This window comes from Sitophilus oryzae, unplaced genomic scaffold (genome assembly GCF_002938485.1).
Source record: "Sitophilus oryzae breed Bouriz unplaced genomic scaffold, Soryzae_2.0 scaffold_1430_pilon_pilon, whole genome shotgun sequence".
In the NCBI taxonomy this organism is placed as follows: Eukaryota; Metazoa; Arthropoda; class Insecta; order Coleoptera; family Curculionidae; genus Sitophilus; species Sitophilus oryzae.
Genome location: NW_022146094.1, coordinates 989523 through 1247819, shown reverse-complemented (window position 1 = coordinate 1247819; position 258297 = coordinate 989523). Strand labels below are relative to the sequence as shown.

Here is a 258297-nt window from a genome sequence, read left to right as displayed (position 1 = left end):
CGCTTAAACACGTATATTTTATTTTTTTCTTTTACATTATTTAAGATTTTTTAAAAATGTATACAGGGTGTTTCGAAAAATCTGGTCATTGATTAATCACGATCCTGCTTAAACCGCTTGACGTAAAATGCCGATTTTTGGAAAACAAATTGACTGGGGGGTGTAGAGGTTCGATAAGAAGGGATTTTTTGAAACTCGAATTCCAAGAGGGTAAAAACGTCCCTCAAATATTACAATATTTGTTATTTAAAAAACGTTTAGTCTTTCGGGAAAACGCTTGGACAAGCATAATTTATTTGGCTTTTTAACATATTTTTACATTTTTTAAAAAATCATACAGAGTGGTCCAAAAAGTTGGGTAATTTCTTAACCACGATTCTGCTTAAACTGCTTGACGTAAAAAGCCTATTTTTGGCAAACGGATTTTTCGAAAGTCAAATTCCAACGAGATGAAACTACCCCTCATTTCAAAATCAGCTTCATAATTAATAAAAAAATAATAAGTAAATAATAACAAAATAATCTGGTGGAAAGAACAACCTTTCAATAAAAAAATGCAAATACCAAAGAAAACAGTAATAAAAAAAGGAAATAAAATAAAATTACTTAATTATGCATACACAACACCCTGAATATTCCGAGATCAAGGACTTTAGTCTTCTAAAAATACCAAACCGATGACTAACGTATATACCATATTATACAGGGTGTGTCCTAAAATTCGCAAGTAAAACTGAGTCAGAATTACGTTATTCTTTAAAGATCAACAGCATAAATAAATATACAAATAGTAAAAGTAAAAGAATATTTATGTTTATGACTGATAAATATTAAAATAAAGTGTTAAAATACTTTATTTTAATATTTATCAGCTTGAATTATTCTAAGATCAAGGTTTTTAGGACAAGGCTAAAAAATACCGATCCTGTGACAGAATATAATAATACAAGGTGCGGAAATTCTAGCGTTAAAAAAAGCTGAACACTATTTTTTCAGATATTAAACTAAGGATAAAATACATAATTTATTTATTTATTTAATTCCTGTGCAATAATTATATATTTTTACAAATTAATTATTTGTTATATATCAAAAATGTATAGTTGGATGCTTTCAAAATACTGGTAAGTATTTTTAAGTAAAGAAGATGGAACAATATGATAAGCCTATATAAAAGTGGATTGTTACATTTAAACTAAAAAAATATGTAGAACTCTTTACTACTTCAAATGTATCATACTATACCGGGTGCGTCTCAAAAGTGGCTCACCCCTATAACTTTTTTATTTTTTTTTAGATAAAAAATGAGATTTTATATGTTAGTATATGACATAAATTAGGATTGATCGACGTATTCAATTGTTTCGGTAACTTCCTGTTTTACCGGAACTGGAATACAACTTTTGATTTTTAAATGGCACCCTCGGTATTTTTTTTTGAATAGAATGACATATCATATGTCAACTTTTGATATTCTCACTTAAAAAAAATCGTATTTTCAATTTTAATCTAGAGAGTTGTTAAAAACATTAATTTTTAATCAAGGAGGTTTGGAAAAATAAACTTCATCGTCTCATGTTTCGAAAATTAGACTCTTTTAAGTGGCTGTATATGAAATACTTTGTTTTTTACTAAGATTTTTCTTATAAAAAGAACATTGGACAGAGTAATAAAGATAATGCCAAGAGTCAAACTGAGTAATAAAGGAATCATTAAACTCAATTGAGGGTCCTTTTGCAGTCGGCTGTTGATGTCTCCACAGAAACCTTTGAATTTATATCAAAACTTCTTGTGAATTAATTTCGGTAGACGATAATACAATTTTATCGTCGTGTATAAAACAATATTTTTTTCCATAGCCAGTTACGTTTTAAAAAATATTCAAAAATTATTACTTCAAGGAATTTATTACGAGTAGAAAACATTTTATGCTGGGTTGGCGTTGATTTCTATGTAATTTGACAAATAAAAAAAACTGTCTCTTTAGTTGTCAGTTTTGAGTCAGTATTTTTTAATTCTCTTTGGTGTCGATTGCTGATTGAATTGGAGCCAGAAATGGCTCAAAACGAAATAAGTAAATTACCAACAGGTAATCAGGCTGAGGCGACAAACGCCATATCATTTTCAAAAATGGAAGCAATTAAAAAACGTGCGAGAAGAAATAAAATTTTTAACCTATCCTCGCTGTTAAAGTATCCTTTAATCTACTCTTGTGGTTAAAGTACTATTTTATCTACTATTTTTGATAGATATATCTAGGCAATTTTAACAGTAGCTATGGAAAAAAAATCACGATGTGTTTCTGGGTTCAAAATATACTACGCTAAAATTATTTGCACTTATTTAAGACTCACCCTATATAATAAGCAATAAATAAAAAAAGTACCTCTATAAAAAGATCTAAATAAATAATCGAATGGAACAGTTACTCCAGTGAGTAACTTGGCGCTATTTGGCATGGTAATAAGTAGTACCCGGTCGAAAAAAAAAACGATATAATGGACAACGAGCATCTTCTGCCTTATTATAATTATAATATCGCGTGTATATGTGTTCCCTGTGGTACCTAAACCCATCAACAATGGTCGAAAGAGCCCCGCGTCCGCTTTCTCACCGGACCAACAGCGACGTCAGTACTACCTGGGTACCACCATCGATATTAGAAAATTCAGATAGCGTCTGTCCATATGGAAACGTCAAAAAAAAGAAAATGACAAATATCTGCGAAAGCGTTAAAAATTTAGAAATACCTAAGTACATAAAAATGTTAATTTTTTAGTTCTTCTAAAATCTATTGAAAAAATAATATATAGGGTGTGATATTAAAAAAAATATATATATTTTAGAAAATTTGGCGTAGAATTTTGAACATCCTGTATGATTTACGATTACTTTTTTTATAGCAAAGTAAGTACACACCATCGAAAGTAAATATCTAATATAGTTTTGATTTCAGGACAGTTTTTGTATTTTTAATATTTTTTTTAAAAGGCTGAAAAACATATTTTTTAAATTTATATTATTTATTAACAGATAAAAATAAGTGAAAACGTTCGTATAAATGTATGTCCTCAATTACTTAGTTTTGGAGATACAGGATGTAGAACTTTCATTTTTATTTCGATTTTTTTCTAAATAGTTGCTGAAATAACGTCAATATTTGGATGAAAATTGGATGACAGGTATTGATAATTTCAATTTCAAATAACCTGAGAACCATTACTCGTAGCGATTTTTACCAAGAGACCTTTTTTATGTAAAAAATGTTGTAAATGTATATTTTTTTACTCAGTAGTTTTATACAGGTATGGACGAAAAGTTATTACTCTTCAAACCAGTTAAAGCATATGTAGGTGGCGCCCTCTACAAGTAGGAGTCATATTGACATAAAAATCAAAAATCTCATGTCAAAAAACTCCCAGACACCAATTTTCATCCAGATATTGACGTTACTTCTTAAATTATTTGAAAAAAATCGAAATAAAAATGAAACTTCTACACCTTGTATCTCCGAAACTAACCATTTTAAGACATACATTTATACGAACTTTTTTACTTATTTCAATCTGCAGAATATGCTGCCGAAGTTTCTGGAATACAGTTCGGACCACCCTGTATATATGCGTTCTAGAAGGCATAGGAGTACAAATATACAAAAAATTTTTAAAAAAGCATTTTTTTGCAAACGGCTTCTAAAAGGCAAAAATATATTTATTTTTTATATAACTGGTTTCAGCTATTCTAAAGTCTAATAAATTTTCGTAGAAAATGAAAACAGCTAATTTCCGCAGGAAAATTTTTATGTTTATATGTTCAGAAAAATATTAAGATTCAGATTTCCGTTATTCTAAAGTGCGAAATTTGGAAATTAAGCATTTCCGCAGGAAAATTTGTGTTTTCCGTGGTTCACAGTAGCTTTTTAAAGACAAAAATTTATTTTTTCTAATAACTGATTTCAGCCAAACGAAAGTTGACCCTATTTTTTTTGCAGACCAGTGTTATGTGACAAAAATTTCATTTCACTCTATCTAGTACTTCTAACGTCTACCGGTACGACTCGATCTCCACGACTCCGGTTTGATTTCTTGTTTTAGCGGCGGTTCGCTTGAATATTCAGTATCAGTGTTTCGCCCGCGCTGCCACCACAGAGTAGTACTGTTTGCTGGCCCCGAGTTCCAACCTGAACAGGTACTGATTCGGGCGTGCTGAGTCGTTTAGTCCGGTCCGGGTACGACTTTTTCCAGGTAGATAGCCGTGGACGGGTTCAGTCAATTCGTTTGGGTTTTTTTCGGATTTTCATGTGGATAATGAGTGTCGCGTTTGGTTAATTTTGGAGATTTTTCGTTTGGAGTTGTTTGTTCTATTTTTTGGATGTAGCAGATTTATAATGGGTTAATAAGAATAAGGTAAGAGTATGGAAATTATTTTTATTTACACATATGCAATACTGACATTCCTGACTTTTAAAAAATTTGAAAGTGTCAAATTATCTACATTTCTTCCCTCTTCCCCAGTTCCCTCAATCGGTTTTCCTTATTTCACGCGTCATTTAATTAAGCAAAATATTCTTGTAATACAGTATTGGCCATAAGTGGATGAACTTTGTTAAAATAATGGGTTTTTCCTAATATGTTTAAAATTAAAATTTGAGCTAAATTTACTTGAAGTCTAGTGTCAGTGCTATAAAAATAAATAGCATTGTTTTTTTTTAAATGTGCCTTAATAAGGTAGCAAAAAATTTAAATTGAAAAGACTATTGGACAAAAGTAGATGAACAAAATATATATTTAATAAAAAAAAATCTTATGTTAACAAAAAGTGAAAAATTAACTTATAATTTACTAGTACTTAGTATAATAACCCTTATTCTTAATTACTTTCAGACATCGCTTAGGCATGGGTCCCAGAAGATTTTCAATTATAGAAAAATCGAAATTTTTCCAAGACTCTTCCAAAGCTGCAAATAATTCTTGCTTATTTTTGTAGAATTTGGTCCTAATGTGTTGATCCAAAATTTCCCATAAATTTTCTATTGGATTCAGGTCTGAGGATTGCGATGGCCATTTGAGAACAGTCACCATTTCATCTTCCAAAAACCTTTTAACCAATTGTGAGGCATGTTTAGGGTCGTTATCATGTTGGAAGTAGTGTACTGGCATTTTTTCCTCCAAATAAGGCACTAAAAGGTTTTGTAAAATGTCTCTGTAGCCAAACCGATCCATTATGCCCTCAGTTTTATGGAGAGGCCCCATCCCATACCCAGAAAAACACCCCCATACCATGATTGAGCCCCCACCATATTTTACAGTGGGTCGCGTGTACTTTGGTAGCAATCGTGTGTTGGAAGGTCTTCTTACATCTTGAATTCCATCTGATGACACCAAATTAAACTTTGATTCATCACTAAAACAAACTTTTTTCCATTGTGCCTCAGTCCAGTTTTGATATTCCTTGGCAAATGCTAATCGGGCCTTCAATTTTTTTTTGATAGCAGTGGTTTCTTGGCGGGTCTTCGGGAAAACAACTTCTGGTCAACTAATTTACGTCGGATCGTCCTTGTACTCACTGGTGGATAGCCCATTTCTTCAAGTTTTGCTTTTATCTTCGTTGACGGCAAAAATGGATCTTGTGAAGAAATTCGTTTTATGGCTTTTATCATATTGGGACCAACTTTTTTTAGGTCGTCCTGGTTTTCTTTTTATAGAGACATCTCCTCTCTCATTATATCTCTTTAAAATATAATGTACCGCTGATTTTCCAAGGCGTAATTGCTTAGCGATTTCCGATTGCTTCAAACCATCCTTAAAAGCATTCACTACTCGCAACTTAAGATCTGCAGACAAGTTAATTCCACGTGGCTTGATATATCACAAGAGCTCAAATGTTTTTAACTCGCAATTGTTCATAAAAGCAGAACAAATGAAACTAACGATTTTTAAAAATATTTGGTTCATCTACTTTTGTCCAAGACAAAAAAGCAATATTTGCCAATTCTTATTTATAAATGATAAGACTAACAGAAGAATTTATATTTGTTTGTAGTATTTTGGTGAGAATGTATTAAACTTTTAACATACAAAGGTACATAAAATAATTTTGATATTTAACACCTCAAATCTGATTTTCTTCGCAATTATTGGTATTGGTTCATCCACTTTTGGCCAATACTGTAATTAGGATACAAGCGTTAAAACATAACTCTCAGTAAATCTATCCTTAAGTACTTTTTATTTCCTTTAAAAAATTCCATTCGGTTTGTTTAATAACGATGTTATGGACCTCTTAGGACATTCTCGACAACATTCTCCAACCAGATGATATCTATACCGATTCTCTTTGGTGAATGCATACTTAATTTAAAGAAACTGTCGTTTCATTTTCGGGTGCCTTTGTAGGTTAGGAATGTTAAATAACCTTGGATCGTCCTTGGTTTTACTCTTTGAATAAACAGATTAAAGAAGGCTCTGAAGAAGGTGCATTTCATTCAGTTTAGCAGTTAGAGCCAGACAGCTAAACAGCTAACTTTTAATCTATAAGGATATTTAGAGATTTTTCATTTGTTCCTTCCATTATAAGCTTAATGCTACCTAAAATTCAAAATTTCGACTTTGTGACACATCTAGGAGTACCTTAGAATTGATGATCTGTCAGTGAGTCAGTGACAAAATAAAAGAAATTTGACATGCGATAATTCATACATTATGAAGTATAATTACTAGTTATTTTGGCAATCTAGAGATGTAGAGCTTTAGAAACTAGTTTGTAGAAGTAACTACGATTAATATTATGCAAATTATTAGATCGTACACTGAGAATTTAAATTCACAATAAGAAAAGTTAAAAATAATATCTTTAAATTGCTGATCTGGATATTATTTATTTGAATCTTTCAATTGGCTCAATGTTCCTTATTCAATGTTAATTAACACTGATCGATATTGTTGCGATGAATATAATCAGATTAAATAATTTAAAAAACAGAGTTGGATTTGAAGTTTTTTTAAATAGGTAATAATTAAATAGTTTTGTTGCTGTTACGGTACCCAAAACAAAACAAAAAATAAAGTGTGGCATATCATTGTACTCAGGAGACTGAGTTCTTTCAAAATCTGAAATAAAAAATGCAGGCCCGTATTTAAAAAAAATAAGTTGGCCTGTGTATCTCACAAATTATCAGCTAATTTGAAAACCTAAAAATACCATCAGATAGCCCTAATAAAGTGGCTAATAGAATGTGCAATTAGTTTTTCGATTTTCCAAAAAGTAACGACAGGAAAAAATAAAATTAGTTTTCAAAAAAATCCGTTTTTTTCCAAAAAACTCTGTAGCATTTCTACTATGAAACTAGGGTTAAAATTGCTATAATTTAATTTACGGATACCGAAATATAATTGCTCTGTATTTTTTTATATAGAATGTGGGAAAATAACCAAGCAAACCAATTTTATCATGAAATACCCACTGGATCAAACGAATGTAATAGTTTTTTTTTTAATATTTTGACATCCTGGCAATTTTATTTCTTTATACAGACAAGGAAACAAGCAATTATACTACAAGACATGCAATATTTTTCTACTAATTGGTGTCATTCAAGAATAATAAAATAAATTTGGTAAAAAAAATAGTTTTGAACTGTTATTTTGAGCTAACTGTATGTTTTTGTCTTTTTCGAAGTGAAAAATACCTACTGTCCCTATTTTTTAATTAATGATGTGGTTGTAGATAAAATAGTATATAAACTACTAATTAATACTTTTGTGACGTTTGAAAAAAAAACCATATTAATAGAGATCTTTTTTTGAATATATAAAATGGCAGTAATAATTACAGACGACATTTTTCTGCGAGGGCTGGTCGAAACAAGTTCATAAACATGGTTTCAGTCCATATCGTAAAACGGTGACTGAAATTTAGCAGATGTTGGAAGATTTACTTGAATAACATTGACACGATTACGTGCATTGAATGCGTTCAAGATCTCGAAGCACTTTTTTGGTACAGCCTCAAGACGTACCAAATTAAGATGGCGAAATTTATTATTTTTAATAACATTGATTTAGTACAAAGAGTAAACAAATGTAGAACTTTTTGATGAATAATATAAATAGACAAATGAATAATGTTAGGGCGTCAGCGATGGCTATGAAATGACAATCGATGACATTTCTCATACAAATTTACATATAAAATGACAGCGATCTTCGTTTCATAGCCATCGCTGACGCCGTTTTTGTTCGATCATACGGTACCTGATTCGGTTTTGAAAACCAAATATTGTACTGAAGTTTTGCAATAATAAAAATTATAATCCCTGATAGAGAGCGTCTAAAAATTTATATTAGATAATTACTAGTTTCAAACGGCAATAACTTCTTTAATTTAAATGGAACACCCTGTAAATTTTACAAAAATTAGATGCACAATTTAATTGTCTTTCAAATGTTATTATACCATTTTCTACCTATCTCTTCAAGTTTTCGTAGAAAATGCATTTTCTTATAATTTAGAACTTGTTTATCAATATACCCATGGATTATTGACATTTTAGATTATTTTTAAAGATGTAACAAATTTTCAATGAGTACAGATACTTAATAATATTGTCGATATAATTCGTTTATTTTATTAAAAAATAAAAATCTGTTTAAATATTTGTTAAAGAGAACCATCTAATATGATCCCAGTATTCAAACTTCATTAATTTTGACTGTTTGCGTTGATTAATAATAATTGCTTCAAATACTAAAAAACTGAATTTTGTATATGTCTTAGACAGTGTGCTAAAAAGTAACACCTTATAAACTTTATTTAATTTTTTGACGAATGTTTTTTTATAACAACAGAGACCTTCATTTTCATAACTTATTATTATATTGATTTCTGATTCAAATCCACATTTATTTAGAATAATTTACTAACTAAAACAATTAAGAATATAGTTAACTAATTCTTGGGCAGAAATAATGGTGGTATAATTATAATATTGATATACTCTTTTACAAAGATTTAAATAGTTTTATTTTTGAAAACAAGTGGGCTAAGTGGGCTTTTAGTATTATCGTTTTTAGCAAGATCTGGTCTCTTTCCCATTTTTCCCAAAGAATCTGCATTCGCCATTGTTTCTTAGCTTTAATCTACTAAGGTATTCGTTGAGGAGATAATGTCCTGTCAAAAACCTCGGGACAATTCGAACATTGTTCTTCCTCAAAAATTTCTTCGAGGAACCCAGTATCTTTATATTTTATAATTAAACATAAATAAAACACACGTTCCACTTTTCAATAATATGAAATAACTTTGTGCTGATTATTTATAAATTTAACGAAGTTAAATGTCTAATTAGGTGTAGTTAAAAGAAAATTACGTAGGTAGGTAAACTAGTTGCCACCATTCGTGCAAAATTAGACCAAGTAAGAAAGTGGAATTAGTACATAACACGTAGCAAATTAAGCAACTGTTAATGTACTGGTTTCAAGCGATATGGAATTATAACAAATATTATTTTTTTATTGAAATATATACAAAAAATGTGACTTATATAGTGTGTGGTAATTATATTATTATTATTATTAGGTATACAGTTACAAAACTAAGAATTCCGTTACTGCTGTAAATGCATTATGTTTTGCTTTTAAGTTTGATTTTAACTAGCGATCCTTAAAGAATAATATAAATAAATATACTTTATTATACGAAACGACGCACAGTGTAACGAAAACTAAAATAGTGGGACATTGGCATTTTTCTTCAGTTGTCACTATTCTTGCTGACATTTTTTGACAGAAATTAAATAATACGACTAGGAATTTTTGCTACAGGGCGAAAAGAGTAAAAAAAGGCTTAATGGAAGGTCAAAAAAAATACGAAGTTTTATAAAAGGACTTTACAGGTATATTTTTTTATTTACGAAGAGTTTATAGCTCTTATGGACCAAAAACGTTATCAAATTACTGTCGAACAATCATTTATCTCCCGCTAATATGTCAAAACTCAATCAACATTCCTAAATATTCAAATAATCAGGGATAAATTAGATAAGACTGCAAAACTCAAAGAGAACGGCACAAGTGGCAAATATCATTTAACAGTATTAAATAATATGATAATATGCGAAAAAAACGTATTCAACTTCTACAAAGGAAACCATAATACACACCTCACAAAAAATTTCGCAACACTTATATTTTTCGTAGTATTTATTCTTGAAACGTTTCAAACATTTTTATGTGAAAAACTCAAATCTAAACCTGAGTTATGATATACTTTCCATTCCTTAACAAGTTGCTATTAATGCAAATAACTTTTGAGATTATTGTTAACCAAGAGAATTTAAGAATACTTTGCAGTTTTCCAAATTAATAAGTGATGCGATAATTTATGTGGGGTGTATATTATTCCAAAATAACATAATATGTAAGGCACTTACTCAATTTCTTCTCTATCCATATACAAGAGCTCTTTCGCTTCCGGAAACAAGTCTACTTTTTTATTTTTAGAGTGCTTTGGTCGCAGATGTGAAAGTAGAGGATCTGAATATATCAATAAGTTGTGCAATATATCTTCAATAGTTTGGCACCAAGAATAATGCAGCATTGAGGGTGGAGTGTTAAATACATCGAAGAAAATTTTGCAGGGTTTGAAAAAATATTCTCTTGAGTAATTTTTCTCCAATGTTGAGATTTTCTGAATTATTGTAAACTGTCCCCCACCCCATTGGTGAGGATGGTTCCTCGCCCCTAAAATAGCATTCAGTATGTTCATAGCAAGCGTATAGCTTTTTCAATAAAGAAATTATAGCACAAAAAATTACGGATAAAAACTACGGTCGAATCAATGGAAAACGTAATTATTGCCGAAGAAATTTATTTTTTTCTTCTAGGTTCGGATCTAGGTGGATGAAATTTATATGTAACAGTATACTAGAAGGTTCACTCTATGATATTTTGTAAATATAACCTTGCGCGAATGTAAGCTTTTTTTTGAATGTCATAATAAACATGTAGAAACTAGACTTGAAAAAAATTGGGACATTTTTTTCAGGTTTGTTGTTGGTAAAAGACCTCTCTTTACGGAAAAAATTGTTGGAATTGAACAACACAAGGAAACTTCTGAAAATAATAAATTTCATAGTATGAAATTTTTGTACAGATTTGGTAAATTAAGAAAACCATAACTTTAACCCGCCATAACTCCCCGACTAAGAGGTCAACTCAAGAAATATTCGGTCGACCGGTTTAATTTTTTAAATAAATTAAGAACTTTCTTTTGGAAATTTATTTATATACAAGCACCTTTGATGACGAGTTAAAAAGTTTCATGACACAGGACGGCAAAGAACTAATACCAAACCGGTTAAAGCCATCGTAAAAACTAGCCATAAGCCGGGAAACCGTTATTGAGAAGCAATAATATGCAAAATCATACCTGTCGGTATTACATGGCCAGGATGACGCTAACAAAATTACTTTTACATGCATTTTTCGTACCTTGGCTGTACCCACGCGAATTCTTCAACGACCTGTTATTAAAAAAATCTATTTCTTGTTTTTATGTCGGATCATAGTTGACTTTTGACTTTAGATGTTGTAATATGTTTAAAGTAATGGAATATAACGTTTTTTTTGTGTTTTAACTAGGATTGTAGAAAATTTAATTTTTTGCTCAGGTAAACAGGGTGTCAAAGAAAAAACCTCACTATGAACTAAAAAAAACTACTTAAAAAAGCTACTATGAGCATATGCCCTAAAATGCTTAACGAAGAAGTTACAGCCCTTGAGAGGTTAAATAATGATAATATATTTTGATTATTTTTAAGAACATTGGTAAACCTGGTAAAAGTACCAAACATTGGTATTTTTAGCTAAATTATTTGACATTCTAGACGGTTGTTAACTTTTTAGCCGAACATACCAACAGGTATTGTAGGCTATTAAGATCGGCAAATTTTTTTTTTAATTTCGCTCAAAATGGATTATTTGGGTCATAAATGACCTAAATACTATTAACATACTTTAGTATGGGTGGCTATACGTGCCTCCCGGCGCCATTTTTTTTTTAAATAGTTTTAGTTTTCATATTTTCTCACAGTATCTCTGTTTAAAAGGGCACATATAAAACCTGCAATTACCGTATTTCCCTCAGACCTAAGGGCACTACTTTGCAGCAAATAGGAAAGTTGCTTGGAAACGGTGCAAAAACAAAATGTTTATTTATTTAAATTTATGCCTTCACAATGCCTTGAAGCTCAGAGGAAGAAAAAAACCACGAAGATTTGTAGCTTAGAACGTGTTAAGCAGAACATAGTTTAAACCTAAGGGCACTATTACACTTTAAAGGAAAATGGTTCAATAGATTAGAAAAGAGTAATTTTATAGAACGGTTTGGAGTAATTTGCACATATATATTTTGCCTTTCATTCCCACTTATTTTTGAACTATATAAATAAAATTGTATTATGACATGTAAAAAGTAAAATAATGAGCGTAATAAGACATTTATTTGTTGAAACTCTTGACATTAACCAAAACGAACAGTTTGCAAACTTTGTAAACCGGCAACTGGTTGACAAACCAGTAAAATTAATTTATGGTATTGTTTAAACATAAATTATAAATAAATAAATAAACTTATCTTATAAAATTTTTCTGGTGTGTTTCATCTCAACATCTAGTTTTAAGATCTGCATTGAATGTAACCACTTTTTTTTTTGATCCGTGAGAATCACTTGAAATATGCAAATAATAATAATAACAGTTATTTTGAAATAATAGCGACATGGTACTATTGTTAAAACTAGTACTGTACTAAGCAGTATTATTTATAACAATAGCTTGTTTTGATTTCTTCAAATAATGTAAAAAAAATCTATAAAATGTAATTATTCAAACCAGATTTCTTAAAAATAATCCATATTCCATACATTAATATTAATAATGATGATATTTTGGATTTTAACCAGCATAAAATTATTATACATCTAAAGCTTCTCAAAATGCTACTAAACAAAACTCGACATAATAGAGAGAAATTTAATCTCAAATTTATTTTATATAGTTTAAAACCACAAAACTCAAGAACCCGTTGAACTAAGTTAATAGTTTGTGACTTTTAGTGTGTTATAAAAGTAATAAAATAAATTTTACTGGCACAAAACAAGAGTTACATTAATTATTTCGAGTCTCTCGGTCAGAATCAACCAGGTTCTTACCTTTAATTGTCCATCTGATAACAGGGATGTATAAATGTATCGATCGATATAATTTTTTAAAATATATTTGGAAGAGTTATTATACACAGTGTCTGTAAGAAATAAATAATATGTACATACTTATATTAATCTTTTAGCAAACCACACTAAATAATTGATTAAAAAGACTAAAGCCCATGATTGCAATGCATATTTTAAAACCAGGTACACATTATTTAATATATTTCCTGCAATATTCTGTTGTTTCAAACCATTATTGATATTTTTATCGCTGAATAGAAGATATTGTATTCTTTAATTAGCATTAGACAAAATCCCCCATTTTCAGGGTAGGTAAGAAACATATTTTCTCTTTACTGTTTTTCAAAATTTCGTTACTTTGAAAATTACAAAAAAATCATTTTTCGCTTAAATTTTGAGAGTCGTTGAATTTTTCCTTTCTTGTAATTTTCATCTATATTATGAAGATATTAAGTTTTTTAACTAAAAATTAAAAAAATTAAAAATTTTCTTTTAAAAAATTCCAAATTTTCTAAAAAAAAAAATTCGCCGAAAACCCTCATTTGTGTGACTCTGGGGTAGAAATATATTATCCCTAAAAATATTTGAATTTATTTAAGACTCACCCTATATAAAAAATGAAATTGTCTAGACAGGTTTGTGAAACCTTTTCTCTTACTGGGGAAATCATACCCTTAGGAAACTGATAAAATAATTTCTATTACTCATTATTATAAAAAAAACTTGTTGTTACTTGTATTTATCTACTTAATTGTAAGGAAGATCAAATCATTGTGATCACGATCAAACGCCTAATTCATTTTTGATTGACCACTGAAAAAAATGAGAAAAACCAACACAAGTTTTGGCAATTTTATGATGTTTTAATGACCATGTTCTTCTCGTGGCAATTGTCATAATATCTTGATGTTTCATAATAAATTTTAAAACATGACAGAATCATTTTTCTTATTTGCCAAGTTTATTTTTCTTTTAATACGAATATAATACTTTTTTATTTAAATAATATCAATATTTTTATATAATAATAAACATATATTTTCTCTTTAGTTATTTTACTTTGAAAATTACCAAAAAAATGTTTTTTTGCTTAAATTTTGAGAACCACTGGATATTTTCTGTATATTCTTGTAAATTAAATAAAATCTAAGACCTATGTTGTCATATTGTCAGTAAATTAGGTTTTTAATTATTAGTTCTTAAAAACAATAGCAAAGTAATTCTTTTTTAAGGTGTACGCAATTCAAATTCAGCAGCAGGTGGAGTTGAACCGATACAATCGTTCTTAAGTAATGTAAATTATGACCGCTGTGCTTAGTATTTCGATTTATTATCTTTGGCTGGGCGTTCACCATTTGAAATGACTTCCTTTGCTTTAAATAACGCCACGTTACAGAGAGCAATAACTATATTTTATTTATATTAAATATATAATCGGAGGTTCATGCCCCAATTGTATTGAATTTAGTAGCTTAAATTATAATAAACAAAGAGAAGTAATAATGATGAGTAAATAATTTAATTCAACATTCAAAACATTCAAAATTTAAGGCTGACATTACTGTTTTCGTCATGTATACCTCTAGTTAATTCTAAATTACATAAAGAACTTGTAATTATCCTGTAAAAACTTGACACAAACTGTTCTTATAGTGATTTAATTTGCCGGAAATATTACGAAGTTTATTCTTGTATGAAATAGCTAAGGCAGTCACTCTAGAATTCTTCGCATCGAACACAGAGACCATTAATAATAATCATCGAACGTAAAAACAACGTTATTAATAACAATAATACCGTTTCTTAATGGATTTCTTTTGTCGTTTTAGACTTAATATAGAGATGTTCGAATTATCGAGAAATTATCGATATTAGAATTAGAATAAATACTATATCGATAAATTATTTTCAACTCAATATTTCTATTCTGTTTATGTCTTGTTTGTATGTCTTGGGTACCATCGTCCTGTAGGTACAGAGTAAACATTCTTAAGCACTTACCCATCGAAGTTCTATCAATGAAACTAAGCGCTGCCTGTTTTGCGCTAAGATCACTTTCTAAGGATCTTCACTTATCAATCTCTAGAATAGTCTATTATGCCCTTTTTGAGTCGAATCTTCGTTTTGTCCTTCCATTCTGGGGTACTTGCTGCGCGACAAAATTTGATCGTATTTTCAAACTTCAAAAGATAGCTACAGTTCGATATTTATTGGGACTGAACAGTAGAACTCACTGCCAGGATTTCTTTAAAAATTTCAAAATACTGACTCTTCCTTCTTTATTCATTTTTGAATCCGTTTGCTTAATCCGCAAGCACATATCTGTTATTCTCGAAAGGCCATCTCGTAACTATCCACTCAGGAATGGGGAGCACGATTTTTATCTGTCAACCCCGAGCTCAGAACTAGTTAAAAGTTCAATACTCTCCAATGCCAAAAAAATGTACAATCATCTGCCTGTGAATATCAAGTCGCTTTCATTCTTTCCCGCATTTCGCAAAGCTCTGAAATCATACTTACTGGAGAGAGCCCGAACAAGCTTTATTAACCATCGCCATTAATATAAATAATACTTTTTGTGTGAATGGAATAAATGGATTTCTTCGGTCGTTTTACAAGCGTAATTCTCGGTTCCCATAGAGCTTTCAATCTGGATCATGCAAAATCCACGCCAGTGATTTATGATATTGTTTCTACAGTTCTCGTTCGGTCTTTGTCTTTCCAACTGACAGTTCCGCTCTGTTCTATTTACATTACAAACGTAGAAATTTCTGTTTTTCCCAGCCGAGTTATCGAGAACCTATAATTATCCGTACGGATAGCAATTAATAGATTTTTTTTCGAAAATTTCTCATCTTTTATCATTGTTCTTTGATTAGGTCGAGAGTCTGATTTGACCTACAACACGAACCGTGTGTTGGAGATTTGAATAGTGTAATTATATTTTATATGGCCTTATTTACAGGGTTTTTGTATACTAGAGACCAAACCAAACTACGGTTCGATCAAGAATGATAGAAATAGTAGTAGTCGAAAGAGCAGTGAAATTTTTTGTTAAAAGGATATAAATACCAGATCAGTGAATTAGTAAATAAATTGTCTTCTAATTATAGCGGCTAATAATAAATTCGTTACAATCCACTGGGTTTCACTCTGTACATTTTTATTACATATTCTGATTCAAGGTCTACTACAGTCGTCGTCAAATAACAATAAAAACCATCGAAAACAGTAAAGGATAGGTTTAATAAACAATTAATTTTTCAATTAAAAAACGTTTTTTATGAAATTTACTAGATTTTTTCAGAAAATTATTTTGTTGAAATGCGTGTTAAATTTTCACCTTTTTTTCGTTGATTATATCCTGCTTAGTCTAATAAATTATCGTTATTAAAAAAACGTTTTTTAGAAACATCCTGTATAGTAACAGGAAAAAATCTTGACCCTCATTAAACGCAAACCTACTTGAAAAGTATGCTAAAAACTGTTAAATCTACATTTATAATAGCTAATTAAGTGTGTTTTAATTACTTTATTAGTGTCATCGTAGTTAAGTTTTATTAGCTAATAAAGTGTCACTCCTATACCTATTAATTTCAACTTAAATAATTTAGAAATGGGAGCACAGACATAAGAATTTTTTGTATTTAGGTTTTGTATTCCTTTCTCTAGACAGTTTTCTCAATTAGTTATTTTTGTTGTTTTTAAATTGTTGGTTTAACATTTTCATTCGTTTTTTTTAATTATTTTTTTTCTTTATTTCATTTTAAAACCCTGGTAGATAGTTTTTGTTTTTTCTTTAGACAATTTTCTTGTTTTTAAATTGTTTTTTTTGTTTTCATTCTGGTTTTTATTTTTTTATTTCATTACTTTAGAAGGTATAATCTAAAAAACAGCGCCAAGTTACCATAGTAAACCTGGTAGACAGATGGCTTTAAAAACTTTATAGAGCTTAGTAGCTGGATTATAGTTGCTGTGAAATAATAAAGGTATGTGATATTTGCTACAATTTTTTGAAGCATCCTCTATACAAAAAATTATATTAAATAATGTTGTATCTTAACATTATTTAAAACTATTTGAATTTAGGTTTTATATTCCTTTCTCCAGACAATTGTTGTTTTTAAATTGTTGGTTTAACATATTCATTCGTTTTTTTTTCATTATTTTTTTCTTTATTTTATTTACTTCACAAGGTGTAATCGAAAAAAAGTTTCAGGTTATGGGTTGTTATTTCTCTAGACATTTTTCTTGTTTTTAAACCGTTGGTTTTTTATTTTCATTCGTTTTTTTTCATTTTATTTATTTTAGAAGGTATAACCTAAAAAACAGCGTCAAGTTACGATTTGTTGTAGCAATTTAGAAAAATAAATCTTTTCGTTTTAGTATTTTTCTTTCAGTAACGATATAACCATGCATACATTTTTGAAGAGATATATTTCTTCAAGACAAAAAAAAATAATAACCTGGGAACTAATTAGAATTATCTGGACACTAATAAATCAACAAATTATTAATTTCTTTACCTCTTTGCTATAGTAATAATCGAAATTAAATGCCTAGAAAGCCGACCTAGTTATCTTTTTTTTTCTCTTGGTACGTGTTACAAATTGATGAACTGGGTTGCCGAATGAGACCTTGTCCCGACCGTGGGTACTACTCTATCACAATAACCGTGAGTACCTGCGCTTATTGTTCACTATAAATTTCAGAACGTGTAAAAAAATGTCGAGATTAATTATGTTTCTTTCATACCGGCTGGTTAAACTGGATTGTGCAGAATCAAAGTGAAACTTAGTAGTGTAATTAATATATACCCAGCGAGGCTGTAAACTATTTCTTGAATGACGGACCTAGATGCTTTTTTTTCTGTAGAAATCTGTAGAAATTTTACTTTTTTTTGAAAATTTTACTATTTTAAATCCCAGTCAAATTCACTATTAAATGCTATCGAAGGAATAATATTGAGAGAGATATTTGAATGTGTAGGATTGGAATTGCGATAGGTTAAAGTCTATGCACGCATGAAGCTGCATATTTACTCGTTGCATTTCATTAGTAAACTGGTCCAGCTTGACCAAAGCCGTCTGGTAGAATGGTAGTTACTCGCCTATACGTTTATGTATGTGCCTATTTGTTAAAAATACAGGGTCAGTCAAAAAAAGGATAAAAGTGAAAAATAAAGATTATATGTTTTTCAATCTTCTTTCCAACTTTCTTGGCTTTAATTTTAATTAATTTCTCTTATAATAAATACTTCCGTCTTCTATACAGGGTAGTCCGAACTGTATTCCGGAAACTTCGGCAACATGTTCTGCAGATAAAAATAAGTAAAAAAGTTCGTATAAATGTATGTCTTAAAATGCTTACTGTCAGAGATACAGGGTGTAGAAGTTTCATTTTTGTTTCATTTTTATTTCAACTTCTACACCCTGCATCTGCGAAACTAAACATTTTAGGACGTTAAATCAAATACCTAAAGGATGGATCCTCTAAAGTGTCTGAACCTATTACAGTAAAAATAAATCCCCTGTTTTCCTTTCCTGTCATCGTATAAAAATATCTGGATTATTTTACAAGATGGGCGTCATATACATTTTCTTGTCATGTTCATTCGCAAAGATTTATTATATCAACTCTTGTCTATTGACCAGCTGTTCAGGTACGAATTTGTCAAACAGCTTGTTTCTAAAAAAACAAGCATAAATCTAGAGAAAAGGAGGTTTATAGATATACTGAGTGATACAAAAATCAATTTCAATTTAATTCAAAAAATAATTTTGAATTTTAAATTTCAATCTATACTAATATATAAAATCCTTAAGTTTTTTTTTTTAGAATTTAGAATGAGTGGGAGGGGGGTTAATCACTTCGACCTTAGAGATCCATTGTGTCCCCCTTTCTTGAATCATAACTCATCATACAGTCCCAGGGCTTTGACAAAAGCCAGTATCTGGGACGGTTTTATAGAGGGTAGTTCTCCATCTCTAATATCAGTCGTACCAAAATTCATGGCACGAATGGTTGTCGTCTCGGCGCACTCAGTGATGAGGTGTACTGGTGTTTCACCGTCTTCCCCACAGAATCTGCATTCGCCGTTTCTTCTTAGTTTCAATCTACTGAGGTGTTCATTGTTCATTGAGGAGACAGTGTCCTGTTAAAAACCCCGTGACAATCCGAAGATTGTTCTTACTCAGACCCAGGAATATCTGTGATTTTTCTTGATCATAAGCCCTCAGAAACTTCTTCGAGTGTCCTAGACCATTGCAAGATTTCTATTCCAGGTTGCGGATGGAATCTTCCAAGTTCTTGAGTTCCGCCTTGAGTTGGTTACCACTTGGAAAGCAGAACGGTTCTGGTCCAGTTAGTTGGAGTGTTCGCTCCTTTCCTAGCTAGATTATTTGCTTTTTCATTGCCTTCTATCCCTTGGTGAGCAGGCACCCATTGTAGGAGGACTTTGTTTTCTTTGCCTAATTTATTCAGCTTCTCTATGCATTCTTTGACCAATTTCGAATTGATTGATACTGAGTTGATCGCCTTTAACGCTGCTTGACTATCAGATAAGATGGCTATTGCTTGTTTCCGATAGTTCCTATCTAAGATATTGTACGCATCTCTCGATAGCGTAGATTTCTGCCTGTAGGATACTAGGGTAAGTGCCCATTGGTTCGGAGTAATTAGCTCTCGGCCCAAACACTCCGATCCCTGTTCCCGTATTGGTTTTGGAAGCATCAGTATACCAAGTTATGGTATGGTCCTTTAACTGCTGGGCAAGCGTTTCGCTCTTCCAATCCTTCTTATTGCTCAATACTACATTGACATGTTTGTCAAAGTTGTACGTTCTTGGCATATCGCCCACTGGGAGTTGCAGGAGTGGTATTTCCTTTTTGAGGGTGTTCCAAGCCCCTGATCTGACAATTCTCCCAGTACTAATTCCGTTAGTGACCATTCTAATCATTGCCGCATTGGCATATCTACCAATGACAATGTGCAGTGGTGTTAGATCTAGAATGACCTCCATTGCTGCTGTTGGACAGGTTCTCATGGCTCCTGTGATGCAAACACATGCTAGTCTCTGGACTTAAATCCTTAAGTGACTGACTCATTGATTAATCACAATCCTGCTTAAGTTTCCGAAAAAAACGCTTAAAGACATATATTTTATTTTGTTTTTTTACATATTTTAAGATTTTTTAAAAATGTATACAGGGTGTTTCGAAAAATCTGGTCATTGATTAATCACGATCCTGCTTAAAGCGCTTGAGGTAAAAAGCTGACTTTTGGAAAACGGATTGACTTGAAGAGGGGATTTTTCGAAACTCAAATTCTAAGGGGGTGAAACAACCCCTCAAATATTAGAATGTTTTTTATTTAAAACCGGTGAATTTTTCGGAAAAAAACACTTAAACACGTATATTTTATTTTGTTGTTTTACATATTTTAAGATTTTTTAAAAATTTATACAGGATGTTTCATAAAATATTACCATTGTGTAATCATGATTCTGCTTAAACTGCTTGACGTTTAAAGCTGATTTTTGGCAAACGGATTGACTGTGGGGTGTAGAGGTTCGATAAGGAGGGGTTTCTCGAATCTCAAATTCCAACAGGGAATACAGAGTGTTCCAAAAAGTTGGGTAATTGATTAACTGCCAAAATATAATAATATCGCCATATTGTTTTGTCTCATGCTGACATAAATGTGAAGAAATTTTATCCAGTTTGTATGTTAATGGAAATTCTTGCTTTGCTTTATCATCACCATTACAAATGATTAATTCGACGCGAACGATGTCGTGGGCTAGTTTATCTATAAATTTGCAAATGTAAAAGGTTAAACAGAAATTGTTTTATCAAAAATTGCTCTAAAAAAATGAAATGCTTTCAAATTTGTCACTTCGCTCGAATAATTTTTACTTAATTTTATCTACAGAATATTTTGCCGTAGTTACCCTATTAACAATTCGCACTATCCTGTATATTTGTTGTCAAATTCCTATAGTCGTATGTGTGCACTTTCAAACGATGATGTTAATGTGCGTACTGGTATACCTAGCTGCGGTTTGCTTGCAGCGAGATCAATTTACAAAATCACTACTTTCAGTCAAACGATCTGGGAACAAACCGCAGGCGTTTCCAGGTCAGGCGTAAGGCCAGAGGCGCCTGAAACCGAAAACCCTCGGTATATAGTGAAGAGAGTGCATTTAAATCATATGCGAAAGCAAACAGAACTTTCTATCATCTCACCACACAAGGAAATTGAATAGACCAATCTTATATATCCATATTATTATATGTCATTTAAGTTTAATAAATATGAATGTTAAATCACTTACCACCTATACAGTGTTTAAAAATATAGTCACATCGGTTTAGTGATAGGTAGTAAAATAAAAGGAAACACTTTTCAATTTAGAACTCACTGTAAATCGTGATGTTGTCATTTCTTTTTATATTTCTTCAGAGAGATATTATGGTTAATGTTGTTGTCATAAAAACCAACATAAATCACCAAGAAGTAGGTATACGTTATTTCCTAGACCATTAATCTTGTCCAGAGCAAGTAACACGATTCCAATAGTAGCAATATGCTGTGTTTATTTTTAAAGGTTTGGTCACCTTGCATTCCTTTCAAGTTAGGTCAACACGAAATTCTTCTCTACTTTTATTAACCCTTATCCGCTACACTGTATAATTCTCTTTTAATCGCTACAGAGTATCTAGAGTCTGGTAGATACCTCTATGAAATTACATATTTTAAGAAAAAATAAAATATTTTTGTATTTTTAAAATGCTTTGCTTGAAAATTTTGACTTGTAAAAAACGCACATTTAAAAAAATTATCTCCGGCATTGGTAACTTACCTTTATTAAAAAGGTCGTTTTTATAGGAACTTGTATCCTAATAAATTTTTTGGTCTCGAGATTTATCTCTTAAAACAATCCTCCTAAATTAAAAAATTCGCACCTGCGCCACTGAAATTCTAAAAACTTTGGTTCTTTACCTATGTGGTAGGAAATTTTCTTCTCTTCAATTTTTTCCTCGTGACTTTTTTTCCTAAAACTCGTCGTTTTAGAGTTATTGAAGAAAAAGTAAAAAAAGGGCCATTTTTACCCCTTGTAGGGGTGGTTTGGGGTGACGGGCTCAACGGTTCATCGCTGGGGTTTCAGGATGAACAGGATCTACAAAATGAAGCTCCATGCAAAATTGCAGCTTGTCCCTAATTTGTTGAAGGTCGCCCATGTAAAACGATGTATCGGCCGAGCTAAGGACTTTTTCGTTTTCTTCTCTAAAATCGTAGAAATTATATCACGGTTGTTAATTTCGATGAAAGTGATTACAGTCGAGAAAGGCAACTGAACTTTCTTGACAACAAACGATCAAACAAACAAGGCAGACCAACAAGATTTGCAAAAAAATCGAAATGCCAGTTGATCACAATTATTTATTACGTATCGAGAAATTCTAGGCTTGAATAATTTTCCGCTCGCATCGATTCACGACAATGTAATAAATCCGATTAAATATTTCGAGGTTAATAATGTCAGGTTTCGTTAAAACAACCATTTTGATTTATCGTTAGTTTGAAACCGATTTGACAGATACCTCTGTAGCTAAGTTTCTATTTTCCTTCCCAAGAAATCTGCAAGAAGTAATAATAATACGTTTTTTTTGTAATTTAATAGCTCTTGATATATCGGGTGATATAATTCGGCGGCATATAAAAATAAGTAAAAAGTTCGTAGAAATGTATGTCCTAAAATGGGGTTAGTTTCGGAGGTACAGGGTGTAGAAGTTTCATTTTTATTTCGATTTTTTCCGAATAATTTATGAAGTAACGTCAATATTTGGATGAAAATTGGTGTTTGGGAGTTTTTTGACATGAGAGATTTGATTTTGATGTCAATATGACTCCTATTTGTAGAGGGCGCTACCTATATATTATTTCTAATATTTTTTACATAAAAAAGGTCTCTTGGTAAAAATCGCTACGAGTAATGATTCTCGAGATATTTGGAGTCGAAATTATCAATACCTATAATCATTGGCATAAATTAAATATGTTGACTAAATAGTTAGTAGACTGAAATCATAAATTTGAAATGCTTTTGTACCAAAAGATCATCAGAAATTGTTTTATCATCAATATTTCGCAGGAAAATTTATGAATAATTTAAAAAAAAACAAAAATTATCTATAGCCTTCTATCCTTTGGTGTAGGAGGACTTTACTACAACTTGTTAAAAGTTATTGTTGCTCTCCCTAAAAAAACGTTGTGGTCTGGTTGTAATGACTGACAATTTTTCAATGTGACAAAATTTGAGTTACGAATAGCGATAGACCTTCCTGATTAGGCAATAGATTCTGGTTTTAATAAATAGAAAACAACCACAAAATACGACAGATCCCATCAAGGACGATGTAAATCTACAAGTTCAACATGCCGCGGTTAATTGATTTGGCCTATGCTTGATGGGCAAGCACCATTACCTTGACATTTTCCATTAGTTAAATTTTAGACATAAAATTTGTTATAAAAATATATTTAAATAAGATCAAAAAATTATATTTTTTACGAAAATTTATCTTTTATTTAAAAAAAAACACTTTAAGAATATACTATACAAAAAAACATACATTTTAAGAGATGTATTTAAGTAGTTTATTTCTTTAATAATACAGTGTAACATCAAAGGTTCCAACCCTCAACTGTAATTAAACAAAGTATTTTCTTTTTTTCCGTGTGATACACACACGTCCAAGATAAGTTAAATAAAATCTTGCAAAAATCAATACTATCTTGTTAAATATCGTTCTATATTATAGAAAATCGTTACAAATAGTTATGAAAAAGAAAAACCTTACTTTTATGTACTAAAATCGCTAGTTAAAAACCATGGCTGCGGCAATGAAATCTAACGATTCCAATAAATCGCGTTCTAGTTCATGGCAAATATGCCATAACTAAAAACGATCCTATCCGATTCCCATTGCCATTTATGGCAGTGGGAGTGCTCGGAACATAACCTTCCATCGGAAATACAAAGGTCGGAGCGTTGTTTTCGAAGTTATTCGCAAATTCTGCTCTGATCTAGGCCAAGCGGACCATTCGGAAGACATGTTATAGTGGTACTGTTTGTTATTTGAAAGTAGTACCTAGTTATTTTTTTGTGCAATATAGTCAGTACTAAATACCATGGATTTACCATCGAGAAAACCTAAAGAAAAAATTGTATGTACAGGGTGGCTCGAATTCGACGCTCATCATTGGGATTTCGGAAACCGTAAGAGATACAGGATCGGTTAAATGAAGACAAAGTTGCGCAATTTCATGCTCAATAAAATGCCGTATTACATTTTGAAAAATTCCGAATATTTCCGAATATATTCGAAAAAAACGGAATTTTCAATTTTGTTTTCTGTTGTTTCCTGGCTTTATTTGTTAAGATAACTTAAAATGAAAAACACATTTTCATGGCTCTATAACTCTGTGTGATTAAATATTGACTCTGACGTTTCGGCTTCTGGCGATCATCATCAACTTAATTTTTTTAAAAACGGACCTGATTTTTTTTTTCAATTTAATTAAATCCTTTCATCACTCTTAAGACACTATATATATAGTCACTTTGATATTTGCCGACGTTTCGTACAGAAAATTCCATCACCAGAATATTTTATGCAAAAAAATAAAAAATAAAAATGCAATACGGTATTTTATTGAGAGCATTAAATTGCGCAACTTTGACTCCATTTAACCGATCCTGTATCTCTTACGGTTTCCGAAATCCCAATGATGAGCGCCGAATTCGAGCGACCCTGTACACTATGTGCGTATATTTGAAGTGAGTTAGTTACAGATACAATTATACCGAGATTTTTTTACTCTTCATAGTACCATGATTACCACCACAGATTTGGTATCCTATATATAGTATACAGATAAAAATCTTGTCCCTAATTCGTGGTACGAAAATTGTTTTTTATGACGATATGCAAACGAGTAAAATTTCCTGTGCACAAAAATAAACTGGCGTAAAATAACAATAAACAGCGTAATAGAGAGATATCGCTAAACCGAATAGCGTGCATGGACATTAGTAAGGCCAGATGTTATTTCCTTTACATGAGGTGGTATTAACTCTCTTCATTTATAGTTATCGGATCGGAAAGAATTCTGTTCTCGTCGCGTCCGCGATTTAAACTTAACCTAACTTTGAATTTAACGTCAGGCGGTAACGTTATTAGCGGGTGTTGCGTTAAAATTGACTCGCGCATATCGTAACCATGACAGACCATGATAAGGTACGCGTAAATACTGCATGACGCTATTCGGTTTTCCGATATCTCTCTTATAACCGTGCCGTTTAGGCGCTGTGCACAATTTTACAGGCCATAAGTGGGCGTGCTATGTGCGCAAACTAGTAACCTCACTAGTGCCAGATTCCGAAAATTGGAACGACGAAAAACAATAAAGAAAAAACAAAGTTTATAATCTGTATAATCTGTGGTACCACAGAGTATCCTTCAAAAGCTTCAAACAGGTAAATAAAGCATTACGTAAATCAAATCAGCACCTGTCTCGACTGTACGTCTTGTAACTGAGGCGCTTTCAGTTGTTTCCGTTTTTTCTGTTCTGTTTCAAACCTACCGTCGACCTTTCCAATTAATGCTATTTACTTTCCAAGTTTGCGTTTCGAAGAAAAGGTGCCACAGGAAGCCACACTGAAATAAATCTAAATAACTAAAACAAAGTGCGGTAAAATAATAAAAAAAAATATTGTTTTATTAGAAGTAAAAATAACACTTTTTGTGGCTGTACAGAGGCACATTTGAGACACAAAAAGTCATTTTTACTCCGAATAGAACATGCTATTTTTTTTCAAACGTCACAAATAATTTTTTAAACAATTTCAAACGTTCCAAATATTATAAAAATATTTCAAAGTAATATCTTGTATGTAATTATATATCGAGAAACTATGGTTACACTCGTTGAATTTGACACTTTGTGTCAGTTTAATAACAGTTATTTATGATATAAGTGCTAAAAGTGGGTATTTTATTTTGTGAGATTCCAAATTTTTATTTTTTTTCTCCAAAAAAAAACCTCATAATAGTGTTTCTGGGGTCCAAATATACTACCTCTAAAAATATTTGCGCTTTTTTAAGACTCACCCTGTATAGGAAATACTTGAAATGTAAACGAAAATATAGTTATCATTGGACAGATTTAGACATTTTCATAGATAAACCATTTTGATGGTTAAACTAATCTATATATTTTTCTAAGTGTATTTTAGTACTGCTAAGGTACTGTTGAAATGACCATCGCAAAGTGACAGCCGATAGCCGCCAGTGTTTAGAATGTGATTATTTGCTCCGATTCGATCTAAAATAAATGAAATGGATCAACAGTATAACATGAATTCGTTTTGTTCAGGATAATTTGATTTAAATCAATTTATTCCAAGCTATTTTCATAATCTACTGATATTCCTGAATTTTTAAAACATTTTATTGATATTCCTGAAGATTTTATTTATTAAAGAGGTAGATATACAGAAAAAGGTATCAAAATAATATGTGGACAATCCTTGAATCACCTAAGACATGCCGATGATATCGCCTTAATAACAGAAAAGAAAGAACTGGTAGAAATGCTGGAAGAACTAGATATACCAGCTAGAAGAATAGGCCTAAATATGAACTACATTAAAACTAAAATCATAACAAACAGAGATGAAAACATAACAACCAGAATAAACCAAGAAAAAATAGAACAAGTTGAAGAGTATATATATATATATCTGGAACAAATGTATTAAACTGAAAAAAGAAAAGGGACACAATCTCAATTTATTGGAGAAAATATTACAAAATTTCTCTTAATTTTTCTCACTAAACGAAGAATGCCTCTTAATGAGGACTTGTATATGAATTAAATACTCATAAGCAACCAGATAAAATCAAGACATTCCTACATTAACATATTTCTCGAACACAAAAGACGGCATTTTCAAAAACGTTGTAAATAACATCCACCTGATGAGACTTTCTAAAATTTGACTTTCATACCGTTTAGCATATAATACATATTTATTTAGATTATATAAGAGCTTAAGATAGAAGTACATAAGCAAAATTACGATTCTTGTTTACTGGCATGAAAAATATGGAATAAATCATATACGCGAATTTAACGCTTGGTGTGGTTCTGCCATTAATAACACCTGAATGTAAACAATTATGTCGAATTAGACTACTTTTTCTACGTTTAGGTTTAATTAATATTAATTATATATTCAGCAAAATGCAATAATTAAAGGATTAGTTAATATATTGCGGAAAAAGTTTTTGCAGTAAGAAACAAATATATTGAAATAAATAATTTTTTAGTTAAAAACTGTCTGCTGCATCTGTGTCTATGAAAGGTATGCGGACAAAAAACATTTAAATAAACAGCAATATGTTTTATACGTCGATTTGACGAGTGCGTCACCGCAAATCGCTCCGCCCACTCATTTTATTGGCCACTTGAAAATTTGTCGAATTTTTATTGATGAGACGCGTCGTCTAATTTTTTACGAAAAACATCGAGAGAATATCGTTTCCCCTCTCACGGATACCCCGTAGCTATAGAACGGACAGACGTACTGTATGTCCCCCTCTTGCTCTTACAACGTCTCTCATACAATTTGACAGAGATACAATCAAGTTTGATATTGTTGCTTGCGGGATGTTAAGCCACTCTTCTTATACTGCAACAATTAGCTCTGGGATAGAGGTTGGGGCTCATTGTCCAGCACGAATTCTTCATTTTAGCTCATCCCATAAATGTTCTATCGTGTTTAAGTCTGGACTACATGCTGGCCATTCCATAACCCGAAACCCGACTTCTGAAATGTAATCGTGTACGATTCTTGATGTGTGTGCCCTAGCATTATCATGCATAAAAGTGAATTCGTTTACATGAATTGCTAAAATCTCCTCAATATACCTAGCACCAGTTAAACCTTCTCTCCCGTGCCGACGGGCGTCCAAACGGATGAAAACTGGGTCGGTTTGTGCAGTCATAGAAATTGTGCCCCAGATCATGCAGGAACCACCTTCATAAGCAATCCGCTCCTCAAGGCAGCAACTTGCGAATCGCTCGCCTGGCTTATAGTACACTTTTCTTCTTCGGTCGCCACCATAGAGGCATATCCTGGTTTCATCTGAGAATAAAACACATTCCCATTGTTTTAGTGTCCAATTCAGATGTTCCTTGCAAAAGGCAGGCGTGTTTGACGATGAGCTTGGGTAAGTTTTGGACCAATTGTGGGTGTTTTGAGGGTCATGTTACTTTCCTTCAATCTTCGTCTTACCGTCTACTGACTGAACAGTCACTCTTCGTGTTTTGCGGAGCTGTCATTGCACCTGAATAGCATTAAGATGGCGGTCATCATGATCCGTTGTATATCTCTTTCTACCAGTTCCAGGTCGCCTACGAAAGGATCGAGTTTCCTCATATCGTTCACACACTCTTCGAACCGGTCCTCGTGTCATATGCAATTGCCGAGCTACATCTCTCTGTTTAAGTCCATTTTCGATTAAAGCGATTACTTTGGCAGCTTTTTTCCGTGATGTATGCATTAAATTGAAACACTAATCAAACATTGAAACACAACAAATCATACAATGAAAGAGCAATGTGCAAATTTCGATTACAAAGTAACAGTAAATTAGTAATTGCAATATTTGATAAGTTTTTTATTCTTATTGTCACCACAACACAAATGCCTTTCATTTTTTTACCCGTTGTTACGCATATAAACGATAAGTACTTTGGATAAATTTATACTCATATCAGAGCATGTTAAATTGTCTTTTAAGCAGCTCATATTTTTTTCTTGGTCTGATAAATAGATACTAAAAGACACAGTTAAAGTCAAAAGTTCATAGTGGGCCGATTTCTATGCACGCAAGTTTAATTCACTCAAAAAATTAATATAAATAGATTAACTTTAATAATATAAAATAGTACGTTATCGTTACTTATGAGATCATAATTCATAATATTTTTTATAACATTTTAAGTTACTTTTACCGATAAACTAATTAAATCTTATAAAATGAATAAAATTAAGCTCTACGCTCTACTTTATATGAATTTATTATATTGTTTATTTTTTATGTTAATATTTTTCTATTTACATAACACTTCGAAATAAGGTATCAGGACTTATACAGGTACTTCATAAACATGTCCTATATATGAAACAATATTCCATAACAAAATTTATTGTCACTGGATCAGTAAATCAATCAAACACGTAAGCTTTCTACGTGATTGGACTACAAAGTAATATAATAAGCTTTATGAATAAAATTCTTTTTGCAAATAGAGATAATAATAAATTTAATCTGGGTATTTCTAAGGTCACACTATCATATATGAAGAAAATATATAAACTTAATAAATATAAGAGGAAGTTGGAGAGGAAACCAGTTGTTTAGTATTTTTGTGAATATTTTGAATGTTACAGGTAAAATGCTTATTAGTCTATAGCTTGGCACTACTACATTCTTGCAGTATATGTTTTTTCCTTACGTTGCTGATGTATCTTTTTACTAGAATTTCACAAGTTCTTCTACCAGCATACTTAATAATTATTTCTAATGCTTTTGCATTTTTTTAGTGACTATACGTAAGTTATAGCATATATTTACTAGTATAACATAATATTGAAGAAACTATCCTGAAAACACCATACCAACCGATTCCCAGGCTGTTCAATTTGCATTTTCCGCGATACACCGACAGATTTTCCGTTCTATCTCGGCATATTATCGTTTTTTTGCGCTCCACTAACCGTACCCACTACGAGAACGACCGGGACCGGCGCGGTACTCACACTTCCTGTTTTTCGCAAATAAAAGTGTTTTTAACGGTACCACGGCCGCGCCGCGGCAACGATTGGAAAAAGGGCATAAGCTCGCCGGTTCTTACACGTTTAATCTTGTCCAACGGATAGATATATCGCTGATAACAGAATATTAATCGTTGGAATATGTCAGCGAGCGGTTTGTATGATATAGTCGGGTTTAGGTAAGGTGCGGACAAGTTTAGAATGCCAGAAATGCCGAGCTGGACTTAAAATGCCGCATAACTGCCGGTTAATAAATTATATTTTGATTTAATAATAACCGTTTTACATAATATAGTTCGTATTAAATTTAAATACGGTGAAATAATATTTCAGGTGACACTAGCTAGTTGTTGAAGATTATTAACCAATAGATTAATAGATCCGAATAATATTTGAATTAGATGGAAGATATGGAATGGGATATATTGAATAGAATGTCAGTGGCTAGGGGACGGAGTACCCCCGGGTGAGTCTTACTATTTAACTATCAATTTTATCCAGGTCAGTAAATGTTTGTTTTGTTATTTTCATGTACAATGAGAGAGTGCTTGCCAATGACCAATTAAATGGATATTTGAGGTAAATTTGCATTGTGAGACCCCGTTGAGTAAGCCCCAGATATAAGCGATTTTACATTTTTCATTGCCATCTATCCCTTGGTGTTTTGGAGGACCTTATTTTCTTTGTCTAGCTTTTCTAGGCATTCTTTGACCAACTTCGAATTGATGGTTACTGAGTTGTTCGCTTTTAGTGCTGCTTGACTAGACCTAAAAAGACCAGACCTAAAAAGAAGCGATAATATTTCTGAAAACTTAAAAATCACTTTCGTAAAACAACCAAATGTTGGCTCGAACCCGTGACAAGGAAATCATCTTTTTCAACTACCATTTCTTCTGGTATAATTTTCTAGTCGTGATCGATGGATAATCGGAATATCGACTAAAGAATTTGATGGTTCAATCACGGCAACTGTCGGAACTGAAATGCTAAATGTTCGGCGGAAGGTCGCACGACCTTTAAACGTTTCGAACCGCAACAATACCGCATTCATCAGTCCGTTAAGTAATGCCGAAATATCCAAGACAAGTGAAATATAAATATGCAAATCAAATTATTGTTTATTCAAAGTGATGTCGTCGTATCCTGTGTATATACGGTTAATCTAATGATTCAGCTTGACAGTTCCTGTCATTATGCAATATATTTTAATTATTTATGTGAATTATTAACTTAAACCACTAGTTATTTGACTGAATCTCGGACCACCCTGTATGTTTGAAGCTTTGTACGTCAAATCAAAAAGTGACCAATTTTGGAATTGTTATCTTCTTTTCTTTCTTCTATTGTTTACTAACTGTATATTACACATAGCATAGGATAAATTTATATATTCCATCAAACGCATAAATAACAAACATTAAAGTATTTGATAACCTAATAATTACATTTATTGCTAACAAAGATATACCGAGTAATTACGAGTAAGTCGTTTTAGAAAACGCGCATAGAAGTGGCCAAGATAACGAGCGTCATCTAAATAACTCGCTAATGATGTTTCTGGATATTTATTCCCATCTAAGCTACTATAGAGCTTAATGATTTTCAATTACCATAACGGATTGCGAAAATGAAAATGTCGTGACTCGGTTTCAAACCACGCCAAAATCGTTACTATCCCCCATAAGAACAACAGAAAAGGTTTAATTATTTGTATAATTATCTCTGTAATTTTAGTTGTTTGTAAGTTTTGAACACGAATTTGGGCTAAGATAATACAGTAATTTAAAATGCTAATAGTGATTTATTCAGTCTAACTTTTACTTTTGATCGAATGCCGATTAAATCTTTAGTATTATGAGCGTTTTTTTTTAAATCAACATTGTTAGCATTTTAATGAGGAAAGAGAAGGTAAAATTATTTTGTTTTAGTAGATCCTTAAATTATTTTTAGTAAAAAAATACATTATAATATAAGATTTTTTGCTTCCATTACCAATTGACATTTTACCAACACAATAAAGTTTTTTTCTTTTTTTTATTAAAGTCTTTAATTTTGAAGTTACAAGAATAAAATATACAAAAAAAAAATAATAAAACTGATTTAGCCCTTTATAGGTTGATGGTCGCTAAATCGACCACTTTAAACCAACTAATCAGTCGCGTGGAAGTGTATTATCGCCCAGTTTGTTTGCTATGCTTATATCTATGCGTGCCTTGGCTATTTAATCTATTTATCAATGTTAACTGACATGCGAAGTTTTATAAAAAGATTCTCCATATAACGTAATTAGACATTAAATATAATATTTTAGAAAATCGTTCCCTATGGAGGTTGAAAATTTGTATGAACCTTTGAAACCACTGACTTTAGAAGCATAAAAGTGTACACAAGCGTTCTTTTCAAAGACATTAGTTAGTGAAGAGTACCATGTTAACATTATGGGCAGAATACTCTACGAGTTGTATACCTATTAGGTATAAATACCAGTATACTTTTTTTATCATTTACTGCAGGTCCTGACATGGTTATTCAAACAAAAATTAAGGTGTTCCCGAAAATTTCTAACCTAGAAATTAAGCTATTGTAAAAAAATATTGTCGTGATTTGCATTTGATTTATTTGACATTTCAAAAGGAGCATACGATATCCTGTTCCTTAATTGTATTTATTTTCCTTGAGATATACCTAGAATTAAGCTACGTAATATTATAAACGTTTATTAAAATAATTTTTAGAAATAAGAGCCAATGAGAATAAAAATTACTAGAAAAAAAAGATTTGGCGGTTAATTCATGAAAACCTTGACTTAATTTAATGAAATCGTATTTTTTATGAATTTTATTTTATTGTGTTTGTTCTTAATTTTAATTAGAGTTGAAGCTGATAATATATTCTTATTTTTTTCTGTTGCAGGATAAATTCTACTTTTACAAGAGCTGGGATTGATGAAAGCCATCACATTTCGTGCTTGAAACGTAAGTAATAGAAATATTAATTACAAAATAACATACGCAAGGCGTTATATAAAATATAAATAGATTAAGAAAACTGATAATTAAATTAAAACTAAAAAAAAAAAAAAAAAAAAAACACAATGGTAACGAAACCCTAAAAACTACGATACTCATTAAAATAAATCTTCTTGGCACTCTCAACAACAGTTATAACAAAATTTGTTTAGTTTCTCAAGCTATAAAGGGTACCAGATATAAGAAAATAAATTGTTTATTAGAATATACCCATTATTTCTGATTACTAGTAAATTTATAAACGAGGAAACATGTCCGAATAAGGTTCTTAAATAAAATATTCAATTATTTAGAAAGTTTTATGAAAATTGATGCGGTTTAATCATTATTATTATGTAAAATCCGGAAAATTGAAGAAAATTATATGGAGGATGTCGACGTGCAGAAAATTATTTCAGTATTTTTCTTAAAATTGACTATAAGTCGGAAATTCAAACTTATTCGTATTTATATTCGTACAGTATCGATCTGTGATTAACAAATCATTAATATAATGAAAAAAATCATTGTCCCAATGAAACAACAGTTAATAATCAATGTTCATTAATATTATGAACAATATTTTTTTCAGTGCCATTGTTACCACTTTAACAAATTTAACGTGTCGGAAGTATGTTGATTTGGTGATAGAACCAATCGTTAAGTTTTGGAGAGCTGCAGTTGGGGATAATTTTAACTTTACGCACGATAATGCACCTTCTCATACCAGCAGAGTGGCTGGAGAGTGTCTTGAAACGGAAGGAATATTCAAGAAAGACCGTAAAAGAATAGAGTGGATACAATAAAAGACCCAGAACTACAGAGAGAGCAGAGCATCTAAATATGTGAGGGAGACTACACCATAATTTGAAATGGTTGAATCAGCTGAAAATGATGATGATAATGGCAAAAATTCTATTAATGGAGTGTTAAAATGTACGACCAGTGGAACCAAATAAAATGAACATAAAAATTACTGTTAGAATCACCCACATATATGTTTTAAATCAAATCGATTTCAAAATAGACCAGGTAATTAGTGCAAATTATGTCGATAAAAGCGCCATTTATTATATAAAACCAATATTAGCATTACGTGACCCACACAGTGTTGCAGGTAAATGAGATAAATATAGTAGAAGCAATTACACAGACAAGTGTCTGGTTTTCAATGTCCTTGCCATTTATTCACTCTGTTTTCTATTATTAGCTAGGTCGTTTCGACATACTGACAATTATGCATTTATAAGCTAGAGAGAGCTAAAAAAGTTTGAGTATGTTTAAGGTAATAGTAAAAAATGGCAAATTTCCTTTGCTGTTGTACCGTTTTTGCATAGCGCTTAGTAGTCGATGGTAAATAAGTACCTTGTAGGTGGAAATTTTTTAATTCCGTTTGGAGGATATGTTGCGACAAATCACGTATTTTACTATACAGGGTGTTCCATTATTCCGGGGGCATAGAACTATTAAGTATTTTTGGAATCAAAATACAGGGTGGTCTGAGCGCACTGTAAAATTTTAGAATTGTGGATTTGTTTGCCGGTGAGTATACTAGCGGTATATCTCTTTTCTGTTACTCTGAGCGGTATGGCCGGTTCTCTAAACGCAGTTTACTCTCAAGATAAATCAAAGTGCGCGACAGGTTCGTACGAATATTACCGAGATAATTGAACGACGTACGGCCTTAATTTTTGTCCTTTTGTTGGTCTGTTGTTGTTCATTAACTTTCTCTCGAGAACGAACCGACTCCGAGATCTTTACGATTCGAGAAGCTTTACGTTGCATTACTCGCCATCCTTGGCGCATGTTTTCGCATTATTTGCATAAAACGATGCAGAGAACACTCTTCCCAGAAATAAATATATAGAATTCGATTAAAATAAATCTAGCAAACCCCCTCCTCTCATCTTTTCAACTGTTCTTCTTAAGAGGCTATTACGCTGTACTTTCAGGTCGCTCTTGCCATAATTTTTTTTTTAAAAGGTTAGGGGTCGGGTAAATCGGGTGTGTGGCCGAAGGAATTATATATTATATTTCAGAAACAGACTACGCCACTGTATTCTACGTAAAAAAGTTCTACAATAAACAGTTTTCACCTTCTCGATACCTTTCACAATAACAGAGATACATAGGGTGTGTCCTAAATTGCAAAACAAAGAGTGCTATGAAAATTTTGTTCAAGGCATCTTCCGTTTGACAGAAAAGTGGGACAGGTTTGCGCAAAACACACTCCTTCCTTCTATCTTCACGAATAACGGAGATAACGTATGACTTCAACCAAAATGGGACACCCTGTACAGACATACCACTTTTGACACAATGTAATAAAGAACCAAAAGAAGCTGGCAACAAAAATATTATCCAACAAAGAAGACTTTTTAGCACAAAAAACGTCCAAGAAAAGCTTTTTAAACCGTCTGAAACAGAAAAAAAAACAATTTTCTACACTCTTCTGGTTTACAATAACCTCTGTATAAATTAAAGCTAATATCCGACCACGTTATAACTGTAATTTTTGACAGAGAGCGTTTAAGTAAATTAGAGACATCCTGTATATATGATACTCTCTAATAATCAATCGTAATCAATCAAATTTCACTTTATTATCAGCCCACCGAAAAGCAAAAGTAATTTTCTTTGATGGGAAGTGGTTAAAATGACTGAAAATCAATTATATTTAAAAAAAATCTCATATATTTTGGCTCATTAGTAGAAACAAGGCTTTATAAGAGGAAGTTAATGTGATATAAATTAGCCAAAATTCATTAAATTTAATTTAACTATAACTAACACGGCGTTTATTTAACTGTACTTTGAAATTTTCTTTTTTTTTGGGTTAGGTCATTAAGTAATCTAGGAATGTACAAATCTATCGATATGTTATCGTTTCGATATTATCAGCTAATATTATCAATACCTACAAATAGTTGAAGAGATATGATGTTCAGTGCTTGTATAATATAAAGATATTTTTACTTGATTTTTTTTTTGATCCCTATACTTTATCAAACTTGTTGTGTCAAGAATTAGATAAATTAAAATTAAATTTATAAATATTTGTTCTAAGATTTGTTCTGAAAAATTTCATAAAATGAATCAAACAACATTATTGTTCTATTAAGAGTAAAAATGATACTTTTTGTTGTACAATAATGGTTTTTGAAGAACAAAAAGTCATTTTTACTCCGAATAGAACATGCCATTTTTTTCAAACTTCACAAATCGTTTTTAAGCAATTTCAAACGTTGGAAATAATATAAAAAGATTTAAAAGCAATACCTTGTATGTAATTATATACCGAGAAACTATAGTTACACTCGTTGAATTTGACACAATATATGTCAGTTTAATAATATGTTTACGCACTTTTGTGTTTAGGTGAAAAACTTTTATACCTAGGTGTTATATATCACTAACCTATAGTTATTTTTTATACAAGACGATAAAATTGTATTTTATCGTCGATCAAAAAGATTGACTTAATTTCGGGATACAATAATACAATTTTATGGTCGTGTATAAAACAATATATTTTCCATAGCAAGTTACGTTTTAAAAAATATTCAGAAATTATTATTTCAAGGAATTTATTACGAGTAGAAAAAATATTGTGTTGGGATAGATATAAGGCAATTTTAACAGTTGCTATGGATAAAACGTAGTTTAATACACTGTAAAATTAAATTCATGTCATTATTTCGCAACAAGTGAAAACATAAGATTACCAATAACCGCTTTATTCATTTTTTAAAAGCCTTTAGATTTAATGTGCTTAATTCTAAGGCAAATACCAAAAATACAACTAATTAGGAAGTGATAAAATGGACATTACTTTCTTTTAAAGTACTTGAGCCTATTAATACACCTCCACATTACCTCAGTTTTAGTTTTAGATATTTGCACAGACCAAATATGGTATGTGCGCCGAAATAAATACTAATATTCAATAAAAACGCTTTTTAGAACTCATTAAATAGAAATCGTAGTTCGTTAGTACTGTAAATTAGAGGTTACTAGTACTAGGAGTACTGTTAATAAGAGGTACTTTCTTTCAAATGGGCTGGGTATAGTTAATATTTGACAAAAGTGAATAGATTAATAAAAAAACCGTGTATAAGATAGATTATTATTTATTATTAGTACCAATCTCTTTAAAGCTACATATTAGGGTTGTAGACATTTAAAAAAGTATCGATAATTTGAATATTAATATGGAAAAAAGTATAGATATCGATAATGACATATCAATTAATATCTAAAAAACAAAATTATTAAAATATATGGTTTGTAATGTATTGTTTCTCGATTGGGTGAGGTCAGTATCATTTGTAAGAAGGGGGATGACTATAAGGGGATGACCATTGAGTGCGTCCCCAACTTAAATTTGCTTAGTATCGAAGGGCTTTGAAGACAGATAATTTAGTTTTCAGGAATGGGAGGACTGAACAGTAGCGTACTAAAATATATTTTTAGTGCTAAAATTTCTTGAAAAAGATTGGTTATTTTGACATAAATGAAAGACTAGATCAATTCTATATCTAGATTATTGTTGATCAAGAGCAAGAGAGGTATTGGTGTTGGTCTTGTAGGCTCTTGGTCTTGGTTTGGTTTGGTTTGTATACCTTTTGGTACCTATAGAAATGTTAAACTACATATTTTTATAGGTATATAACTTATAACTAATTAATATATATAGATTGTGCCAGGATTACACCTTTGAAATTATTTTTAGTTTTCTAATTAAATTATATTAGCGAAATTACAATGACAACTAGCGGCATCGCTGTGGATTCATCTTTACTACGAAATTGTCGAAATCTGTAGGAATTACGCTGACATTTGACGTTTTCATTTCTTTTCATTCAGCTTATATTTGACAGCACGCGGTTGTGGGTTTTCTGCGGTAGTTGAAAGTTTTTGTAGCTTTTGAACAACTTTCTAATAATTATTAGTGTCTATTGCAAAGAAAACTATTTAAAGTAGTTTTTAACTATCTACGATGGTTCGCCATTGCATAGTTTGTCAAAAGGTGGACTATTCTAACCCGGAATTGATATTTCGACGGTAAGTGTCATTACGTCTTTTTACCTTTAGCCATGCTTACAGTAGCGTATTTAGATAATTTTTAATAAGTAGATAGTAGATAGTGAAATTAGAATTACCCTCAGTTAGACCTCAGGCAAAACTAGTAATAATGGAAAATTGGTCTGAGGCAATCCCAATCAATTTTTGATAAAATTCATCAATTTTGCCATCACGCCACTGACCAAATGACAGAAAGATAGACGAAACTCAACCGTGTTGTCATATTTATGTGCCCATCTCTTTTTAACTCTCATAAAAGTGTCAAACCATGTATGATTCTAAAAAATTGAGTTTTATGAATGGACTGTTCTCTCTACCAATTTAGATGTCTTTGTGTCACTCGTCTTAGATTCTGAAATAAATACCAAAGACAGATAGTTTTGACTAACTACGCCACTGTACCCCATTAGCTTTCAGGAGCGGTAACGCCGTTCCATCCAGACACTGCCTTATAAGTTTTCAGTACGTTTCAGCCGCTTCAGCGATCTGGCTGAAGTCCGGCACGTGCAGTTCGGTCGCCAGGGATACGAGACGGGAGACTCTGGCATCATTACAGTGTCGCGATCGTAGTTTTTGAATATTCTGGAGGACCGTAGTTATGGAAGAGTTTGGGATACAGTGCTGTAGTGAGGTGTGTAAAAATGGAAAGGAAATTGAAAGTGTTTTGAAAGTTAATTAACTTTATTTTATTACTCACGGAAACCAGACAACAAATACAATAAAAAGATAGAAGAAGAAAGTAATAATAAAATAGGGAATAAACGAATTACAAGAATACAAACAGGGTGGTCCAAATTGTTTTCGGGAAACTTCGGCATTATATTCTACAGATCAAAATAAGTTAAAAAGTTCGCATAAATGTATGTTCTAAAATGCTTATTTTTGGAGGACAGGGTGTAAAAATTTCATTTTTACTTCGATTTTTTCGACGTCTTTTATTTATTGTTCTACAGGGTGGTCCAAACTGAATTCCGGAAACTTCGACAGCATATTCTGCGTATAAAAATAAGTAAAATATGTGGGTGGCTCCTTCTACAAGTAGGAGTCATATTGACATCAAAATCAAATTTCTCATGTCAAAAAACTCCCACATATCAATTTTCATCCAAATATTGACGTTACTTCAGAAATTATTTGGAGAAAATCGAAATAAAAATGAAATTTCTACACCCTGTATCTCCAAAACTAAGCAGTTTTAGACATACATATTCAGAAATTATTATTTCAAGGAATTTATTACGAGTAGATAAAATATTGTGCTGGGTTGGCTTTTCCATGGTTTCTATGTAATTTGAAAAATAAATAAAGCTGTCTCTTTAGTTGTCAGTTTTGAGTCAATTATTTTTAATTCTCTTTCGTGTCGATTGCTGATTGAATTGGAGCCAGAAATGGCTCAAAAGGAAATAAGTAAATTAAATAAATAAATAAATAAAATATAAATAAATAAATAAATAAATAAATGCCTTTATTGTCAAAAAAATTTTCAATTTGTGGACAAAGGTAAACTAACAAACAAAGTAAAAAAAACAAGGTACACAAACAAACAAACAAAAGATAATACAAAACATTATACAAATAATATTGTCAGTCTTATTGTTAAAATAAACATATATAAATGTTTACAATGTCAAAGAACAAAAAAAATTAAAATAATATTCAAAAATATTTAGCCAGTTTATAGCAAAATATCAATGACCTCTAAATAAATTAATTTCGATGTCATTAGTAAATATAGCAATAGCAAACATTAGACCAGTGTTTTCAAGATCAAATTCGATTTTCAATTCAAATATAATTCATTTACGGCGTAGAAAGCCTTGTCTAGTAAATAAGAGTTCAATGCTTTGCGAAATGAAAAAAATGATGTTATGGATTTGATTTCAAATGGCAGGTGATTGTGCATTTTTTTCGAGTTGTATAATATTGAACTTTTAACTAACTCTGAGCGTGGGGTAGGTAGATAAAGATCTTGCTCCGCGTTCCTGAGTGGATAAGTGTGAGATGGCCTTTCTTGAGAAGCTGATACATGTTTACGTATTAGGCAAACGGATTCAAATATAAATAAGGAAGGAAGAGTCAATATTTTTAATTCTCTAAAAAAGCCCCGGCAATGAGTTCTGCTGTTTAGTCCCAGTGAATATCGAACAGCTCTCTTCTGGAGCTTGAAAATGCGGTCAAATTGAGCCGCACAACACGTACCCCAGAATGGAAGGGCATACCTGAGGTGCGACTCAAAAAGTGCATAATAAACAGTTCTAGCCACTGACAAGTTAAGCTCCTTAGAAACAGACCTTAATGCAAAACAGGCAGAGCTCAATTTTTTCGACAAAGCTTCGATATGTATGTCCCATTTCAGAGAATTGTCCACAACAAGCCCTAAGAATTTTACGGATTTTACGACGTCAATGGTGGTGTTGTCAAGTACAAAAGGCTGCAACGAGTTTTTATACGACAAAGCCTTAGTTTTAGAAATGTTGAGACTCAGGAGGTTCGAATCGCACCAAGATTTAATGGTGATTAAGTCATTTGATATAATCCTATGAAGTGCCGCGATGTCCTTGTTGCTCCAAGTGAAGCTAGTGTCGTCCGCAAAAAGACATATTTTGCCACTGATGTTTATGTTAGCAATGTCGTTAATAAAAAGAAGAAACAAAATCGGGCCTAGTACTGAGCCTTGTGGTACTCCACATTCTATTGGCTTGCTAGAAGACAACGTGGTATCCACCCTCACAAGTTGACTTCTGTTGCTCAGATACGACTTAAACCATTCGAGAGATGATCCCCTGAACCGATAGTGCTGCAGTTTATTAATTACCAACAGATATTCAGGCTGAGGCGACAAACGCCATATCCAAACTACTTCCTTTTAAATCCCGAATAACTTATGAAAAGGAATACAAAAATTTTCAAAAATGGAAGCAATTAAAAAACGTGCGAGAAGAAATAAAGTTTTTAACCTATCCTCGCTGTTAAAGTATCATTTAATCTACCCTGGTGGTTAAAGTACTATTTTATCTACTATTTTTGATAGATATAAGGCAATTTTAACAGTTGCTATGAAAAAAAAAACAATAATTTGTTTTTTAATGAATAAATTCAACACCATAATACACTCAGATTTGTACTAAGCCCATATTGTGTAATAATACATTGAGCGTCTAGTTTTAAATTTGAAATGCACGTGCCTGTCAGCTTTAATGGAGCCCAATTGAAAAAGTGACTAATTGAAAAACGCCAAGAAACGGATAACAGACGCATAAAGGCTTCCGACTTGAGATATGTAGGTCGCTATAGAAATAGAATTTTAATTGAATATGTTAAACAGAAGCTAATATTTTGATTCTATTTTTTCCAAAGAAATAAACTAATGGTAGACAAGAAAAATTATAATATAACCTGTGATATAACTAATAATAGTGTAAACTTCAATGGAACTCACTAATGACAACATTCGATTTTTTTTAATTTATCTCAGAGACAGTTTTTCGATCTTTTTCCTCATAGATCTATCTACTGTCTTTTTGACAGTTTCGCGAAATTTTGCTACTAACTCGCGAACAATTTTGCCATAAAGGTGTTTGTCAGGATAGCGTTCATTGACGTTCAGGACAGCGATTATTTCCACTTTTTCTGCAAGTGAGTACCCCATAATTGTTACAAAGTTTAACGATATTGAGAAGAACTTCAACGCACAAGTCACAGAACAGCCGAAAAAAAAAACAAGTCAAGAAATATAGAGAATAGAAAGCTCTTTTCATTGCCCTGGACCCATTTGAAAAAAGTTGGGGGATGACACCCCCGCTTAGAGGGTTGAAGATTTTGCAATCATTTTTGGGGCAAAAGTTGTCCCCCTCACCAACAAAATTGACTTGTTTTTGAATTTTCTGAAAAAAAAATACTCTGGCCATTATGCCTTGCGGAACGTTTTCGATGGGCCACTCTGTACATATTCTTTTACTATATCCAGTTTTTATTTATTAGAATATCTTCTCTGTCTTTTTTTTAATATACTAGGTTAATGTTTTTGAAGTTAATAAATCATTTTTACCAAAATTTTACTTTAGAATATTAAAATAGTGTGTGTTATGGATTAGTAAAAATGCATAATTTTTTTATTGGTCACAAAATATATTTTTTATTGCATATTTAATACCTCAAAATAAAACACTAAATCACCACAATACACCAAAACACTTTTACTTTTACACTGGACATCATGTTCATAAACTAGTTCATAATCATCTGCTGATGATGCTAACACGGTTAGCGAAACGCGCGTCCAGTGTAAAAGTAAAAGTGTTTTGGTGTATTGTGGTGATTTAGTGTTTTATTTTGCTGTGTAACACCAAAGGTTCTACTTTAAATTAAAAAACTTAAATTGTTTCTACTTTTGTTTAATAAAACATCAATTCAGATAGGATTTACCATGATTTTATAAACCTAAAAATATATATTTAGCAGCATTCAATAAATCTGCTAATCTATAGACTGGACGGATTCGTTATGCGGTTACATTATGCTTAGAGAAAAAGAGCCATCGACTATGGTAAAGGTTAGTAAGCCAATTTCAGTATTATTCTCCTTTTTTTATTTCATAGACGACAATCGTCGATGTCGTGATCAAATATAATTGGAAAAAGTGATGCGCCAATAAGACCGAAGGACCAGGAAAAGAAACTCTTATATTTATACTGTTTGTTTTCGGTATAGTTTAGAAATACTTGTAAAGAAGAATGAGGATAATTCATTTGATTCACTTTTAAATTTTAGGTTGGCATTATTGGTACATTAATTATCTTTATTCGTTGTATTTTTTACTGTGTAAAAACTGTGTGACAGTGTATTTAAGAATATATTATTTTAGTTAGTAAATTATGCCAAGTCATTATCATTATTATAGATATAAATGTGTCTAATATTGATATGGTCACTATAACTACTGTTGATGTTGATGGGTAGTTGATTAGGTTGCAGAAAAAAATTTATACCAAAATGCTGCAATAGGTCTTTTCCCACACCCAAAGTTCCAAACACACGTGCTTTGATTAAGGCTTGATTAAGGTTTGCAGAGCTTCAGCATTTTCCATAAAACAACAAGCAATTTGTTACAAAAATATATAAATTATATATCACTGTAATCACGAAACTTCAATCTATTTCCATACAGTAACGGAATTTTAAATTATGTCTTTATTTTCGAGAAATTTTAGTCCAAACATAAGGAATATTTTGTTGATGTTTAACCGTCAAAATCTTAAAAATAAAGAAGTTGTTTAAAAATGTGCTACAATGCCGATATAGTATAATATAATACGTATTTTGAAAGTATCTTATTATCCATTGAAATATTATACAAAGAATTTTGGCTATTCATTGTAAGCCTGCATGATAATGGCCGTTCAACCACCTGTAAATCAATTATTCATCAATATTCTTCACAGCAACGTCTTATATAAGAGACTGTTTGAATGAAAGGATCGACAAAAGCAAGCAAAAAATAAATTAAGGAATCCTTTTATTATTTTTTTGCTTGTTTTCGATTCTTTTTTCCAAGTTAATTTGGGTTTTCCTGTGAGATAATCGGTACTATCTATAAAAAACAGAATTAAATATCTATTATCTAGGCGTCGTTCTATTATGGAGTATTTAAGATGAAATGGCAAAGAATAAAAAGTATGTAATTATAATTATTGTAAAAACATCATCATTTATCTCTGTAAAATTAATGGAATATTTGACTTCATGTTAAGATATATATTACGTTTTTTATCACACTTCTTTCATACATTCTGTTCATTAAAAGTGTTCTGATTAAAAGAGTGTGACTAAAATACAATTTAGAAAAAAATTGATTGTGTTAGATTTTCAACTTTTAGTTTGCACAAAAATATTTGTCGATATCATCATCGATTGTCATTCCCAGCCGTCTTTGACGCTGTTTTTTCGATCATACGGTGGTATTAAGAGCGATGAGGTAAATTTTATAAACTCTTGTTTGTGAACTTTGTGGTCCTTCTCAAGTTTTTTATAAAAATAATTTGAAACTATTTAAATCAATTATTTTTTTACAGAAAATGTATACCTTGCCTTCGAAATAATCGATTGTTTGGTCTAGAAATTCGAAAACTCGTAAGTTTCGCATAAAAAAATACAAATACGCAAATATTTTGTAAAAATATTACGTAAATGACATTCAGCCATACCTCTTTCATTAAAACTATTTCTTACTATTAATTAAAACCAAAATCTAGGTCCTTAATTATATTTACACCATTATTGTATCCTGTACTGGTTGTAATTCTTGCTAGAATTAATGCTTTTAATTATAAGTATTTTGTTAATTCACACTTTTATTATGTCTTGCATTGATATGCAGTATGCTTGAACGAAACCGACATCACACAGCACAGAATTATTATTATTTTTCTTCTAGATTTAGTATGTACATATATTTGCTTTTATACTAGTTTTTTTATTTTTTACTTTTTTTTTGTATATTAAAATCAACTGCAAGAATGGTATAATATATCAACTGTAGAATAAGCTTGGTGCATTTTCCGCCAGTGCTGCCACCATCGAAGAATAAAACAGCGGACTAAACAAATACATCGGTTTAAATAACGAATACAGGAAAAAAAATTAAATATTTTTTCTTGAAATTTTTTTTCATGATTATTCCGTGATAAAATTTACCGGCAGATTACAGCTACAAATAATCTTTGTTATGGGTTTCATCACGCCAATATGAAGGAACTGTTTTTTATATGTAACATACGGAGAAAGTTTTCATGCTGTTTTATTATTATTATTAATTTCTTTGGCTTGAGTCTTGTACCGTTAATAATGTAAAACAGAATGAGGAAAAAGTCATTTTTAGTATTGGCAGTGAAGGTAAAAGATAACTGTCAAATGAATTTGTCATTTCAGAAATTTATCTATTTAGTGCTTTATTATTATTATTAAAAACTCATATCTACATCGAAAATATTAGCCATGAATTACACTACCGAAGAAAAAGTATTGATGATTAAATGGTATTATCAAGGAAATAGTTATCAAAAGGTGTCGGACATGTTTGCTGCTCTGTATCCGAATAGACCGATACCTGGAAAATCTACAATCGCAAGGAATATCCAGAGATTTGAGACCAAAGGTACCCTAATAAATAACTGCAGATGTGAAGCAAGGCAGGAACAAAGAGAAGATGCAAGAAATGATACCGACTTGGAAGTTTTATTGTGCGTGGAAGAGAACGATGCACAAGGCAACTTGGGGATGAAATAGGAATAGATCACACTACAGCGTTTCGAATTTTGAAACGACATAAATACTATTCCTTCAAATATGAAAAGCACCAAGAACTACGAGATGGGGACGAAATACGGCGGCAGGCGTTTTGTTTTGATATGATGGAAAGAGCAAACACGGATAGGGAATTTTTAAAAAACATATGTTTCACTGACGAATGCACGTTTACCTTAAATAATGAACCCAATGTTCAAAATTATCGATATTGGATCAAAGAAAACCAAACAATATTATCGGGCCACTATTTCTTACGCGAAATTTAAATGCAGAATATTATTTGGAACTACTCGAAAATCATATTTTACCTCCTATACATGATGCCGCTAGGGAAAATCAGGAAGTTTGGTACCAAATGGATGGCTGCCCGGCACATAGTACCCTGGCTGTTCCGGAATATTTAGACAATAGTTTTAACGGCAACGTTATTGGCCTAAATCATACAGTAAATTGGCCAGCAAGGTCTCCTGATATTTCGCCAAATGGTTTCTTTCTCTGGGGCCATTTAAAAAACATGATATACAAGGATAAAAAATACCCAAATCTAGACGAGTTAAAAAATGCTATTTCTGCCGAATGCAGTAGAATGGTGTTAGTGCTCTTCAATAAACTTAAATAGAATTATTCTCTAAAATAATTAGGGAAGCCAATAACTGACCCCATTAAAATTTACATGGGATTTCCTATGTCCCGCTCGACGATGCAACACCCGGTATAAGTTTGGTTGTGTGTATGTAAAAATTAGATTTTGATTAACTCCATGATGAACATACTAATCCTGCAGCCGAATCTTAGAATATATGTATGTATGCGTTTTCTCGAGACTTATCCCAACTGTAACTCACAGCACTTTCCAAAAGGTATTTTGTAAATGTGGCCTTTTATTTCTTGTTCCGGTCGGTAAGGCAGGTAACTGTTCACTGTTGGCCGAGCATCAGGTGCAAAACGACCTTGATCTAATGAATGAATATTCTGTGGCGGTACTTTTCAGACGCGGGTACTGTTTCTTTCCTCGCCGCGACGGCCGGCAGAATTTTATAGACCGCTGGTGCGTTTGACTACTTTAATTCGCTTTAACAGCGATTCATTATCGGTTGCTTCATGTCGAAAGAACTTATTTTCAACACATTATTCTAATAGATTTAGTGTATATAGACGGGTTCTCATATTTTAGCAGCGACAAACGCGTGATTGAATACAGTGGAGGTGAAAAAACATGCGACTAAGCCCAAAAGAGAACCATTCTGCTTCCAAACCAACTGAAAGCAGAAATCATGAACTTGCAAGACCCCATAAAAATAATAGGAAAACAATATAACATATGAACATCTTTCAAAACACAAAATAATACGCTTAGATCTATTTTATCACACACTAAACCAATGAATACTGAACAACAAACCTTTTGGTTTTACCTTATTGTTAATTTTGAAGTTTAACTTGTTATAATGTCATTTTAACAGAACTTCAACGGTTTTTGTAGACGTATCTGTTGACGTATCTGTATGACGTATCATTTGCCACCGAGCTAAAGACGTCTACAAAAGATAAAATAAAATTGAAAGAATAGTAAAAATATCTGTAATATTTTTTAAAATATAAAAACCTTCCATAATTCCAGCTATTCATCGCAAAAACGACGGCACATCAATAATTGCCATCTGTTATCCCAGGAGAAAACCGCGATAAAAAACCACCAGTAAACTGTATAATAACATCGAATAAATCTAAGCCTGTTCGACATACCAATATATATGCGAAAATGTCGGCATCCATCGGCGATACAGTCTTTCTGGGTAAGTATGTAAGTAGATCTTCTTTGTTGTGTTTGTGCGCCATTCTCAAGTGACTTTTCTTCATCTTTCACGCGTACGTCTGTGAAGAGGTCGCAAACGCGTATATCTACGTATACGTAAGTGTTTTTAGAAAACAGCCAAGGACAGTGAATAATCGATGTTAACGTTTATAACTGGTTGTCGTTGAAGAGGGAATTATTTTAATCATTACAACTTGTTTTTAATTATAGCTTAAACGGAAAACTAAACATGTGTTTATTAAATTCTACTACAGTATCCCAATTTTTTCCATTAACTTATTAAAATGAATCAAATTATTCATTTTTATTAGCTTCTACGAATTCCTTCAGGAGTTATTCTAGTTTTTTTTCCCGCGACTTTGTTGACTTTTGAATCTTGGATGACCAATCATGCAATTTCTTCATTTTTAGGGTTCCGTTTAAAGGTCTATCTTATGAGCCGTTATAGCTAGACAGTTGAAATTTTTACAGATAGTGTTCTACGATCTAAGTATGTTGCCGCTATAAGAACAAATTGGCTGGATAAAATTGTAAATCCCTAGACTTTTCCGGTGTGTGTATTATTATAGATTGTTTAAAATATTATTGGAAACAGGATTTAAAATACAATTTCTGATGGAAGTTAAAGCAATTATAATTTTCCAAAGAGTTTGAACATTTAAATTCGATTAGTGTTTGAGATTGCCGCCGATCTGGGTTAGTACCTCAATAAGGCTGTGGTGGACGGCAAGGTTAAAGGTCTCCCCGCAGCACGAACATTTCTCTTTGACCGTAACAGGAATTATGAACGAATCACGATCGAGGATTTAATGGGCTTTATGGGTACTACAAATCCCATCTAGATCCTAGAAATTGTCTTGTTGGTATTTTCCTTTTTGGCTGTGTCTAAAATATTCTGCAAATTTTGTCTTAAATAAGTTAAATAAGTGTAAATATTTTCGCAGCTGGTACACCTCGATAAAAGATATACAGGGTGAGTCTTAAATAAGTGCAAATATTTTTAGGGGTTGTATTAAAAATTAAAAAAAATAAAAATATAAAATCTATACTAATATACAGAGTTGTTCACCACATACGACACGGAGTATTGTAGCTAAACGATTAGATTTTCACAAATTGTAAGTTTTGGGTTCGTTGAAGGACTATTAGAGCTACAATTTAAAAATATTTTTACAAGATACAGAGTGTCCCAAATAAATAAAAAATATCAAAGTTGTATTTTTTTAAACGGAACACTCTGTATATTATTGCATTTTTAGTTTCTACGATTAAAATAAAGGTAAATTTGATTAAGGTTTATTACACTTAAACCTTACCGTTTTTGAAATATTTTCAATTTTGCGAAATTGCAGTATAAATTTTAAGGCTTCATTTCTCCGAGGATATCAAAGTTTTTAATACTAAATATTTACTGAAGTTTATCTATTGGTCAGTTATTGTGTAGCAATAATAAAAATTATACTACCTTATACAGAGTGTCTAAAAATTTATTTTAAATAATTACTAGCTTTAAACTATAACTTATTTAATTTAAATATAATACCCTGTATATTTTATGAGAATCAGATGCACAATTTAATTGTCTATCAAATTGTATTATACCACTTCTTACCTATACCTTCAAATTTTCGTAGAAAATGCATTTTCTTATAATTTAGACCTCATTTATCAATATACCCATGGAATATTGACATTTTAGATTGTTTATAACAATATATAAGTAAGATAAACATATACTTACACGTGCATATTTATGAGACACCTTGTGTACCAAACAAAAACGTTTTTAAATCAGAGAAAAATCTATTCAAACGCAAAAAAATGCGCCACAACCAAAACAAACAATACCGCATTGTGCCTGATTACCTAACGTTGTTCTTTCCAAACGCAGCCTTATTAGATGCACTCCACTAATTATGTAATTAATTAGATTTAATTAGGCGTTTGTACGGACAAATTGTCGGAGCTGTTCTTGCTCTTGGCTGCCGATTTATTTTGCAAGAGATGCGCCGCGCGGCCGCCGCTATGTGGCGTGTTAAATAAGTACTGTTCAGTACCAGGAAACATAAATTTCTTTTCGCAGACATCTTGCGCGTCCATTTTACATGCTCGATTTAAGCACCGAGCTTCTCGCAATGTATACAGAGAGTGAGATTTAGAGTGGTTTACTTTGTGACATAATTGTTTAAAGTTAGGTACTATACAGGATTGCGAGTAAAAATGAGAACCTTATTCAGGGTGTTACAAAAAACATGTGCCATCTCTCGTGGGGAGATTCCTCACGTTTTTGCTAATTCCTTCGTTTATCAATCAGATAATATTCAAGACAGCCAATCAACCTTGACTAACGATAAGAAAACCTAAAGAATTAGAGAAACGTGCCTAAAACAGGCAAAAAGATCGTAATAGTATAAAAAAAACAAGAAACATTGAAGGAACTCAATGTTTTCTGACTGACTAAGCTAATCCTGAAAAATTCGTCAGTCTGCCGCTAGATTAGCAAAACTTTCACTTATTCGAGTGTTAGTTTACTGTCTTTGGTAGTTAGTTGTACTAGGTAATTACTCACTATAAAAAATCATTCAAAAACAAGGGTTTGAAAAAACAATTTTATTCTAAAACTGGGGTATTTAGGTTTTTAAACCTCTGTATTTTATCTTTTTACAAGAATGTTTACTATTGTTTTGAGTCTTGAAAACGTGTCATGAGATAGGTAGTCAAAAAGAGGCTATTTTTCTATGAAAATTGGCGATTTTGGTTAAGTCACCGATTTTGGTAAAACTACTGTTATTGACTAACTAAAACAGGTCGATTATGGAAATATGGACCATTTTGGTCGTACGAGTACTGTACTAGATGTGGGCAAAGATTTAGCCACCACAAAAAAAAATCGAAAACAAGGCTTTGAAAAATCAATTTATTTAGAAAACTGGAGTATTTAAGTTTTTAAACGACTACATATTCTAAAAGTACATAAAATTTCCTACTACTCCTGAAATTTTCATATTTTTGCAGAAATGTTTACTATTGGTTTTAGAACCTCGAATAGATGTGAAAAAATAGTCAAAAATAGGCAGTATTGTCATGAAAATTAGTGATTTTTTTTTCAAGTGATCAATTATGATAAAACTACTTTTATAGACTAAACTAAACAAAGACGGTTTTGGTCGTAATACGATACTACATGTAGGCAGAGATTCAGCCACCATAAAAAATAATTGAAAAACAAGGATTCCAAAAATCAATTTTTTGATAAAACTGGGGCACTTAAGTTTCTAAACCTCTGTATACTCTAAAAGTACATAAAATTTTCTACTAATCTTGAAATTCTCATCTTTTTACAAAAATGTTTACTATTGTTTTGAGAGCCTGGAAAACGTGCCCAAAAACAGTCAAAACAGGCAATTTTTCAACACTTTTCCATACATATAGTCATGAAAATTGGCGATTTTCGTCATATATGTCACCGATTGTGACAAAACTACTGTTATTAACTAACTAAAACACGTAGATTACGAAAATATAAACCGTTTTGGTCATACGAGTACGGTACTAGATGTAGGAAAAGATTTAGCCACCCCAAAAAAATCGTTCAAAAACAACGGACTAACAAAAAGACGAACACTTTTCTAAATAGGTAGATTATGCTGTTTTTGCGATTCTTTGTGTTTAAAATGTTGGCAACCCTGTATAAGTCGGACAAAATTTCTAGTAAATCTTCTAACATTATTCTCCAGTTTTCTTTTACGAACTTTTACTTTTGGTGTTTTGATTGCTTGACACCTATATCACGTATTCAAATGAAAAACATGCGTGGTAAAGATTTTTATAGTCCTGTTTGTCCCATTTTACTATTTATGGTTTTTGAAACATTTGCCAAGAAAAGACATAAGGTAAAAAGAATAAGATTTACAAGTGATTTTTTTATATGAATTTATAAATAATTAATGTCTTTTTTTATTGGAGACCGGTTTCCTTCGACAGTTATACACTACATGTTTTAAAATATATTTTTCTTATAATATTTATGTTTAAATATCAAGAATATACAGACCGGACAGTGAATCTCGAGTACGAACGCAAATTGGGTAAACGTAAATTCGTCCGGCAACTTGCTATGTTACTAGTAGCCTGTATAGTTTCAAATCCAAAGAAATTAAAATATTTTGTTTTGTTTGAAATTCTTGATGAATATCGACATATTTTGAGTAAAGAGCCGCCTATCCGTGCGCTGTCATTTTGCGCTCTCCAGTTTAGTGGACAGTAAACTGCAGGAGAGAGGTTTGGGCATTAGATACAGATACGACGGCGGTCTGTTCAACATAAAAAGACTCAGGGCAAAAACACGTACAAAATTCATCATAGAACTGCAATACGCTGATGACTGTGCTCTAGTTGCAAATATGTTACAGCAATTGCAAGAAAAGTTGAACACATATACATGAGCATACGAGGCTTTGGGACTTAAGCTGAACATCGACAAAACTAAAATAATGTGCACTCCCCCGGAAGATCACAACAGTGTTATAAAAATCGGAGAAGAACTATTGGAATATGTAGTCATGTGTCGGCACCCAGGTTTCACTTCCATATAAGATGGTGGGGATTATTATTGCTCGGTACACTGCAAGTTTCGTTTTTGTGCTCAAGTCATAATTATAGAAAACCTGTCTTTTAATTAGCAGAATGCTCTTGAGGCGCTGCTAATCCCTTGCTGAATTTTAGAGTCGATATTGGCCTTCTCCGAACTCAAACCGCCGAGGTAATTGAATTCCGCCACATATTCCAATAGTTCTTCTCCGATTTTTATAGCATTGTTGTGATCTTCCGGGGGAGTGCACATAATTTTAGTTTTATCTATCGATGTTCAGCTTAAAGCCCAAAACCTCGTATGCCCAGGTACTAATTATAAATCATTTAGTAATCATCTTTTTACCGAGAGAAATAAATCATTAAACCATTTCGTAACAACAATAGACTTCCTAATTAATTTAATTTATGGATGAGTTTCTCAAAATTGAAATTAGCCTCGTCAGCTTCCACCTTTCGTTTAAAATTTTTATTTGTTTATAAATAAACAGCAACAAATCATTTGCTGTTGCATTCTACCGGTCTGAAATGTCCGCGGCCTTCGCTGATTGTACTCTTCGCTTTTTTTTTGCTTCTTACCAACTGAACGGAGAAAGTAACACTCAAGACTCCGTAATAGTTAATTAAGATGTAGCTTGGTGTTTGACGAGATATATCTTCTTGTTTCTTGGTTTTCTCAAACTGTAACTTAGGTTTTTTTAAGTGACAATAATTATTGGTCTAAAAAGGTTGAAAAGACGGAGGATATGCGTAACAATGAAAGATCCATAGTTTTTGATCAGCTAAGAAGATTTAAAATGCTGTATTACACTAAAAATATAGAGTATTTTCAACAAGAAACTTATAAAAATAAAATATTTTTGCATAGTTTCACAAAAAAATGTAATTTTGCAAAACAGTTTATTAATATTAAATGATTATTCCTAAACGATATTATTTTCACAATGAGTTTTGTAAATTTAAAAATTAAATTTAAATCAGAAATTCAACAATCTTGTAGGAAAATTGCATTTCTTTAGACATATTCAATAAACTTTTGTGGATTTACCATAATATATTTAGTAAAAAATGACGCCACGTCACGTGAGTTCTTGTGAAGCTGATGCGAGTTCAGTAATCGATTGAAAACGTAGAGTTAGAGGAAAGACGAAGAACATTTTAATCCAAGCAGTTTTTTTTCGTGGGAGTGGGTCCTTTCGAACTCGATGGCATGTGTCCATCAGCAGTTTACCATTAGCTGAAGAAGTATGATTCTTGAATTGGGGTGTATAAATTCGTTATTAAATAACATTATTACCACCAAAAGAATATATTAAAAGCGAATTATAACGAGAAAATTTTCCTGGAGTGGGTCCTTTTGAACTGGATGGCATGTGTCCATCAGCAGTTTACCATTAGCTGAAGAAGTACGATTCTTGGATTGGGGGGTAAAAATTAATTATTAAATAATATTATTATCTCCAAAAGAATATATTAAAAGTGAATTATAACAAGAAAACTTTCCTGGAGTGGGTCCTATCGAACTCATAGCATGTGTCCATCAGCAGTTTACCATTAGCTGAAGAAGTATGATTCTTGAATTGGGATGTATAAATTCGTTATTAAATAACATTATTACCACCAAAAGAATATATTAAAAGCGAATTATAACTAGAAAATTTTCCTGCAGTGGGTCCTTTTGAACTGGATGGCATGTGTCCATCAGCAGTTTACCATTAGCTGAAGAAGTACGATTCTTGGATTGGGGGGTAAAAATTAATTATTAAATAATATTATTATCTCCAAAAGAATATATTAAAAGCGAATTATAACGAGAAAACTTTCCTGGAGTGGGTCCTTTCGAACTCGATGGCATGTGTCCATCAGCAGTTTACCATTAGCTGAAGAAGTATGATTCTTGGATTGGGGTGTATAAATTCGTTATTAAATAACATTATTACCACCAAAAGAATATATTAAAAGCGAATTATAACGAGAAAACTTTCCTGGAGTGGGTCCTTTCGAACTCGATGGCATGTGTCCATCAGCAATTTACCATTAGCTGAAGAAGTATGATTCTTGGATTGGGGTGTATAAATCCGTTATTAAATAACATTATTACCACCAAAAGAATATATTAAAAGCGAATTATAACGAGAAAACTTTCCTTGAGTGGGTCCTTTCGAACTCGATGGCATGTGTCCATCAGCAGTTTACCATTAGCTGAAGAAGTATGATTCTTGGATTGGGGTGTATAAATTCGTTATTAAATAACATTATTACCACCAAAAGAATATATTAAAAGCGAATTATAACGAGAAAACTTTTCTGGAGTGGGTCCTTTCGAACTCGATGGCATGTGTCCATCAGCAGTTTACCATTAGCTGAAGAAGTATGATTCTTGGATTGGGGTGTATAAATTCGTTATTAAATAACATTATTACCACCAAAAAGAATATATTAAAAGCGAATTATAACGAGAAAACTTTCCTGGAGTGGGTCCTTTCGAACTCGATAGCATGTGTCCATCAGCAGTTTACCATTAGCTGAAGAAGTATGATTCTTGGATTGGGGTGTATAAATTCGTTATTAAATAACATTATTACCACCAAAAGAATATATTAAAAGCGAATTATAACGAGAAAACTTTCCTGGAGTGGGTCCTTTCGAACTCGATGGCATGTGTCCATCAGCAGTTTACCATTAGCTGAAGAAGTATGATTCTTGGATTGGGGTGTATAAATTCGTTATTAAATAACATTATTACCACCAAAAGAATATATTAAAAGCGAATTATAACGAGAAAACTTTCCTGGAGTGGGTCCTTTCGAACTCGATGGCATGGGTCCATCAGCAATTTACCATTAGCTGAAGAAGTATGATTCTTGGATTGGGGTGTATAAATTCGTTATTAAATAACATTATTACCATCAAAAGAATATATTAAAAGCGAATTATAACGAGAAAACTTTCCTGGAGTGGGTCCTTTCGAACTCGATGGCATGTGTCCATCAGCATTTTACCATTAGCTGAAGAAGTATGATTCTTGGATTGGGGTGTATAAATTCGTTATTAAATAACATTATTACCACCAAAAGAATATATTAAAAGCGAATTATAACGAGAAAACTTTCCTGGAGTGGGTCCTTTCGAACTCGATGGCATGTGTCCATCAGCAATTTACCATTAGCTGAAGAAGTATGATTCTTGGATTGGGGTGTATAAATTCGTTATTAAATAACATTATTACCACCAAAAGAATATATTAAAAGCGAATTATAACGAGAAAACTTTCCTGGAGTGGGTCCTTTCGAACTCGATAGCATGTGTCCATCAGCAGTTTACCATTAGCTGAAGAAGTATGATTCTTGGATTGAGGTGTATAAATTCGTTATTAAATAACATTATTACCACCAAAAGAATATATTAAAAGCGAATTATAACGAGAAAATCTTCCTGAAGTGGGTCCTTTCGAACTCGATGGCATGTGTCCATCAGCAGTTTACCATTAGCTGAAGAAGTACGATTCTTGGATTGGGGGGTAAAAATTAATTATTAAATAATATTATTATCTCCAAAAGAATATATTAAAAGCGAATTATAACGAGAAAACTTTCCTGGAGTGGGTCCTTTCGAACTCGATGGCATGTGTCCATCAGCAGTTTACCATTAGCTGAAGAAGTATGATTCTTGGATTGGGGTGTATAAATTCGTTATTAAATAACATTATTACCACCAAAAGAATATATTAAAAGCGAATTATAACGAGAAAACTTTCCTGGAGTGGGTCCTTTCGAACTCGATGGCATGTGTCCATCAGCAGTTTACCATTAGCTGAAGAAGTATGATTCTTGGATTGGGGTGTATAAATTCGTTATTAAATAACATTATTACCACCAAAAGAATATATTAAAAGCGAATTATAACGAGAAAACTTTCCTGGAGTGGGTCCTTTCGAACTCGATAGCATGTGTCCATCAGCAGTTTACCATTAGCTGAAGAAGTATGATTCTTGGATTGGGGTGTATAAATTCGTTATTAAATAACATTATTACCACCAAAAAGAATATATTAAAAGCGAATTATAACGAGAAAACTTTCCTGGAGTGGGTCCTTTCGAACTCGATGGCATGTGTCCATCAGCAGTTTACCATTAGCTGAAGAAGTATGATTCTTGGATTGGGGTGTATAAATTCGTTATTAAATAACATTATTACCACCAAAAGAATATATTAAAAGCGAATTATAACGAGAAAACTTTCCTGGAGTGGGTCCTTTCGAACTCGATGGCATGGGTCCATCAGCAATTTACCATTAGCTGAAGAAGTATGATTCTTGGATTGGGGTGTATAAATTCGTTATTAAATAACATTATTACCATCAAAAAGAATATATTAAAAGCGAATTATAACGAGAAAACTTTCCTGGAGTGGGTCCTTTCGAACTCGATGGCATGTGTCCATCAGCATTTTACCATTAGCTGAAGAAGTATGATTCTTGGATTGGGGTGTATAAATTCGTTATTAAATAACATTATTACCACCAAAAGAATATATTAAAAGCGAATTATAACGAGAAAACTTTCCTGGAGTGGGTCCTTTCGAACTCGATGGCATGTGTCCATCAGCAATTTACCATTAGCTGAAGAAGTATGATTCTTGGATTGGGGTGTATAAATTCGTTATTAAATAACATTATTACCACCAAAAAAGAATATATTAAAAGCGAATTATAACGAGAAAACTTTCCTGGAGTGGGTCCTTTCGAACTCGATAGCATGTGTCCATCAGCAGTTTACCATTAGCTGAAGAAGTATGATTCTTGGATTGAGGTGTATAAATTCGTTATTAAATAACATTATTACCACCAAAAGAATATATTAAAAGCGAATTATAACGAGAAAATCTTCCTGAAGTGGGTCCTTTCGAACTCGATGGCATGTGTCCATCAGCAGTTTACCATTAGCTGAAGAAGTATGATTCTTGAGTTGGGGGGTATAAATTCATTATTAAATAACATTATTACCACCAAAAGAATATATTAAAAGCGAATTATAACGAGAAAACTTTCCTGGAGTGTGTCCTTTCGAACTGGATGGCATGTGTCCATCAGCAATTTACCATTAGCTGAAGAAGTACGATTCTTGTATTAGGGGGTAAAAATTAATTATTAAATTTATTAATATTTACTAACACTTTTTCAATTTACAAAAGTAATTGTAAATTCACTAAAATAAAATGTTTTAATTTATTGTTACTATATAGTAATATTACAAGAAGTTGGTGATTTTAAAAGATACATTTACAATGAATAAGTAAATTTACTATGAGATACACATTTTTTTAAATAAATTCACAAAGAATATTGGTGAATATAAAGTTATAATATTATAACAGATTTACATACATGCCACAAATTAGCTACACAGCGATTGTACAAACGAGTTGTAAAACTAAAGAACGGATGGTAAATTTACTACAATAATCTGTGGCAAGAAATAACCCTCAATATTGTTATTAAATTCACAAATTTCATTTTTTCAATGTAGTTGGGAATGTAAAAGATAGTCGTTGTCATTTGTTCAGAGAGTCTGACTTTGGTTGACAAAAAGACACAATTAGAAAAAGATAAGCATCAACAATATAAGAGAAACTATCAAATTATTTATCGTTAAACGCTAAAAAACCTTCATTAAACCGTGAAAATTATAATAAAATCATTAAAGTTAGAAAAAAAAACAATATCTAGAAAAAGCTAAATTAAAATTGACTACCTTATTTGAATCTATCTAAAGGCAGGTTCACATGTACTGCTTTTACCTGTTTAAAGACTCTCATATCTATTGTAACGAATAATAATAACTTTTTTTGCATTTTTAATGGTACTTTCTGAATTTTGGTCTTGTTAAAGAGCTTAGGCGTAGGTACTGTTATTGCGATAGACACTTTCATATACGATTTTGAAGAAAAAAATTGTTATTGTTTGGAACCAACCGACTGTGTGTTCCTTGTCGGTACAATGGAAAGAATCGAATGATTTGAATGAAAAAAACTGCATTTTGTACAATATTTCTGTTCGATCACGTATGGGTAGTGGTCTGATTGAAAAATAGACTTATTAAATAACTGAATATAGTGAAGTAATATTAAAAAATACACGTAATTTTTTTTAAGTACTTATGTAATATTGAATTGTTTAAAAATAAACTGAATTATAGGTAGGTGGCCAATTTATTTTATTTTTTAGCTGATATGATGACAATATTTGGAAAATTGGTGTCTGGGAGATTTTTGACATGAGAAATTTGGATTTTGATGTCAATATGACACCTACTTGTAGGTGGCGCCACCTACACGTGTTTTAATGGTTTTGAAAAGTAATAACTTTTCGTCCGTTCCTGTATAAAACTACTGAGTGAAAAATATACATTTCCATGACTTTTTGCGTAAAAAATGTCTCTTGGTAAAAATTGCTACGAGCAACTGTTCTGAAGATATTTAGTACGGAAATAGTCAATACATGTCAATATTGACAAAAAAAATAAAACCGTTGAGAGTAGATAGTTATTTGACTGAAATAATAAATTTGGAAGCTTTTTTTAAATTAACCATAAATTTTTCTTCGAAAAAATGATGATAAAACAGTTTCTGTTGAACTTTTGGCACAAAAATATTTCAAATTTCTGATTTCAGTCTAATAACTATTTAGTGAATATACCGGGTGTAGCATCGTCGGACGGGACATAGGAAATCCCATGTAAATTTTAATGGAGTCAATTATTGGCTTCCCTAATTATTTTAGAGAATAATTCTATTTAGGTTTATTGAAGAGCACTAAAACCCACATTCAAAAGAATAGTTTTAGATATTTTTGATTAGCTCGTTTACGAAAAGAAAAGAAATCATTTGGCAAAATATCAGGAGACCTTGCTGGCCAATTTACTGTATGATTTAGGCCAATAACGTTTCCGTTAAAGCTATTGTCTAAATATTCCCAAACAGCCAGGGTACTATTTGCCGGGCAGCCATCCATTTGATACCAAACTTCCTGATTTTCCCTAGCGGCATCATGTAAAGCAGGTAAAATATGATTTTCGAGTAGTTCCAAATAATATAAATAGATAAATTTCTGAAATGACAACTTCATTTGACAGTTATCTTTTACCTTGACTGGTGCTCATAAGTAAATACAGGACCATAAGAAAGGAGAAATATTTAAAAAGAAATCGGGCGATAACTCGTAAACGAGCTAATCAAAAATATCTACAGTTATTCTTTTGAATGTGGGTTTTAGTGCTCTTCAATAAACCTAAATAGAATTATTCTCTAAAATAATTAGGGAAGCCAATAATTGACCCCATTAAAATTTACATGGGATTTCCTATGTCCCGCTCGACGATGCAACACCCGGTATGTTTAATTTATGTCAATGATGACAGGTATTGATAATTTCGATTCCAAATATCTCGAGAACCATTACTCGTAGCGATTTTTACCAAGAGACCTTTTTTATGTAAAAAACGTAGTAAATTTATATTTTTTACTCAGTAGTTTTATACAGGTACGGTCGAAAAGTTATTACTCTTCAAACCACTTAAAACATATGTAGGTGGCGCCCTCTACAAGTAGGAGTCATATTGACATCAAAATCAAATTTATCATGTCAAAAAAATCCCCGATACCAATTTTTCATCCAAATATTGACGTTACTTCAGAAATTATTTGGAAAAAATCGAAATAAAAATGAAACTTCTACACCCTGTATCTCCGAAACTAAGCGTTTTAGGACATACATTTATACGAACTTTTTTACTTATTTTTATCTGCAGAATATGCTGGTGAAGTTTCCGGAATACAATTCGGCCCACCCTGTATATGAAAGAGAAACGAATCAATATACATTAATTTATTTTGACCCAGCAGATGCAAGATAAATGTAAACAAATCGATAGTTTATTTACCGTTTAATTTGAGCACAAACTTAAGCAAAAATATTCACGAGACTGACGTGAGACTCATAGATTCGACGATTAAAATTACAAAATATTGATTTTAACCTGTTGAAAAAAAACGTTAAATCTTACTTAATGATATTTAAATATTTTTTTATCAATTATTTCCATGTCGTGTACCTATGTCATTTTAATAAAGGTAATATTTGCTAAAGCCCGAGGCAAGGCAAGTCAAGCCAAGCCAAGCCGTCTTACTTTAGTCAACTCTAACGTTGAGTAAATAATTCAGGAACACGTTTGACATCTTTTTATATCACATATTTATATTCATCTGCTTATAACTACAAGATCTTTGCCTTAAAATATGGTTGAAAAATATCTGAATTTCTTTCTTTCTTGTGTTATAACTTATCATACAGTTTTAGCGCTTTAACAAAATCCAGTATCTGAGACGGTTTTAAAGAGGTTAGTTCTCCATCTCCGATATTAGTCGTACCAAAGTTTATGGCAAGAATGGGTGTCGTCTCGACATACTCAGTGATGATGAGGTGTTCTGGTGTTTCCCCATTTTCTCCACAGAATATGCATTCGCAGTTGATTCTTAGCGTTAATCTACTGAGGTGTTCATTGAGGACACAGTGTCAATCCGAAGATTGTTCTTACTTAAATCACAGCTTAAATCATGGAAAACTACTCTATAGGCATTCTTTGACCAATACTTATAATGGTTACCAACGAAATTATGGTTCAAATAGTAATAACTAATAGTAATATTTTTTTATAATAATTCTTGTAAAATATTTCCCAGAGTAATATAAGAATAATCTTAAAGTCTGGATGAAATGCTGGTACTGATAACATGTTCCATCAAAGTTTGAAGCCATTGATGGCTTCTTGTAAACTCTCTGGTATTATAACCTTTAATTATTTTATTTGTAACTATATTGTCATTATTTTTATCGAAAAATTAGTTAAAAATTGAAACAAATAACATAGTATCAGCTGTTTAGGTTCTCCCTCAACAGAAGTTGTTGCTTTTCCATCTCACTTTAATAGAGTAATGTTGCAATTGAGTACAAACTAATGACTGTTCATTTTGTAATGTAACAACCCAAATTCGTCAACAAAGTTGACGAGGTAATATTTTGGCCAGCTGTACAACAAGAAATTTAAAAGAAAGAAAAGAACCTACGTAGTGTTAAATATTTTTTTATTGTGATTACCTCGGATGCGCCTGGACAGAAGCAATATTTTGGGAAATTTGAGGAGAATAGGTTATGTAAATGAAACGCTAAATTTGTAAATAGCCCTACTTGTTTTATTAAATGAAATGAAAGGAGTGCCGTACTCTGCCTGGAATTTACATGTAAAAGAGTACGGCAGAGAAAACCATGATCACAATTCCAGAGAATCCAACTATGCTGTTCTGAACTTAAATAAAGAGAAATAATAATAATATAGAAACTGTCCTCATACCTAGGTTTATAGTTTAATACATTGAAAACATGCCACATTTATATCGTTCAAAACTGAAGAGTTTTTTGTTAGTTTTTGACGGGTCCTCACCCGTAGGTAGGCAGTCCCTTGTTGCGGAATCGACGCTAATATATTAAAGTCTTTATTTGTTTTTACTGATTTCTCTATTATAGTATCGTGATTGCTAACTTTTTAAACGACTCTCGTAGGCACTTAACACCAGCATAGCGCTAGTCGGTCTAATAAAAAAAAGTGATTTAATATTTCGTTGTTTTGATTTACTGGCTAGATGCTGTCACAGTTTATTAAGTCACGCTTCCATGTGTATGTCTCGAGCAGCTCGCTGCTAAACCCATTTCGGTAGTACTGTAGAAATTACCTGGGTACTGTTAATCTGTACCAGCACATAAATTTCATTTTCTGCTACGCCGGACACGTGAGAGGTTCTGTCGAAATTTATAGTGATTGTTAGAACCGAATTACACGGGCAGATTGTTTCTGTATTCGCTAGTTTAGATAGGGAAACGCTGTAAGATCCTGATGGTGAAAATGATAGAAGTAAACAGGAATTCTAGAGTGACTTTTTATCATGCACACCTCGTATACAGGGTGGTCCAAATTGTATTCCGGAAACTTCGGCAGAATATTCTGCAGATAAAAATTAGTAAAAAAGTTCGTATAAATGTATGTACTAAAATAAATAAGTACAGTAATTAAAATACCAGCAAAGCCATAAAGGCTCTCATGATATGCAGAAGACTGGCCGGAAATAGATGGGGCTGCTCCTCTAACATTTTGCGCTGGATGTATACCATGATAGTAAGACCCATGATTACTTATGGAGCAGTTGCCTGGTACACAAAACTAGAGCAACGGACGGCAAGGCTAAACCTATGCAAAGTCCAGAGACTAGCATGTGTTTGCATCACAGGAGCCATGAGAACCTGTCCAACAGCAGCAATGGAGGTCATTCTAGATCTAACACCACTGCACATTGTCATTGGTAGATATGCCAATGCGAAATGATTAGAATGGTCACTAACGGAATTAGTACTGGGAGAATTGTCAGATCAGGGGCTTGGAACACCCTCAAAAAGGAAGTACCACTCCTGCAACTCCCAGTGGACGATATGCCAAGAACGTACAACTTTGACAAACATGTCAATGTAGTATTGAGCAATAAGAAGGATTGGAAGAGCGAAACGCTTGCCCATCAGTTAAAAGACCATACCATAACTTGGTATACTGATGCTTCCAAATCCAATACGGGAACAGGGATCGGAGTGTTTGGGCCGAGAGCTAATTACTCCGAACCAATGGGCCCTAGTATCCTACAGGCAGAAATCTACGCTATCGAGAGATGCGTACAACTTATCTTAGATAGGAACTATCGGACACAAGAAATAGCCATCTTATCTGATAGTCAAGCAGCGTTAAAGGCGATCAACTCAGTATCAATCGATTCGAAATTGGTCAAAGAATGCTTAGAGAAGCTGAATAAATTAGGCAAAGAAAACAAAGTCCTCCTACACTGGGTGCCTGCTCACCAAGGGATAGAAGGCAATGAAAAGCAAATAATCTAGCTAGGAAAGGAGCGAACACTCCACTAACTGGACCAGAACCGTTCTGCTTTCCAAGTGGTAACCAACTCAAGGCGGAACTCAAGAACTTGGAAGATTCCATCCGCAACCTGGAATGGAAATCTTGCAATGGTCTAGGACACTCGAAGAAGTTTCTGAGGGCTTATGATCAAGAAAAATCAGAGATCTTCCTGGGTCTGAGTAAGAACAATCTTCGGATTGTCACGGGGTTTTTAACAGGACACTGTCTCCTCAATGAACACCTCAGTAGATTGAAACTAAGAAGAAACGGCGAATGCAGGTTCTGTGGGGAAGATGGTGAAACACCAGTACACCTCATCACTGAGTGCGCCGAGACGACAACCATTCGTGCCATGAATTTTGGTACGACTGATATTGGAGATGGAGAACTACCCTCTATAAAACCGTCCCAGATACTGGCTTTTGTCAAAGCCCTGGGACTGTATGATGAGTTATGACTCAAGAAAGGGGGACACAATGGATCTGTAAGGTCGAAGTGATTACCCCCCCTCCCACTCATTCTAAATTCTAAAAAAATTCTAAAATGTACTAAAATGCTTAGTTTCGGAGATACAGGGTGTACCTAGAACTTTCATTTTTATTTCGATTTTTTCGAAGTAAAATTAATTCTTTGTGGTGTGTATGTGATATTTTGTGACTATATTTGTTTGACAATTTTGTTTATAATGGGCGTTGTTTACTGCTGTGTTCCCGGCTGTTTAGGCAATACGGAGGCTGATATGGGTCTTAGCTTCTTTTCATTCCCATTGGGTCCAAAAAGATACACAAATATTTTTTATCTACACAATAAGGAATGTTTCCTCTAGAATTTTAGACAATCTAGTAAGATTTTTTAGAAATTCTAATGTTTTTGACAGTAATGATATTTGTTGACTATTTCCATTCTAAATATCTTCAGAACGGTTGCTCCTAGCGATTTTTGCCAAGAGACATTTTTTACGTAAAAGTTACGGAAATGTATAATTTTTTACTCATTATTTATATACAGACACGGACGAAAAGTTATTACTCTTCAAAACTGTTAAAACACATGTAGGTGGCACCCTCTACAAATAGGAGTCATATTGACATCAAAATCAAATTTCTCACGTCAGAAAACTCCCAGACACCAACTTTTATCCAAATATTGACGGTACTTCAGAAATTATTTGGAAAAATTCGAAATAAAACTGAAACTTCTATACCCTGTATCTCCGAGACTAGGCATTTTAGGGCATACATTTATACGAACTTTTTTACCTATTTTTATCTGCAGAATATGCTGCCAAAGTTTCCGGAATACAGTTCGGACCACCCTGTTTAAATAAAAATAAAAAAAAAAATAAAAAAAAGTAAAAAAAAAATAAAAAAAAAATTTAAAAAAAATAAAAAAAATTAAAAAAAATAAAAAGAAATCATTTTTTTTGTAAATCATTTCGTACTTAATTTATTTTTAAGTTATCTTTTTCAATAAAATTTCAATTCTATTTTGAATTTCTTGTTATTAGCAAGCAATTTTATAATGTTTTTCTTTTCTTTTTGTTTCAGATACATTCATCGTTCTGCAACAACTTCCAAGTATAGGTAAATAATTTAAATAAATATGCAATTTCTACACACTGATAAGTTAATTATTCGCGAAGGTGAATTAAGACCAAACTGGTTCAAGATCAATAAAATATTCGTAGTGGCAAGTCCAATCGTAACCGGCTAGATTTTCCCATCGCTATTTTGCTTTTCGCCTTTTTTGCATCGCGGACAAATCAGCTTTCTAAATTTTATTAATTGATACAAATCTGTTATTTATCGAATGCTAAATACGTTTTTCTTATGTGGTTCTTATGGGAAAAAAATCTGATCGATGGAATTTCGATGATACCTTTTTATATACAGGGTGTTTCAAAAAACATGTGCCATTTTTCGTGGGGAGATTTTCGGCCATGAAAGAGAGTTTTGTCTTATCTGTTTTATATTATCTGTTTTTGAACGACCACAAAGCCATACAGAATAAATAAATATATTCTTTACCCAACACATTTCAAAGAATAAGTAAACAAATCAGAATATTATGTAAATTCACCAGATAAACAAATAATATTCTTGTCGCACATCTAGAGTACATACAGAGATGAGGAAAGAGCAATACATAATATGCGATGTTGACATAGCATATTAGCACATTAGCAAATAGGAATATTAAATTTGCAAGGTTGACTCTTCTGTGTGTGTAGGTAATAATAATTCATAGATCAAGCATCAAGGATCCACCGCAGAACATGACTATTAGTTTCAGTTGATTGTAGTATATCGTTGAGAAAAAATGCCGAGTTTTGTATTATACATATATAAGTAAATGTCAAAGTGATGTGATATATGAATATATGTGTTATTTTAAAAGTTATTGTGATATGTACAGGTGTGTTTATAGGTGTTGTTAGTGTAAAGTATGGATTGTTTTGTGGATATGTTTTACTCCTTGCCTGTTAGCAGTGAAGTAAGTAGTTTTAGAAAACTTTTTTGTAGAAAAGGAAGGTACCCAGGACATACAAACCAAATTTAGTATAGTACGACTTTTTTTGAAACTTTAGTTTCGGAGATATAAATTTAATCGGACCTTTTAAAAAAAATAATTTTTTTTCAGAAACTATTTGAGACAGAGTTTACCAAAAATGCTTTTTATAACTACTACCGGGTAAATGAATTTCTAGTATAGTATGACTTTTTTTGAAACTTTAGTTTCGGAGATATAAATTTAATCGGACCTTTTAAAAAAAATGATTTTTTTTCAGAAACTATTTGAGTCAGAGTTTACCAAAAACGCTTTTTATAACTACTACTGGGTAAACGAATTTCTATATATGATTATTATATTATTATTATGATTTTAGTATTATTAAAGACGTTTTTTTTCTATGAATATTTCAGAATTAAAAAATCATATATGTGCGTGAATTTTGGGCTTTTAAAATTTATTTTGACAGCACCACATTTGTTTATTTAAAAATGAAAGCTTCGCAGATTTTGCTTTGATTGCATACATATTTAAGTTTTACCTTTTTTTTTGTGAAAAATTTGGATTTGGACGCTGTGAGACTTTTTTTTATACAAGCAAGACAAAACTTTTGTGCGATGGAACATATAAAGTGCATGATTTGTGAAATTTACTGCAAAAATGTAAATATAATGTAGCGTAACAACACATGTTCGTCAACAAAGTTTAACCGGTCTCCACCCGTAGGTACGAAGTCTCTGGTTGCGGAGATCGACGCTAAAGTTGAAGTTCTGTTACCGTTTGTACCGTTTATAATTTTCCAAATTTCTATACCGTTTTACAGAAAATTAAAAAAAAAGCATGAAAATTGAATTTTCCTAAAAGAAGTCCTAAAAATCAGAACGCGTTTTTATTTTTGGTAGATTGTTTTAGTAATTAGTAGTTATTTTCCTGTTTTTCTTAATTTTCTCTAAAACGGTATGGAAATTTGGAAAAGTATAAACAAGCAAAATTTTTTATGAAGAATGCATTTTTCTCAAAATATCAATAATAAAAAAGTTTTTCTTCTTGTAAAGACAATCCGGGGACATACTGTATATAAGTTTCTTAAAACTGCGATTTTTAAGGATTTTTTTATTATAATTAATAAAAGCACATTAATTTAAATCAATCAATATAATTAATTATTAATTTAGGTCGTTTGGCTAATGTAGCGGTTCAAAAAAAAATAAAACAATGTTGCCCATAACCAGCTAAGCATTTCCCGATATGGCCTTGCGAAAAGAATGAAAACTGTGAATTTGCGTACAACAATTAGTTAAAAATTATGTCATTATTGAATTGGAAAAGAACCCAAAAAAATACAGTTACCTACCTGACCCACAGAGTTTACGTCATTTGCATGTGGTAGCCTACATTGAGCCCAATTTGCAAAGCAATTTGCCAAAATGGGGCTACGTGACAAAATTCAGAAAAGTTTTAATTAGGGTTTTAATTAAAAGGAACGCGCCATTTTGACATGATTAGATTATTAAAAAATAATTAGCCTGCTTGTAAATTATTCGGCGACCTTCGATTTCACGCTGGTTTCAGTATATAGAGTGTTTGAAATAATGATTTGTTTTTCTTTAAGACGATTTCTTAAATGTATTTGAAACATTTATTTAGCAAATATTCTACTATGACATTTTTCGCCTTGTAGTCCAAGAAAATAGGCTCTCAAATACGTAAAAACTTAATTTTTTAAATTTAGTAAAAACTTGAATTTTTGATATAAGTTACTTTGAAAGATCTGAAAACGAATTGTGAAAGATTTCTTTAAATTCACCATAAAATGGTATTTTATCGTCGACCGGAAAAAATTAATCCCTTTGTAAATATTATATATTATACTAATATATAAAATCCTTCAGTGACTGACATACCTACTGATTAATCACGATCCTGCTCAAACCACTCAACGTAACATGCTCAATTTTGGCATACAGGTTGATTCTAGGGTGTAGAGGTTCGATAAGAAGGGATTTTTCGAAATTCCAGTTCCAAGAGGGTGAAACCACCCCTCAAATATTACAATATTTTTTTTAAAAAAACGGTCAAGTTTCCGAAAAAAAAAACGCTTAAACACGTATATTTTATTTTGTTTCTTTTACATATTTTAAGATTTTTTAAAAATGTATACAGAGTGTTTTGAAAAATCTGGTCATTGATTAATCACGATCCTGCTTAAAGCGCTTGACGTAAAAAGCTGATTTTTGGAAAGCGGATTGACTTTAGGGTGTAAAGGTTTCTTGCTTTGTTTTATCATCACCATTACAAAGGATTAATTCGACGCGAACCAAGTCGCGGGTACACGCTAGTAAATTGAATAAAAATGTTAAATATATGAATTTTTCAGTAACTTTTTTTTTAAATTCCTACTAGCATCCTCTAGCCACCCTATCTTGGTTAATTTTGATTTGAGCAAAAAAGTATAGAGGTCATTTTTATGTACAGGGTTGTTCACCACATACGACACGGAGTATTGTAACTAAACGATGAGATTTTTACAAATTGTAAGTTTGGGGTTCGTTGAAGGACTATTAGAGCTACAATTTAAAAATATTTTTACAAGATACAGAGTGTCCCAAATAAATAAAAAATATCAAATTTTTATTTTTTTAAATGGAACACCCTGTATATTATTACATTTTTAGTTTCTATGATTAAAATAAAGGTAAATTCGATTAAGGTTTATTACACTTAAACCTTACCGTTTTTGAAATATTTTCAATTTTGTGAAATTGCAGTAAAAATTTTAAAGCTTCATTTCTCCAAGGGTATCAATGTTTTTAATACTAAATATTTAATGAAGTTTATTTATTGATCAGTTATTGTGTTGCAATAATAAAAATAATACTACCTTATACAGAGTGTCTAAAAATTTATTTTAAATAATTATTAGCTTCAAACGGCAATAATTTCTTTAATTTAAATGGAATGCCCTGTATATTTTAGGAGAATCAGATGCACAATTAAATTGTCTATCAAATTGTATTATACCATTTTTTACCTATCCCTTCAAGTTTTCGTAGAAAATGCATTTTTTTATAATTTAGACCTCATTTATCAATATATCCATGGAATATTGACATTTTAGATTGTTTTTAAAGCAACAAATGTACAAAATGTACAGACTAGTAATATTATCGTTTTTAGCAAAACGATAATATTACTAGCCCATTTGTATGCAAAAAGAAAACTATTTAAATCTTTATAAAAGAGTATACCATTAATTAAATATAACACCATTATTTGCGCCCATATACTAATTAATTACATACTTAATTGTGTTCGTTATTAAATTATTATAAATAAATGTGGATTTGAGTCAGAAATCAATATAATAATAAGTTATCAAATTAAAGTCTCTGTAGTTATAAATAAGCATTTATTAAAAAATGAAATATCATTTTTAAGGTGTTACTTTTTATCACACTGTCTAATGCCCATACAAAATTCAGTTTTTTAGTATTTGGAGCAATTATTATTAATCAAAGCAAACAGTCAGTTAATGTTGTTTGAATACTGGAATCATATTAACTGATCCTCTTTAACAAATATTTAAACAGTTTTTTTTTATTTTTTAATGAAATAACGAATTATATCGATAATATTAGTATCTGTACTCTTTAAAAATTTGGTACATCTTTAAAAATAATCTAAAATGTCAATAGTCCATGGGTATATTGATAAATAAGTTCTAAATTACAAGAAAATGCATTTTCTACGGAAACTTAAAGAGATAGGTAAAAAATGGTATAATATAATTTGATAGACATATAAATTGTGCATCTGATTCTCGTAAAATATACAGGGTGTTCCATTTAAATTAAACAAGTTATTGCCGTTTGAAGCTAATAATTATTTAAAATAAATTTTTAGACACTCTGTATAAGGTAGTATTATTTTTATTATTGCAACACAATAACTGATCAGTAAATAAACTTCAGTAAATATTTAGTATTAAAAACTTTGAAACCCTTGGAGAAATGAAGCCTTAAAATTTTTACTGCAATTTCACAAAATTGAAAATATTCAAAAACGGTAAGGTTTAAGTATAATAAACCTTAATCAAATTTACCTTTATTTTAATCGTAGAAACTAAAAATGTAATAATATACAGGGTGTTCCATTTAAAAAAATACAACTTTGATATTTTTTACTTATTTGGGACACTCTGTATCTTGTAAAATTATTTTTAAATTGTACCTCTAATAGTCCTTCATCGAACCCAAAACAATTTGTAAAAATCTCATCGTTTAGCTACAATACTCCGTGTCGTATGTGGTGAACAACCCTGTATAATTGGACGTTCTACAACTTTTATTTGAACTTTTTTTTCTAGTTCTTACAGTTTCTCGGAAATTTTGAGAAAATAATTTTATTTTTTTATTTTTTTCTCCGGGGTGAATTTAAAAAAAAAAAGGTTTCACAATTCGTTTTTATATCTTTCAAAGTAACGTATATGAAAAATTCAAGTTTTACCAAAAAATTACGAAGTTTTTGCCTTATTCTTGGACTACTAGTCCAGAAATGTTTTTCTGTGTCATATGATAAAAAAAAACCTTGTTTAATGGGAAATATAATTATTTTGCGAGATTCGTTGCGACTTAACTATGTTATAACTGTGACGGAGTTGGAGAAACAAAGTCTTCGGGCGTGCGCTGGTTCTTGTAACTGTACATCTTCTTCGTGATTCGAAATTATGGCTAAATCGTTTCCTTAATACGAGCGGACGGCCGTTATATTAGCGGCGACATCATCGGATCTCCGCTCATAATTTTATAAATATCGTCTCTCCGGCCTCACGAGAGAACCGTTTCGTTCGGCCATTGTTATCTCTAATTCAAAAGACGATCCGCGAATCATGACAAAGTCTTTTCCAACCACGTTTTGCAATTTTTTTTGTCAGTTCTAAATCGAGACAGATTTTTTTGTTAGAAACTGTATAGAAGGATATCAACAACTAAACATATAGTAAGGGCTACTAAAATTTTGTAAATAAGATTGATTAAAGTGTAGCTTGCCCAAAAAGGCCGCTTTTTTCTTCCTTATCTTCTTTATTAGTTTAAATATTTGTTAATAATTCTCACAAGAACTCTAAAACAAATTTGGCGTCTTAATTTTTTAGAGGCCGCCGCCATTCTCCCTCTAGCGCACGTTTCCCGAACTCCCCTCTTCTTTCTTCTTTTCTTTTTACTAGGGCGCGTGACACTAACCTTATTAACTAACTATCATAAATATTGTTACGTTTTTCGTCGGTTCCGTGTGGATAGAAAGTCACAATTTATTTAAACACTATTTATTTTTTTTTATTTTATTTAACACTAATTAACAAAAACAATAACGATAAAAGACTTATAGAACTATTTACAAACGATTTATAACTAAGAATTTATTTTGAATTTTAGCGCGTCAACTGCACTCCTCTATTTATAACTGCCCTCTCTAGGCCACAGCCGCCGGCTTTTATACCGACAGCTAAAGATCTCTAGAATAGTCCATAGATCGTTAGGTGCATAGAGAAGGTTTCGAATGTTCTCGTATGTACTACTCAATTCCAGTGGGACTCGATTCTTCTCGAACGAATGAATCATTACGGTGTCTATCAGGTGGATGACACTTCTTATAGGAGAACTGGCAATGATTGAAAACTTGACTACAAGCGATTTTCTAGGAATCTTCCTTACCGATAAATTATTGACAAGAGTGACAGATAAAGCCTTGACGTTCTTTCAGTATTCCAGTTCATCTCTTTTTCTTTCTAAAGTGTGCGTTGAAAGGAGATAAAAACAATTTTTGGTGACCCATAATTTGTTATTCGAACACCACTTTTCTCCTTGTCGGGTCGTTGACGTTGACTTGTCGCCATTTTATTTCTTTTGTTTACACGCTGCGTTTTGCTTTGCAAATTTACTACATAAATTATTTAGACAAATATAGGTTTTTAATAAAACTCCTCGGACTAACGTGTAGGTAAGTGTTGATAATTTTTTTTTTCATCTTAACATGCTCATTGTCGTTCTCCTGATTTTAGGTGACAGAAAAGGATCATCAAATCAAATTGAATTTTATATTTTCCTTCCTAAATATCAACGAGATGAGCCATCGGAAGAAAGGGACCATAGTACAAAACAGAAAGGTGATCTTTTTTCTTTCCACTTCGGATATTGAAATTATTATATACTGTAGTCGTGTTCGGCATTATGCTCTGAGAAATATAGATAAACAAAGAACAACAGATATAAAGCATCCCAGAGGAAAGAGAGGCAATACCTGTATGTACTCTCTCTGATATTTGTGAAAGTTACAGCAAAGTATTGTTGTAAATGTCATCTTTTTGATCGACCTGAAAACTTCGAGCCTGCTTCGAGCAAAAAGATGACACTTTCAACAATACCCTGACAGATATCAGAGACGATACAGGTTTTTCCTCTCTTTTCCCCTGGAATACTTTTAATTTATTATTCTTTGTTTATCTAGATTTCTCAGAGCACTATGAACGAACTCAGCTTGTATGTTTGAAATTTTACTTTTCTTACAGTTTCTCGGAAAGATAGATAATAAGTTTTTTTCGTCCAGTTGGCTTAAAAATGATGATCGAAGACATTTCCCATATAATTTTACTTTCAAAATTATGATACATCTTTTATTTCTAAGCCATCTATGACGCCATTTTTTTCAGTTTTGTTATAATAATTAATTTTGTCTCTTGATCTACTTGTAACATTATTCTTTTAATTTTATTAATTTATTGTGGTGAAATTAATTTCTGTTGTATATTTGATATTGATATTAAACATATTTTTAAAAAATGGTGTATTTTTTGTGTTTTTGTGTATGTCATAATTAAAAATAAATGAAGAAATATTTTTTTTTATTTTTTTAAACTTCCCGCCATGCGTGACAATTTAGTCCGTAGTTCCTACAAGCGAAATTGGGGGCGCTAGTAGTAGTAGACTTGTCAACAGTGTCAAATTTAAACGTCAATTTCACTTTCCAATATTTAGCAAGGCGCTCGCACTTCTTCTTATCGATGTTAAGGTCATCTGAGGGCATATAGTTAGGTTCATAGGTTAGGTTAGGTCGAGTCCACACGGGTCCGCAACAATATATAAAACAATAAAAGTATATGAACATAATATATGAAAACTGATGAGGTAGTATGCCCAGTACAAAAAATTCCAAAAAAATGGCGCCGGGAGGCACGTATAGCCGCCCATACTAAAATATGTTAATAAAAAGTTGGTAGGCAGTTCTTTTAGTTTCAAAGTAAAGGCATTTTTCCATTTTTTTTTATCTTAAAAACTGCGACTTTGACTGATTTTGATGTTATTACAAATTTTGTTGCAAATATTATTCCTAATCTTAAATAGAAAACCGCGTTTCGCTAGCTACTGTAATTTTGGAGTAACGATTTTTTAAAATTTTTAACCCCCTCCCATACCCCCTTACCAACCCCCCACCCACACCAAAAACTAATGGCCAGATTCTCGGGTGCTACAGTATTTTTGTGCCAAATTTGGTTAAAATCGGTTTAGCGGTTTTTGAGTTATCGTGTTATAGACGGACAGACAGACACCATGAAAATATTTTGTATTTAGGTCATTTATGACCCAAATAACCCATTTTGAGTGAAATTAAAAAAAACTTTTTTTTTGCCGATCTTAATAGCCTACGATACATATTGGTATGGTCATATTTTCAAGAGTGCCAAACGCCAAGATCATAGATAATAAGTTTTTTTCGAGATATATTTTTTTACACTGTGTCAATTTTTCCCAAACTTCCCACCTTTAATATCTTTCTTGCAGTTAAAAATATGAAAATGCCGGTCAATTCCCGGTTAAGTTTTCCGAAATGTTAGGGAGGTGTTTGAACACAGACTTTATTATTGTTTACAGGAAAATGGACAACGTTTTGAACAACTTATAAATAGTTCTCCAATACAAGGAGACCCATTGCAATAATTTTTGTGTAAACACCAGCCTGAAAACCAAAATCTCAATGCAGGCATGTTTAATTGTTTCAGCAACTTTGAAACGCGATTATTCGGAAACCTCTGGACCAAAAACAACAAAGTTGGACAGCACTGAAAAGAGAATTAAACACCCGTTAAAATGTGTCAATTGACCCCCATTTCCATTTAAGATTGTAAGGGTGACATCTACCCCTCCTAGGGGTTGAAAGAAAAAGGCTAAAAATATTCATTTAAACTGTCTTTCCGATTTTTCATATTTTTAACTGCAAGAAAGACATTAAGGGTGGGAAGTTTTAATATTGACACAGTGTATGGTAACATATCTTAATATTCCTTTTAATTTGGCTTCAATTTATTTATTTAGTTTGCGTTGTTACCCAACAGCACATCATTGATTGTGATCTACAAAAACATCCTAAAACCTACACATTTCTTCGATTGTACGTACGCAAACACACTTTGAGTTGAAAATAGTACTTACACGAGAGCAAGCGAAAGTGTGTGAACAGTTCTTGGCTGATGTTAACAAACAGAGACGCATCTTGGTCAAACGTATATGGAATTAAGTCACTTTCTATACATCTCGATGGGTCTTGAAATATACATGTAGGTAAATTTAGTACATACACGTAATCTTCTCTTTGATATTTAAATTTAAATTTAAGACTTTTATGGGAACAAAAAAATACGGGAAAAAAAAGAAAAAAAATTGAAAATGTTAACATTAAATTTTTAAAAAATTGTGTATTTTCAGAAAAACTTTATTCTCAACCCTTTGTCTTTGTACAACTTTTTTAAGTGGCTAAATCTTTTCCTAGATGGCCTGTATTTTCTCATAATATAAACTTTTTAATAAGACATTTTTGAATTACTTTTAATAACCTATTTCCTCTAAACTAGAATATATAAATGTTTTTATAATTAAGTCATCAAGACATTTACTTAAAATGCTAATCACGACTAGTTATGATGTTCCTAGTTAGCACTTCCTCTATAACAGATCAACATTTTTTTTTGTCAGAGTAGTTTATAATGTATGGATATATAAATTTTAAACATGTCTTGAATGTTCTATGACACTATTAGTTTCTATCTTTTAATATAACTATAAATTGTTATTAGAAATACTTAATAGATCCTTTATGTATATGTATATTTTTACTGATCATTTATTTAAATAAGAATTTGCAAATAGTGTACAGGGTGCCTGGTTATAATGGGAGTTTTTTTACAGTATACTTTTCCAAGGTATTAAAAAATAGTAAATATGTCAATAAATATATAAATTGGCAAAATAAAAAGAACACCTCGACTAATTGATGAGCCACACTTTTATAACAAAAATAATTTACATATCTCCATAGAAAGTGTATCTAAATTTAGAGAAAAACGGTGTATTGTTGCCTTTCAATAAAATTAAGATATTAATAAAATTCTTTTTGATACTTTCATAAAATCCTGGAAAAATAATTTGTAAGCTTTTATCGATTATATTTTATTTTTGAAATTCTTAAATTCTAATTTAAATACAAGTTTTTTGCCTTTTTTAGTAGTATAATATTAAGGAAGCAATATAATGCTGTCCATTGTCCATGAATTTATACGGAATGGACATCACGAACTTCTGTTTTTGACAATTCCCTTTGAAGTTTCAATTGACATATAGGAATTTGATTTTCTATAGTTATTTTATTCTACAATTGCTAATGTTCAGAGGTAGTAACTTTAGAAGGAGTTTCTTGAGTTATAACTCATCATACAGTCTCAGGGCTTTGAGAAAAGCCAGTATCTGAGACGGTTTTACAGAGATTAGTTCTCCATCTCCGATATCAGTCGTACCAAAGTTCTTGGCATGAATGGTTGTCGTCTCAGCAACATCCAGTGATGAGGTATTCTGGTGTTATACTATACAATAATCTACAAAATGTTTAATAACTTTTTGAGCCTCCCCTGTATTATAGCTTTTTAATGAAGACATATATATATTAAAGAAATTGCCAATAAATATATATACAAATACTACCGTTAAAAACCATTCAGCTGTCATATAAATTTACTTAAACTGACACACATTTACAAGCTGAATTGATTCAAATCATTCGGATAAATCTTTGTTATAGTCTGAACACCATTACTGTCAATATTCAGCACCAATTTGAGATAGCGTTCTTTAATTTAAACATTCACATGTATTTTTTTCTGGTTAAACTGATTTAGAAATTTCAACCACTTTCATTGATACCCATCAATCAAGTTTGAACGGTGAACAAAAGAAGCAAAAAAAGGATTTAATGGTAAAATAAGTTGGTATTTTTTATTCGCTTGTCACAATGTTAGCAAAAGGAAATAAACAAGAATTTTTGCTGCGCCTATAAAGAGAGAAAAAATAATATGAACTTGAGAGTCAGTGGTATTAGTGTCAATTATTATAGAATTAGTAGATTAAGTTGGGAGCTTGTCTATTAAAAATTATCACTAGATCAGAGCTAGAGTTCTATGTAATATATTGTATTTTCTTTTCTTTAAAGAATTTAAAATACTTAAAATTAAAAAATCCTGAAGATTCTGTTTGTTAAAATTGATGTGGTACAATAAAAGCAAAGAAACGTCTAAAAATCATCACGTCTTATCTGTGACCCTCGCGCAAAACTAAGGTTCATTTTCCCATGAAGTCACGATCCATATCACGGTGCTCGGCGGGTTCATTACCCCGTCATTTCCCATGTGTATCCGCCGCCAATGTCAGACGAATATAATGGGCAAAAATTCGGAAGATTTTTATCGCAATCCCTCTTTTTTTTCAGTTAATATCTGTGAATTTTCGGATTATAAAAACTATATTAAGATAGAATTACACTGTATTGTTTTTGATGTACGTCTACTGATATGAAATCATCCCAACCAACCAACCATCACTGTTTCAGACACGCAAATCTTTTCTTTGAATGTTTATCACATTCAAACAATGATTCATTATTGAAAATGAAAGGATTTCGGACTTCCATTGTCTTTATTTATTTTTTTTATTTGATTTTTTATTTTGTTTTTTTATTTTTCTTATTTTTGTTTTTATTTATTTTTTTATTAATAAAAAAAATACGTAACTCCTCACTCTTTCTTATCATTGCGCCATTTTCTCACAAAATTTTATAAAAGTTTACTACACACAACCAACTATTAAAAATCGCTAAAATTGACGTTGATGACCAGCTGATGACTCATTTGTTGCTTCCAAAATATAGCGCCTAAGGTCACAAATTCTGCTGCATCCCTTATAGTACGAGAGCTAGCAACGTCGAAAAAACAAGTATTTTAAGACGTCTGGCTCTTTGATATATCTTTTACTATGCTCTCTAGAACAGCATGCGGCCCGTCTGGCTGCCGGTAAACGTTGCGTTCCCTACTGCGCATTGAAAGAAGATCTTATATTTTTATTAGTCTTAAAATACTTTCTCAACAACAAATACAACTTTGATATTTTTTATTTATTTGGGACACTCTGTATCTTGGAAAAATATTTTTAAATTGTAGCTCTAATAGTCCTTCAAGGAACCTCAAACTTACAATTTGTAAAAAATATCATCGTTTAGCCACAATACTCCGTGTCGTATGTGGTGAACAATCCTGTATATTTATAATAGCTCTAAAAGCCTAAAAGGCTCATGGCTTGATTGGTTGTCTTTCTCCATTTGTTTCTGTCTTTCGTCTTTATTCTCCACCCATTCACTCTTTTCCTTCTCAAGTCCTCTTCAACATCCTTTTTCCATCTGGTTCTCGGTCTACCCCTTCTTCTCTTTCCACCTATTTCACGTTTCATTATCATATTAGGAATTCTTATTTCAGCCGTTCTTTCAATGTGTCCCAGCCATCTCAGTCTTTGTGCTCTTGCCACTCCCGTTATAATCGGTGCCCGATATAGTTTCTTTAATACTTCATTTATTCTTTTGGTCCATAATATGTTGTCTATCTGCTTTCATTTAAAAATCTTCCTCAGTATTTTTCTTTGCCAAATCTCTAGCCTCGAACTTTCCGTTGCATTGAACGTCCACGTTTCACATGCATACATATTGGTCGTATCATTGTTTGGTACATTCTGATTTTTCAACTTCTAGATATGTTCTTACTCTTAATAATTTTCTGTCTATTTCCTGCCATTATTTTTGCCATAATTTCTTGAGTTACATATGGGTTCTTTAGAAATACGGCTCCTAGATATGTGAATGTGTATCTACTTCCTCAAACTTGTATCGTTTCCCTCTCCCAGAATCTATTTGTTGTTAATCTTCCCTTCTCAAAATCCCTATCTGACCACTCCATAAATTTCGTTTTCTTCTCATTAAATACTCAGCCCACGTTTTGCGCTTGATTTTCTAGTCTTTTGGTCACCGATATCAGCTCAGTCTCCTCCGATCTCTTGCTAAGATAACTACATCATCTGCAAAGACTATTACTTCACTGCAAAATTTGACTATTACCTGTCAAAAAAAACAAATTAAAAATTAATTTACTTCAAAAAACGCATATCATTAGATCGCCTAACTATCGAAGCATAAACCAGCTATCAGCGACACATATCTTCGTACCTGTATCGTTTATATACGCCTCAATGGCAAGGTACTACTACTGGCAGGTTAGAAAAATGATTAAAGAGAGAATACAATGTGTAACTTAATGTCCCTCTGGCATGAAAGTCCTCTGTGGGTAGGTGTAGAAACTAGGCCCCGGGAGATTGCTTGATAACGAATAACTTTCTTTTTCACCTCCTTGTATTCATAATATACACACACATACAGGCTTTGATATGCGCCGCCGCCAAAAGATAGACAATGAATTCGATTACAGATAACATTTTTGAAGGATAGCAATGATTGGTTATATGGTGTGTATTGTTTACAAGACTGTTAACTAGACTTTTTTCTTCGCTGGTTCGAGTAATGGCAGTAGTAGTAATTGTTTTTAAGGATCTAATTTAAAAATAAAGATTTTAAAAAAAATCTTATACGAGGCATGTTTTTTAAGTAAGTACCGTTTTGGAATTAAAAAAAAACGTGCAAAGATATCGCAATAATTTTATTTTTACATGAAAGCCTGTACCTTAATCTACTTTTCTATATAATTTCCGTGAATATTGAGGCACTTGTCATAACGTGGCACCAGTTTTTCAATACCCTCCTCATAAAATTCTGCCGCCTGACTGGTTAACCACTGTATCACAACTGTTTTGACTTCGTTATCGTCTTGAAGATGCTGACCGCCCAGGTGTTTCTTCAAGTGCAGGAATAAATGGTAGTCACTGGGCGCCAGATCAGGGCTGTATGGAGGATGATCTAGAGTTTCCCATTTAAAAGATTTGATGAGATCTTTGGTCCGATTAGCCACATGTGGACGGGCATTGTCATGCAGCAAAACAATACCCTTACTCAACTTGCCACGTCTTTTGTTTTGGATTGCACGGCGCAGATTGTTCAATGTCTCACAATAAGATGCTGCATTGATTGTCTCATTACGAGGCAGAAACTCCACTAGCAATACTCCTTTTCTGTCCCAAAAACTGTGCACATGATTTTCCGGGCAGAAATTGTTTGCTTAAACTTCACTGTTTTGGGTGATGATGAATGTCGCCATTCCATGGACTGTTGTTCGATTCTGGTGTGACGTAGGCCACCCATGTTTCGTCACCAGTAACAATTTTGTCTAAAAAATCTTCACCTTCATTGTGGTACTGCTCAAGGAAAGTCAATGCACTGTCTAAACGTTGGGTTTTGTGCAAATCCGTCAACATTTTCGGAACCCAACGTGAACACAATTTCCGGTAATTCAAGTTCTCGGTCACAATACGATACAAAACACTACGAGAACATTGAGGAAAGTAGTCGCACAATGATAAAATTGTAAAGCGTCTGTTTTCTTTTACCTTTTCGTCCACTTTCTGCACCAAATCTTCATTAACGACCGAAGGACGCCCATTCCGTTCTTCATCATGCACATTTGTGCGGCCTTCTTTAAATGCTCTCACCCATTTCCTTACCATTCCATCACTCATAATGTTTTGTCCGTAAACTTCACAGATCTCACGATGAATATCGATCGGTTTTACGCCTTTAGCACTAAGAAATCGTATGACAGCCCGTACTTCACAATCGGCGGGGCTCACGATTGTCGGAGGCATCTTAAACACTCAATAAACAACGTATACAATGAAGAATCAGACTGTACTGGCGTCTGTGCATAGACAAGAGATGTAGGTAACCAGCGCGCATGCGCCGAACGCCGACCGTAGCGCTGCGGCGGCGGAATCGCAAAACGGTACTTACTTAAAAAACATGCCTCGTATTTTTTTAACCGACCAGTAAATTTCAACAAAGCAAAATAATTACACAGAGTAACAGGTTCTTCCTTTCTTAATCATTTTTAAATGATTTTATCAAAATTTCCACTCGACTAACTTCACAAATTTCGCACAGAAAACAAAAGTATTTAAACTACTTGTTATTGGTAATAAAAATAGTATAATTTTCAACAAAAATCTCCTATAACTAATTGGACATAGCAATTAAATCAATTTGCTGAGGGAGTAATTAAAATGCATTACGGCGGTTTTTTGTTGTTAGGCATTTAATTAAACATTTTTATTTCTGGTGCTTTTAATTTATGTTTTATCGCCAATAGTGAGTCACTGAGAGGAAATGAAGCAACCAGAGGACGTTATGTTAAGGTCGAAAGTTATATAAGCGTTGGAAGAGCGAAACGCTTGCCCAGCAGTTAAAAGACCATACCATAACTTGGTATACTGATGCTTCCAAAACCAATACGGGAACAGGGATCGGAGTGTTTGGGCCGAGAGCTAATTACTCCGAACCAATGGGCACTTACCCTAGTATCCTACAGGCAGAAATCTACGCTATCGAGAGATGCGTACAACTTATCTTAGATAGGAACTATCGGAAACAAGAAATAGCCATCTTATCTGATAGTCAAGCAGCGTTAAAGGCGATCAACTCAGTATCAATCGATTTGAAATTGGTCAAAGAATGCATAGAGAAGCTGAATAAATTAGGCAAAGAAAACAAAGTCCTCCTACACTGGGTGCCTGCTCACCAAGGGATAGAAGGCAATGAAAAAGCAAATAATCTAGCTAGGAAAGGAGCGAACACTCCACTAACTGGACCAGAACCGTTCTGCTTTCCAAGTGGTAACCAACTCAAGGCGGAACTCAAGAACTTGGAAGATTCCATCCGCAACCTGGAATGGAAATCTTGCAATGGTCTAGGACACTCGAAGAAGTTTCTGAGGGCTTATGATCAAGAAAAATCACAGATCTTCCTGGGTCTGAGTAAGAACAATCTTCGGATTGTCACGGGGTTTTAACAGGACACTGTCTCCTCAATGAACACCTCAGTAGATTGAAACTAAGAAGAAACGGCGAATGCAGATTCTGTGGGGAAGATGGTGAAACACCAGTACACCTCATCACTGAGTGCGCCGAGACGACAACCATTCGTGCCATGAATTTTGGTACGACTGATATTGGAGATGGAGAACTACCCTCTATAAAACCGTCCCAGATACTGGCTTTTGTCAAAGCCCTGGGACTGTATGATGAGTTATGATTCAAGAAAGGGGGACACAATGGATCTGTAAGGTCGAAGTGATTAACCCCCCTCCCACTCATTCTAAATTCTAAAAAAAATTCTATATAAGCAGCAATTAAATAAAAATTCGTAATAAAGAAGCAGTAGTACTATGGCACAGCCTATTCAAAACCAGCCATGAGAATCCCTCTGCAGACAGATTTACAGGAACCTCCAACATTAAAACGTACTACTTGTTATATGTGTCGATATAAAAAACGAAGAATGGCACCACTTTAATGGAACCACTGCAACCGCGAATTTGTGCTGAACATCGCGAGCAATAGTTTTATTGGTTTCTTTTTGTTATTATATAATTTAAATATTTAACAAGATATTTCGTTTGTTCAGAATATATCGTAAAATTTACGAATGCTTAGTATTTGCGGCATATGCTTAGTATTCTAGGGTTAACTAAAACTATGCATGTATTCGTATCCATGTTTAGGAACTTCTGTCATTTATTTTGATGAGGTATCTCCCTCTGAAATTTGGCCATGCATTTTTCGAACACTCTGTATAGCTGAATATTACAAGTATCTAAATTGAGTATCGCACAACTTCATAGAAATTCCAGCATGAGAATGGCAAGGACAAAACTAAGGTTTGTCCGGCAGCGGCACAATCGCAAGCCCCATCTCTAAATAATGAATATTTCAGAATTATCTTTATCTGGTTTGGCGTAAAGTACGACCGGCGGTTTCTAAGAAACGCAAGAAAAAAATAAAGTAAATAAATTTAGTCTTTCCGCGTGAAATGAAAATTATTGGAAAGTGATAGTGATTGTCCGTGCAAAAGAAGTGATATCGATAGATCTGTTCGAATCGAAGAAATGGCAGTTCGTTATGTCATTTGGTATTCAATAATTTCTACTATTACCGATTTTCTCTGTTCTTGAATGAATAATAAATTAAATAATTTATGTACGTTAGTGATAAGTTTATTTCTTCAAAACCTGTGTGTTGAAGAAAGACATATTATTTTTATTTTTAATGTATATTTAATACTTTAAAACACACTCTATTTTTTTAAACACGGTTTTAACTTTAAAGTCACTTCACAGTCAAAGCTGTGGTGGGTGTACTTACTGCCATAACTCGCTGACGAGTATTTGGCATGCATCAGAGGATGCATCACAACCCAAGCCGTTTTCTTTCATGAGCTTTTCTGTCACTTATTTATTTACTCGTGTCCAACTCAGTATATATAAAAAACAAATCAAGAAACACAAAAATATATATAAAATATACAAAACGGCTAAATTAATAAAAAGGTACATCATACATTTAAAAAAAAACATACTCAAACAATCAACATAAATAGGAACAATACTTGTACAGAATTAGACAAACTACAAAAAATATATATGCTTACAGCAGTTATATACAGGATATCCAGTACTTGGTACACTCCAGAGCGTCGGTATTTTTTTTTTTAGTACTAGATAGTTTAGAGCTATAGTAAGGTGGGTGTAATGTTGAATTTTTCTTGCAGGATGATCACCTGAAAATGACTTCCACTCGAATAGGATCGGATGTGAGTACTACAAGCAGAGTACGGCTGAACCAGGTTCTGGCCATAATAGTGAGGAAGGAGGGCTGCCAGGGAGATCCAGGAGACTTCTGGATGTATGAAAATGGCTACCTATTATTCCAGGTAAAAAAAATATTCACTTAATTTATTTAATGTAATATTTATTTCACCGGAAATGACAACACTACAACTTTTTTTTAAGGAAACTCTCTGTATATTTTTATTTTATTCGATAGAAAATGTATAGATCGCTCTGAATAGAATGACATATCATATGTCAACTTTTGACATTTTCACTTAAAAAAATCGTATTTTAAATTTCAATCTCTAGGCTGTGTGTTTATGTTTTTCTTATCCTGGCCTGTTAAAACATGCCCAAATCGTATTTTTAATCATATCTCAATTTTTTTAAACGGTATTTGGTACCATGCACTTGGTATTTCGAGTCAAATTGCAGCATGTTGAAATTTCAAAGAAACCATACGCGAAAATGTCAAAAGTTGATGTCATTCTATCCAGAATGTCATTTTCTATCGAATAAAGTAAAAAAATACCGTGGGTGTCATTTAAAAATCAAAAGTTGCAGTAATTTCCGGTGAAACAGGAAGTGACCAAAAACAATTGAATACGTCAATCAATCCTAATTTATGTCATACATTAACATACCAAATCTCGTTTTTTTATCTGAAAAAATAAACAGTGTGAGCCACCTTTGAGACGCCACCCGGTAGAGTAAATAAGAAAAAAAAATCTTAATACAAAATAAATAAGTTTAAACGCCACCAACTGAAATAACTCTGTTCACTGTCAAGAACCACAGTGATAGGTATACTAAAGCTAATAATTAATTATTGATATTTCTACCTACCCTTATTATTTTCATTTATTTACACTGTACAGAGTGTCCCATACGAATATAATCATATTACATAATAGCTAGATTAAAAAATAATTATAATGCCATCTCATACCAAACTTGTTACTGTTAAATACTGATTTATTTCCTCTTTTAATTGATTGTTAATTGTTTAATTGTTAATGTACTGTCAAAACTTTCACTCTGTACAACCGTAGCTTTCTTGAGCAATTCCTTATGTATAAAAAAGTGACAGATACCTACTGTGTTAGCAATAAACAAAACAATTAAATTGAAATCCGTAAAACAGTAATGCCATGCACGAAAATAGTTAAAGGTTTACGGCAGCTCATATATCTTGAAAACAGCGACGTGAAAATCATATAAAAATAATTTTATTTGATAGTTTTATTGTCAAAATACTTGTTTAGTTTTGAAGTAGTCATTAAAAATTTCCGAAAAATACTAAAAATTTCTAAATTATTAGCACTGATGTCCCTCTTTTGTGTTACATCGTTAAAAAGAACAATTCTAAAGGTTACCACGGTCGCAGTCGCTCAGTATTCTTAGTGCCAATTTTTTACAGGTTTTATATCAATTTTTAATAAAATGGCGTCTAGAGAATGACCTAGCCAAAAAAGAATAGATGATCATTCCATTTTAGGTTTATATCTAGTTCCATTCATTATAGGTTTATATCTAGTTTTAATTCTGTAATAATTAAAATATGTTTTAAACGTGTATCTTTTTATTTCCGTTGTGTATTTTACTCCACAATCTATATAATTTTTGTTAAATTAACAAAAGATATATCACACAGCCACTCTAGATTTTTTCAATAAAGATCTAATGACGCAAAATCATAAAAATTAAAATATCTAGGAAAATCTTTGTCTGAGGGGTAGGCAACCTTAATAATATTTTGAAGATATATAAATTCCCCATTGAACACCGGAAAAATATACTGAGTGTTCCATTTAAAATAAAGGAGTAACTTGCTTTTAAATGTGACTAATGGTCCATATTAATTTTGTCTCACCCTGTATAACTTCTCGGGTCAAATTTCAATTTGGTTTAACATACAATGGTTACTGTAATTAAATATCAGTCTATACAAGATCAACTAAAATTGAGATAGCTGATATCGAAATTTAAAATTTACTCTTCATTTTCACAAAATGTGAAATATGTAAAAATACTTAGATTTTAGGTATATGCTTCTTTAATAAAACTCATCTTTATTTTTTTTCCTAGAATCCGAAAATCAATTATATAGGGTGTTCCATTAGAAAAAAACACAACTTTGATGTGTAACTTTCTGATAACCGTGTAACTCTTTAATGTGGAGCTTCCGCGGCGTATGAGAGGCGCCACCCTGTATTTTGTTGCCATATTTATAAATATCAAATTTCCAAATCGTTTTTAAGTAAGAGCAAAGGTCACAAAGTTTATTTATAATAATAAAAAAGTTGGCAAAACTGAGACATGATACGATATGGGTACAGAACAGCCAATTTACTTTGTTTCAACATGGCAGAAATCTCTTTTTAAAGTGTTGCGTAAAGCATTCGCGAAAATTGAATAGTGAAAAGGACACAACACGTTTTTCTTTGTTTTGTGATCGCTATCTCTAAAGGTTTCGAACCGACAAACTTGGCAAAAGCAGTACGGAAAGATCAATAAGTGATGATAAGCTTAAATATTTTAACTATACCTTACTTTCATTTTGATTAGTTTGTGTTAAATTTGTTGTATAATATACATATTTGCATTATATGGTGATTATAATAATTTATTTGTGTTTTAAGTTCGAAAATGATAATATTTTTAGGAAACTTTAAAATACCAAAAAAGACTCAATAAATAATCTATACTAATATATAAAATCCTTGTGTGACTGACTCACTGATTAATCACGATCCTGCTCAAACCACTCAACGTAAGAAGCTCAATTTTGGCATACAGGTTGATTCTAGGGTGTAGAGGTTCGATAAGAAGGATTTTTCGAAATTCCAGTTCCAAGGGGGTGAAACCACCCCTCAAATATTACAATGTTTTTTATTTAAAAAACGGCCAAGTTTCCGAAAAAAACGCTTAAACACGTATATTTTATTTTGTTTTTTTACATATTTTAAGATTTTTTAAAAATGTATACAGGGTGTTTCGAAAAATCTGGTCACTGATTAATCACGATCCTGCTTAAAGCGCTTGACATAAAAAGCTGATTTTTGGAAAACAGATTGACTTTAGGGTGTGGAGATTCGATAAGAAGGGATTTTTCGAAACTCGTATTCTAAGGGGGTTAAACTATCCCTCAAATATTAAAATATTTTTTATATAAAAACCCCCTTAAACACGTATATTTTATTTTGTTGTTTCACATAATTTAAGATTTTTATAAATTTATACAGGGTGTTTCTAAAATATGACCATTGAGTAATCACGATTTTTCTTAAACTCCTTGACGTTTAAAGCTGATTTATGGCAAACGGATTGACTGTGGGGTGTAGAGGTTCGATAAGGAGGGGTTTCTCGAATCTCAATTTACAAGAGGGTGAAAACGCCCCTCAAATATTACAATATTTGTTATTTAAAAAACGGTTAGTCTTTCGGGAAATCGCTTGGACAAGCATAATTTATGTGTTTTTTTTTAATATTTTGAAATTTTTTAAAAAATCATACAGGGTGTTCCAAAAAGTTGGGTAATTGAATAACTGCCAAAATGTAATAATATCGCCATATTGTTTTTTCTCATGCTGATATAAATGTGAGAACATTTTATCCAGTTTGTATGTTAATGGAAACGCTTGCTTTGCTTTATCATCACCATTACAAATGCTTAATTCGACGCGAACGAAGTCGCAGGTACACGCTAGTAGATGTATAAAACAGTTGTGTGAAACTGATGATGTATTTAGTTGGACAAGCATACTCAGACTCTAGGTATGACAATATTAAATATCTTTTGGACTTAATACATAACCTTAACGTAGAAAATTAAATTAACTTTCATATCTGCATCTTAATATCAATATATTTCTATTGAAAATACCTGGGGGACTTATGCAAATCACATTTTCATTTAATTTGTTCATAATAAATCAGATTGCTGGATCTGGAAGTAATATTATAATTATTTGTTGTTGTAAGTCGTAAAATTAAAAGCGTGCAAACCCAATGGACCGTTACTCCGTATAGAATTATATGTAAAGTAGGAAATTTTTTCATTCATGTTTGGTTAATAATGCTATTATGTTGCGCATTTCCTATGTGGGCGGAATATGTTATCCTTGTAAGTGTGTATGTATATTAACATAAATATATTTATCTTAACGCTGAAGTGTTAAAATAGTGCATATACGTTTTATTAACACTTTACGAGCGAAGAGCAAATTTATAGTGCCTTTATTTTAATTATCTATACTAATATATAAAATCCCTAAGTGACTGACTCACTGATTAATCACGATCCTGCTCAAACCACTCAACGTAAGAAGCTCAATTTTTTACACAGATTTATTTTTTTTAAATCTACAAATTACAGCTGATTAACACTGTGCGAAAATAAAAATATTTTGACCATGGAATATGTTTTTTGTATTATAAAAACTGGTTAAAATATTTACTACACCATTTTGCTATAAGTAAGTACACTATCGCTTTGTTCAACAAATTGCCAATGTTAATTTAGAAAACAATAAAATCTTTGTTATATTACTATAACATTTTCTCATAAAATCTGCTAAAAATTATCGTGCAAGTTATAAAAACGTTTATATACTATATTTTATGTATTTTGTTATTGTGTTTGTTACTTTCTACAATATTGTTATACATATATGGTAATAATAAAATCTACATATACCTATTTATTACAATATTTATGAAAATAAAACAAAGTTCAATTAGTTACACCATAACTTAAGAACTACTGAACCAATTTTAATGATCTCTTATTTGCTGGATTTGTCTTGGAAAATAATAGCGGAATATTTATTAAATTATACTTCTTCAACTAATGGTAAACTGCTGATGGACACATGCCATCCAGTTCAAAAGGACCCACTCCAGGAAAGTTTTCTCGTTATAATTCGGTTTTAATATATTCTTTTGGTGGTAATAATCTTATTTAATAATTAATTTTTACCCCCCAATCCAAGAATCGTACTTCTTCAGCTGATGGTAAACTGCTGAAGGGCACATGCCATCGAGTGCGAAAGGACTCACTCTAGGAAAGTTTTCTTGTTATAATTCGGTTTTAATATATTCTTTTCGTGATAATAATGTTATTTAAAAATGAATTTATACCCCCCAACTCAAGAATCTTACTTCTTCAGCTAATGGTAAACGGCTGATGGACACATGCCATCCAGTTCAAAAGGACCCACTCTAGGAAAGTTTTCTCGTTATAATTCGCTTTTAATATATTCTTTTGATGATAATAATGCTATTTAATAATGAATTTATACTCCCCATCTTAAGAATCGCACTTCTTCAGCTAATGGTAAACTCCTGATGGACACATGCCATCAAGTTCGAAAGGACCCACTCCAGGAAAGTTTTCTCGTTATAATTCGATTCTTATATATTCTTTTGATGATAATAATGTTAATTAATAATGAATTTATACCACCCAACTGAAGAATCATACTTCTTCAGCTAATGGTAAACTGCTGATGGACACATGCCATCCAGTTCAAAAGGACCCACTCCAGGAAAGCTTTCTCGTTATAATTCGATTCTTATATATTCTTTTGATGATAATAATGTTAATTAATAATGAATTTATACCACCCAACTGAAGAATCATACTTCTTCAGCTAATGGTAAACTGCTGATGGACACATGCCATCCAGTTCAAAAGGACCCACTCCAGGAAAGTTTTCTCGTTATAATTCGGTTTTAATATATTCTTTTGGTGGTAATAATGTTATTTAATAATTAATTTTTACCCCCCAAATCACATTTAATTTGTTCATAATAAATCAGATTGCTGGATCTGGAAGTAATATTATAATTATTTGTTGTTGTAAGTCGTAAAATTAAAAGCGTGCAAACCCAATGGACCGTTACTCCGTATAGAATTATATGTAAAGTAGGAAATTTTTTCATTCATGTTTGGTTAATAATGCTATTATGTTGCACATTTCCTATGTGGGCGGAATATGTTATCCTTGTAAGTGTGTATGTATATTAACATAAATATATTTATCTTAACGCTTAAGTGTTAAAATAGTGCATATAAGTTTTATTAACACTTTACGAGCGAAGAGCAAATTTATAGTGTCTTTATTTTAATTATCTATCCCTAAGTGACTGACTCACTGATTAATCACGATCCTGCTCAAACCACTCAACGTAAGAAGCTCAATTTTGACATACAGGTTGATTCCAAGGTATATAGGTTCGATAAGAAGGGATTTTTCGAAATTCCAGTTCCAAGAGGGTGAAAGCACCCCTCAAATATCACCATATTTTTTTATTTAAAAAACGGTCAAGTTTCCGAAAAAACGCTTAAACACGTATATTTTATTTTGTTTTTTTACATATTTTAAGATTTTTTAAAAATGTATACAGAGTGTTTCGAAAAATCTGGTCATTGATTATGCTGCTGCACGATCCTGCTTAAAGCGCTTGACGTAAAAAGCTGATTTTTGGAAAACGGATTGACTTTAGGGTGTAGAGGTTCGATAAGAAGGGATTTTTCGAAACTCGAGTTCTAAGGGGGTGAAACCACCCCTCAAATATTAGAATACTTTTTATTTAAAAACCGGTGAGTTTTTCGGAAAAACTCTTAAACACGTACATATATTTTATTTTGTTGTTTTACATATTTTAAGATTTTTTAAAAATTTATACAGGGTGTTTCATAAAATATGACCATTGAGTAATCACGATTCTGCTTAATAGTATTTTGAAGTGGCGTGAATATCAGAATAATATACTGGGATTTCCATTTAAAATAAAAGAGTAACATGCTTTTAAAGGTGAGCAATGTTCAATATTAATTTTGTTTCACCGTGTATAACTTTTTGGATCAAGTTTTAATTTGATTCATAGTACAATAGTTAATTTAACTACATATTAGGCTATACCGGGTTAATCCTAATTTAGGTAGCCTTTATTGTAATTTAAAAATTGTTCTGTATTTTTAGAAAATATTAAATATGTCAAAAACCTTACATTTTACTCATATACTTCTCTTATAAAAATTTTTCTCCCAGAACCTGAAAATCAATTAATATATTGGCTGTTCCATTACAAAAAACACAACTTTGATATGTAACTTTTTTGGGGGACACCCTGTAGAACTCTCTATATTTTTAAAAAGTGCTCTGAAATAACCTACATATGCTCACAAAATTTCATTTCAATAAAAACTGTCGGCGTATGAGAGGCGCCACCCTGTATACCCTAAAAAATTCTCTCAAATTCATGGAAATTTTTATACAGATTTATTTTTTTTAATTCACAAATTACAGCTGATTAACACTATGCGAAAATAAAAATATTTTGACCATGGAATATGTTTTTTGTATTATAAAAACTGGTTAAAATATTTACTACACCATTTTGCTATAAGTAAGTACACTATCGCTTTGTTCAACAAATTGCCAATGTTAATTTAGAAAACAATAAAATCTTTGTTATATTACTATAACATTTTCTCATAAAATCTGCTAAAAATTATCATTTTAAGTTATAAAAACGTTTATATACTATATTTTATGTATTTTGTTATTGTGTTTGTTACTTTCTACAATATTGTTATACATCTATGATAATAATAAAATCTACATATACCTATTTATTACAATATTTATGTAAATAAAACAAAGTTCAATTAGTTACACCATAACTTAAGAACTACTGAACCAATTTTAATGATCTCTTATTTGCTGGATTTGTCTTGGAAAATAATAGCGGAATATCTATTAAATTATACTTCTTCAACTAATGGTAAACTGCTGATGGACACATGCCATCCAGTTCGAAAGGACTCACTCTAGGAAAGTTTTCTCGTTATAATTCGGTTTTAATATATTCTTTTGATGATAATAATGTTATTTAATAATGAATTTATACCCTCCAACTGAAAAATCATACTTCTTCAGCTAATGGTAAACTGCTGATGGACACAATCATGCCATCGAGTTCGAAAGGACCCACTCCAGGAAAGTTTTTTCGTTATAATTCGGTTTTAGTGTATTCTTTTGGTGGTAATAATGTTATTTAATAATTAATTTTTACCCCCCAATCCAAGAATCGTACTTCTTCAGCTAATGGTAAACTGCTGATGGACACATGCCATCGAGTTTGAAAGGACCCACTCCAGGAAAATTTTCTCGTTATAATTTGGTTTTAATATATTCTTTTGGTGGTAATAATGTTATTTAATAATTAATTTTTACCCCCCACTCCAAGAATCGTACTTCTTCAGCTAATGGTAAACTGCTGATGGACACATGCCATCAAGTTCGAAAGGACCCACTCCAGGAAAGTTTTCTCGTTATAATTCGGTTTTAATATATTCTTCTGGTGATAATAATGTTATTTAATAATGAATTTATACCCCTCAACTCCAGAATCATACTTCTTCAGCTAATGGTAAACTGCTGATGGACACATGCCATCCAGTTCAAAAGGACCCACTCCAGGAAAGTTTTCTCATTATAATTCGCTTTTAATATATTCTTTTGATGATAATAATGTTATTTAATAATGAATTTATACCCCCCAACTCAAGAATCATACTTCTTCAGCTAATGGTAAACTGCTGATGGACACATGCCATCGAGTTCGAAAGGACCCACTCCAGTAAAGTTTTCTCGTTATAATTCAGTTTTAATATATTCTTTTGGTGATAATAATGTTATTTAATAATGAATTTATACCCCCCAATCCAAGAATCGTACTTCTTCAGCTAATGGTAAACTGCTGATGGACACATGCCATCAAGTTCGAAAGGACCCACTCCAGGAAAGTTTTCCCGTTATAATTCGGTTTTAATATATTCTTCTGGTGATAATAATGTTATTTAATAAGGAATTTATACCCCTCAACTCCAGAATCATACTTCTTCAGCTAATGGTAAACTGCTGATGGACACATGCCATCGAGTTTGAAAGGACCCACTCCAGGAAAATTTTCTCGTTATAATTCGGTTTTAATATATTCTTCTGGTGATAATAATGTTATTTAATAAGGAATTTATACCCCTCAACTCCAGAATCATACTTCTTCAGCTAATGGTAAACTGCTGATGGACACATGCCATCGAGTTTGAAAGGACCCACTCCAGGAAAATTTTCTCGTTATAATTTGGTTTTAATATATTCTTTTGGTGGTAATAATGTTATTTAATAATTAATTTTTACCCCCCACTCCAAGAATCGTACTTCTTCAGCTAATGGTAAACTGCTGATGGACACATGCCATCAAGTTCGAAAGGACCCACTCCAGGAAAGTTTTCCCGTTATAATTCGGTTTTAATATATTCTTCTGGTGATAATAATGTTATTTAATAAGGAATTTATACCCCTCAACTCAGAATCATACTTCTTCAGCTAATGGTAAACTGCTGATGGACACATGCCATCGAGTTTGAAAGGACCCACTCAGGAAAATTTTCTCGTTATAATTTGGTTTTTAATATATTCTTTTGGTAATAATGTTATTTAATAATTAATTTTACCCCCCACTCAAGAATCGTACTTCTTCAGCTAATGGTAAACTGCTGATGGACACATGCCATCAAGTTCGAAAGGACCCACTCCAGGAAAGTTTTCCCGTTATAATTCGGTTTTAATATATTCTTCTGGTGATAATAATGTTATTTAATAAGGAATTTATACCCCTCAACTCCAGAATCATACTTCTTCAGCTAATGGTAAACTGCTGATGGACACATGCCATCGAGTTTGAAAGGACCCACTCCAGGAAAATTTTCTCGTTATAATTTGGTTTTAATATATTCTTTTGGTGGTAATAATGTTATTTAATAATTAATTTTTACCCCCACTCCAGAAATCGTACTTCTTCAGCTAATGGTAAACTGCTGATGGACACATGCCATCAAGTTCGAAAAAGGACCCACTCAGGAAAATTTTCTCGTTATAATTTGGTTTTAATATATTCTTTTGGTGGTAATAATGTTATTTAATAATTAATTTTTACCCCCCACTCCAAGAATCGTACTTCTTCAGCTAATGGTAAACTGCTGATGGACACATGCCATCAAGTTCGAAAGGACCCACTCCAGGAAAGTTTTCCCGTTATAATTCGGTTTTAATATATTCTTCTGGTGATAATAATGTTATTTAATAAGGAATTTATACCCCTCAACTCCAGAATCATACTTCTTCAGCTAATGGTAAACTGCTGATGGACACATGCCATCAAGTTCGAAAGGACCCACTCCAGGAAAGTTTTCTCGTTATAATTTGATTTTAATATATTCTTTTGGTGGTAATAATGTTATTTAATAATTAATTTTTACCCCCCAATCCAAGAATCGTACTTCTTCAGCTAATGGTAAACTGCTGATGGACACATGCCATTCAGTTCAAAAGGACCCACTCCAGGAAAGTTTTCTCGTTATAATTTGCTTTTAATATATTCTTTTGATGATAATAATGCTATTTAATAATGAATTTATACCCCCCATCTTAAGAATCGCACTTCTTCAGCTAATGGTAAACTGCTGATGGACACATGCCATCAAGTTCGATAGGACCCACTCCAGGAAAGTTTTCTCGTTATAATTTGATTTTAATATATTCTTTTGGTGGTAATAATGTTATTTAATAATTAATTTTTACCCCCCAATCCAAGAATCGTACTTCTTCAGCTAATGGTAAACTGCTGATGGACACATGCCATCGAGTTTGAAAGGACCCGCTCCAGGAAAATTTTCTCGTTATAATTTGGTTTTAATATATTCTTTTGGTGGTAATAATGTTATTTATAATGAATTTATACCCCTCAACTCCAGAATCGTACTTCTTCAGCTAATGGTAAACTGCTGATGAACACATGCCATCGAGTTCGAAAGGACCCACTCCAGGAAAGTTTTCTCGTTATAATTCACTTTTAATATATTCTTTTGATAATAATAATGCTATTTAATAATGAATTTTTACCCACCAACTCAAGAATCGTACTTCTTCAGCTAATGGTAAACTGCTGATGGACACATGCCATCGAGTTCGAAAGGACCCACTCCAGTAATGTTTTTTCGTTATAATTCGGTTTTAATATATTCTTTTGGTGATAATAATGTTATTTAATAATGAATTTATAGCTCCCAATCCAAGAATCGTACTTCTTCAGCTAATGGTAAACTGCCGATGGACACATGCCATCGAGTTCGAAAGGACCCACTCCAGTAAAGTTTTCTCGTTATAATTCGCTTTTAATATATTCTTTTGGTGATAATAATGTTATTTAATAAGGAATTTATACCCCTCAACTCCAGAATCATACTTCTTCAGCTAATGGTAAACTGCTGATGGACACATGCCATCAAGTTCGAAAGGACCCACTCCAGGAAAGTTTTCTCGCTATAATTCGGTTTTAATATATTCTTCTTGTGATAATAATGTTATTTAATAATGAATTTATACCTCTCAACTCCAGAATCATACTTTTTCGGCTAATGGTAAACTGCTGATGGACACATGCCATCCAGTTCAAAAGGACCCACTCCAGGAAAGTTTTCTCATTATAATTCGCTTTTAATATATTCTTTTGATGATAATAATGTTATTTAATAATGAATTTATACCCCCCAACTCAAGAATCATACTTCTTCAGCTAATGGTAAACGGCTGATGGACACATGCCATCCAGTTCAAAAGGACCCAGTCCAGGAAAGTTTTCTCGTTATAATTCGGTTTTAATATATTCTTTTGGTGGTAATAATGTTATTTAATAATCAATTTATACCACCCAACTGAAGAATCATACTTCTTCAGCTAATGGTAAACTGCTGAAGGACACATGCCATCGAGTTCGAAAGGACCCAGTCCAGGAAAGTTTTCTCGTTATAATTCGGTTTTAATATATTCTTTTGATGATAATAATGTTATTTAATAATCAATTTATACGACCCAACTGAAGAATCATACTTCTTCAGCTAATGGTAAACTGCTGAAGGACACATGCCATCAAGTTCGAAAGGACCCACTCCAGGAAAGTTTTCTCGTTATAATTCGGTTTTAGTATATTCTTTTGATGATAATAATGTTATTTAATAATGAATTTATATCCCCCAACTCAAGAATCATACTTCTTCAGCTAATGGTAAACGGCTGATGGACACATGCCATCCAGTTCAAAAGGACCCACCCCAGGAAAGTTTTCTCATTATAATTCGCTTTTAATATATTCTTTTGATGATAATAATGTTATTTAATAATGAATTTATACCCCCCAACTCAAGAATCATACTTCTTCAGCTAATGGTAAACGGCTGATAGACACATGCCATCCAGTTCAAAAGGACCCAGTCCAGGAAAGTTTTTTCGTTATAATTCGCTTTTAATATATTCTTTTGATGTTAATAATGTTATTTAATAATCAATTTATACCACCCAACTGAAGAATCATACTTCTTCAGCTAATGGTAAACTGCTGATGGACACATGCCATCGAGTTCGAAAGGACCCACTCCATTAAAGTTTTCTCGTTATAATTCGCTTTTAATATGTTCTTTTGATGATAATAATGTTATTTAATAATGAATTTATACTACCCAACTGAAGAATCATACTTCTTCAGTTAGGGGTAAACTGCTGAAGGACACATGCCTTCGAGTTCGAAAGGACCCACTCCAGGAAAGTTTTCTCGTTATAATTCGCTTTTAATATATTATTTAATATATTCGGAAAAATTCACTGAAAAAAAGATTATACCAATAAAAAAAACAGATACTGAAATAAGTAAACCATCTTCTGATGCATGTCAAATACGCGTCAGCGAGTAATGGCAGTAGTAGTAATAGTAGTATAATTATGATATTATTAGTTAAAAAACAATTTTTTCCGAATATTTTTCAAGTATGGTATTTTCAAGTATGGTATGACACGAATTCGCAACAATTATTAGGTATTTTAATTGGTAGAAATTCTTCAATATTCTAGGTATTTTCTTGCTTGTGTTTGACACTCCTTAGAGATATCACACCTGTTATAGCAAATTGGATAGATACATTTTTAAGATAAACAGCCTAGCAGAAATGAAACTGAAGTTCTCACGTACTTAGCAACACTTCTTATCACAGTAAGGGATCACAAACACGGAGTATTCTTGACCTCAACCTATTAAAGGAATACCGAAAATAAACGCATAAAAGTATGATGTCTTTTAATAGGTATTTTTTATACAAGCTACTGTTCATTAAAATGTTGTATCCTATGTTATAGCGCTTGTTTCTCTCTACAATCTCCTGTCTCACAATGTACCGTTTGTGTCCCGGAAGGGTTCATATTTTCATAGATGTCGATTTTCGAAAGAAATCGGTACATTTATTTTATTTCGTATATTTTTCATTTTATTGATTTTATGGAAAGCACTGATAGTTCATTTCCTTCAGGTAATTTTTGTTATGATTGTTAGATGTTTTTTTTTCAATTTTAATTTTTACATTCCCATCCTTCTGTATCTTTTTTACGATATTACAAAATAGCAATCACTGCATCGCTTAATAAGAATAACCTATCGAGTTAAATAAGCTCATTATTTTTTATATATTTATAGTTCCATTAGTGAAATGTCATAAAAGAAATAGAAAACGTGTAAAATCAAACCCATTTAAAGATTCTTCGTAGTATTATCGTAAACTTCTAATATTATTTCGACCTTTTCAAATGTTTTCGATTCTTTACAACTAATTGGCAGAATGGCTTAGTATTGGTACTTATAGACTTGTTTTAAAATCTTTTTGGATGCAATAGAGATACTTCTACGATTTCGGTCGACGATAAAATACCATTTTATCTTCTTGTATAAAATAACTATAAGTTTGGGGATTTTACCACAATATCCATTTAGACACTTCCGTGCAAAGGGACTCAATATTTGAAAGTAACAAAATACCCAGCAAAGCGTTTGCTCTGAACGCCTCGAACAACACCTTATATTTTATTTTCACTTGGCAGGAAACCGGAGCGTGTTATAAAATCGATGAATTTATAGCCAATTTAAATCAAATTATGTTCAATTAGACATTCGAAAAAGTACTGTTTATAGTACTACCTCGTAAATCTTTTCGTTATTTATTGCGGACAGTCAGTTTGCCAATTTTCGAAATAAAATCAGTTTGTTTATTATTTTGTTTGCTAATTATTTTGTTTGTATATTTTTTTCTATTTTTTTTCTATTCAACTAATTATTTCACATAAAAATGGGTTCCAGTTAGTTCATAGGTTTAAATAGTTACCTATTAGCTGAATGGCATGCGAGAAGAGAGTTTTTTTTTGTAAATTTGGAACGCATAAGACAATATACCGTATGATCGAAAAAAAACGGCGTCCAGTTGGCTGGGAAATGACGATCGATGACATTTCCCATATAAATTTACATATAAAATGAGAGCGATCTTCATTTCATAGCCATCGCTGACGCCGTTTTTATTCGATCATACGGTATTTGACGGTCCTTGTGATTTGTTCTCTGATTCACTTTTATTTAGGTAGTTTCTTCCATAGCAACTGATAAAATTGCCTTATATCTATCAAAAATAGTAGATAAAATAGGACTTTAACTACAAGGATAGATTAAATGATACTTTATTGTTATGAAAATTGAATGTTATTTAAATTTTCCTTTTCCTATGCTTTCCCCACATTTTACCTAAGGCTTACAATGATGCATTGAAATAAACAAGACGGTTGAGATGATGAGTTTCAATGTAAAGCAATACCTTTAGGCCAACCGGTCGTGTGAATATCAGTTTTTCTGATTACTAGACTTTCTTGTTCTGAAATAAAAGTGAAATAGACTTTTTCTGCCTCAAGATTATTGTGTTTCTTCATAGAAAAGCTGAAATTGCTTAGTAAATAGCCTCAAGCTTACGTATTTCTACAGTAGTAAATTTTTTACAGTAGACAAGTGAAAAAGACGCATTTTTAGCCGACCATACCAACAGGTATAGTAGGCTATTAAGATCGGCAAAAAAAACTTTTTAATTTCACTCAAAATGAGTCATTTGGATCATAAATGACCTAAATACAAAATATTTTCATTGTGTCTGTCCGTCTGTCCGTCTGTAACACGATAACTCAAAAACCGCTAAACCGATTTTAACCAAATTCGGCACGAAAATACTGTGGCACCCGAGAATCTGGCCATTAGTTTTTGGTGGGGGCGAGGGGTTGTTAAGGGGGTATGGGTGGGGGTTAATAATTTAAAAAAATCGTAACTCCAAAATTACAGTAGCTAGCGAAACGCGGTTTTCAATTTAAGATTAGGAATAATATTTGCAACAAAATTTATAATAACATCAAAATCAGTCAAAGTCGCAGTTTTTGAGATAAAAAAAATTGGAAAAATTCCTTTACTGCCTAGCAACTTTTTATTAACATATTTTAGTATGGGCAGCTATACGCGCCTCCCGGCGCCAATTTTTTTTTTTTTATTAAACGGTACTTTCTCAGAGCAATTTTAAACTGATTTTTATCCATTCTAGTGCAAGAAAAACCGAAATACTTAACGTCAAATTTCAAAATTGATGATAATAACACCTATGCATACTCGCGGACGTATATAGTCAAAGAAAATGTAATCATAAAAGGAGTGGTGATTTGCGCGGTCCGGAGCATAGCTTAAGTAGATAATTTATTTAAGAACGGTATACGTTTCAACTATATCATTTAGATATTAAATTGTAGCCATATAGAGATGATAAACTTGCCGTGGGTAATCCGTTTTATTTCTTATATGCTCTTGATTTTAGTATATGTAGTTAATCAATAATGGTTGTAATTCATGCAGAGACTGTTTAAAGAAAGAAATTTTGGTTAAAATATTATATATTTATGATAACCAAGGGGTTGTTTTTTTATCCTAACTTTAAAACACCCTGTGCAATAATTTCGTGTGGAAAATTTCCTAAAATATAATTTTACGGTCAGAACAATGTATCCTGAGCATTTTGTTTTTTAATTCATGTCAATACATGCTTTGGTTAACTTTTTAAGAGAGAAATGAACTGATCACGATCAATTTGCTATTTTTTTAATTGTCATTAATGTTTGTTTGTCATGTTGTTTTTTGTCATTGTTTTTTTGTCATTAATAACGTCACATTACGTTTCATTGGATACTCTATACTATATTAAAAATAAACGTTAAGACTAACGATACAGTCCTGGTTTTAATAAACATTCATAACAGAGCTAACGATATTAAAGAAAACATCTGTAATACTCAAGTATACAAACAAAAAAAATTGTAAAAAATACCCTTATATTTTATATTGCCTCTCTTGGCTGCTACAACTGCCTGTATACGTCTATTCCTACTGTCATTGAAGCTGCATATATCGTATTGCGTTATGTTTTCCCATTCTTCTTTAAGCACCAAGCGAAGTTCATTTAATGAAGCTGGTAACACTTCGCGACCTCTAAAGCTCCTGCCGGGCAGTTCATAGTAGTATCACCAGATTATAAACTTTGTTTTTTCTTTATTGTTTTTCGTGGTTCCAATTTTCGGAATCGGGCACTAGTTAGGTGACTAGTTTGCGCACATAGCACGCCCACTTATGGCCTCTAAAATTTTGCACAGCGCCTGACCGGCACAGTTATTAGAGAGATATCGGAAAACCGAATAGCGTCATGCAGTATTTACGGGTACCTTATCATGGTTACGATATGCGCCAGTCAATTTTTAACACCCGCTAATAACGTTACCGCCTGACGTAATTTGCGGATCAATTACACCAAGCGCTATTTCTAAATAACGTTTAAAGATTGCTTAAATGGGCATGTGCGGGTATTTGACACCCGGGACTGGCCGGCGAGATCTTTTATTTTAGGTTATGTTTGAATTATTATCTACTTTAGTTTTATCAGGTAATTCGATATTTAAGCAGCTGGGATTAGTTTTAATTAAATAAATATGTCCCAAAATATGGATTCCACCTCTTCCAATATTAAAGAAGCTATAAAGAGGCTTAGGTTTACAGCAGATCGCGACTTAGCCCTTCTAAGAGAATTTCTTGCTTGTTGCCCTAAACCCACTGGCAGACGTTGAACAATAAAGCACTGGAAATAAGCACTTTAGCCCTAGTAAACAAAACAATTTCAAAGTTTTAAATTCAAAGTTAGGTTAAGTTTAAATCTCGAACGCGACGCGAATAGAATTCTTTCCGATTCAATAACTATAAATGAAGAGAGTTAATGCCACCTCACGTAAAGGAAATAACACCTGGCCTTATTAACGTCTATGCACGCTATTCGGTTTAGCGATATCTCTCTATTACGCTGTTTATTGTTATTTCACGCGAGTTTATTTTTGTGCACGGGAAATTTTACTCGTTTGCACATCGTCATAAAAAACAATTTTCGTACCACGAATTAGGGACAAGATTTTTATCTGTATAGTTATATAATACCTAATCTGTGCTATTAATTTCTGACAAATATCTGTTATATGCAAGAATTTCCTGTTTACTTTCATTCATATCTGTTCTAAGTATTCCGTATTTAGCATTAACCATTGTAATCTCAGGAGTGACCGACCATTCATTGACTAAACCTCTTTTTTCCAGTACCAGTCCACTACTACAGTTATTAATGAAAGGTGAACAGTGCGAGCGCGGTACTAAATAGAGGCTAAGAAACTTTAATCGATGACCTGTAACAAAAACACATTAGAAGGTAGCCAGAGGTAGAAGCCACGACTGTGGCACCAATTTTACGTCCTAACATTATTAAATCAATATTTAACAACCTTGAAATCGAAATTTGCGACTCAAAAAACGACGAAGAAATGCCAAGAGGTACTGTAGTAAATCAGTTATAAAGCTTAGGGTTCTTAGAACTACCTTGCGTTAGTAGAAGAGTCCAAGCGTTTATTTTTACACCCAGGGTACTAAAGGTTTATGTTAAATCTGCTGCCAAATCAAAGTGTAAGTAAACAAACGGTTTGTTTATATTTTGAAATTGGCGCTGTTATCATGTTTTTACCCTGGACTCTTCAAATTTAATCTAATTTTAATACGTTTTTTTGTTCTAGGGTCTATTATCGGCGAACTCTGTATGCTGGTGGAACAACGCATTGAACGGTGCCACCAAGAGCTTGGTTTATTTCGGGTACATCAATCCAGGTGCACTATTGGTCAGTGCGGAACCATGTGCTTTGGAGGTACTGAGGAACGCCTGGGCAAGGAGGGTACTTCAACCACCACCGGGTTACCAAATAGTAGGATTAGGTAAGAATTTTATTAACAATATATTTCTGTAATCAAAGTATACAATACTGCCAGTGATTTTTTTGTAAAAAAAATAAAAATGAAATAAAATGTCTGATGAAGACTAGTCAGATTGCACAAAACATTTTACGCGGGATTGGTATAATTAACCTAAATTTATCCAACGACATTTCTTGAACTTTTCTTATAATTTTGGAAATAATGGCACAAAAAGTAATAATTCTGTTAAATAGAGTAGGGCTGAGGATGATTATTATAAAGATCTAAATTCATTTACATTACATTTTATTGGCTACTTGCAAATTTGTCGATTTTTTATTGATGGGACGCGTCGTCTAATTTTTTAAGAAAAACATCGAGAGAATATCGTTTCCCCTCTCACGGATACCCCGTAGCTACAGAACGGACAGACGTACTGTAATATGCCTAATTCCGATTAGGCTTTTTGCAAAGTGACTGAAAATACATAAGCTTTTTGTAAAAATTCCTTCTTTGTGTAAAAAGCTGACGTTTTATAAAGGTGCGTATTCATTATCCGAACGAACGAACGAACGAACGAATGAAAGTGCGGTATATTTAGACGAGGACCGAACGCATGCGGCCGTTCGTTCGTTCGTTCGCTCGACCATCCGTTTCGAGTCGGTACATCAAAGGCGTTCGCCAACAAATGCCTCCGGTCTTCTCGTGCGGTCCTATCGTGCGGTCCCCGTCCATACCACTAGCGAACATTCGTTCGTTCGTTCGTTCGTTCGTGCGGATAATGAATACGCACCTTAACATGTCTAGCCTTTTTGCAAAAAAACCGTTTTATTCTATATGCCTGAGACATATACAAAGTGAGAAATATAAACAACCTTAAAGGAAAAAAAGACTATTAAATGTTATTCGATATTTTTAGGCCTGTTTTTTTACAATTTATTAATTTGAATGGGTCACTTCAGAATCAACTTTAACAAGGTATTATCCCTGTATTATCATACATTCTAATCTTTTCTGTCTCGTCCTACATTACTCTCTCTTTCTCTCTCTCTCTGTCCGAATATAGGAAGGGCGTACGTTCCCTAGACTAAACAAACAATGCACCTCTATTTCGTTATAAATAATGATCGCCGTTTGAAACAATGAATTATATACCTGTCGTCGCAATACTTGCTGCTCAGCTACTCCACAATTAAGTGAAAAAACTCGTGATCACGATCATCGCGGGTTCTCTCTCTGTGTGTATTCGGCATTCTTCTGTGTTGTTGCGTAACAAAAGCGTCTGGATTTTTGCTCTATGGGGAACACTCGGTATTAGATAATGCGGGGCATTTAAATGTCATCGCGGAAATGGATAGAAGATATTGGAGGTGGGTTGTATGGCCTAATATAAAAGGATAGTTTTGATTGTTTCATTTAATATAATACAGGGGGTAAAGGTTGATTCTCACTATACCTTCCGTTTCCGTTCAATATCCGTTCCGTATTTTTTATTGTATTGGCGCCCCAACACGCAAAATGTATTGCTGGAACATTGCCAAAACTTCGCAAAGCAAGCTGTAACATTGCTTTTTTCATTGCAGCGAGGTTTATGCAAGGTTTCAGGGTAACTTAATCTTCCGCCAAATAACATTGCAGTGCAAGGTTGCATTTCACAATATTATTGAAACGTTGCTAATGTAACGTTCAAGAAAGTACTAATTTGGGATGTATTAGCAATATTGTTAATTTTGCGTCAATACAATATTAGTGAAATTATATTATTAATTATAATTAACTGACTTATTGCTAAAGTAATATAGCAAAAAATAGATAATATTTGCATTAAAAAAACATTTCATTCATCAGAAGGAAAATATAAAAATTGGTTTTTTCTTTGCGAATTAGTTTTTTCTTGCGAACATTACCAATTTTATGTTAACAATAATACATCAGTAATAAGGTTATAATCAACAGAAACATTAATGGGTATTAAATTGTAGACTTTCAGATAGGTATAATATACTTTTACTAATATTGTATTGACGAAAAACATAAACAATATTGATAAAAATATGTAGGTATATCTCTATATCCATTGACTTAGAAAAATTAAAAATACTCGGTAAATATATCCCTACCAAGAAAGTTGAATTTGTCAAACAAATTGAAAAAAAACAAATAAAAATTAGAAATTTATCACTTACTTGTTTCAAAAATATCAAAAATACTGTCAAGTACTGAGAACTTGTCTTATTCATGGTTTCGCTGAAGATTGTCTTATTCATGGTTTCAAATTCCTCTTCGGTAAAGTTTTGAAATCTATATCCAATAATTTCTAAAGTAGTAAAAATAAAAACAATCAGTTGTAATAAATATAAAGCAATGGGAAACTTACCTCTTGTGACAGTAATCTTTGAGGCCCCTTTATGTCCTTATTTTAAAAATTTTAAATGATTGTAACATCATTAAAAAATATTATTGAGGATAATTAATACTGAATATTATTTGTGATTTTATCATAAGATTAAGAAGATACTTCAATTCTCAGTTGGCTAAAAGCTAACCTAAAACATAAAATTTAGCTTAAAAACAAACTAAACTAAACAAAATTTGTTATACTTATTCATGGCTAAGTATTATTAAAACACACATAATAATAAAATTATACTAGACACCTTTTTTTATCCTATATGGTATATTTGTTATATTATTAATTAATATTAACTTGCGCGGATCTTTCATTTGAATCTTTGTTGCAATGTTGCAGAAAAAACGTTTTAATCACCATTCAAAGACAATGTTTTTGTAGCAAGGTTTCATCAATCACGACACAACGTTTAGAAATCAACAATACAAAGCAAACTGTTTGGGGATTGACTGCAATGTTGCAAAAATAATGAGGTTTTTTGCTTGGTGGGGCTATACGTAAGCTTCCATTCCGTATCAGTTCCATACTTTTTTTTATATTATTAAGAAAGTTGTATTTTAAAAATTTGTATCTTTCGAAAAAGGTAATAGATTTAATTAAGAGGTATAAGAATAAATAAATATCAGCAAAATATTAACAGAGCTGGTACAAATGTAAGAACTTGACAACGCTGTTTCCGATGCGTTTCAGTCCATCAGCCAAAAATATATATAGAAGGAAAGGACGTGGAACGGAAGGGAAACGGAACGGATAATGTGTATTGTCCTATTCATTTACATGATATAATATTTTATGTAAACGAAAGGGCTCTATACAGTGAGAATCGACCTTAATATGATCATTTTTCAGAGGATATCGACCACTGCGACGCGTTACCCGTGCCCCAGACGCAGTGGACGCCCCTGCCGGAAGCGGTGTGCGCTGTTGTGCTTCGATTGTCTAGTCAGGGAAGACCCGCAGGAATCGAGACGATCAGGGAGGCGCTGATTCTGGCCGAGAATAGGTACATTAAAAATGATAATTATAAATGATAACCTCTTCTTTTTCTAACAACCTGTAGAAGTATTACTTATATGAGGTAGCAAATCTATCAATAGTCGTTCTATTTACATTTTTAAATGCTTTTATCCCAATAAATAAACTGACAAAACTAGCGAGTATTCAACTCGTACTCTCGGGTAAGCAATAAACACACTTGCCACTGAGGCACGTCCACTCAGATGCTTCTATTAAATCAACTAAAAAAATAATCTAAGCATCTAGCATCTGTATTTTGTTGTATTTTTAGTTTTTATGTTACTTTTTTGAACAATTCTAGAAGAAAAAGATCTAGAAGCCATTCCAGGACGAGGAGCAAACGAGATCCAGACAATGGATTCGAAGCTTCTCCCAACAAAACGATGCTCATGTCCACGGAGGAAGCCATGGTTATGGTTCACGGAGATATGGCTACCATCAGAGATGGAAACATTACTCATCAGTGTATACAAACCAATCTAGCAGATGTTATTTGTGGAGGTAATTTTTTTGCAAAATTTCTAATAATAATTGTAAATCAAATTGTTTCTTTAATTTTTAGGAAATGCCAGTGACAAAATTCTCTATCCAAGAAACAAACGAAGGTCAGCCTCGTTTCCAGCTCACCGAAGTCCAGACCGACGTGGTTCCTTTAGATTATGGAGCTCTAACAGAAGGCTAAGGAGATCAGCGTCAACAAGAACCATCCACAAACACTACGTAGACACTAGCAGCAGTACGGAGTACCCGAACAGCGGAAATTCAACACCTACACCAAGTAATATCAATATTATACTCTTTTTAATGTTAAAACTAACAAATGGTTTGATTTCAGAAAAGGAATCTTTGTTATCAAGGATATTCAGGCGGTCGAAAAGGTCACAGTGTCAAATTGGAACTTTTGGTGCACAGTTTCCTCCAAGTGAATGGTTCAATTCCAAAGCGGTTCATTTGCATAGCGTTGGGACACAGACAGCTGCAGAAAAAGTATGTTACCCCGTAGTTTTCTTATCTCATATTTAAATTCCACCAAAACTAACTGATTTCACTATTTTCTTTTTCAGGATTCTGGAATAGACATAGCTACGTACCTAGAAACCTGCGATATTAGCTCTAGGTCAGCTACCCTACCCCGAAACCACCGAAGGAACCTCTCCAGCGACGTCACATTACCTAATTCATTAAACGAATCCAGAGAAGACTCCCCCATATCCCGATTTACCTCCCCGTCATATTCTGCCAGCACCCTACCACGAAAACACGGTTACAGGAGCAGAGACAGTTCGAGAAAAGCCAGTAGATCAAGTTTAGGAAAGTCCTCAACTAACAACGAAGGGAAACCTGAAAACAGTCCGTCCAAAATCCGAGATTCCCTGGAACAAATCAGGAAATCGCCTAAAACTAACGGAAAATCGGAAACATCTTCGAAAACTAGTCAAAGATTCAACGAAACCAACGGGTACAGCTGCGATAACTCTTCGGAAAGTCAGTCAGCTTCAGCTTCGCCAGTTAAAAACCTCTCCAGCATCGATAACAGTGGCCCAAGCAGCATAGAATCGCATAAAAGTAGTAAAACTGGAAGTTCCCTAACCAGTGGTCCTTCTAGTTTGGAATCACACAAAACTGTCATTGATAAAAATTCAACAGAGCCTCCAAAAGTTGATTCGAGGTCTCTGAAGAAACATGTCAGGAAAGAAGTGACCAAAACCAAAATTACAACGAAAAATAACGGATCTATACCTCAAAGTAATTCTTTTACTTTGCAAGTAACGACAAATCAGAATGGTGTTAGTATTGGGAACAGTAACTCCACAGCAACTGCCACTATAAATGCTGGAAACTCTACAGGTGGTAATACTAAAATATTCGTACAAAACTCTCCAGTAAGGTCAGTAATAACGTTTGAGAACGGTCAAAACGATGACAGTAATCCAAATGTCATTGTTATTAGTGGAGATGTCCATCAGAAGGATCCTAAAAGTGAATCAGGTGTTTTGGAGCAAAGTAAACCTGCTAAAAATACTAATAAAGAGTCACAGATTAGTCTAAATAATGTTAAAGAAGACTCAAATACCAATGAAGAGTCTAATGAGACTATGAATAACAGCAGAAAGCTTTCATTACAACTACCAACAAAAGAAAGCTTGAATTTTCATAATTTGATCAAAAATGTGTCTTCCAGTACACATAACCAGTATATTTCTAGCTCAAATCCTGACTCACCCATAGCAAACACCTTCCGAGACTTTTCAAAGAACTCTATCTATGGTAGTAACCCCTCTAGTCCTACAAAAAGTTACGAGGGTATACCTATTGGTAGGTTTTTTAAAAATGATGTTGGTTCTAAAACATCTTTGGATAAATTTTCGGATAACAAAGTGCTGGAGAAAAATTGTATAGGTTCCGAACCAAATATTTGTTATAAAGAAAGAACCCTTCCAAGAGAAAACAGCAAACAGCAGTTTCCTAGTCTCAGTGACCTGTCTTTTAATTTCACCAGTTTGGCAGCACAGAAAATACTGAAAGGTGTTAGTATCAACAGCGTGGACACTTTGGTAGAGTTGAATATGGCGGCTAATAATATAGAGAAGCAGAATAATTGTGAGATTGTCCATACAGATTTTGGAATGTTTTAAAAATTGAAGTTGAACACGCTTTGAACAACGAAAATATCTGCTCTCTTTTCTATGTGTATTTTCATCTTGTACAAACAAAAAAAAATACAATTTTTTAGTGCCATTGAGATATTTTTTAAGACAGGCTAGTTCAAAGAATCGCAGTGTCATTTTTGACATTGAATATTTGACAGTATGTCCAGACAATTATTGCATTACAAAGAGAAATATTGACTTGAAAATATGTTTGGTTTGGTTAGATAACAAGGACTAAGGAAGAGAAGTATATCCTCAAATAATAAATTCAAAAACATTTTTTTTTCAGTTGATTTATTTGATTAGTTTACTTTTTGTATCATGTACAGGGTATTTCCAATATTCCGTGGAGAAGAAGAAAAAAAAAAAAAAAAAAAAAAAAAAATGTGTCTAATAATGATTTTTACTCCAAAAACAGGATGTTCTATGTGCACGGAATATTGGGACAGTCTGTGTTATATTATTACTTAAAAAAAGTGAAAAGCTGCTCCACTATTTGTAGTGTTTTCGGTCTGGGAAAAATGGCACACTGCTCAAAAAACTATTTTTGAAATATTTTTTCTAAATATTTCCTTATTTTATCAGATTTATATACTTTGCACAAATCTAATAATAAAATAAAAAAGAAGTAAAGCAAAATAAACACAGAAAAAGTCTACGAACTAATAAATATTTTAATTTTTCATGCGGAAAGTTAAACAAAATTGACAAAAAGCTTGTTTCAGACTGGTTACCCTGATGTTTTTTTTTGATAACAAAATAAAACACTAAATCGCCACAATACACCAAAACACCTTTACTTTTACACTGTGTAAAGTGTAAAAAGTACAGTGTAAAAGTAAAAGTGTTTAGGTGTTTTGTTTTGATTTAGTGTTTTATTTTGCTGTGTAACACCAAAAGTTCCAACCCCGAACTGTAATTTTTTAGATATATGAATATAAAAATAGTATTTGACTCCTTTCTTAGTCCTTTTATTCCAAGATTAGACTACAGGTATGCCATAAAAATCAAATAAGGTATAAAACTCTTACATAAATAAAAAGATATCCTTCCAAAATATGACAAAAATAATTAATTTAAATCAATGGAAACATATTTTAGAAAATTCGTCTTATGTAAACTTTCCATCGGGAAAGTTTTCTTTAGGATGGACAAAATTTATAAAAAAGTGACAAACAATTCAAAACTGTTTGAATGGTAGTATTTTATATTTTTTGGTGGCTTAAAATTACATGTAATCGAAAATGTATTTTGTAATTAATCGATTGTACACGCTAAAAACAATATTAATGTAATATTTTGTATATTTATTTTATTATATATTATGTAATATAAGTAACAAGTCCTTTTGTAAACTTACACCATATGTACAGAATAACATTAAATTTTATAAAAGTACATCTGTAGTTTTATTTCAAATTTAAAAAAAGAATAATAGTTATTTAAAAAATATATACAGGGTGGTCCGGACTGTATTCCGGAAACTTCGGCAGCATATTCTGCAGATAAAAATAAGTGAAAAAGTTCTTATAAATCTATGTCCTAAAATGGTATAGTTTCGGAGATACAGGGTGTAAAATTTTCAATTATATTTCGATTTTTTCAAAATAATTTATGAAGTAACGTCAATATTTGAATGAAATTTGGTGTCTAGGAGTTTTTTGATATGATAAATTTGATTTTGATGTCAATATAACTCCTACTAGTAGAGGGCGCCACCTACATATTTTTTAACTGGTTTGAAGAGTAATGACTTTTCATCCGTACCTGTATAAAACTACTGAGTAAAAAAATATACATTTACGACGATTTTTGACGTAAAAAAGGTCTCTTGGTAAAAATCGCTACGAGTATTGGTTTTCGAGATATTTCGAATCGAAATTATCAATACCTGTCATCATTGACATAAATTAAACATGTTGACCAACGGTGTGCGGTCCTTGGAAGCGGGGGAAGCACCGCTTCCCTAAACTTTTTAAAGATAAAAAAATAAATAGTTAAACGTTAATAATACTGTTATTTTATAACAAAAGATTAATTTAATTTGTTAAAATTATTTATTTGAAACCTTACATAAACGTATCTAGTAAATTTAATTAGCCTTTTACTGCATGGATGCGCGCCTGGGAATCGCCGCCGGTCGCCTATCCCTCCTTCAGGTAGGTGTTATTGACCTCGAACGCAAACGACAAATTAAAATCGCGCACAGTTGCTAGCCACGGCAGCGATCTTTCGGCCGCCTTCCTCGACTTTTAATTTATCGGAACGGGTTCGCTTGCGATTTTATAGGTAATATTATAATAAATTAAATCCAAAATTTTATGATGATGTTATAGACAAATTTGTAATGGCTGATAGACGAATAGACTTCAAATACAAATAGGTGCCTATCGCGCGTCAAGTGCTTCGGAAAATTAATTTAAAATATCGTATTTTAACTATTATAACTTTATGTGTTTTTGTTTGTTTAACAATTTTCGATAGAATTTTAATCGAACCATGGAATTGGCCTCGGAATTTTCAAAGGTAAGTTTTTTTAAGAAAATGTAAAAGTAAATATATAATAAAAAAATAAAAAAAAGTAAAGTAAATAAAAATTTCCCAAATTTATTATTTCAGCGAAATAACTATCTACTCAAGGTGTTTATTTTTAATTCATTCATTCTAAATATCTTGAGAACGGTTGCTCGTAGCGATTTTTAAAAAGAGATATTTTTTGCGTAAAAAGTCGCATCGCAGAGATGTATATTTTTTCCCTCGTAGTTTTATACAGGTACGGACAAAAAGTTATTACGCTTGAAAACAGTTAAAACATATGTAGGTGGCGCCCTCTACAAGTAGGTGTCATACTGAAATCAAAAAAAAATCTAAATAAAAATGAAACTTCTTCACCCTGTAACACCAAACTAAGCATTTTAGGATATACGAACTGTTTTACTTATTCTTATCTCCGAAATATGCTGTCAAAGTTTCCGGAATACAATTCGAACCACCCTGTATATTTGTTAAAAATAATAATAATCCCCTCTCTTCTAATATGGTCGTCTTTAATATCTTGCATATCAAGGTAGAAAACAAACACTATTATGTTTTGAAGTATTCTCCACGAAGAGACATACATACATAGTTGCCTATACTATGATTCTATATACAAAATATAAAAGGAACCCCTCGTAGCTTCAGTAAAGTTTTAAAATTCCTTATGTTCCATTTTAGGCTATAAATTCATACTTTAAAAGTAACCCCACCTCCAAAAAAACCTAAATATTTCCTCATTATCTCTCGCAAACCTCCTGAAATTCCCTCAGGAATCCCGTTAACTCCTCCTTTCCTTTTATTTCTCTATCCAGTTTGCTGCTAGGAAATCCAGGACTGCTTTTAGAACAATTGCCCTTTGCCAGGCATAAGACTATTTGACGCCGACGTGTTTCACCTGCTTCTGACTAACTAATTGGTTGTTTGTTGGGTGGCTACGTGACTGACATGTCCTGCGGGAATAGCGGGAATCGTTTCGGGAAACAGGAAGGAGGCACGGGAAAAGATTAGAAGTTTATAAAGTGGGTTAAGATACTGGGGAATAAAAAGTTGTAAAGGGTTAGAATTATTATAAGTAAAACTTCGTTATGCGCGGTGTGGGTAAAAATTCAAGGCCGTGACACACGAGCTAGCGAGATGAAAAGTGCTAAGGATCGCGCCAAACACCAAAAAACATTTGATTTAAAGCTAATAGGCCAGTAAGGGAGGGTTTTAGGGTCCGAATTCTGAACACCTGCACCGATTGACGCGAAATTTTAACAGTGAATAGAGATATATGTAAGAAACAAAAGTTATATAGCAGCGATGTGTGCTTTCACCGTAACGATTTCCTTGATAATACCATTTAATCATCAATACTTTTTTTTCGGTAGTGTAATTCACGGCTAATATTTTCGATGTAGGTATGAGTTTTTAATAATAATAATAAAGCACTAAATAGATAAATTTCTGAAATGACAACTTCATTTGACAGTTATCTTTTACCTTGACTGGTGCTCAAAAGTAAATACAGGGCCATAAGAAAGGAGAAATATTTAAAAAGAAATCGGCGATAACTTGTAATCGGGCTAATCAAAAATATCTAAAGTTATTCTTTTGAATGTGGGTTTTAGTGCTCTTCAATAACCCTAAATAGAATTATTCTCTAATTAGGGAAGCCAATAACTGACCCCATTAAAATTTACATGGGATTTCCTATGTCCCGCTCGACAATGCAACACGGTTTAGTTTTTTGTTTGTAAAGTTGTTCCTCTCTGGTTGATTATTGTAAAATTTAAACAATGGTTATAATTTTAAAAAAAAATATATACTCACTAACAGCAAGCCAAATGACAGTAAGCGCTATTCAAAAATAAAAAGTACGGGCCCAGTAAATGATGTCCAGGGCTTGACCTCGTCAAAATTATCATCGATTGTCAATCCCCAACCATCTTTGACGCCGTTTTTTTTTATCATAATTTTATCGAATTTAAAAAAAACAATTAAAAAAAGGCATGTTATTTGAACCTAACCTAACTAAAAATCTATTAGAATTAAATAAACAACACATCGACAATATTCACATACACTCGTCTATTTCACACAGCTAATTAGATATGTTTTGCTGGCCCAAACGTGACCAAAATACGTCTGGTCTTCATTCAATATTCCAGAAATGTCTCTCCCGTCCAGAGGACCGAAAAAACCCGGCTAGAACAAACCGAAAGCATCGTATATTCGAGGCTGTTGTCGAATCTGGAGAGGTACAACAAAGGAGGAAAAGCTACAACAGAAAAAATGGCAAACCCTTAAGGACTAGGAAGGTTTGTTAGGTGGCTTTTGTGGATTGGTCTTTTTATTGAAGGGTTTTTCTTTTCGTTCTGTTTTTTTTTCAGTTCTTTTCTTTAAATTAAGCGAGTGCTTTATCGTTTTAGGACATTTCTAGGGTTGAATATAAGGTTCAGTGATATTGCTGATAAACAGGAAGATTGAGCGTCCTAAACATTTTAGTTTTTTTGTTCTGCAAAAGATTTGATATTATCGATCTTAAGAGTCAATTTCATTAGTCCGAAAAAGTAGCAGAATAAGCGTTCGGCATTTAACGTTTTATGTAAAAATGGCTAGGTATTTTTACACAAATGAAGAAGGATATTAAAGATAAAAGATTATACTACAGGGTTGTTCACCACATACGACACGGAGTATTGTAGCTAAACGATGAGATTTTTACAAATTGTAAGTTTTGGGTTCGATGAAGGACTATTAGAGGAACAATTTAAAAATAATTTTACAAGATACAGAGTGTCCCAAATAAGTATAAAATATCAAAGTTGTATTTTTTTAAATGGAACACCCTGTATATTATTACATTTTTAGTTTCTAAAATTAAAACAAAGGTAAATTTGATTAAGATTTATTATATTTAAACCTTACCGTTTTTGAAATATTTTCAATTTTGTGAAATTGCAGTAAAAATTTTAAGGCTTCATTTCTCCAAGGGTATCAAAGTTTTTAATACTAAATATTTACTGAAGTTTATTTACTGATCAGTTATTGTGTTGCAATAATAAAAATAATACTACCTTATACAGAGTGTCTAAAAATTTATTTTAAATAATTATTAGCTTCAAACGGCAATAACTTGTTTAATTTAAATGGAACACCCTGTATATTTTACGAGAATCAGATGCACAATTTAATTGTCTATCAAATTATATTATACCATTTTTTACCTATCTCTTTAAGTTTCCGTAGAAAATTTATTTTCTTGTAATTTAGAACTTATTTATCAATATATCCATGGACTATTGACATTTTAGATTATTTTTAAAGATGTATCAAATTTTTAAAGAGTACAGATACTAATATTGTCGATATAATTCGTTATTTCATTAAAAAATAAAAAAAAACTGTTTAAATATTTGTTAAAGAGGATCAGTTAATATGATTCCAGTATTCAAACAACATTAACTGACTGTTTGCTTTGATTAATAATAATTGCTCCAAATACTAAAAAACTGAATTTTGTATGGGCATTAGACAGTGTGATAAAAAGTAACACCTTAAAAATGATATTTCATTTTTTAATAAATGCTTATTTATAACTACAGAGACTTTAATTTGATAACTTATTATTATATTGATTTCTGACTCAAATCCACATTTATTTATAATAATTTAATAACGAACACAATTAAGTATGTAATTAATTAGTATATGGGCGCAAATAATGGTGTTATATTTAATTAATGGTATACTCTTTTATAAAGATTTAAATAGTTTTCTTTTTGCATACAAATGGGCTAGTAATATTATCGTTTTGCTAAAAACGATAATATTACTAGTCTGTACATTTTGTACATTTGTTGCTTTAAAAACAATCTAAAATGTCAATATTCCATTGATATATTGATAAATGAGGTCTAAATTATAAGAAAATGCATTTTATACGAAAACTTGAAGGGATAGGTAAAAAATGGTATAATACAATTTGATAGACAATTTAATTGTGCATCTGATTCTCCTAAAATATACAGGGCATTCCATTTAAATTAAAGAAGTTATTGCCGTTTGAAGCTAATAATTATTTAAAATAAATTTTTAGACACTCTGTATAAGGTAGTATTATTTTTATTATTGCAACACAATAACTGATCAATAAATAAACTTCAAGTTTAAGAGTTTTTTCGGAAACTTGACCGTTTATTAAATAAAAAATATTGTAATATTTGAGGGGTGGTTTCACCCTCTTGGAACTGGAATTTCCAAAAATCCCTTCTTATCGAACCTCTACATCCTAGAATCAACCTGTATGCCAAAATTGAGCTTCTTACGTTGAGTGGTTTGAGCAGGATCGTGATTAATCAGTATGTCAGTCACTTAAGGATTTTATATATTAGTATAGACTTTAAAATAATATACTAAAAATACGAAGTCCTAATATATATTACAGAGTTCTTAATATTAATTAAAACCAAGGCTAGAGAGGAAGAAAAACTTTCTTTCTTTCTGTTTTTAATGAATGGTCGTCAATTAGGAGGCGCCAAATCGGCGCATGTCTACCCACGGCTTTATAAACACGCGTCTTCCCCAATATTTTCGTTTTCCAGTTGACGTCGCGACCGATAGCTGGAAGCATAGCGCTGTTCGACCTAAGCATTACGTGCCGACCACGTGTTGCGGTACTTCGTGGTATGTTTATCCAGAGACAGTTCGAAAATATTTTGTAAACTTTGTTTGAAGAAGTTTTAGTTAAAAAGCGATTAAAAAAAGGTAATCATGTCATTATATATTATGAAAAAAATTTCGGCTAAAAGTTTTTTAGAAATTTTAATATGTGATAATAACAAAATGTTGAATCTTATCTATACCTTTCTAGAAGTTATACAGCCTGTACCAATATGTGTAATATTTCTTTAGATTCAGTTATTAATAGATAGTATAAAGTATAAAATATAATTTATAAATCAAAAATTAAAAAAGCAAAAAGGTAATCATAGCATTATATATTGTGCATAATATTTAGAAAAAAGCTACAAGTACTTTTATTACTTACCTTTAATGTACACATTGGATGAAACCAAAATTAATGACAATTCACAGTTACTACTGAATGATTTTTAAAATATAATCATAATTAATCAATACGTATCAGGGTGCATCTTAAAAGTGGCTCACCCCTATAAGTTTCTTATTTTTTTAGATATAAAACGATATTTGGTATGTGACATAAATTAGGATTGATTGACATATTCAATTGTATTTTGTCACTTCCTGTTTCACCGGAAATGACTACAACTATATTTTTACCTTATTCGATAGAAAATAACACTGTGAATATAATGACATATTAACATATGTCAACTTTTAACATTTTTGCATACGATTTATTTGATATTGTAACATGCGGTTCATAACGACAATTTGACTCGAAATACCAAGTGTGTGTGGTACCAAATTATTTGTAAAAAAAGCTTTTTCCATATATGTTAATGAGCCACCCTTGTACATTTGAAAAAATTGAAATATGATAAAAATACGACTTGGGTATCTTTTAACCGACCAGGACAATCATTTTTTCAAGAGTCCTTGATTAAAAATTAGTGTTTGTAACAAACCCATGGCACTATAGATTGAAATTTAAAATACGATTTTTATTAGGCGAGAATGTCAAAAGTTGACATATTGATATGCCATTCTATTCAGAGTGTCATTTTTTAACGAATAAAGTAAAAAATACTGAGGGTACTCTTTAAAAAACTAAAGTCGTAGTAATTTCCGGTGAAACAGGAAGTAACCGAAGACAACTGAATACATCAATCAATCCTAATTTAGTTCATATACTACCATACCAAATCTCTTTTTGTTATCTGAAAAAATAAAAAAGTTATAGGGGGTGAGCCACTTTTGAGACGCATCCTGTATATTAACGCATAACTTACAAAGGTAATATATTAATCAGAATTTTATTCAAAATTAGTTTACTGATGTGGAAATGTTTCAATTATACTGATTCTAATTGCATATAACTATACATTAATATTGCATTAATACAACAAATAATGCATTTAACGAAAAATAATTTTAATGTATCAACAAAAATCTATCCATTATCATAATTTGTTTTCAAACATGTTAAAGCTATAGATTTTATTAATAAATTAGTAAATCAATAATTTAAATTCCATCCAGACAAAATATTATTTTGAAATTGTTTTTCAAAAATTCCGCTAAATAAATAAGCTCCTGGCTATAAAAGCAGAACGTGTTCATTTAATATTTAATAATATGTACAGTGTTTTTTTCTATAATATGGATTTATCAAAATAAGTATTATTTTATGTTATATTAATTATAAATTTAATGTACCTATTCATATTTTGTGAAATGTTTTTTTTCGTAATAAAATGGTTGCAAAATGGGGAGGCAAATTGTTTGTTTTAAAAAAAACTTGGATTAGACTCGATAATTATTAGTTTATGCAATGTATTAATTTTATATTTTATGTTGTCATGTTTCATATAAAATATGTTTAGATAAATATACAGCTCTTGATTTTTCTGAAGTCTGAATTGGACAATTAATGGTCAGTTATGCCCATCCTCGATCATCTGGAAACAAAATTTCGTAAGGAATTTTTATTAAAATTTGCAGCCCATTACATTAATATAATCAAATCCTTTTAGCAATTCCTATTAACCCTCTTACGCTAGGAAAATGTTAAAACAAAATTACAATTCCTCCTTCTTCATCCAGCCAAGGAAATAAAGGTCTCTCCCGAATGCCTTTTCACTTACCTGGAATGCTCTGCTGACGTGACAGGCATGAATAAAGACGAAATGAAGCCCGATATGTTAATTTTAATAAGGAGATTAAGTATTTGTCCTTTATTTTACATCAAACACTGTCGTTCGTACCTGTATAAAACTACTGATTAAAAAATATACATTTACGACATTTTTTCTTACGGAAAAAAGGTAGAATTCGCTACTAGTAATGGTTCTTGAGATATTTAGAACTTAATTTATCAACACCTGGTCATCATTGACATAAATTAAATATGTTGACTAAATAGTTACTAGACTGAAATCATAAATTTGAAATGTTTTGTGCGAAAAGTTTAACAGAAACTGTTTTATCATAATTTTTTCGAAGAAAAATTTATGTTTAATTTAAAAAAATAAAAAGTTCCCAAATTTATCATTTCAGTCAATAATTCTGTGATATTGCTGGTCATCCCGTTTAGTCTGTGTTAGTTAATTAATTTTTATATTCTCTTTTTGTATTTTTTTATTTTAGTGTAGTATTTAATACCTATTGTAATTATGTATTATTTTTTGTTCTTATTTGTACTATTTTAAGATATATTTCATATTCAAAATAAAACACTAAATCACCACAATACACCAAAACACATTTACTTTTACACTGGACGCGCGTTTCGCTAACCATGTTAGCATCATCAACAGATGATTATAAACTATTAGTTAGCTTATAAGTAAGTTTTTTGTAGTCCGTAGGCTTCAATTTCAAGCATACTTTGTTTACTATACGGAAATTTTGATTTCTAAATCAAGCCATTTTTGTTTTGCAATTTTCTCTACCTTATCAGTAACGTTACTTTTCGGAATATCAACTTTAATAAAACTAAGATAAACTGAATTGGCTTTGTATCATTTAAGAAACCAAATATCTGCTACTAATAACCTAATCTTAGTACTAAACTTACGATAAAGATTCAGTTCCGTTGACCGTGAAGCCATCGAAGATTACAGTTGAGGGTTAGAACTTTTGGTGTTACACAGCAAATTAAAACACTAAATCACCACAATACACCGAAACACATTTACTTTTACACTGGACGCACGTTTCGCTAACCATTATGTTGAGTTTATAATCATCTGCTGATGATGCTAACATGGCAACTGTAATATATTACCTATTGTTTTGAAATTCCTGTAAGTGGGCTTCAACCTGTCGGAAATAAACGACTATTTATTTCTTTATTATTTCCTTATTTCGATTCCAAATATCTTGAGAACGGTTGCTCATGGCGATTTTTGCCAAGATACATTTTTTACGTAAAAATCACGGAGATGTATATATTTTCACTCAGTAGTTTTATACGAGTAGGGACGAAAAGTTATTACTCTTTAAAACACCCCCTACAAATATCAGTCATACTGACATAAAAATCAAATTTCTCCTGTCCGAAAACTCTCAGACAATTTTTATCCAAATATTGACGTTATTAGAAAAATTATTTGGAAAAAATCGAAAAAGAAATGAAATTTCTACACCCTGTAACCCCGAAACTAAGCATTTTAGGACATACATTTATACGAACTTTTTTACTTGCCGAAGTTTACTGAATACAGTTTGGTCCATCCACCATATTAAAAGGAGACCAGAACTTAAAATGCTTTACTTTCAGTCAAACTGCTTAAAGTGCTTAAATTTTAAGCGCATGTAGTCAGCAATGTATTAAACTACCAGGTAGAAAATTGGGAAAGAAAAATCAAGTACAACAACTGCTGGATTTACTCCAGGGGCTTGAACTCGTCAAATTAACTACCTAGCAAACTACTTGCGGTAATTCACGCTAACTTTGTTGCAACTAATATAATTTCTCGGTTGCGGGAAATTAGTAGGTAACGAATTAAGCCTGGGAATAATACGAATATAAATCACAGCAGAAAATGCTATTAATATACAAGGAAAAATAAATAATCCTTCAAACTATTAAAATTTAAATTACGGTTATAAAATCAGTATCGTAGATTAGTATGTTATGCATAATAACAATACAGGGAGGCGCCTCTAACAATCCGCGGAGGCTCCAAGAAGACAGTTTGTATTGAAATGAAATTTTGTGAGCATATGTAAGTTATTTCAGAGCACTTTTTAAAAATATAGGGAGTTCTACAGAGTGTCCGTGAAAAAAGTTACATATCAAAGTTGTGTTTTTTGTAACGGAACACCCAATATATTAATTGATTTTCGGATTCTGCGAGAAAAATAAAGGTGAGTTTTATGAAGTATATGACAAGAATGTAATGTTTTTGACATATATAACATTTTATAGAAATAAAGAACAATTTTTATATTACAATAAAAGCCAACTAATTATTATTATTAACCTAAATTGGAATTTTTCCAACAAAAGTTTGAGACTGTATGATGAGTTATAACTCAAGAAAGGGGGCCACACAATAACTCCTAAAACTCCTAAACATTCTTCATTCTACATTCCAGATAACAAATACAAGCAATAGCGCTTTCTTGTTGCTAGTCCAATTTAAAAATTGAATATTCAATACTATATTTATTTTTAATAAACTTTTTACCATATATTTAAACGTGCGGTTTGGTGAACATACGTTACACACCCGCAAACTGAAAATTATTCATACGAACATAGAACGGCTGGTTCGAGTTTTACCTGGTTTGGCGCTGTTCCGGAAAATTATCCGCGAAATTAACTAACGCTTAACGAAAAGGGAATTATCACCATAAATAATCCGTTTTGTGCCACAACAAGCCCCGCTGTATGTGACTACATATGTGCGTGGGCTAAAACTAATGTTCCGGAAAATTTATCGTCGTTGTGATTTAGTTGGCTAATTATCACACCGTTATTATGCAGCCATTAACACCAATAAATACGTTTTAGGTTAGGTTAGAAGAAATTTTGAACCAACAATTCGTGTGCTCTGTTTTTGTTTACACGTTTTCTTGTTGTTGTTTACACATTATTTATAGTGATTTACAGTAATTTTGCTAAATTATACGAATATTCTCGATGATTATTGGTTTGAAATAAATATGACATATAAATGAGCTAAAAGCTTTACCTAGACCATTATTAACACTATAATGCATTCTTTCTTTCAGAGAATAATAATGGATACACTATACACAGCACGGCTTCATGGGTTTCCGCCAAACATATCACATTCATCGATAGAGACAAACATTAGTGAAGAAAGTGTTCTATCCCTTCTTATAGTGTTAGGAAGCAGTGTCTCTTTGGTGGCGTTAGTTTTTGCCTTCATCACTTACAGGTAAGACACAGTAAACCTAAACATTTACGACTAAAAAATTTGATTTATTATTACTCTTTTAAAATATTCAATGTGCTATTATTTGTTTTTATATTATTTATTACAAATAATATTATTATATTATTGTAATACACTATTATTTGTTTCTATAAATTGCAACATTCGGATAAGAAGAAATGATTTAACATAAACTTATTAAACCTTCTCAAAACAATTTTTTTTTTAATTCTTCAACCCACTTTAGACCACAAATCTAAGTGAAGTTATTGGGTTATACCAGAGTGGTTGCCGGCTGATACAATTTATATCCAAATAAAATAAATAAAACACAGGAGAGACCAAAAAAATCCTGGAAGTTCATAAATTTAGGCTGTCAGGGCAACACTCTAGGGAATGAAAGTCAAGCACAGAATAAACGATTTTGGGGTTGGAGAATTTAAAATAAATAAAAAAGAGAACGATTAAAAAAAGCATTTAAAATTTTCAAATTTTTCAGTGGAATACTTATTCTCTTTTATAAATCATTTTTTCATAGTGAAAAATGTTTAAGAAATGTATTGGATTTGTCGCAATTTTGTCGTAAAACATGAATGTTTCTGTCTTGTCGTTGTTTTGTCTGCTTGGTCTGAACCCGGCATTAGGTAGGTAAAATTATGTCTAATTAACTTACTTTGATTACATAAATATGTAGTTGTTCTGTGTCCACAAAATATTGTAACATCCTGTATAATTTAACATAGATTTGAGTAGGTTTTTGTAACAAAGGCAATGTAAAAAATACCGATAAATTACTTTTCTAAAGCTAACCCATAACGATCGAAATGAATAAAACAAAAAAATTAATGTTTGGATAATTTTATATTAGATTTTGTGAACAGAGGAAGACGAAAAATTTAATTAATATGCAGATTTACGAAAAAAAAGTCTTGTATGGTAAGCATTTGATAGGACCATGGCAAACAAAATTTTCATATAAAGGACTGTTCTCTCGTACAAAGAAGGTTAATTTTGCAATAAATATTCATTCGGTTCAATTCAGGTTAAATATCTGTACTTTGAAATATTTTAAATGCTATTTTATAAAGTTTTTTTTCTCTTATATTCTTAATGTTTGTGCTAAATAGCAATTTATTGAAGTTATAATATGCAATTTATTGCAACGTAACAAACATAGTTGCCTCCATACAATTTTTAAAATTAAAATATTAGTTTTGAGATACCGTATGAAAAAAAACGGCGTCTAAGATGGCTGGGTAATGATAATCGATGATAATAAATTTGACGAGGTCATAAACGTTTCCAGATACACAAATCTATTTCCAAAAAAAAATATTTTTTTTCTCGTAGTTTAAACTACACGTCTAGGGTTTGTCCTCGCCAAAATTATCATTGATTGTCGTTCCCCAGCCGTCTTGGACGCCATTTTTTTTTCGATCGTCTGGTATTAATGCTTTTATTTCTGATAGTGTACATAATTAAATTATTGCTGACCAGTAACAGTTTAAAGTTTGTGAAAACTTTAAATTGCTATCGATGGCAACATTATTAAACGCCTTGGTAATCAAATTTTCGATCAATCAATAAAGCTTATAATAGCTTATTCGAAAATAAATCAAATAATACCAAAAATAAATAAGCAGATAATAAAACTTCGATGGTTTATGAATAGTGATGAAACTTTGACTTATTATTACTGTTATTACTGATTATCACAAGTTGTTTTTTCTTTGATCATGACATTTCCTTATCCCCAAAGTAATAAATATCCTGTCGAATCGAGTCTCCGCTATCAGATTCTGGCTCGCCAACTTTATTATTGATCTAATTATAATTAATAAAGTTGAATAATACTCTCTACAGACTTTGGTTGCATTAGGTTTCCTACCTGAGTATTAAAATCTCACCAAGATTTCAAAGTTTCTGTTTATTGAGAACGGAATGGCAAACTTTTGAATAATGGCTTTGGTGTAATTGGAAGTGGAGTTTTCTATCACTTTTCTGTTCTTAAATTGATTCTTTAGTAAAGTTGAGGTTATAGTACTTTAGAAAAGTCTATTATTAATTTAGTAATCAATAAGAAATTGAGATTTAATAGAAATATACAAGAGGGTTTAGTTTTTGGACTGAAACTTTTGAAACTGGTTTATTTATATTTATGATATTATTTTATTATGGATAATACTCTCGTGTACCGGCGACTTCGTTCGCATCGAATTAATCGTTTGTAATGGTGACGATAAAGCAATGCAAGAATTTCCATTAACATATAAACTGGATAAAATTTTTTCACATTTATGTCAGCATGAGAAAAAACAATATGGCGATATTATTATATAACTTTTTACGTCAAGAAGTTTAAGGAGAATCGTGGTTAAGAAATTACCCAACTTTTTGAAACACCCTGTATGATTTTTTAAAAAATTTCAAAATATGTAAAAAAAAACAAAAAAATTATGCTTCTCCAAGCGTTTTCCAGAAAGACTAACCGTTTTTTAAATAAAAAATATGGTAATATTTGAGGGGCGTTTTCACCCTCTTGGAATTTGAGATTCCAGAAACCCCTCCTTATCGAACCTCTACACCCCACAGTCAATACGTTTGCCAAAAATCAGCTTTAAACGTCAAGTAGTTTAAGCAGAATCGTGATTACTCAATGGTCATATTTTATGAAACACCCTGTATAAATTTATAAAAAATCTTAAAATATGTAAAACAACAAAATAAAATATACGTGTTTAAGAATTTTTTAAATAAAAAATATTTTAATATTTGTGGGATAGTTTCACCCCCTTAGAATTCGAGTTTCGAAAAATCCCTTCTTATCGAACCTCTACGCCCTAAAGTCAATCTGTTTTCCAAAAATCAGCTTTTTACGTCAAGCGCTTTAAGCAGGATCGTAATTAATCAATGACCAGATTTTTCGAAACACCCTGTATAAATTTTTAAAAAATCTTAAAATATGTAAAAAAACAAAATAAAATATACGTGTTTAAGCGTTTTTTCGGAAAGTTGACCGTTTTTTAAATAAAAAATATTGTAATATTTGAGGGGTGGTTTCACCCTCTTGGAACTGGAATTTCGAAAAATCCCTTCTTATCGAACCTCTACACCCTAGAGTCAACCTGTATGCCAAAATTGAGCTTCTTACGTTGAGTGGTTTGAGCAGGATCGTGATTAATCAGTATGTCAGTTACTTAAGGATTTTATATATTAGTATAGATAACTAACCAAACCAATCACAGAGCCAATTATTAATCTTCATTTTCTTACTAAAATTTCTAATAAAATGTCTCTATTTTGCAGTTTCTCAAATTTTAGTCTTTATTATTGCATTTTTACTACTGCAAAATACATTTTTCCTGCTTATATACTGCAAAATACACAGGGTTCTTTTTGAGGTGTAAAATATTGACGTTTTCGGGGCATGTAAACAATCCAGCTTTCTGGGCACGTTTCGAATGTGACAACAGATGCGTACTCTGAAGTAATGTATTCCACGTTACCCAGACATTGTTACCCCATTTCTTGTTTTATACAAGGTAAACAAAGAAGAAGGTATAATATTTATTGAGTATAAGGTATTTTAGATGAAAATCTCTGGTGGCACTGCTATGTACTAAATTTGAATATTAGAATTGACGTCTAAATAATGACCTTGCCAAAATTATCATCGATTGTCACTCCCCAGCCGTCTTTGACGTCGTTTTTTTTCGATTATACAGTATTTTAGATAAAAACTGCTATGTACTGAGTTATACTCTTCCTGTACTAATAAACTACTAATATTTACATAAAAATACACTCAAACTAGACAACTTAAAATTACGGCCCTGGATATTCTCCAAGATTAACTTTTCGCAACGTTAACACACAGTTGCAATTTCTCAGAATTAAATTATCTTCATTCCAGGCAAATGAACATAATCTAGCTAATTTCTTAATTTCCACGGCATAATACAACGGCTGGAAACTTATCGTTTTCGGCAACACTTGCTCAGCGTCTGTCTAAATTGAATATACATACATTCCAAACAGCAGATCTAATTATATAACAATAGCGAGCATATTGATTTTGGTTTGAATTAGGTTTGGATATCAGATATTGAAAATTTAATTTGAATTAATAGAGAATTAATGGAGTAATGGATTTGAATATATAAATATCATTTGTAGTTTTACACTTTTTTATGTGCAGTTAGTTTATTACTAGTTAAAGAGTAGGTAGGGGTTCTAAGTCATGTCATGTCTATCTCCATCTGAAAATATTAATAACTTCTTTTAATACTTTGTAGAGTCAACAAATTTTGCTAAAAAGCTAACTTTTCCTTGAAAATTCTATCAAAATAATATTAAAAAATTATTTTGGTATTTGGCTTTAGAACTCGATGGCATGTGTCCATCAGCAGTTTACCATTAGCTGAAGAAGTATGATTCTTGAGTTGGGGGTATAAATTCATTATTAAATAGCATGATTATCATCAAAAGAATATATTAAAAGCGAATTAAAACGAGAAAACTTTCCTCCAGGACCCAATCCAGTGGGTCCTTTCGAACTCGATGGCATGTGTCCATCAGCAGTTTACCATTAGCTGAAGAAGTATGATTCTTAAGTTGGGGGGTATAAATTCATTATTAAATAGCATTATTATCATCAAATGAATATATTAAAAGTGAATTATAACGAGAAAACTTTCCTGGAGTGGGTCCTTTCGAACTCGATGGCATGTGTCCATCAGCAGTTTACCATTAGCTGAAGAAGTACGATTCTTGAGTTGGGGGATATAAATTCATTATTGAATAGCATTATTATCATCAAAAGAATATATTAAAAGCAAATAATAACGAGAAAACTTTTCTGGAGTGGGTCCTTTCGAACTCGATGGCATGTGTCCATCAGCAGTTTACCATTAGCTGAAGAAGTACGATTCTTGGATTGGGGGGTAAAAATTAATTATTAAATAATATTATTATCTCCAAAAGAATATATTAAAAGCGAATTATAACGAGAAAGCTTTCCTGGAGTGGGTCCTTTCGAACTCGATGGCATGTGTCCATCAGCAGTTTACCATTAGCTGAAGAAGTACGATTCTTGGATTGGGGGGTATAAATTCATTATTAAATAGCATTATTATGACCAAAAGAATATATTAAAACCAAATTATAACGAGAAAACTTTCCTGGAGTGGGTCCTTTCGAACTCGATGGCATGTGTCCATCAGCAGTTTACCATTAGCTGAAGAAGTACGATTCTTGGATTGGGGGTTATAAATTCATTATTAAATAACATTATTATCACCAAAAAAATATATTAAAACCGAATTATAACGAGAAAACTTTCCTGCAGTGGGTCCTTTCGAACTCGATGGCATGTGTCCATCAGCAGTTTACCATTAGCTGAAGAAGTACGATTCTTGGATTGGGGGTTATAAATTCATTCTTAAATAACATTATTATCACCAAAAAAAATATATTAAAACCGAATTATAACGAGAAAACTTTCCTGCAGTGGGTCCTTTCGAACTCGATGGCATGTGTCCATCAGCAGTTTACCATTAGCTGAAGAAGTATGATTCTTGAGTTGGGGGTAAAAATTCATTATTAAATAACATTATTACCACCAAAAGGATATATTAAAACCCAATTATAACGAGAAAACTTTCCTGCAGTGGGTCCTTTCGAACTCGATGGCATGTGTCCATCAGCAGTTTACCATTAGCTGAAGAAGTACGATTCTTGGATTGGGGGGTAAAAATTCATTATTAAATAGCATTATTATTATCAAAAGAATATATTAAAAGTGAATTATAACGAGAAAACTTTCCTGGAGTGGGTCTTTTCGAACTCGATGGCATGTGTCCATCGGCAGTTTACCATTAGCTGAAGAAGTACGATTCTTGGATTGAGAGCTATAAATTCATTATTAAATAGCATTATTATTATCAAAAGAATATATTAAAAGTGAATTATAACGAGAAAACTTTCCTGGAGTGGGTCTTTTCGAACTCGATGGCATGTGTCCATCGGCAGTTTACCATTAGCTGAAGAAGTACGATTCTTGGATTGGGAGCTATAAATTCATTATTAAATAACATTATTATCACCAAAAGAATATATTAAAACCGAATTATAACGAAAAAACATTACTGAAGTGGGTCCTTTCGAACTCGATGGCATGTGTCCATCAGCAGTTTACCATTAGCTGAAGAAGTACGATTCTTGGATTGGGAGCTATAAATTCATTATTAAATAACATTATTATCACCAAAAGAATATATTAAAACCGAATTATAACGAGAAAACTTTCCTGCAGTGGGTCATTTCGAACTTGATGGCATGTGTCCATCAGCAGTTTACCATTAGCTGAAGAAGTACGATTCTTGGATTGGGGGTTATAAATTCATTATTAAATAACATTATTATCACCAAAAAAATATATTAAAACCGAATTATAACGAGAAAACTTTCCTGCAGTGGGTCCTTTCGAACTCGATGGCATGTGTCCATCAGCAGTTTACCATTAGCTGAAGAAGTACGATTCTTGGATTGGGGGGTATAAATTCATTAGTAAATAACACTATTATCACCAAAAGAATATTTTAAAACCGAATTATAACGAGAAAACTTTCCTGCAGTGGGTCCTTTCGAACTCGATGGCATGTGTCCATCAGCAGTTTACCATTAGCTGAAGAAGTACGATTCTTGGATTGGGGGGTATAAATTCATTATTAAATAGCATTATTATGACCAAAAGAATATATTAAAACCCAATTATAACGAGAAAACTTTCCTGCAGTGGGTCCTTTCGAACTCGATGGCATGTGTCCATCAGCAGTTTACCATTAGCTGAAGAAGTACGATTCTTGGATTGGGGGGTATAAATTCATTATTAAATAGCATTATTATCATCAAATGAATATATTAAAAGTGAATTATAACGAGAAAACTTTCCTGGAGTGGGTCCTTTCGAACTCGATGGCATGTGTCCATCAGCAGTTTACCATTAGCTGAAGAAGTACGATTCTTGGATTGGGGGGTATAAATTCATTATTAAATAGCATTATTATGACCAAAAGAATATATTAAAACCCAATTATAACGAGAAAACTTTCCTGGAGTGGGTCCTTTCGAACTCGATGGCATGTGTCCATCAGCAGTTTACCATTAGCTGAAGAAGTACGATTCTTGGATTGGGGGGTATAAATTCATTATTAAATAGCATTATTATCATCAAATGAATATATTAAAAGTGAATTATAACGAGAAAACATTACTGGAGTGGGTCCTTTCGAACTCGATGGCATGTGTCCATCAGCAGTTTACCATTAGCTGAAGAAGTACGATTCTTGAGTTGGTGGGTAAAAATTCATTATTAAATAGCATTATTATTATCAAAAGAATATATTAAAAGTTAATTATAACGAGAAAACTTTCCTGGAGTGGGTCTTTTCGAACTCGATGGCATGTGTCCATCGGCAGTTTACCATTAGCTGAAGAAGTACGATTCTTGGATTGGGAGCTATAAATTCATTATTAAATAACATTATTATCATCAAAAGAATATATTAAAAGTGAATTATAACGAGAAAACTTTCCTGGAGTGGGTCCTTTCGAACTCGATGGCATGTGTCCATCAGCAGTTTACCATTAGCTGAAGAAGTACGATTCTTGGATTGGGGGGTATAAATTCATTATTAAATAGCATTATTATGACCAAAAGAATATATTAAAACCCAATTATAACGAGAAAACTTTCCTGCAGTGGCTCCTTTCGAACTCGATGGCATGTGTCCATCAGCAGTTTACCATTAGCTGAAGAAGTACGATTCTTGGATTGGGGGGTATAAATTCATTATTAAATAGCATTATTATCATCAAATGAATATATTAAAAGTGAATTATAACGAGAAAACTTTCCTGGAGTGGGTCCTTTCGAACTCGATGGCATGTGTCCATCAGCAGTTTACCATTAGCTGAAGAAGTACGATTCTTGGATTGGGGGGTATAAATTCATTATTAAATAGCATTATTATGACCAAAAGAATATATTAAAACCCAATTATAACGAGAAAACTTTCCTGCAGTGGGTCCTTTCGAACTCGATGGCATGTGTCCATCAGCAATTTACCATTAGCTGAAGAAGTACGATTCTTGAGTTGGGGGGTATAAATTCATTATTGAATAGCATTATTATCATCAAAAGAACATATTAAAAGCAAATTATAACGAGAAAACTTTCCTGGAGTGGGTCCTTTCGAACTCGATGGCGTGTGTCCATCAGCAGTTTACCATTAGCTGAAGAAGTACGATTCTTGAATTGGGAGGTATAAATTTATTATTAAATAACATTATTATCACCAAAATAGTATATTAAAAGCGAATTAGAACGAGAAAACTTTCCTGCAGTGGGTCCTTTCGAACTCGATGGCATGTGTCCATCAGCAGTTTACCATTAGCTGAAGAAGTATGATTCTTGAGTTGGGGGGTAAAAATTCATTATTAAATAACATTATTACCACCAAAAGGATATATTAAAACCGAATTATAACGAAAAAACTTTCCTGGGGTGGGTCCTTTCGAACTCGATGGCATGTGTTCATCAGCAGTTTACCATTAGCTGAAGAAGTACGATTCTTGGATTGGAAGGTATAAATTCATTATTAAATAACATTATTATCACCAAAAGAATATATTAAAAGCGAATTATAATGAGAAAACTTTCCTGGAGTGTAGTAAAATTAAGTTTTGTACCAGAATAACAATTTTTTTATTGACTGCTTCATTTATGGAATATATTTTAATAAATACGTATAGCTCCAAGAAGGAAAAGTCATATATTAAATTATAATGATTGATTTCTAAAAGACTTCTACTCTCATTTTACAGTAATATGTTTTTTTTGACTGATTGATGTGCTTTTGAAAAGAAATCGATCATTGAATGAAAATATATCAGGAGTTTTTTAACGCGTCATTACAAAATAGAAAAATATTTTTAGAATTGTCTCTCATGTAGGCCTGCTGAAAAATGAGTAAACAAAATGTAAAAAAATTGATATGTCTGAAGTAATAAAAAAAGTATGATTTCGAAAAGTAAAAGTAAAAGTATATTATTTTTATTTCTAGATGTGCGTAGACATTTATATAGATTTTCCTTGATTTAAGTACGAACAAGACGAAACTGTCATCTCAATGAATACTTCAGTAGATTGAAGCTAAGAAACAATGAAGAATGCAGATTTTAACAACTAGGGAATATAAGGAAACGTCAAAACACCTCATCACTGATATCGGAAACGGAGAACTAACCTCTGTAAAACCGTCTCAGATACTGGCTTTTGTATTACTGGCCGTGAGATTGTATCATAATTTATAACTAAATAAATATACTGGGTGAGTCTTAAATAAGTGCAAATATTTTCAGGGTTTATAAATCTCGATAAAAGAAACATATTTTCTCTTTACTGTTTTTCAAATAAGTCCAAAATAACAGATATTTTATTTTGAAAATTTTCAAAAATTCTACTACCAATGTTGCTATGAATATAGTTTGTTTTTTGACTAAAAATTTAAAGTTTCCAAAAATCTTCTAAAAATTTTAAAATTTTCAATTTTTTTCGTGAAATAAACCTTACAGAGGTTTTTCTGGGATCGAAATATACTACCAATAAAAATATTTGCACTTATTTAAGACTGACCCTGTATATTCTATTTCCATTTCTATACGAAATCGTTCTAAAAGTAGCTGTTTAAAATATTTTCGAAGTAAATACATCTTCCCTGTCTCGAACCGAAGCATCTTGGAATTTCAAATTCGCAGCCACGAGTGGAGAAAGCGATTTTTATTCATTTACTTTTCGGTATCTTTGTAATAAATTTTCGAGCGCCCTCTCTCGGACGCCAACAAGACCGTGTTTGCGCTTTTTCGCAGCCTCTAAAAAATAAAACACAAAAGAGGCGTAAAATATCATTCTCGCGCTCTTCCCAGAGAACGAGGGAGCGAGATAAAGAAAGGGACAATTTATGATGTATGAGGTTGAGTGCCTTTAGCGCCTTTTCTTGTTAAAGAAACGACGGGCATTATGTCTAGTTAGGTTATTATTCGCCGGCGAGAATTTATTTTCAACTCGGATTGCATTCATTTTCATTTTTTATTACATAATTCTTCATTGTCTGGTACGCATTTTATTATTTTTTGTTCAAAATAAGTCTAGGCTTTATTAATCTGAAAAAACTTAAAATGCAACCTTTTATATTCACACCATTGAGTGTTTTTTGAGTTATTAAGAAGTAATAGAAAGTTATTTCCTCTCTAAGACAGCGTCTTGGCATAAATCCACCTTAAAGTAAAGATTTTAATAATCGATTTTCATAAATTTCGAAGCAGTTTAAATCCCGAAATGTTCTAAATTTAACTCTCTCGGTTTAATGAAGCAAAGTGAAGCTAGAAAATGAAGGTTAAACTCTATTATCACCCACGAATTCGAACAGATGCGACTTTGGACTCAGGTGTTTAATATTACAACGATATTTTACAGGATATTTCTTGAAATGTTCGAATATCTTAATATCAAGACCATTTGAGAAAATTAGTATGAAAAAAAGCCTTAAAATATGTAAATCGTTCATAATTTTATTTTTTGTAAATAAATAAAAAATGAACGTTTGTACCAAACAAATTATTTTGTTCCCACTAACACCAAATACCTCATAGTCAAGCAAATTTGCCCATTACACTAAAATATTAATGTAGTTTCGCCAGCTTTTTGGGTTTGAAACTTTAATAAAGCCATTACGTGAAACTTTCGGACCTATTCCGAACAGTTTCAGGCTGAAAGAGGCCGAAATTTCAGCGGCCACATTTGTAAACTTGCCCTCAAATAAATTTCCATCGCCAAACGAAAACTTTTCGATGCTATTTTGTGTTGGTTTTTTCCTCTCTCTGGGAATCGTGAGGTTTTTCTGTAATGGAGCCAATGAGATTCTTTGTTGTACAATGAAAACGCATTAGGAAAGAGACTCAGGGTATATAGTGAAATAGAATTAATAGTTGTGTGTTTTCGCTAAAAGGGACGATCCTAAATAGATTTGTAGGTTTTATTTTCTTGTTTTCTGTACAATTTACTCCAGGGAGTTAGTTTAATGGTACCATTTCGAGTTTTAAAATAAGAGTTTTTTAAGTAATATACTCTCGTAAAAAATTAAAATACCCTTGAAAAGGAAAGACAAAATAATAGTCAAACTGTCGTGGATCTTTTAGTAGAACATTGTAAGGTAGATAAGTCGTTATATCCAATAGGATTAACGGATAAAGTCACGTATAGATTGTGCCAATCAGATATGTCTGATATACATTTTTAGATGCTTTTTTTTGGACGCCAACGAAACCCTGTTTTTGCTTTTTTGCCTCTAAAAAATAAAACAGAAAAGAGGCGTAAAATATCATTCTCGCGCTCTTCCCAGAGAACGAGAGAGTAAAATAAAGAAAGGGACAATTTATGATGTATGAGGTTGAGTACCTTTAGCGACTTTTCTTGTTAAAAAAAACGATGGGAATTATGTCTAGTTAGTTTATTATTCGCAGCGAGAATTAATTTTCAACTTGGATGGCATTCATTTTCATTTTTGATTACGTAATTCTTCAGCATATAATACGCATTTTATTATTTTTTTTGTGCAAAATAAATCTAGGCTAAGCCTCTCCGATTTTGTTCTTTCCAAATTTTATTAATCTAAAAAAACTTATAACATAACCTTTTATATTCACACCATTGAGTGTTTTTCAGTTATTAAGAAATAATACAAATTATTTCTTCTCTCTAAGAAGCGTCTTGGCATAAATCCACCTTAAAGTAAAGATTTTAATAATCAATTCTCATAAATTTTGAAGCAGTTTTAAATCCCGAGAGATTATAAATTTAACTCTTTGTTTAATGAAACGAAGTGAAACTAGAATACATGTAATTAGAATTATTGTCAGGTCATAAGGAAATAAATAAATAAATGCCTTTATTGTCAAAAAATTTTACAATTTGTAGCCAAAGATAAAGTAAACAAACAAAAGAGAATACAAAACAAGTATACAAATTACATTGTCAGTCCTTATTGTTTAAAATAAACATTTATAAATGTTTACAATGTTAAAGAATAAAAAAAATAAAAATAAGATTCAAAAATATTTAGTGAGTTTATAGTAAATATAGTAATAGCAAATATTAGACTAGTGTTTACAAGTTCAAACTCGATTATCAAAATATAAGTCATTTACGGCGTAGAAAGTCTTGCCTTGTAAATAAAATTTCAATGCTTTGCGAGATGAAGAAAATTATTTTATGGATTTGATTTTAAATTGTGCATTTTTTTCGAGTTGTATAATATTGAACTTTTAACTAACTCTGAGCGTGTGGTAGGTAGATAAAGATCTTGCTCCTCGTTCCTGAGTGGATAAGTGTGAGATGGCCTATCTTGAGAAGCTGATACATGCTTACGTATTAGGCAAGCGGATTCAAATATAAATAAGGAAGGAAGAGTTAATATTTTTAATTTTTTAAAAAAGTCCTGGCAATGAGTTCTGCTGTTTAGTCCCAGTGAATATCGAACAGCTCTCTTCTGGAGCTTGAAAATGCGGTCAAATTGAGTCGCATAACACGTACCCGAGAGAGGAAGGGCATATCTGAGGTGCGACTCAAAAAGTGCATAATAAACAGTTCTAGAAACTAACAAGATAAGTTCCTTAGAAACAGATCTTAATGCAAAACATGCAGAGCTTAATTTTTTCGACAAAGCATCGATATGCATGTCTCATTTTAGAGAATTGTCTACAACAAGCCCTAAGAATTTTACAGATTTTACGACGTCAATGGTGGTGTTGTCAAGTACAAAAGGCTGCAACGAGTTTTTATACGACAAAGCTTTAGTTTTAGAAATGTTGAGACTCAGGAGGTTCGAATCGCACAAAGATTTAATGGTGATTAAATCATTTGATATAATCCTATGAAGTGCCGTGACGTTCTTGTTGCTCCAAGTGAAGCTAGTGTCGTCCGCAAAAAGACATAGGGTCTACTACTGAGCCTTGAGGTACTCCACATTCTATTGGCATGGTAGAAGACAACGTGGTATCCACACTCACAAGTTGACTTCTGTTGCTCAGATACGACTTAAACCATTCGAGAGATGTTCCCCTGAACACACAGTGCTGCAGTTTATTGATTAGGATCTTATGATTTACACAGTCGAACGCCTTAGAAAAATCACAGAAAATTGTTGCTATAGAATGATGATTATTTAGGCTAGAGTAAACTTTATTAAGGAGGGAAAACACAGCGTCATTTGTGGACTTGTTTAGAAATCCAAATTGTTGTTTAGTAAGTATTTTGTAATTAAACCTTCTTTTAACCAACCTGTCTATGATCTTAAATAGCGTTGGAAGGAGTGTAATTGGGCGATAGTGAGAAGCTTGATCTTAACTTACTTAATATGTTATTAATTATTGACAGGTCAAAAGGAAATTATTAAAACAGAGTATAAAAATAATTTAAGAAAGCATTATTAAATTTATAAACTTAATATTGACAAAACATTTAACCACCTCTGTATTTTTGTAATTCCGATAGTCCCGGATAGCCGAGAATATTTTAATGGCGGAGATAATAAAGAGAAAGAACGCGAGCAGGCAGAAGACATTAGGAAAAATTTGCCGCGCAAAGAAGAACGAATTAAATTTGTGGGATTTAAATTGTACAAAGACGTATCTCGAGCTCGTGGACTCGTAAATTCTTCCATAGAAATGCTGACACTAATATCCGCGCGGTTAGACTTCACAGGTTTCCCTGGAAAAGGAAACTATTCACTACCGTTTCAACGTTCTTTTTTCCACGTTTTTTTGTTCGTTCTTTTTTCGGTTTAATTTTGGCCCAACCGAAATTGAATTTTCGAATGTAAAATTTTTACGACTTCTTTATTTCCAGTGTTATATATCTATATACGCGAACGCGAATTGTAAAATATATAACGTTTTTTTTTTCATTTCTTTTGAAATACTTATTATATGTATATGTTATGTTATATGAATACAGGTTGGTACGAACTGTGTTCCGGAAACTTTGGTTTGGAACGAACATTTTTACTTATGTTTATCTGCAAAATATGCTGCCAAAGTTTCCGGAATACAGTTCGGACGACCCTTATACGCAAACGCCCATGGCTTTATTTTTATTATGAAATATTTAACTTTATTCTTCTAAAAAAATTCTAGGTTTTTCGTCACTAGAAGAAAATCTACGTGGAATCCAAAAGGAAGCTAATTTTAATAAACTATGTCAATGTTTTCTTCTTTAGATAAAGTGATAATATACAGAGTGTCCCAGAAACAAGTGCCAGTATTTTAAGGGGTGGTATATCTCTATAAAAGAAACATATTTTCTCTGTATCATTTTTCAAAGAAGTCTAAAATAACGGATAAGTTATATTACTTTGAAAATGTCCAAAAAAATTATTTTTTGCTAAAATTTTGGGAACCACTGGATCTTTTCTGGATTTTCTTTTTTGTCGATTTAATCTACTACCTACGTTTGCCATATTATCAAAAAATTATGTTTTTTGACTAAAAACTAATAAAATTTCCAAAAAAAATTTCAAAAAATTCCGCATCTCAAAAAATTAAAAATTTCGCAAAAAAAACATAGGCGTATTTCTGGGGTTGAACTATACTATCAGTTAAAATACTTGCATTTATTTCTGGGACACCCTGTATATAAATCCATTTATTTATTATCGATTATATTTAGGTATTAACAGCGTCTAAAAATACGGAACCAAGAAATATCTATAACATCGAAAACGTTTTCTCTCGGACCTCTATTTCTCCGTGGAAGAAGAGTTTGAATCATTAAACGCTTTTAACAAAATAAATCAGCAGGCACGTCCGGAAACGTGCGGAAAATGTGATGAAAACGTGGAAAAACGAAATAGAAATGCACTTTTCTCATAAATATTCTAAAAGTAGCGTGTGTACGTTCCAACAATTCTTCGATAGGACAGCAAAAGAGAAAAATAACGATATTCCGAATATTTGTTCCATTATTGGACGGATTATTTGAGGAACTTTTATTTACTATATTATACGCTCGTATGATTGGAAAAAAAAACGGCGTCAAAGATGGCTGGGGAATGGCAATCGTTTATAATTTTGCAGGATCGATCTCTATACCTCATTTGCTAAAAGTTGACATAAAACTTTCAAAAATTAAGATAGACGTTTCCAGACATAAATAAAATACAACCTTCTTGTCAGGTAGCTCTTATGTAATTCTAAGTACTATGACGGAATAAAGGAGATATGATAATAAAAATCCAGTGTTACGTTTGGAAAAGTTCAGCAGTGTTAGTGAATAAAATGAATTTTAGTACCTACAGTAAAATTTGGAAATGGGCTATTATTTATAAATCCTTCGAAAAAATAACCAAAAAATGGAAAAAGTCAGGAATGTTAAGATGTGCAAAATGCTAACAGCAAGTTATATTTGCTAAAATAGATCTTTTGAGTGGTTTACATTTGAATAAGATAAGTACACAGATATGAAAGAGATCATTTGACCTCTATTTCTTTATTATATAAATTAATACTATATTACTGATGTAGATTAATTAATATATTTGTACAATCTTGCAAGAGGCAACTCCGGAGCGGCCATTATCGCCCTAACACAATTATTTCAATCTACTGTAAACGTAAATTATATGGTCTTGTCCTGTCCCATGTTACCCGCATTAACTATATTGTCTGTGGGTATTTAAAGGAGGTCAACACTGTACGTTAACGCCAAACAAGATTATCCTATCTACATCAGTTCTAAGCAATTCACACCGCTGTTATGCTGTAGTGTTATTTTTATTACATCGTTCATGTATATTTAATTATTATTACCAATAGATTAATTTAACTTTTATTAATGTGCTTCTGAGTATTTAATTTGTTTGAAAATATACAAAGGTTAGTTTTGGATCGACATTTCCGTATGTAAGAAAAGTACAATGCATTTATAATGTACTGAACAAAGAGAGAACTGTAAAAACATTGCCAAATGAATGAAATAAACCAAGAAACTGTGAACATTGCTAAGAAACGTGGAAGGGGATATAGAAATTCGTCTCGGTCAACCGATCGACCCAATCATGCGTTCAGCTTCACAATTTAATTACGTCTCGTGACACTTTCTTTGTTTATTTATTAACGAGTCGTTGTCATTTTCCCTATAGCTTGTAAATTTTGTAAAAATAAATGGAATTGAGTTGGTGTTCGACAGTGGTCGCGCTATTAGAAGTCTGAATTCAAAAATCGATATCTCGAAATCCATTAGAAATAATTGATTATAGTTGTTTTCAAAAACTTTCTTAATATTTCTGCTATATTTTCTTCGCAGACAGTATGTGAAAATCTTTATAAACAAAAAAGTTACACGATTGCTGAAAATTGCAATGCACTAAAAGTAAATGGATGTTTTTTTTTAAATGTTGAATGAAAAAAAAACCGAGCCTATCGAATTTTTCTTATTTAAACATCTTGTAAAAGATCCGAACTTCAAAATAAAAAAAAGTTTCAAGATCTAAAATAGTTATCGCGTGTTATGTGCTAAAAAGTTGAGTTTTTGAATTATCGCGATTACTGACGTTTTCTCGTTATAAAAAAATGGATACTCTAATGATATCCTTATAAATCAATTTTTTTTTATCTAGTTATTTTTTCGAAAATAAAAGTATTTTGAAAATAAGCGGTTTGCGATCGTGATTTTACTTTACTTGATAGAGAAAGGCGTACCGGAGACATGTGGCAACGTCGCAACAGCACATCGTCGTATTTCTCTCACTCCGATTTAATAAGATCCCTATGCGATTTACCTCCACACATGTAAATACCGACCCAAAAGTAAGAGTTGCCAGCACGGTATAATCTACAAACTATAGATAGAAATTTTCAAAAAATCATATTTTTACTGGTTTTCCATAAACTTCTAACTTTCCATCGCCATAAATAACCCTGTATATATGTCGGCGAACCCTTAAGTCCAGTCCCTGTCGGCCCATCAGGCAATTTTGTGCTTTCACGTGGCGCCTTAAGGGTCTCAACAAGTCCAGAATTGCCAGCAGCCTGTCAAGACTGATTTCTTCTCTTTCCCTCACGTACGTCAAAGGATTTCAAAAGATTTTCGCACCGATGTGGGCACAGTGAAAAATCGTTCGGGTTTTCCCTCTTTTCCGCATAGAAAGGAGGAAAAAACCGCCATTTTCGACACGGACAGAACAGAAAAATTACCCTATAAAGCGCGATTTGTGAGATTTTCATGCGGGCAATAAAGCTGCCGGTAGAATGTCGTTATTCTTGCACGTGGTGCTTGTTTTTGAATGATGTGAGAGCGGAAAAAATAGGAGAAAATTATCGAAAATAGGCATCTAAATACATATTTTCGTTTTCATTAATCATTTAGTTTATTTTAAGATGCCTTTTATTAGCGTTGACTGTTATTTTCACCAAATTTGAGACGTCGCGTCAGGTTAAATTTGTATAACTTGGAAAATAAGTTCGTTATAGTAATACTTTTATTTACCACTGTTATGTATACAGGGTGGTCCAAACTGTATTCCGGAAACTTCGGCAGCATATTCTGCAGATACAAATAAGTAAAAAAGTTCGTTTAAATGTATGTTCAAAAATGCTTAGTTTCGGAGATACAGAGTGTAGAAGTTTCATTTTTATTTAGGTTTTTTCCAAATAATTTCTGAAGTAACGTCAATATTTTTGACAAGAGAAATTTTATTTTGATGTCAATCTGACTACTACTTGTAAGTATTGACGCTACTTCATAATTATTTGGAAAAATCTAAATAAAAATGAAATTTTAACACCCTGTATCTCCGAAACCAAGCATTTTAAGACATATATTTATACGAACTTTTTTACTTATTTTTATCTGCAGAATATGCTGCCGAAGTTTCCGGAATCGGCCCACCCTGTATAGTTACCTGCAACAAAAATATTAATTAATTCAATAAAAATATGATTTATTGTACTGATGCAGTTGAAAATTTTAAGCGACTGTACTGTAATTACAAAATGTCATATTCTGATATTCCCTGCTATTCGTGATTTGAAATTTGCCGGGATTATTATAAAAAGTAATTCGCTCGTTCCAGCTGCAAGCTATATTACGGAAAACAATTTTCCGTTGTGTTTATATTAAGTGAAAAACAGGGGTGTTAGCTGCTGCATCGGCGAACGCTGTTTGGAAATAACCTGGCGATTATGCTCTTGCAGCCATCGAGAATTTTAATGAGCTTCGACGGCTAGAACTTCATAGAGATAAGTAGACAGAGAGGGGTCCGAACATATGAGTATCACCGATCTGTAATCAATTACAGCCATATCCTTAACCAATAAAACAGCCCCAATATGGAAGCACTAAACACAATAGCTCAGTATAGCAGCCTCGATGTATTAGACATCCCAATAACAGAACAGGAAATAAAAACTTCCATAAAACAGCTTAAAAACAACAAATCAGCTGGCTGTGACGCGATTCCGGCGGAAATCTATAAGTGTACAAGTAAAGAGCTTATTGGTCATCTTAAGGCTCTCTTCGATGTCGTACGGGAAAGCGGATACCTCAGGACTTTCGCAACGCGAACATAGTGAATATATTTAAGAACAAAGGAAGTGCATCAGACTGCGGAAATTAACGGGGAATTTCGCTATTGGCTATCTTGCAAAAATAGTATCAAACCGCCTGCACCCATATATAGAAAAAATCCTTCCAGAATCGCAAATGCTTCCATTTATGAAAGATTTTGAGCCAAGTTTTGAGCCATTTCTGGCTGCAATTTAGTCATTAATTGACACGAAAAAGAATTAAAAAATATTGACTCAAAACTGACAACTAAAGAGACAGCTTTATTTATTTGTCAAATTATATAGAAACCAACGCCAATCCAGCACAATAATTTTTCTACTCGTAATAAATTCCTTGAAATAATAATTTCTGAAATTTTATCGTCTTGTATAGAAAATAAATATTTTTTTTAGTAAAACACATGAATGGGATCATGTGTTTTTTTAGTATTTGAATCAATTATTATTAATCAACGAAATACAGTCAATTAATGTAATTTGAAAACTGCAATCATATAATTGGCCCTCTTTAACAAATAATTAAACAGTTTTTTTTAATTTTTTAATGAAATAAGCGAATTATATCGACAATATTAGTATCTGGTAGTCTTTGAAAATTTGTTACATCTTTAAAAATAACCTAAAATGTCAATATTCCACGGGTATATTGATAAATGAGGTCTAAATTATAAGAAAATGCATTTTCTACGAACACTTGAAGAGATAGGTAAACAAGGGTATAATACAGTTTGATAGACAATTAAATTGTGCATCTGATCCTCGTAAAATATATGGAGTGTTCCATTTAAATTAAAGGAGTTATTGCCATTTAAAGCTAGTAGTTATTTAAAATAAATTTTTAGACACTCTGTATAAGGTAGTATAAAATCGGTAGTGTAAAATATCGACATGAATTTACGAACATCTCTAGGTTTACTTATTTTTCTAAGTGTAACAGTATTAGAATGCGTCCACCATTTAACTCGCAGCTGTTTAGTTTTGCCCTTTTTTAATTTAAATCGAGCGCCATGTCACGTTCATGCTACTTTTTATTTCGATCTGGCAATTTTCGACTAGGATTCTTTTCTATTTGGGAAGAAAAAATTAGGAAAGTAATTTATTTCCCAGATATTTCCTCGCCTCCCCAAAAAAGGTAACATTTTTATATTACTATGGGTTCCCAAGTAATTTAATTTTATTATTATCTACATTCAAAAAACAAAAATTGTGTGCGCAGTATATGCATATATTTGAAATAAAACTTCTGAAGGACATGTTTGAAAAAGTGACATATAATGCTGTTTTAATATAAATATTATTTTCAATTTATTTCTGTAATCTGTATATTTTCTGTTTCCTCAATAGTCTGTAAATTTTGTGGAATACCAACCAAAAAAAACACACTTTTATGCAAATGCCTAATAATGTTAACGCTTAAATTTATTTAAAAAAAAAATTGAGACTAACAATTCGTATTTATAGTGATTTACAGTAATTTTGTTAAATTATACGAATATTCTCGTTGATTATTGGTTTGAAATAAATAAGACAATATCCTCCAATGAAAACACGAGTTGCTTAACTCAAATAATTCTAATTCTGAGCTAGCGAATGAGCTAGATGCTTTACATAGACCGTTATTCAGAAGCTACAACCTATCGATAAAAATATGCATGAAAATTTACTTTCTAGCACACAAACAGAGGATATTGGTACCCAGGCATAGTATATAGTTTCTTATAAAGCTGTTCTTAGCTTTAAATCAAATGTTTTTTGGTGTTTGCTACTACTACTAACAAGTGGACTACCTAAGCATAAAATCCGACGTATTTTTGAAACTAAGGATTTATCAAATAAAAAAAAACTATTTGGATCATTCCTAGATTGTCTGGTTTCTATCATACTAAGTTGGAAAGAACGAAGTAACAGAATTAAACCGATTGTTAAGAAAGTTTCCAGTTAGAAGACGATAAATTAATTGTGTCTCGACAGGCAGCCATTGTTTGTGGAGCGAGAAGCAGTCATAACTTTCTAGAAATCTATAAAATGCCGAGCACTAATACAAAGTTAGACTGGTTTCTAACGCTAGGAGGAAGACGATATACAGGTTGTTAACTGGACAGTTACTTATAGGGGAACAGAATGGCAACACTGCGGGCCTAGGTTGCCATATTTCAACCATAAAGCTCTTGCCGCGAGTAATAAACAAATTAACAACCTGTATATAGTCCGTCTAGAAAGTATCCGGAAAAAAGAAAGCAAAATTACAATTATCGATATATTTTTTTAGGACTTGAGTATAAAAAAAATTATAACAAATTATTAATTTTATTTAGTTGTACAACCTCCATTTAACTCCAAACACTTAACTAAACGTCCAGGTACACCCGAAACTAAGTCCACACCATAATGTTCAGTGAAGGTAGTCCAGGCCTGTAAAACTAAACGAATCAAATCTTGTTTATTTCGTGGAGCTGCTCGTTCCACTTCAATCTTCATTCTTCTTCTTTCTTTCTCAGCCTGGTTCCATCCAGTGTTGGATATAGGCCTCTTCTAGGTTTTTTCATGCTTCGCGATCTCTAGCCAATCTTATCCATTGTCTTCCCGCCACTGCCCTGACGTCATCGACCCATCTCTTTTTTGGTTGTGTTCTTCAATCTTCATTAGTCGTCAGAAATGAAAACATTATTAAAATTATCTTCTTTGCTGCCTTTGTAGAAGTGTCATTGCAAGGATTTTTTTTTGGCTTCCTTCATATGTAGCCTTGGCTTTTCAGTGACATGCGGACGGTTTTTGGACACACTTTTAATTTTCGCTGACTTTCAAATCTGTTAGCCAATTTGCGAAACAGAGTTCAGTCAATTGCACTGATTTTTTAACGTTTCGAACGCCTTTTCTATACAACTATTCCACCATTTCTCTTTTTTTTACTTGCGACATTTTTACTTCTCAAATCTTAACCCGGTTTACAATCACCAATATTTGGCAGATGGTGTTGCCATGCAATTTTGATCATAGCCTACTATCAGCACAACCTACGTGATGGATTACTGTTGTCTTAGAGTGTTACAGAAAAAAATACATTAAAATTAGGAAAAATATAAAATTCCGGATACTTTCTAGACGGACTATACAATTATTATATTCATTTGTAAAAAACGTAAAAAATACTAAGGAATTATGGTTCAAATTATCGAGACCCTGTAAAAAAATGTTATAAAATAAATGTTTATACTGCCAAAAACGAATATTATTGCGACCATACCTCTCGCAGGCAGATATTTGTTATTTTTCGATTCATTTTTGCCAAATCAAAAAAGGAAAAAATAACGCAATATTGGGAAAAATTTAATATCGTAATGTTTTCACAACACTAGCTACCCAACATCAAAAATTCTTTTACCTTTTGCGATATTTTATCAGAGAATCTTTTCACAGACGTGCCTCTAACGTAAACTGATAAATATCCTGGAAAAATTGAAAAACTATAAAATTGTAACGCTGGCACTTAGAATTGATTGAGATTGATTCGTATCTGTCGACGTAGGAAAGTTGGGGTTTAATAGAATTAATTTTAATTTAAAAAAATTAAAATATAATAGACATACTTGAAAAAAAATCTGATATATAAACTTAGTTGATAAACGAGAAGTTAGTAAGAAACTTCTTAGTAACAGTAACAGTTTTAATATAAATATTATTTTCAATTTATTTCTCTACATTTTCTGTTTCCTCGCTAGACTGCAAATTTTGTGAAATACCACCCAAAATACACACTTTTATACAAATGCCCAATAATGTTAACGCTTAAATTTGTTTAAAAAGAGAAACATTTTTGAACCTAACCAACAATTCGTATTTATAGTGATTTACAGTAATTTTGTTAAATTTAACGAATATTTTCGTTGATCATTGGTTTGAAATAAATATGACAATATCCTTCAATGAAAATGTGAGTTGCCTAACTCTAATAATTCTAATTCTAAGCTAGTAAATGAGTTAGATGCTTTACCTAGACCGTTATTCAGAAGCTACAAACCTATCGATAAAAATATGCATGAAAGTTTACTTCCTAGCACACAACCAGAGGACATTGGTACACAGATACAGTATCAAGTTTATAATAATGATTTTCTTAGCTATAAATTAAATGTATTTGGTTTTCGTGCCATTCTTGCCACTTTTTATCTCGTGTGAACGGGCACCTTTAGCAGCAAAAAAGAAACGTTAACTTAAATAATTTTTAAAAAGCGTTCGTATAAATTGTAATTTAAAACTATATTATTTTAATTAAACGAAATACCATAAAAATTTATACAAAGTCGTTAAGAAAGAATCCTGTTTCGTTTAAATTTCCCGTTTTTTAACGCCAGTGCGTACGAAATCTACAACTCGCTCTCTGGAAGGCAATTAAACTTTTGAATTAAAAAGTTTTCATGCCGTAGGGGTTTAAAAGTTTTACGTTGTACTTATTATAAAATGGTCTCGTACACGTAAATATTTGTACCGTTTAAAAAAAAGGTTTTTATAAATCCAGTTCTGTTTGATGGAATAGTTTTATAGCAGTTGCTGTAAGTTCGTTCTGTATTTACTGGAGAATTTTTTGGGTCACTGTTTGTTTTTTGCACTAAAATTAATTTATTATGTTTTGACCAGAAAGAGATTCTAAAAAGACTCTCATCTGCATTGGTTTGGTTTGGTTTGGAAAAAAGAATCTAATGTTTTCGAACATACTGCAAAGAAAGATTGAAAAAGTTTTCATTTACTTATTTGTTACTTATAGGAAGTAATAGAATTCTAAAGTACGAGACAGTGAAGAGAATGAGAGAAATGTTATAAGAACAGAGACGAAAATAATAGTAAAGACCAAAACGATAGCAAATATACGAAAACTTTCAACATAAAAGTTTCATGATTCAGTCTGTTAACTTTTGCCCCTACTTTTTTTGCATCTTTATTTTTCTATCTATTTTTGTCCTGCGTTAAGTCTCTCTAAGTGTTCATTATGGTGTCACTGAAGAATAAAAAAAAAATTTAAATCTAAATAAAGCTTTTTCAGTTCAAAAATTTTCAGAACAATTAAAATATTAATTTAAAATTTTAAAAAAATACTATTTAATTTTGGAGTGAGTCCTTAATTTAATTTATTTCATTATTTGATTCCTTACCTTTGACAACAATAATTAAATTTTTATCAAAAGGAAAAAGAACATTTTTCATTTCCAACTTGAGCGATGTTGGACGAATTAACTTCTCGAGAGAAAGATTTTATTAATCTTGAAAAAATGGTTTTTAATCCAATAAAAGTATCGAAGCGTTTCCTTTGATTAATTCCTTTTCTCTGTCATTTTCTGTAATTTTGTCAGAAATAAAGGTCAAGATTTAATTAAAAAAGAGTATATTTCTGTTTTAATTTAATTTGTATATATTTTATCGGGTTGTTAGGAGATTATTTTAGTATTTTTTTAATTTAAAGTAGTATTAAAATAAAAAGTTCTTTTCGGAAAAATGAAAAATTTAATTTTGATTATTACTAAACGACATTATTTTCACAATGAGTTTTGTGAGTTTAAAAATTATCAATAATTTAAATCAGAAATTCAAGCTTGTAGTAATTTTGTTTATATTTCAAATTTTTTTCTTAATAAAGTACACGTTAATTTGCTTTTTGAAGGTTTATTTTCATTATATAATTCTCGTTTTGCTTTGAACAAATTTTCGAATTTTTCTTCGAACTAATTATAGAAGCCCTAACTGCTTAATTAGGGAAACCATAAATTTCAAGACGGAGTTCATGAGAAAAATGAAGAGAAAATTAACAAAAGACTTGCCCGTAGGCACGGTAAGATTTTTTCTCGGAGTTTTTTACTTTTATTTGGGCTATGCTGCTTAGATATCTACATTTAAGAAGTTCAGTAGTCTCAATATTTGTTCTGCCGAATTCATACTGAATAGCTCAGTTTGTTTATTTTATATTAGAGCTGAAATATGTACTTTGTTCGACTTGAAAACATATTTTTAATGGTATTTAACTTATCTTTTCTATATCCTTTCTCATAATTTTAACTATTCACTAGTAAGTGTATCCCATCATATAACTTTTTTTTTGTTTAGAGTCTCTCTCTTTTCAAAACGTAGTAATAGTATATTGTTTTATTAGGAGTAAAAATGACACATTTTTTTAGAAAAGTCCGAGAATTTTTACTCCGAATAGAACATGCTACTTTTTTTCAAACGCTACAAATAATTTCTTAAACAATTTCAAACGTTCCAAATAATGTAAAAAGATTTAATAATTTTTTTTGTAAGTAGTAAGTAGTTATATATACTTACTTTTATTTTACCGGGTGTCTTTAACGTATCTATCAGAGAAAGGGGGCACCAATACATATAGAAAATAGATGATACTGGCTCCTGCAGCAAATAAAATAACAAATAGTATAACCTAAAACTATAAGTAACAAAATATAAGTACCTATATGGAACAAAGGAATTTGTTCCCTATTCATATTCATAAGTCAATAAAATGGAGAGTTTAGAAAAAAAGGTAAATCACCAAAAGAAAAATTAACAAACATGACGAATTGTCATGATGTTGTCATCTTGGTTGTCATGATGACGAAAACGAAAGGCGATTGTTGTAATTTCTATTTAGAAATTACGTTTTATATGACTGCTTCTTTCTCTCTTTTTATATTACAATGAGATAGTGGGTCCAATAGACGCAATGCGCAGATCAACATAAATAGAACGAAATTTTGCGTCCCTCTCTTTGCTATTTAATTTGCCAGTCTCTTTTTATTTGTTTGTCTATGCTCAAAACTGAAAACTAAAGAGACAGCTTTATTTATTTGTCAAATTACATAGAAACCAACGCCAACCCAGCACAATATTTTTTCTACTCCTAATAAATTCTTTGAAACAATAATTTCCGAATATTTCGAAATTAATTTACCCTCCCGAAATTAATTCACCCTCAAAATACCATTTTATCGTCTTGTATAAAAAATAACTATTATTTTTTCTTATTGTAATGTAATTTTGGATATAGGTAGTATGATATCGGATTGGGGATAGCCTGTACAAGCATTTAATTCCAAACCAAATCCTTTTATCCTTTAACGACGGGCAGAACACAAATGGGGCAAATCTGATAAAAGGACGGTTTCCGGTTTAAGGAGAAGACGTTCCGGAATTACTGGGGACCGGTCACGCGAAGCTGCGGCTCCGATAGTTACGAAGCTGTTTCCTGGATGCACTCGAATGCAGCTGCTACCGCCCGCTTTAATCTCAGGAAGAGGGTCCGAGGAGATAGAGCCGTAACCTGGTTTCACACGTTTCGACTTTATGATATTAAATTTTTTGGCTTATTTTAAGGTTAAAAAATTTAAAACATGAGAGAGCAAAGTCAAAAATTATCGGATTTAGTTAAATAAATTAGTGGTTTCAATTAGCGTAGAAGTGTGTTCCTCTAATATCAATGTAAAGCTTCATTCGGAAACTCAAGCTTCTATCAAGGACCTGCATAAGCTAGTGCAGGGCACAGGGACAGGAGAATGGGTGCAGATATAGAACCATAACTACACAGCTAAAGTATGTACGAGGATATATTTTAGGAAAATAGTTTACCTTACCTAGGGTGGCTGAAAAAAGTATGAGTGGATCGGGACGATTTTTTTTAAATGGAACATCCTGTTTATTATTGCATTTTTGGCTTCCTTTTAGATCACTTTACATAACCTAAGATATGAGTAAATATATTTCGATAGTTTCAGTGATATTAATAAATAAATAAAAATATATATTTTTCATCCTTTCTTAAAGAAAATATTATTATAAAATACAAAAACTGTCCTAAAATCAAAACTCTGTTAGGTATTTAACTTTAGATGGTCTGTACTAACATTGCTTTAAATATGGTAATCGTAAATCATACAGGATGTTCAAAATTCTACGCCAAACTTTCTAAAATAAAATTTTCTTCGTTTTTTTTTAAATGGAACACCCTATACATAATTTTTTCAATAGATGAAGAATTTAAAAATAATCTCTTTCTAGTTAGAGTATATCAAAATTTTTAACGGTTTTTAATATCTCTTTATATTTTTAGCAAAAATATGCAATGAAATTTGCTATGTTTATACAGGGTGTTTCAAAACAAATGCGAAAAACTTCAGGGGGTGATTCCTTGTTCAAAATAAAGGATAGTTTGCTTCATAAACGTTGGGTCAAAAGTCAACCATTAGGGAGATATTGCGGTACAAAGATGGCGGAAAAATAATGTTTTTATTTTTTATCTTGAAAACGAAAAGAAATAGACTAATAAACTTTTATGGAAGCATTACTGTTATGAAACACACTTTCTGGTAATTTTTTTTTCACTTTTTAAAACGAGTGGAAGGCTTGAAATAAAACTACACCTATCATACTTGTTAACGAAATTTAAAGAAAAATCTTATCAAACACATGCAAAAAATTAATTTGGATAGTTTAGTTTGTTTAGAAACTTTTTTTATCTCTTGTATTTTTTGATAAAACTCACCGATTTGAAATTAAAAAATAAATGTAAAGCATTACATATCAGGACAAAAACATTTTCTGATAAAGAATCTAGTGGGCTGCTGTAATTTTTTTAGGAAAAAATCTAGTCGGCCGCTGTTACTTTTTAGGATGTTCCTAATATTATTTTATTTGACATTACTCTACTGCAATACGTTATTATCCAGATGATTATTATTATCGTAATTATCACTAGATTCTTAATCTAAAAATGTTTTTTGTCCTCACATGTAATGCTTTACATTTTATTTTTTAATTTCCAATCGGTGAGTTTTATCAAAAAAACACAAGAGGTAAAAAAGTTTCTAACCAAACTAAACTATCCAAATTAAAGCATTTGCATGTGTTTGATAAGATTTTTCTTTAAATTTCGTTAACAAGAATGATAGGGGTAGTTTATTTCAACCCCTTCCACTCATTTTAAAAAAGTAAAAAAATTACCTGAAAGTGTGTTTTCATAACAGTAATGCTTCCATAAATTTCATTAGTCTATCTCTTTTCGTTTTCAAGATAAAAAATAAAAACATTATTTTTCCGCCATCTTTGTACAGCGATATCTCCCTAATGGTTGACTTTTCATCCAACGTTTATAAAGCAAACTACCCTTTATTTTGAACAAGGAATCACCCCCTAAAGTTTTTCGCATTTGTTTTGAAACACCCTGTACATGACATTTATAAACCTGAGTATCAATATAATGTTTGTTTTACTCGATATAACATCAGTTGAAATTATCAGAGGGAAACCAATTTAAAGTTTCATATATCTTTCAATATAATAGTTACGTTTAAAATTAACAGTTATAGTTGGGTATTGCACCATAAAGTTTGGTAATAAATTAACAGAGGGTTTATTGTGAAATATGCAACTATAAAGCATTGCAAGTGTGTTATTGTAAATTATGCATTGTAATTAAAATTTGAATTTAATCAAAGAGATCGTATATCAGTTTCATGGCACTTGGAACTCTTGCTAATAAAAAAAATTGTATGTGCACTATGTGCGCATATCTGAAGTGGAACTTCTTACTAACAGCTATTAAATCGGACGATTTGAAGGAAATGTTTGAAAAAGTGACTAAAAATTTGTAGTCGTTTATAGTAATGTTGTTCAATTATACGAATATTCTTGTTGATTATTGATTTGAAATAAATGTGACAATTTCAATAAAAATGCAAGTTGCTTAACTTTAATAATTCTAATTCTGAGCTAGCAAATAAGCTAGATGCTTTTTTGGTATTGCATAAGACCATCGATATATAAAAGATATCATCTTTAAGAATGCAATTCTTAAAGTTGATATATCTTTTATATATTTCTAGACCAATTCTTCATAAAAAACTCGACGAAAAATTTGCAAAAGAGCGAAATAACTTTTCTCTTTCCTTCTCTATGTTATTTCCGCTCTTGTAGAAATACTCTGAGAAAGGTGTTATATTGGAGATGTCAATAAAATTCTTACCGCCAATATCTCGAGTTTTCGGTTATATAAGTTTTCTGCCTGTCCAGTCCGGTTCGGTATGATATTTGATGAAGAAAAAAGAAAAAATAATATTTACCGATGTTTTTTGATGGGTAGGTATTTCAAAAAAAAATATTTTTTTTATATCTGTAATTTAATTTGAGAATTAATTATGTATTTTTGAAGTGAAACTCCTTGGTGTAAAAATTCAAGGTCGTGACACACGAACTAACGAGATGAAATGTGGAAGGGATCACACGATCGCACAAACACCAAAAAACATTTGTTTAAAGCTAAAAAATCATAATAAACTCCATACTGTATCTGTGTACCAATATCCTCTGGTTGTGTGTTAGGAAGTAAATTTTCATGCATATTTTATAGGTTTGTAGCTTCTGAACGGTCTAGGTAAAGCATCTAGCTCAATTGCTAGCTCAGAATTAGAATTATTAGAGTTGAGCAACTCGCATTTTCATTGGAGTATATTGTCATATTTATTTCAAACCAATAATCAACAAGAATATTCGTATAATTTAACAAAGTTACTGTAAATTACTATAAAAAATACACTGGCTACACGAATTGTTGGTTAGATTCAAAATTGGGACGTTAACATTATTAGCAATTAGGAAATAGCTTTCTGTGTCTGAAAACGTTTTTTTTATCCTTTTTTAACCTTTCCAAAAATTAGCGTTAATTTTGACAAACTTTATGAAATTTTTTATTAAATGATGTCTAGAGATTGACCTCGGCAAAATTATTATCGATTGTCATTCCACAGCCGTCTTTGACACCGTTTTTTTTTCGACCACACGATACCTAAAAAAACTTTTTTTACTTAATTCATAAAACTAACTTAACAATGAGGACCCTTATACAATTCAGGCCCTTCGTGATAACGCCTTTTGTGTCGTTCCCTTTGAGGCCAAACGTTCATGGCAAGATAAATGACAAAGTAAGTAATATAAAGGGCCGGGACTAACAATTGCGGCTAATTGCCGGCTCCACTGACTTTTCAACCCCTTTTGTTTTCTATAAATACGTCGGCAATCGCCAGCTTCAGGAGGGCTAGTGTAGCGTGTAAACATGTATAAAAGTGGTAAAATCGATTCAAGGTTATGTTTGTGTGATTAATAGACACGAAACGGGGTAGTTTTATTTTATTTACGTGTACGCACGACCTTAATAGGTGGTGTATAATATAATATATGTTTGGTTTATTAAAAAAAACAGTTTGTGCACTATGTGTGGATATTTGAAATGAAATTTAATTCTTACTAACAACTATTAAATTGAAGGATTTGAAGGACATGGACAAATTTTGTGGAATACTACCCAAATTACACACTGTTATGCAAATGCCCAATAATGTTAACGCCCCTTTTGAACCTAACCAACAATTCGTATGGTCTGTTTCTGTTTACATGTTTTGTTCATTATTTATAGTAATTTTTTTACTTTTTGCTATTCTTCCTGGTTAATAGCTCATGTCTCTCATATACTGGTCTACTCCATCTAACCACGTAGTTGTAGGTCTTCCTCTTTTCCTTCTGCTTTGGGGACGATACTCCATTGCCCTTTTTTGATGAATTTAGAGACGATAAAATACCATTTTATCGTCTTGTATAAAAAATAACTATTAACTCAAGATACTGTATAATTTTAAACTGTATCTCCTTTAAAAGTATCCATAACGTCTTTCATGTAAAAGCACCAAATTGAAATCTTATATACGTCAGCAGATCTCAATTCTAGAACGACGTCGTGTTGCGTCAGTTTGAAAAAGACACCGACCGTCGCGACATATTTCCTCTTTCAGAGCAACAGCTGAAAATTGAACTAATAAAACAATGGCGAGATAAAATATATCAAGAGACGAAATATAATTTTTCAAACAGAGAAAATGTACGCCGAGCTACATGATATGCTTTTTATATTGTTTTGTTTTATTTGGGTGTTGCTTTACAATGAATAAACGTGTATCATACATTTATAAATTGTTACAACAGGTAGGGGTATAATTAATTCTGTTTAAACAAGGAAAATAAAAGGGCTTTGGTGAAATAATAAACAGTATTTTACTGTAATTATTTTTATTAAAATTAATTTTGAATAAAAACAGTGGTAGCGTTGGCATTATATTGACTAATAAAAAGTGTATTTCTTTAAACAAAAATTATGAACTAAAAATCATCATGATTCTCAGCTTATTCAACCATTTCCAATTATGGTGTAGCCTCCCTGACATATTTAGATATTATTTTTGTGATTGGGCCTATTGTCGTCCATTGTCAGCTATGCGGGCCTAAGTTATCGCTGCTAATTTCCTAATATCATCGTCTCGTCTCATATCAAGGTTTTGTCTTCCTCTAGGTCTCTTAATTCTTTGTGGGTACCATGCTGTAATTTTTGCGGTTCATCTGTTATCCGTTCTTCTTGCCAAGTGTCCTGCCTATTGCCACTTGAGAGATTTGATTCTGTGGATGACATCTATTACCTGGATTTCTTGTCGTATCCACTCTATTTTTTTACGGTCTCTCTTGGTTATTCCCAGCTTTGAGGTTCTTTTGTTTGAAAATTAAACAATTATGTTAAGAGATGTGGCAGATGACCCACCATTTGTGACGATCAACACACTGAGGAAAGCTATAGGAACTACAATCAAGGCCAGGCAGCAAGAGACGTGACAACACCACTAGACTGAAGATTGCGCTACAGCTCGAGGACTGTGGCCAGTGATAGATAGCAAATAGGCCAAACAACTACTAGAGCACAAAAAGAACCTAGTGCGCATAATTGTAGGTGTAGTCACTGGAAACTGTCCCACGGGGGGTAAATCTCGTGAGATGGAAGAGTTCCAACGACGATTACTGCAGAGAATGCGGAGAGGAAGAAGAAACCATAGAGCACCTGCTGTGCAACTATCCGGCACTGGAATACCGACGCTTTAAAACTTTAGGGCAAGGTTTTTTGGAGGGACTAGAGGAAGCAGCAGAAGCCAGCATCAGCGACAATATCGCAATGGACCCAAGGCATCCGAGTGAAAGATCAAACTAGAGTTGCCTAACCTTACCTAACCTAAACCATTACGTCATAAAGAAGTGTGTATCTGAGTTAATTTAATTATGATAAAAACACAAATTTTAAAACTATATAATACTTTCATTTTTTGTAAGCTTCCTACTAAAAATTCTTTCAGTTTTACTGAAACATTTTTATCCCATTTTTTCGAGTACACTTTTAAAACTACGAAAGCGACCTGAACTTAGAGTTTCAACTCGAAAAGAGATATTTTTCCGGCAAATCTAAATATCGAGCCCGAACGTAGTTTTAAATTTATTGCCGGCCTTCTAAAATTTAAAAGTACACTTTAAAACTATCAAACTTTACGAGTACGGGAAATAATTCATAGTGCGACGTTTTTCGGATGCTGCGGATGTTAAATTGATTTGTTACGAGTTTCTATTTTCGGCTGCGACTGCTTATTTTGCTTGTGTGGTTTGTTTTTTGTTCGGAAAACCACGAAGACTTGACGTTATTGCTTTTGAAGGGAAATAAAAAATCCGTTCTCTAAAAACGTCATTAATATTATTCTTTTCAACGCCTGTTTTCCGTGCCTGAAATAAAGTGTTCTCAAATAGTTGCATTTAAATATTTTAAATAGTTTTCTTCTTTGTTCTTTGTATTTTTTTGCTTCCGACGACGGAAAGAGATAAACTTTCCGAAACGTTAAGCATTTTTTGTCCGTTAGGCAAATTTGTTTATTGGTAGACCACTGCTTACAATTAGTCTCCGTTGGATTATCGCCCAGCTGTGTTTACAAAAAATAACTATTTTATTTTGTAGATTTTCTTGCAATGGCGAAATACCCAAATAGATTTTTTTAGAGAGATGAATTCGCCACATAGATATAGACATTTTTTATATGTCTATGATTTAATTATTTTTATATCTAATACTCTTACTAAAAATATGATGACCGTATTATTATACAGGATGTCCCAATATTTTAATTTAAAATTTAAATAACTTTAATGGAAGGAAAACGATTATTTCCTTGCATTAAATTTGCACATGAAATTAAGAACAACGACATATTACCATTTCTAGATGTATTAGTTATTAGAAATACTAATAATTGCCTGGAATTTGATATCTATAGAAAAAATACCACTACACGCAGATATATTCCTAATGAATCATATCATAGTATTGAACATAAAATGGCTACTTTAAATTTCTTAGTTCATAGGTTACTTAATTTTCCACTTTCCAACGAAAGATATGAAATAGAAAGAGATTATATTAGAAATGTAGCTGAGTGTAATAGATATTCTCCTTCACTAGTTGATAAAATAATTAGAAAACGTAGGTATAGGTTAATGATTATTTCTGAAAATTCGACTTTTCAAGTGGAGAAAGATACGTCAAGATATTTTTCAATACCGTTTGATAGACAGTTACCCCGTGGTCTAAAAGGAATTTCAATGTCAATTATAAACTTGTGTATAGTGCTAATAATAAATTACAACAATTATTAGGTAATCCAAAGGATAAAACACCTCTACTGGAAAGGTCGGGTATTTATGAAATTTCTTGTAAAAATTGTAATCAGAAATATGTTGGGCAAACTAGAAGATCAATATTAACTAGATTTAAAGAACATTTAACTCAGATAAGATATGGTAGACCGGATAAATCTTGCGTTGCCGAACATATTGTTGATAAAGAACATTGTATAGATCTTAATAATTTAAAATTAATTAAACAAGTCTCAAATTCCAGGCAATTAGATGCATATGAAAGCATCAGAATTAATAAATGTAAAGATAGTATGAACAGAGACAACGGTCCAATTCCTTCAAGTTCTTTGTTCCTACTACTCTAGTGGCGGAAATTTAACTGTTACGCTCGGTGGGCTCTGACTCGGTTGGCTAGATCTTGCCACGCCCACTCGGTGCCCACTGAGCGAGTATATAAACGCTCAACTTGTAGATTGTATTTTAGTTTATAATCATCTGCTGATGATGCTAACATGGTTAGCAAAACGCGCGTCCAGTATAAAAGTAAAAAGTGTTTTGGTGTATTGTGGTGATTTAGTGTTTTTGTTTTTATTTTACTGTGTAACACCAAAGGTTCCAACCCTCAACTGTAATAATTCTCAAAATTTTTTTATTTTAAATGGTTTTTTCTTTGTTCTTTGTATTTTTTTGCTTCCTACATTTTTTATATGTCTATGGTTTAATTACTTTCAAATCTAATATCTATCTTACTAAAAATATGTTAACCGTATTATTATACACGATGTCCCAATATTTTGTGGAAATAGAACTAATACGTATTTGTTCTATGTCCAAGAAATATTGGAACTCCCTGTATATTTTGTAGGTCAGTTTTGGAAAAAAAATCTTCAATTTTTTTTCTCAAAAACGAAGCTAAGTATGTGATGCTTTTTTAAAGAGAGAAAAAATGTATTAAATACTATGTCCACGGAATTTTGGGACATCCTGTATATGTCAAATACAATAATAGAGGTAAACTTAATACTAAATATAAAATAAAATTTTGGATAAATATTAATGATTCGAATGGTATCAATGATGTAATCCCATGCTTAGGACATGCTACTGGTCAAAACAAACATCCCTTAATCTGTGGATTAATAATATTTGAGGGTACCATTAATATATTTCCAAAAATAAAATGAAACGGTAAATCCTGGCATTAACCTTTTCAAAAACGAATTTGCATATTATTCTAATCTGGCGATTAGAAACTCGATCAATTTTGGGAAGGGAAGACAGAGAGAATCACAAAAAAGACAAACGGGTGATTCTAATCTAAGTGTGTCTTTTAATGTCCTGTATACTATTTCCTCTTAGTCGTACACTCTGAGTAAAAAGAAAATTGAAATAACGTGTCTATGTAAAACTAAACATATTTTTTTAAATTCATTACATCCATTTTTAAGACACTCTGTATACATAAAGCATTATTGATTTTTAAAATATTTATACACAACCTAGAGAGAGAGAGAGGGAAATCGGACAATGAGCAGAGACGATAGGTGTTAGGTAATAGATCCTAGACTACCGTTCAAGACGCGTTGATGTTATTTTGGTTTCTAAGTTTTGGTTATTGTGACAAAGAATGTTATTAAAGGTAAAGCAAATGTTTCCTTATTATTTAACTAGTATTACCTAATGCATATTTTCTATTTTTCTGTTTAAATATTATAAAAAAAGATTTTTCTTATTTATTTGATCTGACAATAGTATTATATAACATATGTATATATTTAATATATTCGAGATATGCTGTGAATAATTTCTAGTAAAATTAAATCTAAAAGCAGTCGTTTACTGTACATTTGTGCCGAGGTTTTTGGTACAGTATGACAATAAGAGCCTTCTTGAGTATACCAACATTTGACTGGACGAATATCTTCAAGTTAGCAGTCAAAACCAAAAAATAGTATAACTCATAGTCATATAATATATTAAAAAATATAATATTGCTTCTGTCGAGCGTGTATATCAGTTATCGTGTAGTATTCATTTACACGAAGTAACATTTTTAAGAGAATCGCCCAACTGGGGCTTCTCTAAATTCGTAATTAATGAACGTTTTAATTACCTATCGATAATTCGAGTACGGCAAATCACTCTAAGTGCCATTTTGAGCCATTTTTATAAGATGAGAATAGTCATTTGTCTCAAAAGGTTTAATTACTTCGTCTTTTCTTTTAATTGTACTAAAGTCTTTACTGTTTTATAATTAATTTGAATTATTTGCTGAAAATCATTTCAAGATATTCTTTTGTGTTTGAACGTAGCACAAAAATAATTTAATACTATGTATCTTAATTAAGTTTTCTTTTGTTTGTTTATATCCTTTTTTTATAATTCTCCAAACAAATGAAATAATAAATTATACTCTAACTTTGACTCGAAATTATTTTTATACAGAATTTTTATACAGGGTGTCCCAGAAATAAGTGCAAGTATTTTAACTGGTAGTAGAGTTCGACCCCAGAAACACGCGTATGGTTTTTTTTCGCAAAAAAAAATTGAAAATTCCAAATTTTTTGGAATTTTTTTTAGTTTTTAGTTAAAAAAAATAATTTCTTGATAATATGGCAACATGGGTATTAGATTAAATTTACAAGAAAGAAAATCCAGAAAAGATCCAGTGGTTCTCAAAATTTTAGCAAAAAATCATTTTTTTTTGGAAATCTTCAAAATAAAATAACTCCGTTATTTTGGACTTATTTGAAAAACGATAAAGAGAAAATATGTTTCTTAACCCTTTACCTTATACGTGCACTTATTTCTGGGACACCCTGTATATCTAAAAGATTAGAAAATGTTTTAGGTTATATTAATAATTTTTTAGGCTATATTATTAATAATTAATTTTGTTTCTTTTATTTTGTTGCAGTTTATTTTCCGATCTGAGAAACTTATCCGGAACTACGCTACTCAATCTTATATCTACGCTTTTTATGACACAACTCCTCTACGTCATAGGAGTAGGAAGCGTGTTGGTAAGTAGAAAAGTAGTTTTTTTACAGTTTTATATCATTGATTTTATACATATTAATTTTATAAATATGTTCAAATGTAAAGATAGTATGAAGAGTGACAATGGTCCAATTTCTTCCAGTTCTCTGTTCCTATTGCTCTAGTTTCGGCAATTAATTGTTACATTCGCTTGGCTAGTTTTACTCAATGCAAAGAAACGCTAAATTTGTAGATATTAGTTTATTTTTAATCATTTGCTGATGGTGTTAAAATGGTTAGCAAAACGCTCGTCCAGTGTAAAAGTAAAAGTGTTTTGGTCTATGGTGGTGAATTAGTGATTACAGTAAATGCACTTGTAGTACGATAAAAAAACAGCGTCCAAGAAGCTGGGGGAATGACAATCAGTCATAATTTTGTCAAGATTAATCTTTATTATTTACTAAGAAATGAAATAAAACTTGTCAAAAAGCAGCATTAATTATAGAAAAATTGATTGAATATATAGAAAGAAAGATTGAAGTTTTTTAATCTACACAATTTAAAAAAAATATATTTTTTTCTCAATATAAAAATAAATTACAAACTTTTTTAGGCCAACTGGTAAGCGCCATTGAAAAATAAAGAAAAGTACGGGCCAAGTATGACGTCTAGGTCTTGACCTCGCCAAAATTATCATCGATTATTAGTCCTCAGCCATCTGTGACGCCATTTTTTTTGATCGTACGGTATTTTCGAGGCCTAATACTTCTGAAAATATTTGTACTTATTGTAACACAATATATAAATGAAATGACATAAAAACAAATGGTATTGTCCGATCCCCTGATGCAGAATTCAAACAAAAACCACAATCGCTCATTTTTCATAACGAGACAAACAAAGAGATTGGTAAAAGGCCTCTCTATGTGTGTTTTGGGCCTTTGTGGCGAGTTTTGCTTACAAAAAGGGTTGTTAGGCATAAATTATCCCCGGAATGCAACAGAGATACTGTTATACGTCCACATACAGACTGCAAATGCATTTTACGATATGCCACATATTGCGGTCTGCGTTTGCTGCAGCAAGGAAAATGTAATAAAGGTCTACGGAATGAATTTGACCTGTAAAAGATCAGTATATAGTCAGAGAATTATAATTTTAGCCCGTTTTTTTTATTCTTCTATAACTCCAATTTACTAAAACATGTGTTACCACATCGTAACAAAAATATTGTATTTTACTATAATTATTTATACATACATACATACATACTGCCATTACTCGCTGACGATTATTCGACACGCTTTGTTGACTATCCATAGCAGACTGGAGGAAAATATGACAGTTTATAATCAAGAACTGAAATCAGAACAGTACGGGTTTTGCAAGGGATGCTCCACCGTGCAGGCTGTTAAGAGAATTTTGCAGCTCGCTGAGAGCGCAAAGGCTGCTGGATACAGGCACAGGGAGACTTGCCTGATGGTAGCTTTGGACGTGAAAAATGCGTTTAACACGGCCAGGTGGGATATAATTATTGAAGAGCTGGAGAGAAGAATACAGAAATATTTACTCAACATCATAAAGAGTTATTTCTCCAAACGGGTGGTTCTTACTGGCAGTGGTTACAGTAAGATAGTCAGTATGGGAGTTCCACAGGGGTCAGTTTTAGGACTTTTTTTGTGGAACGTCATGTATGATCCGGTCCTCGCTATCGATCAACCCAGTGGCGTCTATACGATAGCCTTTGCGGATGACTTAGCCATTGTGTCTATAGGTAAAGCCAAGAGACTTGCAACGGTAGCCGCTGAAAATATAAGGCAGTGGATAGAAAGTAGAAGGCTGGAGCTGGCTCCTGAAAAGACCTGTGTTTGCAGACTGACCGGCAGAGCAAAACTGGTAGGGGCTTTGGAGGTCAACATTCTGGGAGTTATTATGATAATGATTATGATGACTGTAATTACGATTTAGTTAAAATAAATTTAATAATGTGTTAAGTATTAATATGTATTAATGAACCCTAATAATTCATTCACAGTTATTTTTCTTAACTGTTCTATTTTTCTAATAATATTATAACAACCAAGACGGCAAAATTTTGGTTATTAGTTTCTTAAATTAATTTTCTTCTTTATATTTTTTATAGCACAATTATGTTAGAAATTATAATCAAAAAGTCCGCATTTTACTACTCTATCGTAAAGGCGTACTTAGAAACAGTCTGTGACCATTAAAGCTGAGAAATTCGACCTCGGAGATACTAAAACGAACGTAAAATCGTCGTTGGGAAACGTAGCAATGCTCAGAATTAAAATCCAATTTTTTTAAATAATTTAACAAATATCTACTTCTTTTTAACCATTTTTATTTAACTTTTTTAGTCACTACATTTGATACAAAAATGCAGTTTATTTTATGTTTTTGTTTAGTTATTTCAAAAGATACTTTTTTTTCAAACGTCACAATATCCATGTATTCATGCATGGTGGGCGGAAAAGCCACCATAAAAGCTCTCTAGGGTGGGGATCCTTGACAGTTCTGTTTGACGGTTCATTTGACACATTTGAAGTTGATTTGAAATTTTGTGGATTTGTCAGTCTTTACGGAGCTTATTTTATGTTATTTATTATTTATTCTACTACTGATAGTTGTATAAAGGTAGTAAATCTAGATGGAAATTGTGGCAGAACTTAAATTAACAGTGACACTATCGCGATTTATCGAAAAAGACTCTAAAATAGTTGGTTGTGTAGCGTGCGGTAGATCTCGGCAAAAATCGAGTGAAATAATGGAACAACTTTTCGCTAGTAAGTGCCTATATAATATACATACGTGTAGTAAACCGATCATTTATAAAATTCACTTAAATTAACTAATTATATATTTTTTCTTGCGTTTTTGCTTTTATTTACTACTTGTCAAAGATTAGATGACAAAGAATTTAGATACGTCAATTTGACTTACCTGCTTCAGTAGCGTATCGGATGTTTATGGTTATAAATAATTATTATAACTTATCTATTTTTATTAGAATTTTATATTTTTATAACAATTTTAATAACTACCAACATTTATTCACAACGTAAAATAAAACAACAAATTATTGAGTCTACCCCACGTCTACCCTACATCATAGTTTTACATTTTTTAAATAAAATTAGAACGACACTGATAAGCCGGAATTTAAGTCGGCCATATTTGAGGCCCATCGCGGTGTACCTAAGATTTTTGATATGCTCCTTCCTTAGTCTTCTTATTCAAAGTTAAACTGACATAAAGTGTCAAATTCAACGAGCGTAACCATAGTTTCTCGATATATAATTACATACAAGGTATGACTTTTAAATCCTTTCATATTATTTGGAACGTCTGGAATAGTTTAAAAAATTATTTGTGGCGTTTTGAAAAAAAAATAGTATGTTGTATTCGGAGTTAAAATGACTTTTTGTGCCTCGGCTGCATCATTTTTCCTCCTTATGATGTAATATACTATATTAATATAACGTAGTATCATATTTCTTCTCTTTACTTAATATTTCCTTGACTTTTTTTTATATATTCTTGTAACCATATACGGTGTCTATCGTATTTCTAAATGCGTACGTTTATTTAGATAAGATAATTGAACTGTCATCTGGATAGATATTGACATGTTTATTTAGGCAAAAGAAAATATTTTTATACAGAAATTGAGAAAAAAATCAGACTCTAAAAGAACTATTTTAAGAAAGTGTGCAAACAAAGCTAAAACACATATTAAATTATTAAGAATTTGCTGGTACGTAGAGTAGAAAGGTTCAACTAGTTTTTTTCTTAGAAATAAAGGTGATTCATAACTAGGCAAGTTATGAAAGAGAGTAAAATCGAAAAAAAAGTTTATAATAATATAGTGTCTAATGTTGTATAGATAATGAATGGTACGGAACCCTTGACCAATTTTTTATACATATTAAAACAAAAACATTTAAAATTCTTCAGAATAAAACACTCTACAAGCAAGTTTTTACAACTAAACAAATATTGTATTTTTTATGGGTTACTTTAGAACCTTCTCTCGTCCCCTGTTAATTACAAATTGTTTTTAAACTTGTCACTGGGACCCTTTCTCTGAATAACTCGCGTGTTTTCCACCAGTTTCTCATTAAATTGGTTTAATTATCGGAAGTGGTCGAAAGCCTTTTAGCGATATGGGTCTCGGGATTAAATTCTCGGTCTATTTTTAGCTTTGAATAAAAAGACTAAGGAAAGGAAGGACTATAACGATATCCATGTATTCATGTATTAGAGACGGAATAGACACCATAAACCCCCATTTTTGACCGTTCTTTTTGACTTTGTTTAAGAGAGTGATAACATAAAACAAAAGCAACAATTAACTGACTCTACCCTACATTATATTTTAACAGATAAAATTAGAACTGCAGTGATAAACCGGAAATAAAGTCAGCCATTATTATGAAGTACTACCATACGATCGAAAAAAAATCGGCGTCAAAGACGGCTGGAGCGTTTTAATTGATAATAATTTGGGCGAGGTGAAGATTTAGAAGTTTATTTACTTGGCCCGTACCCTTCTCCAATTTTTAAGGGCGCTTATTACGCTGTGCTGTTCAGGGGTCGGGTAAAGCGGGTATATGGCCGAAGGAAATATATATTATATTCTAGAAATCTGCCTAAGGGCTCGAACTCACTGACGACCAGGTCGCAACGACCTGGCCGTCGGCTGGCCGGATGTATTGCGTTCTTAGCTGCGGCCAGATGAACGACCAGTTTCAACAGACTTGTTAAATCTAACGATCTTTTACTTTTTACCAATTAGAAAATATTGTTTCAGAAATGTTAAAATATCCGAGTTAACTAAAAAGCGAAGTTGCTATTTACAACAAACAAAAAGCATTGTGTACGCGCGACCGACAAAAAGGGAGATATTCTGTTTCTTTTTTCTACTGATATGGCGCCCTTATCGACTATAGAAGTAAACACATTAGGGCCATCGTAAAAAAAAGATCGTCAGACACTGGCTCTAAATATAAGCAGGTAGAAAGTTTAGCTTCCAGTTATTTCAATGTTTACAATATAACGAAGAATCTACAACAGTAATTACTTCTATTTTTATGAATGTTTAAGTTACTTTCTTAATTTTTTTTTCAAAATAATGTACCTAGTAGAAATATAGTCTAATGAACCCTGTTTGAAAAACGTTAAATTAAATATATTTAAAATACAGTTGTCCTCCTTGTACATGACTACAATACAACTAAAAAAACTAATTTAATAAAAAAAAACAAGTGGTTGTAGAAAATCTTTAAGTATTATTTTTTTCATTTTTTAACATCGAAACTCAAAGGTATAATAAGAGGTATCATACCAACCATAAATAGAGTAGGTATGTCATATAAAAATGTTATAAGTTTTTACTAGAATCGACCCTTGATAAAAAAAAGGGATTAGATTTAAGTTTACCTTTGATCCAGTCTGTATACTATTTCCTTGGATTTTCTGCACGTGCAAAAACTACACTAAAACACTATATCTTATAGAAAATAAAATGTGTGCCTTGAATTTGAGGGATTTCATCTGAAAAATTATTAATTTGGAAGACACGCGCTTTAAGGCTTGATTAAGGTTTGCAGAGCTTCAGCATTTATCATATAATAGCGAGCAATTTGTTACAAAACTATATAAATTATATATCACTGTAACCACAAAACTTCAGTCTATTTATGTATTGTAACGGAATTTTAAATTATGTCTTTATTTTCGAGAAAATTTAGTCCAAACACAACGAATATTATATATAATATATTGGTCTGTCTGGAAACGTTCTATTCTTTTTAATATTTTTATAATTACTGTTATTTTTTATATCAATTTTTAGTAAATGACATCTATAGATTGACTTTGCCAAAATTATCATCAATTATTCCAGCCATCTTTGGCGCCATTTTTTTTCAATCATACGGTATTTACTACTATTTAAGTGGAAAAAATAAAATAGGTCAAGCCTTAAAATAATATCGACTCTAATAATTAAAACAAAATAACACAATGTAAATAATAAAACCAGCTTTAGTGTAATACGGATTTTACTGACATAAAAATAATGTAAATAATACACTCTATCAGACTGAATCTCGAATAAAATCCGAATATCTTTGTCGATGCGAGCGTCCACTCGCTGATGACGTTGATTGAGGATGCTCAACCTCCCTAATATAGAGCTCGCTGTTTTTGATTCAGTCAATATTTCGAAAAACATCAGTTCCAGATGTTCCTCCTGACAGATTAAACGAGCTGTCCAGTCGATAAACGGCTAGAGATAGCTTTACAGGGTGGCCCAAGTTAGAATTTGCTTGGTTACGAAGGTTTGTTGAAAAGTAGAGTTGAAGAATGGAGAAAAGTTTGGAAGTTTGATTTCGGAAAAGGCCAATATCGACTCTGAAATTCAGCACAGAATTATCAGCGCCTCAAGAGTACTAATACTCCTCCTCCCGGAGGTCCGATCGAGGGGGTATTTTATAGCGATGGGAACTATCGAATGAATTAGACTATCGAATGGTTAATGAATGAATGATTTCAACTATCGAATGGTTTTATTCGAATAAAATCATTCATTCATTTGTAAACTAAAGCATATGTGACAACCTCGCCGTGCGACTAAATGGTTATCGTTGAGCCACGACTATCGAATGCTTTTGATAAATGAAATTTAGTATTCGTTTGGATTTTGTATGCGTCAGTGCATTATTGGTTCTTCAAAATTTTATAACTTCGCCGTATAAATACTGTGCTATTTTTGCGTTTATTAAAATAGTTAAAATACTGAAATAGTAGTTATTTTTTAATTTTATTTATTGACGATTGTGTGCATGTGCAGGTGGTCAAAATTTTTCCGATAATTTGTGTGGTTTTCCGTAGTCCGATCTTTCAATTATTTCATTTTATATGATATATGGTCTATTTTTTAATGGGAAATTTTGAGAAGTAGCAATTTTTAAGAGAGATGAGATGAACTTACAATTAATTTTAAAAATACATATTTGTATTTTAGATGTTTTAATAATACCTATGAATTAGTTGGAACTTAATAATTATATTTAAGTAATGTGGTTAAATAAATGGTTATCGAACTCACTCTATTAAGATTTCTAATTTTTTATTTATATTTTCCTTCCATTACACCGCTTGCTTAGAAAATTAATAAATGTTTATATTTCATGATTTTAAAATTTGTTGTTAATATAACAAATTAGTTCTGTAATTATTATTATTTAATAAACCAACGTTGCCAAAAAAATTAGAGACTATATCATTTTTAAATAGGATCTAATATAAATAATTTTGACATCTAATTTGTTGTTTATATTTTGCTACTACTTAAAAAAAATATTTATATTAAATGATTTTAAATTTTGTTGTTAATAGGTATAAAAAATTATTACTGTTATTATTATTTATTAAACCAGTCTTTGCTTAAAAACATTAAAAATAATTTTCCTACATCCAAAATAACAAGTATTATTGCAGTGTAACAACAGAATATTAATAAAAAAATGCAGAATATATAGACATACTATCCCTAACTAACTAAAGCCAGACAATAATATTCTTTGCTAATATCAACTAATACAAAAATATGGCAACAGCGCCCTTCATAATGTATTTTCTGTGTAAATACTAGCACCTCAATAAAAAAAATAATGTGTCCTTATCTATATATGACTCCGCAAAAAATCAAAGATGCCGGCTTCTTTCATAGCATTGCCACCGACCGCTTTCTCGGAAAAAAACCTACGTCGCCGGGCGACAACTAGAATTATTATAATCGATCCTGACGAATAAATGAATTTCATAAATGAATGAATTTTATAAATGAATGAATTTTATAAATGAATGAATTTTATAAATGAATGAATTTTATAAATGAATGAATTTTATAAATGAATGAATTTTATAAATGAATGAATTTTATAAATGAATGGTTTTTGCTGCCGAATTACTAGAATACAATATTTCAAGGCAGATGACGGATCTATTCGATAATTTTTATTCGAATAGTTTTCAACGAATGTTTTCTTACTAACTATCGAATTATTCGAATGAATTGCAACTATCGAATGTTTCGATAGTATTCATTCGATAGTTCCCACTACTAGTATTTTACCTCCGGACGATGATTTTGTCCTACTCGAATGTTCCATCTTTGATGAGTGTAAGCTGCGTAAAATGGTTAAACTGTGACGGTTACGCTGCCGCACAGTTTGGCTGCAATTGTAGAACGGGATGGCTATGGCACAGTGAGGATTGCGACGATAGTTCCTTTGTGCTACGCTCTCGGCCGGCTAGGAGTAGTTTACTACTCCTCTTCCCCAGAAAGGTGGTAGGTCTGAGGGTTGTATAATGATATACCGCCTATACTCGGTCGTCAGAGCCTCGTTTGTTTAAACATAGTTCACCACGTGAAGGTGAGGTTGACTTTTGGGTAAGTTAGGCTATATGTATTGCTTCAATACCCCTTGCCCTTCGTCAGCGAGTAATGGCAGTATGTATGTTTGTATGTATATCTTTGTATGATAGTCAGAGTAGGGGGACTTTATTTTCTTTATCTAGTTTGATCAGCTTCTCTTGATTGTTTTTTTTTTAAATTGGAACTTTACGGTAAATCTACTGAACTAAAAAATTATAGAAATGATCCAAAATAATTTGTTGTAACATTGACCACCTTGTATACTTCAGACGCGTACGGAGAAGCCCTATAAATAGGAAATAATAAAGCTTATATCCGGATATCTGATGAATTATTTATCAGGGATTGGATAATTCATTCCCCGTTTGGACGCAACCTAAGCTGGCCCAGTTCGTTTTGACGTATATATATATTTGTGCGTATCCGCGTGTATTGTGTAATTGACAGGATAAATTTCCTCGTTGGTTTGGGATTATTGCTTATTGCACTCATCAATTCAAAAGTTAGATTGAAAATTATGGTTTCAATCCAATATCATATTTGAGTAATTAACGTAGAATTAATGAACGTTAATAACCAAAATATTACTGGTGCTATTTGCTATTTAGGTTTAATATGTTAGTACCATGTCCCTAGGGTTTTAGTTATACCCTGCTGGCAACCGAAACCTTGGGTCGGCGTTTAAGAGTATAGGAGTGAATTGCTATGGCAATCTAGTAAGCCGGAGAGGGCAAAAATACGAAGGATTTATTACATAACAACTTAATCTGACGCTAGATTCCATGCGCTTGGGAAAATACTTGCTTCATTCCAGATGAAGCCCATTAAACCTTCCGGTAGTTTCTCTTGTACAGCTAATAAAATATTTCCGAGTTTTATGGAAATTGCCAACTATAAAGGTCTTCCGTTAAACCTTACAACAAACGAGCCAAAGCCTTGTTATTTCCCTGCCAGGTAATGGAAAACTCTCTTCCGCTCCCTGGTCTTCCCTAAATTTAGTGTTTAATGCCCTCGGGAACCAGGAGTCGGGAATAATAAAACCCCGGACACAATAAAAAACGAAATTAAACAATAAAGGTTGCTTCAGACACCTGCTTTGAATGAATAATTGAAAAAGGATTTTTAGAAAAAAATTCACGCACAGCGGAATGTTATTATTTTTCCCACCCCGTGGGTAAGGGTAGCATTTTTTCTGGGGTTTAAATTTTCATATTTTCGTTTATAAACGCTTTACTGCTTTTAATTTCTTGCAGGAAGTAACAGCTTTAATTTAATTATGTTTATATTAAATGGAAATCCGGCAGGAAGGTTTTGGTTTACCTTTTTAGCTTGATTTATAAACGTTGTAACGTCAACGGTTAATTTTTAGAAGAAATACACGAGTTTAATAGTTATTTTTTATACAAAACGATAAAATGGTATTTTATCGACCGAAAAGAATTAATTTCGGGGGACCATAATGAAATTTTATCGTCGTGTATAAAACAACATTTTTTTTTCATAGCAAGTTACGTTTTAAAAAATATTCAGAAATTATTATTTTAAGGAATTTATTACGAGTAGAAAAAATATTGTGTTGGGTTGGCGTTGGTTTCTATGCAATTTGACAAATAAATAAAGCTGTCTCTTTAGTTGTCAGTTTTGAGTCAATATTTTTTAATTCTCTTTCGTGTCGATTTCTGATTGAATTGGAGCCAAAAATGACTCAAAATGAAATAAGTAAATTACCAACAGATATTCAGGCTTAGGCGACAAACGCCATATCCAAACTACCTCCATTTAAATCCCGAATAACTTATATGAAAAGGAATACAACAATTTTCAAAAATGGATGCAATTAATAAACGTGCGAGAAGAAATAAAGTTTTTAACTTATCCCCGCTGTTAAATTATCATTTAATCTACCCTTAAAGTATTATTTTATCTACTATTTTTGATAGATATAAGGCAATTTTAACAGTTGCTATAGAAAAAAAGGTTTTTCGGAAAAATGAAAAATTAAATTTTGATTATTACTAAACGCCATTATTTTCATAATGAGTTTTGTGAGTTTAAAGATTTTTTGTTTCATTTTCACCAAAGATATATCAATAAAAATGACAAAACTTATATAAACATTTTCGTAGAAAAACTTTTTTAAGCGCGATATATACAGTGGTGGCCAAAAGTATGGAAACTTTTTTAATTTGTCATTTATGCTGAGAAATTAAAATAGTACTCTTCATACACACGAAAATCGGCTCTAAGGCAAATTTTTCTTCTCCTTACCTACTTTAATCCTTTTGGTCCTAACTTTTACAGAAACTCGAATCAAACGGTTTCATTTTCACCAAAGATATATCAATAAAAATGACAAAACTTATATAAACATTTTCGTAGAAAAACTTTTTTAAGCGCGATATATACAGTGGTGGCCAAAAGTATGGAAACTTTTTTAATTTGTCATTTATGCTGAGAAATTAAAATATGAAATAAAACGACTTATATAATCGTGACCTACAAATAATTTCCTACAAAACCTAATACATTTAAATAAAAAATTACAGCTATCAAAAAATATATAAAAAATTATGAATATTTTTTTGGTCAAAAGTATGGAAACTTTAGAAGAATGTTTATTAAAATTCAAGATAATATAAAAATTACTAATATTTAGTGGAATATCCCTTTGAATTAATTACTTCTCTACATCTTCGTGGCATCGAATCTATCAATCTCGTACAATCTTTACTGGAAATGGCCGCCCATTCAGTTTTTAGCACATCCCATAATTCATTTTTATTTGAAATAGAATGGCTTCGAATTTTGCTTTCCAAATGGTCCCATAAATTTTCTATGGGGTTAAGATCCGGAGACTGTGAGGGCCAATCCATTAGTGGAACATTATGTTCATTTAACCAATTTTGGACAAACCGAGATTTGTGCTTGGGATCATTGTCTTGCTGGAACGACCATCTGAGTGGCATTTCTTCATCAGCATGAGGCAGCATATTATTCTCCAATATGTCTTTGTACAAAAAACGGTACATTATCCCATCAATTTTAACAAGAGGACCAACACCTGAGCGAGAAAAACACCCCCATACCATTATACTCCCACCCCCATGTTTTACTATGGGCATCTGGTACTTATGGCTGTACCGTGTACCGTTTGGTCTTCGGACATAACGTCTCCCGTCACTACCAAACAGTTGAAACTTGCTTTCGTCGCTAAACAGTACAGTATTCCATTTCTGATAAGACCAGGTGAGATGATCTTGAGCAAATTTAAAGCGGGCCATCCTATTTTTCTTTGATATTAGTGGTTTCTTCACCGCAACTCTTCCAAAAAGTCCCATGTCATCCAATCTTCTTCTCACCGTGCCTGCAGACACCGATATTCCCCTTTCACCCATTTCTCGAGAAATGTCTGTGGATGTTTTTCTTGTATCTCCCATTGATATTCTCTTCATTACTTTCATTGTCCTGTTACACAACTTTCTTGGTCTTCCTGACTTAAAAGCTGTTGAAACGTTCCCTGTTTTATTAAATTTACGAATTATTTTCGAAACGGTGCCTTTTAAAATGTTTAAATTTTTACTTATTTGAATTTGTTTATAACCGCTCTTGTATAATTCAACTATTTTATTTTTTAAATCCGTAGAGAAATATTTAGACTTGGGCATGATGTTTATATTTATCTGAAGCAAATCGTACCGTTTATCAGCTTAAACTAAATAATTATAATGTATTTATTTATGGTTTCCATACTTTTGGCCACAAGAAATCTATTGTTCTCCTACAAAAACTGCTAAACAGATTTTTTTTGCTGTGTAATTTTTGGAATACTTTTATTTGCTGATAAGCTGTTCATTTATATTCCTGAGAGTTTAAACATAGCAATATTTTCTGTGATATTTTAAAAAGTAAAAAGTTTCCATACTTTTGGCCACCACTGTACCTAATACCCTTAAAAATATTTTTTGCACTTATTTGAAACTCACCTTGTATATTTATAGACTATTAGAAACAAAACAGAACATAAAATGTTGTGTTACTATTTTTAAAATTAATACAGTAACTTTTCTAAATAAAGATGATTGTATAAGACGTTTTTCATCGGAATTTACTTAAAAGAAAGTATATGGCTATAAATTTTCCTCAGTCAAGGACAATACACAGCAAGACCGTGCGTTTTAAGGGTAGGTTCACCCACACACATACAAACTCAAACACATATAATGTGTGTCATGACTGGGGAGAAAATAAACGACATCAGTACACACATAAGTTACCACGTCCCAGCTTGTGCCGTATTTCTTCTACTTGACAAATGCCTTAGAAACCAGTGATTTTTTTGTTACACGTTCATTTTTAAGACGTCTAAGTGAATTTTTTGTTTATATACAGGGTGGTCCGAACTGCATTCCGGAAACTTCGGCAGCATAATCTGCAGGTAAAAGTAAGTAAAAAAGTTCAGACCAGTTCGCGGATCTTTTGCAAGTAAAGTGTCCGGCGCATGCGTATTGCGACCCGTCGTCATTACTTGGTCAACTTAACGTTGTGTGTTGTTTTTGTTTATACAGACACAGACCTAGAAGAGCTGATGGAGGAACGGCTCAGGCCGTAGGAGTTAAAATTAGTGATATTAGATCAAAAAAGAAGAGTAAGGGATTCGCTGTTCGCACAGACAGTTTGAAATCGATCAGAAACTGCATTATTTGAGAACTGCGCATTAGCACCGGTTTGGAAGAAGTCACAAACATGTTGGGAACACGCTGTGAAAACAAACCTGATATGTTTAATTTATGTCAATGATGGTAGGTATTGATAATTTCAATTCCAAATATCTCGGAAACCATTACTCGTAGCGATTTTTACCAAGAGGCCATTTTTATGTAGAAAAAGTCGTAAATGTATATTTTTTTACTCAGTAATTTTATACAGGTAGAGATGAAAAGTTGTTACTCTTCAAACCAGTTAGAAAAGATGTAGGTGGCGCCCTCTACAAGTAGGAGTCATATTGACATCAAATTCAAATTTCTCATGTCAAAAAACTCCCAAACACCAATTTTCATTCAAATATTGCCGTTACTTCAGAAATTATTAGGAAAAAATCGAAATAAAAATGAAACTTCTACACCCTGTATCTCCAAAACTAAGCATTTTAGAACATATATTTATACGAACTCTTTCACTTATTTTTATCTGCAGAATATGCTGCCGGAATACAGTTCGGACCACTCTGTATATGGTTATATTTTTTTATATTATATTAAATATTTCTTAAAGTAAGACTTCTTTACGTGCGCTGAGAGTTAACATTCAAGGCCATGACACACGAGCTAGCGAGACGACATGCGAGACAAAAAGTGGTAAGGATCAGACGATCGCACAAACACCATAAACATTTGATTTAAAGCTAAAAAAGCATTACAATAAACTTGATTCTAAAATTCTAGATTCTAATGGTAAGAAGTAAATTTTCATGCATATTTTCAACGATAGATTTGTAGCTTCTAAATAACGGTCTAGATAAAGCATCTAGCTCAGAATTAGGATTATTAGAGTTAAGCAACTCTCATTCTCATTGGAGGATATTGTTATATTTATTTCAAACCAATAATCAACGAGAATATTCGTATAATGTAACAAAATTACTGTAAATCACTATAAATAATGAACAGACTACATGTGTACAAATGAAGAACAGACCACACGAATTTTTGGTTAGGTTCCAAATTTTTTCTCTTCTTAAATAAATTTTAAGGGGCATTAACATTATTATGAATTTGCATAAAAGTTTGTCTTTTGGACGGTATTCCATTATAATTATAAAAATTAAAAAAGAGCTTTTGAGCAAGCTATCGAGGAAACTATTGAATAATGAATAAATTAAAAACATATTCTTCAAATCCTTCAATTTTATAGCTGTTAGTAAGAAGTTTTACTTAAAAAATGCCCACCTAGTGCACACATAGTTTTTAGCGTCAAATTTCAGCGATGCATATAATAATTTCTGTCTATCTGATATTTTTTAACATGGCAGTTTTCATCAATTCTAAACTTTTCTATGTTCACTTATGTTTCTAAGCTCACAACCTATTATAAATCCTTGAAGAAATAAGAATTAAAAAGTTAAAAAGCGATTTATTCCATCGTCAATCGATCACAAATTATTCTTTGGAACTTTGTTAGAGAATAAACGTGGTTATGGTTTCGTCTCCGTCATCAAAACGAACTTTTTTTTCGCGAATAAATGAAAAATAACTTTCCGGACTTTTCCACCGGCTGCTAGCTGGCGTAAAATGGAAAATCGCACATCTAGAGCTGGGAAATGATTAATCGCCTTAATATAAAACCAGGCTTTTTCCTTAATTAAGTTTTTGTCACTTTTATTGATATATCTTTGGCGAAAAAAAGGCTGATTCCAGTTTCAATGTAAGTTTGAACGGAGGAAAAACAGGAATATTATACGTATAGATATACAAGCACATTCAAAAATTCTTAACAGGCCTAAGAATGTGTTGTGTAAAGCATGTTTGATAATTTTAAGCAATGTATTATTTGTCAAAAACTGCTGTGTTCAAATTTCATTGTCTTATTTGAAGATATACCTACAGTTCGTCTGCTGTATCTGTGTCTATGAAAGGAATGCGGACAAAAAACATTTAAATAAACAGCAATATATTTTATACGTCGACTTGACGAGAACGTCTCCGCAAATCGCTCCGCCCACTCATTTTATTGGCTACTTGCAAATTTGTCGAATTTTTATTGATGGGATGCGTCGTCTAATTTTTAACGAAAAACATCGAGAGAATATCGTTTCCCCTCTCACGGATACCCCGTAGCCACAGAACGGACAGACGTACTGTAATTACCAAGTTTATAGAAATGTGTAAAAGATAGGCTGATCCTTTGACTATATTGTGTACCTCTTTGAGAATAATTAATAGCTACCTAAACTTAAAAATAAAAATACTTTAATAATATATTTAATTACTGCTCTAAGGTAATAATAAAAAGCAGTATGGCGTCGTTCGGTGTTGCTCTCAGCTCGGAGCAAATTGACGATAGGGCCTTGGTGACATCGAACAGTAATTTGATTACAATCTACTTCGCCAAGTGCGGCGCAAGTGAGATCAATCTTGTAGGAGTTGCGAGCCGCGCTACAGCTTGACAAATTGCCACTAAATTCCAGGGTTAAACAAAAATTTAAAAGCTTTTTACATTAGAAGCACATGCCCCAACAAGTTTCTCAAATTGATTTAAACAAAACTAAAGATAAAGTATACGTCAGAAAGTTTGTTGGGATTTTCTATTATTGAGTTATTGAGAAAAATAAATTACATTGAAATACAACAACTGTTAACAACAATTCTCTCAAAAAAATCATATTATATTTTGTTAAAATGTATTGGGCGAAGGCTAACAGAATTACAAAAGGAGTATTGTATTGTGCGCAACATAATGGTCATATCGTCTTTAAAATCTTTCAAAGAAAAGGTAGGCTTCTTTGTGGAAATTCTTTTATGTGGAAACTTAATAGAATGGATCTAATATTGATATATTATGTTCTTTTTTGTGTTAGAGAAAAAAAAACAGATATCGTGACTATATAACAACAATTTTAAATTATAAAAATTAATAACTCGTTTGTTAGTGATTTATTATCGACATTTATTTAGTGTTATAAACACACAGTAACCTGAGCAATGTAGGATTTCCTATAGTTCACCGAAGTTAAGCGACGTTAGATGATGTGAGTGTATGGACGGATGATCGTCACACCAGAAGCAGCAGCATTTTCAAGCTCCAGAAGAGAGCTGTTCGATATTCACTGGGACTAAACAGCAGAACTCTTTGCCAGGACTTTTTAAAAAATTAAAAATATTAACTCTTCCGTCCTTATTTATATTTGAATCCGTTTGCCTAATACGTAAGCATGTATCAGCTTCTCAAGGAAGGCCATCTCACACTTATCCACTCAGGAACGCGGAGCAAGATCTCTATCTACCTACCCCACGCTCAGAGTTGGTTAAAAGTTCAATATTATACAACTCGAAAAAAATGCACAATCACCTGCCATTTGAAATCAAATCGATAACATGATTTTCTTCATTTCGCAAAGCATTGAAATCTTATTTACTAGACACGCCGTAAATGACTTATATTTTGATAATCGAATTTGATCTTGTAAACACTGGTCTGTTTGCTATTACTATATTTACCAATGACATTGAAATAAATTTACCTAGAGGTCATTGATATTTATTATAAAATAACTAAATATTGTACATTGCCTGGAAACTTATATGGTGAAATTTTGATAAAATAATTTAGTACTCACTAAAAACACGGTATGTCGCTAGTGGCAGGAAAAATAATTTTTAGAGGTTACTAGTTTATTTGGTTGCCTATGATATGCATATACAGGGTGTTTCCTAATTAATCTAAAAAATAAAAAATCGTTAGAAAACGGCGGGCTCTTAATAAGTATATTTATTTTTTTCTCGGCAACCGTTTGATGAACAAGAAAAACTCAAAAGATCAATTTTGTTGAAAAAGGATGGCCAGTTAAGAAAAAAAAATTTTCTTTAAAAAAGCAGTAGTGTACCATTTATGTTAAGCAAAATATCGATTTTTTTAAAATTTTTAACACCCTGTAGATCAGAAAGGAAGTACTTTAGACCCAATGGTTATATAAAAATTGTTTTAAGAACACATGAGGAATCACACCACAATTTTTTAGACTAATTAGAAAACACCCTGTAATTGTCAACTTGACAATGATTGTTGATAAATCAAAAAATACCTTTTCTGTGAAAAAAGCCCGATTTTCGCAGGAAAAATTTTGGTTTTTATTGAATTTGGGTCTGCGTCTACAAATACCGGTATGTTTTTTAAGATTCTATCTATCTAAATTTTAAATATCATAGTCAGAAATAGTTTTATTATTTATTAACTGTAAAAAAGGTATACTTATAAGTTTTATCAAATATTGTGATTTACTTTCTACCTTGTAGTCAAAATTTATATTTAATAAACTGTAAAATATATATATATTCTTATGTTTTATTAAAGTTACTCTGATATACTAATATATCAGTGTAACTTTAAAACTAAATGCTTTGAAATCAAATATAAACATAAAAAATATTTACAGCAGAAAAGGCGAAGATGCTGGGTTAAACGTAGTCTCTACTAAGAACACGGAGGGGCGCTTTGACCCAAAATTTTACTATTAAGTTTCATATCTATCTTAATAGAAGATTATTTTCTTTTATCTATGATATTGTAGTTGTTGTTTGAATATTTTTTTTATTTTTATATTCTTTGACATTGTAAACATTTATAAATGTTTGTACAATGTTTTGTATTCTCTTTTGTTTGTTTGTTTGTTTACTTTACCTTTGTCTACAAATTGTAAATTTTTTTGACAATAATAAAGGCATTTATTTACTTGTCAATAATTTACCGGTAAGGAAGATTCCTAGAAAATCGCTAGCCAAGTTTTGAACCATTGCCAGTTCTCCCATAAGAAGCATCATCCCTCTGATTTACCCTATCGTAAATTACAGCACATCTACAGCTTTTATAATGTTTAAGTTTTGATAGTGGTCAGTGACTCCCCTCCCACTCTAACCGACATTTCTTCGGGATTGCATTCCGATGACGTCGTTCGTTGGGAGGGGAACCTCGTGCTCCAGAGTAAACTTGCGAAATACCAGAAAACTTTCAGTCAAAGAGACGGAATTCGCTACTTCGCCGAGAATTCGGTTTAGAGAAGTTAGTTGCGGCAGACGGAGGATCGATTTAACGAAGTTTCCCCTAATAAAAATCGGGGGTTCTGTTTGTTTTGGAGTTGTTTTCAAGTTTATAGGGACAGAGACGAAAATGGACAGTATGAACGAGTATAGTTTTATTTTAAAGATTTTATAATTGCGAAGCAAGTAGTCTAGAGATAATATATTGTTTTTCTAAGAAACTCTAAACTATTTAAGAGATAATATATTGTTTTCACTTTATTTCTTTTCGCACGTATTTTAATTGCTTCCATTTTTGAAAATTCTTGTATTCCTTTTCATAAGTTATTCGGGATTTAAATGAAAGTAGTTTGGATATGGCGTTTGTCGCCTCAGCCTGAATATCTGTTGGTAATTTACTAATTTCGTTTTGAGCCATTTCTGGCACCAATTCGATCAGCAATCGACATGAAAGAGAATTAAAAATAATTGACTCAAAACTGACAACTAAAGAGACAGCTTTATTTATTTGTCAAATTACATAGAAACCAACGCAAACCCAGCACAATATTTTTTCTACTCGTAATAAATTCCTTGAAATAAAAATTTCTGAATATTTTTTAAAACGTAACTTGCTATGGAAAAAAGTATTGTTTTATACACAACGATAAAATTTCTATGGCGACACCCTGTATAAATAATATATTTTTTTATATTTATATTTACATCATTAATATTATAATTTTTGTCTGATTTTTTAATTATACCCCAAAGCCATGTACGTCTATTCCACGCAAAACGAACTTCAAACTCTAAAACAAGACATAATGTGGTTAGAGCAAGTTAATAATTTATAAAGTTGTACATAACTTTCTGCTTTAATAATTCTTTAATAAGAAACTTAACCTCGGGCAAGGATCTCGAGGTAATTTTAAACTTTCAGAACTTCTTTTAATTTACTTGTTTACATAAAATTTCGTCTGGAAGCCTACTTGGTGTCCCAAATAATGTAGGCAAACTTTTACGAGAAAATTAACGTGATACAAATAAGGAGGTAGTTCTTCTTTGAGTTTAGGTGTTTTTGGAGGCAATTAGGTATTCTTTACATGGAGTTTACTTATTTATAAATAGCATGTACTCGCGTCGAATTAATCATTTGTAATGGCGATGTAATGGCAAAGCATTTTTTGGAACACCCTGTATGATTTTCAAAAAAATTATATTTTATGAAACACCCTGTATAAATTTTTAAAAAATCTTAAAATATGTAAAACAACAAAATAAAATATGCGTGTTTAAGAGTTTTTCCGAAAAACTCACCGGTTTTTAAATAAAAAATATTCTAATATTTGAGGGGTGGTTTCACCCCCTTAGAATTCGATTTTCGAAAAATCCCTTCTTATCGAACCTCTACACCTTAAAGTCAATCCGTTTTCCAAAAATCAGCTTTTTACGTCAAGCGCTTTAAGCAGGATCGTGATTAATCAATGACCAGATTTTTCGAAACACCCTGTATACATTTTTAAAAAATCTTAAAATATGTAAAAAAACAAAATAAAATATACGTGTTTACCCATTATACAAAACAAGCTCAAGTTTACTAGATAAATATAAACAAAGCTGTTGTTTTACATTGTCTAGGTTTGATATTACGACATGCAGGTATTCTCCAGAAAATCCTCGGAGCAATATACGAACAAGAAAGTTCTACGTAAACGCGACCTTTACAAGCTTTAAAAATATTATTATTCTGTGGCTTAAGCTAGACGCCTCGTGTTTAGTTTATATACGTGGCAGGAAAATATGATGTATGCCAGAAGGTTACGTTTAACATAATGGAAAGCATATTGCAGTTTGCCAGAACCGTGTTCCTTTAATACATTCTTCTTTAAAAGTAAACATTGAAATAAAATGCTTTTTAAAATTACAACAAATTAAATTATTTTTTTTAAATCATTTAGTGATTTTTAGGGATTTTCAAAAGTTACACTCGATATAGTTAGTTAAGAAGAGGGCGATTGGAGATGTTGCTGGTCACTTTTATGTAATTCTGAGTACTACGACAGAATAAAGGAGTTATGAAGAAGATCTAGTGCTTTATATAGAAAATGTGTAATACATTCCAATATTAGAAGTGGGATCGGCCTGCTAAAAGTTCAACAAAAGTTTTAAAAAACGCAGTAGTAGTAAAATTAAAAAGACAAGCATCTTTTGCATAATCATAGATGTCAATAATAAACTAGTAATTTGTTCACATTCATTAATTTTCTGGCTTTTATTCTAACATAATATACGCCCAAAGGTTTTTTTTATTGTAAATTACCGGATTATGTACATAATAAAATACCCCACCTATTTATAGCAATATTTTTATGCCATATAAGTAAATATATAAAAGTTCTATCCAAACAGTAAAGTCGTGTCATAAAACAAAAACCAATAAACCTCATAACGGTTGGCATTTACGATTCTAACCACAATAATTATTTTTGCTGAACGATACACTTTTATAACGATTTTTTTGATCGATAATAAATAAAACTTTTTTGTTTTAATACGTAATCAAATCTAGCTATGAAAGTTTTAATAATAATAATAAAATGAAGTAATTTACTTTAAATGTTAAAAAGAGGGATGATAAATCTCTTGGAAAATATAATTTAAAAAAAAATTAAAAAAAAATACATAAAATAATTTTGTCAAGTCCAAAAATACCCAACAAAAATATCTCTAAAGAATATATACAAGTGTTTGTATTATACCACACTTTGGCTTTTCGCCTTCAATCGTAGGCTATCAAAATAAGAAATGGAATTTTCACACTCCTTACGTCTCACTTCTAACAAGGTTCTCCCACCACCCACGTTTTCCAGAATATATATGAAAGGCCTAAAATATTATTAGATTTTCACTTTGAAGGGGGAAACTCTTTGAAGGAGTGGTCTCACACTGATAATAGCAAGAAGGAACTTAGAATGGAATGTTGAAATATCTTTTTAGCATTCTTAAACATTTAACTTCAATTTTCGTTTAAAGTATTTTTTAATGTGTTGAAAAATATTTGCTGTAGTCAAATTGGATGCAGTCAACTGTGAGGTTTTCACTGATAATTGGTGTTTTTTACAAGTGGTTGCCATATCGTAGAGATTAAGAACACTCCACTAACAAGACCAGAACCGTTGTGTTGAAACATTTTATTGAAAAATCGCTTTTTATTCAAAATCTGAGCCAGATAGGTATAGGAAACCCTAATACAGTTTGAAAGAGCATTAAAATCTGCTTCGACTTATTTAAAAAAATAAAAGTGATGCATTTGAAATAAATTTGAAAACTTTAGGAGCATATTCTCCAAATAAAAAATAAGTAGAGCTGCAATTTAAAAATATTTTTACAAGATACAGAGTGTCCCAAATAAATAAAAAATATCAAAGTTGTATTTTTTTAAATGGAACACCCTGTATATTATTACATTTTTAGTTTCTACGATTAAAATAAAGGTAAATTTGATTAAGGTTTATTATACTTAAACCTTACCGTTTTTGAAATATTTTCAATTTTGTGAAATTGCAGTAAAAATTTTAAAGCTTCATTTCTCCAAGGGTATCAATGTTTTTAATACTAAATATTTAATGAAGTTTATTTATTGATCAGTTATTGTGTTGCAATAATAAAAATAATACTACCTTATACAGAGTGTCTAAAAATTTATTTTAAATAATTATTAGCTTCAAACGGCAATAACTTCTTTAATTTAAATGGAATGCCCTGTATATTTTAGGAGAATCAGATGCACAATTAAATTGTCTATCAAATTGTATTATACCATTTTTTACCTATCCCTTCAAGTTTTCGTATAAAATGCATTTTCTTATAATTTAGACCTCATTTATCAATATATCAATGGAATATTGACATTTTAGATTGTTTTTAAAGCAACAAATGTACAAAATGTACAGACTAGTAATATTATCGTTTTTAGCAAAACGATAATATTACTAGCCCATTTGTATGCAAAAAGAAAACTATTTAAATCTTTATAAAAGAGTATACCATTAATTAAATATAACACCATTATTTGCGCCCATATACTAATTAATTACATACTTAATTGTGTTCGTTATTAAATTATTATAAATAAATGTGGATTTGAGTCAGAAATCAATATAATAATAAGTTATCAAATTAAAGTCTCTGTAGTTATAAATAAGCATTTATTAAAAAATGAAATATCATTTTTAAGGTGTTACTTTTTATCACACTGTCTAATGCCCATACAAAATTCAGTTTTTTAGTATTTGGAGCAATTATTATTAATCAACGCAAACAGTCAGTTAATGTAGTTTGAATACTGTAATCATATTAATTGGTCCTCTTTAACAAATATTTAAACAGTTTTTACTTATTTTTTAATGAAATAAACAAATTATATCGACAATATTAGTATCTGTAATCTTTAAAAATTTGGTACATCTTTAAAAATAATCTAAAATGTCAATAGTCCATGGGTATATTGATAAATAAGTTCTAAATTACAAGAAAATGCATTTTCTACGGAAACTTAAAGAGATAGGTAAAAAATGGTATAATATAATTTGATAGACAATTAAATTGTGCATCTGATTCTCGTAAAATATATAGGGTGTTCTATTTAAATTTAACAAGTTATTGTCGTTTGAAGCTAATAATTATTTAAAATAAATTTTTAGACACTCTGTATGAGGTAGTATTATTTTTATTATTGCAACACAATAACTGATCAGTAAATAAAATTCAGTAAATATTTAGTATTAAAAACTTTGATACCCTTGGAGAAATGAAGCCTTAAAATTTTTACTGCAATTTCACAAAATTGAAAATATTTCAAAAACGGTAAGATTTAAGTATAATAAATCTTAATCAAATTTACCTTTATTTTAATCGTAGAAACTAAAAATGTAATAATATACAGGGTGTTCCATTTAAAAAAATACAACTTTGATATTTTTTACTTATTTGGGACACTCTGTATCTTGTAAAATTATTTTTAAATTGTACCTCTAATAGTCCTTCATCGAACCCAAAATTACAATTTGTAAAAATCTCATCGTTTAGCTACAATACTCCGTGTCGTATGTGGTGAACAACCCTGTATACAGAAGTGCTAATGGATCTATCGATCCTACTAAAACAAGAAGGTTTTTGCAGCCTCAATAAAATTTTTCTAAAGTAAAACTCAATTTTAATTAAAATATAAACACAAACAAAAAAACTTTTTTATCTTTAGAGTGCCCTGCGTATCCAACCTGTAAAATTCAAAGCAGCTTAAACTAGATTCAAATTATTGCTGCATATGGAGGCGTATGCGATAAATAGATTAGAGTGCAAAAGCAAGCAAAAATTCCCCGGCCGAGTTTGGCCGAGGTATTAAGGCTAACTTTTCGGCCGTTTTTGCAAACATTGGGGCTAGTTAATTAATAAGTTACTTGGGCTTTAGTTAGAATTAAACCGGCTGATTAGAAAGTCTAATAATGTTCACACTTTCCGTAGATTGTTTTAATGAATAATTTAATAATAAACAAAATGTTCCTCTCTCTTTAAACACCAAAAACTTTGGCTTTAAAGAGAGAGGAACAGAGAATTAAAGAAAACATTTTTTTTATATTTTTATTATATTTTATGGGATATTTATTCAATAATATAATTATTGTGTTAAACACGATACATTACTTTAACAAGAACTACATGCGGATTATATGCAAAGTACAATATAATTAAATAATAATAAACGTGTTTCATATATTCCACAATTATGATAAAAAATATTTTAACGAACAATTGAAACGTTATAATTAAATAAATTAATTATGTACGAGGACTGAATTACTATTTATTAATTTTAGTTTACTATAAAAATAACTATGAGGCATTTGTTCAGACATTTATATTAATATTAGTATCATGTGAGGACTTCTAGCATTGTTCTAAAGACTTTTATAATTTTTAAAACGTTTGTATCAAATTTTAAAAAATTATTTTAATCAATTGAAACCTAGAGCTAGCTTTATAAACAGGATGTAAAAAAGAGTGTATCAGATTTTCATCAGGAACACTCCACTCACTGTTCAGATCTTCAGTTCAGATCGTACAGTCCTAGAACTGCTGGCGAACTGTGTGTGAATGGGTACCTTTAGACTATTAGTGTACACTTTATATGTAACAAAAATTAAAGTCAATCATTTTGAATGATTCCTTCAAGACGATACTTAAAAGACGCTTTATTAATTTTTCACTTGAGTAGGTAACGTGAGTTCAAGAAAATATACTTCTATACCAATTTCAATTATAATTATAAGTTCTATATCTACTTGAAGTATAAATCGTTTATCATTTTGGAATTATTAGAAAAGTTCTATTGGTGAGAAAAGAATGAGATGAAAAATAGCGGTTGTGGAGAGGCATCTTTAGATCCAATATTGATTCAATCAGATCTATAAATCATACAGTAAGAAAAATAGAAGCCCGTACCGTTCAGCTTACTCATGTCGATAAAGACATTTATTTTATTTTATTGCAGTTCGGAGGTTACTACAATATTTTATAAAAGATAATTGAAGAGCTTTCTTTAGACAGCCAGTGATTAGTGGTATCAGTTTTTTTTTTCTTTAATATATAGATCACACAAAATAAGTTTGTTTCAAAGTATTTTTATTAAATAATGACACAACTTATACTAGTACGCACTACAATTATTATTAATTTAAATAATTAAATCACAAATTTAAACTTCCTAACTCATTTAAGTGTGCGTACTACAGATATAATTCGAAAAATTTTCTTCCAAACGAGGTTAAACATAATATAGAGCGTTCGTAATCAGCGTCTATTCGTCGTAGCACCCTGCCTCAACTCGAAGCAACTCCCCAGAGGCAACAGCAACGATTTATCAACTCGACGTATAAATTATTATTTTCTATTTTATCTGAGCTTGGAGCGATATATTCGTAGAAGAAATGATCGCACTTCAAAAACTCGTAAAAGCCATAAACATAACTTTTTTATTCTTCCTATACATCACTTTTTATATTATACGTACTTTAAAAAGCATTACTTTTATTATAATTGACATTTATTTTCAGTAATTTTTCTTCTATTTTTTTATAATTCTTTTGGTTGATACACTCAGATATACATGGTGGTTAAGAAGGTCAATTATAAATTTGTGTATAGTGCTAATAAATAAAGATAAAACACCTCCTTTAGAAAGGTCGGGTATTTATGAAATTTTATGTAAAGATTGTAATCAGAAATATGTTGGGCAAACTAGAAGATCAATATTAACTAGATTTAAAGAACTTATAGCTCAGATAAGATATGGTAGACCGGATAAATTTTGCGTTGCTGAACATATCTTTCATAAAGAACATTGTATAGATATGAATAATTTAAAATTATTTAAGCAAGTCTCAAATTACATGCAATTAGATGCATATAAGAGCGTTAAAATTAATAAATGTAAAGATAGTATGAACAGAGACAATGGCCCAATTCCTTCCAGTTCTCTGTTCCTACCACTCTAGTTTCGGTAACTAATTGTTAGGCTCGTTTGGTTTTGACTCGCTTGGCTAGTTTTTGTCACGCCCACTCACAACCAAGTGAGCGAGTAATATGAGATGAAAAATATATGTTGTGGAGTTTTAATCATCTGCTGATGATGCATGGTGTGTCAAACGCACGTCCAGTGTAAAAGTAAAAGTGTTTTGGTGTATTTTGGTGATTTAGTGTTTTATTTTACTCGAATGTTACAAACTATCAATAAATCTATTTAATTACATTTAAATTTTATCTTTAAACGCTTGGTATGTTCGAATAACACTCTCTAAGAATAAACTGCCTTCATGTTCCGGAAGAAGAAACTTTAAAAACTGAGCCAAAACTAAAAGACAGAAAAAAAGAAGAAAAGTTTTAGCAAAGCGCTGGACCGTGTAGATCGGATATTTTTAAAGTTTTGCTTTCAGCGTCGAGCACGGTTCATGCTTTCGCACATTTAGTCCAAAAGAAATTCGATATATTGTACAGGGTGAAATAAAGCATCTTTCAATTTTTATCAATTTTTAGACAGATATTTTTATTAATTTGATTTTTTTCATATAATAACTTTTTTTATATATTAACTTTTTTTGATGCAATTTTATTTGTTTTTTCTTCTAAAAGTTGCTTAACATCAAATTTGTTTTATTTTTTCAGGATTCACAGCTATGTATAGCTTTAGCATCAGCATTGCACTACATAAGGCTTTCTGTTCTATGCTGGATGCTGTTAATGGCTCACAATCTCTTTTCCCAATACAAAACAGGACTATACTTGAATCCTGTGACGGACACACATATCAAAAGGAATTTTATAAGGTAAATAAAAAGTAATCTATATTGCAACAAAAGAAAATATTATTTTTCAAATTTAATTTTATTTTTTTTTGTTAGACAATAAATAAATGAACAACTTATAAAGTCCCTATTTGTTACATTTAAAATTTAAAACACGCAACCATTTTTCACGTTCTTTTTATTTCTTAGGACATGGGGGAATACATAAAAACTGAAATTAAATTTTATTTAATTATATGTCGGGTTCGTATTCATTTCCAGTCTTTTCCGGGAAAGTTTTTGCCAGTGCTGCCAACCTTACTTCATTTACTTTTTGAATATTTTAACAGGTAGAAATATACAGGGAGCTTACAAAATGTTCAGGACGAATTTAGTATACATAATATGTATACTAAATTCGTAATATACATAATATACATATTATGTATATTAGTAAAAATACAAGGTACAATAAAGTAAAGTACAATATGAACGAAAAAAAAACGGTGTCAAAGATGACTATGAAATAAAAAAGATCGGTGTCATTTTATATGTAAAATTATATAGGGAATGTCATCAATTCTCGTTTCCAAACCGAATGGGCGCCGTTTTTTTTTTCGATCATACGGTATATTTTCTTTACCATTAACATTACAGGGCGAATTTTAAATAGTAGTGCATATATTTTTAGTGGTAATATACATATTTCGACACAAGAAACACATCTATGAGTTTTTTGAAAAAAAAATTTGGCATTTTTTTAGTTTTTAGTTAAAAACATAATTTCTTGATAATATGGCAACATATATGGCAATTATAGGATAAGATTTACAAGAAAGAAAGCCCAGAAAAGATCCAGTGGTTCTCAAAAAAATTAAGCAAAAAATATTTTTTTTTAATTTTCAACGTAAAATAACTCCGTTATTTTCGACTTATTTGAAAAACGGTAAAGAGAAAATATTTTTATTTTATCGAGATCGACTAGCCCTAAAAATATTTGCACATATTTGAAACTCACCCTGTATTATGTAAAACTAAGATTTTTAAAAAACAATAATAAATTAAAAATCGGTTTTTATTTATGTGTATATTCTAACATTTGTATATCTACATAATATATACATTTAAGAATATAATCTGTCATAATTAAATCAACAATATATCATATATACCTAAAAAAATATCACGCAAATTTCAGATCACAGTTCAAAAATAATTCAAAATCTATTGCACAAAATTTGTTTTCCTTAATTTTTTTTAATAGTTATTATGTAAATGAGCAATTATTGTGTATAAATTTGCTACTGTATAACAGTAATATCATCTGTAATTATTGTACTATTAACTTGGTCATTGTGTGTTTCTTCACTTTCTTCTGGTACTATCGTGTATTCTACGGTTGGAGATTTCCTTTGTATTATTACAATTATTCTGAAAATAAAAATATAACATAAAATATTAAATCTACATTTGGTAACAAATTAAAAAACAGTGTGTGCACTATGTGCGCATATTTTTTAATTTTTTTATGAATTCTTTTTATAACCTTCAAAAAACATGAACTATACAAGGGGCCTTTAAAAAAAAGTCTTCCAGGTTTTTGAGTTCTGCTTTAAGATGAACTTACGAGAAAATCACCACTCCAACTGAAAAAATGGCGGCTGATACAAAATTGAACAGGCCTGCATCGGTGTTGATTGTAGCATTGTATAATGCAGTGTATCCAGTGGAACTTATTGGATCTATAATGCTGGAACTAATGCTGATAACTGAGAATATCTTGGCTATTTCGTCTTCCTTTACCATCTTGGATAACAACGATCTGGTCAGAGCATTCATGCCAGAAGCTGGCAAGTTTATCACAGCAGCTGGAAAAAGAATTTGGATTTGAATGTTTTAAATGGAAAAATGTATAGATTTTATTCCAATTTTTAGCAAAATAAATCTATATTTTACATACCTAAATAAATTTCCCAGTCGTTGATGGCTGCACCACTTAGAATAAACGACGCAACAGAGAACATGTATCCCATGACTATTAATACTGATTCCTTGATTTTCAGTACTGTGTGTAGTAAATACACCACAAAAAGCGTACCTAAAAAAATTTGGGTTACAAATATACACTCACCGGCAGGAAAAACGGGCACCTTAAAATTTGCATGCATTTTAAAGTTTATTATATTTTATTCTACTGGGCCGATTGTGATGATTTTTTAAGCAATTTGTAGCTATATTATTTGACTTTTTAGTATTTCTTTCTAAATTAAGAATGAAAGTTTCCATCTGTCAGGTATACGAGGGAAAACAAAATGTTGATATTTTGGTGGAAGTTTGAAACTTTGTCTTTTCTCGAGAGTTTGTTTTTTGATTCATCGCAATATCTTTATTTTTATTGGAAATATTTGCTTTTGAATAAGACAGTAACGATTTAGAGCAATTTTAGCATTGATTTTGGATCCTCATCACTACACTTATAAAATAGTGTTTATTGTTTTTGTAATGTCACTGTCATTGAAAAATCATATTATTATTCCCAAGTAGCATTTTCACGACTTGCGACCACATGTTTACTAAACACGACGTTGCATTAGTTACAAAAAATAGTTAGCTCCCTACCTTGGGTATTAAAATAAATGTAAACGTTGTTGTAACGTTGTGCCAACGTTGAACTAGTACTACAACAAAGTAAAAGCTTCTGCGACGTCGAATAAACGTTGTCTTGTAACATAAGTGTGCAACTTAAGTGATCTTTAGGTGATTCGGACAACGTAGTTACAATGTTGGGCCTATTCCAACGTTATGCAAACGTCATCTGTTTTACTAATTCCAACGTTGTTTAGATTTCCTTATTCTTACGTGGGTAGGACGTCGAGCTACTACCTTTTTGCAACTGCATTGAACCATAACCTTAAATCTTAAATTTTCACTTCATTGTTCTGTTCAGTCAGACAGTTCAGTGCTGTTTTTGTTTTTATAAAAAAAACTTAATTAAAATCGGTCGTAAGAAAGGCACATATAAAACTAAATTTAAATATACATCGACATATTACCGATACTTTATCCACTCCCTCGTTTATTTAGAATATAGAGAGCGGCACAAGCTAGACTCTAGGATGACTAAATTAGGCAATCTTGCGACTAGTATACTACCTGTTAAGGCTGAACTGCCACTTTATTAGTCCAGTATGCGACTACTCGAACTACTCCATCTTAATCTCCAAAACAACATAGTGAAAGCCGCCATGTTGTTGAATAAGAAAATGTTTCGTTATCAAAAAAGCAATTCCTACTTTTTGAATACATTAACTTGAAATATTTGACCCTAAACAACACGCGGAAACAATTTTTTTTCGACTGCGAATAAATTATTCTCATTTTACTAAAAAAAATTCAAGAAATTTTTTAAAACTTCTTTAATTTTAAGGCCTATTAGTATTTTTCAAAGTAGAAACAATACATTTATCAATAAAGTTGTTTGCGTTTAACTTTTTTGCCTTGGGTAACGAGTTACAAAGTTGGTTAAAGTGTTTCAATAATTATGGTCTTCAAACATCCTCCACACTTAAGTACTTTTGTTTTGTTTTCCTTTACTGCCATCTGGCATATGTCTCTAACTAAATCATAAAAATAATATTTTTACTATAATTATCCCAATTTAGGATAAAACGCGACTTAGACGCCATATTATTATAGTTTTGTATTTCTGTGAATTAGGATTTTAAACAACGTTGCAGTTTGTATTAAATTAGGCTGCTAGCCAACGTAGGTATCCAACGTCGTTTCGACCCAAAAATTATTCTCCAAACTAGTGCAGACTAGGGTTGGCACGAGGTTGTGCCGACGTTGCGCCCCGACGTTTGGTCGCGTGACACAACGTTGTCCCGACGTCCAAATGCTGCTTGGGTTGTTTATTGACGTTTACCCTAGTAGAGATGGTTTTAAGTTTTGAACTATCGGCTATTGTTCCTTTAATAATTGATCATGGTAGAGATCAACTTTTGGGCTTAAAACCATAATATATGTGCTAGTGTAACTGCCCAACTGACAATAATAATACGATTTTTCAAAGACAATGACATTACAAAATTATAAACTCTATTATATAGGTCTCTGGACTAGGACCAAAAACAAAGGCATATAATTTTAATGTAAAAAATACGAAAAAATGTTAGTATCTTTTTCAAAAGCGAATATCTCCAAAAGAAATAAACCTATTCTGATAAATCAAAAAACAAAGTATCGAGAAAAGATACACCTAGATGATAAAATGATTCTTAAATGCTTTGCTTTGTTAACGAACTTCACAGAGTGTTTCAAACTTTCACCAAAATATCAACATTTTGTTTTCCGTCGTATAATTGACAGTTGGCAACTTTCATTTTTTATTTCAAAAGAGATACTATAAAGTCAAATAATTCAGCTACAAACTGTTTAAAAAATCAAAAGAATCGGCCAGCTAGAACAAAATATACTGAACTTTAAAATTCATAAAAATTTTAATTTTTCTTGTTATTTTTATATTTTGTCTTGCTTTATTTCTGGAACAACACTATACTTGTTCTTACCTATAATACCCAATATATTCGTTCCACTAATGAACCACGTGAATTGCTTCAAGGTCCAATGAAATTTTTCCCTTAAAAACAGGAAGCCTAAACTGGCTCCCCCCATAGCAAACTCAGTCAACCACAGAGTGAGCATAATCAGAAGCAGGATTTTCCTGTTCGAGTTTACTCTGGCTTTGAATGGGGTCTTGAACATTTCCAAAACGTTGGACGTGTTGAGGAAGCCAAGAATTTTGCTCTGTAAACAACAAGAATTAGAGAAATTTGATAGAAAACCAGCTTGTGATGTTTAAGTTAAACAAACAAAGCGATAACTGTGATGAGTGAATAATTGTGATAATTGTCACGTGAGCACGCCCAAAAAGAGACTTTTTTAGAGTTCCGTATATCAAAAGGAAGAAAGGAACCTATACCGGGTGCGTCTCAAAAGTGGCTCACCTCTATAACTTTTTTATTTTTTCAGATTAAAAAAAAACGATATTTGGTATGTTAGTATATGATATAAATTAGGATTGGTTGATGTATTCAATTCTTTTCGGCCACTTCCTGTTTCACCGGAAATGACTACATTTTTTAATTTTTAAATGGCACCCTCGGTATATTTTTACTTAAAATGACACCCTGAATAAAATGACAAACTTTTGACGTTTGTTCTTTGATGACACTATTAATCTTGTTTATCACAACCTTAAACTGATTTTTAATTATTTCTATGATGTGATGATTTTATGATTTTAAGAGATGGCAACACTGTAAGATGGCATACCCCTGTATCACGTTCATGTAGAGATTCTGCTATAAACAACGTGGTAAAAATTAAGGCTATAATATGACATACAGCCGCTATACAGTACACCATAACGTAACTCGTAGCAGCCAAAACATACGAACTGGCAGTGTTTCCTATTAGCACAGCAGATGTCATCACTACGTCAAAAAGGCCCATTCTGAAAGAAATATATATTAATTCCTATCATTACTACCATACGATCCTGGGGAATAACAATCGATAATAATTTTGTCCAGATCAAACCCTAGACTCTTCCCTTACTGGTCGAACCAACTTTACCTGAACCCTCTCTCTTCTTTTGTCGTTGAATCTGTCAAATACGCTGACAACACTGTCATAAATGTAGCAGATCCACCTGTTATTAAAACAGGTAGACTAAGAACCAACAGAAACCATGGTGTTAGGTTTTCTAGAGCAGCGAATAAGATATGAAGACCTAGAGACAGCACTCCACCTAAAAATTCAGAGAAAAAAAAACAATAAAAATTTATATAAACTAAAAAAAATGCTTCATACCAAGAAGTCCAATAACCAGGATTGGTTTTCTACCAAATTTATCGCTCCATGGAGCTATGAACAGGCATAGAATGGATCCTAAGACTGAATCCATGATGTTTTTAACAAGACTAATATAGTCTGAGTATGGTTCGACTTTTTTCTCTAAGTATTCAGTGATGTTGTTGCTGACCATGCCAAGCATGGCGCATTCTGTCTTGTTGTAATGCAGATAAGCGTAGCATGTTCGGTAAATCAGCAGATTGCTGTTCACGCTCACTGAAAACAAAGTTTGTATAATATTTACTTGTTTCTGTAACAATGATTCATAATAATAATATAACTCATATACTTCAAATTTAGGCTTTCAAAATTGAATTTTGTACCTATAATATACAGGGTGAATCTTAAATATGTGCAAAATTTTCAGGGCTGGTAGATCTCGATAAAAGAAATATATTTCCTCTTTACCGTTTTTCAAATAAATCCAAAGTAACCGAGTTATATTGCTTTGAAAATTTCCAAAAAATATATTTTTTGTTAAAATTTTGAGAACCACTGGATCTTTTCTGGATTTTCTTTCTTCTAAATTTAATCTACTACCTATGTTGTCATATCATTAAGAAATTATGTTTTTTAACTAAAAACTAAAAAAAATCAAGTTTTCAAATTTTTTTTTCGCGAAAAAAGTTCATAGTCGTGTTTCTGTGGTCGAAATATTCTGCCCCTAAAAATATTGACTCATCTTGTATGATAAACGAATTTCATATTATATAATGGCAATTTTCTTTAACAAAATTATATTATTTATAATATTATAATAAAAAGAATTTTACTTACTTGTAAGCATAAACCCAACTGTGGATAGAAACAAGGGAACCTCTATGGTTAATTTAAAACCCATTTTGAATTAGTTTCTTCGATTCTAAAACTAATTCAACAGATGTATTTTAATGAATGCAACATTAACCAGACACAAAATTTAACAAATCATTTTGGATTTCAAATTGTTGACATTAAACAATAAAAAATGTATTAGAACTAGTGTAACATGCGATTATTTCGAGATAACAAGATACTGTATAGGATGAAATACTTCAAATAGTTTAATTATCACTGTATGTAATACGTAAAGTAAATAAATAACATTATATTTTTATTTCTTTTTATAAAAATCATATAGGAAATAAATTAGTGTAAGTATTATAGAATGAAATAATATTTGTCATAACGTAGTTCCAGTTCATTTTTCTATTATTTACAGTATTTTTATATTTAATAACAATACACAATATTTAATGAAATTTTTAACAATAAAGCTATACCGGGTGCGTCTCAAAAGTGGCTCACCTCTATAAGTTTTTCATTTTTTTAGATAAAAAAACGAGATTTGGTATGTATAGAGAGAGATTTGGTATATGTGTGTGTGACATAAATTAGTATTGATTGACGTATTCAATTATTATATTATTCATTATATTATATTATTCAAGTTTTTGGTCACTTCCTGTTTCACCGGAAATGGTTATGTACCTACAACTTTTCATTTTTAAATGGCACCCTCGGTATTTTTTTACTTTATTCGAAAATGACACTCTGAATAGAGTGAATGACTCTGAATAGAGTGAGTGACTCTGAATAGAGTGTCATTTTCTATCGAATAAAGTAAAAATATACCGAGGGTTGCATTTAAAAATTAAAAGTTATTAGTAATTTTCGGTGAAACAGGAAGTGACCAAAAACAATTGAATACGTCAATCAATCCTAATTTATGTAATATACTAACCAAAAAAATAAAAAAGTTATAGGGTGAGCCACTTTTGAGACGCATCTGGTATACTAAAAACTAAGTTAAGCCGTTTTTTTTTGCAGATAAGAAAAGCATTGACAAAATCTAAACATTTCTTAATGCTTAAGTTTGGTTTTATTTTATTATGTTAAAAATATAATGAACTTTAAATTGTTTAAATTGGTTTTTTCAAAATTTGATTGAATTGAAAAAAAGGTGAGGTTTTCAAAAATTATTTTTTAGCAGTAGATATAATTTACTCATCATACTCATTTAATTTTTTCAGGTAAACTCACTCTACATAAAAAAAATATCTCAAAATCATTTTCCAGACCAATTCAAAATTATAATTAAACATATAAACAAATTTTAACGCAGTCACTCTGTTCGAAACTTGAAGGTTATGTTTATATTTAAACACCATCCGCATAATCAAAACAGAAAACATCTGTTAATCTCAACTAGGAACTTGTTGTACTTACGTGTTACGTAATTTTCATTTGCTAAAACTATGTCAATATCACAATTCCGGCTCGAAGGACCCAGAAATAATGACTTTCACTCACTGCGTTCACTGTCACTGTATTTTTCGGTTGTTTACTAACAAAATATTCGCTCAAAAATCGTGTAAACAAAAGAATCCTAAAAATATAACGCGATTTTTTGTGTTTGAATTATCTTGTAAGTCTCCAAGGAACAAATTTCGAAAAAAACTCACTTAAAAAATAGTATTTTTTTGGTAAACTAAATGATTCTAGTAACATCAAACGACTTTATACAGTGTTAGGATCATTTTTTTAGGAACCTAATGCAGAAATAAACATAAAACAAGCAGCTGTTGCCTGGCGATCCTTTGTTAGATACAAATGTGTAGAATTCGCGAAGGTCACAGACATTCAAACTCATTATCTCTGTTGGATTTAATTATATTGATGAATGCGATCAGGTCGGGGCCTATTTTTGGTTTAATAAATATTACGGTTTCGAAATTTTTACTCGCAACAAAGGAAGTGTATACAATGTATGCCATAAAAGCTGGATTTTGTTGAAATTTTTATGTACTGGATGAGAGACGGCACACGTTTTTGAGATGTCCCCCGAGAGATGGCACATGTTTTTTGAAACACCCTGTATAGAAATTATTTGAATCAAAATGATAACAATAATTGTCAAATTGATTGGTTTCAATCATTCCAGATCATTGATTCATGTTTGAAAAAGTGACATATAATGATTTTTTAATATAAATGTTATTTTCAATTTATTTCTGTAATCTGTACAGGGTGGGTCAAATTCGACGCTTTTAAATGGAAGCACCCTTTTCTATAGGTGATAGACGAGAACTAATATCGGTGTCTGGAGCTCAATTTTCATCAAAAACATGATGGTGAAAACGTCACATCAATATCTGTTACCGTTTCGGAGTTAGGGGGTGTTTTTCAAAAATATGCATTTTTAACAAATCGCTGTAACTTTTTTGCTATGGAAAATTTTGTATTTCTATGAAAACATTTCCAAAGCACCTTTTTACGTAGAATTTAATGGTTTAAGTATAATTTTTCTAAAATTTAGAAGTTAGCTTAGTTGTTCATATAAAATCGAATTTTTATTGTTTATATGAAAATTTATTTTTTTCAAATTACAATTTTCTGGAATAAACAAAACTGCCATTTTTGATTATTTTATAAAACCTAAAACTCGTATTTTTGTATTGCATAAAACCAACAAGAGCGAATTAAAAGGTTTGTATTTTTAAAAATCAACCGGAAGCTTATTTTTCGTTCAACAATTTTCGCAAAAAGTCGAAAACAGAAGTAAACAGACGCGTGCAATTGTCAGGTATAGTGCATCCAGAAATGGTTGAACCTTGCTCTAACAACTTGCAAAAATAGTTTAAAGAATGTAACTAAAAAGAATTCTCATAATTTATTTTTGAAGTGAAAAATTCAAGGCCGTGACATACGAGCTAGCGAGATGAAAAGTGGTAAGGATCGCACGATCGCGCAAACACCAAAAGACATTTAATTTAAAGCTAAGAAAATAATTAAAATAAACTTGATACTGTATCTGCATACCAATATCCTCTGGTTGTGAGCTAGGAAATACATTTTCATGCATATTTTCATCAATAGGTTTGTAGCTTCTGAAAAAAAGTCTGAGCAAAGCATCTAGCTCATTTGCTAGCTCAGAATTAGAATTATTAGAGTTAAGCAACTCACAATTTCATTGGAGGACATTGTCATATTTATTTCAAACCAATAATCAACGAGAATATTCGTATAATTTAAGAAAATTACTGTAAATCACTATAAATATTGAACAAAACATGTAAACAAAAACAGACCCCACGAATTGTTGGTAAAATTTTAAGGGGCATTAACATGTAGAATGTAGAATGAGTAAGAAGGGGGATTAATCCCCTGAGGCATCACACAATCTATTACCCATCATACCCCTGTTGTAGAGGAGACAGATTATTTCCCATCCTCCTCTGACAACAGTTCTTCCTTCGAGGGTACACCCCCTTCCCCGGTTGGAGTTTGGTCCTCCGTGCCGCTCTTCACAGTCGAGGAGCTTGCCTCCGGCTGAGGAACCCGTGGGGTGGAGACTGGAGGATCTGTCTCCATTTCCTCCACCTCTTTAACTTGGTCTCTTCTTAGACCTGATACCGGTGTTGTCCCGTATCTATAATAGAGGATATGTCCCTCTTTCTCTATTGCCTCCTTGGATTTGAGGTCAATTCCTATTGTGAGGGAGGAGGGCCATGGTCAGGAGGAGGGTTATCCCTGTTGAGGAGGAGGGCCATGGTCAGGTGACCATGGCCCCCCTCCCTCGAGTTGATGACTCGCCAACTCGATGTCTTTACATTGAAGTTCTGACCTTGGATAAGGCTCAGCAGATAGAGTCTTCCAAGTTCTTGAATTCTGTGTTTCGTCCATCTATTACTTCTAATGTTTATTGAAGAAACACACACATGAAAACAATATTAAAAAAACCCGACAACAAAACGCGTACAAATAAAAGCCTTGAAATTCTGATAAATTAAATAATATATACCCCGCTACCCTTCGCATCGAGGGATTTTATTGGCGCTAAAATAAACACAGGATGACATTCGTGTTTTTTTTTGTTTGTAATTAGCCCAAGCCTGGCTGGATATAACGGACAGATCCGACTAAAATCGATATATCTCTTTATTTTTCATGTTTTATTTGTTCTTCGTTCACGGCTTATGTAATATGGTTGTTTATTTATTGTTGGATTTGTCGCCACACATTCGTCGCTCGTTACTCAGACGGAGTCCTCAGACGGACAGAATGACAGACAGAGAGACAAGAGTAAGAAGAAGTTTCACTTAAAATGTGTGATTTTTATAAGAACATTTATTTATCACAACAAAACAGGAGTATGTTTACTAAAAGGGGCTCCAGAATAAAATCTGCTGAAAATCTTCTTCCATTTAGCAGCGAAATAATTACGGGAGATTTAGGTTCCTTTTTAATGCCTAATTACACAACGTTTTTATTTTAATAGGGCTTGAGTGTCTTGAAATACGTGAGCCAGAATGCTGGACGGAGATTTGCATAAATAAAAAGAGAGGAATTATTTATTTATACCACGGTGGTAAGAGCTAGGGGTTGTTATTTCTGAAATAAATATATTTTTTTTAATGGAAATAAGATATTTTCTTATTTTATATCTAAACCACTTGTGTGTGTTACAGAAAAAAAATAAATTAAAATTAGGAAACATATAAAATTCCGGATACTTTCTAGACGGACTATATTTTCCTGTTTTTTTTTTCAGATATTCAATTTTTGGATGGGGATTCCCTGCTGTTACACTATCCATGACAATTCTCATTCAATACCACGACAAAGGTGGCAGACTTCTAGACACAGAAGACTTAAAGGGTCAGAATTGTTGGTAAGTCATATTATGTACCGTATGATCGAAAAAAAAACACGGTGTCTGAGAGGGCTGGGGAACCTAACCTAATCTGCCTAAACGTCATTCACTACCAACTGACATAAAACTTTAACACTAATTATAGAAATATTAAAAAATGACACACAAATCTATTTCCAAAAAGTGATTTTTTCCCGAATTTTAAAGCACACCGTTTAAAAATCATTTTTACTAAAAAACAACCTTCTTTTGCCTATGAGGCAAAATTATTATTGCCTAAATTAATGAGCGAATTAATGATACGCCATTGTTTTATGACAATATTGAAAAAACTAAACTAAAACAAAACTAGTTTTAGTGAACCCTAATCGACATTTGATTTCGGAAAATCGACTACATAATATATCATATTTTACGCAAAATTGTAAAATTTCCAGGGATTTTGTGCCTAAACGGTTGACTTTAACGAAAATTTTCATAAAAACTTTTTTATAGAAAATTTTGTTCTCTTTAACTTTGCTCTCTTCAAATTTTCGCGAAAAACGCATAGTTTTCAAGATATTCATAAAATACCGATTTTGGGCGCCATCTTGGTAAGATGGCGGCGCCAGCGGCAAGTCTCGAAATGTACATTTTATGGATTTTAGTTAGGGACCACAAAACCTATAAACCTGCAAAGTTGCAAAACTTCCGGACTTCCAAGCAAAAATCCCCAGTGACTGAACTATATTATTAATTATAGAGGAGTACAGGCCAAGAAAATAATGTCTAGGGCTTGACTTCGTCAAAATTATAATTTCCCAACCGTCTTTGACGCCGTCTTTTTTCGATACAATATATTTAGTAACCTGAATAATATTATAAATCAAATTATTGATTATTACTGGCTGCATAAACTCCCTGTCTTTCTCTATCAAAATTCTTGTCGAAATATCCGTAACACCAGTTATCCAGATAATCCGCTCTAATCTACAAGATATCCGGTCGATAGCGGCGTCTAACCTCCGGTTATATCAGCTCGAACACACGTTGATCGAATTATCAGCCGATTAATATTTAACCTAGTAGAAAATAGGAAATTCGCCGGCGAATTTGGATTATTCCAGGTCCGTAAGCGACGCGATTCGAGGGGAAGCAAATTTTTGAGCCCGTGGGGCGATTTTAATTAATTTTTAATTAGTAGAGCATCCTGGGGGTATCTCTATTAGGCCAAGACGCTTGTTATGAATTTAATTTCGAGGTTATGAAGATAATCGAGCAAAAATATCCTTAAAATACAGGATGGTCCGAACTGCATTCCGAAAACTTCGGCAGCATATTCTGCAGATAAAAATCAGTAAAAAAGTTCGCATAAATGTATGTCCGAAAATGCTTAGTTTCGGAGATACAGGGTGTAGAAGTTTCAGACACTACTTGTAGAGAGCGCCGCCTACCTGTATAAAACTACTTAGTAAACAAATATACATTTACAACATTTTTTACGTAAAAAAAGGTCTCTTGGTAAAAATCGCAACAATTATTGGTTCTCGAGATATTTGCAATCGAAATTATCAATACTTGTGAGGATTGACATAAATTAAACATATTATTGACTAAATAGTTATTAGACTCAAATCATAAATTTGAAATATTTTTGCGCCAAAAGTTCAACAGAAATTATTTTATCATAATTTATTTGAAGAAAAATGTATGATTAATTTAAAAAAAATTGATCATTTCAATCAAATAACTATCAACTCAACATACGTTTATTTTTTAAGAGACATTTTTTACGTAAAAAATCACGGAAATGTAAAGTTTTTCACTCTGTAGTTTTATACAGGTACGGACGAAAAGTTATTACTTTTCAAAACAGTTAAAACACTTGTAAGTGGCGCCCCCTACAAATAGGAGTCATATTGACATCAAAATCAATTTTCTAAAGTCAAGAAACTCCCAGACACCAATTTTCATTCAAATATTGACGTTACTTCATAAATTATTTGGAAAAAATCGAAATAAAAATGAAACTTCTACACCCTGTATCTCCGAAACTAAGCAATTTCGGACATACATGAACGTTTTTACTTATTTTTATCTGCAGAATATGCTGCCGCAGTTTCCGGAATACAGTTCGGACCACCCTGTATATCTATTTTCTAAAAAAAAGTCCAAAATATCGGAGATATTTTACTTTGAAAATTTGAACAAACAAATTTTTCACTTAAATTTTGAAAATCACTGGATCTTTTCCTGGTTTCCAAATATTAAAAATAAATGTTCCCAAAGAAACTCATAGACGTATTTCTGGGGTCGAACCCCGAAGTATAGAATAAAAAGAAACCAAAGATAAAGAATGTTTTGTTTTTGGATAACGCTCTATAATATACCATTTTCTTTGCAGGTTTCTAAGTGACCATGCACTTATCTACGGCCTGGTGATTCCCAGCTGCCTGCTCATTTGCGCCACCCTGTACTATCTCCTGAGATCGGCCATCTTCTCCCGATACGTCGTCAGCATGCAGCCGGATAAGCGGATACGTGACAAAATGCAACGCAAAGGCACCCTGCAATTAATTCTCTTCACCAAGGTAATTAATTACAATTAAATATTAATCTGAGGTATACCGGGCGGGTGCGTCTCAAAAGTGGCTCATCCCCTATAACTTTTTTATTTTTTCAGATAAAAAAAAACGATTTGCTATGTTAGTATTTGGCATAAATTAGGATTGATTGACGCATTCAATTGTTTTTGGTCACTTCCTGTTTCATCGGAAATGCCAACAATTTTTGATTTTTAAATGGCAACCTCGGAATTTTTTTACTTTGTTCGATTGAAAATGTCTCTTTGAATAACATGACATATCTAGCTAGAGTGGCTGTGTTAAAAATACTAATTTGTAATCAAGGAGCCTTGGAAAAATAGATTTGATTGTCTAATGATTTTCGTGTTTTTGAACAAAGGAAAGACGTGAATTTTTTCAAATGGAACAAAGGTGGCTCATTAGCATATTTAAAAAAAGCATTTTTTTACGAATAATTTGGTACCCACACTTGGTATTTCGAGTCAAATTGTGGTTATGAACCGAATGTTACAATTTCAAATAAACCATATGGGAAAATATCAAAAGTTGACATATGATATGTCATTCAATTCAGAGTGTTATTTTTTATCGAATTAAGCAAAAAAATACCGAGGCTGCTATGTAAAAATCAAAAGTTGTAGTCATTTCTGGTGAAACAGGAAGCGATCAAAAACAATTGAATGCGTCAATCAATCCCAATCTATGTCATATACGAACATACCAAATCTCTTTTCTTTCCCCGACACAAACGGTACATTTTGAGACAGGAAATTGTAGAGAGAAACAAGCCCTATAACATAGGATACAACATTTTAATGAACAGTGCTTTCCATAAAATCAATAAAATGAAAAATATACGAAATAATATACATGTTCTGATTTCTTTCGAATATCGACAACTATGAAACTATAAACCCTTCCCGGACACAAACGGTACATTGTGAGACAGGAAATTGTAGAGAGAAACAAGCCCTATAACATAGGATACAACATTTTAATGAACAGTGCTTTCCATAAAATCAATAAAATGAAAAATATACGAAATAATATACATGTTCTGATTTCTTTCGAATATCGACAACTATGAAACTATAAACCCTTCCCGGACACAAACGGTACATTGTGAGACAGGAAATTGTAGAGAGAAACAAGCCCTATAACATAGGATACAACATTTTAATGAACAGTGCTTTCCATAAAATCAATAAAATGAAAAATATACGAAATAATATACATGTTCTGATTTCTTTCGAATATCGACAACTATGAAACTATGAACCCTTCCCGGACACAAACGGTACATTATGAGACAGGAAATTGTAGAGAGAAACAAGCCCTATAACATAGGATACAACATTTTAATGAACAGTGCTTTCCATAAAATCAATAAAATGAAAAATATACGAAATAATATACATGTTCTGATTTCTTTCGAATATCGACAACTATGAAACTATAAACCCTTCCCGGACACAAACGGTACATTGTGAGACAGGAAATTGAGAGAGAAACAAGCCCTATAACATAGGATACAACATTTTAATGAACAGTGCTTTCCATAAAATCAATAAAATGAAAAATATACGAAATAATATACATGTTCTGATTTCTTTCGAATATCGACAACTATGAAACTATAAACCCTTCCCGGACACAAACGGTACATTGTGAGACAGGAAATTGTAGAGAGAAACAAGCCCTATAACATAGGATACAACATTTTAATGAACAGTGCTTTCCATAAAATCAATAAAATAAAAAATATACGACATAATATACATGTACTGATTTCTTTCGAAAATCGACAACTATGAAACTATGAACCCTTCTCGGACACAAACGGTACATTGTGAGACAGGAAATAAAAAATAACGTCTAGAGATTGACCTCGCCAAAATTATCATCGATTGCCATTCCTCAACTGCATACACTATAAATTAAACAGTCGTAGAAAAATTTACTTAAATTTAGTGAATTACGGGAAATAATAAGGCTCTGAAAGGCGGCAATTTTTATCAGCCACAAGAATAAAAAAGCAGAAAAAAAACGTAAAAAGTCTCTAAACGCCATTTCCTGTAACCCAGGTTTTTATGGGAATCACGTAGCGCCGAATCCTTTAATGCCCGAGTCGATTATAAGAAAAGAAAAAGAGCTTTTACAAATTCTAATGGCGCGACTGTGTTCACTGATTCGTGTCTTCAGCTTTACCTCATTTTTTAAGGGTAGTTCTTAAATTTTTAACCAGTAGGTAGCTGACACTTTTTTCAAAAAGTATAAATATTTTATTTTGAAAGTCTGTTACGCTGTACTTTCGGGTGGCTTTCAGGGGTGGCAGAGCTTCAGCATTTGCCATAAAATACCAAGCAATTTGTTACAAAATCATATAAATTATATATCACTGTAATCAGAAAACTTCAATCTATTTCCGTATTGTAACGGCATTTTAAATTATGTCCTTATTTTCGAGAAAATTTAGTCCAAACATAAAGAAAATTTTGTTGATGTTTGATCATTAAAATCTTCAAAAATAAAGAAGTTGTCTTAAAATGTGCTACATACGGATATAGTATAATTCTTTATCTTTAATTTCCTTCTTAATTTGTGTAAAAATACCTATCAAGTTTTACATAAAACGTTAAATGCCGAACAGTTATTACTCTTTCGGACTCGGAATATTTTTGCGTGAAAATTTATTATTATTTTTGTGTCTAAATTTCTTCATAATATTGAGGTAATTTTAATTAAAGTAATATTTTTTGGACAGAGTGAATAAATTAAGCCGGCATAATTTGAACTCTAAAAACAGAAAAAAGATTGGCTTTTAATTTATTATCAACCGCACTCAGTTTCAGAAAAAAAATCCAAGACATTTAACTTAAAAATAAGAAAATATCATCCAGTCTGTGTTTACTTTTTCTTTTCTTTCATTTTCTTCATATCTTTCAGCATGAAAAATCTGAAATATATCGAAAAATATCAAAATAGGAAATATATCTGTTGTGACAGAAAGCAAATAATTTTATTTTCAATAAAAAAATTATGCTATTTCAAAACAAAATACATTTCTTAGACATTATAAATACCGTTTGGTTTAAAATAAATAAATAAGATTGGTTTTAAACAATAATTCTATCAATAAAAATGTTGAACATTTTTATATAAGTGTTAAATCCACTGTAAACAGGGTACAAGAAAATCTAAAGGAGATAAATTACATCAAGGTGAGTAATGTGACGTTTTAACTTGAATTATATGTAAAATAAGTAAGAAAAAGGAACTCAATGTCGTTAAAAACACATTAAGGGTCGAATGTTCTCCCTCTTGAAGGTATTAAAGCATACTGTCGAAGTTCTTAGATAAGTTATAACTACAGTGGTTAGAAAATAAAATATCTTTTTGGTCTGGCATTCTGTCTTTAATTTTTAAATTTAAACAACATTTTGGTCATATAATGTATCACTTGTAGATGGTATGGACGGGGAAATTTATTGTGTCCCCTTTTCTTGAGATATCACGATTCAGCAAAATAAAACACAAAATCACGGCAATACACTTTTACTTTTACAGTAATCAAGCAGATGCTCAAAACTTGAGTCTTGATCATCTGCTGATGACGCGAAACGCGCGTCCAGTGTAAAAGTAAAGGTGTTTTGGTGTATTGTGGTGATTTAGTGTTTTATTTTGCTGTGTAACACCAAAGGTTCCAATCCCCAACTGTAATATAACGATTCAATCGCAGCGCTTTTAAAATCGCAATCGCAACCTGCGATTGGCTCTCTTAGGAAACTGTAACTGCGATTTTTTCTAGTTGCGAGTTTCAATTTAGGCAACCGCTTTAGAAAGAAAACTTGATACAATGTTGTATTATATTTTAAATTGTATAATTTGCCACTGCTGGTAGAACAGCAATACACCGGGAAAACAATATGCATATTTTTGGACAGTCAAGCCGCGCTGAAAGCACTTGAGGCAACGAAAAGCACGTCTATGACGATTCTTCATTGTAAGAAACTACTCAATATATTGGGAGATAGGAACAAAGTGTCGCTAATATGGATACCGGGACATGTCGGCCTAGAGGGAAATGAACGTGCTGATTCCCTCGCCAAAATTGGGGCAGGCTCGCCATTCGTGGGCCCAGAACCGACACTTAGCGTTCCTAAAAATCTCGCAAGAGACAGGCTCTGTGAATGGGTTAGGGGTGCGACGTTCCGGGACTGGAATGACAGTCCCGGAACACGGGCCACTACCGGCTGAGATCTCACCTACAGAAGATGGGACTGGTGGAAGACGCCGAATGCCGACTCTGTATGGAAGATGACGAAACAATGAATCACGTTTTGTGTACCTGCCCCGCTGGGGGCAGGACCAGGTTCGAGATGTTTGGCAAACCCATGCTAGACCTATTAGACCTAGGAGACATATCGCCCTCAGACATAACGGCCTATGTAAAAAGGCTGGGTCTTGAGGGCTGGGGGACTTTGACGCTCTTTGTATATTACAGCTTGTAGAAACTGAGCCACAATAGGCCCTCGCGGCTGCAGTGAAGGGTCCCATGGGACCCACTCTTAGTCAATACAAAAAAAATACAATACTCCAAATATTCTATTTCAAACCTTAATTATTTTTTAATATAAAAGTTTTCAATGTAAATCTTCTTTGTCCTCCCACAAGATAAAATTTATCTGATAAATTGCTATTCATTTCTTTTCTTCTTTTTTTAAATTTTTGTCTATCTGTCCTTTTAGCTGGACGCGCTTTTGCCTCATTTTATCAGTTTCGATTCAAAGCCGCTGTTGCTGCTGCTGAATGAAACGAATTACAGGACTCTCCTTTGACGGCGGCGGATCCTGCGAAATTACAGGAATAAAGAAGGGACTTTTCAGCAAAACATTTCAAAAGCCGCTTCAGAAAAGCGGCGCGCGGTTTAAAAGAGACCCGTGGTTTCAAAAATTAATATTGGAATACTAAATGACCTACTGGGAATAGCTGAGTCATTTCTAATTCACTCTAACATACTCCTCAATAAATGCTTGCATATATACTTGAATATGTGTGAGCATGTACAATATACCGTATGATCAAATAAAAACGGCGTCCAGTTGGCTTGGAAATGACGATCGATGACATTTCCCATATAAATTTACATATGAAATGACAGCGATCTTCATTTCATAGCCATTGCTGACGCCGTTTTTATTCGATCATACTAAAGGCTGACAAATGTGTCTGGAGTACAATGCCTTTATAATGTACTGAACAAAGAGAGGACAGTAAACACGTTGCCAAACATATGAAAAAAACCGAGAAACTGTTCACATCGCTAAAAGACGTGGAAGGGGATATAGCAGATTTGTCGCAGTTGACCGGTCGACCCAATCAATACCTCTGTCAGTACTTAAAGTTCTAGGTAAAGGTGTACGACATGCGTTCAGCTTCACGATTTAATTACCTCTCGTAATACTTAATTTGTTCATTTATTAACGAATCGTTGTAATTTTCCCTATAGCTTGAATTTTTTAAGTGCAAGCTAGAAACACTTGCATTTTTGGTAAAAATAAGTGGAATTGAGTGGGTGTTCGATAGTGGTCGCGCTATTAGAACTCTGAATTCAAAAATCGATATCTCGAAATCTATTAGAAATAATAGATTGTAGTTTTTTCGAGAACTTTGTTAATATTTCTGCTGTATTTTCTTTGTAGACAGTATGTGAAAATCTTTCTCAATAAAAAAATTACACGATTGCTGAAAATTGCTATGCTCTAAAAGTAAATGGATGGATTGTTTACAATTTTTGAATGGAAAAAACAACCTTATCGAATTTTTCTTATGTAAACATATTGTAAAATATCCGATTATAAAAAAAATGACACCCTAACGATATCCTTATAATTCCATTTCAGATGCTCAGAAACATTACAAACCTAATGATTTTATCTAGTTATCTCTTGAAAAAAAAGTCTTTTAAAAATAAGCGGTTTGCGATCGTGATTTTACTTTACTTGATAGGAAAAGGCGTATCGGCAACGCCGCAACAGCACAAAGTCGCGCGTCGCGTCGGTCGGTCGCATTTCTCTCACTCCGACTTAATAAGATCCCTATGCGATTTACTTCCACACATGTAAAGGCCGACCCAAAAGTAACAGTTGCCAGCACGGTATATAAAGTTGCGTACTTTACAAATCATTTTAACAAACTATATCTATCGCACCTTAACCCATGATATTTTTTATACGTAGTATACCTTACCTTGTTGGGGTCACGAGCCGCGGTACATGGAGTTTAATACGTGTAAAACAGCGAAAACGAAGGATAAAATAAAATTTTGACCGGCAGTAGAGAAAATGGGTAAAATAAAATGTTTTCAAGCGAAAATTGGATAAATCGGGAATAGTTTTGAATATTTTAGGATGGAAAAAAAGTGATTTGCCAAAAGTATAATTTAAATAAGTTTTTCTAATTTTCTCCTGATTTTTTTGGGGGGGCATTGACCATTTGACCTCATGGTTAAGCCGCCATTGACGAACACCCTGTATAAATTGAATAATACTCTAATATTTTTGTTATTCTGTAAGTATGTATTTTATAATATCAGTTATAATCCACTTCTACTACGTTAGCAGGAAACATTTTAACACCTAAAACGCAAATTGTCAGGAGGGCAATAATCCAAGTTAAGTACACCAAAAAGAACAATAAAGTACAGGCTCCCAGACGTACGTATATGTACATATAACAGACGGAAAGGAACATTAAGCACAGAGAGGAGCAGATGGGAACGTTTAAAGTGGGGGATCTGGAGTAATACTAATAGTTCTCTGGATATTGTTCGGGAAGCACAAATGCTACAAAATACATGTGTATCGTAGCCAGCGAAATTACGTCAAAATAATTAAAGTTCTAATTAGGGATATTAATTTTCTGTTTACTTTTGTATGATGTTAATATATTACTATACACAGTGACAATTTGAAAACGAACAGTATTTAATATTACCTCTACCGATGACAGTATGAAAATTTGGCGAAATACGTCAATTTACATATCACGGGGGACAATTTTTGAGGCATTTGTTGTCGTGTTACTTTCAGCCCTTTGACCCCCAGGACACGTACCTCTAAAATTTTAAATGGCAACCCCTATTTCTTTTGCCATTTTTGTGTTCCTTATAAAATTCTCAAAAAAATAATGCAGTTTATGAGAACTTTTTTGAGCCATCTTATAGACGTACATCCTAGTATATCCATACTTTATGTCTGCGCTTTAAACAAAATTCGCAAGTTTTTTATTCTAGGAGCTACAGATGCCCGACGCACTATTGCCGCACCCTGTATAAGATCGCTGTGCATCAACAATATCAAAATTACATGGGCTTTACACTTTGGGCTTCATTAAAATAAACGTATCTCTTTAACAAGCAAAAACATCTATGTATATCCCACTCAAAATCGAAATGTATTAGCCGAATCGTTGAAAACGATATAATGTTTAGGCTCCAAAAGGGAATTATCCCGAACTTGTTCCGCTCGTGGTTAAATGAGGCATTGAACTAAAATATTCATTAACAACATGGCTACGATCCTTCTCTATCTGTTTTATGTTACTCTATTTAGTAGGTCAGACAGAAAACAGGCGTCCGAAATTCGAAAATCCCTAGTTAGGATAATTAGAAATGATACAGCGTAGGATAAAGCCTGAGAAAATTAATATATTATAGAGAAATTCATCAGAAAATATTCCCACAGAAAAGTGTTTTAATTTTTAGAACTTTCAACGGGCCAACTTTCGTTTAGCTGAAATCAGTTATTAGAAGAAAAAAAATTTGTCTTTAAAAAGCTACTGTGAACCACAGAAAACGCGTAATTTCGTCTTCGTTGAGTTCTTGAACCAACTGAATTTTGTGCGGGTGGAACTTGTGTTTTTTAAATATCCTTTGGACACTTGTACGATTCACGCCGGTCCTATTGGCTAATTTTCTTGTGGTACTCAGCGTACTGTCCATGGCAACTTGGCCCAATACGAATACCTCCATAACTTCATTTACTACAGGATTTTTCCTCTGCCTCTTGTTATTCATAACGGAACCAGTTTCGCAAAATTTTGCTACTAACTCGCTAACAATTTTGCCATAAAGGTGTTTGTCAGGATGGCGTTCATTGAATATCTACGCAAACCGATTGCCACATTCATTATGAAGAATGCATTTTTCTCAAAATGTCAATAATGAAAAAGTTTTTCACCTTATAAAGATAATCCGAGGACACACTGTAAATTTTTCTGTTTTTAACTTAAAAACCTGTGAAAAAAGAGGTGTAAAGTCTCTTTATTATTGAACCAAAGAAGTAAAAAAACAACGTTTTAAAATAAGCGTTGAAAAGGAATTAACCCTAACTTGTTCGAGCCCTTTCCAATTGGGTGATGGAGTTAAAAACATTCATTTAAAAATACCGGCATTCTCCATCTCCTTTCTTCTTACTTTCGACCTTATCTGTCTGTCTCTACCCGGAATAATTCGATTGCCACAATCAAACCCGGACTTTTTCCAGCTAGGGATGTGTTAAATATATCGATAGATCAAAATATAGATACATATATCTATAATTAACTACTCATTTTTATTCCAAGAAAATAGGCCTTTAATTTAAAATAATCTTTCACAATTCACAATCACTTTCACTTTCACAATCTTTCAAAGTAACTTGTGTGACTATATTTTTTAATCTAATAAAAGGTTTTTATTGTAAAAATTGCTGCTTAGTTGAAAATTAGGATTGCTTTGTTTCAAAATGTTACTGTACTTCAACTAATTGAAATTGTATATTCTTCTTAATTCGTTCAAATAAACTACAGATATTCGTAAGGGTAACTACAATATTGTAAATTTAATCATAACTCTCAAAAATTTATAAAGTCCTGTATTAACAAGAGAGATTTAAGAGAGAAATTTACATTCATACTATCGATATTTTTTATATATCGATAATTAATTTATCGATATATCGATATTCAATTTATTGATATTTTTAAAAATATCGATATTCATCTATCGATACTTTCTTAAATGTCATTATTTAATCACGATGAAGTATCAAACTACCCATATTCTTATAAAATATTGATTTTAAAATATCGATAATTAATCTATAGCCATTTTTTTAAATACCAATATTCAAACAATTGATACTTAAAAAGTACGGATGCACAAAATTCTCGATATTCAAACTATCAATATATTCTTAAATATCGAGATTTAAAACACATAGGAAAACAAACTATCGACATATCGATATTTAAAAAATATCGACAAATTGATTTTTTTGATAAACTATAAAGGCTACCAAAGTTACCACTTTTTCTGAAATATCGATATGTTAAAATATCGACATTATAACTATCGATATGTTAAAACATCGATATTATAACTATCGGTATGTTAAAATATCGATATTATAACTATCGATATGTTAAAATATCGATATTATAACTATCGATATGTTAAAATATCGGTATTATAACTATCGATATTAGATATGAGGATATTTTATATAAAATATGTTAAAATATCGATATTACAGCTATCGATATATTAAAATATCGATATTGCAACAATAGATATATTAAAATATCGATATTATGACTATCGATATTTGTGCACATCCCTATTTCCGACCGATTGGCCGGCATCGGCCTGTGGTAATTACGTTTGCGCCAATGGTGCGCTCATTAATTTCAATGAAGAAGTTAATTTCGCCCCGATGGCCATGGTAGTACGGTTTTGCGGATATCGATCCCTAAACGGATCCGTGTCAATTTTCTGCACAGTCTTGCACCTTTTTACCGCCATTTAAAGCCGGTCGCAGTGTCATCTTAAGCCAGTCTAGAAAAATACACTCTTTTTTTAAATTTACATTTCACCACAATTTAATATACTGTAATCCAAAAGAACGAAACACTTTTGTTACGACCAATCAGCTCTATCGATTTGAAATAAACTCTATTTTGCCGCATCGTGCAGTGTGCATTTATATTTTCGAACAAGCTCTGCCAAAACTGACCAGTACATTTGCTGCACGCCACTCTTTTTTTTTTCTTTATTTCATTTGAGAATATGAGAAGGGACGAGATATAACCTTTGAAACTTCAAAAAATGTCTGATTATTAGAAAAAAATATTCATGAAAAAACTAATTGGGAAATTGGTTTCCGCAGATTTTTAACCTTAAGGAAAAGCCATCTTCTGATGCGTGTCAAATACTCGTCAGTATGTATATGTATATATAAGAAAAACCACATTACATCTTATATTCGCTTTAATATTACATTAGACACATCTGTCGATTGAAAAAATTACGAAAAAAAATCTTTCCAACATGAAGGAAACTAAAACGACCTAAAAGATGGCATCGTAAAAATCAAAAATCACTTGGCAATGGAAAGCATATATCCAGACGTTCCATTAGGCAAATAGAGGTATGATTGAATGGACATAAATATTTATGGCAAAACGGTTATGTGTGAAACGGAAGTATAGGTTTGGACGTGGCAGATTCAGAGCGATAAATAACAGGACATATTTTTCTCGGTATAACAAATCTATACTAATATAATCCTTAAGTGACTGACTCACTGATTAATCACGATCCGGCTCAAACCACTCAACGTAAGAAGCTCAATTTTGGCATACAGGTTGATTCTAGGGTGTAGAGGTTGGATAAGAAGGGATTTTTTGAAATTCCAGTTCCAAGGGTGTGAAACCATCCCTCAAATATTACAATATTTTACAAAAAAAAACGGTCAAGTTCCCGAAAAAAACACGTATATTTTATTTTGTTTTTTTACATATTTTAAGATTTTTTAAAAACGTATACAGTGTGTTTCGAAAAATCTGGTCATTGATTAATCACGATCCTGCTTAAAGCGCTTGACGTAAAAAGCTGATTTTTGGAAAACGGATTGACTTTAGGGTGTAGAGGTTCTATAATATGGGATTTTTCGAAACTCGAATTCTAAGGGGGTGAAACCATCCCACAAAAAAGTAAGGTAATTGATTAACCACGATTCTGCTCACACTGCTTGACGTAAAAAGCTTATTTTTGGCAAACGGATTTTTCGAAAGTCAAATTCCAACGAGATGAAACTACCCCTCGAATATTACCAAGTTATATAATAATATCGCCATATTGTTTTTTCTCATGCGGACATAAATGTGAGAAAATGTTATCCAGTTTGTATGTTAATGGAAATTCTTGCTTTGCTTTATCATCGCCATTACAAATGATGAATTCGACGCGAACGAAGTCGCGGGTACACGCTAGTATTATAATAAACTGACTAATGAGAAGAAAACAAATCTGGAGAAACGAAGTGAAGTAAAAAACCGACAGCAACATACATAAAATAGAGTACACAGAAAAAGCAGCAGGGAATAACAGCTGAAATATTTAAGTACGATGGTAAAAGAGCTTGGTTGCATTACAATCGAAGCAAATCGAAGGCCATCGATATGTACAGGGTGTACCATTGAAATCATAGGGCTTCTCCGTTATTAGTGAAGATAGAAGGGTGCGGTTTGCACAAACCTATCCCACTTTTTTGTCAAACTGAAGATACCGAAAACAAAATTTTCATAGCCCTCTTCGTTTCTGAGCTACAGGGTCTTTTTGAAAATTTGGTATCCCAAATTGCAAAAGCCACTAATAAATTCTTCATATATTAGGGAAACTTAACTCTCTACCGCTATTTATAAATCTTGGAAGCTATTGTACCGGAACTTTTAGATATTCCTTTAGCTAATTTACGTGAAATATACTTTCAGCAAGATGGGGCTCCCCCTTACAACTTTGAAAATATTAGAATTTTGTTAAATTATTATTTCTCAAATCAATTAATTGGAACCAATGGACCCATATGATGGCCTGTCTGATTTCCGAATTTATCCGTTCTCGATTTCTAATTTTGGAGATTTTTGAAATATGAAATATAACGTGGCAACACTACAACAATGTCGAACGCCTGGAAAAAGGAATCCTGGCATGAAGAACGAATAACAGATGGACCACAAAAATTACAGCATGATAGTCACGAGGAACTAAAATACCTAGATGAATTGTAAAGAGTATTAAATAGTTTTTAATGTTGCTCTTTGGTGTTCTAAAAGGGTACATAAAAACACAGAAAAAATGTATAACAATCTTTATAATAATGTTAAAATTTATTATTTTTGCTGTTAAATAAAGAAGTGCCTATGTATTTAACACTCTGAGGTGAGTATATTAAGGATCTCCGCAGGAACTTTACGGACTTTATGGCTCTCTGTTTATAAAAGTTTATGTTAACACCGAACCTGTTTTAAACAGTGGCAAATAAAGCGAGTTTATGAGCTTTCCGAAGTATTACTAAACTCCTACGTGTGATAGATTGCATATTTTGCAATATACTCTATCCATAAAACTACAGGAAATATAATTTTGCTTCCAGAAATTTTACTGCAAAATTATGAACTCTTTATCTTATTAGAATTGACTCACGTCACTCTATAAAAATAAAAAAGTAGAGTATCTTTATATACAGGGTTGTTCACCACATACGACACGGAGTATTGTAGCTAAACGATGAGATTTTTACAAATTGTAAGTTTTGGGTTCGATGAAGGACTATTAGAGGTACAATTTAAAAATAATTTTACAAGATACAGAGTATCCCAAATAAGTAAAAAATATCAAAGTTGTAATTTTTTAAATGGAACACCCTGTATATTATTACATTTTTAGTTTCTACGATTAAAATGAAGGTAAATTTGATTAAGATTTATTATACTTAAACCTTACCGTTTTTGAAATATTTTCAATTTTGTGAAATTGCAGTAAAAATTTTAAGGTAGAGTGGACAATTAAAATGGTCAAAACTGGGTTTTGTTTTGGAATTTATGGATTTATACGAAAATGAGCCCTTCATATGGATGGCCAAACATAAAGAACATAGAAATCGCAGTAAAAGAACTTAAAAAGAAAAAAGAATCACTAGAAACGACAATTTCGGGACGACCGGTATCCATCGATGCGACTATACTGTTTTACTTGCCATCGTCTAACGTCGCTTAACTTCGGTGATCCATCAAGAACTGGTGTTTTGACGTAGCTTATTAAAGACAATCTTACTAATATTTTTCTATTTTTGTTACAGATTACACTGGTACTATTCATCTCCTTGGTCCTGGCTACTCTATCCAAACTCTTCAAGTCTGAAGGTATCTGGATCTCATTCCACGTAGTCCAAGGCCTGCAAGGTATCCTGATAGCCATGTTGGTCACCTGCAACTGTCAAGTACTGAAACTGTACATGCGCAGTCTAAAATCCAAAGCAACGCTTCATGTACCAAGCTATGTTGGACAAGGGAAGAGTTCTGGGCTCAGCAAGTCAACGAGTTTGCAATTGCTGACCTGGGATCCGCCCCCAGATCTTGTTTAAGAATATTTTTTAAGTTAAAGAAAAACAGGGATCTGTAAATTTATATAAGATGTCTCAAAAAAGGTTTTTTAGACTATAATGCAAAATTTTTAGTTTTCTCATAGTCATTACTGGCAGAAAAAATGAGAAATCTTTAAAAATACCATTTCGATTTGTGGAAATATGCTAATAAAAAAAATAATTGAAGTGGCAATAAAAAATTACCTTAATGTTAAAGTATAAGTTTTCTTTTTTTTTTGAGTCACCTTATAGAAGTAATTCAATAAAATGTAATTATATATTGTAGCTTTTAAGATACTAGTATATGAAGCGCTTTTTAAAAAAAAATTGTGTCTATTTTGCGAGAAAAAGTAATATTTTTCAACTTTATTTTGTTTTGCATTATCAATAATACATTTTTCTTTATGCCATTTATTTTTGTTTACATTCAAAATTATTTTTAGTAAATGTAGATAAAAAAAGTAAAAATATTTTAGTGTTAAAACGTATGATCGAAAAAAAACATCGTCCAGTTGGCTTGGAAAGGACGATCGATAACATTCCTCATATAATTTTCGATATACAGCGATCTTCATTTCATAGCCATCGCTGACGCTGTTTTTTTTTCGATCGTATGGTACTATACATAATGTAAATAAATAAAATATTGTATTAAATGCAATATATGCTTCATTTTCTTGTATTGACATAAAATAATTACAAAAAAGTTACTAATCTGAACATAATTTACAAATGAAATAATAAATTATATTACTACCATAGAATCGAAAAAAAAAACAGCGTCAGGGATTTCTGGGGAATGACCATTGATGATAAATCTGGCGAGATCAATTTTTAGTAAATGACCTTTAGATTTTGTCATATCACAGCAGTCTTTGACGCCGTTTTTTTTCGATCGTACAGCATTGTCTGAAATAAATCTAAATGTTTCGCTACTTAAAGAAAATTTTGTTGGGTGACATTTTACAAAAAAAATTGTATATTTTAGACACAAAATTAGAGCCTCAAAGGTATAGAAATTGTTTAATAATATTTTTGTTATATTGTAGTTTATACCATGTTCTACATAATGTATAAAAAATATCAAGTTTCTGTTGTTTTGTCGTTAGTTAAAAATTGTACACACCCCTGGTATTGTAATTAACCATATCAAATAATAGACTAAGGAATTTCGTGTCGTATGCATTAAGTAAAGGCAAATAAATAAATATTTTTATTTAAAAAATGTCTAGGTGTGCATTATTTAATCAAGTTTAATAATGGATTAACAATCACATTGTTATTGATTGAGTATTTTGACTACAATCTAATAAAAAAGTATACCTTAATCTAATACTGTGATTACTGATTAATCTCGATCCTGCTCAAACCACTCAACGTAAGAAGCTCAATTTTGGCATACAGGTTAAAAATCGTGTTTTCTTTTAATTTTCCTAATGTTTTATAAAACTTTTTAGCACTGCTCTTCACCGCTACTTATACACTAATAATTATATCCCCTAGAACTCTAGCATCCCGAAATATCCACAAATTTATTTGATTTCGACAAATTCGTTAATTGTTCATTAATTTAAACCAATGCTTAATCGGGTGAGATTTAAACAATTACTCTTTGGCAACAATAATAATTGTTGACGCGCATCAATTAGATATAATAAACAACTGACTTTAATGCTAACGAGGCACGTGTTAACTGGATTTCTACAATTAATTGCCAAAACTAGAGAATGTTTTAATTAAAAATTCGAAATTTTTGAGGGTAATATCTTTTTATAGTCATAATAATAGGTGTTTTAATTTGAGTAACCTTAGATTTGTAAATCTAAAAACAGATCATTTTTGTATTGTTATTAACTTATCTTGATCTTTAAGGACTCTAAATTTTATAGTAAAGTAATAGAAGAACAACTGAACGTTATTTTGAAGGTAGCGTCTTCTTTTTTCTGTTGTTTGCGCTATGGAAAGATGTGTACAATAGGAAATATTGAAAACAATAAAAATCCATCTTTTTCGATATTATAATAAACATTCTGTGCTGAGAGTCAAGCTGCATTAAAAGCGATCAACTCAGAAACCATCAATTCGAAGTTGGTCAAAGAATGCCTAGAGAAAAAAAAGAAATGGTTATATTATGTCTGTGGTTAAATTAAACTGAAAATAAGCAAAATGTTGATCCATACTTTGCGTTATGCTTTATAGGCTTGGTGGATTGCAGTTGATTTCAACAAATTCAGACAGCAGCGCTTCAACGGCAAAAAATCAGAAATTATCAGTACCTATTTCACACCGCCGCGCCGCCATGTTGATCGCATTAAAATAATATTGAAATCGTGGTTTTGTCATAATATTTAAGTATTTTAGTTTTTTGCTAGTGTAGTTATTGGGACTATAAACACTCAGGTACGAGATTTGTGTGATGTAACGATGTTTCGAGGAGTAAAAAATTAGTGAAAAAGTATTTGAACTAGGCGTCGTGTTGTGTTGACAATTTCAAATGTCAATAAAATTGCCGAAAAAATGCTAACGCGTAAAGGAGAGCGTAATTAGGGCGTTGTTGGGTGCAATAACATTCAATAACTCAACTTTCCCGGATATTCAACTCTCCCGAAACAACCATAGTTTCTCACACCGATTTGTGATCAAAAGCAAAAATGAATTGAAACAAGTGGGTAAACAAAATGCCCGTTACATAATCAAAAAATTAAATATACATACTATGAGAGGATAAAATATAATTTACAATTTCAATGGTATACTTTTTTTTAATCAATTAGTGATTAAATTTTTATGAACATCTAAAATTATGATTATGTACCTTTAAATAATGTTTTTTCTTTTCCATAAAGACAACAACTTCAACTCAATTTTCAGTTTTTTCTTTGACCTATATATTTTCCATTCTTCTCCGATGCTATTCAACTCCCCTCTGGGGAGTTGTAAAAAATCAAATGGGGCAAAACTGGAAACAAAGCGGCTTTTAAGGACGAAAAAAGGTCCAGTGGGACCAAGAATCGCTTTTTATATATATAGATTCCTTTTCGGGACAAGCAAATATGTTCCCGGTAGTCACCCTGTTATAGGTGGCTTTTATAGACTTTTTATTGCTCTTGTCTTCATATTGGACCCGTTTTTTTTTCAGATAATATTGTGGAGTATCCTATTTTTTGTGTGGGGGTGTTTGAAAAGAAATAATTCCAGAATTTTCTGAGAAATAATAGTAGAAAATGGTATATTGTTTTATTTATTGTTATTGTATATTAATGCATTTAATATGGCCAGCATGGCCTATAATATTGTCAAAGTTAGCAAGAAGAAACATCAGACCATATCTTATAAATACCGTATGATCGAATAAAAACGGCGTCAACGATGGCTATGAAATGAAGATCGCTGTCATTTTATATGTAAAATTATATGGGAAATGTCATCGATCGTCATTTCCAAGCCAACTGGACGCCATTTTTTTTCGATCATACGGTATTATAATATCATATTTTACACAGCGTACTGTAAACTTGGATAAAGACCACCAAGAAGAGGTTGGGGGAGGCGTACCCCAGGGATCGGTTTTGGGTCCTACCCTTTGGATCATCCTTTACGATGACGTAATGGAAATAAGGGTGCCTCAAGGAGTAAAAATAATCTGCTACGCAGATGATCTGGCTGTATTAACCACAGCTGAAACCTCCGGAGAAATGATACGCAAAACCGACGAGGCTTTACAATATATATACTTGTGGATGAATCAAAACAAGTTGCGCCAGAGAAAACAATTGCTATTCTTCTAAACCGAAAGACAAAGATAGGTGGTATACAATTTAAAGTCGGTGGGAAGTACGTTAAACCAACTAATACGTAATAAGAGTAATACATCATATTAGACTTCTCTTAGATCAAAATAAATTTTAGTTGAGTCAGTGGTATCCGCTATTGGTTTAAGAAAAGTGTCTCTTTAATCAAGAAATGTCCCTTTTCAATCAAGAATTTTTGTATGAATCAAAGAGACTATTGTTCTTGTAGCAAGAACTTCTTTGCATATTAATTTTGGGTCAAGAGTGAAATACTTCGGACAGATAGATTCTTCTATTCTCTAAAGTAATTTTTTAAAGCTTAAGAAAAGAGAGTTAATGCTTTGGGCAAAGAAACGTCGTTCTTGGCCCTATTGAAAAGCCTTGCCGACTGAGAGATCCTTTTTTTCAGTGAACCAACTTTTGCAGCCTATAAAAAAAATTTTTTCCTGTCCTGTTATATTAAAATAAATAACATATGCTCTCAAAAAAATGTAATGCCGTAATGGAGAAAATTCTCCCTGAGTATTATTTCCCCCATGCGATCCGTTTTCTCCTTGCTAAACCTTAATTATGCCATCGTTAAATTCCACTCGACGACTGAATTTTTCGCCGTGTCTTACATAATGAGAAAATATACCCCCAGGGAATTCTTCTTCTTCTTCTTCTTCTCCCCCGAGAGTTTTGGCTTCTATTAATTAAAATAGAATTCTTTGACAACGACATGCCGCACATTTTATTCTTTTTTAATATATTTTTGGTTTTGTTTAAGTTAAAAAACTACACTACACATAATAAGGTACACTTTTACTGAATACTTTTAGGCAGGAAGTAACGGTTTTTAATGCGAAATTTACGGCACCCTGTCGACAGAGAAAAATCAAAAATTTTCCTTAATTTAAGTAAAAACAATCTTTCAATGAACACCTCAGTAGATTAAAGCTAAGATACAACAGCAAATACAGATTCTGTGAGGAAAATGGAGAAACACCAGAACATCTCATCACTGAGTTTGCCGAGACGACAACCATTCGAGCCATGAAGTTTTTTCATAGAGATTTCGTCTGTGACCCCATCTATTATGTAAACCTTCACTTTGTGGTGTTTGTATAGTATTTACTTAGTAATGACTAGTAATATATATATACAGGGTGGTCCGAACTATATTATATAAATTTAAAAATTATATAAAAATCAGTAAAGAATTTCGTAGAAATGTACCTATGTCCTAAAATGCTTAGTTTCGGAGATACAGAGGGTAGAAGTTTCATATTTATTTCGATTTTTTCCAAATAATTTTAGAATTAACGTCTTCTTCTTCTTCTTCTTCTTCTTCTTCTTCTTCTTCTTCTTCTTCTTCTTCTTCTTCTTCTTCTTCTTCTTCTTCTTCTTCTTCTTCTTCTTCTTCTTCTTCTTCTTCTTCTTCTTCTTCTTCTTCTTCTTCTTCTTCTTCTTCTTCTTCTTCTTCTTCTTCTTCTTCTTCTTCTTCTTCTTCTTCTTCTTCTTCTTCTTCTTCTTCTTCTTCTTCTTCTTCTTCTTCTTCTTCTTCTTCTTCTTCTTCTTCTTCTTCTTCTTCTTCTTCTTCTTCTTCTTCTTCTTCTTCTTCTTCTTCTTCTTCTTCTTCTTCTTCTTCTTCTTCTTCTTCTTCTTCTTCTTCTTCTTCTTCTTCTTCTTCTTCTTCTCTTCTTCTCTTCATATCAAAATACTCCCAGACACCAATTTTCATCCAACTATTGACGTTACTTCATAAATTATTTGGAAAAAATCGAAATAAAAATGAAAATTCTACACCCTGTATCTTCTAAAGTAAGCATTTTAGGACAATCTATACGAACTTACTTATTTTTATCTGCAGAATATGCTGCCGAAATTTCCGGAATACAGTTCGTACCACCCTGTATACAAATCAACATTGCCTGTTAAACCAAACCAAACATTTTCACCAATTTCAGTGCAAGAAAATATTTTAATTCAGTATTTTGCTTGACTCGGCCTGGAAAAAAAAACGTATTAGGAAAACTAGATTCAGCTCATCGCGAGAGGTACATGGTAAGGGCAGAACAGAGTCCTTAAATAAAGACCTTTCAAATCCGCACCGCGGTTCGCCCTATTCTCTTTCCCTATTCCCTTTTCATCGTGTTCGAATCGTTCTAACCTGGCCTAGAGCTGTCTCCAAATATCGATATTTTGAAATTTTTTTAAAAAAGTTGTTTTTTTTATCAAATTACAAAGGTATTTAGAATTATTTAATAGCAAAATACACTAGTACGTCTATAACTAGATCACTCACAGTCGATATTCTACCTAGTATTGTCAGAATCATCATCATTTTCAGCTTATTCGACCACTTCCAATTATCGTGTAAACCTCCCTTACATATTTAGATACTCTCTGTATTCCAGGAAAATATTTTAACTTCTATAGGGTGGCTCAAAAAAGTGTGAGTGGAGCGGGATGATTTTTTTTAAATGGAACACCCTGTATATTATCGCATTTTTGGCTTCTTTATCACTTTACATAATCCTAAGATCTGAGTAAATATATTTCAATAGTTTCAGAGATATTAATAAATAAATCAAAAATATATATTTTTCAGCCTTTATTAAAAAAATTATTAAAAATACAACAGCTGTCCTGAATTCAAAACTATATTAGATATTTACTTTAGTCTGTACTTACTTTGCTATAAATATGACAATCGTATATCATACAGGATGTTCAAAATTTTACGCCAAACTTTCTAAAATAAAAAATAATTTTTCTTCGTTTTTTTAAATGGACCACCCTTTGTATTATTTTTTCAATAGATGGAGAATTAAAAAATGAACATTTTTCGTATTTAGAGTATTTCAATATTTTTAACGGTTTCGCAGATATTTGTGGTTTTATATTTCATATGGCATTTTCCATAGTAAATATTTATCAAAGCCATCCAATGATTTTTCTCTCGTATTTCACTATTGAGAGAGCCATATGAAATAATACTGCGTGTATCTGCAAAACCATTATAAATTTTGAAATACTTTAAATACAAAAAATGTTTATTTTTTAATTCTCCATCTAATAAAAAATAATATACAGAGTATTCCGTTTAAAAAGACAATGAAAAAATATTTTATATTTTAGAAAGTTTGGAGTAGAATTATGAACATCTTGTATGATTTAAGATTACGATATTTATAGCAAAGTTAAGTATAGGCAATCTAAAGTAAATACCTAATATAGTCTTGATTTCAGGACAGTTCTTGTATTTGTAATATATTTTTTTTAATGAAGGTTCAAAAATATAACTTTTTTATTTACTTATTAATATCTCTGAAACTATCAAAATATATTTGCTCATATCTCAGTATTATGTAAAGTGATTTGAAAGGAACCCAAAATGCAATAATATACAGGGTGTTCCATTAAAAAAAATCATCCCGATCCACTCAAACTTTTTTGAGCAATCCTATGGAAGTTAAAATATTTTCCTGAAATACATCCTTCTACAAACTTTAGGTTTACACCTAAACAAAATTCCCCAGATTTTTATTCTAGGAAATACTATAACTCATCATACAGTCTCAGGACAAAAGCTACTATATGAGACGGTTTTACAGAGGTTAGTTCTCCATCTCCGATATCCGGAGTATCGATAATTTATCGAACAACGAACATTCCTACTCTCTAGGCGGCACTTAGGGAGCCCCCAAAAGCGACATTACGTATACTTTACATTATCCGACTCAAATAAGCGCTACCGAAGGCTCTAGGGCCGGCGCCATTTGCATGGCGAGCGGAAAAAGTTTTATTCGACGGCGAAAACTCGATAGCAAAGGCATCCCCGGTAATCCGATACACATAATCTTGCTTATTCTGTAAGGAAAAACCTCCAGGGATAGTGTCTCGTCTTTGTTAGATAGCTATCTAATATATTTTTTCGTTAGTGCTAAGTTTGTGAAACTCTTATTTGAATTCAGAAACGAATGTAAATGCAGTTCTTTTAAATATTCAAACTACAGAAAAATATATTTTTTTTCAAACGTAACAAAAGTATTAATAACATTTTTGCGACCTGGCAATATAAAAAAGTCATTTTAACGCCTAGGCATAAAAGTACGAAAATATATTATTAAACGGACCACCCTGTATAATAATTATTTACAAGGAGAGAGTGACTTATTTTTTTTTATATCATTTGGAACGTTTGAAATTGTTTAAAAAATTATTTGTGGCGTTTGAAAAAAAAGCAGCATGTTCTATTCGGAGTAAAAATGACTTTTTGTGACTCTGAGTATAGTCAAAGGTACAAGCTCGCCAAAAAGGGGCCATTTTAACTCCTAATAAAACAATACAATATTCTTTAATATAATTCTGCAGTGCTAAAACTCTTCTCATGTAAAGAAGTGAGACAAAAATTCCTAATTTTTTTTTAAAATAGTACATAAAATGATTTCATATGTCTTGAAATGTTGATAATGAACCTATAAAGGTTCGCCATCACTGATATAGACATTATTATATCGTCTAACTTTCTCTTAGCGCTTGATGTTCTATTTCCAGAACTAATCTATCATAAGTTTGGTCAAACTGGAGACAATGTACGGGAGGGCAAGGTCAAAAAGCCATAAATACTTTGACAAGGGTCACTTCTTGTCCTTTGGTCATTATTATGCAGAGCCTCTAACTATGAGACATCGATCAAACACTTTAGGGTTACAAAAAATGGTATTCGACAGCAAAAAGCTAGAAAAAATTGGAATTATAGAAACTAAGTAACTTTGATAATTTAGTTTATCTTATTTTGATGATTAGAAATTACTCAGATGAAATAAACAAAGAAAAGCTTTAGCACAGAATATTACACCAAAAAAATAAGCTACATAAATAATGAGACAACATTTACTTTACCTTTAATAACATTCTTTGTCACAATAACCAAATTTTACAAACCAAAATAACATTAATGCGTCTCGAATGGTAGTCTCAAAACTATTACCTAACACCTATCATTTCTGTTCATTGTCTGATGTCCCTATCCCTAGTTTACGAATAATATTTAAAAAATCAATAGTTTTATTAAAGTACACAGAGTGTCTTAAAACTGAATCTATTGAATTTAAAGAAATGTGTTTATTTTTAAATAAATGGGCAGGGTTGGGTAGGTATTTTCTACCTGTAGAAAATTAATTTTCTACACCAACTAATTTTCTACATTTTTTCACATGTCCATACGTAGAAAATTACTTTTGTAAATTGTAAACCGTTTTTTAAGTTTATACTTATTTAAAATACTTTAATCACAAAGATCAGTATAAGAAATAAACTAATAACGATATTTCTAATTGTTATTTATTATTTAACTTACAGAATTTAAAGAAAATACCAAGGAAGAAACTTCTATAGTGAAAAAACGGCTTTAAATATACAAAATTTACATATTCTACATTTTCTACGCACATTCCTACATACACGTAGAAAATTAATTTTCTACACGTCGTCACCCAACCCTGTAGAAAATTTTTATTAATCTGTTTCTACCTGCTAAACGAAAATGAAAAGAAATAATTCCAAAACTCGTACAATAAACAAAGATACGCGAAAAATATATTAAAACATTTGTATTAAAACAAAATTAATAACGAAAATTCCAGCTCTGCTTGTTATTAAAATCTGCAAACGGTATTTCTAATTTTCTAAAGATGAAATTAGTTCTTATTTTCCTTTGTGTTCACGTGCCTCTAGGGCATTTTCATCGAAATAAAATGTAATTACACGAGTTTCTTTAAAATATTGCTAAAATAAGCCTTTGTTTTCTAGGTATCTTTTAGTTTTATTTACATTTATTTCAGTGAACGAGAGAGAACGTTGAAAATTGCATAGTTTAGCTCTCATATTGTCCAGGAATGGTGAAATAATTGAACTCTTCATCAGTTAAGATTCTTTTAATTCCAATCCTTGGGGCAACTGGCAGCCAGAGTAGAACTTTATTTTCTGTGTCTAATTTCTTTCAAGTCTTAAAAGAAAAGTATTAAATGTCTTGTTTTAAACTGCTCCAAATATCATATCCAGAGAAATAAAGAGATATAATTTCATTTCATCAAAATACCAACCTAAGAAAACAAAATATCCCATTTTCTGTAAAAGAAATAATATCAAATTTCTGTCATCTCTTTTTGAAAAACAACGTTGCCTTGTTATTTATGAAATTGGAGAAGAATAATATTTCATATTTTCCTATTTTCATGAAACTGCATTTTCATTTTTCTGGTCTTATTATGAGAAAATTCGTAATGGATAATGCTTCTAGAACAAAATATTTTTAAGTTTTTGTACTTTTTTTAAAAAATGCAGGTTTGTATTGAATTAAAAAAATACAGAAAAGATTATTCAACAGGATTATTTACATTAGAATAAATCTTTTATGAAGAAAATAAATGTTAATAAAGAGTAAATAATAAAGCATTATAGACCTTTTTTAACAAAGCATTGGTAAAGCCCCATCTATATAGAGGTTTTTTAAAAAAATAGTATTTTTTTAGTTCAATGCAAATAAAACTTCAAGAAAAGAAATTATTAGAATTTTTATTTTTCAATATTTATTTTGAATCAGCGTTTCTTTATTTAAAATTTTACAAATATCTACAAACAATAATTTTGAATAAATTATTGTTTGTAGATAATTGTAATAATTGTAAATTTTGAATAAAAAGTAATTTCGCGAAAATTCCAAATATCTTGGGAACCATTGTAGCATGTTTTTTAAACTTGCTACCTTTTTTGATAATAGCTCTTTCTCTTTTTATTAATTATTGTTTAGAAATTTCTCTTAATTAATTATAATATTTGAATATGTCTTTATCATTATTTCATATATATTTAACAGCAGCGGGGGAGCTACGCAGTGTTGACAGTTTCTTTTAATTTATCTTTCTAATATTTTTCCCCAAAATACCTGTTTATTTGGTCAGTACGGCAACGCCACTAACTTCCGTTTTCTGATGTCATTTCTGGATTGTCAAAATCTTTGGAGGTTCATTTTGGTCGAAGATTGTTCTTTTCCCTCCGATCGCCATATTGGCGTGACGATCGGGAGGAGATCGTCTTTTTTGGTAAAATCCTGTACTGTTGGTTCCTGTGGGGATTATCAGTTTAATTTTTGGATGCTCTTGAATAATTTTATAAATTTTTGCAAGATTTGCCTGAACCAGAACAGTAGAGATTTTTTTTGTGTGCCCTGTGGCCAGATATTGGGTAAGTTCACTTACACACGTTTTTTACCTTTTCAATTCTGATTCTTGAAAATTTTCATTAGATTTGGACAATGCTGGAATGGATCCACTAACTTTTTTTAATTGTCGATGGTAGCTGGATGAATTGCTAGTTACGCTTTGGGGCGAGGTATCATAACCTAAAATCCACAAATATTAATTTAAATATTGTCCACAGGGTTTTGGTTATTTCTTTCTGGTTTTTACTTTTCCTGGTTTTCCTTCCTTGCTATGGATGGTTTTATTTTAACATTCACTTGCACGTGATTACATGGTGTCTATACACACCCACCCTGTTTTCCAACTCAACAAAGATTTGTGGCCTTGCTGATGCAACTGTAGTTCCTGGAGTTCACTCTGTTCAACCCTGTTCAACATTGCCGTGCTCAGCTGCTGTTGTTGGATAAGTTACCCAGGCTTGTATACTATACTTTTATTTTGGGGTACACTATAAAAAGGTATAGATAGTAAAGTCTGATTTAATTTTATTAATTTTTTTATAAGTAGTTTTCAACATCTGTAATATTTCACTTAATTATATACTTTAATTACAAATTTAAATAATATTTTAACTAACAAACGTATTTTATAACCAAACATTAATTTTAATTAATATATTTAGATTTAATAGAGTAGAAACTTATTTGTTTTATTGCATGAATGAGGTTCCCTCTTGGCAAATATCTTTTCCTAATCACAGTTTTCTGAATCTTTAATGTTATTTAACTATTAGGTAGATTCAGTGGCGCTCCTTTGAGCACAAACCTTACTCACCCTATAATGCTCTTCAGGCGAACAGCACCGTCGCCGTAATATATTAATAAAATTTTATTTTGTTATTACGTTGCGTTACACCATAACACGTTGCGATTTTTACTAAGAGACCTCTTTTACGTAAAATATTTTTATAGATAATGAGGTATTATTGATCTAGTCTTCTTTCCTCTTATTAGGCGAAATAAGCCATCCTGTAACCAATTAAATATTAAAAGCCAGTTTTGAGTCCTTTTGTCTTGGCTTAGTAGCTTCAATTATAAATCTTGCCTTAATCTGGGCGAAGTGGAATCTCTTCAAATTATCATCCATTTTGGTCCAAACTAATGCTGAGAGCTTTAAACCGAAATTATATTATTTATCACGACTCTTCATATCCTTTTCAGGCTTCCACTTCTCTCTGTTCCTCTCTCATCTTTCAATGAAAGCTGTTCTAAGAGTCAGTATCTCATTTCAAGTGAAATTCCGTTAAAATTTAGTTTAAATTAGTATATTTTTAATTAAAGACAATCCGGGGATATAATGTATGGGACTCTATATTAATTGGAGGTACCACATTGTCTGTAACATGGTTTTAATTTTAACAAAAAATTATATTTTGAAATACGAATCTCGTATATATTATGAATTTCCTCTAAACTGCCACTTCTCATAGATATACAGGGTTGTTCACCACATACGACACGGAGTATTGTAGCTAAACGATTAGATTTTTACAAATTGTAAGGTTTGGGTTCGTTGAAGGACTATTAGAGCTACAATCTAAAAATATTTTTACAAGATACAGAGTGTCCCAAATAAATAAAAAATATCAAAGTTGTATTTTTTTAAATGGAACACCCTGTATATTATTCTATTTTTAGATTCTACAATTGAAATAAAGGTAAATTTCATTAGGGTTTATCACACTTAAACCTTACCGTTTTTGAAATATTTCCAATTTTGTGAAATTGCAGTAAAAAATTTAATGCTTCATTTCTCCAAGGGTATCAAAGTTTTTAATACCAAATATTTACTGAAGATTAGTTATTGATCGGATATTGTATTGGAATAATAAAAATTATACTACCTTATACAGAGTGTCCAAAAATTTATATTAAATAATTACTAGCTTTAGTCGGCAATAACTTGTTTAATTTAAATGGAACACCCTGTATATTTTACGCGAATCAGATGTACAATTTAATTGTCTATCAAATTGTATTATACCATATTTTACCTATCTCTTCAAGTTTTCGTAGAAACTGAATTTTCTTATAATTTATACTTCATTTATCACTATACCCATGGAATGTTGACATTTTAGATTTTTTTAAAGCAACATATATGTACACAATGTACAGGTAATAAAAATAATAATATTGCTAGTCCATAGAAAACTATTTAAATCTTTGTAAAAGAGTATACCAATTTAATATACCACCATTATTTCCGGCCAAAAATTAGTTAATTACATACGTAATTGTTTTGATTAATAAATTATTGTAAATAAATGTGGATTTGATTCAGAAATCAATATAATAATAAGTTATGAAAATCAATGTCTCTGTTGATATAAATAAGCATTCGTCAAAAAATTAAATAAAATATTTATAATTTTTTTGGTGATGTTTAGACATGAAAATTCATTTTGGTGGAATTAGACAGTGTGGTAAAAAGGTGTTACTTTTTACCACACTATTTAATACACATACAAAATTCAGTTTTTTTAGTATTTGGAGTAATTATTATTAATCAACGTAAACAGTCAATTAATGTAGCTTGAATACTGGGATCATATTAATAATTGATGATCATATTGCATTTTAAGAAAAAATATTTAAACAGTTTTTTTTATTTTTTAATGAAACAAGCAAACTATACCGACAATATAATATCTGTACTCTTTGAAAATTTGTTACATTTTTAAAAATAATCTAAAATATCAATATTCCATGGGTATAGTGATAAATGAGGTCTAAATTATAAGAAAATGCATTTTCTACGAAAACCTGAAGAGATATGTAAGAAATGGTATAATACAATTTGGTAGACAATTAAATTGTGCATCTGATTCTCGTAAAATATACATAGTGTTCGATTTAAATTAAACAAGTTATTGCCGTTTGAAGCTAGTAATTATTTAATATAAATTTTTGGACACTCTGTATAAGGTAGTTTAATGTTTACTATTGCAACACAATATCTGATCAATAAATAATCTTCAGTAAATATTTAGTATTAAAAACTTTGGTACCCTTGGAGAAATAAAGCCTTAAATTTTTTACTGCAATTTCACTAAATTGAAAATATTTCAAAAACGGTTAGGTTTAAGTGTGATAACATTTAATCAAATTTACCTTTACTTCAATCGTGGAATCTAAAAATAGGATAATATACAGGGTGTTCCATTTAAAAAAATACAACTATAATATTTTTTACTTATTTGGGATTTGGGACACTCTGTATTTTGTAAAAATATTTTTAAATTGTAGCTCTAGTAGTCCTTCAACGAACCCAAAACTTACAATTTGTAAAAAACTAATCGTTTTTTAGCTGCAATACTCCGTGTCGTATGTGGTGAACAACCCTGTATACAGGGTGGGTATTAAGTAGAGTTGTCTACATACATGAGTCATATTGGCAATAAAATCAAATTTCGCATGTCAAAAAACTTCTCTATAGACACAAATTTTCATCCAAATATTGACGTTACTTCATATATTGTTTGGAAAAAATCGAAATCAAAATGAAGCTTCTACACCCTGTATCTCCGAAATTAAGAATTTTAGGACATACATTTATACGAACTTTTTTACTTATTTTTATCTGCAAAATATGCTGCCGAAGTTTCCGGAATACAGTTCAGACCACCCTGTATAATTTTATCTAGAGTAACTTTCTCAGAGTAACAATTCTAAAACAAATCCAAAATAAATAAGGACAATGGAAGTCCGAAATTCTTTTAGTTTTATTTCGCTACTCCTTTCAAAGTCCGGTTGCGATTTCACTGACGTAGTTTTCTATATACATCTGCCTGTATTTTTTGAACTTATCCCAGACACCAACTCGCCGAGCTCCGAATTTGCTAATTAAGACAAAACAAGACGCCGCTTTCAGAAATTATTAAATATTTACTTAGGATCGAACAGTTAGTTTCGGCATTACCCGAAATTGTACTCTCGCTTGTGTGGGGTGACCTTAAAGGTCCCGAAAACCTTCCGAAATTCTATTATTTTAGCACAAAGTCTGTTTATATTATCGCAAGGTTTTGTCTCTGGCAAACTCAGGCCTGTGTTAATACAAAATAATCAGTTTAATGTTAATTTTACATTTTTTTTTTACTGACACAGTCAAGAAATTAATTCTAAAGCCTCGGTTACACATAACGTTTTACCTGCCAGTTTTACGTGCCAGGTAAAACGTAAGATCTTCTAAAAGACTGATTTAAAAAAATAAGTTCCCAAATTTATCATTTCACTCAAATAACTATCTAGATAAAATGATATGTATTGATTATTTCCATTTCAAATATCTTGAGATCGGTTGCTCGTAGCGATTTTTACCAAGAGACATTTTTTACGTAGAAAATCACGAGAATGTATATTTTTTCAGCCAGTAGTTTTATACAGGTACGCACGAAAAGTTATTACTCCTCAAAACAGTTAAAACACATGTATGTGGCTTCCCGTACAGATAGGAGTCATATTGACATCAAAATCAAATGTCTTATGTCAAAACACACCCAGACACAAATTTTCATCCGAATATCGGCGATAGTTCAAAAATTATTTGAAGAAAATTGAAATAAAAATGAAACTTCTACACCCCGTATCTCCGAAACGAAGCATTTTAGGATATACATTTCTAGGAACATATTTACTTCTTTTTATTTGAAGAATATGCTGGCGAAATTTCCCGAATACAATTCAGACCACCCTGTATAATGTAATCAGATTAAATTATATCAAAAAATAAATTAATATGATTCTTACATTAACATAACTGCCTTGAATAATTGTTTAAACATTACAGCACATCTATAACATAAACAAATACCGCACAAACAACTATTTAACCTAGTTAAATATTTTCTAGCCCATGTCAGCGTTTTGATGTTCAAATACATACCGAAAGAAACAAAATTTCAAACACATCGATCCATAGGCTAATCAGTCTGAATTAAAATGTTCTAAACTTGACACCTAATTTCGCTGGCTTTCTTTCAAATTGACGCCTGTTTTTTTTTTTGAAAAAAAAACATAAAAATATGAACAAAAATCTGTTTGTATTTTTCCTGTTATTTCTATGCGTAGCTAATTGCAAATCGGGATCGATCACTTTGTTTGATGATGGGAACGATGGATTGGAACCTGGAAAATTAGAAACGTGAGTTTTTATTTTCATTTTATTTTTTATTTCAAAAAATTAACTATTTTTTCAAACGTCACAAAAGTATTAATTTTTGCGACGTGATTGACAAATATAAAAATGTTATTTTAACGCCTATAGGCATAAGAGTAAAGCATTTTTACACCTATGCACAAAAGTTGCACAAAAGTACAAAAATATAAAAACAAATACTTAGTTTCGGAGATACAGGATATAGAAGTTGGATTTTATTTTAGTTTGATTGGTACCATTTAAACTACACCATTTAAAAATCACTTTTACTCAATATAAAAATACATTACAACCTTCTTAACTGGCAGTAAGCGCCATTAAAAAATAAAGAAGACTACGGGTCAAGTAAATGACGTCTAGGGCTTGACCTCGTCAAAATTATCATCGATTGTCATTCCCCAGCCGTCTTTGACGCCGTTTTTTTTCCTTTCTGTCGCTTTTTTGTGATCATTTGCTTTTGCAGTGAAGCAGAAGGGTCGTGGATCGATTTTACCTGTTGATAGACCCTGTTAAATTTTTCTCTCAGTGAGTGTATAATAGGGGAATATTTTTCGCGTCATTTTTAGCATATTTGAGCGCTTCGTTGCTGTGAAAATAAGATTTTAATAAGAAAATCTTATATGCAGCGCGTACGGGTACAAAATGGATGCGGCTTTTTTGAATTAATCGCGCCAATATCTATGTAAATTCGCAATTGAATTCCGCTTGAACGAGGATCCCGCTTTTCCATACACTGTGTATAGATATAGACGGAATATTTCAAAACATCAGAAAGCGAGATACTTTAAAAAAAAGACCTTGTACAAAAATACCTGGTTCCGAAAAAGTAACATTTTATTTGCTAGTGGTATTGAAAAATCTGACTTAAGCCTTTTATAAAAAGACTTCAATCTTTTTAATGACTGAAGTCTTTTCTAAAAAGACTTAAATTTTAATTTTAAGGTTTTGCATCCTCAAAATTTTGATTCACGCGCCGTCACTGCTTGTTCTCTACACTAAGTACAAAAATAGCATCCTAATCCTTGACAGACAGTTCAAAAATTCCCTCTCTCCATTATAAAATCCAGGAGAATTTTCAATTAATCATTACCAAACCACAAAGACCAACAAAAATACCCTTCATTTACTTAAAAACCTTAAAATTTCTCATGCTTTTTGTTCAACACTGCTATTATACTTCTTTCTAACAAAGAAAAATAATATAAAAAAATATTTGATCAGCGTAAGTGTTTTCGATTAATTAACAAAATATATTTTTTCATGTCCTTGATGGAAATTATCATAATTAGTCTTGTCGGTGACAGGCAATTATCAGATGATTAATTATGTTTTCCTTTTTGTCTTTGCTTAAAACGGTTATTTATAGTTTTTGAACTGACGAAAACAAAGATGAGGAGGGGATATAGAGTAATTAACAAACAGTTTAAGTTCATTAAAAGTTAGTTCAGTGTTTTGGATATGACATTCAGAGAAATACGTAAAAATAGAGGTTGTAGTATCACAAACCAGAGTCGTTCAACAAAGTTGAAGGGGTAAGATTTTGGCCAACTGTATAGGCTTGGTACATTTCAATCTCAGAAACACGCCGAGGAGGTTTTTTTCGCGAAAAAAACATTTTGAAGATTCGGAATTTTTTGAAAAAATTTTGGAATTTTTTTTAGTTTTTAGTTAAAAAACATAATTTCTTGATAATATGGCAACATAGGTAGTAGATTAAATTTACAAGAAAGAAAATCCAGAAAAGATTCAGTGGTTCTCAAAATTTTAGCAAAAAAAATATTTTTTTGAAATTTATAGTAGAAAATAGCTCCGTTATTTTGGATTTGCAGTATTAATGGTATACTTTTTTAATCAACTAGTGATTAAATGTTTTATGAACGTCTTCTAAAATTATAATTATTTACCTTTAAAAAATTTCGTTATAGCCGAAATAGCTCCAGTTATGCCCCACTAGCAAAACCGGTGATAAAACCACAGTTGTTCTGTGATAAAACTACGCTCGCTACCGAGGTTCACTAGTTAAATAATAAGGAAACATTTACTTTACCTTTAATAACATTCTTTGTCACAATAACTATCCAAAATTTATAAACCAAAATAACATCAATGCGTCTCGAACGGTAGTTTCAAACCTATTACGTAACACCTATCATCTCTGTTCATTGTCTGATTTCCCTCTCCTTAATTTGCGAATAATATTTTAAAAATCAATAATTTTATTTATGTATACAGAGTGTCTTAAAAATGAATGTTTTGAATTTAAAGAACTACGTATATTTTTATACTAGCGTGTACCCGCGACTTCGTTCGCGTCGAATTAATCATTTGTAATGGTGATGATAAAGCAAAGCAAGAATTTCTGTTAACATACAAACTGGATAAAATTTTCTCACATTTATGTCAGCATGTGAAAAAACAATATGGCGATATTATTATATAACTTGGGAATTTGACTTTCGAAAAATCCGTTTGCCAAAAATAAGCTTTTTACGTCAAGCAGTTTAAGCAGAATCGTGGCTAATCAATTACCCAACTTTTTGGAACACCCTGTATGATTTTTTAAAAAAATTCAAAATATGTAAAAAACAAATAAATTATGCTTGTCCAAGCGTTTTCCCGAAACAGTAACCGTTTTTTAAATAACAAATATTGTAATATTTGAGGGGATTTTTCACCCTCTTGGAATTTGAGATTCGAGAAACCCCTCCTTATCGAACCTCTACACCCCACAGTTAATCCGTTTGCCAAAAATCAGCTTTAAACGTCAAGCAGTTCAAGCAGAATCGTGATTACTCAATGGTCATATTTTATGAAACACCATGTATAAATTTATAAAATATCTTAAAATATGTCAAACGACAAAATAAAATATACGTGTTTAAGAGTTTTTCCGAAAAACTCACCGGTTAAATAAAAAATATTTTAATATTCGAAGGATAGTTTCATCCCCTTAGATTCGAGTTACGAAAAATCCCTTCTTATCGAACCTCTACACCTAATATCGAATTACCACCCTGTATCTCAGAAATTAAGATGTTTAGGACATACCTTCATATGAAGTTTTTCTCTTAGAATAGATCCAAGAATCACGCCTTTAAATATTAGCTTTTCATGGAACACCCTGTATATAACACCGAATAATTATTTTTAATACCTTTTAAAAATGTTAAATCTTGATTGCTACCATTTCTTTTCCTTGTTCTTCCCAACATTTTCATTATATTTCGTTTCTTATTAATTTTTCTCCATTCGCTTTTCCAGAAAATGCAACGGCAAGCGGCAATCTGACGTAGATGAAATTAAATCGGAAATTACGAACGACTCGGGCGCTACCGCTAAAAGCCCCGCTCTTTCCTTGATAGACATAGAGAACGACAGGCAGACCGACGATACTGAGGACGGGGCACGAGATCGCGTCGAAACGGGAGAGAATAAGTCAAAGAGAAAGCAGAGATGTCAGTCGTAAGTAGTTATTGTAATTTGGCAAACGGGAAATGTCTTCTGATATTATCTGTAAGAAGGAACCTGCTAGGTGAAAAGCTTGTTATTTTTTACTTGGGGTCTTTGAAGATGTTGTGAAAAAGACGTCATGGTAGGAATAGAAAATTGTTCAGTTGGGTTTTAACTTATATGCGTCTGTCTGTCTGTCTGTCTGTCTGTCTGTCTGTCTGTCTGTCTGTCTGTCTGTCTGTCTGTCTGTCTGTCTGTCTGTCTGTCTGTCTGTCTGTCTGTTTTTTATTTAAGAGGTGAAGGGGAAACCTGCAACAGGTACTCGCCTGGTAAAACCTTCTATGTGCCAGACGAGTTATGTGGGATTTTTACCTCACTAAAATCTAACCTACACCTCTGTCCCTCTCCAGGAACGTTCTTTCCCCGGCGGCACTCTTTATAAATACTACTTCGCCGGGGCGTTCTTATTTGGTGTTACTGTCTGTCTGTCTGTCTTAGTTTTTGGTGGGGGTGGGGGTTGGTAAGGGGGTATGGGAGGGAGTTAAAATTTAAAAAAATCGTAACTCCAAAATTACAGAAGCTAGCGAAACGCGGTTTTCAAATTAAGATTAGGAATAATATTTGCAACAAAATTTGTAATAACATCAAAATCAGTCAAAGTCTCAGTTTTCGAGATATTAACATATTTTAGTATGGGCGGCTATACGTACCTCCCGGCGCCAAATTTTTCAAGTAGTTTTTAGGACAAGATTTTGTTAAAAATAACGTAGTGTTTCTTGTATCAAATACGACACAAAGCTGCCGGCTTTTCAATGTTGAAACACGTATTCTAACAGTTTAGTGTCTGTGTAACTTTCTGTCTGACCTCGAGCTTAACTCGCATCAATAACGTATGGCTTTCATTACGCCCAGCTTTTCCTAGGGCATATATTATCACCGACCTGACCAGAAACCGTATGCTCCCATATGGGAGACCTGACATTCTAACGCTTTATATTAAATTTTCACCACTTTCGGGGTTAGAGGATAATGGAACTTGCGAGATATAACTGCTGTTAATTTAAACTTCTCGTACAACCTGGCTACTGTAGTTTATTCTTCTATGATTATTGGCACTCAAATAGTAGATATTTATGTTATAAAGTGTATAAAAAATGCATAAGTAATGCTGTTCCACTAATTGTAATCTGTACTAATATATAAAATCCTTAAGTGACTGACTCACTGATTATTCAGGATCCTGTTCAAACCACTCAACGTAAGAAGCTCAATTTTGGCATACAGGTTGGCTCTAAGGTGTACAGGTTCGATATGAAGGGACTTTTCAAAATTCCAGTTCCAAGGGGTTGAAACCACCCCTCAAATATTACAATATTTTTATTTAAAAACGGTCAAGTTTCGAAAAAACGCTTAAATATGTATATTTTTTATTTTGTTTTTACATATTTTAAGATTTTTTAAAAATGTATACAGGGTGTTTCAAAAAATCTGGTCATTGATTAATCACGATCCTGTTTAAAGCGCTCGACATAAAAAGCTGATTTTTGGAAAACGGATTGACTTTAGGGTGTAGAGGTTCGATAAGGAGGGATTTTTCGAAACTAGAATTCTAAGGGGTGAAACCACCCCCCAAATTAGAATTTCCGAATTATATTAAAGTAATTTCCGAAAACCGGTGAGTTTTTCGGAAAAAAACTCTTAAACACGTATATTTTATATTGTTGTTTTACATATTTTAAGGTTTTTGAAAATTTATACAGGGTTCCATTGAGTAATCACGATTCTGCTTAAACTGCTTGACGTTTAAAGCTGATTTTAGGCAAACGGATTGACTTTGGGGTGTAGAGGTTCGATAAGGAGGGGTTTATTCTCGATTGTTTTTTCTCATGCTGACATAAATGTAAGAAAATTTTATCCAGTTTGTATGTTAATAGAAATTCTTGCTTTGCTTTATCATCACCATTACAAATGATTAATTCGACGCGAACGAAGTCGCGGGTACACGCTAGTATGTTTATAAAAATGAATTTAGAATCAAATGCCTCTATTATTATCTATTTCTTTTCAGAAACAATATTGTGGGATCCATACACAGATCAAACCTTATCTCTGAGTCTCCAACAAATAATATCCGACCTCTGATGTTAGTTAAAAGAGATTCGCCTAAAGAAACTCAAGCAATTTTCAAATGTATAAATTGCAGGTGAGTAAATCTAGAAAAAATGCATTTTTTAACGATGAATCGAGATAATTTTAAATTCTATAACTTTTTTTATTTATTTTTCTAACTTAACTATCTCTCTCTCTTTCACATTTGATATCGCGTTATATCAAAAACCTATGTTTATTCACAGATTTTCGGTTTTATGATGATTATTTTCAATTGTATCAGCATAGTACGTAAATCTCAAGAAAAATTTGTGTACGATTTTAGTTGGTAATTACAATAAAGTGTTTTAAATTATTTTTTAGGAACCGCATGAAATGTATAACTGGAAAATGTACCGAATGTGACATATATTGCAAAAATCTTCCTGACACAGAAGATAACGAGTTTATGATGTTAAAAAATAGCCCCGAAGTAAGCAGTTAATTTAGTAATAATCATAGAATAATAAATAATAAGTTTGCTGACTCTGTATAATACAAAAAAATACACTGTTTGGTTTATAGGTAGTGGGTATATCAAACAGAATGTCCCTAACCCCACAAAATGACATTTTCTCGAAAACCCTGTATCCAATATCGACATACAGGGCTGGCGAAACTAAAGACATTATTTGTAGATTGGTAGGAATAACCGATACCACAGATATAGAAACAGTAAGTATTATAAGAACAGCTGTAAAATTTTCAGTAATATTTTATTTTTCTATCTTATTTTGTTAGGTTACAATTTGGGTGACAACTTATACGAACAACCCACCGAAAGTACTGAATCCTATCATGAACGACCAGCCAAAGGACCAGCAAGGATCTGACAGCAAACATGTAAATATATATGTTCATTCATATTTTTTACTACAACAAAAGCCAGTATCAGAGACGGTTTTACGGATATTTTTTATACCTTACAACTATATAGTCTATCCCTTGGTAGACTCGCACCCAGAGTAGCAGAACTTTAATTATAAATGTTATGTTTTATTTATTTTCATATGCAAAATTAGTATTAACTGTAATTTTACTGTTATTTCTTACTGTATTTTCAGATTACGGATTCAAATGAGCCTAATCCTGACTTGAAATCTAGATTCAACGAGTAAGAAACAAGAATTATGTATTACTGACTCAGTTAGACCTACATTAAAAATGTATATATTTTCAGATACGATGAAGATCAGTTCCCCAGAATCAGTGACGATGACAACGAAAACATTAGAAGAAATCCTGATATTATAGAAGGACCCCCTCCATTGCTAGGAACCAACAACAATGTAAGATCACCAATAAATTATAAGTATTTTTCGATTAATTCTGTCCTAATTATTATAGTATTCTGTAGTCAAAACGTATTATTTCTTTATTAATTATAATTAATTAAAAAAGAAATAATACTTTTAGACTACATAAATTCGAATTTTTGTGAGACCTTTACGTTTAATTGTTTTTTTTTTATTTTTAATTATTTCTTTTTTAGATTGATCCTTCTGAAGCCATTACTGGACCTACAAACAGCAATGTATGTTTACATAATTTACCTAACCAAACTATTTTACAATTTACCTTTAACATTCGTAGATCATTGTTGAACCTCCAGAGTTTGAATCAGATTCACCAGATAATTCAGTAGACTCACCAACCGTTCCATCTGACCAAGCCATAGATAGCATCATCAAACCAAACAAAATAATAACAACCGGCAAGCCTTCTTTGATCTCAAGACTAAAAGAACTTACTGAGAAGAGATTAAAAAAATTATCGTCTCCCCCAACACTAAAGAGTGTCCTGCCTAAGAATTTACAAGATTCGTCTACCAAAAGTGATTCTGATGAGATTCCTGAAGTCACTAGTGTTCCGTTGTTTAAAGGAATGCACAAAACAGAAGAAATAATTGACCCTCTTAGTGGTAAGCAAAGCTTTTTATTTTTTTTTATTTGTACATTGATTTATCAAAACTTTTTTGTAGTTTTAGGTGATCCAATAGAATCTCCGTCTACAAAACCCGTTGATGCAGACGGTCAAATATCAAAAATCAACGACGCAATTCAAGAAGTCCAATCCATAGTCCGCAAAATGCAAGAGGACGCTTCGAAAGCCTCAGAAAACAGACTTTTAGGCTCTGACCTATCTTCAGCAGCCAGTCCGGCAACACCCAACCCTGTTTTGCCCAATCACGTAGTCGATAACTTCAAAAAAGTCAACCAGTACATCAAAAATCGAGCTCAGGACGTCCTGGATGCCATAAAAGACCCAGAAAATGCAGAAAAGCAGGACAGTTTGAAGGACGAACATTCCGACATGACTAAAAACTTGTTAAGCAACTTCAAAAAGATGCCTCAGTATGTTTTGGACAGGGTGCAAGATTCTTTGAGCAAGTTATCAAATGGTAAAACTGTTGAAAATGGTTCAATAAATGAGAATAACGTTGAAGTCAAAGAAAGGTTTGGTAATGATGATACTTTGTCTGAAAATGTTGGGCTGTCAAACAACAACGAGGACCCTATTGAAACAACTCCTGTAGAATCTCCAACAACGAAAACTTACAAAACTAAACTCGATAAATACTTGGCAGAATTAAAGGAAAAACGACAGAAAATTTATTCGCCCGAAAAATTCAAACTGGATAACACAAAAGACCCCTACAATCTTAAAAGTGCAAGAATAAACCAACAAAATTCGATTTTATCGAGATCTGGAGATGACAGCAGTGATACAAATACAGAAGCTGTAACAAATAGCATTTTAGAGAGCTTAAACAAACAGAGAGAACTACTTAAAGACAAGATACAGAGTTATATTGAAGATGCTAATACAAAAAGAGGTCAGAAGAATCAGAATATTGAAAATGATAATGCCATAGATGGTATGGTTGAGGCTAGACCAAATAATGATTTACCCAACTTGGATAGAGATAAAAATATTAAAGAAAATAAAGGACAGGATGGTGAAAAACCTGATAAATTGAAGAAATATGTCTCCAAATTAAAATCCAGAATGAATTTGGAGAAAGCCAATCTTCAAAGTGCTGCTAAAAAGGCACAGTCTAATCTAAAATCAGTACAGGATGAAGATAAAACAAGGGAGTTCTTAAGAAAGCTCTCTACGCCTTTTCCCAAACTTGACAAAGCACCAGAAGAGTTTTCTTACCACTTAGCCAAAGGAAGGAGTGATATTAATGATGGAAATTTAGAAATGGAATCACCTGACGAAGTAACAACACCGGAATCTGTAGACCAGAACGAAGAAACCAGAGAATTTCTCAACAAACTTAATACACCATTTCCAAAAATGATACTACCTCCAGAAGAATTTCCATATCATTTAGCCCAAGGCAGAAACAATGAAAACGATGGAAATTTAGAACTGAAGTCTCCTTTTGATGAAAAACCGACCGAAAATAGCTTGGATAGTCAAGTTGTATCTAAGCAGCCGGAAAAAATAAAAAAATATTTTGAAAAACTCAAATCCAGAATGAATTTGGACAAACCTTTCTTGAAGCCAGCTCAGAACACTGAAAATTTACTGAATTCGAGATTTGGTAATGATCCAATCACTGAAAACACTCCGAATCAAAGAACTGAAAGTATGTTTGGCAACAAAGATGCTAAGAAAAAAGCATTGAAAGCTAAATTACAAGAATACATGGCTAAAGTCAAAAAACCTCGCTTAGACCAAGAAACCGTCAAACAACAACCTCCTTTGATCAAGAACAGACTCCAACCAATTCAACCTGTTACAAGCAGAATAACTGGGTTGACCACTCCAAAATCCATAGAGAAACAAAAGTCTGAGCTGAATGCAATGATGGACAACTTGAAAAGCATGTTGAAAGAACGGATGGCTAAGAAATCTGAGCCTACTGTTTATGAAATTGTCAATGGTGGTCCCAATGAAGAAAATCTGCAAAGTGTGGTACCAAATTCACCTGAAAGTGTACTTGGAGATACCAATAGCGGTGGTGAAGTAATTGGGGATACAGATGAGCAATTGGTGCCTAGTTTGGAAAGTAGAAATACTCTGGAAAGTGTAAGTAAATTTAATACAGCTTTAGTAGCACACTAGTGAATTTTTGGTACATAGTAGAGTCTATTATTGTCCCTAGTTATCTTTGAAATAGGTTTTTTTTTCAGACACAGCCTGCATCTGATTGGTCAAGCAGCTTAGGCCAAATAGTATCGGCTTCGTCCAATCCCAATGAAGTATTTTTCATGGCCAGCGGTATCAAACTTCCTATGAAGATAGTCAAGCAAGAAGATGGCACTCTGGACCTATCTCTAGACCTTGAAAAGTTGTGCGCCTGCAAAAACACAACCTGTCCACAAAATCCTGCAGTCATCGAGGAAACAGTGGGCGCCATCTTGGAAAAAGAAGCCGAGATTGAAGACCAGTTAAATATTGAAAATACTATTATAGATGGTTCGAAAAGACATAAGTCTGAGCTGTCAAAAAGATCCCCGGATATGTCAAAATATCCAAGTCCAAATTTGGATAATGTCCTAAACGAAATTAACGATTTCGGGAAGAAAATCAAGCATTCCTTTAGCAAGACTGTGAACGAGGTTCAGAAAGACATTGATCAAACAAACAACGCAATTGTTAAAGGCATCAGAACAGATAAAATCAGTGATATTCCTAAGATTAATCCAAAAATTACCTTGATAAAGAATATTTTAAACTAAAAACCTCATTAACCAAGATGGAACGTTTGATACTAACTTACAACAGCTTTTGAACGAAGAAAAATGCCATTAATTTGCCTTTACTAGAAAAAGAAAAGTTTTTACTACAAAACTTAAGAAATAACATCCCTAAATCTAACGATATACTAACTTCACAACAATCTTTGAAAAATCCAACATATTTTCTTGAAAACAACTTAAAACTTTTAATAATAACTTGGACAAACTTCAAGAAACCTATCATTTGGGTGAGATAAACTCACTGAAAAACAGCTAGACGATTTGGACAATCAAGTAGAAAATTTGAGGAAAACAACGAAAAAATGCTTGTAAAAGAAGGTAACAAGTTTTTCGCCGGTCAAAGGAATGATATTGTCGATAAAGAAGTCAATATTATTAAAAGAATTCTGTCTTGGATGAGCAGTTTAACAACTGCTTTACAAAGTTAGGATTAATTTCGTAAAAGAAGCATGCCAGCGCGGATAGAAGCTTGCATAAGGGCTAGAGGTGGCAACAAAGAATATTAAAATTACCAATTTTCTTTTTGTTTAAGCTTTTTGGCCATTAAAAATTTAAATCTTAATTTCGTTTCAGAAACCAAAAAAATACCATTTTGTTTATTTTGGGAACTGATTATTTTTTTTTATTGCTATATGGATTATTTTGCATTAAAAGTCATTGGTAAAGACTGAGTTTTATTCATAAACAGAAAATTCTCATACATCTCAAAAATTATGGAAAATAATAGGTGATTCCATATAAGTTTGGTTGTGTGTATTTAATGAGAAAATTGTGTTTTTTGATTATAGCTTCTGTTGATTTTTTTTGTTCAAAAATGACTGTTCCTGGAAGACATATTAATAAATAAAAGTCCATTAATTTTAGATCGGGTATTAAAATAATAAACTGAGTTAGATAAGGGATAAACTGAGATTAATGTATTATATACTAATATTAATATATCTAAATAATTAAAATATAAAAAAAGTTTTTCTACTTGTTAATAAATAAATAATTATTAGGGTTTTTGATTGTGGTGGTTTTTTGTTAACGGTTTTTTTAATACTGTATAGTAAAATCTTATCTCAGCATACTGATATAGGCTTGGTGCATATCACTGATTTGAACAAATTCCGACGGCAGCGCTTCGTCGGCAACAATCAGAAACTATTAGTAGGTACCTATTTCACGCCGCCGGCGCCGTCGCGTCTTGTTGATCACATTAAAATATTATTGAAATCGTGGTTTGGCAAAAATGGATTCAAGCAGTTCGACAAAACAACTGAGTAAACAGAGTTCTCGTTACATAATCAAAAATTTAAATAGACATGAGAGGTACAGGTACTATGAGAAAATAAAATATAATTTGGCAATATTAACGGTATACTTTTTTTAATCTACTAGTGATTAAATGATATAAACATCTTCTAAAATTATAATTATGTACCTTTAAAAAAATTCGTTAAAGCCGAAATAGCCCCACTAGCTAAACCGGTGATTAAAACTCAGCTCGCTACCGTAACTCATCTAAAAAGTTTTTTAACTGGAATAATATATTATAATACATGTTAGACCTACTGAAGACATCAAAATATTTATTTTTTTTATTTTTATTTTTAGAATTTTCACAAATTATACTTCCTAAAGCTTCATTCAGAACCTCGAAATCAGGGGAATAAATTAGTAGTTTCAATTAATCGTAGAAGTTTGTTCTCCTAATTTTGATGTAAGCATTCAGAACGTCATAATTAGTGATAGTAATTTTCAATTAGTGGAAACTTTGGTGGAAACAAACTTTTGACTTTTCCACTAATTATACTTCAAAATTTGCGAGGAATGTCATTTTGGCCTTTGATTATCACCCGTCAAGAAAAATTTTGGTTAGAAATCAAAAGTTTATTGTTTTATAAGCTACATATTATGCTTTCTCTATGGATACAACAAACTACCGCAAGCTGTTGCTAGGATATTTTATTAATTTTAATAGTGTTTTTCAGACATTGTGAATGATCGTAAACTAAAGAGTATAAAGTGTAATTGAAACCACTAATTTATTCCACTAATTGGGAGGTTCTGAATGAAGCTTACACTTTTAAATAATTAAATAATAAATTTTTCGTATTCTCCGTATTTAAATCCGTGTATTTGCAAGTACTAGTTGTTTACGATATTCTCCGATGGTGGTAGCACTGGCGAAGAATGCACCAAGCCTATACCTACTTATATTAACAAAATAAGCTGGAACTGTTAATAAATTATTATTGCAAAATGTAGATCTGCAAAATATGTTTATTCTAAGAATTAGTACCTATAATACGCAGTGCCCTTTTTGACCTCTAAACAATCTGTGAATATCACTATAATAGCATATTATACCGTGTCTTGCAAATCTAAGTACTTTTTTAAAACCAATAGGCTGTAAGTTGAATGTGAGATTTTTGTCCTTAAAAAATTCCCCAAGAAACTTTTTTGTCTAAGCAGAGACTCAAGAATTTTATATCAAATAACGCCTTTAAAGTGAGGTTGCTAATACTAAACATTTCCGGTTCGATTTTGAACACGGTTAAAAAGGTGTTTTAAGTATGCACTTTGATAAAGTGAATATTTAAGACATCTTTATTTTATTTCTTATTCTATTTACAACTTCCATGTCACTCGTACATACGTATAAAAAATTACTAATAGATACTTACTGGTAGTTTCCACTGGATACAACGAAGAATCTGCATCTTTGAGTATCTAGAGGAACAAATTTTATAAAACTTGAAGACCTAATTATATCACATTTCTATCTTACACCACTTACTACTACATGAAACATAATATGTGCCTGTTGAATGGTTCCTTTAGAATAGATTTATTTTACATATGTGAGGAGTAATACATAAAAATGTTTCTGTTACTTTAATATAAACTATTTAATAATATATAGTAATAATCATGAGGAAAGCACAACCATAAATAATATCAAAATGGATACATATATTAAAAACACAAATTAATATATTAAACAGAAACATCCGAAATTATATACTACTGGCTTGTGAAAAAGCTATCGTTACTAAAGATTGTGAATATGATAATGTATTTTATGGATGATAAGTGAGTTGCTTGTTAAACACTGGTGGTAGTTTCGTCAATCATATATGGTAAGGTCGTCGCCATGGGATGAATATTTGGAGGTGGAATTTTTGATCCTCTACGCGAAGGCGGTGTTGGTGGTGGTATATCCTGTTTACAAAATCTTGCTAATAATTTTCAATTATTTTGTTTAAATTAGACTAACTATGCTTTCTAAATCAAATGCATATTTGCAATTCCTGTTCTCATTCATGGCATGCTAGACGTATTTCAATTATCTTTAAAAGTTTTTGAAAATATGTAGTTATAAGAATGCCGATTAGAAAAGTATATATTATAAAGAGTACAAATAGTAAATCAAAAAAGTTACTTATTTCAGAGACACTTCGTACACTGCTATTTGCGACCAAATTGGGAGTCTTAGCAGCACGATTTGTGGTAAGAAGTAAGGCTGGAGTATGTGGTAAGAGAATTTCTTATGTGATAAAAGGAGGCGGGAGTGCGCCAGGGATGCATGTTATCTCCCTTATGCTGGATTCAGAGTTCCGTAGCCGTAAGACGTAAGCCGTATCGTTAGCCGTAAGACTTAAGGCGCAAGGAAAGCCATTCATAGTTGCCGTAAGACGTAACGATACTTCATCGTAAGCGTGCGCATTACCGTTTTTAATAGGTTATGTTGTTGTTTGGGCTGTGAATGTTGTAAATAAAACTATAATACTCGTTATTTATTTTGTTATTATTAATTTAATTGAACTAAAATGGACACGGACAATTATATTTTCGTTGCCGAAGTGAAATATCTGTGAAATATATTATAAAAGTTGTAGAAATGGCTACCGAGTACCACCGAACCTAGCCGACAACACCCGATTCGATAAGACGTAACGTAAGAATTAAAATTGGTTCATTTCTTACGTCTTACGGCATACGGCTTACGGCATACGGAGATCTATGAATGCAATCATATGATTGTGAAGGTCGATATCCCTTACGTCTTAACGATACGGCTTACGTCTTACGGCTACGGAACTCTGAATCCAGCATTAGAATAATAATATAAACAATTAGCTCTATGTATCCTTTATTTGTTATTAAACAGATCTTTTCCCATAAATTTAAACGAAAAAATGGTAATTTACAGAAGGTTTCTGGTGACAGACAATATTTAATAATGATTTTTAGAGGTGTTTTAAATTAAATAAATTTATTATAGGTTGCTTTTGGTGATGGACTGCCAACACTAATGTGTGAGATGTGTTTGGACAGTTTAAAGGGTGCTTTCCAGTTCAAAAAACAATGTGAGAGCATCGATGCCAGTTTGAGAGAGTACTGCAAAAATATTAAAGTAAATGCCATCAAACAGGAACTACAAAACACTGATTTTATGGGTAATATTATGAATTAAGTAAAATCTAATATTTTTTAACTTAATTATTCGTTATAGATTCTTTACATACACTAAGTAATTTATTGAACGACACTCAAAACAAGGAATCATCAAGTAATGTAGTACCTACAGGATCAGGTGAACATACTGAAATAAAACAACCTCCAGAAACAGATTACATACAGCTACTAGAAAATAACCAATTATTGCTGACTTGCAGGGAATGTGCTAAAATTTTCACCACCCTAGAGGGCTTAAGGTATTTTTTATTTTGGTAGAACTTTATTTTTCTGTAAAAATGAAATGGGGAAAACTTATTCATCATATTTTATTATTCACAGGAGTCACAAGAGAACCCATTCTGGTACTACCTTCAAATGTAAACAATGTGATAAAGAATATACTAGGAAAAATCATTTGGAGCGACATGAAGCGACTCATGGCAATAGGAAGGTTCACGTGTGTAAACTATGTAACAAAACTCTTACGAGAATGGAACATTTGAAAAGGCATTTAGTGACGCATTTGAGAGAAAAACCTTTCAATTGTAAGACATGTAATAGAGGTTTTAATAGAATTGAACACTTACATAATCACATACCAAGATGCAAAGGTAAGTTTTTTATTTAAGGATTTCTTTATAGTAAAATCAATTATTTTTTTCTTACAGGAGATATAGTATATTGTTGTCCGGTTTGCAACAAAGCTTTCAACAGAGCCGATAGTTTAGAAGTGCACAAACAACAGCACGATTCCATACAACTTTCCTTGCCGACAATTGAGAATCTGGACAATATAGAGGAGCATTATTTTGAGGTTATTTTTAGAAAAATGTTTTTTTTTTTTGGTATTTTTATTAATGATTTTGTAGGTGGATTATGACGCAACCATAACTTTTTCGGATGGTTCTGATCTCGAGGACTGTTTCGAGCCCCACGTTGAAGTGACGGAAACTATGGAAGAAGATAAAATTGAAGGAACGGAAGAAGATATGGACGGGAATGTACAAGTTTACGAGACTAATACGCAAGATTCTACAGGTAAATATAGAAAGTCAGTTGTTGTTTATATACAGGATGGCTCATTAGTGCCAGGAAGTCGAATATCGTTGTTATTAATAAATATATGAAAAAAAGCTCCACATATACAGGGTGAGTCTTAATTTTGAGAAGCACTGTATCTTTTCTGTGTTTTCTTTCTTGTAAATTTAATTTTGTAAAAAATTATGGTTTTGAACAAAAAAAAACTAAAAAAATTTCTCAAAATTTTTTCAAAAAATTCTAAATTTTCAATTTTTTTTTCGCGAAAAAACCTCATAATCGTGATTTTGGGGTCGAGATATCCTACTCCTAAAAATATTTGCACTGATTCAAGACTCACCCTGTATAAATGTTGCATTCTTTAATTTCCTAAACATCAAGGACAACAGAGTGATACATCAAAATAAAATTTCTCATGTCAAAAAATTCCCAGATACCAATTTTCATCCAAATATTTTGACGTTACTTTAAAAATTATTTGGAAAAAATCGAAATAAAAATGAAATTTTGTGTGCACCCTGTATATCCGAAACTAAGCATTTAAGACATACATTTATACGAACTTTTTTACTTATTTTTATCTGCAAAAGTTTGCGGAATACATTTCGGACCACCCTGTATATTGTTTTAATTTATTTTTTTTTTCTATTTTAGGTGAAGGTGATAAATATATTTTGGAAGCGGATAACAATACGGATACCGTGGACATATGCGACGATATTGACATGGATGACAACGAAAACGACGAGAAACCTTTGGCAGAATTGGTCGCTCTTGTCAAAGCCGAACAAAAAATCGAATATGTTCGCGAGCCGGATAACGACGAGGATTACGAGCCTGACATAATTGACACGACAAATGACGTTATCGAAGGTAAATATCGGTTTTTAAAATTAATTAAATCCGACATTTTTTTTCATATTTATTTCTCTATTTTTGTTTTTATTTTATTTTTTGTTTTAATTTTTTTATTGTTGTTTTTTTCTCTATTTTTGTTTTTATTTTTTCTTTCTACTTTATTTTTTTTTAGGTAGAGACAGTTCACTAGACAGTTCGGATGAAGAATACGTGCCCCTTAAGCCTAAGCAACCTTCTCCAAATGGTAAAAAAAGAGGTAGACCCAGAAAACACCCGCCTAAAGTTAGAGTGCCCGGTAGAAGAGGTAGACCTCCAGGTAAATATAGTTTTTTTTAGAATTATTTTTTAGTTATTTATTTTAAAATTAAAAAAAAATAAACTAAATTATTTTTTTATTGTCTTTTTATTGCACTTATTTTATTTACTTTAAAATGATTTGAAAATACTAACTGTGACACTCAAACTTTGCAAAAAAAAATATTAAAATAAGTTTAATAAAAATGTATATATATTTTTTGAGTTACAAATTTAACAATTTTAAAAACGTAATCCGTAAATTTTATGGATTACAATGTGTAATCCATTTATCTGATGGATTACAAAATGTAATCCACCCCTGTCTAATAGTTTATATAATTGATAATTATTACTGAATAATACTAATCCATAATTGGATAACGGATTACTAATTTGCAGAATATTGAATTATGGATTACTTTTAATTTATTGAATATAGGGATAAGTTTGACTGGGTTATACATTATACGTTAATTTTTAAAAAGTAATCCGTAAATTATATGGATTACAATGTGTAATCCATTTATGTAATGGATTACAGAATTTAATCCATCAGTCTAATGGTATAGATAATCGATAATACCTACTGAATACTAATAATCCATAATCCATTTATGGATTTTTAGTATTCAGTAGGTATAATATACTAATAATCCATAATTGGATTATGGATTATTAATAATTTGCTATATGGCTTACTAGTAATTCATTCCATTATGGATTACTAATGGTACAAAAAACACCATGGTGTAAAGGATTGAAATTCTAGAAAGTTTAAAAACAAAAACTATGGGCTATTTTTACTGCGTGGATTACATAATGAAATCCATAATTTCGATGTCTGTGGATTACCGATCTGGTACGTGTTTTCTAGGCTCCACAGGTAAGAAGAAAGTTCACAAGGAAAAGGAAGATGAAGAAGAGATTGGAGAATATATCTGTCCGCTTTGCAATGAATTTTACGATAGAATTAGTTTGCTGGATAAGCACGCGCGAGAAGTCCATCCAGGCCTAAAGGTAATCCATTACTTTTTAACAAATATGTGTATAATAAGGTCACAATATAGTGCTTGATTTTTGGAGATTTAATGAAAATTTGGCCTTTTTTGTGACTAGAGTATATATTTTCTGGAAAATCAGAGGGGAATTTCTTTGGAAGTTTTATGTTTTTCCCGCGATAATTTTCCTACATTTTTTTGTGAATAATCACCCTGTAATTCACACAGATGTTTATTTAAGGTTTTTCGCGTAATTTATACATAGGAATTAATGTATATGATAGACAACTTTATACAATGTTGCCTGTATTTTTTACTAACTAAATGGAACAAAAATGAACAATGTAATTTTTTTCACATTTTTATAAAACACCTTGTATAAAATAATTTTAAGATTGCTGTAAAAATTTAAGTTGAGTAATTTTTTTTTCTAAAAATTCATTTACACCCTGTATAGTCATTGATTAAAAAGACAAAGGAATGGGCACGTTAAGAAAACCAGTACGACCGCTAAGGTACTTTAATATGGCTGACTAAAATTCGGGTTTACCAGTGGCGTTCTAGTTTTTTTAAACGTGTTAAAATATAATGTATAGTAGGCTAAATAATTTGATAATGATTAAATTAGTTTTACATTGAGTCAATGCTAAACAAGTTCAAAAATGTTATTGGTTACTAAAAATGTTTGAAAATTATGAAAATAAAAATAATGCTGATGAAATAAATAAGGTAATTTATTTTTTTAATAACGGAAATGAAGATACACTACTGAATAAAAATAAAATCATTATTTTTATGTTTTTTTGGCTGGAAACGATAGCACGCTGATTTACATTAATATCATTATAATTCAAGTCCTGACACATTGTCTGTCCAGATTTATACACTTTGCATATTCCCATATTCGGCATACTTTAGTAGATTTTTATTCCCGTATTTCCTCGAACAGGTCCACAAGTGTGGCGTTTGCGGTAAAGACTTCAACCGGCCGAACCACCTGAAACGTCACATGACCTCGCACTCGGCGGACAAGCCGTACAGTTGCGACATCTGTACGCGCAGTTTCAGCCGCAGGGACCACCTGCACCAACACCAAAAACTGCACACTCAGAGCGGGGATCACCCGTGCGAGATATGCGAGAAGCCGTTTAACCGGGCCGACCAGCTGGCCAAGCACAAAGCGGCCAAGCATGGAATTGGGGATAAGGTGTCGGTAAGTAATGTTGACGTTAGTGACTTTATTATTACTTGTAATTCATTGAATAATAGATTTTTTTTTCGTTATAAATTTAACGATTTTTAAAAATGTAATCCGTAAATTTAATGGATTACAATGTGTAATTCATCTATTTAATGGATTACAAAATGTAAGCCATTCTTCTATAGGTCTGGATAGTCGGTAATCCCTACTGTTAATACTAATAATCTTAAATTGCATTATGGATTACCAATAATCCATAATATGGATTTTTAGTAGTCTATAGTATAGCTTACTCGCAATCCATAAAAATGAGTACCACATTATTTATATTTCGCTTACTGATTTTTCTCAGTTGTTTTCCTCACCAGCGATCTTCTTTAATTTTTCTTGTTTCTGCTGTTTCTACAATATGTAATCCGTCATTTTAATAGTTTGGAGTTTAGATAATCAATAATCCAAACTGAAACTGTAGTATTCCATAATTGAATTCTGGATTACGAGTAATCCATATGGATCGTTTGTAATCCAGTTGGATTATTAGTAATCCATGTGGATTACTTATAAACCATGACATTACTTACTTGCAATCCATTGCATAACTCGCGATCTTCTCTAATTTGTCTTCTTTCTGCTCTTTCTACAATATGTAATCCATTTATCTAATGGATTACAAAATGTAATCCATCAGTTTAATGGTTTAGAGTTTAGATAATTGATAATCCCGACTGAAACTATAGTAATCCATAATTGGATTCAGGATTACTAGTAATTTATATGGATCGGTTGTAATCCAATTAGATTATTAGTAATTTATGTGGATTGCTTATAATCCACGACATGACTTACTTGTAATCCATTGCATTATGGATTACTAATAATCCATATTTCAATTATTAACTATGGAGCTCTCAATCTAATTTCTAAAAAACTTTGTCACGACTGAATGATATTAATCCATAATCGATTAGTGGATTACTAGTAATCGATACGGATTATTTGTAATCCATATATATTACTTGTAATCCATGACTTGACTTGTAATCCATTGCGTCGTACATTACTAGTAATCCATAATCCAATAATTATTAATTAACTATTATGCCTTAGTAAAATTGGTCATATTTAAAGTTAATCCAAAAGACAAAATCAATGGAGCTGCCAATCTTATTTCTAAAAAACTTTAATTGTTTAGGAGAAAAATCTAGTCCATGTTTTGTTTGAAGTTTCTTTTTAATTATTTAAAATTTTATATTTTTTTAAAACATACATTTGAAAATAAACTTTTAATAAAATTTTGATTGCTTTAATGTATCACATGATGGGAAAAGTGACAAGATGAAAACTATAATGATGGTTTTTTATTATACCTTTAATAATAACCTTCAAAACCATGCCAAGATATTGTAAAAGCAGTTATAAAATGTCTAGAATATTTTTGAAACGAACTGGTAGGTATAAATCAGAGCAAAAAATGTTGATGTTTCCAAAAAGAAAAGAATATTTTAGTCTTTCCCCAATTATAATACCAGAGTCAAAGAAAAAGTTACTAAAAATAAGTTTAACTGATTGGTCCAAATTTTTTTCCCCAAATATTATTTTTGGTTTCTTTTAAATATAGTAACTTGTGATTTATAACTTTATATTTAGATTGAGTTTTGTTAAATTTCGCATATTCTTTAAAAATAATGAAAATATTTTAAAAAAAAATGATAAATACTCAGTAATTACGTATGTCTAATTATGTTATTGCACCACAAAATTTCTAGGTTCAGATGTGTTATTCTTGCAAACTACATTACAATTTTTCAGTCATGAATTTAAGAAATTCTGTTTTTTCTCTCTATTTTTCTTATTAAACGGCCCCGGTATTCGTTTATTTACATCCATAAAAAAAATATAAACACAAAGGTCACAACACGTAAAATTTCTACGTTCCAAAATACCTGTCTGCCTGACACACATACACGTTTCCAAAAAAAAGGAGGATCCGTGTTTTGTTCGGTCTATTTTTAATTTACGCTATAAAACTAGTCTAGGGATGTGCCGAATTATCGATATTCGACTTGATTAAAAACATAATTTTCTTGTCTCCATAAAGAAAAAAGTTATAGTCGGTTAAATTGAAAGCTTTGTACAGGGTGTCCCATTTACGTGTATTTTATGGCGTTTCTCGTTTATGGGTGTGTAGTATTTTTAGTTTCATAAAAAAATTGCATAGTGATATGAAAACCTAGAGGGACACCTTGTATACCCAAAATAAATTTAACAATTTTCAAAATGTAATCCATAAATTTAATGGATTACAATGTGTAATCCGTTTATATAATGGATTACAATGTGTAATCCATTTATATAATGGATTACAAAATGTAGTACATTCTTCTAAGGGTTTAGACAGTCGGTAATCCCGACAGTTAATACTACATGTAATAATGTTTAGTGGGATTATAGATTACCAATAATCCATAATATGAAGTAAAAAGTAAGCAAAAAAATAATTGTCACATTTTTCTCACTGATTTCATTTTTAGTTTCATAAAAAATTGCATAGTGATATGAAAACCTAAAGGGACACCTTGTATACCCAAAATAAATTTAACAATTTTCAAAATGTAATCCAGAAATTTAATGGATTACAATGTGTAATCCGTTTATATAATGGATTACAATGTGTAATCCATTTATATAATGTATTACAAAATGTAGTACATTTTTCTAAGGGTTTAGATAGTCGGTAATCCCGACAGTTAATACTACTTGTAATAGTGTTCAGTGGGATTATGGATTACCAATAATCCATAATATGAAGTAAAAAGTAAGCAAAAAAATAAGTGTCACATTTTTCTCACTGATTTCTTTCAGTGGTTTTCTTCACTAGCGATCTTCCCCAATTTTTCTTGTTTCTGTACTTTCTACAATATGTAATCCATTTATCTAATGGATCACAAAATGTAATCCATCAGTTTAATGGTTTAGAGTTTAGACAATTGATAATTTTGACTGAAACTATAGTATTCCGTAATTGGATTCTGGACTAGTAATGCATATGGATTACTTCTAATCCATGACATGACTTACTTGTAATCCACTCCATTATAGATTACCGTAAAATGGGGGGAATAGAAACATAGTGGCGAAAAGAAACAAAATTTCTGAAAAAAATCAAATCACGATTAAAAATGTTCAAAGTAAAAAGAGTCATATCTAATTTTACCTATATAATTTTATTACAGTTAATAAAGATGCCAAGAGAGTATAAATCCAAGTCTCGGAAACCATACAGGAAACATGATCCGGAAATATTAAACCGGGCGATTGCTGATGTCAAATATAATGGGCTCTCATTAAGAAAAGCTGCAATAAAGTATAAAATACACTTCTCTGTTATATATCGCCATGTTAAACGACCTGACATGAAACTTCAAGGAGGACAAACTTCTTTAACTAAGAATGAAGAGCAAATTCTTGTAGAACGCTTAAAAACTTGTGCAGAATGGGGCTATCCTATAGACACATTTACACTGAGAATGATTGTCAAGGAGTTTCTTGATAGAAAAGGAAAGATTGTTCCAAGGTTTAAAGAAAATATGCCTGGAAAAGAATTTGTTTATTCTTTCTTGAAACGTCACAAAAAGGATCTATCCTATAGAATGTGTCAAAATATTAAGAGAATCCGTGCTGCTGTTTCACAGGAAACCATCAACGAATATTTTGATCGATTGCAAGAAGAATTGCAAAATGTGCCACCTCAAAATATAGTTAATTTTGACGAAACAAATTTATGCGATGATCCTGGCAAGAAAAAAGTTATTACAAGACGCGGATGCAAATACCCTGAGAGAGTCATGAACAGTACAAAGGCTTCTACATCCGTCATGTTTAGTGGTGCTGGAGACGGTACGATATTACCCCCTTACGTAGTATATAGGGCTTTACATATGTATCATTCGTGGACTGAAGATGGCCCTAAAAATGCAAGATACAACCGCACGAAATCTGGATGGTTCGACAACTTTTGCTTTGAGGACTGGATTACGACAGTGGCAGTCCCTTATTTAAAAAAGCAACCAGGTAAAAGAATCCTGATAGGGGATAACCTGGCATCACACTTGACTTTGGAAGTTATCAGAATATGCTCTGAAAATGATATCCATCTAATTTTTCTTCCGGCAAACTCGACTCACCTTACACAACCTCTCGACATCGCATTTTTCCGTCCACTGAAAATAGCTTGGCGCAAAATCCTCGAGAATTGGAAAAGTGGTCCAGGCAACAGTGAGGCATCTATTCCCAAACACAAATTTCCTCGTCTCCTAAAACAACTGATGAACAGTATCATTGAAAATGGACCAAGCAATATGCGAGCAGGTTTTAGAAAAAGTGGAATTATTCCTCTTGACAGGGAGATGGTGTTAAAGATGATTCCTACGTCTCCCGAGCACCGTGAAATAGAAAATAATGACCAACGTGCACTAGACTCAAGTTTAGTTGATACAACTGCACCACGAAAAAAACGATCAAAACTAAAGGTTCTCCCAGGAAAAAGTGTGACGGCATATGAATCGGAATCATCCGAGTCTGCAAATGAAATGAGCTCAGATAACTCAGATTCGGATACCCTTCCAGAAGCAAATACTTCTGATGACGATACAAGTGACTGGGCTGATACTCCAGATCAAAGTAATTCCATACAAGCACCCCGATTAGAACCTCCAGAAAGGACAAGCTCAATTTCAGCAAAGTCCACCACTATTTACCCATTTAAAATAAACAAAGAGGACATTCGAGAAGGTGATTGGTTAGTTGTTAATTTTTTTGTAAGCACAACAACGGCTTGTAGTTCTACTTCAAATAAGAAACCTTATATTGGAAGAGTAAGAGCCCTTATTGGAAACGGCAACTTTGAGGGAGAATTTTATCGCGAAAGAGATTCAAGGGACTTTAAAGGATACATTTATGGATTGCCCAATAGTCCAGATATCTCTGAATTTGAATATACCCAAATTATTGGGAAGCTTAATCCTCCTGAAGAGTTTAGAAGAGGCCTTAAAAAATTTGACTTTGATATAAGATGCTTAGGATAAGTTTACTATATTTTTGTATTTCGTAAAAAAAAATAAATGTTTTTGATTAAAAATAGTTATTATTATTCAATGTTAATTATTGTTACTTAAATATGTAATAATTTACTGTTTCTAATCACCTTGTTGGAAGTAGAATAGATAACACAAAGGTTATTTTTATTTAATATTTATACGCATATTTTTCAAAAATCAAATTATATGCAAAGAACAAACAAAGACCCATGTTTGAAAATATTCGGGAAAATAATACCACATTTTTATCAACCGGTATATCGCTAATAGCTTACGAAACTGTTTCTATTGGCCCCATTTTACGGTACATTCTTCTAAGGGTTTAGATAGTCGGTAATCCCGACAGTTAATACTACATGTAATAATGTTTAGTGGGATTATAGATTACCAATAATCCATAATATGAAGTAAAAAGTAAGCAAAAAAATAATTGTCACATTTTTCTCACTGATTTCATTTTTAGTTTCATAAAAAAAATTGCATAGCGATATGAAAACCAAGAGGAACACCTTGTATACCCAAAATAAATTTAACAATTTTCAAAATGTAATCCATAAATTTAATGGATTACAATGTGCAATCCGTTTATATAATGGATTACAATGTGTAATCCATTTATATAATGGATTACAATGTGTAATCCATTTATATAATGGATTACAAAACGTAGTACATTCTTGTAAGGGTTTAGATAGTCGGTAATCCCGACAGTTAATACTACATGTAATAATGTTTAGTGGGATTATAGATTACCAATAATCCATAATATGAAGTAAAAAGTAAGCAAAAAAATAATTGTCACATTTTTCTCACTGATTTCATTTTTAGTTTCATAAAAAAATTGCATAGTGATATGAAAACCTAGAGGGACGCCTTGTATACCCAAAATAAATTTAACAATTTTCAAAATGTAATCCATAAATTTAATGGATTACAATGTGTAATCCGTTTATATAATGGATTACAATGTGTAATCCATTTATATAATGGATTACAATGTGTAATCCATTTATATAATGGATCACAATGGGTAATCCATTTATATAATGGATTACAAAATGTAGTACATTCTTGTTTAGATAGTCGGTAATCCCGACAGTTAATACTACATCTAATAATGTTTAGTGGGATTATAGATTACCAATAATCCATAATATGAAGTAAAAAGTAAGCAAAAAAATAATTGTCACATTTTTCTCACTGATTTCTCTCAGTGGTTTTCTTCACTAGCGATCTTCCCTAATTTTTCTTGTTTCTGTTCTTTCTACAATATGTAATCCATTTATCTAATGGATCACAAAATGTAATCCATCAGTTTAATGGTTTAGAGTTTAGACAATTGATAATTTTGACTGAAAGTATAGTATTCCATAATGGGATTCTGGATTAATCCATATGGATTGCTTCTAATCCATGACATGATTTACTTGTAATCCATTGCATTATAAATTACTAATAATACATAATTCAATTATTAATTATGGAATCCACATAACATTCTCTAGTATAATTGAAAAAATTGCAAATTGTTGGTGGAAGCTCATCTCGCTCTTAAAAATTAACCAAGGCATGTATTGACATGATCCAAAAAACAAAATGCTCAGAAGGCGTGGCTCTGACCATATAATTATATTTTAGGAAAATTTACACACGAAATTATTGCACAGGGTGTTTTAAAGTTAAGGTAAAATACAACCCCTCGATTAACCCTGTATAATATGCTAAATGCTAACTACAAGTCGGATTCTGAGCTCCATTGAAGCTCAGTTTTTATAAACTATGACCCAAGTGTCCTATTATTTACTTTAAAATTAAATATCGATATGATCGATATTTTTTCGCTAAAATCGCGCACATCCCTAACAGAGACCACCAGAGAATGTGCATTAGTCACCAACCGCCGCTTTCCTAATTTCAGCTGATGGGCGAGAAAAAGTTCATCTGCGACCTGTGCCAAAAAGGTTTCACCACGGAGAAGTACCGCGACGTGCACATGAAAGCGCACAACGGCGAAAAAATCTACCGGTGCAAGGTGTGCGAAAAGTCGTTCCTGTCCAAGTCCCATCTCACCGAACACATGAAATTCCACAACGAACATTCCAAGAAGTTCCTCTGCTCCGAGTGCGGCCAGAGGTTTATTAGAAACGATTATTTGGTGATTCACATGAGGAGGCATAGGGGGGAGAAGCCGTTCAAGTGTAAATTTTGTGGAAAAGGTAAGAATATAGTTAGTTTTGAGGTTAAGAAATTGTTTTCGTTGGTTTTGGGGAAATTTGGGATGATTTGGCAACGTAGGTGCGATAATGTGTATGAATTACGGTGGCTCTCAAAATTTTTAATATTCTATTTATTTTTCGAATTTGTTTTGCATTGTGGTTTAGCCCTTTCAAGTGAAAGCTCTGCGAAAGGTCTTGAAACTATGAATTTTTACCAAAAAAAATAATGAAAATTTTATGTTTTCCTTGGCATGTTTCTAAAAAAATTATAAAACTTTTTAGTGCCACAGGTTTATCCCAAAATTTCTTTACGGCGTTTGCAATGTTGCCACCTATTTTACCCATATTCTGCATATTTATATGTTTGTAAGTTCACAGTAATTTTAATATTCTATATAAAAAATTACGACATTTAATTTTGAAATCAGTGTGCGTTATTAATAATTCTAGAAAAATGCTGCACACAAATACATTTTTGCATTTATTTTCAATCAAATTGAAAGAATAAATTTTGTTTGTAGCAACTACTACAAAGCACCATATATAATCGATACCTACGAGAAAAATTTTTTTGGAAATAGATTTTTCGCTCGTCCATATATGGTATTTTCAATCATTGAAAATACCTGTTTTACTAAACGTTCTGAATTTTGATGGCGCATTTTTTAAAAACTTTAATACTTTTTCAGGATTTCCTAGAACAACTGATCTCACTGTTCATGAGAGGTATCACACTGGAGAAAAAACACATTTGTGTACAATCTGTGGTCGTGGATTTGGAAGGTAATTAATGTTTTTTTATTAATAAATATCAATATTACAGCCCAGAACCTCAGTTTAATGATAAATTTTAAATCCAACTCTAAAACCCTTTTACATATATTATGTGAAATTACAAATTATTTTCCCTAACTTTAGTAAAATTTTTAATAACTTGGCAACATAGTTCGGTGGTTCTGGACATTTTTAATATATTAATATTAATTTTTAAAGGGACAAAATACCTGCACTATTTTTGATAATTTTTTTTTTAATTAGAATTTGTGTTATAAGCATAGAAAAAGTGATAAGGTAGACATAAAAAAATATTTGTGGTGACTAAAATTGAAGTGATAAAATTACAAACTTTATTTGACAGTTTCTCAAGATACTTTCCTTTTTTTAGGGCTTACAATTTGACAGTGCACATGAGAACGCACACGGGAGAAAAACCATACCAATGTACTTATTGCGACGCTGCGTTTGCGCAGGGCAACGATCTCAAGGCCCACATCAGGCGACATACAGGCGAAAGGTTCCAATGTGACCTGTGTTCAGAAAGCTTTTTGATGGGTTACCTTCTAACACAACACAAAAGAACGATACACGGTAAGTACCACTTTGTTTCAATATAAACAATTATACTTAGTGTTTTGTATGATCCACAAATATTTAGAATTTAGGGGAAAAAATGGACAGCCGAATTATCAAAATCTTTAAAAAAAATTACTTATTGAGTACCATTTTTGATAGGTCTGAACGTGGTCAGCAACATCAGGCGACTACAGCCCGTCAACAAAACAGAAAACCCCGACGACCCTCCGCCTATCACCATTCCCTTGCCGAAGCCGGTCGTACCCGACAACATCATGTTCAACCACCTGCTGCAGCCGATTCACAAGCAGGAAAAGATGGACGACCAAATGGAGGAGCCGGGAGCGGCCATTGCCTTGCCCTTGTCCAAACCTATGGTGCCGGAGAATTTCCTACATTCGATCAACACGCTGCAGGCGCAACTGTCCTTCAGTCAGATGCACTTCAGTACTAGTCAGAGGCCGGCCGTTTAAAAACTTGTCCATAACGTGGTAAGTTTTGAAACTTCTTTTGGAAAACTAGTTTTCGTATTTTGTGGGGAAATTTTGAACGATTTGGCAACAGCGCATTTTTTTTGTTTTGGGGAAATTTTAAACGATTTGGCAACAGCGCTTCCCTATGGAAATTTTGAACGACTTGGCAAAAGCGCTCTGTTATTTCAGTCGATTACGCAGTGATTCTCAAAATGTTTTATATGTTATTAAATTTTGAAGTACAAAATAACTAGACTATTTTTGATTATTTTTTGTAAATAGAAAAATTAGAAACAAAATTTTAGTTTGAATATTCAGAAATATTTAGAGGCTTGGCAACATGGAGCAATTACTCTTCGCAATTCGGTGGTCTTCGACATTTGTAATCAATCTGTATTTTGAGGTTCTAATAGCAAAATTGTGTTTTCAGGTACTGCCCTTGATACACAAATTAATTTTCTTATTTTTAGAGAAATTTTGAACAAATTGATAACGGCGCTCGATTATCTTTTCTTGTATTTAGGGAAATTTTGAACGATTTGGCAACAGCGCTCGATTACTTTCCATTTTCTATAGGGAAATTTTAAACGACTTGGCAACAAAGCTCTATTATTTCGATCTACTACACGGTGGCTCTCAACTTTTTTAATAATTTATTTTTAAATTTTATAGTGCAAAATTAATAACAAGGTTTTTTTTGATAAATAAATTTTATAGACAAAATAATTTCTACACTTTCTTAATATTAGAAAAATATTTACCCTACATCTGCAAGTGCTTGGCAACATGGCGAAACTACCGTTCAGTAGTCCTCAACGTTTTTAATGTATGATTGATTTTTAAAATGCAAAATATTTATTTTTATATACAATAAATATGGAAGATAAAAAATAATGGTTAGTGTACCAAGAGATATACAAACCTGTTTTTTTTTAACGTGCACTTATTAAATTATTTTCTTTAATTTTGGGGAAATTTTGGACGACATGGCAACCAAACATAATAGTGTCATTGAATTTACAGTGGCCCTCAAAATGTTTAATATTCTTTTTTCATACTTACGATGCCCAGTAAAAAGTAAAGTCTGTCCAGCAAGTCAAGGAAGATTTCGACAGAAGACATCCAAAAAATGACAGAAAATATAATCTACATGTGTATTACAATGACAGAGAACAAACGTCACTGTCAGGTGACAAAGAATATTGAAAATACATTTTTTATTTTTCTTTTGAACACAAGTTGATTTTAAACTCTTTTTCAAATAATTGTGTCGTAAGTGGTAAAGCCTCAAGATATAAAGTAGTAATATTTAGCAAGTGGCAACGTTGCATACCCTTAATAGTCAAGAAAATATTCAGAGAAAATTTCAGATGAACCTGCCGCTGTAAGAAGTTTTATATAATGCCTAATAGGTGTGTGTCTACCTTAATATGTCTTTTTTTGTGGTAAATACTATATTTTTGGTTTTTGTTCTGCAGGAACTTCAAAAAAAAGCACACCAAAATATGGGGACTACTGTCAATCACCGAAAACAGTTACTGTATTATAGTTTATATTGTGACATAAAAAGTTGACCTGTTTAATAAAGATTTTATTTAATTTCATATTCCTATCAAACTGTAAATAAATAGAACATAGTAATTCAGGGATTGATGTAAGAAGTTTTAGTAAAAATTGTAACTATTGACAGTATATAAATATTCAAAAGAATTTAAATTTTTAAGTTAAATCTATGATATTTAAAAAATCATGCATATTAAAGAGTAAAAAGTTGGGTTAATATGTTACTTCTGTGCAGTATTGTCAGATTGTGTAAGCTGAAGGTCACTTATGAAAGAACCGACAACCCTGCACAGAAGTTAACGCCGTGGCCGTTACTAGGCAACCAAAACAAAAAATATGTATATTATAATGCTGTTGATGGTTACTACTTTCATAAAAATATTGCAAAACTTATTTTTTTTTATTTCAAACTCTACCTAATACAATTTAAATACCGATGGGTCTAATCTAAGTAGTTTTTTATATACAAGCCTTGTACATAGATATATTTTTTGTAGATAATGTGGAGCTTATCTGTAGAAACTAAATAATTCAACCCAAGTTTTGATTTCCTTTCTGATAGAACAGGAAAACACGTTCTCACTTGAGTCTTTCATTTCTTTTGTGACATGTCCAGAGTATATGTCTTAATTTATTTTAAAAAATATATTAATATATATTGACGTTTTCTTTGTTGAAATAGTACCATAAATGATTGTAAATAGTATATATAAAAATAATCGATCCTAAGTACATATACATTTTTTAATGAATTGTAATTATTTTTGTTAATTTAAAATAAAAGGAATTCGAATTTTTGTTAATATTTCTTAATGTGGGGTTTTCAATGTATTTATTTTTTTATATATAAATTTATATAGGGTGTTTCTAATTTATTTGACTAAAACGCGCAACACTTTTTTTGAGTCATTAATTTAAATTTCACAATATATTATTATGGTTAAGTCTGCCCAGTTAGGAGCACCCTATATACTAAATATTTTTCACTCTTCAAATTGATCATCCTATGTGGTATTTTTGTGAAAACGAACAATTTAATATTAAACCAGTGGCGTACAACTACACATTCACAATTTGTAAATAGTTTTGTAGGTAAATAAACAATATTGAAAACAGTGAATTTTTTTCTGTTTCCCTGATTCAGGTATATACAGTGCGTTTGTTTTAAGTGCGATTCGTCTTGTATTTCGCCATTTAATATATTTCATTAGACATAAATATAGTTAAAGCTGTAGTTTGTCTACTAACTACGCCATTGTAAGCTGAATAACCACCTCGAAGAATCTAATCTAACTATACAGGAGAATAAGACAACGTTATTTAGTATGTACGATTTATTAGATATGTGAATATTAATAAACCTTTTTTTGAGGAAACAAAATAATTCCATAACTATTGTTGGAAATACAGATCAGTATTAGAGACTTAACAGTATAGGTTAGGTATATATTATAAAGTGGTAAAGCTTGACGAAGTAAAAAGTTTACTAGCTAGGAGTTACTTACTACACTAAAATACTGTAAATTGAATTAGATTAAGGTTCTATTGTGACATTTAATTATTAGAGATTACATGTCAAATAGAATGTCACAACTCGTCAGATATAGGATGAATGGTAGTTCTCGGTAACCTGTCATTTGTACAGACTGGTGCAGTGTTGCCAGACATTTTCCAGCGAATTTCTTTAACGGAGCCTTAAAAAACCTTTATATTCCTTCAACTTCACAAAAAAATCCGGATCTTGTGAAAAATCACCAAATTTCGTGTATTTTACCTATTTATGTTAGGAGAAAATTTTTAAAAACTTATTTCTGTTAATTTTTGGACACACAAAAGGGAGCCAGAAACCTTCATATTGTCTTCTTTTTGGATAAAAATCCTTCAGCCCTTCGTTCGACGAAATTTGACTGTAAAATCCTTCATATTGAAGGAAATCTTTCCAATTCTGGCAACACTGCGGTAATCTGTCATCTGAACTCTTCATATCAGTGTATGTTTATTTTATATTATCTTTGGTTTTTATGTAATTGGATTTACATTGGAGTCTGTGCATAGAGTGTATACAGGGTGTTTCAAATCAAATGCGAAAAACTTCAGGGGCTGATTCCTTGTTCAAAATAAAGGGTAGTTTGCTTCATAAACGTTGGGTCAAAAGTCAACGATTACGGAGATATCGCGGTACAAAGATGGCGGAAAAATAATGTTTTTATTTTTTATCTTGAAAACGAAAAGAAATAGACTAATAAAATTTTATGGAAGCATTACTGTTATGAAAACACACTTTCTGGTAGTTTTTTCACTTTTTTAAAATGAGTGGAAGGGGTTGAAATAAACTACCCCTATCATTCTTGTTAACGAAATTTAAAGAAAAAGTTTATCAAACACATACAAAA

General features: G+C 31.7%; 5 protein-coding genes across 6 annotated transcripts; 4 read left to right on the top strand and 1 right to left on the bottom strand.

Moving 5' to 3' along the window:
- The first annotated feature begins 65191 nt into the window (after positions 1-65191).
- On the top strand, positions 65192-108376 carry LOC115876269. Its single transcript, XM_030891979.1, is given in 8 exon segments — positions 65192-65448; positions 82594-82755; positions 100726-100921; positions 104160-104388; positions 104599-104828; positions 104890-105105; positions 105163-105314; positions 105392-108376. Coding segments are annotated over 8 exon segments (2805 nt in total). The 5' UTR covers positions 65192-65400; the 3' UTR covers positions 106964-108376.
- Positions 108377-114117: 5741 nt separating this feature from the next.
- Positions 114118-210204, top strand: LOC115876268 (adhesion G protein-coupled receptor E3-like). The gene is made up of 7 exons (XM_030891978.1): positions 114118-114265; positions 119387-119556; positions 155675-155780; positions 182152-182312; positions 193720-193839; positions 196205-196391; positions 209567-210204. The coding sequence occupies exons 2-7, from the start codon at positions 119396-119398 to the stop codon at positions 209849-209851; spliced, it is 1020 nt and encodes a 339-aa protein (XP_030747838.1). The 5' UTR covers positions 114118-114265; positions 119387-119395; the 3' UTR covers positions 209852-210204.
- On the bottom strand, positions 183352-190808 carry LOC115876267 (proton-coupled folate transporter-like). Its single transcript, XM_030891977.1, has 10 exons — positions 190631-190808; positions 190395-190554; positions 188964-189054; positions 188145-188402; positions 187908-188082; positions 187605-187785; positions 186839-187076; positions 184231-184368; positions 183898-184138; positions 183352-183701 (listed from the first exon to the last, which is right to left on the bottom strand). Exons 3-10 carry the CDS (start codon positions 189025-189027, stop codon positions 183572-183574), a joined length of 1425 nt encoding a protein of 474 aa, XP_030747837.1. The 5' UTR covers positions 189028-189054; positions 190395-190554; positions 190631-190808; the 3' UTR covers positions 183352-183571.
- Positions 210205-225746: 15542 nt separating the features above from the next.
- LOC115876266 lies at positions 225747-236356 on the top strand. 2 transcript variants are annotated; one of them, XM_030891975.1, is made up of 12 exons: positions 225750-226034; positions 229311-229511; positions 231568-231702; positions 231972-232080; positions 232173-232322; positions 232389-232490; positions 232712-232761; positions 232828-232936; positions 233140-233181; positions 233241-233568; positions 233629-235688; positions 235793-236356. In XM_030891975.1, the coding sequence occupies exons 1-12, from the start codon at positions 225916-225918 to the stop codon at positions 236339-236341; spliced, it is 3954 nt and encodes a 1317-aa protein (XP_030747835.1). In that variant the 5' UTR covers positions 225750-225915; the 3' UTR covers positions 236342-236356. The 2 variants fall into 2 exon arrangements, with proteins under 2 accessions (XP_030747836.1, XP_030747835.1); XM_030891976.1 differs by lacking the exon at positions 229311-229511 and having other exon boundaries at positions 225747-226034.
- Positions 236357-240541: 4185 nt separating this feature from the next.
- Positions 240542-257020, top strand: LOC115876263 (zinc finger protein 226-like). Its single transcript, XM_030891972.1, has 15 exons — positions 240542-240573; positions 240636-240810; positions 240867-241068; positions 241151-241422; positions 241480-241625; positions 241681-241849; positions 242504-242722; positions 242880-243023; positions 243879-244021; positions 244952-245215; positions 252218-252515; positions 253205-253298; positions 253681-253883; positions 254028-254359; positions 255820-257020. Exons 1-14 carry the CDS (start codon positions 240550-240552, stop codon positions 254339-254341), a joined length of 2667 nt encoding a protein of 888 aa, XP_030747832.1. The 5' UTR covers positions 240542-240549; the 3' UTR covers positions 254342-254359; positions 255820-257020.
- The last annotated feature ends 1277 nt before the right edge of the window (positions 257021-258297 follow it).

Coding starts and splice junctions, on each gene's coding strand:
- LOC115876266 (XM_030891975.1), top strand. CDS start 225,916: ATGAACAAAAATCTGTTTGTATTTTTCCTGTTATTTCTATGCGTAGCT. Junction 232,323..232,388: donor ATACCACAGATATAGAAACA/GTAAGTATTATA, acceptor TTATTTTGTTAG/GTTACAATTTGGGTGACAAC. Junction 232,937..233,139: donor TGCTAGGAACCAACAACAAT/GTAAGATCACCA, acceptor TTTCTTTTTTAG/ATTGATCCTTCTGAAGCCAT.
- LOC115876268 (XM_030891978.1), top strand. CDS start 119,396: ATGGATACACTATACACAGCACGGCTTCATGGGTTTCCGCCAAACATA. Junction 119,557..155,674: donor TTTGCCTTCATCACTTACAG/GTAAGACACAGT, acceptor ATTTTGTTGCAG/TTTATTTTCCGATCTGAGAA. Junction 193,840..196,204: donor TTAAAGGGTCAGAATTGTTG/GTAAGTCATATT, acceptor TTTTCTTTGCAG/GTTTCTAAGTGACCATGCAC.
- LOC115876263 (XM_030891972.1), top strand. CDS start 240,550: ATGGTAATTTACAGAAGGTTTCTG. Junction 241,850..242,503: donor TAATACGCAAGATTCTACAG/GTAAATATAGAA, acceptor TTTCTATTTTAG/GTGAAGGTGATAAATATATT. Junction 253,884..254,027: donor ACACAAAAGAACGATACACG/GTAAGTACCACT, acceptor CATTTTTGATAG/GTCTGAACGTGGTCAGCAAC.
- LOC115876267 (XM_030891977.1), bottom strand. CDS start 189,027: ATGGGTTTTAAATTAACCATAGAGGTTCCCTTGTTTCTATCCACAGTT. Junction 188,083..188,144: donor CCTGGTTATTGGACTTCTTG/GTATGAAGCATT, acceptor CTGAATTTTTAG/GTGGAGTGCTGTCTCTAGGT. Junction 184,369..186,838: donor GAATATATTGGGTATTATAG/GTAAGAACAAGT, acceptor AAATTTTTTTAG/GTACGCTTTTTGTGGTGTAT.